At 47.0% G+C, this 249,137-nt stretch overlaps 5 protein-coding genes across 13 annotated transcripts; 2 read left to right on the top strand and 3 right to left on the bottom strand.

The window, feature by feature from the left end:
* Window positions 1-7,074: 7,074 nt before the first annotated feature.
* On the bottom strand, window positions 7,075-11,893 carry LOC137353145 (E3 SUMO-protein ligase ZBED1-like). The gene is made up of 3 exons (XM_068019191.1): window positions 11,624-11,893; window positions 10,370-10,505; window positions 7,075-9,074 (listed from the first exon to the last, which is right to left on the bottom strand). The coding sequence occupies exons 1-3, from the start codon at window positions 11,891-11,893 to the stop codon at window positions 7,075-7,077; spliced, it is 2,406 nt and encodes an 801-aa protein (XP_067875292.1).
* Window positions 11,894-28,293: 16,400 nt separating this feature from the next.
* LOC137353197 (small ribosomal subunit protein uS12m-like) lies at window positions 28,294-37,738 on the top strand. Its single transcript, XM_068019250.1, has 3 exons — window positions 28,294-28,463; window positions 34,265-34,358; window positions 37,242-37,738. Exons 2-3 carry the CDS (start codon window positions 34,310-34,312, stop codon window positions 37,673-37,675), a joined length of 483 nt encoding a protein of 160 aa, XP_067875351.1. The 5' UTR covers window positions 28,294-28,463; window positions 34,265-34,309; the 3' UTR covers window positions 37,676-37,738.
* A 4,825-nt stretch (window positions 37,739-42,563) lies between these two features.
* On the bottom strand, window positions 42,564-47,791 carry socs9 (suppressor of cytokine signaling 9). 5 transcript variants are annotated; one of them, XM_068018817.1, is made up of 2 exons: window positions 47,730-47,791; window positions 42,564-44,989 (listed from the first exon to the last, which is right to left on the bottom strand). In XM_068018817.1, the coding sequence occupies exon 2, from the start codon at window positions 44,716-44,718 to the stop codon at window positions 43,411-43,413; it is 1,308 nt and encodes a 435-aa protein (XP_067874918.1). In that variant the 5' UTR covers window positions 44,719-44,989; window positions 47,730-47,791; the 3' UTR covers window positions 42,564-43,410. The 5 variants fall into 5 exon arrangements, with proteins under 5 accessions (XP_067874918.1, XP_067874919.1, XP_067874920.1 ...); XM_068018818.1 differs by lacking the exon at window positions 47,730-47,791 and adding an exon at window positions 47,540-47,723; XM_068018819.1 differs by lacking the exon at window positions 47,730-47,791 and adding an exon at window positions 47,603-47,723.
* Window positions 47,792-70,623: 22,832 nt separating this feature from the next.
* LOC137352977 (protein Smaug homolog 1-like) lies at window positions 70,624-160,530 on the bottom strand. 5 transcript variants are annotated; one of them, XR_010969799.1, is made up of 14 exons: window positions 160,135-160,530; window positions 127,028-127,543; window positions 116,533-116,799; window positions 109,099-109,208; window positions 107,663-107,749; window positions 104,282-104,591; window positions 100,400-100,485; window positions 97,913-98,028; window positions 91,789-91,990; window positions 89,592-89,718; window positions 88,629-88,712; window positions 84,701-84,890; window positions 72,869-73,030; window positions 70,624-70,777 (listed from the first exon to the last, which is right to left on the bottom strand). XR_010969799.1 is itself a non-coding variant. In XM_068018814.1 (12 exons), the coding sequence occupies exons 1-12, from the start codon at window positions 160,328-160,330 to the stop codon at window positions 84,862-84,864; spliced, it is 2,130 nt and encodes a 709-aa protein (XP_067874915.1). In that variant the 5' UTR covers window positions 160,331-160,530; the 3' UTR covers window positions 82,500-84,861. The 5 variants fall into 5 exon arrangements, 3 of the variants coding, with proteins under 3 accessions (XP_067874915.1, XP_067874916.1, XP_067874917.1); XR_010969800.1 differs by having other exon boundaries at window positions 84,763-84,890; XM_068018814.1 differs by lacking the exons at window positions 70,624-70,777; window positions 72,869-73,030 and having other exon boundaries at window positions 82,500-84,890.
* Window positions 160,531-174,362: 13,832 nt separating this feature from the next.
* LOC137352976 (glia maturation factor gamma-like) lies at window positions 174,363-193,327 on the top strand. The gene is made up of 7 exons (XM_068018813.1): window positions 174,363-174,677; window positions 179,888-179,984; window positions 180,973-181,022; window positions 182,341-182,392; window positions 188,381-188,461; window positions 191,198-191,271; window positions 193,125-193,327. Exons 1-7 carry the CDS (start codon window positions 174,675-174,677, stop codon window positions 193,194-193,196), a joined length of 429 nt encoding a protein of 142 aa, XP_067874914.1. The 5' UTR covers window positions 174,363-174,674; the 3' UTR covers window positions 193,197-193,327.
* The last annotated feature ends 55,810 nt before the right edge of the window (window positions 193,328-249,137 follow it).

Here is a 249,137-nt window from a genome sequence, read left to right as displayed (position 1 = left end):
TACCAGAGGGGAGATGAGGACAGTTGATACGATTTGAAACGTGTTGCCTGAAAGGGCAGTGGAAGCAGATTCAATAGCAACTTTCAGAAAGGAATCGGATATATACTTGAATAGGAAAAGAAAAAATTGCAGGACCATAGGGAAAGAACAGGGGAGAGTGGAACCAATTGGATAGCTCTTTCAGAGAGCTGACACTGGCACAATTGGAGGAATAGCCTCCTTCTGTGCTGTAAGACTTTTGAATGACTCAGCTACATTGAGTGTCAGTCAGTCACTCAGCTCTGCTCCACCTTAGTCAGCTCCAGGGCAGCTGATACGCAAAGGAGGACAAGAGTTAAATAATGACTCGTCGGCCTGCTCATTCCTGAGGAATTGCACAGTGACTCCTGGCCAGCTGAAGGGAAGAGACTGGGAGATGTGTTGATGCCCAGCCTTAGCCAGTGACATTCTCTCAGAGGTTTGTTTAGGATCTGATCTCCCTGTCCCCGGTGCTTTTTACGCAAAACCGTGACGTTTGGGCAGAAGAGCAGGCGTGAGTCTGGAATATCTTGTTGACCACATCACTGACCCTATTTAATTGGCTACAGACTGGGTAAAGCATTCAGAGGGTAACTGACACCAGAATACAACACATTTTTTACACAAACACACAGCAGAAGCTGCTGTCCTGCTCACATTTAATCAACAGTCATGCATCAGTGGATAGCACTCTCGACAGAGGGTTCTGGGTTCAGGTCCCACTCCAAACACGAGCACAAAATCCAACCTGACACCAACTAAGGGAGTGTTTCACTGTTGAAGGTGCCATCTTTCAGGATGAAATGTTAAACCAAGGCCCCATCTGCCCTGCTCAGTTGGACGTAAAAGATCCCATGGCCACTATTTCAAAGAAGAGCAGGGGAGTTCTCTCCTGTATCCTGGTCAATATTTATTCCTTAATCAATACTAACAAAGGTTATCTGGTCATTATCATATTGCTGTTTGTGGGAGCTTGCTGTGTGCAAATTGGCTGCTGCATTTCCTACAACACTTCACTTTGGGTCAGCCTGAGTTTGTGAAAAGTGCTATAGAAATGAAAGATTGTTCTTTTAACAATCATTTGCCTTAAGCATCAATTTTCTTCTGAACCACCAATTTAATCAGCAATAGAAGTAAAGAGAAATTTCAGTGTAAACCCATTTAGTAATTTCCTTTTATTAAACATTCAGCTGTAGTGTTGAGCAGTCTGATGGCTAGGTGGATTAATGCATTGCCCACTGTTAAACAGGTGACGAGACAGGTTTCAGATTCATTCCCAGCTCAGTGCTGTGTTAGGTGATTAACTGGTTTGGGAGTAGGTTGCTACATTTTGAACAATCTGAATTTCCCTTATTCCTGTTCATTATGCTTACAAAAGGATAGAACAGGAGACAGCACACTTGGATAAAATGCCTGCAGATCTTGTGGTTTCAGTACCATTTCAGGTTGATGAACTATCATCTATGCTGCTCCATGACCTGTGGTGAATTACAGCACTTTTGGGCAAAGCAATATTTTATCTGGCAAGTGTCATCCATTCAGCCATTGAGGCAGCTCTTTACTTTTGAATCCCAGTTCCCCAAGTCACTCTTTAACCTCAACTTAATTTACACCTCCCCCACCCCCACAAAAGTCCTTCTCTCAGTCCTCGTGCCTTGATGAGCAATGGCTCAACTTGGGAGAAATGGCTGTTCAGAGCTTGAACCCTACGACATCTGGTGAGGAGTACATTACAGTTTTGTTAAGGCACTGCTGGGAGATGCAGAGTTTTTGTATGGGCTGGGGAGGAGGAGAGGGGTGGGGGAACATTCCCAGATAGTATACACAACTCTTAATGGCTGAGCAAAGAGGAAGAGCCAGAATAGACATGATGGGCCAAATGGCCTTCTATGCTGTATCATTCTATGATTCTAAGTACTTAAGAGGCCTCATTCCAGCCTCTCTGCTGGTTTGTCCTGGGCCTCTGCTTTTTTTTATTCATGGAATGTGGACATCACTAGCTAGGCCAGCATTTATTGTCCATTCCTAACTGCCCTAGAGAAGGTGGTGGTGAGCTGCCTTCTCAAACCGCTGCAGTCCGTATGGTGTAGGTATACCCACAGTGCTGTGAGGGAGGGAGGATTCTGACCAAGTCAGGATGGTGTGTGGCTTGGAGGGGAACTTGCAGGTGGTGGTATTCCCATGCATCTGCTGCCCTTGTTCATTCTTCTAGGTGGTAGAGTCACAGGTTTGAAGGTCCTGTTGAAGGAGGCTTGGTGAGTTGCTACAGTGCATCTTGTATATGGTACACACTGCTGCCACTGTGCAGTGGTGGTGGAGGGAGTGAATGTTGAAGGTGCTGATCAAATGGGTTGCTTTGTCCTGGATAGTGTCGAGCTTTCTGAGTGTTGTTGGAGCTGCACTCATCCAGGCAAGTGGAGAGTATTCCGTCACACTCCTGACTTATGCCTTGAAACTGTGACAAAGGTAAACTTTCCCCCCCTCGTCCTTCTTGATCTGTCTGCAGCCTTTGACAAGGTTGACCACACCATCCTCCTCCAATGCCTCTTCACTGTCGTCCAGCTGGGTGGGACTGCTCTCACCTGGTTCCATTCTTATCTATCTAATTGTAGCCAGAGAATCACTTACAATGGTTTCTCTTTCTGCTCCTGCACTGTTACCTCTGGTGTCCCCCAAGGATCTTCTATTTCTCATCTACATACTACCCATTAGCGACATCATCTAAAAGGACGGCATTAGTTTTCACATGTACGCTGACGACACCCAGCTCTACCTCACCACCAACTCTCTCAACACCTCGACTGTTGCTAAATTATCAAACTTCTTATCTGATATGCAGCACTGCATGAGCAGAAATTTCCTCCCATTAAATGTTGGGAAGACTGAATCCATTGTTTTCGGTCCCTGCTCTAAACTCCGTTCTCGAGTTACCGACTCCATCCTTCTCCCTGGCAACTGTCCGAGATCAAGCCAGTCTGTTTGCAACCTTGGTGTCACATTTGACTTCGAGGTAAGCTTCCAACCTCATATTTGCGTCATCACTATTTCTACTATGTCAGCCAAGAGCGACGTCTCAATTCATTCCATCTTCGCTGCCTCCAGAGAATCCTTGGCATCAGGTGGCAGGACTGTATTTCCAACGCAGAAGTCCTCGAGGCGACCAACATCCCCAGCATATACACCCTACTGAGCCAGTGGCGCTTGAGATGGCTTGGCCACATGAGCCGCATGGAAGATGGCAGGATCCCCAAGGACACATTGTACAGCGAGCTCGTCACTGGTATCAGATCCACCGGCCGTCCATGTCTCAGCTTTAAAGATGTCTGCAAACGCGACATAAAGTCCTGTGACATTGATCATAAGTCGTGAGATTCAGTTGCCAGTGATCACCAGAGCTGGTGGACCAACATAAAGGTGGGGCTAAAGAGTGGCAAGTCGAAGATACTTAGCGGTTGGCAGAAAAAAGGACAGAAGCACAAGGGGAGAGCCAAATGTGTAACAGCCCCGACAACCAATTTTATCTGCAGTGCCTGTGGAAGAGTCTGTCACTCTAGAATTGGCCTTTATAGCCACTCCAGGCGCTGCTCCACAAATCACTGACCACCTCTAGGCACTTACCCATTGTCTCTCGAGACAAGGAGGCCAAAGAGAAGAGAGACTATTTCTACCTCTGTAACATCGCCCAATTTCAACACTATCTCAGCTCATTGGCTGCTGAATCCTTCCTTCATGCCTTTGTTACCTCCAGACTTGATTATTCCAACACAGTCCTGGCTGGCCTCCCATATTCCACTCTCCATAAGCTTGAGGTTATCCAAAACTCTGCTGCCTGTGTCCTTACTCGCACCAAGTCCCGTTCCCCTATTACCCCTGTGCTTGCTGACCTACATTGGCTTCCAGTCAAGCAACGTCTTGATATTAAAATTATCATCTTTATTTTCAAATCCCTCCATGGCTTCTCCCCCTCCCTATCCAGCCCCACAACCCTCCTAGATCCCTGCACTCATCTAATTCTGGCCTCTTGAGCATCCCCGATTTTAATCGCTCCACCATTGGTGGTTGTGTCTTCAGTTGCCTGGGTCCCAAGCTCTGGAATACTCTCCCTAAACCTCTCTGCCTCGCTTTCCTCCTTTAAAACACTCCTTAAAACCTAGCTCTTTGACCAAACTTTTGGTCACCTGATCTAATATCTCCTGTTGTAGCTCTATGTCACACTCAGTTTTATAAGGCTCCTGTAAAGTGCCTTGGGACGTTTCATTACGTTAAAGGCGCTATATAAATACAAGTTGTTGGGAGATGGTGGACAGGCTTTTGGGAGTCAGAAGGTGAGAATACCCTCTCAACTGGGTTGTCCTGGGCGTTTCTGCTGGATTGTCCTGGCCTTTCTGCTGGGTTATGGTGGGGCCTCTCTCCTGGGTTGTGGCTGGGTCTCTCTGCTGGGATGGCCTGGGCCTCTCTCTGTGTTTGGTTGTTCCTAGCCTCTTTACTGGGTTGTTCTGGGCCTCTCTGCAGGGTTATTCCTGGCCCTTTCTACTGGGTTGTGGCTGGGCCTCTCTGCTGGGGTTGTCCTGGACCTCTCTGCTGGGTTGTGGCTGGGCAGTGGGGTGGAGCATGGAGAACACAGACCTCAATCAGCTGAACCACTGGGATAATGTGGGGATACTGAGCCTTTCCATGACTGTGCACAGAACCACACTGTGCAGGACAGGCTGAGGTCCATTCTTGATCCACTTCGTATCAGAACTGAAGCTGCAGCACCTCCCTGCCTAGAGCAGGAGGTAGCCATTCAGCCCATCAAGCCTGTTCTGGCATTCAGTGAGAACATGGCTGATCTGTGACCTAACTCCATCTACCCATCTTTGCTCCATATCCTTTTAATATCCTTGGTTAACAAAAAAACTATCAAACTCAGATTTCAAATTACTAATTGGTCCAGCATAAAGTGCCATTTGTTGAAGAGAGTTCCAAACTGTGTGTGTAGAAGTGTTTCCTAATTTCACTCCTGAAAGGCCCGCCTCTAATTTTTAGGCTCTGCCCCACAGTCCTAGACTCCCCAAGCAATGAGATAATGATTCGGAACTGAGAGTCAAGGCTGGGCAGTGCTCAGGCCTCCTGGTCAGTGGAGTCCACTGACCACTGGCACAGTCCAAGGGAGCAGTGTACACACCCTTCATAGCAGCACAAGGGTCAAACTAGGCAGATCTTCCAGCAGGAAGGTTACTTGTTGGCCTCCACCTGTTTGCAGGGAGCAGGGTTAATCCACACTTTGTCCATCAAACTCTCACTGCCACTCCTGCACAGTGTTAAAACAACAGTCCCAAAAAACAAAATCACAAAATCCACTCGACAGACTTTGAATCATAAGGGAGGTAAGTGTTGGAGATAATGTGTCAGTTATATCTTCATCTTATAAACAGCAAACAAATAGCACAACTCCGCAGAAACATGCTGGCTGAGATTTCTTTCTGTCATTTTTCTGGTGATGTTCTTCTCCCGTTCCCTGAAACACAAAGTATGGGGATAGAGCTGACAGTCAACTGTATGCCTTTAGTTTGTGACACTGGGGTACGTGCCCATTTATTGAGCAGCTCTTTGACATTTCAAGCTTTATATATTTTGTGCCTGCCTCTCTCGGGAACATTCACAGGCTCAGTCTGCGTGGGGAAGACCATTTGGCCCGTTTGATCCTATCAAAGAACAAAGAAAATTACAGCACAGGAACAGGCCCTTCGGCCCTCCAAGCCTGCGCCGATCCAGATCCTCTATCTAAACATGTCGCCTATTTTCTAAGGGTCTGTATCTCTTTGCTTCCTGCCCATTCATGTATCTGTCTAGATACATCTTAAAAGACGCCATCGTGCCCGCGTCTACCACCTCCGCTGGCAACGCGTTCCAGTCACCCACCACCCTCTGCATAAAGAACTTTCCACGCATATCCCCTCTAAACTTTTCCCCTCTCACTTTGAACTCGTGACCCCTAGTAATTGAATCCCCCATGACGCCATCCAGCTGTTCCTTAAATGGCCTCAGCCAGCCTCCTGGGCTACAGGTTCCAGCTGTTGATGGGCATCAGGGTGAACACAGGCCCCCTGACGCCAGCCCTAAACTTGCCTTTCGTAACCTGCGGCAGCAAAAGCTGGTTACCAGGTGTGAGCCACGCTGGGATGTCATGGGAAAAGCCCTCTGAATGACAGCGGGACCAGTGTGCTGTGTAAGGGTATTCTCAAACACCAAACAAGTCCGAAGAAGGGTCGCTGACCCGAAACGTTAACTCTGCTTCTCTTTCCACAGATGCTGCCAGACCTGCTGAGTGATTCCAGCATTTCTTGTTTTTGTTTAAGTCAAACCAGTACTCAGGTTAGGTAATACGCTGGATCTGAGGCTTTGAATACTGTTTACAGACATTAGTCTGGCAGACACTCATCTCATTGCTGCATGTGGGATTTTGCTGTGCACAAATAGGCCAGATTACAATGACATTGCACACTACAGCAGTGACTACACTTCAAAAACACTTCACTGGCCATAAAGCACTTTACGACATCCCGAGGAGATGAAAGGAGCTACAGAAATGCAAGTTCTTCCAGTTCCCTTATCAAGGGCTGCAGAAAATCAACTTGTTAAAATCTAATGAATAGATATTAAGAGTTTTTTGAGTGAGACTTTTTTTCCCTGGATCCCTGGTCAGTGTTGAGTTATCTGAACACAGTCTGGGTAGGGAGGCTCGGGAGGAGAGAAAAACCAGGTTTCCAGCTCCCTAATGCTATCCAATGACTCTTAGAGGACAGGATCGGCCTCAGCTGTGATGCCTGCCTTGGTCCACCAGCTTTCCAAAACTCAATGTCTTGGCTCACATGTGAAGTGTGGGTGTGGTATTGGAGAGCTGCTGGAGTCTGCAGGATTGGAGGTCATCAACAGCACTTGGGGGAAAGAAACTATCAGAGTGACATTCAAATGAGCCCCAATTAATGAACAAGGACAAGAAAAGCAAATCTGTCCCTGAAAAGGTACAATGCCCAGTTACAGAAACGGAGTCTCCATGGACAGGTGTTGGGCTCACTGTCTGTATCTCTTTAGTGATTCGATATAATCAAAGTTTTTGTGCAAGAACAGGATCTGGTCAATGTCGTCCGGCAGCAGAGCTGACCTGGTCTGGTCTGGGATACTGTTGGAACAGAAGAATGCTGTGGTGGCGGAGACGGATGTGGCGGGGATAGCCAGGTATTGTTTGGCCAGCTTGGCCACAGCTGGGAAGCGGTGCTCATTGTTCTTCCACCAGTCGAAGGGGTTGGTGTTGCGTTTACGCAGAGGCTCGGCCAAGTAGCTCTCCAGCTGCTGGTGAATCTCCGGCATACGCTCGGTGGGATCTTCACCGAACAGGAGATCGTACTCACACTGGCTGGGTTTGTGACTCGCTTTGCGATCGCGGTGTTTACTGCCTTGCTCATATTCCGTAGCGCTGTGCTCGTCTGAGGAAGAGCTGGACGAGTGGGACTGAGGACTGGACATGGCACTGGACAGCATGTTCTTCACTTTATTGTGGATCTTGTCCCGTGTGTCAGCGTTCAGGAAGCGAAGGTCCTTGAATCGAGGATCTAAAAAGGATGCCACGATGGCGGGACTCTCCATCATCTCATTGTCGTCTGGGAGATGCCAGCGCTTGCCAATCTCTGACCTGATTTTTGCACTCACTGTCCTCACAATACAGCCTGGGTCACCATGGTGGTGCACGAGAGCTGTACTCACCCCATGAAGACATGGGATCAAGGCGGACACAGAGGCATTGTGCTCTTCACTTAGGAAAGACGATGCTACTTTAAGTGTCTTCAGGATGGGCAGGAGATCCTGAAGAAGTTTCCACTGATGATCAGACAGGTTTTGGACAGTCAGATGGCCTGCTCGGTCCTCTTCCAGCACCATGCTCACTGCCCAACGCAACTCCAACAGCCTCTCACACATGTCGAAGGTGCTGCTCCAACGAGTAGCTGCGTCCATGACTAATGTCAGCCTGTCTTTGTTCATCTCAGCCAGCTTGGCGTTGAGTTCGGTGCTTGCCCGTGCACTGTGGTGGAAGTGATTGACAATGCGTCTGGCCACGCTCAGCGTGTGCTGCACCTGGTCCACCTGCAGCCCCAACTTGATACACAGCTGCAGCATGCACCCAGCGCAGCACAGGCTCGACCAGCCAAAGCGCTCCTGCAGCAGGCGGGAGCTGCTCAGCAGGTTGCCTGCACTGTCGTGCACCACGCAGTTTACTGCCTTGCTGGAAACACCAAACTCGCCAATAACAGAGTAAAGCAGCTCACCGATGTAATCTGGTGCTGGGTTGTACTGGGGGGTGGTCTTGAGTACGCAGCGGGCTAGGCGCCAGCGACAGTCAATGAAATGCCCCACAATGGTGAGGTAGGTCTGCTTGCCCTGTGAAGTCCAGGTGTCAGTGGAGAGAGTCAGAGATGGGACTGAGTGCAGATAGTGCTCCAGCTGTAACTTGGCGAGGGTGTATTTGTGTCTCAGGTTTGTGGCTAAGTGCGCATTCGACGGTATTTTATAACTGGGCTCTAGAAAGCCAAGCAGCCGCTTAAAGCCCTCGTTATTGATGACAGAAATGGGCTGTAGGTCTCGGAATACCATTCCCAGAATCAGGTCACCAATCACCTCCTCTCTTTTCTCCGAGCAGGGTTTTGCGTCGTGCAGGACTAGTTCGGTGATGCTTACCGGCTTGTTCTTCTTCATATCAGGCTCCTGCCCCAGGGACTCGGAGGACGAGGAGCCTTCGTCCTGAGACTGGCGAAGGTCTAGCTCACTGAGGTTGTGCTTGCGTCTCAGGTGTTCCCGCAGGCTGGTGGTGCTGTTGTGGTAGCACAGCTGCTTGCGGCAGAGGCTGCACTCCACGCACCGATCATTCAACTTCTTGAAGAAGTCCCAAGTTTGCGACTTTTCTCGGCAGCTCACAGGTGAGGCTCGCTTGTAGTTCAGCTCAGCCCCCTTCCTCCTTCGGGACCCTGCACTCCCATCCCTGGCGAGTTGATAAGACCGCAGAACCATGGAGAGCTCATCTGCAGATGACACAAAAACCATCACAGCACTGAACATCCAATTCATAGAATCAGAACATAACAGAATTTACTGGACAGACAAAGGCCATTCGCCTGAACTGCTCCGTGTTGCTGTTCATGTTCCACACGAGTCTCCTCCCATCCCGTTTCATCAAATTCTATCAGCATAACCTTCTATTACTTTCTTCCTCATGTGTTTATCTGGCTTCCCATTTAACTGCATTGATGCTATTTGCCTCAACCACTCCCTGTGGTAGTGCGTTCCACATTCTCTGGGTAAAGAAGTTTCTCCTGAATTCTCTATTACATTTATTAGTGACTATATTACATTTATGTAGACTAGTTTTGGTCTTCCCCACAAGTGGAAACATTGGGTGAGATTTTAACTTGCTCAAAACCCATTCAATTACACAGAGTTAAAATCAGGCCTGATGTCCTCTCTACGTCTACCCTATCAAAGCCGTTCATAATCTTAAAGACCTCCATCAGGTCACCCCTCAGCATTCTCTTTTCTAGAGAAAAGAACCCCAGCCTGTTCAGCGTTTCCTGGAATCCTACAGCAGAGAAGGAGGCCATTCAGCCTATCAGATCTGTGCCAGCCTTTTGAAAGAGCTGTCCCATTCGTTGTGCTCCCCATCATAAATATTTTCCCTCCAAGGGTTTATCCAAATCTCTTTTGAAAGTTATTATGGAATTTGCTTCCACCCGCCACCCCCCCTCAGGCAGTGCAATCGAGATCAGAACAATAATATTGCAGAACCGACTTCAAACCATCCCAGAGATACTGCGAATTCAGTCCCAACCTATTTGCAATGCTCTCCCTTCACAGGTTCCCAGGCTGCTGCTGCCCAGTTCAATCTGGGCCTCCACCCCGGTCTGGTTGTAGAATGATGACTGGACTGGGATTTGCTGTTGTTTCCTCTCCTCCTTTCACGGTTACCCCAGCCTCCTTACAGCTGCCGTCCTATTTAATGCAACTGCTGCCCTGTCGCTTTCCTTTCTCTGTTCAGAGGCGCTGTCCCTGTCTCATCATCCTGGCACCAGCACTCAACAAACTCACTACCAGAAAGTCGCTGCCAGCGGGGACAGGCACTGATCTTTTTATCTGTATTCGGTCGAGGGGAGAATGTTAACCCAGAAGAATTTGTTTTGCATTTATTTGTTTGGAATGTACTTTTCACTGGTTTACTTTGCCAGTAGGCCTCTGAGACTGCTTTAAGATTGGATTTACTTGCAGAGTTAGTGAGCACTGGCTAGATTTAATCTAACACTCCACACTGTACAGTTACTGTTACCTTCAGCTAATGCAGTACAGGATTCACTAACTCCAGCAAAGGGATGGATTTCCTGGTCCTCATCGGCCTCTAGACGAGCAGCACACTGCCGCAGCATCTTCGAGATCCTCTTACTGCTGTGTGTCGTGAGGGTTACCTTCAGGGAATGCAGGAACAACATTAATAGCTTCTTCAAAGCCTGTCCTGTGAAAGGGAGAAATGGACGACAGAATCTATGCATTCTCATCTCAGCACTCCGCTAATAGCTGGAGGGAGGGAGGGGATGTGCGAGGAGGGAGTGTGGCGAGAGAGGGAGGGAGGGGATGTGAGGAGGGAGGGAGGTCAGGGATGTGTGGGGAGGAAGCGGGTGTGATGAGCTGGTGAGGGAGGGAGGGGTGTGGATGGGGTGCATTTTAACTTTATTATTGTCCAGCCAGACAAACTAGAGGGTCTCAGATTCAACCCCATCCTGAATTAGCTGAACAAATTTGGAAACCATGTGGAGTTTCTACAACGCACAGCTCGACGCTGGTGAGGGAGAGAAACCGTCCAGATTCAACATTAGAGTCATAGAGAGATACAGCACTGAAACAGGCCCTTCAGCCCAACAACCGACCAACAACCACCCATTTATACTAATCCTACATTAATCCCATATTCCCTACCACATCCCCACCACTCTCCTACCACCTACCTACACTAGGGGCAATTTACAATGACCAATTTACCCATCAACCTGCAAGTCTTTGGCTGTGGGAGGAAACTGGAGCACCTGGTGGAAACCCACGCAGACACAGGGAGAACTTGCAAACTGCACACAGGCAGTACCCAGAACCGAACCCGGGTCGCTGGAGCTGTGAGGCTGCGGTGCTAACCACTGTGCTGCCCTTTAGACCACATTATCCAGCTTGATGGAGAGGGACGGTAGAGGGAGTGTGGTGAGGGAGTGTGGAAGAGTATTGGGGGGGGGTGGGGAGGTGGTTTGTGAGGTGGAACTAAATTTTGGGAAAGTACAGGAAGGAAAAAGCACCTAAAGATAACAACTTGTATTTACATAGCACCTTTAATGTAATAAAACATCCCAAGGTGCTTTACAGGAGTGTTATAGAACATAATTTGACACTGAGCTGAAGATAATCAGAGCAGATGACAGACTGAGGGGATGGACTTATTCGATTATAAGTAGAGGTTATGTAAATTGGATCTGTCCCCCAGGCAGGGCCAGCACCTTGCAATTCCGATGTTCCAGCATTTAATCTGGGAATAATGACTCACGGGACTATCTATGCCAATAAGCTCTGTGATCTTCGGAGTCCTGTCCTTGGAGCACAGAATTCCGGGAATCCTCTCTGTGCTGCTGTCGATTCCCTGTAGCTTATTGCGGTCACCCTCGTCTGGCGAGTGGATGCGATGATTCCGCTCCAGGTGTAGCCGAAGGATAGTGGCGCTGCCGGAAATGAGCAGCTCTTTGCCACAGATGTTGCACACGATAGTTTTATCATCTCTCCTGGTTACATATTTCCAGATGTCACCGGCACGGGGCATCCCGCTACGTCTGTGGCTCCACATCAGCACCGGCTGCTCAAACTGCCTCACTGAAATAAAACAGTAACATGCCAACCAGCAATCCCTCTCAAATTCCTGCCCTCTCTCTCACCTTCCCCAATTCCATCACTCGCTTGCACACCTCCCATCCCACCTTACCAATATTCTTCTCATCCATCCCCTCACATTCCCTCCATCCCCTCTCAGATTCCTCCCTCCATCACTCTCACGTTCCCTCCATCCTCCCTCTCACATTCCCTCCATCCTCCCTCTCACATTCCCTTCATCCTGCCTCACATTCCCTCCATCCTCCCTCACATTCTCTGCATCCTCCCTCACACATTCCCTCCATCCACCATCACATTCCCCCATCCTCCCTCTCACATTCCCTCCATCCCCTTTCATATTCCTCCCTCCATCCACCTTCTTACATTCCCTCCATCCAATTTTGCACATATCCGCCATCCTCCTTCTCACATTCCCACCATCCACACTCCCACATTCCCTTCATTCTCCACTCATATTCCTCCCTCCATCCACCTTCTCACATTCCCACCATCCTCACTCCCACATTCCCTCCCTCCTCCCTCTCACATTCCCTCCATCCCCTTTCATATTCCTCCCTCCCTCCCTCTCACATTCCTCCATCCACCATCACATTCCCCCATCCTCCCTCTCACATTCCCTCCCTCCTCCCTCTCACATTCCCTCCATCCCCTTTCATATTCCTCCCTCCATCCACCTTCTTACATTCCCTCATTCCCTCCATTCTCCATCTCAGGTTCCCTCAATCCACCTTCCCTCAATACTCCCTCTCACATTCCTCCCTCCATCCCCTCTCACATTCCTCCCTCCATCCTGCCTCACATTCCCTCCATCCTCCCTCTCACATTCCCTCCATCCTCCCTCTCACATTCCCTCCATCCTCCCTCTCACATTCCCTCATTCCTCCCTCTCACATTCCCTCCATCCCCCCTCTCACATTCCCCCCATCCTCCCTCTCACATTCCATCCTCCCTCTCACATTCTCTCCATCCTTCCTCACACATTCCCTCCATCCACCATCACATTCCCCCCATCCTCCCTCTCACATTCCCTCCATCCTCCCTCTCACATTCCCTCCATCCTCCCTCTCACATTCCCTCATTCCTCCCTCTCACATTCCCTCATTCCTCCCTCTCACATTCCCTCCATCCCCCCTCTCACATTCCCCCCATCCCCCTTCACATTCCTCCCCCCATCCTCCCTCTCACATTCCATCCTCCCTCACATTCTCTCCATCCTTCCTCACACATTCCCTCCATCCACCATCACATTCCCCCCATCCTCCCTCTGACATTCCCTCCATCCCTCTCACATTCCCTCATTCCTCCCTCTCACATTCCCTCATTCCTCCCTCTCACATTCCCTCATTCCTCCCTCTCACATTCCCTCATTCCTCCCTCTCACATTCCCTCATTCCTCCCTCTCACATTCCCTCCATCCCCCCTCTCACATTCCCTCCATCCCCCCTCTCACATTCCCTCCATCCCCCCTCTCACATTCCCCCCATCCCCCCTCTCACATTCCCCCCATCCCCCTTCACATTCCTCCCTCCATCCTCCCTCTCCCATTCCATCCTCCCTCAAATTCCCTCCATCCTCCCTCTCACATTTCATCCATCCTCCCTCACACTCCATCCATCCTCCCTCACACTCCATCCATCCTCCCTCACACATTCCCTCCATCCACCATCACATTCCCTCCATCCTCCCTCTCACATTCCCTTCATCCTCCCTCAGATTCCCCCATCCTCCATGACATTCCCTCCATCCATCACATTCCCTCCTACCTCCCTCTCACATTCCCTCCAACCTCCCTCACATTCCCTCCATCCACCCTCTCACATTCCATCCATCCTCTCACATTCCCTCCATCCTTCCTCACATTCCCTCCTCCTCCCACTCATATTCCCTCCATCCTCACTCACATTCCCTCCATCCTCCCTCTCACATTCCATCCTCCCTCACATTCTCTCCATCCTTCCTCACACATTCCCTCCATCCACCATCACATTCCCCCCATCCTCCCTCTCACATTCCCTCCATCCTCCCTCTCACATTCCCTCCATCCTCCCTCTCACATTCCCTCCATCCTCCCTCTCACATTCCCTCATTCCTCCCTCTCACATTCCCTCCATCCCCCCTCTCACATTCCCCCCATCCCCCTTCACATTCCTCCCCCCATCCTCCCTCTCACATTCCATCCTCCCTCACATTCTCTCCATCCTTCCTCACACATTCCCTCCATCCACCATCACATTCCCCCCATCCTCCCTCTGACATTCCCTCCATCCTCCCTCTCATACCCTCCATCCCTCTCATTCCCTCATTCCTCCCTCACATTCCCTCATTCCTCCCTCTCACATTCCCTCCATCCCCCCTCTCACATTCCCCCCATCCCCCCTCTCACATTCCCCCCATCCCCCTTCACATTCCTCCCTCCATCCTCCCTCTCCCATTCCATCCTCCCTCAAATTCCCTCCATCCTCCCTCTCACATTTCCTCCATCCTCCCTCACACTCCATCCATCCTCCCTCACACATTCCCTCCATCCACCATCACATTCCCTCATCCTCCATGACATTCCCTCCATCCATCACATTCCCTCCTACCTCCCTCTCACATTCCCTCCATCCTCACATTCCCTCCATCCACCCTCTCACATTCCATCCATCCACCCTCTCACATTCCCTCCATCCTTCCTCACATTTCCTCCTCCTCCCACTCATATTCCCTCCATCCTCCCTCACATTCCCCCATCCTCCCTCTCACATTCCCTACATCCTACCTCTCACATTCGCTCCAACCTCCCTCACATTCCCTCCATCCTCCTTCACACTCCCTCCATCCTCCCTCTCACATTCCCTCCACCCTCCCCCTCACATTCCATCCTCCCTCACACATTCCCTCCATCCACCATCACATTCTCTCCATCCTCCCTCTCATTCCCTCCATCCTCCCTCTCACATTCCCTCCATCCTCCCTCTCACATTCCCTCCATCCTCCCTCTCACATTCCCTCCATCCTCCCCCACACATTCCCTCCATCCTCCCCCACACATTCCCTCCATCCTCCCCCACACATTCCCTCCATCCTCCCCCACACATTCTCCCATCCTTCCCCTCACATTCTCCCATCCTCCCTCTCACATTCCCTTAATCCTCCCCCACAGTCCCTCAATCCTCCCTCACATTCCCCCCATTCTCCCTCTGACATTCCCTCCATCCTCCCTCACATTCCCACATCCTCCCTCTCACATTCCCTCCATCCTCCCTCACATACCCTCCATCCCTCTCACATTCGCTCCAACCTCCCTCACATTCCCTCCATCCTCCCTCACATTCCCAGCATCCTCGCTCCAACCCCTCTCACATACCCTGCATCCTCCCTCACATTCCCCCATCCTTCCTCTCACATTCCCTCCATCCTCACTAAACATTCTCTCCATCCTCCCTCACATTCTCTCCATCCTCCCTCAGATTCCCCCATCCTCCCTCTCACATTCCCTCTATCCTCCCTCACATTCTCTCCATCCTCCCTCAGATTCCCTCCATCCTCCCTCTCACCTTCCCTCCATCCTCCCATATTCCCTCTATCCTCCCTCACATTCCCTCCAACCTCCCTCATTCCCTCCATCCTCCCTCACATTCCCTCCATCCTGCCTCATATTTCTTCCATCTAACCTCTCACATTCCCTCCATCCTCCCACTCTCATTCCCTCCATCCTCCCACTCTCATTCCCTCCATCCTCCCACTCTCATTCCCTCCATCCTCCCACTCCCATTCTCTCCATCCTCACTCACATTCCCTCCATCCTCCCACTCTCATTCCCTCCATCCTCCCACTCTCATTCCCTCCATCCTCCCACTCTCATTCCCTCCATCCTCCCACTCTCATTCCCTCCATCCTCCCACTCTCATTCCCTCCATCCTCCCACTCTCATTCCCTCCATCCTCCCACTCTTATTCTCTCCATCCTCACTCACACATTCCCTTAATCCTCCCCCACAGTCCCTCAATCCTCCCTCACATTCCCACATCCTCCCACTCTCATTCCCTCCATCCTCCCACTCTCATTCCCTCCATCCTCCCATTCTCATTCCCTCCATCCTCCCACTCTCATTCCCTCCATCCTCCCACTCTCATTCCCTCCATCCTCCCACTCTCATTCCCTCCATCCTCCCACTCTCATTCCCTCCATCCTCCCACTCTCATTCCCTCCATCCTCCCACTCTTATTCTCTCCATCCTCACTCACATTCCCTCCATCCTCCCTCACACATTCCCTTAATCCTCCCCCACGGTCCCTCAATCCTCCCTCACATTCCCACATCCTCCCTCTCACATTCCCTCCATCCTCCCTCACATACCCTCCATCCTCCCATTCTCATTCCCTCCATCCTCCCACTCTCATTCCCTCCATCCTCCCACTCTCATTCCCTCCATCCTCCCACTCTTATTCTCTCCATCCTCACTCACATTCCCTCCATCCTCCCTCACACATTCCCTTAATCCTCCCCCACAGTCCCTCAATCCTCCCTCACATTCCCACATCCTCCCTCTCACATTCCCTCCATCCTCCCTCACATACCCTCCATCCCTCTCACATTCGCTCCAACCTCCCTCACATTCCCTCCAACCTTCCTCACATTCCCTCCAACCTCCCTCACATACCCTGCATCCTCCCTCACATTCCCTCCATCCTCCCTCTCACATTCCCTCCATCCTCCCTCTCACATTCTCTCCATCCTCCCTCTCACATTCCCTCCATCCTCCATCACATTCCCTTCATCCTGCCTCACATTCCCTCCATCCTCACTTACACATTCTCTCCATCCTCCTTCACATTCTCTCCATCCTCCCTCAGATTCCCCCATCCTCCCTCTCACATTCCCTCCATCCTCCCTCTCACATTCCCTCCATCCTCCCATATTCCCTCTATCCTCCCTCACATTCTCTCCATCCTCTCTCACATTCCCTCCATCCTCCCTCTCACATTCCCTCCATCCTCCCTCTCACATTCCCTCCATCCTCCCATATTCCCTCTATCCTCCCTCACATTCCCTCCAACCTCCCTCACATTCCCTCCATCCTCCATCAAATTCCCTCCATCCTCCCTCACATTTCCCCATCCTCCCTCACATTTCCCCATTCTCCCACTCTCATTCCCTCCATCCTCCCACTCATTCCCTCCATCCTCCCACTCATTCCCTCCATCCTCCCACTCTCATTCCCTCCATCCTCACTTACACATTCTCTCCATCCTCACTTACACATTCTCTCCATCCTCCCTCAGATTCCCCCATCCTCCCTCTCACATTCCCTCCATCCTCCCTCTCACATTCCCTCCATCCTCCCATATTCCCTCTATCCTCCCTCACATTCTCTCCATCCTCTCTCACATTCCCTCCATCCTCCCTCTCACATTCCCTCCATCCTCCCTCTCACATTCCCTCCATCCTCCCATATTCCCTCTATCCTCCCTCACATTCCCTCCATCCTCCATCAAACTCCCTCCATCCTCCCTCACATTTCCCCATCCTCCCTCACATTTCCCCATCCTCCCTCACATTTCCCCATTCTCCCACTCTCATTCCCTCCATCCTCCCACTCTCATTCCCTCCATCCTCCCTCACATTCCCTCCATCCTGCCTCATATTTCTTCCATCTAACCTCTCACATTCCCTCCATCCTCCATCAAATTCCCTCCATCCACCCTCACATTCCCCATCCTCCCTCACAATCCCTCCATCCTCCCTCACACATTCCCTCCATCCTCCCACTCTCATTCCCTCCATCCTCCCACTCTCATTCCCTCCATCCTCCCACTCTCATTCCCTCCATCCTCCCACTCTCATTCCCTCCATCCTCCCACTCTCATTCCCTCCATCCTCCCACTCTCATTCCCTCCATCCTCCCACTCTCATTCTCTCCATCCTCACTCACATCCCTCCATCCTCCCACTCACATTCCCTCCATCCTCCCACTCATTCTCTCCATCCTCACTCACATTCCCTCCATCTTCACTCATTCCCTCCATCCTCCCTCACATTCCCTCCTCCCTCCCACTCTCATTCCCTCCATCCTCCCACACATTCCCCATCCACCCACTCTCATTCTCTCCATCCTCACTCACATCCCACCATCCTCACCACATTCCCTCCATCCTCACTCACATTCCCTCCATCCTCCCACTCACATTCCATCCATCCCACTCACATTCCATCCATCCTCACTCACATTCCCTCCATCTTCACTCATATCCCTCCATCCTCCCACTCTCATTCCCTCCATCCTCCCACTCACATTCCCTCCCCCTCCCACTCACATTCCCTCCCCCCTCCCACCACCCTCCACCTCCAACCTCCCACTCCATCCCCATCCTCCCACTCTCATTCCCTCATTCTCCCACTCATTCCCTCCATCCTCCCACTCTCATTCCCTCCATCCTCCCACTCTCATTCCCTCCATCCTCCCACTCTCATTCTCTCCATCCTCCCACTCTCATTCTCTCCATCCTCCCACTCTCATTCCCTCCATCCTCCCACTCTCATTCTCTCCATCCTCACTCACATTCCCTCCATCCTCACTCACATTCCCTCCATCCTCCCACTCACATTCCATCCATCCCACTCACATTCCATCCATCCTCACTCACATTCCCTCCATCTTCACTCATATTCCCTCCATCCTCCCTCACATTCCCTCCATCCTCCCACTCACATTCCCTCCCCCTCCCACTCCCTCCCCCTCCCACTCCCTCCATCCTCCCACTCTCATTCCCTCCATCCTCCCACTCTCATTCCCTCCATCCTCCCACTCTCATTCCCTCCATCCTCCCACTCATTCCCTCCATCCTCCCACTCTCATTCCCTCCATCCTCCCACTCTCATTCCCTCCATCCTCCCACTCTCATTCTCTCCATCCTCCCACTCTCATTCTCTCCATCCTCCCACTCTCATTCTCTCCATCCTCCCACTCTCATTCCCTCCATGCTTCCACTCTCATTCCCTCCATCCTCCCACTCACATTCTCTCCATCCTCTCACTCTCATTCTCTCCATCCTCCCACTCACATTCCCTCCATCTTCCCACTCACATTCCCTCCATCCTCCCACTCTCTCCATCCTCCCACTCACATTCCCTCCATCCTCTCACTCTCATTCTCTCCATCCTCCCACTCACATTCCCTCCATCCTCCCACTCACATTCCCTCCATCCTCCCACTCTCATTCCCTCCATCCTCCCACTCTCATTCCCTCCATCCTCCCACTCTCATTCCCTCCATCCTCCATTCCCTCCATCCTCACTCACATTCCCTCCCCCTCCCACTCTCATTCCCTCCATCCTCCCACTCTCATTCCCTCCATCCTCCCACTCTCATTCCCTCCATCCTCACTCACATTCCCTCCATCCTCCCACTCTCATTCCCTCCATCCACCCACTCTCATTCCCTCCATCCACCCACTCTCATTCCCTCCATCCTCCCACTCACATTCTCTCCATCCTCTCACTCTCTCCATCCTCCCACTCACATTCCCTCCATCCTCCCACTCACATTCCCTCCATCCTCCCACTCACATTCCCTCCATCCTCCCACTCACATTCCCTCCATCCTCTCACTCTCATTCTCTCCATCCTCCCACTCACATTCCCTCCATCCTCCCACTCTCATTCTCTCCATCCTCCCACTCTCATTCCATCCATCCTCCCACTCTCATTCCCTCCATCCTCCCACTCTCATTCCCTCCATCCTCCCACTCTCATTCCCTCCATCCTCCCACTCTCATTCTCTCCATCCTCACTCACATTCCCTCCATCCTCTCACTCTCATTCTCTCCATCCTCCCACTCTCATTCTCTCCATCCTCACTCACATTCCCTCCATCCTCCCACTCTCATTCTCTCCATCCTCACCCACATTCCCTCCATCCTCCCACTCACATTCCATCCATCCTCCCACTCACATTCCATCCATCCTCACTCACATTCCCTCCATCCTCCCTCTCACATTCCCTCCATCCCCCCTCTCACATTTCCTCCATCCTCCAACTCTCATTCCCTCCATCCTCCCATTCTCATTCCCTCCATCCTCCCACTCTCATTCCCTCCATCCTCACTCACATTCCTCCATCCTCACTCACATTCCCTCCATCCTCACTCACATTCCCTCCATCCTCCCTCACATTCCCTCCATCCTGCCTCATATTTCTTCCATCTAACCTCTCACATTCCCTCCATCCTCCATCAAATTCCCCCCATCCTCCCTCACATTTCCCCATCCTCCCTCACATTTCCCCATCCTCCATCTCACATTCCCTCCATCCTCCCTCTCACATTCCCTCCATCCACCCTCTCACATTCCCTCCATCCACCCTCGCACATTCCCTCCATCCTCCCACTCTCATTCCCTCCATCCTCCCACTCTCATTCCCTCCATCCTCCCTCACATTCCCTCCATCCTCCCACTCTCATTCTCTCCATCCTCACTCACATTCCCTCCATCCTCCCACTCTCATTCTCTCCATCCTCACTCACATTCCCTCCATCCTCACTCATTCCCTCCATCCTCCCACTCACATTCCATCCATCCCACTCACATTCCATCCATCCTCACTCACATTCCCTCCATCTTCACTCATATTCCCTCCATCCTCCCTCACATTCCCTCCATCCTCCCACTCACATTCCCTCCCCCCTCCCACTCACATTCCCTCCCCCTCCCACTCTCATTCCCTCCATCCTCCCACTCTCATTCCCTCCATCCTCCCACTCTCATTCCCTCCATCCTCCCACTCTCATTCCCTCCATCCTCCCACTCTCATTCCCTCCATCCTCCCACTCTCATTCCCTCCATCCTCCCACTCTCATTCCCTCCATCCTCCCACTCTCATTCTCTCCATCCTCCCACTCTCATTCTCTCCATCCTCCCACTCTCATTCTCTCCATCCTCCCACTCTCATTCCCTCCATCCTTCCACTCTCATTCCCTCCATCCTCCCACTCACATTCTCTCCATCCTCTCACTCTCATTCTCTCCATCCTCCCACTCACATTCCCTCCATCCTCCCACTCTCTCCATCCTCCCACTCACATTCCCTCCATCCTCTCACTCTCATTCTCTCCATCCTCCCACTCACATTCCCTCCATCCTCCCACTCACATTCCCTCCATCCTCCCACTCTCATTCCCTCCATCCTCCCACTCTCATTCCCTCCATCCTCCCACTCTCATTCCCTCCATCCTCACTCACATTCCCTCCATCCTCCCACTCTCATTCCCTCCATCCACCCACTCTCATTCCCTCCATCCACCCACTCTCATTCCCTCCATCCTCCCACTCACATTCTCTCCATCCTCTCACTCTCTCCATCCTCCCACTCACATTCCCTACATCCTCCCACTCACATTCCCTCCATCCTCTCACTCTCATTCTCTCCATCCTCCCACTCACATTCCCTCCATCCTCTCACTCTCATTCTCTCCATCCTCCCACTCACATTCCATCCATCCTCCCACTCACATTCCCTCCATCCTCCCACTCTCATTCCCTCCATCCTCCCACTCTCATTCCCTCCATCCTCCCACTCTCATTCCCTCCATCCTCCCACTCTCATTCCCTCCATCCTCCCACTCTCATTCCCTCCATCCTCCCACTCTCATTCCCTCCATCCTCCCACTCTCATTCCCTCCATCCTCTCACTCTCATTCTCTCCATCCTCCCACTCTCATTCTCTCCATCCTCACTCACATTCCCTCCATCCTCACCCACATTCCCTCCATCCTCCCACTCACATTCCATCCATCCTCCCACTCACATTCCATCCATCCTCCCACTCACATTCCATCCATCCTCCCACTCTCATTCTCTCCATCCTCACTCACATTCCCTCCATCCCCCCTCTCACATTCCCTCCATCCTCCAACTCTCATTCCCTCCATCCTCCCATTCTCATTCCCTCCATCCTCCCACTCTCATTCCCTCCATCCTCCCACTCTCATTCCCTCCATCCTGCCTCATATTTCTTCCATCTAACCTCTCACATTCCCTCCATCCTCCATCAAATTCCCCCCATCCTCCCTCACATTTCCCCATCCTCCATCTCACATTCCCTCCATCCTCCCTCTCACATTCCCTCCATCCTCCCTCTCACATTCCCTCCATCCTCCCACTCTCATTCCCTCCATCCTCCCACTCTCATTCCCTCCATCCTCACTCACATTCCCTCCATCCTCCCACTCACAATCCCTCCATCCTCCCACTCACAATCCCTCCATCCTCCCACTCACATTCTCTCCATCCTCACTCACATTCCCTCCATCTTCACTCACATTCCCTCCATCTTCACTCACATTCCCTCCATCCTCCCTCACATTTCCCCATCCTCCATCTCACATTCCCTCCATCCTCCCTCTCACATTCCCTCCATCCTCCCTCTCACATTCCCTCCTCCCTCCCACTCTCATTCTCTCCATCCTCACTCACATTCCCTCCATCTTCACTCACATTCCCTCCATCCTCCCTCACATTTCCCCATCCTCCATCTCACATTCCCTCCATCCTCCCTCTCACATTCCCTCCATCCTCCCTCTCACATTCCCTCCTCCCTCCCACTCTCATTCTCTCCATCCTCACTCACATTCCCTCCATCTTCACTCACATTCCCTCCATCCTCCCTCACATTTCCCCATCCTCCATCTCACATTCCCTCCATCCTCCCTCTCACATTCCCTCCATCCTCCCTCTCACATTCCCTCCTCCCTCCCACTCTCATTCTCTCCATCCTCACTCTCTTTCCCTCCATCCTCCCACACATTCCCTCCATCTTCACTCACATTCCCTCCATCCTCCCTCACATTTCCCCATCCTCCATCTCACATTCCCTCCCCCTCCCACTCTCATTCCCTCCATCCTCCCACTCTCATTCCCTCCATCCTCCCACTCTCATTCCCTCCATCCTCCCACTCTCATTCCCTCCATCCTCCCACTCTCATTCCCTCCATCCTCCCACTCTCATTCCCTCCATCCTCCCACTCTCATTCTCTCCATCCTCCCACTCTCATTCTCTCCATCCTCCCACTCTCATTCCCTCCATCCTCCCACTCACATTCTCTCCATCCTCTCACTCACATTCCCTCCATCTTCCCACTCACATTCCCTCCATCTTCCCACTCACATTCCCTCCATCCTCCCACTCTCTCCATCCTCCCACTCACATTCCCTCCATCCTCTCACTCTCATTCTCTCCATCCTCCCACTCACATTCCCTCCATCCTCCCACTCTCATTCCCTCCATCCTCCCACTCTCATTCCCTCCATCCTCCCACTCTCATTCCCTCCATCCTCACTCACATTCCCTCCCCCTCTCATTCCCTCCATCCTCCCACTCTCATTCCCTCCATCCTCCCACTCTCATTCCCTCCATCCTCCCACTCTCATTCCCTCCATCCTCCCACTCTCATTCCCTCCATCCACCCACTCTCATTCCCTCCATCCTCCCACTCACATTCTCTCCATCCTCACTCTCTCCATCCTCCCACTCACATTCCCTCCATCCTCCCACTCACATTCCCTCCATCCTCTCACTCTCATTCTCTCCATCCTCCCACTCTCATTCCATCCATCCTCCCACTCACATTCCCTCCATCCTCCCACTCTCATTCCCTCCATCCTCCCACTCTCATTCCCTCCATCCTCCCACTCTCATTCCCTCCATCCTCCCACTCTCATTCCCTCCATCCTCCCACTCTCATCCCTCCATCCTCCCACTCTCATTCCCTCCATCCTCCCACTCTCATTCCCTCCATCCTCCCACTCTCATTCCCTCCATCCTCACTCACATTCCCTCCATCCTCTCACTCTCATTCTCTCCATCCTCCCACTCTCATTCTCTCCATCCTCACTCACATTCCCTCCATCCTCACCCACATTCCCTCCATCCTCCCACTCACATTCCATCCATCCTCCCACTCACATTCCATCCATCCTCCCACTCTCATTCTCTCCATCCTCACTCACATTCCCTCCATCCCCCCTCTCACATTCCCTCCATCCTCCAACTCTCATTCCCTCCATCCTCCCATTCTCATTCCCTCCATCCTCCCACTCTCATTCCCTCCATCCTCCCACTCTCATTCCCTCCATCCTCCCACTCTCATTCCCTCCATCCTGCCTCATATTTCTTCCATCTAACCTCTCACATTCCCTCCATCCTCCATCAAATTCCCCCCATCCTCCCTCACATTTCCCCATCCTCCATCTCACATTCCCTCCATCCTCCCTCTCACATTCCCTCCATCCTCCACTCACATTCCCTCCATCCTCCACTCTCATTCCCTCCATCCTCCCACTCTCATTCCCTCCATCCTCACTCACATTCCCTCCATCCTCCCACTCACAATCCCTCCATCCTCCCACTCACAATCCCTCCATCCTCCCACTCACATTCTCTCCATCCTCACTCACATTCCCTCCATCTTCACTCACATTCCCTCCATCTTCACTCACATTCCCTCCATCCTCCCTCACATGTCCCCATCCTCCATCTCACATTCCCTCCATCCTCCCTCTCACATTCCCTCCATCCTCCCTCCTCACATTCCCTCCTCCCTCCCACTCTCATTCTCTCCATCCTCACTCACATTCCCTCCATCTTCACTCACATTCCCTCCATCCTCCCTCACATTTCCCCATCCTCCATCTCACATTCCCTCCATCCTCCCTCTCACATTCCCTCCATCCTCCCTCTCACATTCCCTCCTCCCTCCCACTCTCATTCTCTCCATCCTCACTCACATTCCTCCATCTTCACTCACATTCCCTCCATCCTCCCTCACATTTCCCCATCCTCCATCTCACATTCCCTCCATCCTCCCTCTCACATCCCTCCATCCTCCTCTCAATCCTCCCCCTCCCACTCTCATTCTCTCCATCCTCACTCTCTTTCCCTCCATCCTCCACACATTCCCTCCATCTTCACTCACATTCCCTCCATCCTCCCTCACATTTCCCCATCCTCCATCTCACATTCCCTCCCCCTCCCACTCTCATTCCCTCCATCCTCCCACTCTCATTCCCTCCATCCTCCCACTCTCATTCCCTCCATCCTCCCACTCTCATTCCCTCCATCCTCCCACTCTCATTCCCTCCATCCTCCCACTCTCATTCTCTCCATCCTCCCACTCTCATTCTCTCCATCCTCCCACTCTCATTCTCTCACCTCCCACATCCCTCCACCTCCACCCATTCTCTCCATCTCTCACTCACATCCCTCCATCTCCCACTCACATTCCTCCATCTTCCCACTCACATTCCCTCCATCCTCCCACTCTCTCCATCCTCCCACTCACATTCCTCCATCCTCTCACTCTCATTCTCTCCATCCTCCCACTCACATTCCCTCCATCCTCCCACTCTCATTCCCTCCATCCTCCCACTCTCATTCCCTCCATCCTCCCACTCTCATTCCCTCCATCCTCACTCACATTCCCTCCCCCTCTCATTCCCTCCATCCTCCCACTCTCATTCCCTCCATCCTCCCACTCTCATTCCCTCCATCCTCCCACTCTCATTCCCTCCATCCTCCCACTCTCATTCCCTCCATCCACCCACTCTCATTCCCTCCATCCTCCCACTCACATTCTCTCCATCCTCACTCTCTCCATCCTCCCACTCACATTCCCTCCATCCTCCCACTCACATTCCCTCCATCCTCTCACTCTCATTCTCTCCATCCTCCCACTCTCATTCCCTCCATCCTCTCACTCTCATTCCCTCCATCCTCCCACTCTCATTCCCTCCATCCTCCCACTCTCATTCCCTCCATCCTTACTCACATTCCCTCCATCCTCTCACTCTCATTCTCTCCATCCTCCCACTCTCATTCTCTCCATCCTCACTCACATTCCCTCCATCCTCCCACTCTCATTCTCTCCATCCTCACCCACATTCCCTCCATCCTCCCACTCACATTCATCCATCCTCCCACTCTCATTCTCTCCATCCTCACTCACATTCCCTCCATCCCCCCTCTCACATTCCCTCCATCCTCCAACTCTCATTCCCTCCATCCTCCCATTCTCATTCCCTCCATCCTCCCATTCTCATGTCCCTCCATCCTCCCACTCTCATTCCCTCCATCCTCCCACTCTCATTCCCTCCATCCTGCCTCATATTTCTTCCATCTAACCTCTCACATTCCCTCCATCCTCCATCAAATTCCCCCCATCCTCCCTCACATTTCCCCATCCTCCATCTCACATTCCCTCCATCCCTCTCACATTCCCTCCATCCTCCCTCTCACATTCCCTCCATCCACCCTCTCACATTCCCTCCATCCTCTCTCTCACATTCCCTCCATCCTCTCTCTCACATTCCCTCCATCCTCCCACTCTCATTCCCTCCATCCTCACTCACATTCCCTCCATCCTCCCACTCACAATCCCTCCATCCTCCCACTCACATTCCATCCATCCTCCCACTCTCATTCTCTCCATCCTCACTCACATTCCCTCCATCTTCACTCACATTCCCTCCATCCTCCCTCACATTCCCTCCATCCTCCCTCTCACATTCCCTCCATCCTCCCTCTCACATTCCCTCCTCCCTCCCACTCTCATTCTCTCCATCCTCACTCACATTCCCTCCATCTTCACTCACATTCCCTCCATCCTCCCTCACATTTCCCCATCCTCCATCTCACATTCCCTCCATCCTCCATCTCACATTCCCTCCATCCTCCCTCTCACATTCCCTCCATCCTCCCTCTCACATTCCCTCCTCCCTCCCACTCTCATTCTCTCCATCCTCACTCACATTCCCTCCATCTTCACTCACATTCCCTCCATCCTCCCTCACATTTCCCCATCCTCCATCTCACATTCCCTCCATCTCACATTCCCTCCATCCTCCCTCTCACATTCCCTCCATCCTCCCTCTCACATTCCCTCCTCCCTCCCACTCTCATTCTCTCCATCCTCACTCACATTCCCTCCATCCTCACTCACATTCCCTCCATCTTCACTCACATTCCCTCCATCCTCCCTCACATTTCCCCATCCTCCATCTCACATTCCCTCCATCCTCCCTCTCTCATTCTCTCCATCCTCACTCTCTTTCCCTCCATCCTCCCACTCTCATTCTCTCCATCCTCCCACTCTCATTCTCTCCATCCTCACTCACATTCCCTCCATCCTCACTCACATTCCCTCCATCTTCACTCACATTCCCTCCATCCTCCCTCACATTTCCCCATCCTCCATCTCACATTCCCTCCATCCTCCCTCTCTCATTCTCTCCATCCTCACTCTCTTTCCCTCCATCCTCCCACTCTCATTCTCTCCATCCTCCCACTCTCATTCTCTCCATCCTCACTCACATTCTCTCCATCTTCACTCACATTCCCTCCTCCCTCCTCCCTCCCCCTTTGCGGTCTGGCTCCGTTGTCAGGGAAACGCACCGGAAGCGCTATCTCTGACGTCCGGAAATTGTTTTACTGGAGAATCCGGAAATTGCCGAGATTCAGAGAATCCCCCACCCCCCAGGGGCAGGGACAGAGAAACCCCCACCCCCCAGGGGCAGGGACAGAGAATCCCCCACCCCCCAGGGACAGGGACAGAGAATCCCCCACCCCCCAGGGGCAGGGACAGAGAAACCCCCACCCCCCAGGGGCAGGGACAGAGAATCCCCCACCCCCCAGGGACAGGGACAGAGAAACCCCCACCCCCCAGGGACAGAGAATCCCCCACCCCCCAGGGACAGGGACAGAGAATCCCCCACCCCCCAGGGACAGGGACAGAGAAACCCCCACCCCCCAGGGGCAGGGACAGAGAAACCCCCACCCCCCAGGGGCAGGGACAGAGAAACCCCCACCCCCCAGGGACAGAGAATCCCCCACCCCCCAGGGACAGGGACAGAGAATCCCCCACCCCCCAGGGACAGGGACAGAGAAACCCCCACCCCCCAGGGGCAGGGACAGAGAAACCCCCACCCCCCAGGGGCAGGGACAGAGAATCCCCCACCCCCCAGGGACAGGGACAGAGAAACCCCCACCCCCCAGGGACAGGGACAGAGAAACCCCCACCCCCCAGGGGCAGGGACAGAGAAACCCCCACCCCCCAGGGACAGGGACAGAGAATCCCCCACCCCCCAGGGGCAGAGAAACCCCCACCCCCCCAGGGTCAGAGCCTGGAGTTTGTGCTGATATTGTCCACACTGTGGGTGGGGGGGATCTGGTTAATTTGTGATCTTTTTGAATGATTGAGAATCTGAACTGAAAAGCTCCCAGAGCAGAGACTGAGTTTGAAATATTTGCCCCTTTAAACTCTGAAGCTGCGGCGCATTTTGAACTCGCGCTCCGTCCCGGCCACCGTCCCGCCGCTGCCATGGCAACGCGGCCTAGCTGCGCTGCAGGCCTGACTCGAGCGCGGGTCTCGCCCGGGTATCAGCCGGAGGAGGGTCGGCCCCCGAGCCTCGGGCTTCATTCGCTGCTCAACCCGCCCCTGGGCGCGGCCTCCGGCGGTTCATCTGTTTAGAGTAAGTGACCTGATTAAATGGTAAAGAGCGCGGGATGTGGCACCGAGCCCAGAGCAGGCTCCATCCCCGGCCTGTGCTCCTCACAGCGGGGGCCGGGAATTGGCCTCAGTCCCCCTGGAACCAAAACAGGTCTGGCAGCATCTTGGCTGGAAAATGGGATTAGAATAGACGGGTGCTTGATGGCCAGCAGAGACACGATGGGCCGAAGGGCCTGTTACTGTGCTGTTTAACTCTGAGTGTCTGTGGGGAGACAAACTGAGTTAATGTTTCAGGTTTGACTGGGGAGAAACAATATAAAATAAAAGGTGGAATTTAAAAGGGGACAGGAGCAGAGGGACCTGCATAAATCATTCAACAGGGCAGATTGAGAAAGTGGATAATAAAGTAAACAGAATCCAGGGCTTTATAAATAAAATACAAAAGCAAGGAGGTTATGATGAACCTGTATAAAAGCCTCCACTGGAACATTGTGTCCAATTCCAGGCTCCACACTTGGGAACGGTGAAGGCTTTAGAGAGGGTGCAGAAAAGATTCATGACCATGTTTCCCGGGATGAGGGACTTCAGTTACGTGGATAGATTGGAGTGGCGCAGTGGTTAGCACAGACTCGGTGGGCTGAAGGGCCTGTTTCAGTGCTGTGTCTCTTTAAAACAAAAGCCGGGGCTCTTCTCCTTGGAGAAGAGAAGGTTGAGAGGAGATTTGATAGAGGTGTTCAAAATCACGAGGGGTCTACGGCAGAGTAGATAGCGAGAAACTGTTCCCGTTGGTGGAAGGGCTGAGAACAAGACGACACTGATGATTGGGAAAAGAAGCAACGTTGACATGTGGAAAAACCTTTTTACGCAGTTTAGTTTAGAGATACAGCACTGAAACTGGCCCTTTGGCCCACCGAGTCTGTGCCGACCATCAACCACCCATTTATACTAATCCTACACTAATCCCATATTCCTACCACATCCCCACCTGTCCCTATATTTCCCTACCACCTACCTATACTAGGGGCAATTGCTAATGGCCAATTTACCAATCAACCTGCAAGTCTTTGGCATGTGGGAGGAAACCGGAGCACCCGGAGGAAACCCACGCAGACACAGGGAGAACTTGCAAACTCCACACAGGCAGTACCCAGAATTGAACCCGGGTCACTGGAGGTGTGTGGCTACGGTGCTAACGACTGCGCAACTGTGCCGCCCGCAGTGCGTGGTTAGGATCTGGAATGCACTGCCTGAGAGGCAGATTCAGTCAAGCCTCTCAAATGAGAATTGGATAATTATCTGAAGAGAAAACAAATTGAAGGGGCTACGGAAAAAAGGCAGGGGAATGGGACTAGATGAATTGGTCTTACACAGAGCTGGCACAGACACGATGGGCTGAATGGCCTCCTGTGCTGTAACCATTCTAAGAAAGGGGGAGGAGTGAAGAAGAATGAAAGGGAAGGTCTTTGATAGGGTGGAGGGCAGAGGAGATTAAATGACAAAAGGTTTCATGGTAAAAAGCCAAAGGGAGTGAGTGTTAACGGGATAAGTAAAAATACAAAAGATGTGTCTGGATGAGGTGTAAATGGCAGGAGAGCAGCTGTCCGAATACAAAATAAAGGATTAAGAAAGAAACAAAAAAAAAATCAAAGCGGCAAGAAAAACAAAAAAGAAAAAAACAAGGTCAGAGGTTATGATCTAAAATTATTGAACTCGCTGTTGAGTCCAGAAGGCTGTAAAGTGCCCAGTCGAAAGATGAGGTGCTGTTCTTCGAGCTTGCATTGAGCTTCATTGGAACACTATAGCAGGCCAAGGACAGAAAGTTTGAAGTCTCTACAGATGCTGCTGGACTTGCTGAGTATTTCCAGCATTTTCTGTTTTTATTTCAGATTTCCAGCATTTGCACTATTTTGCTTTTGTTTCACTACCCTGGGTTGGGTTGGTAAGTTGGCCAGAATCCCTGTATCAATCATTTGCCAGTCACCCTTGCTGGACAGAATCAGCCTGGATCATGATGCCCCCCCCGGTCAAATATCATGTTCTTCCTCATTGTCCTACATGGACATTCATCACTGTGGTAGGGTACCAATTGCCCAGCAACTGTGGAACGTGCACCCACCATCTCCAGGGAAGAGGGAGTTGATTTTAGAGGAGAAAGACTTACACCAAACAAACCTGTTTGTTTCCTACAAAAGGGAGGCTATAAATGCCAAAATGCACCAGGCTTGTCATCCTGGTGAAACTGATTTCCCAATATCTTCACTTACACATCAGGTGAAAGGTTTCCCAAACACCAACTAAATCTGGAATATCAGTTTAAATTGTCACCAGACTTAATATTTGCTCTCTTCATCAGTTACGCACAGTGGCAGCAGTGTGTACCATCTACAAGATGCACGGCAGCAACTTGCCAAGCCTTCTTTGACAGCACCTTCCAAACCCACGACCTCTACCACCTAGAAGGCCAAGGGCAGCAGATGCATAGGAACACCACTACCTGCATGTTCCCCTCCAAGCCACACACCATCCTGACTTGGAACTATATCACCGTTCCTTCAGTGTCACGCGATCAAAATCTTGGAAGTCCCTTCCCAACAAAGAACAAACAAGAACAAAGAACAGTACAGCACAGGAACAGGCCATTCGGCCCTCCAAGCCTGCGCCGATCTTGATGCCTGCCTAAACTAACACCTTCTGCACTTCCGGGGCCCATATCCCTCTATTCCCTTCCTATTCATATATTTTCAAGATGTCTCTTAAACATCACTATCGTATCTGCTTCCACCACCTCCCCTGGCAGCAAGTTCCAGGCACTCACCACCCTCTGTGTAAAGAACTTGCCTCGCACATCCCCTCTAAACTTTGCCCCTCGCACCTTAAACCTATGTCCCCTAGTAACTGACTCTTCCACCCTGGGAAAAAGCTTCTGACTATCCACTCTGTCCATGCCGCTCATAACTTTGTAAACCTCTATCATGTCGCCCCTCCACCTCCATCGTTCCAGTGAAAACAATCCGAGTTTTTCCAACCTCTCCTCATAGCTAATGCCCTCCAGACCAGGCAAGGTCCTGGTAAACCTCCTCTGTACCCTCTCCAAAGCCTCCACGTCCTTCTGGTAGTGTGGCGACCAGAATTGCACGCAATATTCTAAGTGTGGCCTAACTAAGGTTCTGTACAGCTGCAACATGACTTGCAAATTTTTATACTCTATGCCCCGACCGATGAAGGCAAGCATGCCGTATGCCTTCTTGACTACCTTATCCACCTGCGTTGCCACTTTCAGTGACCTGTGGACCTGTACGCCCAGATCTCTCTGCCTGTCAATACTCCTAAGGGTTCTGCCATTTACTGTATACCTCCCACATGCATTAGACCTTCCAAAATGCATTACCTCACATTTGTCCGGATTAAACTCCATCTGCCATTTCTCCGCCCAAGTCTCCAACCGACCTATATCCTGCTGTATCCTCTGACAATCCTCATTATTATCCGCAACTCCACCAACCTTTGTGTCGTCCGCAAACTTACTAATCAGACCAGCTACATTTTCGTCCAAATCATTTATATATACTACAAACAGCAAAGGTCCCAGCGCTGATCCCTGCGGAACACCACTAGTCACATCCCTCCATTCAGAAAAACACCCATCCACTGATACCCTCTGTCTTCTATGACCAAGCCAGTTCTGTATCCATCTTGCCAGCTCACCTCTGATCCCGTGTGACTTCACCTTTTGTACCAGTCTGCCATGCGGGACCTTGTCAAAGGCTTTACTAAAGTCCATATAGACAACATCCACCGCCCTTCCCTCATCAATCATCTTCGTCACTTCCTCAAAAAACTCAATCAAATTAGTAAGACACGACCTCCCCTTCACAAAACCATGCTGTCTCTCGCTAATAAGTTTGTTTGTTTCCAAATGGGAGTAAATCCGGTCCCGAAGAATCCTCTCTAATAGTTTCCCTACCACTGACGTAAGGCTCACCGGCCTATAATTTCCTGGATTATCCTTGCCACCCTTCTTAAACAAAGGAACAACATTGGCTATTCTCCAGTCCTCTGGGACCTCACCTGTCGCCAATGAGGATGCAAAGATTTCTGTCAAGGCCCCAGCAATTTCTTCCCTTGCCTCCCTCAGTATTCTAGGGTAGATCCCATCAGGCCCTGTGGACCTATCTACCTTAATGCTTTGCAAGACACCCAACACCTCCTCCTTTTTGATAATGAGATGACTGAGACTATCTGCACTCCCTTCCCTGGGCTCATCATCCACCAAGTCCTTCTCTTTGGTGAATACTGACGCAAAGTACTCATTTAGCACCTCGCCCATTTCCTCTGGCTCCACACATAGATTCCCATCTCTGTCCTTGAGTGGGCCAACCCTTTTACCCTCTTGCTCTTTATATATGTATAAAAAGCCTTGGGATTTTCCTTAATCCTGTTTGCCAATGACTTTTCATGACCCCTTTTAGCCCTCCTAACTCCTTGCTTAAGTTCCTTCCTACTGTCTTTATGTTCCTCAAGTGCTTTGTCTGTTCCTAGTCTTCCAGCCCTTACAAATGCTTCCTTTTTCTTTTTGACTAGGCTCACAATATCCCGCATTATCCAAGCTTCCCGAAACTTGCCAAACTTGTCTTTCTTCCTCACAGGAACATGCTAGTCCTGGATTCTAATCAGCTGACGTTTGAAAGACTCCCACATGTCAGATGTTGATTTACCCTCAAACAGCCGCCCCCAATCTAAATTCTTCAGTTCCTGCCTAATATTGTTATAATTAGCCTTCCCCCAATTTAGCACCTTCACCCGAGGACTACTCTTATCCTTATCCACAAGTACCTTAAAACTTATGGAATTATGGTCACTGCTCCCGAAATGCACCCCCACTGAAACTTTGACCACCTGGCCGGGCTCATTCCCCAATACCTACAACAGTACCTACACCACATGGACTACAGTGGTTCAAGAAGGCAGTTCACTGCCAGCTTCCCGAGGACAATTAGGGATGGGCAATAAATGCTGGCATAGCCAGCGATGCACATATCTTGTGAACATAGGAAATAGGAGCAGGAGTAGGCCATTCGGCCCATTGAGCCTGCTCTGCCATTGAGACAGATCATGGCTGATCATCTACCTCTACATTTTCCCCCACATCGCTTGATGTCATTAGTATCCAGATATCTATCGATTTCTGTCTTGAACATGCTCAATGATTGAGCTTCCACAGCCCTCTGGGGTAGATTCCACAGATTCACCACCCTCTGAGTAAAGAAATTCCTCCTCATCTCAGTCCTAAATGGTCTACCCCTTATTCTGAGACTGTGTCCCCTGGTTCTAGATTCACAACATTCTATCTACATCCAACATGTCACGCCCTGTAAGAATTTTGTAAGTTTCAATGAGATCACCTCTCTTTCTTTGAAACTTTAGAGAATACAGGCCCAGTTTCCTCAATCTCTCTTCATAAGACAATCCCACCATCCAGGGATTAGTCTGTTGAACCTCTGTTGCATTCCCTCTATGGCAAGTAAATAAAAAATGTAAATTATTAGAGAAGAACAAATTATTATTGAACCTGCTTCCACTGCCCTTTCTCAGTGCATTCCAGATCACAACAACTCACTGCGTAAAAAAGAATTCTCCTGACTGTTTTGCCAATTATCTTAAATCTATGCCCTGCCACTGGAAACAGTTTGTCCCTATTTACTCTATCAAAATCATTCAAGATTTTTAACACCTCTAGCAAATCTCCCTTAACGTTCTGTGCTTTAAGAAGAAAATCCCAGCTTCTGAAGTCCCTCATCCCACTTGTTTGTTTTCATTGTGTAGGACTGAAAGCCACGCAGCTCCCTTGGTGTAGACAGACCTGAAGAGATGTTTTCCACAAGTGTGCTTAGGACCTGGATGTCATCGTTGACTTTGGGTGAGTTTTATTTCTGTCATATTTTGTTAGAGTCATAGAGTTATACAGCACAGAAACAGGCCCTTTGGCCTATTGTGTCTGTACCGGCCATCAAGCACCTAACTATTCTAATCCCATTTTCCAGCACTTGGCCCGTAACCGTGTATGTTATGGCATTTCAAGTGCTCATCTAAATACTTCTTAAATGTTGTGAGGGTTCCTGTCTCTACCACCTCTTCAGGCAGTGTGTTCCAGATTCCAACCACCCTCTAGGTGAAAATATTTTTCCTCAAATCCCCTCTAAACCTCCTGCCCCTTACCTTAAATCTGTGCCCCCTGGTTATTGACCCCTCCGCTAAGGGAAAGCGTTTCTTCCTAACTAACCTATCAATGCCCCTCATAATTTTGTATATCTCAATCAGGTCCCCCCTCAGCCTTCTCTGCTCTAAGGCAAACAACCCTAGCCTTTTCAGTCTCTCTTCATAACTGAAATGCTCCAGCCCAGGCAACATCCTGGTGAATCTCCTCTGCACCCTCTCCAGTGCAATCACATCCTTCCTATAGTGTGGTGACCAGAACTGGACACAGTACTCCAGCTGTGGCCTAACTAGCGTTTTATACAGCTCCATCATAATCTCCCTGCTCTTATATTCTATGCCTTGGCTAATAAAGGCAAGTATCCCATATGCCTTCCTAACCACCTTATCCACCTGTGCTGCTGCCTTTAGTGATCTATGGACAAGTACACCAAGGTCCCTCTGTACTTCCTCGGGTCCTACCATCCATTGTATATTCCCTTGCCTTGTTAGTCCTTCCAAAATGCATCACCTCACACTTCTCAGGATTAAATTCCATTTGCCACTGCACTGCTCATCTTACCAGCCCATCTGTTCTGTTTAATTGGTTTTGGGTTCTGGAGGGCAGAATATTGGACAGTTCCCCTCCCCCAGCTCCTGATCCCTATCGAATGAGCGGGTGTCAGGAAGGAACAGGATCAAAGTCACGCAATGTTCCCTGAAGAGCGAATAGCTTGTTGAACAGAGGGCTGGTGCCTGTGGAACACAGGAATCAGGGCCTTCAGGAGAAATGGGGAGCGGAATAATGTTCTTACAAAAAGTTTGTGATGTGTGGCTTGTCTTAAGAATTGGAATATTTAACACTAGTTTAATGAGTGCTTTCTCTTTTTTTTCCATATACACCCACTCCCTGCCTCTACCCCTTCTCCGCCCCTGGGGGGAAAAATGCTCCTCAATTCCCTCACCTGTTCCTCAGGCCCATGGCCCAGACATTAGACCAGACTGACTGTTCAATGCTAGATTGGGCCAGAGCACCTCTACCCAATCCAATCTCTCATTGGGCCATCTTGCAGGACAAGTCCACCCCACACTCTGCTACTACCCACACCCCCCTCCCCTTACCCTCCTCACCTTAAGGTGAAGAGCTTCAGCAGTACCCTTAATCCCAGTGCCCCAGCAGTCTGTGCCTCTCAGCCATCCTGTTCTCCATCAGACTCTCTCGACTCATTTCCAGATCCTGATCATGTAACTCTTACCTCAATACCTTTCTGTTCTATACTTGTGTTGTCATAACTCATCTGTCCCTCAGGCACTGTTCCCTTCCCTTCTCAAACTACTGCTTGAAAAGATCCTACTCAAGCTCCCAATCATCACAAACCATTTCAACTGTTTCAACCAGCACATAATCCAGGCTCACTTTCCCAGAGGGAGTGCTGCACTGCTGAAAGTACAGTCTTTTGGATGAGATGTTAAACCGAGGCCCTGGCTACCCTCTCAGTTGGATGTAAAAGATCCCATGGCACTGTTTTGAAGAATAGCAGGGAAGTTCTCCTCTGTGTCCTGAACCAATATTTATCCATGGGCCAACATCACAAAAACAGATGATCTGGTCATTATCACATCGTTGTTTGCAGGGTCTTGCTGTGCGCAAATTGGCTGCCGCATTTCCTACATTACAACCGTGACTACACTTCAAAAATACTTCCTTGATTGTAAAGTGCTTTTGTAAATCCTGAAGTGTTAAAGGCACTATAGAAATGCAAAGTTCTCTCTCTAAGACTGTCATTGTCCATCGCCATTTGTTGAATTCCCACCTGTTGAGGGATCAAGCAGTGTCTGGGAAGAGAGAGGAACCTGAGTAGCTATAGTGATGATGGAGACAAGGAGATCTGCTCCAGATGAACGGAGGTCAGGAATGTCAATAGATGAATTTCTAGGCCAATTAGCGCTATCCTTGTCAGCATGATTTGTACATATCAACGTGACAAATAGAACAAAATCATGACTTGGAAACACTGTGGCTATAATTTTATATTCTTTGGTAGAATTTTTTCTACATTTATTTCCCCTTTAGTGCCTTCTGCTAAGTACTAAGGTAAGATGAAGTATGGGGGTGGGGGATGGTAGGAGGTCAGTGTGGAGCCTAAACATTGGCACAGACTAGTTGGGGGAAACAGCATGTTTCTTTTTATTCGTTGATGGGATGTGGGCGTCACTGACTAGGCCAGTATTTATTGCCCGAACCCTAGTTGCCCTTGTGAAGGTAGTGGTGAGCTGCCTTCTTGAACCGCTGCAGTCCATTTGGGGTAGGTACACCCACAGTGCTTTTAGGAAGGGCGTTCTCGGATTTTGACCCAGTGACAGTGAAGGAACGGTGATATAGTTCCAAGTCAGGATGGTGTGTGACTTGGAGAGGAACTTGCAGGTGGTGGTGTTCCCATGTTGCCGTTCTTCTACGTGGTAGATGTGGGTTTGGAAGGTGCTGTTGAAGGAGGCTTGACAATTTTCTACAGTACATTTTGTAGATGGTACATTCTTTTTCTGCACAGTAATTACAAAATAATTGCTCACCTAAAGCAGATGTTAATGTTCCTGTGCTTCCCTCTAGGTGCAGTGAGACTGGCTGGATCCTTGCCAAATTCCCTTCTTCAGCGAGCATTCCTGCTGGGAGTTAGGCCGCCTCCTATTTGCCAGCAGAACAGCCGGACGATGGCCACCCTCCACCAGATGCACAAGAAGGGCAAGCCCAAGTGTGCTCCCCCCAAGGTAGGCCCCACCTTCGGCCGACCCCAGCTCAAGGGCGTGGTGCTGAAGACCATGATCCGCAAACCCAAGAAGCCGAACTCGGCAAACCGCAAGTGCGCCCGCGTCAGGCTGAGCAACGGCAAGGAGGTGATCTGCTTCATCCCTGGAGAGGGTCACAACCTCCAGGAGCACAACATCGTGCTGCTGGAGGGGGGACGGACACAAGACCTGCCAGGTGTCAAGTTGAAAGTCGTGCGCGGAAAGTACGACTGTGCCCACGTACAAAAGAGAAAGTAAAGCCTTTGTGTTATGAAAATAGCATCCGGTACTGAGTGAATAATAAAAGGTATTGTGCGTCCACACTTGGCAGGACTGTTTGCTTTCACAATTTCTCAGGCTGCACTCACTGAGACAAGCCCAGCAGCCCGTGCCCATCCCTCCCCTTCCCTAACGTCCATCACCAGTCTTCGCTTCACAAACCGATGGTGCAGTTACCTCAGCCCCACTGGGTTCAGTCAGGGTAGGGTTGGAGGTAGGTACTGGACAGCGTTCCTGCTCCCAATCACTGCCCAGTCACCCTCGCTGGGAAGCACGGAGATGATAAGAGTGCAATGAGATGGCCTCCGCAGCTACATATCCGCTGACAGGCTGGTGGGGAAGGAGATTTCTGCTGCTGTAAGCTTGGTGGAAGAGGCAGGGAAGTCCTGGGAGAACAGAATGTTCTGTTTTGCACCCCCTCTGCTTCACTGGATCCATTCCCTGGGATGACGGACCGGGTGGATGGGGACTCTCACCTGGGGAACCCCAGCCTGTTGGTGACTTCTTCAAAGCGAAGGGAAATGGTGCACAATGTGAGATAGTGCACACTAGTGGAAGTGTGACACTTTTACTCAGTTCATTCTACTGTGAAACACACAGCAGTCCAGGTCTGTCACTGTATAACACTGGGGTACATACTGGTGGGGACAGGTCTGTCCCTTTATAACATTGGGGTACAGTACTGGTGGGGAAATGGTCTGTCCCTGTATAACACTGGGGTACAGCACTGGTGGGGACAGGTCTGTCTTTGTATAACACTAGGGTACAGTACTGGTGGGGACAGGTCTGTCTTTGTATAACACTAGGGTACAGCACTGGTGGGGACAGGTCTGTCACTGTATAACACTGGGGTACAGTACTGGTGGGGACAGGTCTGTCTTTGTATAACACTGGGGTACAGCACTGGTGGGGACAGGTCTGTCTTTGTATAACACTGGGGTACAGCACTGGTGGGGACAGGTCTGTCTTTGTATAACACTGGGGTACAGCACTGGTGGGGACAGGTCTGTCTTTGTATAACACTGGGGTACAGCACTGGTGGGGACAGGTCTGTCTTTGTATAACACTGGGGTACAGTACTGGTGGGGACAGGTCTGTCTTTGTATAACACTGGGGTACAGCACTGGTGGGGACAGGTCTGTTTTTGTATAACACTGGGGTACAGCACTGGTGGGGACAGGTCTGTCTTTGTATAACACTGGGGTACAGCACTGGTGGGGACAGGTCTGTCTTTGTATAACACTAGGGTACAGTACTGGTGGGGACAGGTCTGTCCCTGTGTAACACTGGGGTACAGTACTGGTGGGGAAATGGTCTGTCCCTTTATAACATTGGGGTACAGTACTGGTGGGGAAATGGTCTGTCCCTGTATAACACTGGGGTACAGTACTGGTGGGGACAGGTCTGTCGCTGTATAATACTGGGGTACAGTACTGGTGGGGACAGGTCTGTCCCTGTGTAACACTGGGGTACAGTACTGGTGGGTACAAGTCTGTCACTGTATAACACTGGGGTACATACTGGTGGGGACAGGTCTGTCCCTTTATAACATTGGGGTACAGTACTGGTTGGGAAATGGTCTGTCCCTGTATAACATTGGGGTACAGTACTGGTGGGGAAATGGTCTGTCCCTGTGTAACACTGGGGTACAGTACTGGTGGGTACAAGTCTGTCCCTGTATAACATTGGGGTACAGTAACTGGTGGGGAAATGGTCTGTCCCTGTGTAACACTGGGGTACAGTACTGGTGGGTACAAGTCTGTCACTGTATAACACTGGGGTACAGTACTGGTGGGGAAATGGTCTGTCCCTGTGTAACACTGGGGTACAGTACTGGTGGGGAAATGGTCTGTCCCTGTGTAACACTGGGGTACAGTACTGGTGGGGAAATGGTCTGTCCCTGTGTAACACTGGGGTACAGTACTGGTGGGGAAATGGTCTGTCCCTGTGTAACACTGGGGTACAGTACTGGTGGATACAAGTCTGTCCCTGTGGAACACTGTTATACTGTAACCTGGTGGGAGCGATTTGTCCATCCTGCAGCAAGTATTTTCTCTTACAGAGACTGTCTCGTGACAGTCAGTTTGGTTCAGTCGGTGGCACACTCACTCGAGTCAGAAAATTGTGGGTTTGAGTCCCACTCCAGAGACTTGAGCACACAGTGCAGTATTGAGGGAGTGCTGCACTGTTGGACGTATCAATCTTTGAATAAAACCATAACCTGCAGCCCCATCAGTTTGTTCAGTTAGATTTTAGAGATCCCATTATTGAAGAATGGGAAGATCTCTCTGTGACCTGGCCAACATCCCCCCCCAATCCATCCATCCCCCACCAACATCAAAAACAGTCTGAAATATGAGCAAACTTAGACTTTACAGACAGCCGTTTTAATCGGAACACAGATCACTCAATCGTTCCAATCCAACAAATTTCAGCAGCATTAATATGAGATAGTTGCATCTCTGACCTCCAAGTGGGAAGAGGTTGTTTGAGGAATCCCCTTCACGATTGTCACAAATCAACTCCCCTTCCTCCGCAGAGAAAGAAAAGCCCGCGGCTGTTCCCAGTTGCTTTTCTGCTGTCGTCCTCTCCTGAAGGCGCTGCCTTTCACCTGCGGGCAGTTCTATGGGGAGGCCAGAAACTCACAAATACCCACCCAAGTGGCTATTTACTGTCTAGACAGTGATGGTCAGCAGGCTGTTTGACCATGGGGAGCATCACATTTGAGCATGATCCCATCCTTACTCCAATTCCACACTTTCAAGCAACTGGGAGTTTGAATCCTGAATGAATTGTTCGCCCCTCCCTCTAGGTAGCACAGACAGAGGATGAGGCCTGTGATAGTTGGAAATGCACACCCAGAATGCAGCCATTGCCCAGAGAGCCACACCCTGTTCTTTAATTACTATTTACAATTATTTAAACAGTTTCTTTAAACAGATATGAACAAATGTTTTAGGTGATATGTCTGTGCAGCACTCCATTTATACCCTCATAAGCAGTAGTCTGAAATGACAAACACATATCCAAACCTATACTTCACAAACACCTTCAGACCAGCAAACTGGTCTTTTTAAAATGGTTTTTTAAATGCTAGCTGTTCAGTCAGGGCAGTGGTGGGGATCACAACTGGTCTTGGGTCTCCCTGAGTAGGGAGCAAATAGAAGAAAGGAATCTCACTCCCAATTGGCGAGGAAAGGATCTGGCTCAGTGAGGGAGTCAAAGCCTATGGGAGAGATGGTGGACAAACCCCCTCCCCCCCCCAAAGGTTGGCCCTATTCAGTTCCGTTACTAGGAGATGTGACAGTGTCACAGTCCCGGTGTGAAGTATTTGTTCATCTTGCAGTATCTTAATTTGCTTTTTATTTCCCTTATTTACTTCTTCCACTGTATCTCCAGGTTAAATCAGATTCCCACCAATGGAGACTGTTTTTACTCATACTGCGTTGAGAGCAAAACTGCTCTCTAACCTACACTGGTTACTAATGGATCTCCCATGGCATTGCTCATGCATAGTCTCAGGTTGTGATGTTCAGCTGTTAACCTGGCAGAGACTTGTATTTATATAGCACCTTTAAAATAGTAAAACGTCAGAAGACGCTTCACAGGAGCATTAACAAACAAAAATTAAGCCCTAAATGGAAAATCTAAGTCAGTGTAGCTATCCATAACCACTGAGGTCAGTCAGAGGGCAATTGCAACTGCTTGTAAATTTCAGGATGCAGATGGACGACTGATCTTTCTCTAGCTTTTATTGTGAATGACGTTTTCACACCTGCAGCAAACTGTATGTCTGGAGTATGTTGGACACAAACACACTAGATGCAAAAGATTTTGGGTGGAATTTCTGCAAGGGATCCCCAATCTCTGGCCGTGCTTACAGCGGGAACTCAATGAGAGAAATGGACGATCTTCCTCCAAAGAGAGAATCCCTGGGGAAATTCCAGGCCTTTGTGTGTGTGCTTTTCATAGAGGGGTCTCATTCTTGCTAGGAACTATGAGTGAAGTCTACTTCCATTACGATGACATTTGACCATCTCCCAAAGCTCACTGGACCACATGCAAAGTGTCCTGCCCAATAAACTTGATGAGCTGAGGGACAACAGCAGAGATTAGTTCCTGCTTTTACTGAAGCATCAACCCCGAGAGTATTTTGCATCATTTTAACTCCTCCTGCAACTGGCTCTCTCAGTGTTAGTTCAAAGACTCTTTTGTATCAAAGAATTACACAGATGAAAAATGTAACCATATGTAAAACAGTAATTGGCAGCTCAGGACTTGTAACCTCATCAACCAGTCTGTGTTATCCAGTGATTTCAACATGAAGAGTTCCTGAGCTGGTGCCCATGTAGGATTTAGAGGCATAGGGTCAATTACGTCATAGAAGGACACCATTTGACCCACTGAGTCTATGCTGGCTCTCCACAGAGCTATCCAGTCAGTCCTACTCCCCCGCTCGATACCCATAGCCCTGCAAGTTTATTTCCTTTGTGCAGGTACCTGCAAGCTTCCGGAACCACATCTCAAGTGACCCATGTAGAAGCCTAGACAGTGCGTGTCCAAGGGCATTTGAACAGTGAGCCCACCACAGTCAAGGCCAAGCCCATCCTCAGTCAGTTTGCAGCGGGTACAGTGTGGGGGGGGAAGGGGAGTGCGGTCGCTGCATAACAATCGATTTCAGGAATTTTGTGCCCCCTTTCTTAGCCCAGGGATGGTGAGAGCTGGTGCGATGACCCCCAAATTCTGACCCCAACCGAGATCAGTCAGGCCAGGAACTGGGACTTTCTGCTCTGCATATATCACAGGACCGAAACATATTGTGCATTTATCTGCTGAGCTGTTGGGAGTTACTCAATGAAATTACAACTTCATTCTTCAAAATTTAATGATATACATTGTAACAATCACGTGCTAGATTAAGATTGTATTGTGGTCAATTCCAGTGCTCAGTGCAGACTGACAGTCCATACACTGCGTGGCATAGGGGACACGGTCAACAGATGGAGATGGAATCTCTGGATAGGATGTCCAGTTAATTACCCGCAAATAATGTGGTCCATATTTACACTGCGTCAGTGTATCAACTAAACCTTTAACAAAGCAGCTCTCAGTAGTGGTCCCCATGGTGATTTGTATCTTCAGTCTAATTGTAGACCCTGACTTTTCAAAGTTACAAACTGGAAAGTCTGGATTACAGATTGAACTGAGGGCAGAGATGCAGTAAATAAAGACGATACATGGGGTGCCTGGGCCTTCACCTCTGAGCTCCATGTCTCAGTCCAGTCCAGCCTGATGGGGGGGCAGCTTATTCCACAAGCTGTGGCAGTTCGACGTGAAATGAGTTGGTCAGTCTCAATTGGGGCATTAATTGGCACTAAAGATGGCAATCGTACATAGGATGGCTGCTATAGGAAATAGATAAAATATCCCATTAATGCAATAGGACCTGCTCCTTTGATGTTTGGTGGAATGGGGCGGTGAGGTGTTTTATTGGGGCACTATAGAGGGAGCTTCACCCTGCACATATCCATGCTTCATACTGCAGTACTTTGGTGCTTTGATGAGCATAATATTAGTACAAAAAACCCAACAACATTTTCTTGGGGTTTAAGATTGTGGATTTTTCAGTTTTCAAATAAATAGTAAACAATAAAAAAGTCATTATTTGATCTCGGGTGTTTTGAAGAGGTCACTTTCAGCAGCTTGCTGTTGTTTCACCTGGTATCGAGCCTCCGTACTCTGACCTTCTGCTTGTAATGATATTCCTTCAAGTATTCCTTCAGGGTGTTGGGAATCGGGAGGCGGTCAATCCCATCATAAGTGGAGCAGCTGGAGATGGCAGCCCTGCAGATGTGCTGGAGGCTGAAGGGGAAAGTCCTGTTAATGGGGCTGGACAGCAGTGGTTCAAAGAACATGCAGGAGTTGGGGTCTTTGTAGTGCTCCAGAAGGCCGGTCACGGTGGGAGCGTGGAAGACGCTGGGGTCATGGACATCGAAGCTGAAGTTGTGGTTCCACTGCTCGATGCGTGCGTGCAGGGAGCGACTGTACCTGCGGAAGCTGACTGAGAAGAGGTAGTCCTCCTGGGCTGAGTCCCGCAGCAGGAAGGCTCCCTCTGGTTTGCCCTCCAGCAGAGCCTCAGCCTGGTATCGGTCCATGACCCCCCAGTAGCATGGGAAAGTGGTCAGCTCCAGGAGGTCGGGGACCAGGCAGTGGATGTAGTCAATCTGTGTATGGGCACGGTAGCCATCTTTGATCTCTACATTCTCTGTGGGCAGTTGGGGAGGCGGCACCTCCTCTATGGACGCGCTCTCCTGAATCTGGAGGGTGGCCCGGTCATCTCCTGCCAACTCGTTCATCCCTGGTGCCAGTTTGGGTCCCAGTTTGTATAAGGGGTTAATCTGTGCCGTCACCTCGAAGGTGTGAATCTGTGCGTGGGGTGGAGGCTCGACTCCCTGTTCGATGCTGATCCGCCTTCTCTCTCGCAGTCGGTCATCTTCATCCTCAACTGGTGTCCCGCCAGGGGGTGCAGTGTCCAGCAACGGCAAGCTCTGCGAGACAGGGGCCGTGTGCTGCTTGATCAGGTACCATTTCTGTGCCAGATCTGAGCCAGCAGGGAAGGGGCATTTATCAAGCATCAGTTCACTAATGTGGATCTTCCTTTTGGAGGAGGATAAGATGGCAGAATTCAGACTGTGGGATTTAATGGGGAAACACTGACCTACCACATCCTGAATCCGCTGCCTCAGGGACCTGTTGGGCAGTTTGCACGCTCCAAAGTTCTGGGAATCCTTCTCCCAAGTTAGATCGGTGTTCTGTTTTCCCGATTTCCCACCCGAAGGATTCCTGACATTTCCTTGCGTTTGTCCCATTCCCGAGGCACTGGCGGAGAGTTTGGATTTGTGGGAATTTCTGTTCTTTTTGCTTCGACTTTCCCTCTGGTCTTCGGAGTCCCCTCGCCTGACCTTTGGTCGCACGGCCCGCTTATCTCTCTCCGGCCGCTCATTCTCTTGCGGCTCTGACATGTTTTCCAGGAGCGAGCAGGAATCAGCAGCTCCTCTGATTCGGTGCTAATTGCGAGTGTGAGCTTCAAGACAAATTTCCGTTGTGAGACCGATAGGGGATCGAATCCGTTAATGGTAGGCAATCTCTGGAAACATGGCCAACGGTTTGATCAGCCATCTCCTCCTGTACTCTCCACCCTGCGTCCTGGCACATTTGGAATTCCCCATTGCTCAATCAGACTTCGATCAGGAAACCAGGAATCTCCAAGAAACCCCACAGGGAACTCACTCACTGCAAAAACAGATGAAAATACATCACTAAGAGAATGAAATACTGAAATCCATTCCCCCACCGATTCTGATCAGACTCCAGACTCCCGCCTGAAGACAAAATGTGGGGGGGGGGGCGGTAACAGGGTTGTGGGGTGGTCATGGGTGTGGGTGATAGCACCAGTCACAGTGTCAGAGAGTGAAAGGGGAGCAGGGACTCTGGCTGATGACCTCCCACTGGCCGGGGTTGGGGTTTGGGTGGGGGGGGGGGGGAAGAGGAGTCCGATTGTGGAGCCGCAGCTGTGCTGCCTTGCAAGTGCAGACAGCTAACAGCACCAATGCAACAGAATCTGGGTCTGTCCTGCCCTCCTTAGGCCCCACAAACCCACAGTTAATCAAGTCGAGGAATGTCCATGTTTTACATTTAACCTCACCCGGCACAGAACTCCAACCCTCCGGATAAAAATAGTCGACTAACTGGGTGTATTCATCTAATAAATACCTGGTTATTATCCTGTAAATCCACAGTTAATCCCTGGTTACTACCCAGTATATCCCAAGTTATTACTCAGTAAATACCCAGTAAATTCCCAGTTATTAATAAATACTTGGATAGTGTGGGAAAAAGGCACTGAAGTGGATGATCAGGCATGATCATATTGAATGGTGGAGCAGGCTCGATGGGCTGAATGGGCTACTTGTGCTCCTAGGTTCCTATGATTATTACTCAGTAAATATCCAGTTAATTCCCAGTAAATCCCTGGTTATTACTCAGTAAATACCCAGTAAATCTCTAGTTAAACCCCAATGAATTCCCGGTTATGATTCAGTACATCTCCAGTTCAATCACAGTAAATCCCTGGTTATTACAATAACACCCAGTAAATTCCAGGTTATTACTCAGAAAACACCCAGTAAATCCCCAGTTATTACTCAATAAATCCCCCAGTAATCCCAGTTAAACCCCAGTAAATCCCTGGTTATTATTCAGTAAATCCCAGTTATAACTCAGTAAATCCTGGGTTATTACTCAGTAAATCCCCAGTTTTACTCTAGTAAACCCTTGGCTATTACTCAGTAAATCCCCAGTTATACCCCAGTAAATGACTGGTTACTACTTACTAAATACCCAGTTATTAGTCAATAAATCCCCAGTTATTACTCAGTAAATACCTGGTTACTTAGTAAATACATGGTTAAACCCCAGTAAATCCCCTGTTATTACTCAGTAAATACCCAGTAAATCCCTGGTTACTTAGTAAATACACGGTTAACCCCCAGTAAATCCCAAGTTATTACTCAGTAAATCCCCGGTTATTACTCAGTAAATACCCAGTTAATCCCTGGTTACATAGTAAATACACAGTTAAACTCGTAAATACACAGTTATTATTCAGTTAATCCCCAGTTATTACTCAGTTATTCCCCAGTTATTATTCAATTAATCCCCAGTTATTACTCAGTAAATCCCCAGTTACTATTCAGTTAATCCCCAGTTATTACTGGGTAAATCCTGTTATTACTCAGTAATTCCCCAGTTATTATTCAGTAAATCCCCAGTTATTACTCAGTAATTCCCGAGTTATTACTGGATAAATCCCCAGTTATTACTGGATAAATCCCCAGTTATTACTGTGTAAATCCCCCGTTATTACTGTGTAAATCCCCCGTTATTACTCAGTAATTCCCCAGTTATTACTCAGTAATTCCCCAGTTATTACTGGATAAATCCCCAGTTATTACTCAGTAATTCCCCAGTTATTACTCAGTAATTCCCCAGTTATTACTGGATAAATCCCCCGTTATTACTCTAATTCCCAAGTTATTACTGGGTAAATCCCCCGTTATTACTCAGTAATTCCCCAGTTATTACTGGGTAAATCCCCGTTATTACTCAGTAATTCCCCAGTTATTACTGGGTAAATCCCCCGTTATTACTCAGTAATTCCCCAGTTATTACTGGATAAATCCCCAGTTATTACTGGGTAAATCCCCAGTTATTACTGGGTAAATCCCCTCTTATTACTGGGTAAATCCCCCGTTATTACTCAGTAATTCCCAAGTTATTACTGGATAAATCCCCAATTACTCAGTAAATCCCCAGTTATTACTCAGTAATTCCCCAGTTATTACTCAGTAATTCCCCAGTTATTACTGGATAAATCCCCAGTTATTACTCAGTAATTCCCCAGTTATTACTCAGTAATTCCCAAGTTATTACTGGATAAATCCCCAATTACTCAGTAAATCCCCAGTTATTACTCAGTAATTCCCCAGTTATTACTCAGTAATTCCCCAGTTATTACTGGATAAATCCCCAGTTATTACTCAGTAATTCCCCAGTTATTACTCAGTAATTCCCAAGTTATTACTGGATAAATCCCCAATTACTCAGTAAATCCCCAGTTATTACTCAGTAATTCCCCAGTTATTACTGGATAAATCCCCAGTTATTACTCAGTAATTCCCAAGTTATTACTGGATAAATCCCCAATTACTCAGTAAATCCCCAGTTATTACTCAATAAGCCCCCGGTGAACCCAGGTTCTATTCCTGGTCTCCAGGGCAATACCGGGGAAGGGGGTGAATCCCCGGGCCCAGCCGGACCGCTTCCCCGGGGCTCAGGCGGTTCTACCGGGGGTCGAGGCCGAGGCCGCTTTTCAGCAGCCGCTCTAGGGCTCCGGTTCCTGCGACTTCCTTTCAGCCTGAGGAAGGCAGCGGCCCCGGGTCGCAGGCCCCTCTCTCCGCCGCCCCAGACTCACCTCCCACCTCCAGCCGGGGCCCAGGCTCCGGGAGCGGCCCCGCCTCCACCCACAGCGCCCTCAGCGCCCAGCGCAGAAACTGCAGGCGGCAACAGGGAAAACCCGGAACGGAACCAGTCAGACTGGAATCATCCCAGTCATTCATTGCACTGACCCTCGCTGGGGCACGGGTCCCACACACACTGACCCTCGCTGGGGCACGGGTCCCACACACACTGACCCTCGCTGGGGCACGGGTCCCACACACACTGACCCTCGCTGGGGCACGGGTCCCACACACACTGACCCTCGCTGGGGCACGGGTCCCACACACACTGACCCTCGCTGGGGCACGGGTCCCACACACACTGACCCTCGTTGGGGCACGGGTCCCACACACACTGACCCTCGCTGGGGCACGGGTCCCACACACACTGACCCTCGCTGGGGCACGGGTCCCACACACACTGACCCTCGCTGGGGCACGGGTCCCACACACACTGACCCTCGCTGGGGCACGGGTCCCACACACACTGACCCTCGCTGGGGCACGGGTCCCACACACACTGACCCTCGCTGGGGCACGGGTCCCACACACACTGACCCTCGCTGGGGCACGGGTCCCACACACACTGACCCTCGCTGGGGCACGGGTCCCACACACAGTGACATTCACCGGGCACGGGTCCCACACCCACACTGACATTCACCGGGCACGGGTCCCACACACACTGACCCTCGCTGGGGCACGGGTCCCACACACACTGACCCTCGCTGGGGCACGGGTCCCACACACACTGACCCTCGCTGGGGCACGGGTCCCACACACAGTGACATTCACCGGGCACGGGTCCCACACCCACACTGACATTCACCGGGCACGGGTCCCACACACACTGACCCTCGCTGGGGCACGGGTCCCACACACACTGACCCTCGTTGGGGCACGGGCCCCACACACACTGACCCTCGCTGGGGCGCAGGTCCCACGCCCGCACTGACCCTCGCTGGGGCACAGTCCCACGCCCACACTGCCATTCACCGGGCACGGGTCCCACACCCACACTGACATTCACTAGGGCATGGGTCCCACACCCACACTGACATTCACTGGGCACGGGTCCCACACCCACACTGACATTCACCAGGACACGGGTCCCACCTTTATATCGATGCTGTAGGGAACCATGTCTCCAGCCCCTTCACTCTGCTTTGACAAGGCACCACCGCCCTCCATAGTCCACCTGCTAGACTTGCTGAGGGCATCAGTGACAATGTGACAGTTCCAATTCACAATCCAGTTCTACTTTTTGCTGATTTCAAACCTGGACAGTGGGTAGGGGCAGGGTGAGGGGGAAGTGTGCAAGGGGTTAGGGGCATGGCTGAGGGGTTGGTGTATTTGTTATGTAATGTAGGAAACCTAGCAGCTAACTTAGGCACATAACGTGGTAACAATCAGATGATATGATTTTTAGGGGTGCTGAATGGGGGAACAAATAAGTACTTGTATTTATATAGCGCCTTTCATGACCACTGGATGTCTCAAAGCGCTTGACAGTCAATGGAGTACTTTTGAAGTAAATCAAAGCAAAATACTGCAGATGCTGGAAATCTGAAATAACAACAGAAAGTGCTGGAAATACTCAGCAGGTCAGGCAGCATCTGTGGAGAGAGAAACAGAGTGAACATTTCAGGTCTGTGACCCTTCATCAGAACTGGCAAAGGTAGAAAAGTATTAGGTTTTAAGCAAGTGAAGGGTGGGATGGGGGGATGGTGGGGGTGGGGAAGATAAAAATAAGGGAAGGTGTGTGATAGGGCAGGAGAGATTAAATAACAAAGCTGTCCTGGGACGAAGGCAAAGAGTGTGTTAATGCTTGCGGTGAAAGACAAAGCATTAGTCCAAAGAGAGAGTTAATAGCAGAACAATGAACAGCTCTGTCCCAAAGCACAACATGAAAAACAGGCACATGGTTAAAAAAACAAAATAAAATAAAAATAAATAAATTAAAAAGCCAGTCATGTTATGAAATTGTTGAAATCAAGGTTGCAACCTCAAGGCTGTAGAGTGCCTAATCGAAAGATCAGGTGCTGCTCCTTGAGCTTGCATTGATGTTCACTGGAACACTGCAGCAAGCCAAGGACAGAAATGAGGGCATGAGAGCAGGGGGTGTGTGTTGAAATGGAAAGCAACCTCAATGGAAGCTCATGGTTATGCTTTCGGACTGAGTGGAGGTGTCCTGCAAAGTGGTCACCCAATCTACGTTTGGTCTCCCCAATGTAGAGGCGACCGCATTGTGAGCAGCGAACGAGCAGGCTCGAAGGGCCGAGTGGCCTACTCCTGCTCCTAATTCGTATGTTCGTATAATACAGTATACTAAATTGAAGGAAGTACAAGTAAATCGCTGCTTCACCTGGCAGGAGTGTTTGGGGCCTTGAATGGTGAGGAGAGAGGAGATAAAAGGGCAGGTGTTACACCTCCTGCGTTTGCCTGCAAAGGTGCTGTGGGAAGGGGACAAGGTGTCGGGGGTGATGGAGGAATGGACCAGGGTGTCGAGAAGGGAACAATCTCTTTGGAATGCTGACGGTGGAGGGGTGGGGAAGATGTGTTTCATGGTGGCATCATGCTGGAGGAGGTGGAAATGGCAGAGAATGATCCTTTGGATTGGAGGCTGGTGGGGTGGAAAGTGTGGACAATGGGATCCCTGTCACAGTTCTGGGAGGGAGGGGAAGGGGTGAAGGCAGAAATGTGGCAAATGGGTCTTTTTTTAATTCATTCATGGGATGTGGGTATTGCTGGCAAGGCCAGCATTTATTGCCCATCCCTAATTGTCCTTGAGAAGGTGGTGGTGAGCTGCCTTCTTGAACCTCTGCAGTCCTTGGGGTCTAGGTACACCCACAGTGCTGTTAGGAAGAGAGTTCCAGGATTTTGATCCGGTGACAGCGAAGGAAAGGCAATATAGTTCCAAGTCAGGATGGTGTGTGACTTGGAGGGGAACTTGCAGGTGGTGGTGTTCCCATGCATCTGCTGCCCTTGTCCTTCTAGGTGGTAGAGGTCATGAGTTTGGAAGGTGCGGTCAAAGGAGACTTGGTGAGTTGCTGCAGTGCATCTTGCAGATAGTACATACTGCTGCCACTGTGCGTCGGGTGTGGATGGAGTGAATGTTGAAAGTGGTGGATGGGGTGCTAATCTAGCGGGCTGCTTTATCCTAGGTGTCGAGCTTCTTGATGTTGTTGGAGCTGCACTCAGCCAGGCAAGTGGAGAGTATTCCATCACACTCCTGACTTGTGCGTTGTAGATGGTGGACAGGCTTTGGGGAGTCAGGAGGTGAGTTACTCAGCACAGACTTTCCTGAATAACCTGCTCTCGTAGCCACAGTATTTATGTTGCTGCTCCAGTTCATTTTCTGGTCAATGGTGACCCCCAGGATGTTGACAGTAGGGGATTCAAAGAACAAAGAACAGTACATCACAGGAACAGGCCATTCGGCCCTCCAAGCCTGTGCCGATCTTGATGCCTGCCTAAACGAACACCTTCTGGACTTCCGGGGCCCATATCCCTCTATTCCCTTCCTATTCATGTATTTGTCAAGATGCCTCTTAAACGTCGCTATCGTATCTGCTTCCACCACCTCCCCTGGCAGCAAGTTCCAGGCACTCACCACCCTCTGTGTAAAAAAACTTGCCTCGCACATCCCCTCTAAACTTTGCCCCTCACACCTTAAACCTATGTCCCCTAGTAACTGACTCTTCCACCCTGGGAAAAAGCTTCTGACTATCCACTCTGTACATGCCGCTCATAACTTTGTAAACCTCTACCATGTCGCCCCTCCACCTCCGTCGTTCCAGTGAAAACAATCCGAGTTTTTCCAACCTCTCCTCATAGCTAATGCCCTCCAGACCAGGCAAGGTCCTGGTAAACCTCCTCTGTACCCTCTCCAAAGCCTCCACGTCCTTCTGGTAGTGTGGCGACCAGAATTGCACGCAATATTCTAAGTGTGGCCTAACTAAGGTTCTGTACAGCTGCAACATGACTTGCAAATTTTTATACTCTATGCCCCGACCGATGAAGGCAAGCATGCCGTATGCCTTCTTGACTACCTTATCCACCTGTGTTGCCACTTCCAGTGACCTGTGGACCTGTACGCCCAGATCTCTCTGCCTGTCAATACTCCTAAGGGTTCTGCCATTTACTGTATACCTCCCACCTGCATTAGACCTTCCAAAATGCATTACCTCACATTTGTCCGGATTAAACTCCATCTGCCATTTCTCCGCCCAAGTCTCCAACCGATCTATATCCTGCTGTATCCTCTGACAATCCTAATCATCATCCGCAACTCCACCAACCTTTGTGTCGTCCGCAAACTTACTAATCAGACCAGCTACATTTTCCTCCAAATCGTTGAGATATACTACAAACAGCAAAGGTCCCAGCACTGATCCCTGCGGAACACCACTAGTCACATCCCTCCATTCAGAAAAACACCCATCCACTGATACCCTCTGTCTTCTATAACCAAGCCAGTTCTGTATCCATCTTGCCAGCTCACCTCTGATCCCGTGTGACTTCACCTTTTGTACCAGTCTGCCATGCGGGACCTTGTCAAAGGCTTTACTAAAGTCCATATAGATAACCTCCACTGCCCTTCCTTCATCAATCATCTTCGTCACTTACTAATTTGATTGAGTTTTTTGAGGAAGACACGACCTCCCCCTCACAAAACCATACTGTCTCTCGCTAATAAGTTCGTTTGTTTCCAAATGGGAGTAAATCCGGTCCCGAAGAATCCTCTCTAATAGTTTCCCTACCACTGACGTAAGGCTCACCGGCCTATAATTTCCTGGATTATCCTTGCCACCCTTCTTAAACAAAGGAACAACATTGGCTATTCTCCAGTCCTCTGGGACCTCACCTGTCGCCAATGAGGATGCAAAGATTTCTGTCAAGGCCCCAGCAATTTCTTCCCTTGCCTCCCTCAGTATTCTAGGGTAGATCCCATCAGGCCCTGGGGACTTATCTACCTTAATGCTTTGCAAGACACCCAACACCTCCTCCTTTTTGATAATGAGATGACTGAGACTATCTGCACTCCCTTCCCTGGGCTCATCATCCACCAAGTCCTTCTCTTTGGTGAATACTGATGCAAAATACTCATTTAGCACCTCGCCCATTTCCTCTGGCTCCACACATAGATTCCCATCTCTGTCCTCGAGTGGGCCAACCCTTTCCCTGGTTACCCTCTTGCTCTTTATATATGTATAAAAAGCCTTGGGATTTTCCTTAATCCTGTTTGCCAATGACTTTTCATGACCCCTTTTAGCCTTCCTAACTCCTTGCTTAAGTTCCTTCCTACTGTCTTTATATTCCTCAAGTGCTTCATCTGTTCCTAGCCTTCCAGCCCTTACAAATGCTTCCTTTTTCTTTTTGATTAGGCTCACAATATCCCGCATTATCCAAGCTTCCCGAAACTTGCCAAACTTGTCTTTCTTCCTCACAGGAACAGGCTAGTCCTGGATTCTAATCAGCTGATGTTTGAAAGACTCCCACATGTCAGATGTTGATTTACCCTCAAACAGCCGCCCCCAATCTAAATTCTTCAGTTCCTGCCTAATATTGTTATAATTAGCCTTCCCCCAATTTAGCACCTTCACCCGAGGACTACTCTTATCCTTATCCACAAGTACCTTAAAACTTATGGAATTATGGTCACTGCTCCCCCACTGAAACTTCGACCACCTGGCCAGGCTCTTTCCCCAATACCAGGTCCAGAATGGCCCTATCCCTAGTTGGACTATCTACATTTCAAGAAGCCCTCCTGGATGCTCCTCACAAATTCTTCCCCATCCAAGCCCCTTGCACTAAGTGAGTCCCAGTCAATATAGGGGAAGTTAAAATCACCCACCACCACAAACAACCCTGTTACCTTTACATCTTTCCAAAATCTGTCTAAATATCTGCTCCTCTATCTCCCGCTGGCTGTTGGGAGGCCTGTAGTAAACCCCCAACATCGTGACTGCACCCTTCCTATTCCTGAGCTCCACCCATATTGCCTCGCCGAATGACCCCTCTGAGGTGTCCTCCCGCAGTACAGCTGCTTAACCAGTAATGCAACTCCCCCAGATTCAGCGATGGTAATGCCATTGAACATCAAGGGGAGATGGTTAGATCCACTCTTGTTTGAGATGGTCATTGTCTGGCATGAATGTTACTTTCCATTTGTCAGCCCAAGTCTGGATATTGTCCGGGTCTTGCTGCATCGGGACACAGGCTGCTTCAGTATCTGAGGAGTTGCAAATGGTGCTGAACATTGTGCAATCATTAGTGAACATCCCTCCTTCTGACCTTATAATGGAGGGAAGGCCATTGAAGAAGCAGCTGAAGATGGTTGGACTTAGGATACTACCTGAAGAACTCCTGCAATGAAGTCCAGGGACTGAGATGATTGACCTCCAAGAACCACAACCATCTTTCTTTGCGCTAGGTATGACTCCAGCCAGCAGCAAATTTCCCCCCCCCCCCCCGATTCCCATTGACTCCAGTTTTGCTAGGGCTGCTTGATGCCATACTTGGTCAAACGCTGCCTTGATATCAAGGGCAGTCACTCTCACCTCACCTTTGGAGTTCAGCTCTTTTGTCCATGTTTGGAGAAAGGCTGTAATGTGGCCCCGGCGGAACCTAAACTGAACATCAGTGAGTAGGTTATTGCTAAACAAGTGCCGCTTGATAGCACTGTCAATTACACCTTCCATTGTTGATGATCGGGAGTAGACTGATGTGGCAGTAATTGGCTGGGTTGTATGTGTCCTGCTTTTTGTGTACAGGACATACTTGGGTAATTTTCCACAATGCCGGGCAGATGCTAGTGTTGTAGCTGTACTGGAACAGCTTGGCGAGCGGCATTGCTGGTTTTGGAGTACAATTTCTAAAATGCCTTTGCAGTATCCAGTGCCTTCAGCTGTTTCTTTATATCACGTGGTGTGATCGGATTGATTGAAGACTGGCATCTGTGATCCTGGGGATCTCAGGAGGAGGCCGAGATGGATCATTATTTTGGTACCCCGTATTGATGGTTATGGTAAAGTGGGGGATATGCCAGGCCATGAGGTTACAGATTGCAGTTGAGTACAATTCTGCTGCTGATGGCCCACAGCGCCTATGGACACCCAGTTCTGAGTTGCTAGATCAGTTTGAAATCTATCCGATTTAGCACAGTGGTAGTAATACCACACAACACGATGGTGGGTACCCCAATATGAAGACGCGACTTAGTCTCCACAAGGACTGTGCGGTAGTCACTCCTACCAATACTGTCATGGACAGATGCATCTGCAACAGGTAGATTGGTGAGGATGAGATCAAGAAGGTTTTTCCCTTACCACCTGCTGTAGACACAGTTTAGCAGCTATGTTCTTTCAGACTCAGCTAACTCAGTCAGTAGTGGTGCTACTGAGCCACTCTTGGTGATGGACATTGAAGACCCTCAACCAGCGAACATTCTGTGCCCTTGTTACCCTTATTGCTTCTTCCAATTGGTGTTCAACATGGAGAAGCACTGATTCATCAGCCAAGGCGACAGGCTGGGGCTGGTTGGTAAGTGTTTATCAGCAGGAGGTTTCCTTGCCCATGCTTAACTTGATGGCTTGAGACTTCTTGGGGCTTGGAGTCAACATTGAGGATTCCCAGGGCAACTCCCTCCCGACTGTATACCAGTGTGCCACCACCTCTGGTGGGTCTGTCCTGCCAGTGGGACAGGACATAGCCAGGGATGATGGCAGTGTGTGGGACATTGTCAGGTATGATTCCATGAGTATGACTGTCAGGCTGTTGCTTGACTAGTCTGTGGGACAGCTCTCCCACTTTTGGCATAAGCCCCCAGATGTTAGTAAGGAGAACTTTACAAGGTCAACAGGGCTGGGTTTGCTGTTGTCATTTTCACTGCCTAGATTAGTGCCAGGTGGTCTGGACAGTTGCATTCCTTTTCTTACACTTTGTAGCAGTTTGATACACCAGAGTGCCTCAGAGGGCATTTAAGAGTCAACCACATTGCTGTCGGTCTAGAGTCACATGTAGGCCAGACCAGGTAAGGATGCCAGATTTCCTTCTCTGAAGCACGTTAGTAAACCAGATGGGTTTTTACAACAATTGACAATGGTTTATAGTTATTTCAGTAAGTTACAACTTAATCCCTTTTTTGTTTCGGAGGACCGGGGACTGCTGGGTAGGGGAAAACTATTTATTTGGGCAGTTTTAAAATCTTTGTCTTTTGCGAGGAGCAGCCTTGATAGAACGGGGTGCGGAGCGGACTTTCAGCTGAGCGGTCAATTTCAGTAAGTTACAAGTTAATCCCTTTTTTGTTTCGGAGGACCGGGGACTGCTGGGTAGGGGAAAACTATTTATTTGGGCAGTGGCAGTACCCGAGACACTACACGTGTAGTGTCTCCCACCCACCCTCCTCCTCTAACCAAAAAAAAAGGACTCTAGGGTGTTGATAAGGTAAGCTTTTTATTTAAAACTTCAGTCCGTCGGATTGCTAAGCGAACAAGTTTTGACTTTTTTTTTCGTTTGGTTTTTCAGTAGATTTATTGGGAATCTAGAATAGTGGGAATGGAGGTAAAGGCAGTTGTATGTTCCTCCTGCAGAATGTGGGAGGTAGGGGTCGCCAAGAGTGTCCCTGCTGACTGCATCTGCGGGAAGTGCACCCAACTCCAGCTCCTCGCAGACCGCGTTAGGGAACTGGAGCTGGAGCTGGATGAACTTCGGATCATTCGGGAGGCGGAGGGGATTATTGACAGGAGTTATAGGGAGGCAGTCACACCTCAGGTAAAAGAAGTAGGTAGATGGGTTACCGTCAGGGGAAGGAAAGGGAACCAGCAGGCAGTGCAGGGATCCCCTGTGGCCGTTTCCCTCAACAACAGGTATACCGTTTTGGATACTGTTGGGGGGGACGACTTACCAGGGGTAAGCAATGGGGTGCAGGTCTCTGGCACAGAGTCTGTCCCTGTTGCTCAGAAGGGAAAAGGGAAGAGGAGCAGAGCATTAGTCATTGGGGACTCCATAGTTAGGGGAACAGATAGGAGGTTCTGTGGGAACGAAGGAGACTCACGGTTGGTGTGTTGCCTCCCAGGTGCCAGGGTACGTGATGTCTCCGATCGTGTTTTTGGGATCCTTAAGGGGGAGGGGGAGCACCCCCAAGTCGTGGTCCACATAGGCACCAACGACATAGGTAGGAAGAGAGATGGGGATTTAAGGCAGAAATTCAGGGAGCTAGGGTGGAAGCTTAGAGCGAGAACAACCAGAGTTGTTATCTCTGGGTTGTTGCCTGTGCCACATGCTAGCGAAGAGAGGAATAGGGAGAGAGAGGAGTTGAACACGTGGCTGCAGGGATGGTGTAGGAGGGAGGGTTTTGGTTTCCTGGATAATTGGGGCTCTTTCTGGGGTAGGTGGGACCTCTACAAACAGGATGGTCTTCACCTGAACCAGAGGGGTACCAATATCCTGGGGGGGAGATTTGTTAGTGCTCTTCGGGGGGGTTTAAACTAAATCAGCAGGGGAATGGGAACCTAAATTGCAGTGCCAGTGTACAGGCTGTTGAGAGTAGTGAGGTAGGGGATAAGGTTACAGGGACGCAAGAGGGCACTGGCAAGCAAGAACTTGGTTTAAAGTGTGTCTACTTCAACGCCAGGAGCATCCGGAATAAGGTGGGTGAGCTTGCAGCATGGGATAGGGGAAGCGTTAAATGAATATTTTTCGTCAGTATTTACAGTAGAGAAAGAAAATGTTGCCGAGGAGATTACTGAGATACAGCCTACTAGGCTAGATGGGATTGAGATTCACAAGGAGGAGGTGTTAGCAATTTTGGAAAGAGTGAAAATAGATAAGTCCCCTGGGCCAGATGGGATTTATCCTAGGATTCTCTGGGAAGCCAGGGAGGAGATTGCAGAGCCGTTGTTGTTGATCTTTAAGTCGTCATTGTCGACAGGAGTAGTGCCGGAGGACTGGAGGATAGCAAATGTTGTCCCCTTGTTCAAGAAGGGGAGTAGAGACAGCCCTGGTAATTATAGACCTGTGAGCCTTACTTCGGTTGTGGGTAAAATGTTGGAAAAGGTTATAAGAGACAGGATTTATAATCATCTTGAAAAGAATAAGTTCATTTGCGATAGTCAGCACGGTTTTGTGAAAGGTAGGTCGTGCCTCACAAACCTTATTGAGTTTTTCGAGAAGGTGACCAAACAGGTGGATGAGGGTAAAGCCGTGGATGTGGTGTATATGGATTTCAGTAAGGCGTTTGATAAGGTTCCCCACGGTAGGCTATTGCAGAAAATACGCAAGTATGGGGTTGAAGGTGATTTAGAGCTTTGGATCAGAAATTGGCTAGCTGAAAGAAGACAGAGGGTGGTGGTTGATGGCAAATGTTCATCCTGGAGTTTAGTTACTAGTGGTGTACCGCAAGGTTCTGTTTTGGGGCCACTGCTGTTTGTAATTTTTATAAACGACCTGGATGAGGGTGTAGAAGGGTGGGTTAGTAAATTTGCGGATGACACGAAGGTCGGTGGAGTTGTGGATAGTGTCGAAGGGTGTTGTAGGGTACAGAGGGACATAGATAGGCTGTAGAGCTGGGCTGAGAGATGGCAAATGGAGTTTAATGCGGAGAAGTGTGAGGTGATTCACTTTGGAAGGAGTAACAGCAATGCAGAGTACTGGGCTAATGGGAAGATTCTTGGTAGTGTAGATGAGCAGAGAGATCTTGGTATCCAGGTACATAAATCCCTGAAAGTTGCTACCCAGGTTAATAGGGCTGTTAAGAAGGCATATGGTGTGTTAGCCTTTATTAGTAGGGGGATCGAGTTTCAGAGCCACGGGGTCATGATGCAGCTGTACAAAACTCTGGTGAGGCCGCACCTGGAGTATTGCGTGCAGTTCTGGTCACCGCATTATAGGAAGGATGTCGAAGCTTTGGAAAGGGTGCAGAGGAGATTTACTAGGATGTTGCCTGGTATGGAAGGAAGGTCTTACGGAGGAAAGGCTGAGGGACTTGGGGTTGTTTTCGTTAGAGAGAAGGAGGAGGAGAGGTGACTTAATAGAGACATACAAGATAATCAGAGGGTTAGATAGGGTGGATAGTGAGAGTCTTTTTCCTCGGATGAGGATGGCAAACACGAGGGGACATAGCTTTAAGTTGAGGGGTGAAAGATATAGGACAGATGTCAGAGGTAGTTTCTTTACGCAGAGAGTAGTAGGGGCGTGGAACGCCCTGCCTGCAACAGTAGTAGACTCGCCAACTTTAAGGGCATTTAAGTGGTCATTGGATAGACATATGGATGTAAATGGAATAGTGTAGGTCAGATGATCGGCGCAACATCGAGGGCCGAAGGGCCTGTACTGCGCTGTAATATTCTAATTCTAATTCTAATTAGACTAGCTTTTTAGTTCCAGATTTTTATTAACTGAATTCAAATTTCACTAGCTGCCATGGTGGGATTAGAACCCATGTCCCCCAGAGTGTTAGCCTAGGCTCTGGTTACTAGTCCAATGACATGTCCAGTGACATTACCACTACATCACCACCTCCATTGGACGTGGTGGAGGGCCCTGTCAACTACAGCAGTGGGAATCTGCGGTTAAGGAAAAAGGAAGACATGACAGAAGCGCTGTTGTGAACAGATGCGTTGGAGACAGAGAAACTGGGAGAATGGAATGGAGTCCTTTCAGGAACCAGGGTGTGAGGAAGTGTAGTCAAGGTAGCCGTGGGAATTGGTGGACTTATAATGAATATTATTGGACAGCCTACCTCCAGACAGAGACAGAGAAGTGGAGGAAGAGCAGGTAAGTGACGGAGATGGACCACGTAAAAGGTGAGAGAAGAGTGCAAATTGGAAGCAAAATTGATGAAGTTTTCCTGGTAGGGGCAGTAGCAGGAAGCGGCACCAATACACTTATAAGAACATAAGAAATAGGAGCAGGAGTAGGCCATTCAGCCCCTCAAGCCTGCCCCGCCATTCAAGAAGATCATGGCTGATCTGTCCTAGGCCTCAACTCCTCTTTCGGGCCTACTCTGCCTAACCCTTGACTCAGATTTCAAAAACCTATCTACCTCCTCCTTAAACACATTTAGTCACCTAGCCACCACAACTCTCTGAGGCAGAGAATTCCAGAGATTCACCACCCTCAGAGAAGAAATTCTTTTGCATCTCAGTTTTAAATGCTTGCCCCCTTACTCTGTAACTATGTCCCCTACTTTGGAGATTCCCCACTAGTGGAAACATCTTCTCAACATCTACCTTGTCCAGCCCGCTTCGAATCTTATATGTTTCTATAAGATCACCTCTCATTCTTCTAAACTCCAATGAATAAAGGCCTAACCTGTTTAGCCGCTCTTGGTAAGACAGCCCCTTCATACCAGGAATCAGCCTAGTAAACCTTTTCTGAACTGCTAATATATCCTTGTTTAAATACGGGTACCAAAACTGTACGCAATACTCCAGGTGTGGCCTCACCAACACCCTGTACAGTTGTAACAGGATTTCCCCATTTTAAAACTCTAACCCCCTAGCAATAAAGGCCAAAATTCCATTTGCCTTCCTAATTACTTGCTGCTAACCTTTTGTGTTTTATGCACAATAACACCCAGATCCCTCTGTACTGCAGTATTTTGTAGTCTTTCTCCATCTAAATAATAATCTGCCTTTTTATTCTTCCTACCAAAGTGGATGACCTCACACTTTCCCACGTTGAACACCATCTGCCAAATTTTTGCCCACTCACTTAATCTATCTATATCCCTTTGCAGATTCTGTGTCCTCATCACAACATGCCTTCTGACCTATTTTTGTATCAGCAAATTTGGATACCCTTCCTAAGTCATTAATGTAGATAGTAAATAGCTGAGGCCCTCTGACTGATCCTTGTAGCACCCCACTAGTTACGGCGTTCCAACCTGAAAAAGACCCATTGATCCCGACTTTCTGCCTTCTGTGTGTTAGACAATCCTCAATCCATGACAACACATTACCCCCAATACCCTGAGCTCCTATTTTGTGCAATAACCTTTTATGTGGCACTTTATCAAACGCCTTCTGAAAATCCAAATACACATCATCTACTGGTTCAACTTTATCCACTCTGCTGGTTATATCCTCAAAGAACTCTAGCAAATTTGTCAAACATGATTTCCCTTTCATAAAACCATGTTGACTCTGTGATTGCATTATGTTTTTTTAAATGACCTGCTATTTCTTCCTTAATAATCGACTCAAGCATTTCCCCAATGACTGATGTTAAGCTAACTGGTCTATAGTTTCCTGCTTTCTGTCTCCCTCCTTTCTGGAATAGGGGCATCACATTAGCAGTTTTCCAATCTGCTGGTACCCTACCAGAATCCAGTGAGCTTTGGTATATTATGACCAATGCCTCCACTATCTCTGCAGCCACTTCTTTTAAAACCCTTGGATGCAGGCCATCAGGTCCTGGCGACTTATCTGCCTTCAGTCCCATCAGTTTGTCCAGCACCTTTTCCTTATGATAGAGATTGTTACAAGTTCCTCCCTCCCATTTACACCTTGTTCATCTATTATTGTTGGGATGTTTATAGTGTCCTCCACCATGAAGACGGATGCAAAATATTGGTTTAAATTATCTACTATTTCCCTGTTATTAATTCCCCATTCTCATCCTCTAAGGGCCCCACACTTACTTTAACTACTCTCTTCCTTTTAATATACCCGTAGAAGCTTTGTTTGTTTTTATATTTCTTGCCAATTTACTCTCAATCAATTTTCTCCCTCTTTATTAGTTTTTTAGTCATTCATCCGCTATGCTCAGCATAATGGAGAAAGTCTTCGCTCGAGTCGTCTTAAACAGACTCCAGAAGCTGGCTGAGTGCATCTATCCTGAGGCACAGTGTGGCTTTCGAGCAGAGAGATCCACCATTGACATGCTGTTCTCCCTTCGCCAGCTACAGGAGAAATGCCCCAAACAGATGCCCCTCCATGTTGCTTTCATAGATCTCACCAAAGCCTTTGACCTCGTCAGCAGACGTGGTCTCTTCAGACTACTAGCAACAACCAGATGTCCACCAAAGCTACCAAGTATCATCACCTCATTCCATGACAATATGAAAAGGCACAATTCAACATAACGGTGCCTCATCAGACCCCTTTCCTATCCCGAGTGGCGTGATACAGGGCTGTGTTCTCGCACCTACACTGTTTGGGATCTTCTTCTCACTGCTGCTCTCACATACATTCAAGTCTTCAGAAGGAAATTTTCTTTCACACAAGATCAGGTGGCAGGTTGTTCGACCTTGCCCGTCTTAGAGCGAAGACCAAAGTACGGAAAGTCCTCATCAGGGAACTCCTTTGTTGACGATGCTGCATTAACATCCCACACAGAAGAGTGTCTGCAGAGACTCAGACAGGTTTGCGGCTGCCTGCAACAAATTTGGCCTAACCATCAGCCTCAAGAAAACGATCATGGGACAGGATGTCAGAAATGCTCCATTCATCAATATCAGCGACCACGCTCTGGAAGTGGTTCAAGAGTTCACCTACCTAGGCTCAGCTATTACCAGTAACCTCTCTCTCAATGCAGAAATCAACAAGCACATGGGAAGGCATCTGCCGCTACGTCCAGACTGGCCAAGAGGGTGTGGGAAACGCACTGACACGGAACACAAAAGTCTGAGCGTTTCAAGCCTGTGCCCTCAGTACCTTGCTCTACAGCAGCGAGGCCTGGACAACATATGTCAGCCAAGAGCGACGTCTCAACTCATTCCGTCTTCGCTGCCTCCGGAGAATCCTTGGCATCAGGTGGCAGGACCATATCTCCAACACAGAAGTCTTCGAAGTGACCAACATCCCCAGCTTATACACACTACTGAGTCAGCGGTGCTAGAGATGGCTTGGCCTTGCGAGCCGCATGGAAGATGGCAGGATCCCCAAGGACACATTGTACAGTGAGCTAGTCACTGGTATCAGACCCACCGGCTGTCCATGTCTCTGCTTTAAAGACATCTGCAAATGCGACATGAATTCCTGTGATATTGACCACAAGTCGTGGGAGTCAGTTGCCAGTGATCGCCAGAGCTGGCAGAAAGCCATAAAGGCGGGGCTAAAGAATGGCGAGTTGAAGAGATTTAGCAGTTGGCAGGAAGAAAGACAGAAGTACAAGGAGAGAGCCAACTGTGTAACAGCCCCGACAACCAATTTTATCTGCAGTGCCTGTGGAAGAGTCCGTCACTCTAGAATTGGCCTTGAGAGCCACTCCAGACGCTGCTCCACAAACCACTGACCACCTCTAGGCGCTTACCCATTGTCTCTCGAGACAAGGAGGCCAAAGAAGAAAGTCATCCACTGCTGGTTTCTAAAAGCTTCCCAATCCTCTGGCCTACCACTCGTTTTCACCGCATTGTACGCCTTTGCTTTTGATTTGAAACTCTCCTCAACTTCCTTTGTTATCCATGGTGGTTCATCGTTGTCATGGAGTCCTTCCTTCTGACTGGAATAAATGTTTGCTGAGTGTTATGAAATATATGCTTAAAAGTCTGCCACTGCTCATCTACTGACTTCCCCTCTAGTCTATCTTCCCAGCCCGCTTTAGACAACTCTTTCTTCATACCTCTGTAATTGCCCTTGTTTAAGTTGAAGACACTGGTTTGAGACCGGAGTTGCTCACCCTCAAACTGAATTTGAAATTCTACTATGTTATGATCACTTCCCCCTAAAGGATCCTTAACTATGAGATCTCTTATTAATCCTACCTCATTACACAATACCAAATCTAAAACAGCCTGTTCCCTAGTAGGTTCTGCAACATATTGCTCTAAGTAACAATCCCTGAAGCACTCTACAAATTTGTCTTCCATGTTACCCTTGCCAATTTGATCTGTCCAGTCTATATGCAGATTAAAATCACCCGATAATTGTGGTGCCTTTCTTACACGCCTCTGTTATTTCCTGATTAATATCTTGTCCTACAGAGACGCAACTCTTAGAGAGCCTATAGACCATTCCCACCCGTGATTTCTTTCCCTTGCTATTCCTTATTTCCACCCAAACTGATTCTACATCACGATCTATTATACCTATATCATTACTCACAACTGCACTGATCCCTTCCTTTAATAGCAAAGCTACCCCACCTCCTTTTCCTTTCTGCCCCTTCTTCCAGAACGTTGAATATCCTTGAACATTTAGATTCCAGTCCTGGTCATCCTGCAAACACGTCTCAGTGACAGAAATAAATGAATATGATTTGATAGCTGTCAGCTCATCTATCTCGTTACAAATGCTACGTGCATTCAGATAAAGAGCCTTAAGCTTTGACTTTTTACCATTTTTACCTACTCTGGTTCTAATTTCTGCTGTACTTTTGTGCTTGTATTCTCTGCCCTCAGTACTCAATGTACTGGAAAAGAGTGAGGGGCGGGGGCGCCTGAGTCTCCATAAGGACTGTGCAGTGGTCACTCCTACCAATATTGTCATGGACAGTTACATCTGCAACAGGTAGATTAGCGAGGATGAGGTCTACAAGAATAAGGAATATTCGACATATCCTACAAACATAACTAGCACCCATGCGGGTACCCATAGCAATACCTTTTATTTGAAGGAAGGAGTTGTTCAATGCAAGAACAAGGTCAGGCAGGTGGATGAGGGTGGTGGTGGATGGGGACTGGGTTGGGCCTCTGTTCAAGGAAGAAACAGAGAGCCCGCAGACCATCCTGGTGGGGGATAGAGGTGTAGAGAGATTAGACATCTATATTGAAGAGGCGGCAGTTAGGGCCAGGAAACTGAAAATTGTCAAAATGACATAGGGTGTCAAAAGAGTCACGGATGTAGGTAGGAAGAGACTGGACTGGGGGAGAAAAGATAGAGTCAAGACAGGAAGAAATAAGTTCAGTGGGACAAGAACAGGCTGAAACAGTGGATCTACCAGAACAGTTCTGCTTGTGGATTTTGGTAAGAAGGTAGAAGCGGGCTGTCCAGGGTTGCGGGACTATGATGTTGGAAGTTGTAGAGGGAACATCTCCGGAGGAGGGGAGGTCAGGGGCAGTCCTGTAGACAGTGGCTTGATGTCCAGTGGTGGGGTCATGGTGCAGCAGAGGTAGGAAGAAGTGTGTGAGAGTTGGTGCTCAGCCTCTGCAAGATAGAGGTCAGTATGCTGGACAACACCAGCACCACCCTTGTCAGCACGTTTGATCACAATGTTGGGGTTAGACCTGAGAGAATGGAGTGCAGCAAGTTCAGAGGGAAACAGGTTAGTGTGAGCGAGGGGAGCGGAGAAATTGAGTCATGCCAACAATTCTCAATGAAAAGATCAAGGGTAACAGGCCAAATGGAGGGATCCAGGTGGAGACAGAATACTGGATGAAAGGGTCCACTGGTCGCCGGGGGTGGGGGGGGGGGGGGGGGGGGGGAGCGGAAAATAGGACTCCTTGGCAAAGAAATGAGCCCGGAGGCAATGATGAGGGAAAAAGAGCTCAACATTATGCAGAGTGTAGAATTAATTGAGGTGGGGGCGCAAGGGGATAAAACTTAGCCCTTTGTTGAGTACAGAACGTTCAGCGTCAGAGATGGGAAGGTCAGAGGGTATTGTGAATACACGGCAAGGAGTCAGATTAGGAGAAAGGATGGGTCAGAGGGAACTGAAGGGGAAGAAGGATCTGGAGGAGCATTGGTACCCATGAACTGCTGGAGCTTGCGTTCCTCAACGCCTGAAAGGAAGATAAATTTTTTTTTGTTAATGCATCCCCTCCGCCGTCAGCATTCCAAAGGGATCGTTCCCTCCGCGACACCCTGGTCCACTCCTCCATCACTCCCGATACCTCATTTCCTTCCCACAGGACCTTCCCAGGCAATTGCAGGTGTAATAATACCTGCCTTTTTACCTCCTCTTTCCTTACCATCCAAGGCCCCAAACACTCTTTCCAGGCGAAGCAACGATTTACTAGTACTTCCTTGATCCACTTTGAAAATCCCGAAGTTTAACATTTCTTCAATTTTTCAAAAATGAATCCTCAAAATATATATTTAACAAAAAAGAGGTATTTCGGCAACAATAGTGACATGGTGTCGTTTACATCCACCCGAGCAAGCAGATGGGGCCTCACTTTAATGTCTCATCCAAAAGACAGCATCTCTGACAGTGCAGCACTCCCTCAGTACTGCACTGGAGTGTAGCCTTGATTTTTGTGACCCTGATGCGCATCAGTACATGGGTAAAGGCCTGCTACCTAACCCGACCCAGACTGGTCCCCACAACATGGGTCGGACTTCCGGGTCCAGCATTTGGGTTTCTTTTGCAGACCTTGACCCCACTGGCAGTCTTGCCTTTAGCTGCTGGGTCCTAAGCTCTGGTATTCCCTCCCTGAATCTCTTCTCCTCGAAGATGCTCTTTAAAACCTACCTCTTTGGCCAAGCTTTTGGTCACCTGTTCCAATATCTTCTTATGCAGCTTGCCCTCAAATTTTATTCAATACTACTCTTGGAACATAAACAAGATATATAAATGCAAGTTGTTGTTTGTTATTGTAATGCCAGGTGTGATTATGTAGCTGGACATGATAGCATGACTATAGGGATGCTGGAATAGCAGAATTCTAATAGGGTGATTGTGGAACCCTGGTCACTGAGTCTCTGATATGCACAACCCCAGCACAACCTTTTTCCCATTGCTCCATTTATTTTCTGAGGCTCCCCTCATCCCAAAATGCCTTATTCCATATACCAACCCCCCCCTGCAAACAGTATAAACATGGCTTAAATGCAGATATATCCATTTTTCAACTCCTCAGAAAGATGTACTGCATCTCAGGAAGGAGTGGGTGCCGTGCAGATTATGAGGCCAAGTTGTAAAGGCTTGACTTGCATTCCCTGGAGTTTAGAAAGTGGAGGGGATGAATTGAGGTGTTTAAAATGATTATATTTAACCTAGTAAATGGGTGCAGGGTCTTTTGCTTTTTCAACCCATTCACCAACTGGAGCTGACATCTAGAATTCTTTGCCAATGGAATTAACATGAAGGAAAAACACTTATCTGCCACCAGCCATTCTTACAGACAGAATGACTTTGAATGCTTCAACAGCAACAAACCTTCCCCATCCATTCAGGCCTTTTTAAGAAAAAAACAAAAGCCAGCCAGAGATGCTGCTCCTGATAGTCACTCGATGATTGTTGATTTGGGCAATGTGTGGCCAAGGTCAGATTTGAAGAAAAGACTTGCATTTCTACAGCACCTACTGGCCAGCCAATGAAGTACTTTTGAAGTGTAGTCACTGTTGTAATTTAGGAAATGGGGCAACCAAATTGCACAAAGCAATGTGATGACCAGATATAATTTTTTTTTTTTTTTTTTTTTTTAAAGTGATGTTGATTGAGGAATAAATATTGGCCAGGACACAGGATAACACCCCCGCTCTTCTTCAAATAGTGCCCATCCAAGATGGCTGACAGGGCCTCAGTTTAACATCTCACCTGAAAGAGGGCACTTCTGACAATGTAGCACTCCTTCAGTACAGTACTGGAGTGTCAGCTTTGATTTTATTTTGTGCACTCAAGTGCTGGAGTGAAACTTGAACCCACAACCACCTGACTCAGAAGCAAGAGTAACTACTGAGCCACAGGATGTTTGACTATGGAGATTATAGTCAAACGAGCAGCCAGCATTTTCTCCAGGTCCACACAAGCTGGAGAGACCAGAGAGCTGCTAAAACGTTTGAACTGGAATCCAACAAGCCCCTCAACCCTAGGCATGAGCCTATCTGGTCATCTAGCATTACCAACCCAACATAGAACTGTATACAATCCTGAACATATGTACCTGCTAGCTGCAATCCAGCATGCTTAAATTCCCGATACAAGTCCCACTTCAGAGACTGGAGTGTAGGATCTAGGCTGTTACTCCCATTGCTAGTACTGAAGGAGTGCTGCACTGTCAAAGGCGCGATCTTTCACCTAAGACTTTAAACCGAGGCCTCGCCTACCCCCTCAGGTGAGCATTCAAGATCTTATGGCCAATATTTATCACTCAAACACCTACAACAGATTATTGCAAGGGCTCAGCAGGGGAGTAAATAGGAATGTAGTGGTAGTAGGGGACAATATAGCCAGGGGGATAGACACTGTTTTCTGCAGTCAAAAGTGAGAGTGCAGAAGGCTGTGTCGCCTGCCTGGTGCCAAGGTTCAGGACATCTGCTCAGGGCTGGAGAGAACTGGCAGTGGGAGGTGGAGGGGGAGGATCCAGTTGTCATGGTCCATGTGGGTACCAATGACATAGGACTAGGAAACAGGTTCTGCATAGAGAGTATGGGCAGCTAGAGGCCAAATTAAAAAGCAGAACCTTAAAAGGTAATAACCTCTGGGTTATTACCTTAGCCACAAGCTACGAATTGGCGTAGGGTAAATGAGATTAGACAGTTAAATGCATGGCTCAAAAATTGGTGTGGGAGAAATGGGTCTTGATTCATGGGGCATTGGCACCAGTACTGGGGAAAGTGGGAGCTATACTGTTGAGACGGTCCACACCTGAATCGTGCTGGGACCAGTGTTCTGGTGAGTTGTATAACTAGGGCAGTAGAGAGGGCTTTAAACTAAATAGTGGGAGCAAGGGATCAAGTGAGAGAAGGTGCAAGTTTAAAAAAAAAGAGAGAAAGCAAGACAGCAAGATAACAATAAGGATAATGATAATCAGAGTGTGACAGGAAGGGACAGTGCGCACAAACTCAAGAGTGAGCCAGCAGATAAGACTGAGGTTGTGAACTAAGAAAGTTGGGGGGAAGGTTCGGGAGAGGTGAGATTTAGAAATCCAAAAGAGAAAGGCCAAGGCATCGGAACAGTATAGCGTTGTGGGTAAAGACCAGCAGAAAGGGGCAGAGAGTTTAACAGAAATTGTACATCAGCAAATAAAGTCATTAAAGGACTAGAAGCAAAAAATTGAAAGTAAAGGTTCTATATCCGAATGTGCAAAGCATCTGCAATAGATGAAGTAGTGCCAAAAATAGAGGTACATGATTTCTATCTAATCACCATCAGACAGTTATATGGTGATCAAGGTTGGGAAATAAATATTCCAGGGTACAGAAAGACACACAGAATAGCAAAGGAGGAGGGGTGGCACTGATGGTAAAGGATGATATTAAGGCATTAGTGAGAAAGGATCTGGCCTTAGAAGACCATGAAGTAGAATCAGTATGGGTGGAAATAAGGAATAGAAAAAAATCAGAAAACACTGTTCGGAGTAGTTTATAGGCACCCTAAGAGTAGTTATACTGTTAGAGCATTAAACAAGAAATTATTGGAGTTTGTAACAAAGGCAATGTAATAATTGTGGGGGAATTTAATCTTCATATAGACTGGGACAATGAAATTGGCAGGAGTGGTCTAGAGGAGGAGTTTGTAGAATGTTTTTGGAACAGTTTCTTGGAGCAATACATTGTGGAGCCAATTAGGAATAAAGCAATCTTAGATCTAGTATTGTGTAATGAAGCAGGGTTAATAAGCAACGTCATAGTAAAAGATCCACTGAGAAACAGTGATCATATTACCATTAAATTCCATGTAAAGTTTGAAAGTGACATGCTCCAAACAAAAGAATCTTAAACAAAGCCAATTACATAGGCATGAGGGGAGAACTCGCTACGGTAAATTGGGTAAATAAATGGCATAGACATGATGGGCCAAAGGGCCTGTTTCTGTGCTGTATAACTATGACTCTATAACTCTGACTATAAAATATATGGTAGTAAACAAATAGTAGGAAACCTTTAAAGAAACAATTCAAAGTGTTCAACAAAAATACATTGCTTTGAAAAACAAACTCAGCCAGAAAGACCCATCTGTGGTTCGCTAAAAGTTAAGGTTAGTATTAGATTAAAAGAAAAGGCTTACAATGTTGCAAAGAGTAGCAAGTCTGAGAATTGGAAGTGTTGGCCAACAAAAAGTTGATTAAAAAGAGTAAACTAGCCAGTAACATAAAAGCAGACTAGGAGCTTTTATAGGTATATCAAAAGGAAGAGAGTAGCTAAACATTGGTCCCTTGGAAGCAAAGACAGGAGAAATCATCATGGGGAAAAATGAGGAAATGGCAGAAGTATTGAACAAACATCACGAAACGAACATCATGGGGCAGGATGTCAGAAATGCTCCATCCATCAATATTGGCGACCACGCTCTGGAAGTGGTTCAAGAGTTCACCTACCTAGGCTCAACTATCACCAGTAACCTGTCTCTAGATGCAGAAATCAACAAGCGCATGGGTAAGGCTTCCACTGCTATGTTCAGACTGGCCAAGAGAGTGTGGGAAAATGGCGCACTGACACGGAACACAAAAGTCCGAGTGTATCAGGCCTGTGTCCTCAGTACCTTGCTCTACGGCAGCGAGGCCTGGACAACGTATGCCAGCCAAGAGCGACGTCTCAATTCATTCCATCTTCGCTGCCTTCGGAGAATACTTGGCATCAGGTGGCAGGACTATATCTCCAACACAGAAGTCCTTGAAGCGGCCAACATCCCCAGCTTATACACACTACTGAGTCAGCGGCGCTTGAGATGGCTTGGCCATGTGAGCCGCATGGAAGATGGCAGGATCCCCAAAGACACATTGTACAGCGAGCTCGCCACTGGTATCAGACCCACCGGCCGTCCATGTCTCCGTTATAAAGACGTCTGCAAACGCGACATGAAATCGTGTGACATTGATCACAAGTCATGGGAGTCAGTTGCCAGCATTCGCCAGAGCTGGCGGGCAGCCATAAAGACAGGGCTAAATTGTGGCGAGTCGAAGAGACTTAGTAGTTGGCAGGAAAAAAGACAGAGGCGCAAGGGGAGAGCCAACTGTGCAACAGCCCCAACAAACAAATTTCTCTGCAGCACCTGTGGAAGAGCCTGTCACTCCAGAATTGGCCTTTATAGCCACTCCAGGCGCTGCTTCACAAACCACTGACCACCTCCAGGCGCGTATCCATTGTCTCTCGAGATAAGGAGGCCCAAAAGAAAGAATTGAACAAATATTTTGAGACTGTCTTCACAGTAGAAGTCACACGTTCCACACCAGAACTAGGCAGTAACCTAGGGGCTAAAAAAAGTGAGGGAATTAAGGAAATTCATATCAGCAGATAAAAAGTATTGGAGCAACTTAAGGGACTAAAATCTGACAAATCTCCAGGACCCGACGGCCTAACAGATAGCTGCAAATATAGTGGGTGCGCTAGCTATGATTTTCCAAAATGGTCCCAGATTGGAAGTTGGTAAATGTTTCCCTCCTTTCTTGAAAAAAAGGTGCAACAGAAAACAGGGAACTACAGGCCTGTTAGCCTATCAGTCATTGGGAAAATACTGGAATCTATTATTAAGGAAGTCTTAACAATGCACTTAGAAAAGCACAGTATGATTCGAACAAGTCAACATGGTTTTACTAAAGGGAAATCTTATTTGGCAAATTAATTAGAGTTTTGAGGATGTAACTAGTACGGTAGATAAAGGGGAACCAGTAGATGCAGTATAACTAGATTTCCAAAAGGCATTTGATAAGGTGCCACACAAAGGCTTAATTGGCAAGGGCTCATGGAGTTGGGGCTAACATATTAGCATGGATAGATGACTGGTTAACAGACAGGAAGCAACGAGTGGGCATAAACAGGGCATTTTCAAGTTGGCAGCCAGCAAATAGTGGAGTGCCACAAGGATCAATGCTGGGGCCTCAGCTATTTACAATCTACATTAATGACTTCGACGAAGAGACAGAGTAACATATCTAAGTTTGCTGATGCTACAAAGGTGGGTGGAAAGGTAAGCTGTGGGGAAAATACGGAGAGGCTGCAAAGAGATATAGACAGGTTAAGTGAATGGGCAACAAGATGGTAGATGCAGTATAATGTAGGGAAGTGTGAAGTTATGCACTTTGGTCGTAAGAATAGTAAAGCAGTATATATATTTTTTTGTTAAAAAGGTGTGCAACTTGTAAGTATCAATGTTCAAATAGTCTTGGGCATTCTTGTACAAGGAACACAGCAAGTTAACATGCAGGTATAAGAAGCAATTAGGAAGGTAAATGGCATATTGGCCTTTATTGCAAGGGGGTTGGAGTACAGGAATAAGGAAGTATTGCTACAATTGTACAGGGTTTTGGAGAGATCACATCTGGAATACTGTGTGCAGTTTTGGTCTCCACATTTAAGGAAGGATAGACTTGCATTGGAAACAGTACAGCGAAGGTTCACTAGATTGGCCCTTGGGATGAGGGGGTTGTCCTATGATGAGACACTAAGTAAATTGGGCCTGTATTTTCTGGAGTTAAGAATGAGAGGAGATCGTATGGAAACATACGAGATTCTAATAGGGTAGACACAGATTATTTCCACTGGTCGGGGTATCTAAAACATGGAGGCACTGTCTCAGGATAAGGGGCTGATCATTTAGGATCGAGAGGAGGAGAAATTACTTCACTCAATGGGTTGTGAATCTTTGGAATTCTCTACCCAAGAGGGTTGTGGATGCTCCATCATTGAATACATTTACAGCTGGGAGATAGATTTTTGGTATGGCGAGCGAGCAGGCGGGAAAGTGCAGTTGAATTCTAAGATCAGTCATGATGGTTTTGAATGGCGGAACAGGCTCGATGGGCCGTATGGTCTACTCCTGCACCTATTTGTGTTCTTGTATTACCTGCCACTGACCACCTCCAGGCGCTTACCCATTGTCTCTCGAAACAAGGATGTGGTGCCTTGCTTTGTGCAAATTGGCCACTGTTTTCCTATATGTACAACAATGACTACACTTCAAAAATATTTAATTGGCTGTCAAGCACTTTGGGGAGGTCCCGAGGTCATTAAAGGTGCTATATAAATGCGAGTTTTTTAAAAATGCATTGTGCAACCAGGTGTAGAGTGTATTTGACACAATGAAAAGATGTCCACACATTTGTAGTATCACAAATAGTGACAAGGAAGTGCGGAATAGGCTTCTGTGTTGTAATAAAGCTGTTCCCAGATGCCCCCAGGAGTAATACTAATTTCATTCTTTAATGGTTATAGATTTCTGATTGATCTCAGAACCTACTTAGACCACTTCCTCACAGCAGGCATTGGACAGCAGCCTTAAAGGGGGAGTCCACAGATAGTTACAAGCATTGCTTAGGTTTGAAATTTTAGCACATTTCTTCACTCACCTAGTTTCTCAATAGCAGCTTCGAGTCAAGTTGGAGCTTTCCAATTGAAGACAAAACAGTCACGTAATGTCAGAGGTGCAAAAATGATGTTTATTCTGGGACGTGCTCAGTGTCAAAAATAAACAAGTTCTTTCTAACTGTTTAGCACACATAGATAAGAATCTAAAAACCGTTGAGAAAAAAAAGCATAATTAACAAGAGAATTGGAATCTACTGCAACTTTTATTGAATTGAAACAACTCCATGGCATTCACTGTTGCCCTCCCCCAATTTGTTCAATATTCAAGTAAACGTGCTTCCTGTTACTTTGCCCAGCTCATGCCTCAACTATTTTTTTCAATGAATCCATTCAAACCTCATTGGGATTTTTTTTTTTTAAATAAAGGATGAATTGTTGAGAACAATGAGAATACAAGGAAACCAGGTCCAAATATATGCTCCTTCTCTCAGGGGAGAGAGTGATGGGTGGGAGTGGAAGCCAAAATTAAAATTCCTGGTTACATCAGACTATTTCATTCCAAGATCATTACTGATTTGTTCACAGCCTCCCCCACAGGATCATCTAAAATGATTCAACCAGAAACAGCAACTCTGAATTTGACTGGATAGTATCTTCGAACTTTCATGTTACTTTATAGCAAACCTACAAGTTAAAATTACTACGCAGCTCCACCCTGGAGATTGTTATGGGTTTAATATTTTAGAAGTAGCCAGTTAGGGTGGGAGGGAGGAAAGGAAGATGTAGAGGCAACTAGTTAAATGAAACAACCACCATTGTTGGGCTGCAGGTCCAAAAGGTACAGCCTGCCCTCAATTCTTATGATCAACAATACAATAAAGCTGAACTCAGTTCTATCTGCAACTAACAGACATATGCACTTAGTTGCACTTATGTACGTACATACAACTCACTACACAGTAGCCCGCAGCAGGGATCCTTGCCGATTTTTCTCCTTCCTAGTTCAATTGTAATGCTCCATCACTGCTCAACTGAAATCAGCTACAGTGGATGCATGGAATGGTATTCCCAGGCAGGGTGCAAACTCACAGTAAATTGAAAACTTTTTCATGAACGTCACATCAGGCCACACTCCCTCCCCAGATATGCATCCCATTGCATTACTACAATTCTCCTCTTAACAGGAGCTCAGGACTTGGATACAGAAATCCCTTGCAACAGTAACTGCTGGTAGCCCTTCAGTGGCATTTAATAAAATGTGATTCCATCTCGCTCTTTTGTGATCCTTTTGAAGCCAAAGTACACTATCTCCTGACGCTGACTGGAAATCATCTTTGCACATGTAACCCTCATAGGAAAACCACCCAGAGTTTAAACGGTCATTGCGTTTCCCTTCAGAGACTGGTCTGGATCATCTTATTGTTGGCTCTTTAGGTTGGAATGTCAAAAATTAAAATAAAAAAAACAAATTCCAAAGAAAATGGTGACAAAGCAGTACCCAAAGAGGACAGGGATATATGGAATGTGACAGAAAGGGTCACCAATTAAAGGTGAGCAGACAAGACAGAAATACACCAGGCACTACTGACAATCTCCATTGCAATGCCAAACTGCCCTGCTCCTTTACAAGGTACAAAACAGGTAAGGAAGGTCAATCACCCTTTTTAGTACATCTGGATAGGAACTCCTGTCACAGCATTCAACTGGTTACATGATTCCCATTCATTTGCTTCTGCCACCCCACAGGTCTGCACACAGAATCTCCCATTTGAACCTGTATCCTCTTGTACTGTCACAGTTTAAACTTGTAGTAGCCTTTTGTTACACAAGCTCTGGTGTTTCTTGGGTTAAAAGACTGAACATTAATATTCAAAGATAATTTAAAACAATATTATTGACAAACATAGGATTTGAACTTAAAACTGAAGACGGAAGGACTGGGTAGAGGGGAGGAGCCCACAATCTAACTACACATCAGCCAGTAGAGAGAGTAGAGCATGACATGTGTCACCAACATCTCATTGTATGCCAGGATAAATCAGAAACCTGCCTTTTGAGAGTTTCCATAATTTGGGTAGTGCAAATATTCTAGCCATTCCAGTTTGTTGAGATAAATATTTCAAGGCGTGCCATTTTCCTTACAGTCTTATGCATCATATGAAGGATAAATATTTAAAATAAAACAAACCTATTAAAGCAGCAGTTTTCAATCACCACAGGAATTCTCTCTTGGCAGAACAAAAAGGTTACTGCTGAAATATTTTCCAGTCTCATATTACACTGGCCTTTCACAAAGCAACATTCATTCCACATCTGGCTGTTCACATTTTACACAGAACTAGGAACAATAAGTTTGTTTTGTTACCCAGTAAATATTTCTTCACTCATTCCAACACTATTCTAACTTCCCAACTCTGCGTTCTCCCTCTTCCCCCTTTATGCTTCCATGTGGCACTGTTCTCTCAAATAAGCAAATCTGGGGAGTCCAACCTCAGCTCTGAAGAGCCACAAAAAAGTGTGTCTCCACTACGAGAGCAGGTTAGCCATTTGGAGATTCGCTGTGATCAGCAGCATGGGAGCACAGTCTATAGCAAAATGAAAAAAAAAGCCTTTAACTGAAGCAGCACGTGTCCATACACTACTAGGTAAAGCATAGCTTCTGATATGGTGACTTGCCCTCCTCTCATCGCTGGAGTTGATATTTGCTATTAAATTGGAAGTTTGCCTTCTAAAATTCATCCCTACCCCAGCCTTCCTAGGGTCAGAGTCTTGATTGCCTGTGGAACTATACTTACTGACTGCTCTCCAGTACCTCACTAAAGCGCTCAGCCTCAAGAGTCTAGACAATGAGTGTTGACAGGCTATTTGACTGAGGGCATAACATAGCCGAGTACAATCCAGTTCTCACGATGCCCATTAAAACCTATTTTCTTGCAAGGTAACTGGACAGAGATCAGAAGCAGGAACCCCTGTAACTTTCCCCTTACTAACGCAGAGGTGCAAGGGTCAATTATAGCAAATATCACCCAGATGGAGATCAGCAAATTCAGTCCCAAATATACTGCTGGCTTTTCATGGCATCTAATTATACCACCCATATTATCAATCCAGTTGAGATCAGTTAACCCATTACAGGCAGTGGGTTGGGCCTTTTTTACTGGTCTGTACATCTCAATACAACACTAGGATGTTTCAATTATGCACTGAGCCTCTGAGGAGGACACAAGCTGGAGGGTCAGATAATGGAGTAATTCCCCACATCAAACTAAGGCACGGATCAGGTGGAAATTGCGTTACTAGAAGCATTGATTGGGTTTGGAAGTCTGTCTGGGTGAGATGTAAATACAGGTTCCAGAATACTCACTGTCAAAGGAACCCCTCCTATATCTTTGTGACATTATAGAGATGGACATGGCTGTTGAGATGCTTTAACACTCCCATCACATCATTTTAAAATGCAAATTTACTGTTAAAAGTGTTAAATAAGTTAGATGTGGTAATTCAGACAACAAACTTTGTGTTGAGGGAAAGATATGGAATAGAAATTAAATATTCTGTTACGCAGTAGCCCTGTAACAAGCCTAAAGATTCCTGAACAGCCCAGTGGGTCCATCACCCCTCATGTTACAAGATATCTGATGCCCACCAGCAGGCAATTGTAAGCAGCATACAAAAAGCCAAACTTTCCACAACTTTAAAAAAGCTTTATAGTAAACTCTTTTGAATAAACACCAATGATCATTTTTGCAGGTTTTGACTCTTCCCTCTAGCTGCTCAGTGTGATGCTGTTTGCATTTTCAGTTTGCTCTCCCATCCACTGTGCACCAGAACTTAGTACCTAGTCCCACTCAATAATGGTTAAATACTTGTGCACAAAATAGTAGCTGCACATTTCAACAACTTGCATTTATATAGTGCCTTTAATGTTTCCCTTGCAGTTTAATTTTTATATACACACACAGAATGTTCCCCACAAACCCTTGACGGTTATGAATCCTCAGATGCCCTTTATGAAGAGTGTGTCTGCTTCCACCCCTCCCTGCCTAATGCACCAATATCAGCACCGCTCCCTGTACTCAGTGGCTTCAAGAGGAGGAGAAGCAGCTGAAGTGCAGGAGGGAGTACATGGGAGAAGGGGAAGTATACTTGCACTGGAACAGAAATCAGCAATCACCTGAAATTCAGCTTGGGATCAAAGCTGACCAACCCCACTACTGTGTTTTCTGTAATAAGTAGCAACTTCCAGGAACATGAAATAATAGCACAATTCAGGAAGAAAAAAAAAAAAAAGAGTTCCAACTTTTAAGCACTTTTGGATATTTATTGTTTAGTAAGAAAATTACTTTCCTGGTGTCAGACAGAACACAAAGGGATGTCCTAACTTCACACCAGAGCAGAGATTCCTGATTTCTTTAGAAGCTTCACTCTGGGTGGATTTCTTTAAACTGAGGTTCAGTAAATGGATGAATGGTTGGGTTAAATTCTGGAAGAGGAAAAAGTGGAGCGGGTGGGGGGGGGGGGGGGGGGGGGGGGGGAGAAAAGAGGAAGAGGCAGGTGTGGGAGAAGAAATCCCAACTTCTTACTCTGGGTTTTGATCACGAGTAAGAAGTGTTTTTACTTTTAATGAGTGAATAGGTGTGGAATTTGAATCTAATTTTACCCCACAGTGTATCCGCATGAAAGCAGTCGTTTTAGGATACCTGACCCCCAGACCCAGGACTGATGCAGTGCTGATTTCTTGCTCTCCTCTCCCAGAGGAGCCAATTAAAGCAATCTGACCACTCCAACAGAAAACTGAGGCAGTAAGTGTTGACATGTTGGTTGAATCTAGTGGTTGGCACAGCCAGGCCCAATTTCATTCTCACTCAACATCCACACACTTTCTGGGAGTGGGGAAATGGCTTGCTCTTAAGTTTGGGAAACCTGCCAGACTTCATCTCCTCCTAAGGATCAATTACTGCTACCCAGTGAAGATCAGCACAGCCCAGATATCAAACCTGGGCCATTTCAGATCTGCATGGGTCAGTACACACTGCGTGGGACGCAGTTACCAACAGGTCTTTTTATGCTTCGCAAACAAAACAGAACTGCTCATCATAAACAAGTAACTAAGTTAGGAATCCATTATGCCACGTCCAGATGATGCCAGGACTACTGGTCTGTGAGGGACATTAATGGCTATACCAAAACCAAATAATCTTTGATCCATTATCCAGGATTTGCAGTTGTGTGCGAGAGAAATGAAGGGCCTCAGTTTATATGCACCCAGAAATGAAATTGTTCCAGCATGTTTAATTGTCAAGGTGCTACAAGTGAAGTGAAACTTCAGAAACCAGGAATGAGTCCGTTCCAGCCTTGGAAAAGCAAAATATTTAAAGGAACAGGCATATTTTGAAGTTTGGCTATTAAATTGAAACCCACCCCCAGCAGCAAAAACTGCTTCAGACTTGAAACATTTCAACACCAGCTCTAATCTTTCATACTTCAAACCCTCCCCCCTCCCAAAACCCCCTCCAATTCTGTCTTGAGAAGTACAACTTCCCTTTTACACGAGGAAGCAAACCTGCTGCAAAAGGTTCTTAAAAATAATAATTGTGTAATAGAAAAAAGGTTACTTAACTTGTTTTAAACATGTATCGTAGCTTGTAAAAAGGGAGGAGTGAACCTTCAAACACAATGAACTTTAAATGACTTTGGTTTAGATCCTAATCCAGTTTGATCCATTCCAGACCTTACCAAGTTCCTAAAAACAGCTCGTGTCTGAGTTAACTAGCCATCCTGCATTACTTACACCCTACTTCACAGACATAAAGCCTCACAACTCTATCAAGAAAAAAAAGAGTCACAGGATTTTCTCCTTCATTTTTAATGAAAACTGGCTGGGTATTTCTGTGCATGTTTCCAAAGCAACAGTGTATACCCTTCCCTTATCTCAGCCCAATTAAATTTCATGTGGAGCTCAGGACACAAGAATTGAACCCAGTCTCTGAGTTATTCTATTTAGGGATCTTGCCTTTCCTTCTCCTGAGCTGTACAGATAACTAGCAGTAGATATACTTCAATTTCAGCTCCAGTTCAGACAAATTTCAAAACAATCTTTATGGTAGCTGATTCAAAAGCCTGAGACCTCAAATGCTTAATCCCACTGTGTTTCACGAATTTTAAACTGTTGTCTGAAGAATTGTTTTTTTAAAAAAAAATTCCATGGTGTAAAACTTACATGCAGTGCAGCTTTCTAATCAGACACAAAGTGCTTGATACACAGATGAAGGGGGGGGGGGGGGGGGGGAAAAGAGAGGAGACAAACTGGGTAAAAAAAGGACTCAGGAAACCCTGAATTAAGCCACAAAACCTATGTAAACGTGGGACAAGACCCTGCAAGAAATGAAATTTTTCCAGTTCCTGGATTTGAAAAATATTAAAAAGTCTGACACTGGAACACACAAAGCCTATCAGGGCCTGCGGGAAGCTTTAGCACAGTTTAGGGTTTGCATGTTCCTAAATGAATAGCACTTTTTAAAGAGTCAGTTAAACAGTCTAACTGCTGTCAAAAATTATTCATTCATAAGGTCTAGAATGGAAACAGATTGAAGTGGTTGTTCAGTTTTTGTCAAGTTACCCAGAAGACACTGGAATACATAACTCACAATAGCACCGTACATTCACTAGACACAGAATACACAAGGTTGCATCATACGCTGTACAGATGTCTGAATAGGAACAGGGTTAACCTTAAAGGGGGGGCCTGCCCCTCTTATACCCAGTTCAAGCTTCTAATTTCAAGTGTTATTCTAAAACAGGAAACTGTTGCTATGGTAATGTCCTGGGCAGCTGTACAACTGTTGATACCAAAAAAGAAATCTCCACAACAGACCAACACACCCGAGGGTGGTAAAGTGGGATATTTATAAAACCTAAATCTTATTTTACTTAGTCTGTGGAGGGAGAAGGTAAGATTCCTTAAATGAATCAACACTAAATTACTGCTCATTACATTGGCTGAATACAAAAGGACGAAGCCAGAAATTGAAACTTCTGCAGAATTGCATTTTATGATGCTCAGTGCGTGATTTAACCCAGACTGCCTTAAAGGCCACAGTGACTAACTGCATTTTAATTTAAACCAGTCCAGAAGTTGTAGTGTGCCTACGTGACAGATAAGTGATTCAAAATTACTAAAAAAAAAAATTGTTCAAGCAAGGAAAGCATCCCATATTTCATCAGGACCCAATTTTTAAAAAGGTACAATATTTATTTAAACAGCAGAGTGGCGATGCAGGATGTTTACACATTCTGCACTTCCTCATATAAAAGGGAGGGAGAGGGCAAGTCACCAGCTAGCCTGTACTCTGGCAGTCCAGCTACATACAATGCACACAAAAGCCCCTCCCCAACCCCCACCCACCTAGTTTTGACCCCCTGCAAAAAGGCCTCCTCTATAAAAACAAAAAAGGGAAAAATATTTAATATATTAAACTCATCCGGACTTTATTCTTAGTGACCTACAGCATTCACACCACTACAGATCAACAGACTGACTTCCAGCAAAAAAAATCCACCAAATCTAAATCAGTGAAAATCTATATTTTAGCAAAAGATTGGAAAGGATTTAAATGACGACTTTTGGGGCAGCTGTCTTTATTTTTGTATCATTTAATTTGAGCAAAAAATGATGCATCATGCAGCTTGAAACATTGTTCCCCAATTAGTCACACATCAGCCTTTCACCAATACAGCAGAGACATCCTTTAGGGAGTGAACTTTGCAAGCTGGCCATGCATCAATGGCAGGACTCCAAATGGCTTTAGAGTTCAGTTGAGTAGGAAGAGGAACGGAATTGGGTTGAGGCTGAGAAAGTATAAAGAACATGGTGACTCAAAGGGCCAAGTATTTGCAATCTGGGGCTATGGCACAGGTTGTGTTCCAGCTAATTTTCAGCCAAGTGGGAAGCAAACAGTTTTGAGGGAAGAGATGATACAAACTTGGCTGCGGTGTCTTCTGACTTGTAAACAGTTATCAACCTTTCACGCAGTTTGGAACAGGTAGTTATATTTTGGAGAATACATACTAGACTTGCATTCCCACAAGAACCAGCTACCCTTCCAATTTCACTACATTTAACTGGGGAAATCAACGCGAAATTTGTAAAGGATAGAAGCTGAACATTAAAGCCTAACTTTTAAAAATTTATATCGTCTTTATTAAAGAAAACTAAGCGTAGTTGGTGAAGAGCCATGATTTTACATAGCTAATTTGGCATCCATGGCACTGAGCAATGTAAAGGAAGCAACTTCCATGTCCAACTGCAACCGTGAACTGTTTTTGGAGGTGGCATAGAAAACTGTGGCATCTAAAGGGACGAGGGGAACATTGCAAGAAAGCGAGCCACTCTCCCAGCACCAGAAATGGTCAATGCATTGAGCCAAATGCAGCATTGAGGCATACACTGTAGCAGTGTAGCAAAATACAAAGAGGTGACAGGAAACATATCTAGGGACCTCATTTTCATGCAATTATAAAACTGTGTGCTTAAGTAAGGGGTGGGTTGTTGTATAAAAAAGGTAAATGAAGTGGGAATACGCACCCCACCATTCTGAAGGCAGGTTCGGAGCAGGAGGCTGTTGTCTACTATATTTTGGAATGGCAAAAAAAGGAGCCATCATTTCAACCTCTCTTTGGAGTCTGGATAAACCACATAGAGATTCAAATGTAAGAAGCATCTATTCACTCCATACACAGTTATGCCAATCAGTCAGAATCTTTGGCAAACTACCAAGGCATCCATCCTGGTTAATAATGCGCCCATCCATGGCTTTTGTTATATAATCCACCTTTTTAAAGAATACCTTTCCTGCTGCTCGATGGTGGGAGTTGTAAAAGTACATTTCATGCAGCAATCGCAAAATCAAAGGCACAAACCTCAAAAGGGATTTCTGATGCTGTGCAAGATGACCTTTTATGCAAAATTATATTTTCAATTGGATCTTGTGAAAACTTACTTCTCAATTACATGCCTCCTTATCTTCTTCTGTCACGCCACTGGAAGTGTGAAAAACAAGGGTTTTGCTGTATATAGGAGAGGGAATTGGTGATTAGGAAGGGTTCACCTCCAACCTTCCCATGAGAAGGATGGCCAGCTGCCCCTGCTCTTGCACGGATAGTCCAGTTTTAATTAGGACAGTCACTCAGCAATTGTACTATGAGAAATGGACAGGAATTTTTTTTAAAAAAAAGAATGCGTTTTTATGAGCAGGCAATTCCTTGCATGGGGTAATTACCTCCCATTCTTGCTGCACACATCACTGATCACATTCTTTTTTCTTTCAGTCTAGTTTCGGGGTGGGCAGATGTCATCCAACCCCAGTACTCGCCTCTTCAAGACGACAGCTTACCCAACTTGACAATAAATCTGTTGACCAGTGTGACAGGACCATTAAAAAAAGCCAAAGTCATTTAAAGTCATGCCTGTGTTGTACATACCCCTCCCCCCCTAAAATGTAAACACATAAAACTTCTTTGCTGAAGCCACAAGACTCCAAAAACAAAATGTGATTCTTATAAACAGGCCCTTATATAACTGATACCCTTGAGAATTATTCTCACTTTTCCATACATACATTTACTATATACATGAAACCGTTCTTCTTTGAACATACACATTTCCCTCCCCCCCCCCCCCCCCCCCATTCTGTGCCTCATGCTAGAAAATTATGACCTATGAACTCTCTTTAAATGCAACTGTAAGCAATCAGGGAGGGTTACACAAATACACATCTCCCCAATTTCTTGCTTCTGTTAAATTTTTCAAAATATATGGTTACCTTTCTTACATCATTACAAAAAGAAATATTGTGTTCCGAAAGCACCAACATTACAAAATTGCAGGTCTTTTTTGTTGTTGATACAGATGTTGCATTTTGACTAATCAGGAAAGACATGGGGGCCTTTACACCCCCACCCACCTCCCTCTGACTAGAGGCAGGGCACTGGCTGTTTTTGATGCAAATAGCCTGCAGTCCTGTAGTTGCATATTTAAGTTTAGACATTTTTTACCATCAATAAAGGTGGTACGAAAAGCAACTATACTTGAAAATAGTGAAACATCAACATCCCACTTGGCTACAAAAGACTTCTGCATTTGGGCAGCAAACAGAATTCTCAGTATGTAATAACACTGAATATCTGATCTCTTCCCAAGGCCTCTTTATTGGGTGTTTAAGTGAAGCACCCATGGGTCCTTCCCCACAGTGTCACTGCTCAATAATCCAACTGGGGTGCCCCTGTAGCAAGCCATGTTTCAGACTCCTCCCACTGACACCCACTCCAAAGCCAAACCTGGTCAAACAGATCAGAATTGGCAAAATTCATGGCAGGTGTAACTAGCATCAGGGCAGACCTTCAATTCCATTCTAAGACACTGTAAGCAAAGAGTTCCCTGGGGTGGGTGCGTTATAGGTTCTACCCCAGAATTTCAGCAGCAAGATTCTCAGCTGCTCTGGTACCTGACCAAGAGCTTTAGGGAAAAAAAAAGTTTGTTCTGATCCAGGTTCACAAGATTACTGTGCAACTGTAAGCACTATAAACGGAGGAAGGTTGGACATGGAGGTAGAGAAGGGGAAGGGAGGGGATTATTTCTGGTTTATTCTTACATGGGACATGAAAATCAGAGCCTAGTTTCTAATGGTCAAGATCCAACATCAGAAACACTCGCTCAGTTAGTGTGCAAGGCACTGGAAATCTCAGCTCCCAGAAGGGCTTTTGGACAGATAGACAGTCTGTTTTTCACTGCCTGCAGGCTTTGCTACAAGCATCTAAAACAGTGTCAGACAATAAAATTCTTTCAGGGCCATTCACTTCTTTCAACCTTCCCAAAAATCAATGCAAGCGTAGAAATCCCGTCTGGAAGGAGTCAAACACTACTTCCAACTCCTGCCATCTCTTCATCCACAGCCAATGTTCTGAAAGTCCGTCAGATCATACTCCTCCAAATTCCCAAAAGATCAAGATGGCATCCATGAAATTCCAAAGTAAAAAAGAAAAAAAAAAAAATCACACTGATCCACAGCTAAATGAGATGAGAGAGAGGCATCGAGGCTCCTTCAGAAGCTCAGTCATGGCTAAGTTAAACAGGGATAGGTGGGAGAGGGAAAGAACATCTGGGCATACACCTCCTGCTATAAAGCCATAGTTGTGAAACCGGACAAACGATATCAGCGAGAGCGCTCAGTTCGAACTGTGCTAATCTGGAGCCTGTTCACAGATGTATTTCTGCTGTCTATACAAGCACAAACATACAGATGCATATAAGCAACACAATAACACCAGATAAAAAAAGATTAGCTGTTTTCCCATTTTGCTCACTGCATTGATTATTCCTCTTTGTGGCTCCTCAACTGGAGTTTGCTGGAGCAGACTGAATAATGCAACAAGATTCTTTTTTTTTTTTTAAGTAATGCAGGCTTCAGAACAGAACACCTCTTTTACATATTTTAAAACTTCCTTAATGGTTAAATTGTATGCATCACTTTGACAGTTGAGCAGAGGTTTTAGGTTAAATTAGTGATAGACAGATACAAATGCCAAACCTGTACTACTGCCAAGTACTGCATGCACTGGGTACCAGACCTATATGACAGCACAGTATGTACAGGTTTCTGTTAAGACCATTGTATTATCAGCCAAGAGTTCCCGTCTCCTCTCTTTCTGTCATGAGCACTGCTCACCACCTTACACTGTCAATCACTAATTTCATGTTAGTTCCCAGTTTTCCTTAAATTAAGTTTTGAGCTATATGATTTATTTGTACCGGTTCAGAACCTTTTACCAGATGGGTACTGAAAAAAGTTAAAACAAAAATATACTGGAAAACAGACCGGAAGTAGTTTGGATTCCGGTCTATTCCCCCAAGGTTAAATAAAGATCAGCGAAGATATACATTGTAAGGTGTAGTGACCCTCAAATTTCAGTGGCATTTCCTGCAGCTGCTGTGTAATGTCAGTCTCTCAATAAGTGTTCACAAGCAAAGTACAGCGTACTAAATAGTCGATGTCTTGTCCACTCCATCTGTTTGAAATAAAAAAGGAAATTATTTCAGTGAAGTACCAAGACAAGGGCACTGCCATTACCATCAGTTCTCTTCTAAGCTTTCCTCTCTTCCTGCAATGCTCCAAATATGCCATCCTTCTTGCATTCTCACCTCCCTTAGTCTTTCAACCCTTTTGAATCCAAGGGAGTGTACAACATCTTCTATCCCACCTTTTCCAATCTTGGTATCCTGCACTTTACCCTACACCTCAATAAAAAAAGACTTTAAGTTTCATGTTTTGGTAACCTGAATTATGACTGAACAAAGCACGCAAGTATTGCACGACTCAATGTAAATTAACATTACAAAATTTCATACACCTAACATGCGGCAAAAGTTTATTAGCTTGAGTATTGCTGAGTAAAAAAAAAAAGACATTCTGTCGAAGACTTTCAGCTTGCACTCATCAGGACAGAAGCCAAGAATGCCAAATTTCAAAGGGAGCAACAATTTATACTGCATGAGAAAAGGGTGCTGATTGGTTGGCAAGTTTATTCTCATCAGTCGAGGTGTTACCTTGGAGAATGCACCAGGGAACTACTGTTCCCCACGCTTTTGTTTAATTCAAAAAAAAGGTGCAACTCTTGGAAATGTTCCTTTTGCCTGCAGAGGACAGGTCCCTGCATATGATTACGTAGCTTTTACCAAGCACAAGCGAGTCACATTGCGAGCCTAACTGATAATCTTAAATTGGTTAGTTTAATTCTTAGCACACTTGGGATTGTTCAGTAAATGCTGCCCAATCGCAGAATCACATCTAACATTAGACATTGCATTCTGAGTTTTGAAAGTACAGGATGGTTGAGTACAGTCAGTACGCTGCTTTTTGCCAACAGCCGAAGGGACGTGCTGTTTGATACTATTTGCCAGCTGCTGGGACGTACGGCCTACGCATCTGACATCACTAATCAGATTAGTCCTGCCAACCAATCAGCACCCTTTTCTCATGCAGTATAAACTGCTGCTTCCTTTGAAATTTTGCATTCTTCTGTCTGTCCTGATGAGTGCAAGACGAAAAGCCTGAACAGCATGCCTTTTTCGTTAACGTGCTTAGTGTTTGATAACTCATTCCAGCTATTTCTAGAAGGAACTTCTTTAAAAGAGTAAAAATCCATACTTTCAACATTATGGAGATAAATAGAGTGTGAAGAAGTTTAAAAAGAACAGTGATCATTTATTGGGGAAGGGAGTGGGGTAATACTTGCAGCAGCCTTGGTTCTCAAGACTCATTCGACCTGTTACATTCACTGCTGCTGTAGCAGGTTCAACTTTAGCTGCTGCACAAACTACTGGGACTTGATATGTTAGCAATCTTTTCAAATACATCTATTAAAATTATGCCCCTGATGGTTTGTGCGTCAGTCCAATCTGGAGCTGATCAACACTAACCAAGAGATAAAAACAGAAAGTGCTGTAAATATTCAGCGTATAAGGTAGCATCTGTGGATAGAGAAACAGTTAACATTTCAGGTTGATGATCTTTCATCAGAACTGGGAAAAGTTAGAAATGTAAATCAGTTTTAAGCAGGGGAGGGCGGGGAGAAAGAACAAAAGGGAAGGTCTGAGACAGGGTGGAAGGCAGGAGCGATTAAATGACAAAAGGGTTGGTGGTGCAAGGCCGAAGGGAGTGGTAACAGGACAAATAAACAAACAAAAAGATGTGTCTAGATGAGATGCAAATGACAGATGAACAGCTGCCATCCGAAAGCCAAAAGAGGAGAAAAATGAGCAGATCGACTGAGGAGAAAGGAAGACATATCGAAAGTGCTGGGATGGAATGTTGCATCATCAGAACAGATGCTACAGATGGAGAAGCTGGGTGTGACGTAGTATAGTCGAGGGAGCTCGGAGAGTCAGTGGGCTTGTAGTGAATATTTGTTAATAGCCTATCCCCAGAAATGGAGACAGAAAAGTTAAGGAAGGGAAGGGAAGAGTCAGAGATGGACCACGTGAAGGTGAGCAAAGGGTGGAAATTTTCCAGTTCAGCGCAACAGCAGGAAGCGGCACCAATAGAGTCATCAATGTACTCGAAAAAAAAGAGGTGAGGGAGGGGCCTCAAGTAGGACTGGAACAAGGAATGTTCCACATCCCACAAATAGGTAGGCATAGCTAGGACCCATGCAGGTACACATTGCAATGCCTTTTATTTGGAGGAAGTGAGTGGAGATAACAGAGAAGTTGCTCAATGCGATAAGTTCAGTCACGTAGAGGAGGCTGGTGGGGATGGAGAATGGTTGGGCCCCAATTTAAAGAATTGGAGAGCTTTCAGACCATCCTGGTGGGGGTTGGAGATGTAGAGAGATGGCAAAGAGGAGACAGTTAGGGCCAGGAAATTGGAAACTGTTAAAGTGGCAGACAGCATCAGACCAGTAACAGATGCAGGTAGGAAGAGACTTGACAAGGGGAGATAAAAAAGGGAGAGAGCTGGAAGAAGAAGAAATCAGTTCGGTGGGGCAGAACAGGCTGAAACTATAGGTTACCAGGGCAGTCCTGTTTGTGGATCTTGGGAAGGAGGTAGAAGTGGGCTATTTGGGGTTAGGGGACTATGAGATTGGAGGCCATGGAGGGAAGACCTCCAGATATGAGACGAGGTCAGTGACAGCCCTGGAAATGATGGCTCGGTGTTCACTGGTGGGGTTATGGATTAGGTGGGAGGATGCGTCAGAGTTGGTGTTTGGCCTCTGCAGGGTAGAGGTCAGTTCACCAGACAACATCACTCCTGTTGCAGGTTTGAAGACAATGTTGGGGTTTGACCTAAAATAAAAAAAAAAAAAGAGTGCAGCAAGCGGAGATGGAAATAGGTTGGAGCGAGTGAGGGAAGCAGAGAAATTTAGACTGCCAACGTCAAGCCAGCAGTTTTCAAATGAAAAGATCTAGAGAAGGCAAAAGGCCAGGGGAAGGGGTCCAGGTAGAGGGAGAATATTGGAAATAAAAATGAGAAATGCTGGAACCACTCAGCAGGTCTGGCAGCATCTGTGGAAAGAGAAGCAGAGTTAACGTTTCGGGTCAGTGACCCTTCTTCGGGACTAACAAATATTAGAAATGTCAACGGTTATAAGCAAGTGAGATAAGCAAGGGAGAATATTGGAGATGGGCAAAGGGATCCGCTGTGTGGGGGGAAATAACTCCTGACCAAAGAAGTGGGAGCGGAGGTAAAGGCGACAGAACAGCTCAGCATCATGTTCAGCTCAAAATTCATTGTAGCAGCATAAAAGGGATGAAGCTTAGGCCTTTGATAAGGAAGCAGAATAGGTCCAGGATTCATAGTCTGCACTGGTGGTTGGTGAGGCATAAATATAGAAAGTTAGCCAGTGATTTTTCTATTGACAAAATGACCTGTGGTTGAGCATGGGTGGCATGGGAGGACTGATGAGCCTCAGATGTGAGCCCTCTGCCAGTAGCTCCCAAAGTGAAGAATGTCCTCTTGGATGAGGTACTGTGGCACAGCCTTACCCAAAGAGGAGCAACAGATAAAAATAAAAGATGTTTTTTTTCTGGCAAAATTTCCCATAGGATCAGCAGATAGAGGAGACTACCATCTAGACAGGATTTATACCCAAACCAGAGGTGAATCCACTGCAGGAACCTGCCTTCCTCCTCTAAATATTTTCCACTTATAATACTGAACGTTCTTACTCTGAAATGGACTAATCTCACTGTATAAATACTCTGGTCCTAAAATATCAACTGTGCAATCCATGACTGCAGACACTTACCTCCTAAGGCGTGCTCGGTCATACTGAGACACAGAGATTCCAGTCTGGTATTAATCTCCGGCTCTGTCACTGGCACGTGACATTCTGGTAAAACAGCACAAAGCCTCAGTAAATGTTCTATTTGAACAGCAACATAATAGAGAGCCTTCCTGCCAGTGTAGTTTCTTCCTCCCTCCCATGTTTCTCTTCTTTCCTCAAAAGGTGCCGACTGTAGCTAACATTTGTTTTCACGGCATTAGCAGCTCTTCAGTATTCATTCCTCATGTGAGCATGGACAGTGTCAGCAGGCTGCTCAAATCACATAAGACACCAAGTGGAGCCTGACTGTGTTCTCACCCATCATCTGCAGATGTACACTTTCTAGCAGGAATCATTGGACAGTGATTAGCAGTGGGAACCTTCATTAATTTGTCTGCTCTTACCCCACCCGCCCTCCCAGTCAATTCTAATCAATTCTAACAGAATCTAGAATTATATAGCACAGAAGGAGGCCATTCAACACATCATGCCTGTTTTTTTTAAATAAAAAAAGTTATCCAATTAGTCCATTCCCTTTAGCCCTGCAAATTTTCCCCCTTCAAGGTCAACTTGTTCAGCAGAGTGGTGATCTTCTAATCTGTGTATCTCAGTATAACAAAGTGCAGTACATTCATTTACTACATCAAGTGATGCTGGAGGGCAGGGTGGAAAAGAAAAGTTCTCTGTGCAACTTAAAACTCACTGAGGATAGCCAATAAAAATACTTCAAGCATCCCTCAGTTTCTTCTACACCATCAGTAATAATAGCAAGGATTATTTTCAGGCACTTCAACTGGTCAAGTTAGAAATAAGCAGTGGGAAAAAACTGGTCTTGCAAGCAAATTGCACCTCATTATCACAGCAAACCATTTCCCACTCTGAGGGGGGAAACTGAACCATTTCAGGGTGATGGAGGAAACTATCAAGAGCCAAAACACAACAAACCTGGCTGCTGGAACATCAGGATGGCTTGTGGGGAGGTGTGCACTGGTAGCGAGTATGTCCGTTGCACAGAGCTGCGACTTTGACTCGGCATGCTGTTACTGCCACCTGGGTTTGCAAACCATAGGTTCTACACAAACAAAGGAAAACATGTCAATCGCACAGTGTGTTATAGTTTGATTTATTTTCCTCTTTTTAGTAAGAATGTAGGAATTGCTAGATGACAAAAAGGCCAAGGTCCATTCTGCTACTATTCTTCTAGCCAGATGATGCGATAGTGGAGTTGTTAATAATTAGAACTTAATTGATGCTTCCTCAACCCACTTTGCTGAACAAGTCAACACTTGCTGGATTACAGTTTCATGGGTGTTACCAGCTGTTTGGTACTTCAATCAAGGGACACTTCTCCAATGTGAGACGAGATAGCGGATGCCGGCAGAGTAGCTGACTGCAGAGGGCAGCAGAGCTGACCCTGATCCTTCCTCATCCCAATGTCCACACTTTCAAGGAGAGGATTGGTGATTAGTTATCAGGGCAGGTGTCCTGGCTAATTTTTCCTTCCCTAACCCGAGAGCACATAGAACTATTGTAGTGCTCCAAATGGGGTACGGTAGCATAGTGGTTATATCATTGGACTAACGATTTGGAGACACGAGTTCAAATCCCAACACGGCAGCTGGGGAATTTAATTTCAGTTAATTAAATAAATTGTGAATAAAAAGTAATAAAAATAATAAAAACCATCAGTAATGGTGATCCTGAAACTACTGGATTGTCGTAAAAATCCACCAGTTCACTAATGTACTTTTGGAAAGGAAACCAGTTACCCAGTCTGACCTATATGACTCCAGATCGACAGCAATGTGATTGACTCTTAGCTGCCCCCCTGAAATGGCCTAGCAAACCACTCAGTTGCACAGAGATGGGCAACAAATGCTGGCTTTGTCAACAAAGCCCACATCCCCTGAACAAATAAAAAAACACTACACAAGAGCAGAGCTGGATTGGGCTTTCACTCAATCTCCACATCCACTTTGTAAAAAGAGGCACTCTATGCGCAACTTGGTCTTACTGATTTTCCCACAAGTTCAGGTCTCCTCATGGCCAGAGAAGGGAGAGTGAAAGATGCCAACCTCCCATTCCCAATAATGAATGGCAGCCAAATAGTTTCACCCCTGATTTTCCATCGGCCAATGATATACACAGCTCAAGTCAAGAAAAACCAGAGTAACAAACCCCACTTTTTTTGGCCCATCTGATATTGGAGGACAAAACTAAGATACTGAGCAGGTGAGAAATCCAATGTGCCATAAAAGGGTGGGAAACACTGGGCAGGGAGTTCCAGAGGTCAGGGATGTAGTGGCTGAACAGTGGAGACAAGGGAACAGTTGAAGATACCATACTTAGTTGTTAAAAATAGAAGCTAAATTTATGTTTCCTGTCACCAGCAATGCAGCACTTTCAAAGTTTAGTTTCATTTTTTTTTTTTAAACTGCATCTTTTTTTCTAATTACTTGCTTTTCCTTCCAGAACATTGAATACTCGGGGGGAAAAAAAAAATGATAATATTTCCCTCTCAGTTCACCGATAAACAAAAAGTAAAAGTCAATTTTATTGCATTACACCCATCACTTGCTTTATGCCAAAACTGGCAAGAGGAACACTTTTCGCATTGTGAATAAGGGCTGGTAAAAGAACTGTACCAGCAGTTCGGAAACAATATTAACATTTGCACTAATAGCTTCTGCTTTCACTATTACACCAGATATGGCAGATCACAATATGCAGAATATCAATTTATGTTTAATTTTTTGAACTGTTGCACTCCGTGACAGATGTCAGTGCTGAAGAACAGTCAACAAACAGTTTAACATTGCAATAGCATGATATGTCCATTTCTCATACCAGACATTCTGCCAACTCTGATCAATTACTGTTGTTCAGTGCCCATGCCCAGTAGGAGCTGCATAAAGACTGCCCAAATACATTTCATGGATGACCCTTGTAGGCAAAAAACAAAAAAGATGTTTATCCCATCAGTCCAGGCTGGATTTGAAGTCAGGATACAGGAAATGATACTGCACACTCCAATCTCTGACAAATTCACTTCTGACAGTACTTACACTAAAAAGATTGTATAAAGCACACCTTCCAAACTTGCTAGTACCTTGCACTTGTATTATAGGGAAAATGCACTAACCTGCCTGCCTTGGCTCGTCAATGGATTAAGCGTATGCCTTGGAGAAACACCACCCAGACTAGCAGCAGAAGTGCCAATCAGACCCATGCGGTTTGCAGACAGACCCCGAGGAGGCACCTGGAATGGCCGTTGGCCTCGTCTGCCTAGCCCGCCAACCACAGAACCGGCTGTGGGAAGCGAACTGGACTGACTGAAACCCCAGCTGGAAGGGAGAGAAGTAAAAAGATCTTATGAATTCAGTATAAACCAGAGGACAGCAAACACCAATAATACTTTACCAGTCAGCCAAAACAGGACAAGTGGTCAAAACCAAATTAAACAGAGTGCCTTTAAGCCTCCACAGCCCTTTATTCAACTGATTTTCCCTCTTTCTCCTCTTCTGAAGTTGTTGACTCCTGCTTGGCCAACAGGTTTCGTCGCCTTTACTTACCATGTTTCTGAACCAGATCCTCTCCTATCCAAGTCCACACACATGTACATTCCAGTACAAGTCATCAGATACAAAATCAGGAGTGGGATCCACAAATTATTTTCCCTCCATGAAGCACTGAGGCCAATTGTAATGCCCCAGATAGCAGCTCCAGTTGAGACTACCTCCAGTGCATATTAGGCAATAAGCTGTCCCAAAAAACATTCATATTACTCCAATAGGCACCATATACCTTCACATCATGCACTGTGCTTTTACTTATTTCACAATGCCTCACATTAGCACCCCCAAGTAACATCAAGAGTCAGAACGAGTACATTTTGGTTTAAATAAACTGGGTGCCAGCCATGGCTCAGCAGGTAGCACTCTCACATCTAAGTCAGAAGGCTATGACTGTAAGACCCACTCCAGAGACTTGAGCACAAAACCTAGGCGGACACTCCCAGTGCAGTGCTGAGGGAGCACTGTACTGTCAGAGGTGCAGTCTTCCAAATATGTCAAACTGAGGGCCCACCCCATCTCACCCCTCAGGTGGATCTAAAAGATCCACCAACACTATTTAGAGTTCACACTGGTTGTCCTGGACAATTTATCCCTCAACCAATATCATTAACACATTTAGTTATTTTCACATTACTGTTTGTGGGACCTTGCAGTGCACAAATCTATTGATCCTATATTACACAAGTGACTACACTTCATTGCTGTGAAGCACTTAGGGACATCTTGAGATTATGAAAGGCACTACATAAATGCACTCACAGGACAGAGGAAATGGGATTAGTTAGGACGGGTGCTTGATGGTTGGCGCAGGCGCGTTGGGCCGAAAGACCTGTTTCTGTGCTATAAAACTCTACGACTATGGCAGTTTCGTCAGACTGCAGATTGTAACTGAACCCGGAACAAAACAGCCTCTCTCCTGGTTGGATCTCTCACAAGCCTCCACACCCACTGAAGTGAAGGCCTGCTACTCAACCCGAACCAGACGGGACCAGACGACATGTGTCGGATTTGGGTCGGGTCGGGCGCCTCTTCTGGATTGTGCTGGACACACAGTAAGTGCTCTGCCAGTAAGTATTAAAAATAATTTTAAAAAAAATTTAGCTGAGCTGGGAGCCCAGGACGAAACGGAGTCTGCACAGTGAGCGAGTGATGTCACTATGATGTCATCACGTATGCGCTGCAGCTTCATGGAGCTTCCCGGTCGGAAGGGAAGTAAAGGGATGGTCAGGTCGGGCTTGGGGCGAAATTGGAGGGACTCCGGCTGGGTTGGGCCCGCTGTGGATCGGTCGGGTTCTGGTCGGGTTCTTTTTCCCGACCCCTAAGCAGGTCTTTACACCGAACTTGATTAAACCTCAGAAAAGACTCCAACATTGAAACAAAATTAAGCGTGCACTGGGGCCCAACCAACAGCAAGACTTACTGGCAACCAAAGACTCCACATTGAACTTAAAGAACCATAAATAACTACCAGATACTGTCTCAAACTTTTCCCCTTTATTTAGTTTTAGAGATACAGCACTGAAACAAGCCCTTCGGCCCACCGATCTGTGCCGACCATCAACCACCCATTTATACTAATCCTACACTAATCCTATATTCCTACCACATCCCCACCTATATATTTCCCTACCACCTACCTATACTAGGGGCAATTTATAATGGCCAATTAACCTATCAACCTGCAAGTCTTTGGCATGTGGGAGGAAACCGGAGCACCCGGAGGAAACCCACGCAGACACGGGGAACTTGCAAACTCCGCACAGGCAGTAGCCAGAATTGAACCTGGGTCCCTGGAGCTGTGAGGCTGCGGTGCTAACCACTATCTCTATCCGTGTGTGGGTTTATCGCGTCGCATACTCATAGTCATTAACTGAATTAGAGTTTAAGATTAATAAACTGCCACCTTTCTTCCTAAAATCCAAGAAAACCTGTGATTTCTTTGCCTTACAATTGGAAAGCAGCGAACAAAGATTCACGGAGGGGTGGGGGTGGGAAAGCTAAAAACACGGTGTTTTTAAAATTAAACCCTGTTACGGTTAGAGTAGGTAAAGGCTGAGTGGGACTCCCTAGACCGTTATCTCACCTGGTCGTAACACATTCAAGTAAGTGGAACAAATAGAGCTAATCTGAGCAACATGCACACTATTAGTTTGTTCTAACAAGCAGATATCACATGCATTAGTCTCTGCGAAAAAGGCAGTTTTCTAGTACTGGTCTGTTTTAAAACCAAAAAGCCTTGCATGTAGGAAGTCTGAAATCTAATATTTCACAGGAGAGTCTTCCCACTGCATATTATGTATTCCCGACTTGCTCCTCACTTTAATTTTAGATTTGTACAGAGAGCATAGTGCTGGTATTCTACTTCCATATACCATGGACTGAATTGCTCCGGTTAAGAGACATACTGGATAAATCAAGTTGGCACAGATAAATCTGCTACAAGTGGCTTACACTATACGGTTAATGATAATAAATAGCATGGCAGTAATTGAAACTCAGGAGTTCTGCTGATGCTGATAAAAATCACTTGATTGAATTCATCCTTTGTTACTCATTGCCATCAATTATCCTAAAAATAGCAACTCTAGCATTCATTTACCTTGACAACCATCAGGTAATAAATGGTATGGGTGTGACTGGATTGGAACAGATTCAATCATGCTTCTGCAGTACTACAAACACAATTTGCTACAACTGCGATTACCAGTACGTTCATAGAGTCAGTTATACAGCACAGAATCATGCCCTTCGGCCCACCTTGTCCGCGCCAGCCATCAAACCTAACTATTCTAATCCCATTTTCCAGCACTTAGCCCGTAGCCTTGCATGCTATGGTGTTTCAAGTGCTCATCTAAATACTAATTAAATGTTGAGAGTTCCTGCCTCTACCACCCCTTCAGGCAGTGTGTTCCAGATTCCAACCACCCTCGGTGAAATTTTTTCCCCTCAAATCTCATCTAAACCTCCTACCCCTTACCTTAAAAGGTAAGGCCCCTGGTTATTGACACCTCCACGAAGGGAAAAAGTTTCTTCCTATCTACGCCCCTCATAATTTTGTACATCTCAATCAGGTTCCCCCTCAGCCTTCTCTACTCTAAGGAAAACAACCCTAGCCTATGCAGTCTCTCTTCATAGTTGAAATGCTCCAGCCCAGGCAACATCCTGGTGAATCTCCTCTGCATCCTCTCCAGTGCAATCACATCCTTCCTATGGTGTGGCGACCAGAACTGTACACAGTACTCCAGCTGTGGCCTAACTAGCATTTTATACAGCTCCATCATAACCTCCCTGCTCTTATATTCTATGCCTCAGCTAATAAAGGCAAGTTTCCCATATGCCTTCCTAACCACCTTATCTACCTGTGTTGCTGCCTTCAGTGATCTATGGACAAGTACACCAAGGTCCTTCTGACCCTCTGTACTTCCTAGGGTCCTACCATCCATTGTATATTCCCTTGCCTTGTTAGTCCTCCCAAAATGCATCACCTCACACTTCTCAGGATTAAATTCCATTTGTCACTGCTCTGCTCATCTTACCAGCCCATCTATATCGTCCTGTAAGCTAAGGCTTTCTTCCTCACTATTTACACCACCACATTTCGTGTCATTTGCGAACGTACTGATCATACCTCCTATATTCACGTCTAAATCATTAATGTACACTACAAACAGTAAGGGTCCCAGCACCAATCCCTGCGGTACACCACTGGTCACAGGCTTCCAATCGCAAAAACAACCCTTGACCACCACCCCCTGTCTCTGGCCACTAAGCCAGTTTTGGATCCAATTTGCCAGATTGCCCTGGATCCCATGGGCTTTTACCTTCTTTGACCAATCTCCCATGCGGGACCTTATCAAAAGCCTTACTGAAGTCCATGTAGACTACATCAACTGCGTTAGCCTCATCTACATACCTAGGTCACCTCCTTGAAAAATTCAATCAAATTTGTTAGACATGATCTCCCCCCGACAAAGCCATGCTGACTATCCTTGATTAGTCCCCGTCTCTCCAAGTGGAGATTAATCTGTCCCTCAGAATTTTTTCCAATAGTTTCCCTACCACTGATGTTAGACTCACTGGCCTGTAATTACCTATTCAGTGTTTAAAACCAACATTCTGCAGTGTCCAGTACATGAAAAGTCATTCACCTGTAGGCCTTATTAAAAGTGGCTACATTGCTCCTTTCTTTGCCATGAAAGCCTTGCTATCAAGGTTTCAACATACAAAGTTAAAAGCTTACTGCAAAAAACCTGTATGACTAGATGGCATAAACTCCCTACTCCTAGTTCCCCACCTCCTCACTGGTCTCCCTGCTCTGTACACCAATTACATTTGCAGCTGTGCATATGGGACCTTTTACACTGAGCATTTTTAAAACTGCCTTCTGAAAAATCTAGCATTTGGAAGTCGGCACCTGGCGTTCAGGTGCTAAATTCAGTCTTTGGAAACTGCCTCAGATACACCACACTGCCAGGATCGGAACTAAGGTCCAAAGCTTAAGAACTTAGAGCACACTATAGGACCCAATAGTGGCAAGTTCAGGATTCGTGCCAGAACTATATAGATGTTAAAAATCATTGCACTGCCTCTGTGTTGCAAAGTTTCTTCAACTGGATCATGAAACCAGTGACCACTAGCCTTACAACCAATCAGGTCCCCAAACTTTGTTGCCAGGGACAAATTGGCTCCCAGTACTACATTTTATTTGATTATTTCAGTCACAAATATATTCCAACAACTTTTTCTGCAACATACTGCTGCCATGACAATTCAATATTTTTAAAGGAGTGAGGAACTAAAATAAAATTCTATTAAAAGCCCCTCAAACTTCCCATTCACATTGCAATTTCTCTGAAATCTATCTATCCCACAATATACATAATCAGTAGTCTTGACCCACAGGATGTTCTCACTCACAAGCGCAGCACTGCACCCCTGTACAAGATCTAATGTGAAGAACGCATGTGCACAGACTAACCATGTGGCCCATGCACGCTCAGGGGTTCCACCCATACCATGTTAGTTCATAGGGAGGCTCCCTCTCAGCAGCACAGGTCCCACTCCCTAGCCCCAGCTCGCTACCCACAGTTCTTCAGAGAGCTTGGAGCTTCTCCATGTCTCCCTCTCACCACATGTACACCCCCACAGTCTGCTGGCACTCGTGTACACAACAGCGCTTGTACTTCCTGAATGAACATTTGGGGGATCTTGGAAGCTCGATAACCCGTCAATGCTCATTTTCCCAACTCTGGATCCTCCTTGCAAACCAGCCCTCCGTGCAGCTCTCTGCTGCACTTACTCCCCTCTGTTACTCTCCTTGTTATTCTTAGTTATTGTCTTCCTGGAATGAAAGCAGCAAAAGGGTACAATTTGGAGAGCGCGAATAGCAAGAGGTGATAGAGTGGAGAGCCACAGCACAGAAAGAGCATGCCTGAGAGAAAGGCAGACACAATGACATACTGAAGTGAATTTATAGAAATACAAAGAAGGGTTAACAGAATCTAAACAGAAAATAAGGGTCTGTTTCAAAACTGAAGCAGAAGCAAAAACTGACAAAGGTTCTCCTTCAAAAATGTTAACTATGTTCCCGATTTTGCAGGCCATGCTATGAAACTTTTATTTCAGATTTCCAGCTCAGTGCTTTGCCCCCATCCATCCCCCAAGATCTCATGTAAGATACAGAAAACTCACCTTCTCTGACGGACACCTGGCATCTCCAGCAAGGCCTTTCTAGGAAAAGATCTCAGCAGCTTAAACACTTGTTGCTTCCATGAGAATAGTCTTTTCTTCTGTGTTTCAGTAAATGCCTGAAACCAATTACACATAAGTGATTCACAAGCAGTAGATATAGTTTGTGCGATTTCCCTGCCATTTATTTAACAGATGAAAATCATTCAAGACTCCAGACAGCTTAATACCATTGCTCCTGATGCACACACAGAAAGCGAACATTACATTTGTAACAGATAACCCTCTTATCAAAAATGTGAGTAACATTTTGAGCAGGGCAGTGCTATTGTAAATACACTTGCACATCAGGATGAGTAATCAGTTAAAGTTATTCACATTTTGCAGTGATGCGAATGGCACCAAAATTTAAGTTACAGGGTAGGGATTGGTGCAAGGTTGAGCCCTGGTAAATTGCACTTTGTGGGAGATCAGAAAGGGAGAACTATTCCATGGCAATCCCTGCTACCCATGAGCAGCTCATGTCCTCGTGCCATGTACCTATCCTCTAAGATACAAGACATCAGAAAGAACAGCGAAAAAAATAGGAAGGGGGTTTGGGGGTGGGGGTGCAGACAACTGGTCCAGAAAGTACTTCTATGGGAGGGCAATAAAAAAAATGGGCACTTTTTAATATATAAACAGATGAACAATTGTAGCTCCCGAGTAACAATTGGGAGGTATGAACGAACTGCATTAGCTTGACAATTCAGAATCCGATGACATTAAAGTACAAAACATAGCCTGAACTAATTAATCATACTTGTGAGGGACAGTAACACTGATGAAAACCAGAATTTTTCAGAAAGAAACCCTGTATGTGTCGAATGAGCAGACCCCAGCAAGGGCTCCAGTAGAGAAGGTGACAATCTGTACCAATATTCTTGGGCTGGTCATAAAGAATCTGGTCACCTTGGGTTGCTGTGCCTGATGACTATCCAGTGAGTCACTGGGAAGTGTGTGTGTGCTCACTGGCGAGAACAGGATAGAGTTGGCTTTGATCCATCCACAGTCTAACCCAACGCATGAGGAATGGCTAATTGGGTGACACTGCAGGGTCCTTGGTACCCAGAGACCATATTCTAGCAACAATTCTGCATGTGTCAGCTTAGCTCACTGGTAGCACTCTCACCTTTGAGTCAGATAGTTATGGCATCAAGCCCCATTCTAATGCATAATTTCAGGCTGACACTCCAGTTATAAGCACTGGGGCAGTACTACTGGATGAAGCATTAAACCAAAGCCCCATTTAACAGTTCAGATAGATGTAAAAGATTAGATTTCTTTTGATAATGCCAAAGAATCCAAAGAAAAGCAGGGAGTTCTCCTGGTGTCCTAGCCAACAATTCTTCCTCAATCAATACCATCCGAAACAAATGATCGGACTATTTTACTGCTGCTTGTGGGACTTTACTGTGGGCTAACTGGCTGCCATGATTGCCCACAAAGCAAGTGATTACATTTCAGAAGTAATTTATTTATTGGCTGCAAATCTCTTTGGGATGTTCTGAAAGATGCAATATAAAAGTTCTTCATTTCCCCTCCAAGAGAGGGCAGAACTGAAAAAAAAAGTTAAGATATGGGATCTACAGCCTCTTTTTACTTTGCTGATTCGAATTAGATACTGTTTTGGGCTCAGAATGGAACATGGGAACAGGAGACCACCATTCAGACCAGAGATTCTCTTTCACTGGATTGAACAATTCTTCTGAAAAAAGGAAAACAGTTCCAGCAATTGGAAAGGGGTGTGCATTTCAAGGACATATTACCACCACAGGACACAGGATGGTAATTCCGCCATCCCATACCATTACCTCAGGATGCAGTGTTCAGTACCATTCGCAACTCCTCAGATACTAAAGCAGATCATGCTGGCATGCAACAAGACCTGGACAACATTCAGGCTTGGGCTGATGAGTGGCACACAAGTGCCAGGCAACGACCATCAGCTGGCTGTAGTGTGCACCATCTTTAAGATGCACTGCAGCAACTCGCCAAGTCCCTCCTTCGAAACCATCTTCCAAACCGGTGACTTCTAACATCTATAAAGATATGGGCAGCAGATCCAAGGGGCCACCACCACCTGCAAGTTTTCCTTCAAGTCACACACCATCCTGATTTGGAACTATATCAATTCCTTCACTGTTGCTGGGTCAAAAACCTTCTCAACAGCACTGTGGGTGTATCTACACCCTGTGGACTGCAGCAGTTCAAGGCAGCAGCTCACCACCATCTTCAAAGACAATTAAGGATGGGCAACAAACGATGGCATTGCCAGCGACACTCACATCCATGAATTTTAAAAAAAGGATGGTATTACCCCCATCTCAATCCATGACCACAGGATGGTATTCCTCGCTGCCACCCGCACCCTCCACCCCAACGCCCCCCACCCACAACCTATACCATTACTACAGAATAGTATACCCATCATAACATGCAAGTACCCACCTCGTGAGCCAGGCACTTCTCTAGGAGCTGCAAGTAAGAGCTTATATTTTCTTCATCTGGTCTGGACACCAGCAGCTGAGTGCAAACTGTAGAAACACGAAATAGATTTAAAGCTGCTCTGGACTAAATTCTACAATCAAAACAGAACATATCCATTCTCAGCCTCTCCTCCAAAGTATCCACAATCAGAGTCTGTGGAACAGTGTGCCAACGTATGAGGTCACCTGCCCTTAACCTGCTCTCTACCAGAAAGAGATCAGGAGCGTGAGAAAACTTGGAATAAGACTATTAGAGGGAGCTAAGTGACAAGCCAAATGCAGCAAGAGAGAAAATGATGTCCATCAGGAAGCAGACTAGCTGCTTATATTTTAGAAATCTGCATATTGCAAGAATGGTAGATTAAAGGAACTTCTATAGTTTGGAGCTCTTGTCAAAGAAAGAGTCAGAGTAGAAGACAAAGCAAAGAGTTTCAATTTCAACACACTGGATGAAAAAGAGAAGGTAATGTATATCTAATACATTCAGCCCGCTCCTCAAGACACATGGAACAGTTTCCAGTCTGTGGGACACCCTGCCTGCACTTACTGTAATGCCCACAATGGTTTTCAGAACCAGACATCAAGCCCCTTTTCAAAAGGAGACAATAATAATAAAACACATCATTTTTACATATTAATTGGTTAAAAGCCCATTTCAGTCCAACTGCTTTCTTTTTTTCTTTTGGGCCTCCTTATCTCGAGAGACAATGGATACGCGCCTGGAGGTGGTCAGTGGTTTGTGAAGCAGCGCCTGGAGTGGCTATAAAGGCCAATTCTAGAGTGACAGGCTCTTCCACAGATGCTGCAGAGAAATTTGTTTGTCGGGGCTGTTGCACAGTTGGCTCTCCCCTTGCGCTTCTGTCTTTTTTCCTGCCAACTAGTAAGTCTCTTCGGCTCGCCACATTTTAGCCCTGTCTTTATGGCTGCCCGCCAGCTCTGGTGATCGCTGGCAACTGACTCCCACGACTTGTGATCAATGTCACAGGATTTCATGTCGCGTTTGCAGATGTCTTTAAAGCGGAGACATGGACGGCCTCTGGGTCTGATACCAGTGGCGAGCTCGCTGTACAATGTGTCTTTGGGGATCCTGCCATCTTCCATGCGGCTCACATGGCCAAGCCATCTCAAGCGCCGCTGACTCAGTAGTGTGTACAAGCTGGGGATGTTGGCCGCCTCGAGGACTTCTGTGTTGGATATACGGTCCTGCCACCTGATGCCAAGTATTCTCCGGAGGCAGCAAAGATGGAATGAATTGAGACGTCGCTCTTGGCTGGCATACGTTGTCCAGGCCTCGCTGCCACAGAGCAAGGTACTGAGGACACAGGGCTGATACACTCGGACTTTTGTGTTCTGTGTCAGTGCGCCATTTTCCCACACTCGCTTGGCCAGTCTGGACACAGCAGAGGAAGCCTTTCCCATGTGCTTGTTGAATTCTGCATCTAGAGATAGGTTACTGGTGATAGTTGAGCCTAGGTAGGTGAACTCTTGAACCACTTCCAGAGCGTGGTCGCCAATATTGATGGATGGAGCATTTCGGACGTCCTGCCCCATGATGTTCGTTTTCTTGAGGCTGATGGTTAGGCCAAATTCATTGCAGGCAGCCGCAAACCTGTCGATGAGACTCTGCAGGCACTCTTCAGTGCGAGATGTTAAAGCAGCATCGTCAGCAAAGAGGAGTTCCCTGATGAGGACTTTCCGTACTTTGGACTTCGCTCTTAGACGGGCAAGGTTGAACAACCTGCCCCCTGAACTTGTGTGGAGGAAAATTCCATCTTCAGAGGATTTGAACGCATGTGAAAGCAGCAGGGAGAAGAAAATCCCAAAAAGTGTGGGTGCGAGAACACAGCCCTGTTTCACACCACTCAGGATAGGAAAGGGCTCTGATGAGGAGCCACCATGTTGAATTGTGCCTTTTATATCGTCATGGAATGAGGTGATGATACTTCGTAGCTTTGGTGGACATCCGATCTTTTCTAGTAGTCTGAAGAGACCACGTCTGCTGATAAGGTCAAAGGTTTTGGTGAGATCAATGAAAGCAATGTAGAGGGGCATCTGTTGTTCACGGCATTTCTCCTGTATCTGACGAAGGGAGAACAGCATGTCAACGGTCGATCCCTCTGTCCAACTACTACCTCCAAATGCCAGAGACCCTGGTGTCTCTTTCTGCAAGCCTCTAGAATGTACTAATGCTCTTTTGAAGGCAAGATGGTTAAAACTGCATAAAATAGCCCAAATGCAGACTTATTGATAATTCAAGAAAAACCAACACATGCCCTGATTGCTGTCCAGCAATCCCCAGCAAGGCTTGGCAATCCCCATAAAATCGATTTCACGACGGGCGGCCATGCTCCCTCTCCATCCCGTCCACCCCCAAATCACACGGTGGGGCAGCATTGGCGACGCCATTCAGTGTCACCTGATCCAACAGCAGGTGCTGGCAGCATTTTTACAGGGTGGTCCTATGATGAGAGGCTGAGTAAATGGAGTCCATATTCTCCAGAGTTTAGAAGAATGAGGTGATCTCATTGAAACATATAAGATTCTGAACGGCTTGACAGTGTAGACAGAGAAGTTGCTTCCCCTGACTGGGGAATCTAGAACATGGGGGCACTGCCTCAGGATAAGGAGTCAATCATTTAGGACTGAAATGAGGAGAGATTTCTTCACTCAGAGGGTTGAGAATCTTTGGAACTGTCTACCCCAAAGGGTTGCAAATGTTCCATCGTTGAGTATATTCAAGACTGAGGATAGACAGATTTTTGATCTCTCAGGAATCAAGAGATATGGTGAGTGGGCAGGAAGGTACAGCTCAGGTAGAAGATCAGCCATGATCGTACTGAACGGTGGAGCAGGCTCGAGGCTACTCCTATTCCTTATGTTAACCCAGTACAGGCTAAGCACCAACGTGGAGAAGGTATGAGGTATCAGAGGACAGCCAATGTCTAGAATTAGGAGTTAGAGACCTTATGGAGACTGCAGGAAAATAAATGCTGTTCAGTCATAGGGCTAGATTTTGTTGTCCCGCTGCTGCTCAGTACTGAAAATGGCAGCCACCCCACAAGGGAGCCGCACTGCCATGATTTCACGATGGGTGGCCATGCCCCCTCTCCATCCACCCCCCACCCCCAAATCACATGGCAAAGGCAGCAATGGCGAGGCCGCTTATGGTGTACTTGATGCAACAGTAGGTACTGGCATCATTTTTAAAAGGCTGCCAGCCCTGCGCACGGTCCAAAATAATGCAGACTTGACCCCTTTCCCTCCATACACTAATACTGCAACCCCCCCCACCTCCCAATCCGCCATACACTAAATGTGGAGTTGACCCCTTCCACACCTTGGTGGCGCCAGCTACTCTTGAACGGGAAAGTGAAGGCACGAGTGCCACAAGACGTGCTCAAGATTGTGAATTGTAGGCAAGATTGAGGGGAATTAAATTTAAGTTTACGCAGAGAGCCATTTTAAATATTTAAAGTAGGGTCCCGTCGCAGAGCGGTGGAGGTGCTGCCACTGAGCCTCGTTGCCACCAGGAAGATCAGGCCCAACAATCCAGACGTCAAGCTCAGTGGTGGCCACTGCCACTCCGATTTTCTGGCCCCATCTCCGCCACAAGACCAGATGTTGGGCAGGGAACAAAATCCAGCCCAGAGTGTCCTTTACAGCACAGAAGGAGCTCAGTTTGTAATCCGAATAAAATCAAACCTTAACAGCTAAACTACTTACAATTTGTACTTATACTTTGTTTCCCAATACCATCATTAACTTAGTGGAGTCCTGAAGGCAAAAACTGTAACCACATTCGGTGACCCCCTCCCACAAAAACACCCTGTTAAAAAGAACTAACCTTTTCCCATGACTCTGGTGAACTGTCCAGGAATGTCACCTTCAGATACAGGGGCTGCTGCTGACTCGCCATCGCATGTTGACACACTCTGGGACTGAAAGCCATCAGATGTCGATTCCTTTTCAGCAGCTGCCTTGGTTGTTCGGCTGTCTGCACCCAGTCCTGGTATAGTATTGGAGGAGTTACTGGGGCCTGTGTCATGTCCCTCTTTGGGTGTCATTTGTGGTGGGGTATAAGCTTTGATCGGGGTTATAATTATCTGCTGCAGCTCCTGAAGGGCATTTCGTAGGTTTCCTCCCTCAAGAATATCCTGTTAAGAGTACAGCAAGTGCTCATCACTTCAATCACTAGGCTCCTTGCATAATATACTGGAATGATTTTCACTCAGCTTTAGCATCGTTTCTCACTCTTTGAATTCATCAGGTTAGTTGTCTAACTGTGGTGAACAAAAAGTATTTTCCCAATCAATCCATCCACATGACTTCTGTGAATGAGATGGGGACAGTTCTGTGCTATGGTCCTAGAATCCACCAGATGTAGGGTTGAGGCTCACTTCACTTGGAGCCTTACATGTGAGGTCAGAGAGGCACAGAGAATAGGCTTTCATCACTATCAGATTAGGCTAAATTAAAATCCAGGTCCCAATAGTTTAAGAGCAGAACCCCACTTTTACCTATTCACCCCCATTCCCTCCCAAACACAACCTTCAGTCTTTTTAATGATCTATTACTCACCAGAATTTTAACACATCACTGAGTAATTCAAGCCCAGAACCCAAGAGCCGATACAGACAAAATGAGCTAAACCATCTCCAAACACAAGTATTACTACTCTTCCTGTGGCAAAGTGAAGATGATTCTAAGTTGTACAAACCAAAAGATTCCCAGTTTGATTCCTGATCTTTGCAAATGGGCTGATTTCAGCCAGGGCAGCAGTTAGTATTACAACTGACGTCAGTGGGAGTCTATAGCACTGCAGGAAAGGAAAAATTAGCAACGTGTTATTTAAGCGGAAGAGTCTCAGTGAATGAGTGACTATCAGTAGATGGTGCACTACTGGAAACCTGAGCGTTTAGGATTAAATAAAATCTCACTGCTAGAGACATGCATATTTTAGAAATTTCACCTTCCAGCGTTTCTTGTAAATAAATGGCGTATGTGCAGAATTTGGTTTAATGTTGCATAACTGGGTATACTAGAGGGTCGCATAATACTACATTTGGCTTCAATGATAAGGGAGGGAGACAGAAAACAGGAAACTACAGGCCACTTAGCTTAACATCTGTCTTAGGGAAAACGTTAGAAATTATTAAAGATGTTATAGCAGGGCATTCAGAAAAATTCAAGGTAATCAGGCAGAGTCAACATGGTTTTGAGAAAGGGAAATCATGTTTAACCAATTTATTGGAGTTTTGAGGGAGTCACATGTGCTGTGGATAAAGGGGAACTGGTGGATGTATTGTACTTAGATTTCCAAAAGGCATTTGAGAAAGTGCCACATCAAGGGTTATTGCAGAAAATAAAAGCTCCTGATGTAGGGGGTAACATATTGGCATGGATAGAAGATTGGCTAGCTATCAGGAAACAGTAGGGATAAATGAGTCATTTTCTGGTTGGCAAGATGTAATGAGTGGTGTGCCACAGGGAGCTGTGCTGAGGCCTCAACTTTTACAATTTATATAAAATGACTTAGATGAAGGGACCAAAGGTATGGTTGCTAAATTGCTGATGACACGAAGATAGGTAAGAAAATAACTTGTGAAGAGGATATAAGGGGGCTACAAAGGGATATCGATAGGTTAAGTGAGTGGGCAAAGACCTGGCAAATGGATTATAATGTGGGAAAGTATGAAATAGTCCATTTTGGCAGGAAGAATAAAAAAAGCATATTATCTAAATGGTGAGAGATTGTAGAGCTCTGAGATGCAGAGGGATCTGGGTGTCCGAGTGCATGAATCGCACAAGGTTAGTATGCAGGTACAGCACGCAAGTAGGAAAGCTAATAGAATGTTATCGTTTATCAAATTGAATACAAAAGCAGGGAGGTTAGGCTTCAGTTATACAGGACATTGGTGAAACCACATCTGGAGTACTGTGTATACTACTGGTCTCCGTATTTAAGGAAGGATGTAAATGCATTAGAGGCCATACAGAGAAGGTTTACTAGACTAATACCTGGAATGGGCGGGCTGCCTTTCGAGGAAAGACTGGACAGGCTAGGCTTGTATCTGCTGGAATTTGAAAGAGCAAGAGGTGACTTGATTGAAACATATAAAATCCTCAGGGGTCTTGACAGGGTGCATGTGGAAAGGACGTTTCCCCTTGTGGGAGAATCTAGAACTAGGGGTCACTGTTTAAAAATAAGGGGTCGCCCATTTATGACAGATAAGGAGAAATTTTCTCTCCGGGTCGAGTATCTTTGGAATTCTCTTCCTCAAAAGGCAGTGGAAGCAGAGTCTTTGAATATTTTTAAGGCAGAGCTAGATAGATTCTTGATAAGCAAGGGGGTGGAAGGTTATCGGGGGTAGGTGGAAATGTGGAGTAATCAGTTTAGCCATGAACTTATTGAATGGCAGAACAGGCTCAAAAGGCCAAATGGCCTACTCCTGCTCCTAATTCGTAAGTTAGTATGTAAGCAGACACACTTTTTCAAAGCAATAAATCCTTCTGTTAGGAGATATTCTTAACAGGGTATCTATAGGACATCAGAAACTTTGTCACATTAAAAGCTGCTTATTCAGTTCTAAACAGAACTATTAACTTCTGACAGATAAACTGTACTGCCCTGTTCAAGTTTAATTTCCAGTATTCAAATTTAGTTTACCCTCAAGTACTGAGCAATCAGGAATACCTCACGGCAGCTAAACATACAATTTGGAATGGGGGGGGGGGGGGGGGGTGAAGAAGGGGGTAAGAGAACGACTGGGAGGAACACTTTATACCAGGGACACAGATAACCCATCTCACCAACATTTCTCACATGCTACAGCTTCAAACAGCTCAGTTGTTATTGCACCATGGAATATGGGCCACATGTTGCAGTCAGATCCAATTCTGAGACGATGTTGTCAGTTGATCTTTACTAGAAAGAAAGTCAGCATGCTGTAGTTAGGTCAGCACTTCTAGCGAGGGAAACGCTGAGGAAAGGAGTTCCTGCTCTGGGTCACTGTCTGCGACTGATGCAGAAAGGTGCATGTGAACGTGCAGTGAGAACAGGACCAGGAACAGCAATACTCATGATTGAGTATTTTGCCAACATTCACAGCCTGGGCTCACTGATGACTGGCCATTTGGGCGAGATGTCAAATATCTGATGATATGTATGAATTTATACCTGGTACTTGCAGAAGGGATGTAATTGAAGAAATATCCCTCAACTCACCTTTTCTAAGGATTTCAGCACGCCCTGACGCTCACGTAACTTCTGAATGCTCAGGGCTATTTTGTGCCGTGCGCCCTTTGTGACATTCTGCAGAACAAAATAAAAAAGATCATTTCATGAGTTGGGTGGTGTGGGGGGGGGGGGGGGGGGTGGAAAAAAGGTGGGAAGAAAAGGGGGCGGTGAAGAAAACAGAAAGAGGAGGAAAAATTCCCATCTAATATACCCTCTTTAGAAGCCCACCTGTGAGGACACCAACCAAGGATGGAATTGGGTTCATGTGTGATGCCTCTCAGTGGTAGTACCTGGGATCACACAAGCATGCCCACTTAGTTAAGACATTGGAGGGTTGCTGGCATCTGTAGAACCATACCTCACAAGTCACATTCAGCAGAGATGGGGAGAAAAACATAAAACCCAGAAGAGCACATTGCTGATAGGCACTAATGCTCTTCTCACAAGCGAGAAATAGAGTACTAGATCAGCATAAACACATTACACAGAAACCTCAAGACATAAGGCTAGAAGATGTGGAACTTTTTTTTTTACAGTTACCATAGTTACAGCTTTTGTCTAATCAGCCCTACCAGCAGCCTCCCACACAAGGTTGCGCTTGCCCAGTTCTCCATCCTCACTGACCTATACAGGCTCCCTGTTGCCCAAAGCATTTAAAGTCCTCAGCTATAAATTCCATAACAGGCTCACTTTACCCTCCTAATCTTTAGGCTCCTCCTGTGCCTTTCCAGTGCTATGACTGATTGCTGGACATCCTTTGCTCCCCATTATCGATGGCACAGCCTTCAAACACCCAGTCTTAAAGGCTGCAACCTCTCTACCTCTAATTCTCTCCATCTTCAAAAGCCAAACCTCGCTCCATCAAGGCTCAAGCCAGATTGCTGGCTTTTTACAACTTAGACTTTGCATCCATTTCTTTCTTCATGTAGCACTTTGGGACATCTGCCCACCTTAAAAGGGAGCTACATAAATGCAAGTTATTGTTTATACCATCCAAAACTCTCAATTATATTGCAATCTTATAGCCACTCCTAGGTAGCCACCAGTTTTTATTTATTATAAAAGAAATCGGATGTTGACACCAGGTGCCTGAAATCAAGTGTCCAATTCTCCAATATTAACATCTCACCTTGAAGAGCACAAAATTACAGCAGAAAAGCTATCTGTATGCAGTGGATTATAGGGTGCTTGAATTAAGCTTCTGTATTGACAAGGAGCAATAATGAAGCCTATGCAAATTAAATAGTTGGCAGCCCAATATAAAAACCTGGGACCCTTTCACTGTATATCTCCCTGCATTACATGAAAAAAAAACAATGAACTTTCGCACCTTGACTAGTGCGGACAGTGTGCAGTCACTCCAAGATATAACGGTAGCTCCCCGACTAAGATTTGAGGTTTAATAACATTGATATAAGACAAACCTGAGATTCCAGCTGGTGTTCGGTCAGGGTCATCATCTCCTCATAGGTTAGCTGAGAGAACAGTGATGCGTACTTGTGTAGCCGAAGACTTTTTAACCAAGTGGGCACATCTGCAATAAAAGAGAAACTGAGTTACAGAAACATGGAGGCAAAGCACTAATTCACTAGTCTGCTTTATAGTATAGTACAATATTCCAGTAACAGTCGTTCTATAATAAAGATTTCAATTTGTTATACATTGTATAATATGACAATTATAATTATATACCAGTCTTAGACATGCCAGTAATTATTCAACCTTGCACTGGTCTTAATTATTACCCACCCATTGTGCAGTTACATCCCAGTAAGGAGCTCACCATCATCCATTAACAGCCACAGTCACCATGCATCCATATGCTACACAACACAGTAATATAGTTTGACTGTTCACCTCCACAGCAATTATTTGGCAATTGAATTGACATCATGTCCCAGAAAAAGTTCATAATTTCAAATGTGCTACTGGAGCAGCCACCCAACAGACCAGGCTCTTTTCCAGAGTTTTTTTTTGTTTGGGGGGGGGGGGGGGGGGGGGGGGGGAGGGGGTGGCGCACGGCAGGGGGGCAGCGGAGAGAGTGAGAAAATGAGTCATCCAAGGCACCACCCACACAGAACTAAAGACTACATAGAGAAGCACTGGCATCTTAGTCTGGGGTATATTGTATGGACAAGGCAAAACAAGAGAATGACAGAAAGAAAAAAAAGACGAGAGATATGGATCTGAAGCCAGGCCCCGGAGGTGAAATTAGTTTGTAATTACTTCTAATTCAGTGCACTACTGGTCCAGTTTTCCCCAAAACAACCACAGAGCTACTAATAGAAACCATAAAGCTCAAGAGATAAGTAGAGATGAGGGAGTTAATTTAGCTCAACACATCTTTACATAGAACCTACAGTCACCATCACCATCCCCTGAATAAATAAAAAACAACCAATTGCCTCGATTGATTCCAGATTTGCCTCCACTTGGAAGACTATTCAAGGCACTGATTCACTGTGTGCCTGAAGAACTGATTCCTGAACTTGCTTTTTACTCGTTATTTTTGTTTCCTACAATACAATTGTGACTACCCTTCAAAAGTACTTCACTGGCTGTAAAGCGCTTTGAGATGTCCGATGGTCATGAAAAGTGCTACATAAATGCAAGTCTTTCTTTTGTCCTAATGTTCCAGCAGAGATTTAATTTAAACTCGTTTCATTATCCCTCCTGATATTCTTGGCCTTTTAACATGTCTTGTACCTTGTAATCAGGATTTAATAGTTTAATTTAACTAGCACCACCACAAACATGAGGCAGGCCAGAGAAAAAAAACACATCTTCTGATTTAAGAGGAGTATTGGCATGAGATCCAGTAGGAATATAAAATGCTCAGGAAAAGACTATGAGGCTCAAATAAACCAGGCTCTTTTGGATGCATTAACCGTACTTATTCACCTTTTCCCTCAATCTCTTCAGACACATTCATGATACTTTAAATCTATGCTTACTGTCTGCTTTTATGTCCTCCCTTTAACTGACTCCACATGACTGCCCCTGCAGTTCCCCTTAACTTCCCTGCTCATTTTTAACCAGTGCCCCCTGGAATTAGAAACCTTTACTACTAAGGAACAAGTTTCCTGGATCAGCTAAAGTCAATTCTTCACAATCCCCAAAACTTAAACTGGGTAATGTTAAGTTTGTTTTCTTTTTAAAAGTATAATTTAATTCTTTTAACATTCAATTTAAATTCTTGATATATGGAATCACTGCTGCTCACCAGAGCTGCATACAGTAATCCTTTTATTGCCTTCTACTTGTATGCAACACAATGGATTCTTACAGCAGCACATTACATACTCTATTTTAATATTACACCGTAACATTTGTTAACTTCAACCAAGACCTATCCAAGATAAAACAAAGTCAGCACAATATATAAAATGTGATATTGTACATAATCATTAGGTTAGGAGGTACAGCAAGTCCTGTTGATGGGAGCAGGAAGATAGAGTTATAGACAGATTAAGTGAGTAGGTAAAACTGGCAGATGGAGCGCAATGTGGGGAAGTGTGAGGTCACTCATTTTGAAGACAGTCAAAACTGGAATATTTTCTTAATGGCAAGGAGTTAAGGCGGCATTTGGGTGCTCATGTACATAAATCATATATCATCTTTTAACATAGTAAAATATTTCAAGGTTTTTCCACAGGATCAAACAGAATTTGACACCAAGCCACAAAAAAAAAGAGGATTTAGGATCAGTATGTTTTAAGGAGCATTTTAAAAGGAGGGGGATGGAGCAGTTTAGGGAGGCAATTCCAGAGCTTAGGACCTTGCAGGTGAAAGGACAGCTGCCAATGGCAGAGTGATGAAAATCAGGAACATGAAAGGGGCCAGAACTGGAGAAAAGCAGAGATCTTGGAGGACTGTGGGGTTGGAGGAGGTTACAAAGATGGGAAAGGACAAAACCATAGATGGATTTGAAAACAAGGATGGAGGACTTTAAAAATCAAGGTGCTCCCATCCTGGGAGCCAATCTAGGCCAGCGAGCACAGGGGTGATGGGTGAACAGGGGTGGCGAGTGAAGATACAGGCAGTAGATACAAAAAAAAAATCAAAAAGGCTAACTGAGTGTTGACTTTTAGATCAAGGGTGCTGGAATATAAAGGGAAGGAACTTTTCGTACTATTTTTAAGAGCCTTGATCAGACCCCATCTAGAGCATTGGATTGAGTTTTGGGCATCAGAAAGGTCTTGGAAAGAGGTACAGTGCAGACTTACCAAAATGATACAGGGGCTTAAAGGAATAAATGATCACAGGTTGCAGAAACTTGGCTTGCATTCCCCCTTAAGTTTAGATGGTTGAGAGGTGATCTAATTGAGGTGCATAGTGATTAAAGGATCTGCTTAAGGTAGATAGAGAAATTATTTCCTCTGGTGGATGAATCCAGAACAAGGGTACAACTTTAAATTAGAGCTTAGAACATTTAAGATTGAAATCAGGAAGCACTTCACAAAGGGTGGTGCAAATCTGGAATTTCCTCCTTCAAAAGGCTGTTGATGCTGGGGGGTTAAGACTGATACAGATTTTTACAGGGCTATCAAGAGATATGGATCAAAGGCAGGTAAATGAATTTTAGGAGGAGGTTCCTCCTGTTCCTGTCAGAGCCCATGAGTTAGTCTTTTAACTAAACTTTTAATTCAGAACTTTTCTTCTCTTTCTTGTGACCTTGTAACATCCACTATTCATTGAGCCAAGACACATACTGGTCCACTGCCCAGAAGTCTCTTGATGCCACTCTGCAATCAGCAACTAGGTAGAAACAGAGAAAATGTGCTGGTGTAACTAACCTTTCGATTTTTCCTTCTGAATGAGAAAGGGGAGAGAAGAGAAACTAAATAAAAATTGTAGAGGTGTCTAGCCATTGAGAGAGAAAAAAAGTGACTCGTTAGTGAGGAACTAAAAGCCTATATATCAACCCACTGTACTCCATTGTCCCAATCCACCAAATGATTACATCAACACTTTCATTACATATTTTAATAGTTGATTACTCCAAACACTGAAATACATCTGCCAAATATGACTACTTTCACTGATATTCTATTTCTGACCAATTAATGTCATTGAAATGATGGTTGCTGCTACACTCAAAATTTAAGAGTGATTGACTGACTGGTTCCCAGTCTGGTAATGAATATACTGCAAAGTCAAAACTGTATTGCGTTCCCAGATAAAAGAAAATCTTCAAGAGTAAGCCACACAGACCACTGTCACACACCACCTAGCACTGGCCAGACAGAAGCAATGACAGAAGCCTGGCAGAAGTCCAAATTCAGCTTGGGGAAAAGGGTACAGTGCAAATGGAAACTAAAATAGAAACAACCTAGAATAGCACAAATAATTGAGAAAATCTTTAATCTGATTTATTCTGAATATCCGGATTCTCATGATTTGCTAGAGAAGGCAATATCATTGGTACGATTTCAGAAATGTGTAATGATGGGTGCATGAACTCTTCATGCCGTATCATTCTGAACTGTGAAAAAAACAAAACAAAAAGAAATCAGTACAGTTATAGAATGGATCCTTCCAATCCATACTTGCAGATGAAGTATTTGGATCTATATAGCACTATAAGGGGGTAACATGTCCACCCCTGTGGCAGAAGTAATTTGGATATGATGAATTAAGAGCACATGGTATATTGGCTTAATTCCAAGTCTTACTGTAACATGTTGGCACCAATTCACTAAATAAGCTTACTGACAGCACTAGGTGGTTTGAGCATAGAACAAGTCTTGCTCTGTCCAAGTTTTATCTATTCAGCACTTTGTTTCAGGAGTAACATGGTTAAAATTCCGACATTTCCTACACGGAGTAATTAGTTTCACACAAACTGCTGTTTGCGATTCAGAGAATTCTTAACACTCTTATTGGGCTGAATTTTACCAACTCCCTGATGTTGGGTGTCATGGTGGGGGTGGGGGGGTGCCGTAAAATGCCTCCGGGAGAGGCCCACCATGGACCTAGACGCCAGGAAGGCCCTGCCCCATATTACTGACAGCTGCGAGGCCTTGTGGTGGTCCCCTTGCGGCTTGGTGACAGGAGACACATTTAAAATGTTAAGACGTGTAAATTAAAGAATTACTTACCTGGTGCCGCCGGACGTCCCTCTGACATTATGGTCAGTGGCCGGCACTCCCGTGCCATCCAATCTCTGACCGGTGAAGTATGGCAGACACGTATAGGGAAGGGGGAGGTGGTAAGTATATCTGTGCGGGAGGGGGAGGATTGGAGTCAAATTTATGCGAATGGTCCAGGGGGTGATGGGAAGGGGTGAAGTTAAAAGTTTCTGACCTTGGGTGGCATGTGGGGGGAAAAAAAAAAAAGAGTTCAGGTACAGAAGATTAGTATGTGGGGGGGGGGGGGGGAAAAAGAGAGGGCAAGGGAAGAAATGTAAGGCTATTGGGGCAGGGGGGTGGGAGAGGGGCTGGAAAGATATGTTTAATTGTTTCTACTACTTTTAAATTCAATGTCTCTTTAAAAATTTAAATGGTCATTTAGGGCTCGAAGCCCTTTAAAAATGGCACCGACACCTGCATGTTGGCGCCAGATGCAGGTGCCGGGGACAGATCTCTCATCCCTCCACGTCATTGGGGTGGGGTGGGGGGGGGGGGAAAAAAAAGGGAAGACGCCGTCCGCCTCAGCCATGTAAATGAGACGCCGCATTTAATATCGCAGCAGCTCCGTGGAGCAAATCCCACTCCAGCGGCCGCCATCTTGGATGCTCACCGCCGCTGGTAAAAATTCAGCCCACTGTCTTGAGGAACTGGAGCTATAACCAACAGTCTGTTGATAATACCACTGATAGTACTGGGCTAGGTCAGGGCAATTAAGTTATGTAGGTCTGAAACAGTACAGAGTGTGTGGAGCAGAGGATAAAAGTCACAGGATGTGTGAAGACTTCCACATTTGAAGCACCCATTTCCTGGGTCATGTTACAAGGCAACAACACAACAGAGGGTTTCAAATGACATCATAAACCAAGCATGAAAGGCTCCAGCAATTTATGAATGTCATTAACACATGGATGGGTTACTACTTTGCATCACCTCCAGGCATTTACAGTACACAGTAAAAGACAGCAAATGCATACAATGAGGAAGAAATGTAGACAGAGAAACAGATGGAATTTCATGTATCTAACTCAAAGCAAACAATTCCAGGTATTTCCATTAGATATCAGAAATTAGTGTTACTGACACACCTTGTTTAATTAGAAACACTCTCCCTGATTTCATCTGTTGCCCCACAAGACTACTCATTACCTGGGCATGATCAAGAATGGGCACTTGGCTGAGGTAGCAGAGAGCAGCAACTACCAGCACAAGTCAACACATTTTTGGGAGCAGAGACGCTCAGTGGGGAAAATTGTCCAATTTCACATACCCACAAAAACTTAGAAACAGCTTTTTCTTTCATCAACAAAATGGGTCAAGAAAAAGCACCCCACAAAAGATGCAAAAAAGATAATCTAAGTGCACAGACGTCACCTGTGATTTTCCCAATTGTTAAGTACAGGCAACTGAGCAACAGCTTAAAATTCATGACAATCACACAGTATCCATCCTAATTATTCAATGACCACCACTGGAAAGGTGGCCAGGATCTGGCTGTGCTGTAATTTCCCTCTCCCTGCGGCCAAATAGCCTGCAAACACTATTTTTTGTGCAACAGCCCAGATAACCAGATGAATATCAGAGGGTGCCTGACATCCATGATGCCATATTACAACAACAGTAATCACTTTCCGGGCATTAGATTTCAAAAGAATGATCTTTTAGATAAGCCAAACAGAGGCCAAATCTGCTTGTTCCTGTGGAATATTCAGGAACAGGGAATTCTCCCAGTTGCCCAGCAACATTCTTCACTCAATGCCTGGTAAGATAGATCACTTATCTCACTGCCATCTGCAGGATTTTGTTGGCTGCCATATTTGTCTGCAGAACAGTCATTGCACTTCTTAGCAATTTATTACACTGAAAAATATAATAGGTGCTATATAAATGTAAGTCTTTCTTTCCAAAGTGGCTGTAACTTCAAAAGTATTTTAAGGGCTCACTTGAAAGGAAAATCCTGAACAATAAAGAATTCTATTCAGTCCACAGAACAGCATAATCGGAGCTCCCAGCATCAGTAAAGTTCATCAGCACATGCTGATGCTTCCATTTACCACTTTTGAAAAAATTTTGCAAAAAAGGTTCTTGCTACTAAATAATACTGCTACAATACACAAAAAAACTAAAGAGGTCAACAAATGGAATACTTTTCAATTACTGGAATCCATTCCAAGATGTTTTACTAATTATTGATCAAAGGATGTGTATGTCACTGTCTTTCCTGCACACTGATAAATGAAATAAAATACAAGACTAGTTAGAATGCTAGTAAGGCACAAGGGATAGTTGCAGAATGAAGGACTGTATAAGAGTTGTGCTCAAGCAATAGGGTCCCCTTTTCAGAGCAAGTGAAATATATTCAATGCAACACCGACTAGATCTTTCAAAGATCAAACCCAACTATCCATCTCATCACAGCTGCCTTTACCTTGCCCTTGGATGGGTTGCAGTGCCAGCTCCCAACACATTGGTCTTGTGCAACCAGCAGCAATCTTGATACAAACTGAATGCATTCACTCACACGAGTGATCAGGTTCTTAAAAAAATCCTCATTTCCACTCTCCAGTTCAATGTCCTTCCCTACAACTGCACCAACAAGTCTGGGTGAAAAGGGTCCACCTATCTCTCATCTTACTCCTAACTTCCTAATCTTTATGCAGACACTCAGCCTAAACTCTATATTAGTTCAATTACATTTTCTGAGCCAATAACCTGGTCATTGTCTCTTACCTTTCATTCCACTCCCCTCCTCCTGAAATGTGTTGCGACTTGACCCCTGTTCCTCTGTCTGCTCACTGCCACCACTCCCAGAGGAGGCTATGCTGCTCTGCGGGGACAGTGGTGCATGGTCTGATGGGGCGTAGACTGCCCTGGTACGCAGGTCGTCTGGAGACATCCACTCGCTGACCACAGACTGGTTTGTCATATTGATCGGTGGGGTGAGGGAAACTGAGCGCTTCAGAGGACTGTGGTTGGTTTGGGTTTGGCCTTGGAGAACTGAAAATTAAAAATGGTACATTAATTTATTTGAAATTTTTAAATGAAGAAACTTGCCCCCTCTGACAACAAATATAGTGGGCAAAACAAAAAAAAACTAAAAAGATGGGGTTTAGGTGTTCAGCCCTGGTCAGTTCTGCTAAAGAGTAACTAGCTCCCCAGCCTGACTGATTTGCAAAATGTTAATCTTTCTTTCTCAGTTGCTAATTGACATTGCTGTGCATCTCTATTGAGTATTTCAAAATCATATCTACTTTATGAATACTAAAAGGCCTCATCAGTCCAAATGGGTAATGGATGGGCTCCATCTGCAACTACAGTGAGGGCCCCCTTCCTGAATTGTCTCTGCTTCTCCCAACTGGAGACAGTCTAGTGCGAAAAAGACAAATACTGCACTAAATGGTGCGCTGGAAACCACATTGTATTCCAACCCTACAAATACTATCTCCAAAGTTCTTCTCCAAACATTAAGCCAAGGCACAACTATTTGTGCAGTGAGATTTAAAACAGAGGACTCTCCAAGAATCTCAACATATCTGCCCTGAGATCTGAAAAGTATGACTCAAAGCAGAAAAACTTCACATAGGCACACACACACAAAATGATAAATGATCCCACGGTTCAAATGTGTCAAATTATGAATGTACAAGGAAACTATTATAAAGCAGATTCTTTTAACTTTCTTTTGATATGAGAATTAGAATGTTGGAAAAAGGAAAGCTTTCCACTTTCAAAAAAGTGGAAGTCTAAACACAGTAACTCCAACTAAAAAATGTGATTTCCAGTCTAACAAATACTCAGCTACATTAGAACCAAGGGCAGCTTATAGACAGTAAATTAAAGGTCTGCTCAGGTCAGGAAAAAGAACCCGACCGATCCACAGCGGACCTGAGCCCGACCCGGCCAGAGTCCCTCAAATTTCGTCCCGAGCCCAACCCGATCATTCCTTTACTTACCTTCCGACTGGGAAGCTCCACGAAGTTGCAGCGCATGCATGATGTCATCGTGATATCATTCGCTCACTGCGCAGACTCAGTTTCACCCCGAGCTCCCATCTCGGGTAAGTTTTTAAAAAAATTTTTAATACTTACCGTGTGTGTCCAGCCCGACTGACCTGGCCCTACCTGGACTCGGCTCAATGCAACCTGAGCCCGAAAACTGGACCCAGAAGAGGGGCCCGACTTGACCCGAACCTGATATAAGTCGTCTGGTTCGGGTCTGGTAGCAGGCCTTTACACTAAATGGTAACCAGTGAGAAACTAAACAGTAAAATCAAGATGAAAGGGGACTTTTATTATCCCTCTCAATTTCAAAACTTTGGGTTGTTTACTCCCACTTCAACTTTTCTTTGTAAGCTATATTGTTAATTCATTAATTTCCTTCCTTCAGAGGGGGACAGGGGAAAATTGGCCTAGTGCAGGCAAGCCAAACTTTCCAGTTATTGAAAAAGATACCCCTGGGAGCATTTTCAATTGTACAGCCCAATCAATAGCTTCTGAAGGGAAGTATTTCCACTACGTGAATATAGGAGGTATTATCATTAAGTGCGCAGACGACATGAAAATTGGCGGTGTTGTAAATAGTGAGGAGGATAGCCTTACATTACAGGACGATATAGAAGGGCTGGTAAGATGGGCAGAGCAGTGGCAAATGGAATTTAATCCCGAGAAGTGTGAGGTGATGCATTTCGGGAGGACTAACAAGGCAAGGGAATATACAATGGATGGTAGGACCCTAGGAAGTACAGATGATCAGAAAAGGACCTTGGTGTACTTGTCCATAAATCACTGAAGGCAGCAGCACAGGTAGATAAGGTGGTTAGGAAGGCATATGGGAAACTTGCCTTTATTAGCTGAGGCATAGAATATAAAAGCAGGGAGGTTATGATGGAGCGGTATAAAACGCTAGTTAGACCACAGCTGGAGTACTGTGTACAATTCTGATTGCCACACTATAGGATGGATGTGATTGCACTGGAGAGGGTGCGTGTTGCCTGGGCTGGAACATTTCAACTATGAAGAGAGACTGGATAGATTAGGGTTATTTTGCTTAGAGCAGAGAAGGCTGAGGGAGGGGACCTGATTGAGGTGTACAAAATTATGAGGGGCATAGATAGGAAGAAACTTTTTCCTTTAGCAGAGGTGTCAATAACCAGGGGTCATAGATTGAAGGCAAGGGTGAGGAGGTTTAGATGGGATTTGAGGAAAAAAAATTTTCACCCAGAGGGTGGTTGGAATCTGGAACACACTGCCTAAAGGGGTGGTAGAGGCAGGAACCCTCACAACATTTAAGTATTATTTAGATGAGCACTTGAAACGCCATAGCATACAAAGCTACGGGCCAAGTGCTGGAAAATGAGATTAGAATAGATAGGCTTGATGGCCAGCATGGACATGGTGGGCCGACAGGCCTGTTTCCGTGCTGTATAACTCAATGGCTCGTACTCTACCCAGAATATCCAACCACCTCCATTACATAGATTTTCTTCATACAGGACAACACAGCTTATTAAAAAGGCCCCATAAAGGGAGACAGAGCTGACAACCAAGTTAACAAATCAGGCACATTTCCTGAGGTATGCACACAGAGTTTGGATAGACAGAGATCACACAAGTATGTTAAATATGTACATACACAGCCAAGGCAAACTCTTCACAAACCTCAGTTAGTGAAAACAGATGAACATGACAACATTTGTTTGGGATGAAGCTACTACATTACCATGCAGGTTAGCCAGAGGAACCTTTAAAATAGTTCATAGTTATTTTTTTTTCAAAAAAGGGAAATGAACGCAATCTCCAGTGAGGTTTTTTGAACCCATAATGGCTTGCTTGCTTATCACCATCAAGGCAGAGCTCCCCAAAATAATTCTGCCCCAACTACAGGAAAAAAAAACATTTCCATATCCTTAAAAACATTTGGACAGGAGTGATCCAGCACTGCTACAGTGCACTGCAGAGAAGTTCTTTTCTTTTCTTTTGGGCCTCCTTATCTCGAGAGACAATGGATACGCGCCTGGAGGTGGTCAGTGGTTTGTGAAGCAGCGCTTGGAGTGGCTATAAAGGCCAATTCTGGAGTGACAGGCTCTTCCACAGGTGCTGCAGAGAAATTTGTTTGTTGGGGCTGTTGCACAGTTGGCTCTCCCCTTGCGCCTCTGTCTTTTTTCCTGCCAACTACTAAGTCTCTTCGACTCGCCACAATTTAGCCCTGTCTTTATGGCTGCCCGCCAGATAGTGTGTGTTCATGTTCACCATTCTCGGAGGACAGAGAAAGGTCACAACACTTGGGGAGTCATTCAGCTGGGGCACATTGTTAAAAGGAAGGAGATTTCCTAACAGAAGGGGAAAAATACCAAATATAAGCAGCAAGATATTCCGGTCAAGGCACTGCTGGCTGATGTCTAGGAACTAATGGCCTGGGTGAATTCTCAGCTAGGGAATGTAGGATATGAGTTGAAACCAAAGAAGGAAAGAAAAAAGTCAATGAGTCATGCCAGCACAATTTTTTTTTTTATAACTATTCTACAGAGGGTCAGTAGATTTTACACACTTCCCACTGATGCCAAAGATTAGACTGCGTGTGGGTGCTTACAGCACAGCAAACCGACTAACAACTGATTGTTCCCTAATCCCTGTAGAAGAACCTTTAAACTACATTTATATTGCAGCCATTTTTGAGTCCATCGAATGTGCTTAGCTTATGATATGCAGTAAACTGGGTAATGCAAACACCTGCCATGTGCAAAATTTTTGCATTTGAAGTTACTACAAGTCACATTTATGACACTCTTAATCAGGCCACAGCCCTTCTGGCATGGCCCAACAAGAAAGCAATGTTGAAAACTGTATTTCTGGCCTGTTGATAGAAAGAATAGCAGACAACAGATGTCAGCAGTCACTTCCCATTGCCACTTCTACATCTGTAGAAGGGAGCAAAAGCACCCCGTCAGGCTGTACTTCAACATAATAGAGTACAGAAGTCATTATATTCCAGAATAAAACCCCTAATCAGAACGGGTCTGCTGCCAATGAATTTTAAACAGTGACATCTCATCAGAGCTGAATGAAGTCCATCATTTATTTCTACGGGTTTCACATGCGCGCAATTCACAGAAAGCCCTAGATGCATAATTTTATTTGACTACACAGAGGAGAAAAACAGCTGCAGATATGTACTGCCTTCAGGCATTTTTGTTCCAATCTATATATAGGCTGACACCATTGGCATGGTTGAGTACTGAATGTTCTCTATAGCTTTTATAACACACATGTTCTCTATTATGTAACATCTGCAACAGACATTTTCTCAGAGTTCTTTTAATAAGTTATTTTCTCCCTCCTTTAGGATCCCTTCCCTGGGCCATGCACTGCCCTCAGCAAGAGGGCAGACAATTGCAATACTCCCAGGCCTCTGTCAATGCCACTCAAACCAAAACCAGGTGCACGTGGGAGCTTGGTGATTTTCTAGGCTATTTTATCCTTTGAGGAAGTGCCGTTGTTCCTTTCTCTCCCCTCCCCATCCCCCATTCCAAATTTAGTAGCCAAGTTCAGAAACTTGCGGTGAAAATTCATAATCTATCCTATGGCGCAGTTTGCTGGAACAACTCACTGAGCTGCCTAAATGTTTCTACTGCTAAAATACCCTGGAGGGGAGTGGATGGAACAAGTGAATGATTCTTAAAATATGGCACAGCACTCAGATTCCTGGCTTAAAATTACTTTGCGCAAAAATCAGTTAGAGATTACCCAAGTTAACCCAACACATTGCAACTTTTTGCCTCCCCTCTTTTAAATGGCACTGATTCTTTTGCTGGGATGCCTTTCCATAGGTGCTGCTCACCTTCTAGTACTTGGCTATTCCTCACACGAACCTGAGGTAAGAGCGTTGACAGACTTCACAACCACAGAGAACATCACAGCCAAGACAGATTCTTTTCTCACCAATGTACTTTCCATTAGTATTCACCAGATAGTTACTCTTGATACTTCCAGCCTGGGGTGTTGTAACATCCCACTTAGTGTGCAGTTAGGTACCCTAACTCAGCACAGACCAAGAATTGAACCTGGGACCAGCTTAGTATTACCTCTATCTGCTGGATCATTGTAGGGAGCTCCATTTTGCAAATATTTCTGTGCAAAGAACTTTCAGAGTTCATATAAACTTCGCCCAAAATATAAAACCGTAAAACTAACCTTGAAGATCACAACAGAATAGCATGTTCACCACTCTTAATACATAATAGAAGACCATTCAGCCCCTCAAGCCTACTCCGCCATTCAATACGACCATGGCTGATCTTCTACCTCAACTCCACTTTCCTGCCTATATCCCTCGATTCCTGGAGATATCAAAAATCTATTGAGCAGAGTCTCGAATATGCTCGGTGATGGAGCACCCATAACCCTCTGGGTAGACAAATGCAAAGATTCACAATTGAGTGAAGGAAGTTCTCCTCACCTCAGTCCTAAATGGTCAGTTATCCTGAGGCTGTGCCCCCATGTTCTAGACTCCCCAGCCAGGGGAACAACCCCTTAGTCTACCCTGTAAAACCTCTTCAGAATCTTGTATCATGCATTGAGATCACCTCTCATTCTTCTAAACTCCAGAGAGTATAGACACAATTTACTCAGCCTATCACCACAGGACAACCCTCTCATCCCAGGAACCAAAAATGAGACAAGTATATCCTTCCTTAGATATGGAGACCACACTGTGCACAGTATTCCAGGTGTGGTCTCACCAAAGCCCTATACAATTGTAGCAAAACATCCTTATTCCTATACTCCAATTCCCTTTCAATAAAGGCCAACATGCCATTTGCTTGCCATACCTGCATGCTAATGTTTTTCTTGTATGAGTTCAAAGTTCCTCTGAACATCAACATTTACAAGTTTCACACCTTTTAAAAACAAACATTCTGCTTTTCTATTCCTACTACCAAAGCAAATAACTTCACCACATTATACTCTGGCTGCCCACTCACTTGACCTGTCTCCATCTCTTTGCAGCCTCTGTGTCCTCCTCACAGCTTACATTCCCATCCAACTTTGTATGGTCAGTAAACCTAGATACATTACTCTCAGTCTCTGGCTGTCATTAATATAGATTGTAAATAGCTAAGGCCCTATCACTGATTCTTACGGCACTCTACGAGTTACAGCATGCAAACTTGAAAATGTCCTGTTCATCCCTACTCTTTGCTTCCTGTCCGTTAGCCAATCCTCCATCCATGCTAATATTACCCCCAACTTCATGAGCCCTTATTTTGCATACTAACCTTTTGCGTGGCACCTTATTGAATACCTTTCAGAAATCCAAGTATCCATCTACTGACCCCCCTTGATCTTTACTGAATACATCCTCAAAAAAAACCTCAAAATTTGACAAACAATTTCCCCTTTGTAAACAGTGTTGACTCTGTCTGATCATACTATGACTTCCCAAGTGCATTGTTAAGACTTGCTTTAGAATAATAGATTCCAGCATTTTCCAACAACTGATGTCAGGCTAACTAGTCTGTAGTTCCCCATTCTCTCTCTCCCCCCCTCCTTTCTTGAATAGCACGGTTACATTTGCCAGCTTCCAACCTGCTGGGAGTTACAGAATCTAGGGAATTTTGGGAAACCATAACCGGGGCATCCATCATCTCTGGAACTACCTCTTCCAGAACCCATGCATGTAGGCCATCAGGCCATAGGGATTTCTTGGCTTTTAGTCCCTTAAGTTTTTCTATTACTTTTTCTCTGCTGATACTAATTAATTTTCTCACTCTCATTAGCCCCTAGGCTATCCTCTACTGCTGGTACTTAGTGTCTTTTACTGTGAAGACAGACAAAAATATTTGTTCAACTTAATTCTAAATTGTCCATTTGTATTAAACTCTAGTAGTCAATCCAGAAAGATCCAAATGACAAGTTATACAAGGTCTCTGAACAGGCAATGCCAGTTACCGTAGTACTGAAATACATAATTACTTCAGTGCAAAGTGCCACACCTAAGGTTCGTGACAGTATGAATTTTTCCAGAGACCCAACAGAACATAAGTCCCCTCCACACCATGTCCATATTCTCCCATAGTTGTCAATTGCACGGTACATGGATAACAAACGACAGTGACTGCAAACCTCGGCATAGATTTTGTGTCAGCTTCAGCATTTTCAAATTGGGTGCACAATCTGCCAATACAGATAGTTAGCTTTTTTCATTTAAGCAGTGCAATCAGGAAAACTGGATATACTCAACTCAGGCTAGGATATGGCTCCACAGATATCAGCAGCCCTCTGGTGGCTTCCTAATTAGCCATCATACATCAACTAAGGCAAGGTACACAATTACAGAACATTGGGGGCAGGGAAGAGGAGGTGGGTGAAATCATAAACCCTTGTCCCCACCCAACATCTGAACATGCAAACTTTTCAGTAGGGGTCACTGGACATAATTCAGAAGCAAAAATCTTTGCTGGTCTTTTCCCTTTCCTAGCCAAAGGGTGCCAAAATCCAACTTTAGACCTCCATTACCACCAGCTAACTTTGTGAAATCAGAAAGTGGACCTTCCTGTCTACTTTCACACTTTTGAACGTATTTACTAACTGAACTACCAGGAGTATTGCTGAACATTTTGATGTAGTGCTGTGCAAAGTGAGGTCTTACACACTTATTATAAAGTGAATTTTGGACGAGTATCTTTGGAGAGTGTACCTGAATACAGCTTTTGGCCAACACTACCTGGTAATGGCTTAACCCTTAAAAGTCATGTTGAACTTGGAAAATACCAACTCATAACAAACTTCCATCAGCAAATCACTCACACAGACCTGAGAGAAAAGATTTTTTAGTTCTTCACATTGACAGCATTGCAATATAAAAGTACATGCTGCAGGGCTAGGCAAAAATCAACTAGTGCAAACCACATCAACTGAATACAATACAAACAATTACACACTGCATTATCTGACCCTAAATCTGCATAAAAGGTTGTTCGTTTATTTCCAATGAAAAATTTGTATTTTAACTGAAGCAAAACCAAGGAAGGAACCCTTGGCCAATTTTTAATCAGTGACCTAGTGCAAATACCAATGAAAAATATTGGTACAAGCAGAGTTCAACATTAGCAGGTACCACAGGCATTGATACAATTCACTAGCAGTGTTGTAAAGATGAAACAACCATGCCTACACTTAAAGAATAAACTAATTGGCTGTGAAGTGCTTTGGGACATCAGAGGACATAAAAGGTGCAATAATGCAAGTTTTTCCTGCGAGTTTCATTGATAGCTTGAAAAAAAATATTTTTGGCTTTCTGGTACCAAATTGAAAAACACTGGTCCAGTGATGGTTAAGGGGTGTTCATATATCTTAATATATAATACAATGAAAGGGTGAAGAGAGTTTTTTTGCAGTAATTGGTGAATCGGTTACAAGGGTGTACAGGACCCTGAGCTTCCGGTTGCTTGCCATTTCAACACTCCCCCTGCTCTCATGCTCACATCTCTGTCCTGGGATTGCTGCAGTGTTCCAGTGAACATCAACGCAAGCTCGAGGAACAGCATCTCATCTACCGATTAGGCACACTACAGCCTGCCAGACTGAACATTGAGTTCAATAATTTCAGAGCATGACAGCCCCCCCATTTTACTTTCATTTTTAGTTATTTTTTCTTCCTTTTTTTACATTCCTTCTTACATTTTTTACAATCTTTTTTTGCATTTATTTCATTTCATCTTAGTTTGTTCAGTTTGCTTACCCACTGTTTTTTTCAGGTTGTTTTTCTTCAGGTTTGCACTTGCTGCTGTTCAATATTCAGTGTATTCACACCTAATCTGTACTAATGCTTTGTATTTCAACACACCATTAACATATTGTTTGCCTTTGCTCCGTGACCTTTTGGTCAGCTATGTGGCCTGGTCCAATCTGCACCTTCTCCTTTGTTATCTCTTGCCCCACCCCCACCTCACTTGTTTATAATCTGTGACTTTTCTAATATTTGTCAGTTCCGAAGAAGGGTCACTGACCCGAAACGTTAACTCTGCTTCTCTTTCCACAGATGCTGCCAGACCTGCTGAGTGATTCCAGCATTTCTTGTTTTTGTGACAAGGGTGTACTGATTCAGATCACTAGAAGCATGAAGGGGAAGTCAACAACTTGTATTTATATAACACCTTTAGTGTAATAAACATCCCAAACACTTCACAGGAGTGTTATAAAAACTTTACAATAAGTTACACAAGGAGATTAGGGCAGATGACCAAAAGGTTTTAAGGTGCATCTTAAAGGAGGAGAGTGTAGTAGAAAGATGGAGTTTAGGGAGGGAATTCCAGAGCTTCGGGTCCAGGCAGCCAATGGAGGCACAATTAAAATCAGGGATATGCAAGAGGCTAGAATTGGAGTGTAGAAATCTTGGAGGGTTGGTGGATGCTAGAGATCGGGAGGACAGAGGGTACTGAAAGATTTGAAAATTTTAAAAGCAACAATATAAGATGCTTAACCACAAGTGGCTTTTGGTACAGGCTCTATCATTTAAAAGGGGATTGGATAATCATCTGAAAAAAATATGAAAAGGGCAGGGTAGCATAATCAGTTGATAACTGAAGAGCTAGCCTCAGCACATGTGCTATACGTCAATAGGGCCTCCAGCTGTGCTGCAATTTCTACGGTTTAAGAACCACCTACGCATTGTTTCAAATGAGTGTGCAAACTTAGTTTGCCTATTGTTTTGTATGTAAAAGCAACTCTGCAGAATAGTGGCAAATAAAAAAAATGCAGCCAGTGTTACTACTCCCAAATAATACCCATAAACTTCTGCTGGAAAGTTGTCAAGTATGGTGAGGACCTGATCAGGTATATCCATGATATCCTCTATGATCAAGCCATCAACCATCATTAATGGTCTAAATTTACACACTAATTGCACTTTGTCATCAAGAAGCAAGTCCTGAACCTTGTGGTAGGTGTGGATTAAACAGAGTGCTGCCTTTACCCAGTGGGGCGGGTAAAGAGTGTAGAGTTTCCGCATGTACCCACTTAATGCCAGAAAGCTTCAGAAATAGCCAAGACAGTACATGCAGAACAGAATAGATAAATACAAAAGTCCATTTTTGTTGATGGAGCCACTCGAGTCAACAAATTTATCTTTAGCAACCACATTGTAACAAAATCCAGCAACATTCAGCAAGGGCTTAAGCACAAGCCACCTTTTATGTTCAAACTTGATAATTAAATGTTCACCTTACCTGTACTTGTATTGCTTCCAATGTTGTTCATAGCAGATGGCACCGATGCAGATGTATGCAGAGGCAAATGTCCATTTTCACAAGTCATTGGCTTGTCCTGCCAAGCAGGGACGGAGACGCACATGCCACTATCTGCTCGATTCTGCCATTCATTGAGTTTGTCTTCGACATTCTGCCTTTGATTTTGGTTGTACACTCCTGCATAAATAGAGTCTGCTTGGCCCACATTCTGTGAACTGTAGTTGCTCGACATGCGCTCCTCCAAGTGGGTCAGCCATAAGGCCAGAGAACTCCGGTCATCCAGTGATGTGGCAGGATGGATTAGTGCATAGGATAACAGCTGTCTACTCTCCTCGATGAACAGATTGCTATCAATGGAATAGGCCAGCACCTTCTGCAGCAGTTTCATATACTCAGACTTTGCTTCCACATTTCCAGGCTGAAGTAAAGGAAGATGGGAAAGCAACTGCAAAACTATCTTTTCCTTCGGGTCCTGATGCCATTGACTGATGAAAGCTGAAAAATGAAGTACAATAATTCAAATCTCTGGCAATAAAGCTGTGACCGGTCGCTGAATTTTCACTGCCATTCATTCATCTACCTTTCATAAATTACATACAACATTAGCCCACATAACCAGTCAATGGGCAGTAGTTATCTGGCAAACACAGTCAAGTTTTCTGAATAAAGGGAAACTGGATCAATGATTTAAGCGAAAAGTTAGTAACCAGTTTTGGGTGCACCAGGAAATGCACTACAACAAAGCTTACAAAAGCTCTCAATGGTCACCAAGGACAGGATGGCACAGGGTGGAATGGACTCAAAAGCAGCTGCAATTTAGGAGTTAAGGTTTATAATGCCAAAAGTAAGCACAATATGCTTTCACCATTTCACCCTTGTAATCACTGAATAGCTTTTGGAACTTGTGTGTTTGTTAACTGCCAAAAATGATTTTAATTTAATGCTAAATAATAGAATGGTTACAACACAGGAGGTTATTCGGCTTGTTGAACCCATGCCTGCTCTCTGCATGAACAATTTAGCTAGTCCCACTCTCCTGCCGTTTCACTATAGCCCTACAAATTTCTTCCCTTCAAGTGCTTATCCAATTTTCATTTGAAGGTGATGACTGAATCTGCCTCCACCACGCTCTCAGGCAGCACATTCCAGATCCTAACCAGTCCCTGTGCAAAAATGTTTTACCTCATGTTGCCTTTGGTTCTTTTGCCATTCACCTTAAATTGGTGTCATTTGGCTCTTGACCTTACCGCTAATGGGAACAGTTTCTCTACGCTCTCCAGACTCATGATTGAACATTTTTATCAAATTTCCTCTCAACTTTCTCTTCACTGAGAAGAACCCCAGCTTCTCCAATTTATCTATGTAACTGAAGTCCTCAACCCTACAATCATTCTCAAATCTTTTCTGTACCACCTCAAATGCCTTCACAACGTTCAATTCTGGACGCAACACATTTTGACACAATATGCCAGTTGAGGCCAAAGTGTTTTATAAAAGGTCCATCATAACTTCCTTGCTTTTGTACTCTTATAGCTTTATTTATAAAGCCCAGGATTCCATATGCCTTTTTAACCATTTTCTCAACCTGCCACATTCAATGATTTGTGCACATATACCCCCAGGTCCCTCTGCTCCTGCACCCCTTTAAAATTGCATCCTTTATTTTATATTATCTCTCATCACTCTTCCTACCAAAATGTGTCACTTCATGCTTCTCTGCAATAAATTCCATCTGCCACGAGTTGTCCAGTACCACCAGCCTATGTCCTCTTGACGTCTATCACTATCCTCCTCAGTTCACAATACTTCCAATTTTGGTGTCATCGCAACTTTTGACATTATGTCCTACACAGCCAAGTCTAGGCTGTTAATATATACAAAGAAAAGCAGTGATCCTAGTACTGACCCCCTGGGGAACTCCACTCGATACCTTTCTCCAGTCTGAAAAAGGAATTCATGCTGCCACTGTACCTTTCATTCAATGGGCTCTGACTTTGCTGACAAGCCTGTTATGTGGCACCTTATCAAATGCCTTTGGGAAGCCCAAGTACACCATATCAACTGCATTATGGGGAGATGGCAATGTACTGGTAATGTCACTGGACTAGTAATTCAGAGACCCAAGCTAATACCCAGGGACACAGGTTCAAATCCCACGACAGTTGGTGGAATTTAAATCCAATTAAGAAATTCAACAGAAATCTAGTCTCAGTAATGATGACCATGAAACTACCATCAATTGTCATAAAAACCTATCTGGTTCACTAATTTCCTTTAGGGAAAGAAATCTGCCATCCTTACCTGGTCTGGCCTACATGTGACACCAGACCTACAGCAATGTGGTTGATTCTTAACTGCTCTCTGAAATGGCCTAGCAAGCCACTCCGTTGTACAAAATTGCTACACAAAAGTTGAAGGACTGCAGCAGTTCAAAAAGGCAGCTCACCATTACTTTCTCCAGGGCCTTTCCAGCGACGATCACACTCCATGAAACAAATATAAAAAATCCTCATCAACCCTCTCCATTACCCCATCAAAAAACTCAACCAAGTTAGTTAAACATGATTTGCCCTCAACAAATACATGCTAGCTTTGTTTAATTAATCCACATTTGTCCAAGTGACGGTTGATTTGTCCTGCATTATTGTTTCTAAAGATTTTCCCACCCAGAGGTTAAACTGACTGGCCTGTAGTAGTTGCTGGGCTAATCCTTACACCCTTTCTTGAATATTTACAATTCTTCAGTCCTCTGGCACCACCCCTGTATCCAAGAAGAATTGGAAGATTATTGCTTCTGCAATTTCCACCCTTACCTCCTCAGTATCTTTGGATGCATTTCACCCAGTCCTAGTAACTTATCAACTAAGTACAGCCAGCTTTTCTAATACCTCCTCCATCGATTTTTAAGCCCATTCAGTATCTCAACTCCTCTTTCACTATGATGCAGCACTATGTCTTCCTTGGTAAAGACAGATGCAAAGTACTCATGTAGCACCTCAGCCATGCCCGCTGCCTCTATGCATAAATCCCCTTTTTGGTCCCTAGTCATCCCCACCCCTCCTTTTACTATTTATATGCTTATAGAAGCCTCTACTGAAGGGAAGCATTATTAGACCTGTTTAACATATTGGTTTCAATACCTGCGAGAAAATTGCACTTAAACCAGTACACTTCAATGCTTAAATATACTTCCAGAAGTAGGTGTGCAATTCATCCTCTCCAGCTCCTCCCACTACTTCCCATATCAGATCTGTAACCATCAGTATTTTAATTTACAATATGGTAATGTAGAATAGCGATGCAAATGATTGGACTATAAATTGAGAGATTCACTTTTGTTTTCCTCCAGTTATGAGGTCTTTGGCCTTTCTGTATCTCCCTTATCTAGCAGTTTCCTATTATGTGCCATACTGAACAGTCACCTCCCAAATCAGTATCGCATCCTTCCCAGGGAATTTCCAACTGTGCCAGACTGTCCTCCCTCTCCAGATACTGTACTTTGTTAAATAGACAGATGTCCATTCACCAAAATGAGGAAGCCAATGACTGTCTCTGATCCACAACTATTTTATAGTCAATTCATAGTTCATTCCAAATGTCAGTTCCCACTCTTCCCTTCTGGACTAACTGTCCAGAGGCAACTCCCCCACTGGACAAAAACCCAGCCCTTAAATGCAAAACTATAATGAGCATCACCTGCTCTCTATGAACATCAAATTGAGTCCTGTTCAATTAAAAGGGACCAGCATTTTCAATACTGTCATACTTCGTAATGTACCAACCAGCTAGCTGCTCGGTACATTGCTGCTCCAGCACCTGGACATGCATGTGTAAGAATGAAGGAGAAAATGGGACAATAGACAACACACAAGAATGGAGGCCAACAAGATCTCTACAAACATAAGGGGAAAAAGAAAATATGGTCACTGTTTTAATTATCTTCTACAATGTAGCACCTCAATCAACCCAGTTTCATGCCAAATTAATGCAATTTGATGCACTCCATTGCTGACCATCTCCATCTTTGGCCTCCTTGTCTCGAGAGACAATGGGTAAGCGCCTGGAATGGCTATAAAGGCCAATTCTAGAGTGGCAGACTCTTCCACAGGTGCTGCAGATAAAATTGGTTGACAGGGCTATTACACAGTTGGCTCTCTCCTTGCGCTTCTGTCTTTTTTCCTGCCAACTGCCAAGTCTCTTCGACTCGCCACACTTTAGCCCCGCCAATCGCTGGCAACTGACTTCCACGACTTGTGATCAATATCACAGGGCTTCATGTCGCGTTTGCAGACGTCTTTAAAGCTGAGACAAGGACGGCTGGTGGGTCTGATACCAGTGACGAGCTCGCTGTACAATGTGTCCTTGGGGATCCTGCCATCTTCCATGCAGCTCACATGGCCAAGACATCTCCGGCGCCGCTGGCTTAGTAGGGTGCATATGCTGGGGATGTTGGCCGCCGAGGACTTCAGTGTTGGAGATACGGTCCTGCCACCTGATGTCAAGGATTCTCCAGAGGCAGCGAAGATGTAATGAACTGAGACGTGGCTCTTGGCTGACGTACGTTGTCCAGGCCTCGCTGCCGTACAGCAAGGTACTGAGGACACGGGCTTGATACACTTGGACTTTTATGTTCTGTGTCAGTGTGCCATTTTCCCACACTCCCTTGGCCAGTCTGGACATAGCAGTGGAAGCCTTTCCCATGTGATTGTTGATTTCTGCATTGAGAGACAGGTTACTGGTGATAGTTGAGCCCAGGTAGGTGAACTCTTGAACCACTTCCAGAACGTGGTCGAAGATATTGATGGATGGAGCATTTGTGACATCCTGTCCCATGATGTTAGTTTTCTTGAGGCTGATGGTTAGGCCAAATTCGGTGCAAGCAGCCGCAAACCTGTCGATGAGTCTCTGCAGACACTCTTCAGTGCGAGATGTTAATGCAGCATCGTCAGCAAAGAGGAGTTCCCTGATGAGGACTTTCCGTACTTTGGACTTCGCTCTTAGACGGGCAAGGTTGAACAACCTGCCCCCTGATCTTGTGTGGAGGAAAATTCCTTCTTCTAAAGACTTGAATGCATGAGAGCGCAGCAGAGAGATGATGATCCCAAACAGTGTAGGTGTGAGAACACAGCCCTGTTTCACACCACTCGGGATAGGAAAGGGGTCTGATGAGGCGCCGCTATGCTGAATTGTGCCTTTCATATCGTCATGGAATGAAGTGATGATACTTGGTAGCTTTGGTGGGCATCCAATCTTTTCCAGTAGTCTGAAGAGACCATGTCTGCTGACAAGGTCAAAGGCTTTGGTGAGATCAATGAAAGCAACGTAGAGGGGCATCTGTTGTTGACAGCACTTTTCCTGTAGCTGTCGAAGGGAGAACAGCATGTCAATGGTGGATCTCTCTGCTCGAAAGCCACACTGTGCCTCAGGGTAGACACGCTCAGCCAGCTTCTGGAGCCTGTTTAAAGCAACTCGAGCGAAGATGTTTCCCACTATGCTGAGCAGGGAGAGTCCACGGTAGTTGATGCAGTCACCCTTGTTCTTATAGAGGGTGATGACATTGGCACTGTGCATGTCCTGTGGTACTGCTCGCTCGTCCCAGAACAGGCAAAGCAGTTCGTACACTGCTGAAAGTATAGCAGGCTTGGCACTCTTGATTATTTCAGGGGTAACGCCATCCTTTCCAGGGGATTTTCCACTGGCTAGAGAATCAATGGCATCACTGAGTTCCGATTTTGTTGGCTGTTCATCCAGCTCATCCATGACTGGCAGAGACTGGGCTGCATTGAGGGCAGTCTCAATGACGACATTTTCCCTGGAGTACAGTTCTAGGTAGTGCTCCACCCAGCAGTCCATTTGCTTGCGTTTGTCAGTGATTGTGTCCCGAATTAGATTTGAGGGGGGCGATCTTCATGATGGTTGGCCCAAAAGCCCTCTTAATGCTATCATACATTCCTGATATTTCCAGTGACAGAGGCCAGCTGAATATGACTGCATAGGTGTTGCCAGTAGTCATTTGCACAGCGCCTGGCTGTTCTTTGTGCAGTGCTTCTGGCTGCTTTAAAAGTGTTACGGATGTTAACTCGCTGGGGGCTTTCTTGTAGTTCAGCAGTGCAATGCACTTAGCGGCTATGACAGGTTCCAGCTCTTCAATGGGAGATTGAAACCAGTTTGCATTCCGTTTCACACGTTTGCCATAGGTGGTCGTTGCTGAGTCATAGATGGCGTCTATGATGTGGGCCCACTTGGTCTCTGCATCCCCTGTGGGAGTGTTTTGAAGGGCTTTTTCAGGTGAATTTAGAAACTTGCGTAACAAATTCTGCTAGTGTTGATGCGCAGGTGGCCCTTCTGCTTAGAGTGAAGCAGCTTCTTTGGTTTGAGGCTAACCTTGCTGCACACCAGGGAGTGGTCGGTGTCGCAGTCCGCACTGTGGAAGCTGCGTGCGATTTGAACGCTGTTTGGAGAGGTGCGCCTTGTGACAATGAGGTCCAGCTGGTGCCAATGGCGTGATCTTGGGTGCCAAGAAACCTGGTGGCAGGGTTTAGTGAGAAAGAATGAGTTGGTGATGCAGAGGTTATGATAGGTACATAACTCAAGCAGTCTCATACCATTCTCATTCATCCTACCAGTGCCATAGCGCCCAAGGCAGGAGGGCGACGAGTCATGGTCAGCCCCAACCCTGGCATTAAAGTCCCCCAGCAGGAACAGGTGTTCGGGATGCTACTAATGATATTATGGAGTTCCTCGTAGAACTGGTCTTCAGCTTCAGGTGGGGAGGAGAGAGTTGGAGCATAGATGCTGAGTAGGTGTACTAGACCAGAGGCGGTGAACAGACGGATGGACAGTATGCATTCCAAGCCTTTTGAGGGTGGCTCTATCATACTGAGCAAAGAGTTTCTGATGGCGAAGCCCACTCCTGACTATAGTCTTGGTATATTAGCAAACAAGCACAAATTAGGTAACTGCAAATGGGCCAAAATCCTGGAACGTCCTTTCTAACAGCACTGTGGGTGTGCCTACCTCACATGGACTGCAGTGGTTCAAGAAGGCAGCTCACCACCACCTTCTCAAGGGCAATTAATGATGGCAGCCAGTGACGCCCACTTCCGATGAATGAATAAAAAAAACAGTGACCTGGTGCAGTGGAATCTTAACAGGATTTACCAACAAGTGCCCAACATGCTGGCACTGTAACTCCACATGCAGTGAATTTTCTAGTCTCAATTATGTTTTTATAAGTAGGCCAGGAAACATTTTTTTTTTAAGAAAAGCACAAAACTGATCAACGAGGCCACTCTGCAGTACTTCCTGATACCCCAGTGGAAGTCTGAAGGAGGTCTCTAGCTGGTTCCCTCTTGGCCAGGTAAGATGTGAACTGTAGAGAGATGAACTGCAAATCAATCTGCCTTTAAAACAAGCAGCAAGCCCTTACTTACAAACTCTCACCCAACATTTAAGTTTAAAAATAAACAGATGAACTAAAGGCACTTCCACGTCACAGTTTAGTTTATATTCACAATTTTCCCCCCCACAGATATCATGCCCTGCCCAATTTTCTCCTAATTCTTCCTGATGTAGAACACGAGAGGCTTGGAGTCCCCATTGTTAAGGCACTCAAATAGGCATTCTTCATAGCCGATATTGCATATTGGCAGATTATAAAAAAAGCAAACAAGGAAGAACTTGTCCTGAACAGCAGCTCCAAATTTGTATAGCAATTGGGAGCAGGAACCCCAGTTGATTTTTCCCATCCTGAGGCACACAGATCAGTTAAAGTTCTGGATTCAATCTCTGGGCTGTATCAGCTGATTTAAATTGCAATGGCAGTGTGCACGTATAACTGGCCTCAGCAGCCCTGGGGTGAGGAGACAAAGAAAAAAAGTTATACAATACTTCCACTTGATCACTATCCAGTAATCCCTGACTTAAAGTAGGCCTACGTGGACACTAGGCAAGGATGAAGGAGACTTCTTTGTGATACACCACCACCTCCCCACTGTTGGATAGCCAGCAACACTTAACCGTTCTGGTTGAAAATGAAGAATGGCCATTTTGGAATAGTACCTTTGGGCAACTGACATTTAATAGAACTGTGCCTCAGCAAAAGTCAGTACTTTCCAGAAGGCGTAAAAACAAAGTGGAGGGGTCAGAAGGAAAACAGCCTTATTGTAAACATATAAAGGATATACTTGCTTGGAGGTGGTACAGCAAAGGTTCACTAAATTGGTCACAGGGATGAGGGGGTTGTCCTATGGGGAGGCGCTTAGTAAATTGGGCCTATACTCTCTGGAGTTTAGAAGAATGAGGGGCAATCTCATTGAAACATACAAGATTCTGAAGGGGCTAGATAGGGCAGACAGAGATTGTTTCTGCTGGTCAGGGAATCTAAAACACAGGGGCAGTCTCAGGATAAGGGGCGAATCATTTAGGACTAAGATGAGCAGAAATTACTTCACTTAAAGGGTTGTGAATCTTTGGAATTCTCTACCTCAGAGGGCTGTGGATGCTCCATCGTTGAATATATTTAAGGCTGGGTCAGACAGATTTTTGGTCTCAGGGAATCAAGGGATATGGCGAGCAAGCAGGATTCTGGAGTTGAAGTGCAAGATCAGCCATGATCGTACTGAGTGGTAGATCAGTCTCTATGGGCCATATGGTCTACTCCTTCTCCTATTTGTGTTCTTGTATAGCCAGTGTACAGACTTTCCAATCTGGCTCGGTGTGTCACTCCCCAAACATAAAATCAATTTTTTGAATGAGGTCATTTAACATCAATTTTTTCCTTACAAATTATGTCGCAATTGTTTTTATACATGGGCTAAAATTCAAAAAGTAGCATAGCTGTATCATACCAAGCTTAACTACAGTCCTGATCTGCAATTGCATTTAGATATTCTGTGCCATAAGGTTTCAATTTGAAAATCTCACTTCAAAAAAAAAGATAGAAGACCAAAGATTGTTCTGGGTAAGCTTCAAAGGAAATTCTGTATTCAAGTATCAAACCCAATCTCACCAGCAACCCCCTCAATCACATCAGCATGGTCAAGGTCAGAACATTCACATATCTGCACATATTGACTGAATTGTTTCAAACCCTTAACAGCTTTATTGTAGAGCAGCTCAACAGCTTAAATTAAAACAAGGTGATAAAATGAAATGGCATCATGAGACAGAATGCATTTATTTGCTGTCACGGTAAAGTAAAACCAATTAAATCAGTAATCATGATCTTATCAATGGGGAAACACCCACCCAGGGCCCAATAGATAAAACCATACCTAATGCAAGCTGCACAAACCAGAGTGTCACAATTCTAAGCCCCTGGGGAGACTTAACTGAACTCAGATGGGGGTAGCAGCTGGGCCCCTACAATTGGCTTTATCTACACAACCAAAATGGTCGATGACCCTTCCCCTCCAACATAATAGGAGCAGGAGGCAGCCATTTGGCCCCTCAAGCCTGCTTCGCCATTCAATATGATCATGGCTGATTTAATTGTGGCTTTAACTCCACTTTTCTGCTGGCCACCCATAACTCTTAATTCCCCTCAAAAATCTAACTCAGCCTTGAATATATTCAATGATCCAGCCTCCACTACTCTCTGGGGAAGAGAACTCCAAAGATCAATGACACTCAGATGAAAATTCCTTCTCCTCTAAGTCTTCAAAGGGTGACCCCTTATTTTAAAACTGTGCCCCCTAGTTCTAGATTCCCTGAGGGGAAACATCCTCTCAGCATCTACCCTGTCAAGCCCCCTCAGAATCTTATATCTTTCAATAAGATCACCTCTCATTCTTATAAACTCTACAGCATTGGCCCAACCTGGACTCGATAGGCCGAATGCCATCCTTCTATGCTGTAAATTACTCAATGACCATTAAGACAGATACAAAATGCTTGTTCAAAGTCTCTGCCATTTCCTTGTTTCCACAAAAGACAACCCCTTCATCCCAGAATCAACCTAGTGAACCTTCTCTGTACTGCCTCCAATGAAAGTCTATCCTTCCTTAAGCGAGATCAAAACTGTACGCAGTTCTCTCCGTGTGGTCTCACCAATGCCCTGTAAAATTCCAGCAAGATTTTCCTACTTTTATACTCCAATCCTCTTGCAAATGCTAACATTCCATCTGCCTTCCTAATTACTTGCTGCACCTGTATGCCAACTTTATGTATAAGGATACCCAGATCTCTCTGTCCTGCACCATTCTGCAGTCTCTCTCTCCATTTAAATATCCTGCTTTTCTGTTCTTCCCAAAGTGGACAACCTCACATTTTCCCACACTATACTCCATCTCCCAAATTTTTGCCCACTCACTTAACCTATCTATCTCTTTGCAGACTCAGTCTCCTCCTCACAACTTGCTTTATCTTTGTATTGTCAGCAAATTTGGCTACAATACACTTGGTCCCTTCATCAGTCATTAATATAAATCATAAATAGTTGAGGCCCAGCATTGATTCCTTGTGGCACTCTAAAGTCATAGTTTGACAACCTGGAAATGGCCCATTTATCCCGACTCTTGTTTCCTGTTAGTCAGTCAATTCTCTATCCATACCAATATATTACCCCCTCTTATCGTGTATAGTAACCTTCTGTGCGTCACCTTATCGAAAGCGTTTTGGAAATCCAAATACACTACATCTACTGGTTCCCCTTTATCCAACCCTGCTTGTTACGTCCTCAAAGAACTCTAATTTTGTCAAACATGATGTCCCTTTCGTAAAACCGTGTTGACTCTGCTCGAATCGGATTTTCTAAATGTCCTGCTACTACTTCCTTTTAATGGATTCCAGCTTTTTCCCAATGACAGATGTTAGCCTGCTTTCTGTCTCCCTCCTTTCTTGAATCGAGGTGTTAGATTTGCAATTTCCAATCCACTGGGACCTTCAAGGATCTAGGGAATTTTGGAAGATTACAGTCAATGTATCCACCATCTTTGCAGCCAATTCTTAAGACCCTCGGATGCAGGCCATCAGGTCCAGGGGACTTGTCAGCCTTTAGTCCCATTAGTTTTCTCTACTGATAGTGATTGTTTTAAGTTCCCCTCCCCCTTGTGTTGCTTGATTTTGCGCTATTCTTGGGATGCTTTTTGTGTCTTCTACCAAGACTATGGATAGAAAATACTTGTTCAAAAGGTTGCCATTTTCTCATTTCCCATTAATTCCCATTCTCATCTTCTAAGGGACCAATGCTTACTTCAGTTACTCTCTTTTTTACATACTTGTAGAAGTTCTTACTGTCTGTTTTTATATTTCTTGCTAACTTACTGTCACATTCTAATTTCTCGTTAAGTCATCCTTTGCAGGTTTCTAATATTTCCCAATCTTCTGGCCTGCCCCTAATCTTTGCAGCATTGTATGCCTTTCCTTTCAATTTGACACCATCCTTAGTTAGCCACAAATGGTGCATCCTTCTCCCTCAATGGCGTATATATATTAAAATATATATTATCTTTGTTCAGAGTTATGAAATATCTCCTTAAACGTCTGCCATTGCTTCTCTACCGGCTTACCTTTTAACCTATTTTCCTAGTCCACTGTAGTCAACTCTGTCTTCATACCTTTGTAATTGCTTTTATTTAAGTTTAAAGACACTAGCTTCAGACCCAAGTTTCTCACCCTCAAACTGAAAGTGAAATTCTATCATGTTATGATCACTCTTACCTGGAAGATCCTTCACTGAGAGATTAATCAATCCTGTCTCATTACACATTACCAGGTCTAAAATAGCCTGTTCCCTGGTTAGTTCCAGAATGTACTGTTCCAAGAAACTGTCCCGAATATACTCATCCTCAAAGCCACCTTTGCCAATTTGATTCATTCAATCTACATGAAAGTTAAAATCTGGCACACACCAAGAACAGCCACTTGGGCAAGGCATCAGAAGGCATATACAAACCACAGCCCCAGCAAATGGCAGCACCCCAAGGACAGGAGCAAGAAAAAATAAAATCTGGTTGTGAAAGACTGATATCAGCTCATTCACCAAAGATCAAACTTGCTGGGCAGTATTACTCAACTCCTCCATTTGCTTCCAGTCAAGCAGCCTGTTAAGTTTCATGCATAAGCAATGGATAAGGTACTGGACACACCCTCCACACATGGGACCAATCCAAACAAAAAAGTCCATGTTTCTGGAAGAGATGAAGGAATTGGCAGAAAGCTGTTGAGCACAAATAAACACTGAATTTTCTTTAAAAACTCAGTTTAGAAATACTTCTGTCTTCATTTACTGATAATAAATGAAAAATTTCCCCCTTGTTTAAAACATCTAAACTTTGACAAAAACAGTGCATCCACACAGAGGTTAGTTAGCATAATCTTGTAGGATCACAGGAAGCAGCAGTAGACCATTCAGCCCCTCCAGTCTGCTCCACCATTCAATTAGATCATGGCTTATCTGCACCTCAACTCCATTTACCACCTTTAAGAATATAAATAGGAGCAGTAGGCCAGAGCCTGCTCCGCCATTTGATAAATGGCTGAACTTCTACAACAGCTCCATTTTCCCTGCCTTATCCCCATAACCCTCTATTCTCTGCGTCCCACCAAAAACCTATTGATCTCAGTCTTGAATGTACTCATTATCTACAGCCTCTGGGATAGAGAATTCCAAAGATTCAAAACCCTCCAAGTGCATAAATTTCTCTTCATCTCAACCTAAAGAATCAAACTCTTATCCAACCTGTGACCTCTAATTCTAGACTCTTCAGTCAGAGGAAACAGCTTCTCAGCATTTAGCCTGCCAAGCCCCAAGAATTGTGTACATTTAAAATGAGATCCCCTCTCATTCTTCAAAACTCCATTCTATTCAATCTCTGCTCACAGGATAGCCCTGGAAACAATCTAAACAACCTTCATTGCACCCCCTTTATGGAAAATATATCCTTTCTTATATACAGACTAAAATGATACACAGTACTCCAGGTGCAGTCACAAAGCCCTATAAAATTGCAACAAGATTTCCTACTCTTATACTCCAAACCTCTTGCAATAAAGCCCAATATATTTGCCTCCCTAATTGCTTGTTGTACCTAAATGTCAACTTTGTGATTTGTGTACAAAAAGATACCCAAATCCCTCTGAGCAGCAACATTTACTAATGTCTCACCTTTTTCAAAAAAATCTGGTTTTCCATTCGACCAACCGAAATAGTACAAATTATACCTAATCTGCCACCTTTTTGCCCAATCATTTCACTGGTCTATATCCCTTTCCAGCCTCTCCGCATCCTCACAGCTTAGAGTCAGAGTCATTTACAGCATAGAAGGAGACCATTCAGCCCACAAGATCCATACAAGCTCTCCGCTGAGCAATCCAGTCAATCCCACATCGCCACTTGATCCCCGTATCCCTGCAAGTTTATTTCCTTCAAGTGCCCATTCAATTCCCTTTTGGTGTCGCTGATTGTCTCCACTTCTACCACCCTTGTTCAAGGTCATTATCACTCGCTGTATAAAAAAGGTTCTTTCTTATCTCTTGCCCAAAACCTTCAATCTGTGTCCCCTAGTCCTTGTACCAGCAGTTAATGGGTACAGTTTTTTCTTTGTCTAACTTATCCAAGCCTGCCATGATCTTGTACAACTCGATCACATCTCCCCTTTGCTCTAAGGAGAACATCCCCAGCTTTTACAACCTAACCATGTAACTAAAATCCTCCATCCCTGGAACCATTCTGGTAAATCTTCTCGGCACCCTCTCAAGGATCCTCACATCCTTCCTAAAGCGTGACCAGAACTGGATGCAATACTCTAGTTGGGGCCTAACCAGAGCTTTATGAAGGTTCAGCATAACATCCCTGCTTTTGCACTTGATGTCTCTATTTATAAAGCCCAAGATCCCATATGCTTTGCTAACCACTCTTTCAATAGGTGTTGCCACCTTCAAAAACAAAATCATTGCACATGCACCTGTCAAAGATTTCTGTCAACGCCCCAACAATTTCCTCCCTTAGTATTCTGGGTAGATCCCATCAGGCCCTGGGGGCCTTAATGTTTTACAAGACGCCCAGCACCTTCTCCTTTTTGATAATCGACATGACCCAGACTATCTACACTCCCTTCCCTAGACTCATCATCCACCAAGTCCTTCTCTTGGGTGAATACTGATGCAAAGTACTCATTTAGTACCTCGCCCATTTCCTCTGGCTCCATGCATAGATTCTCTCCTCTGTCCTTGAATGGGCCAACCCTTTCCCTGGCTACCCTCTTGCTCTTCATATACGTATAAAAAGCCTTGGGATTCTCATTAATCCTGTTTGACAATGACTTTTCATGAACCCTTTTAACCCTCCTGACTCCTTGCTTAAGTTCCTTCCTACTTTCTTTATATTCCTCAAGGGCTTTGTCTGTTCCTAGCCTTCTAGCCAGAGATTACAACCCTAGAGGTCCTGTTTTTTTAAACTTGCTACCTAACTTACTGAACTCCCCCTGCAGGACCTAGTCACTCTTCCTGCCTATGGCGTCAGTACCAATGTGTAACACAACCTCTGGCTGTTCACCCTCCATCTTCAGAATGCCCCCTGCCCATTCAGAGACATCCTTGACCCTGGCACCAGGGAGGCAACATACCATCCTGGAGTCTCTTTCATGTCCACAGAAGCACCTATCTGTGCCCCTGCCCATACAGTCCCCTATAACTATTGCTCTTCTACGCTTTGTCCTTCCCTGCCGAACAGAGCCAGCCGTGGTGCCACTGCTCTGGCTGCTGCTGTTTTCCCCTGATAGGCCATCCCCCCGCCCCAACAGCATCCAAAACTGTATACTTGTTGGAGAAGGTGACAGCCACAGGGGATTCCTGCACTGACTGTCTGCCCCTTCTAGCGGTCACCCATCTATCTGCCTGCACCTTGGGTGTAACCACGTCTCTAAAACTCCTGTCTATGATGCTTTCCGCCACCTGCATGCTCCTAAGTGCGTTCAATTGCTGCTCCAACCAATCTACGCCGTCTGTGAGGAGCTGTAATTGGGTACACTTCCTGCAGATGTAGTTGTCCGGAACGCTGGAAGCGTCACGGACCTCTCACATCTCACAGGTGAAGCACTTTACCCCTCTAACATTTCTAGCAGTAATTAATAAATTAATTTAAAATATATACTTATTAAATCCTTACTAAATTAAGTCACAATTAACTGTGTAACTTGCACCTTCAGGTTCCTCTGTTCCCGCACACTTTTTAGAACTGCACCATTAAGTCTAGCTTCCCAACTAGCTTTGTATTGTCAGCAAATTGTGATACATTATACTCAGTCCCCTGATTTAAATCATTGATATAAACTGCAAATATCAAGGCCCAAGCACTGATCCCTGCAGTACCCTAATCGTCTCACCCTGCCATCCCAAAAATTTATTCTTATTCTGTTTCTGTTCATCTTAACCAATCTTCAATCCATGCTAATATGTTAACCCCAATCCCATGAGCTCTAATCTTATGCAACCACCTCTGGTGTGGCATCTTACCAAGTGCCTTGTGAAAATCCAAATATACCCATCCACTGCTTTCCTTTATCTATGCTACTAATTACACCCTCAAAAAAAAACTAGGATTTGTCAAACACAATTTCCCTCTCTTAAAACCACATTAGACTCTGTCTAATCATATCCACTGACTGTGCTGAATAATTGTTCCATATCTTTCAATATTCTTGCTGTACTGTACGATAACTCAAGACTGCTCCTCCCAATCGTTCCGTTGTGCTCAAGATGTATGGAGCGCCAACCAAAACCAAAATAAAAATCCACAATCACATTTTGGAGTCAGAGCATCAGGTAATTGTGGGGAGAATGTAAAACTCAATCCCACAGCATTCGAGGATTAAAAGAAAAAAAATACATGTAGAAAGGAAATCAGTGTTTACCAAAATTTACTTTTACTGTAAACGGCATTTAATAAATGTATTTAAAAGAAAAAAGATTGTACAATGAAACAGGTACCTGTAAAAATACTATTTAAAACTATGGCATGCACAAAGGTCAAAGATTAAAAATGGCTGAACTCTGACATATACATGACAGTCACATGCTTGAGTGAAATGTAATTATATTTTACTTAGTCAAATTTTAAACATATTCTAGAGATAGCATGGTGCAAAGCACAGCCTTAAATGTCATTTGAAGTACTATGATGCAATGTATTTAGGTTTCTAGACAGACTAAAAATAATCACAAATATACATTTTAGTGGCAGTCACCACAAGCCACAAAATCACAAAGTTTAATAAATGTCATACACGAGAAGTGGCAGAAATGCTGACATTTAGTTTAGAAAGTGGCGCATACTTGTTCTCAGGAAAATAGTGCCCTATTTTAAAAACCAATTCGCAGACAGACTCCAATGCTGCTCTTCAACTGACTGCTAGGATGCAGGACGTTGACACCCAAGTTTACTGGTTCTGGAACTTTATTCTCCCTATGGGCGGTTGCATGATTTGTGCTGGCTGCCCAAGTACTGACATTGTAGGAGAAGTTGGTTTGGAGAGGCTGCACAGGACAGTATCACTAGAACTGAAGCTGAAAGTTTAACCATCATATTTACAAGGTCAAATTCAGCAAATCCTTCCAACTAGCTCAAACTACTTGTAAAAAGTATTTCTGTACAGCTTCATTAATAGAAACCACAACAGGCTCCCCCAGCAGCTCAGCAAGTGAATTAACTATTTTATACAGTACGGCACCTAATTGCACACAATATTTGTCTCTACCCTCTACAGAATTATATTCCTTTAATCTGTAGAAGTATTTTTGATTAAATTGGATTTGTCCTTATGTATATTTAGTTAAGATATTTGCATTTTTAAAAAAGGCCTTGGGATATACATGGCTTTGTTTTGATTTAGAATAGAGCCCTGCCCAGTAAAGACATATATTCCTACAAGGAAAGACAAGCAGAACGGTACAAAAGAAATGATCAGAGTTGAACATGAAACAAGCACCTTTTCAATGCATACACTGCTTTAGTCTATGGGGACTGCAGACAAGCAAGAATTGGTATCTCAAGATGAAAAATTAAATTAGCTCCTGTAAAAGAGCAGCAGCATTCTGGTTCCATCACCTACCATGATGGGTCACAAAGTACAAACCCACAGTAGTATACTTCAAACTGCATTAGAATGAAAATGGAGACAGACTGGCACTTCACCTTCTGTGTAGGAATTCCACAAGTAACTCAAGGACCTGGGGGTGCACGTGCATCAATCTTTGAAGTTGGTAGTACATAGAGTGGTTAGTAAAGCTTTTGGATCTTAGGCTTCAAATAGAGGCATTGAGTACAAAAACAGGGAAGTTATGCTGAACCTTTATAAAACTCTGGTTAGGCCCCAACTGGAGCACTGCATCCAGTTCTGGTCACGTACTTTAGGAAGGATGTGAGGGTCCTTGAAAGGGTGCAGAGGAGATTTACCAGAATGATTCCAGGGATGGGGGATTTTAGTTACAATGTTAGGAGAACAATCCCAGCTTTTACAACCAGAGAACAAATTTAACAGAAATGTACAAGATTATGACAAGCTTAGATAAGTTCGACAATGAAAAACTGTTCCCATTAACTAATGGTACAAGGACTATGGGAAATAGATTGAAGGTTTTGGACAAGAGATGCAGGGGGAATATAAGGAAGAACTTTGTTTTTTACACTGAGTGGTAATGACCCAGAACTCACTACCCACAAGGGTGGTGGAAGCGGAGAGGATCATGACTTCAAAAGCAAATTGGATGGTCACTTGAAGGAAATAGATTTGCAGGACTATGGGGATCGAGTGGGGTAGGACTAACTGAATACCTCTGCAGAGACGGCATGGACCTGATGAGCCGAATGGCCTCCTCCTGTGCCATAAATGACTGTGGTCATTTACCATGCCAAATGGACTGTGAAATCTACCAGCTTAACTCCTATTAAGGTGGCTCAGATCTATGGACTGGGAGATCTAGCTTTATGAACAAAAGTAATCTCCATCATAAAAGGCTTAGTTTTCAGCAGTCAAATGAAAAAGAACTAAAAGGTTCTAAGACTATAACAGCACAGTTACTATCTGGGTATAATGCCCCACCTTCACCTAATATCCACCTTTACTTTGCAGCAGGAGTGACTGGGGAGTAGGTGGAAGAGGGAAGGAGATCTCAAAATGATTTTTCTCCTTCCTAACCCAAAGGCACTCACCAGTAACATTGCTATGCTGGTAATAAAACTAATGACATTAGATTGCAGATCAAACTTGGGATCTTCTTTAACAACCATTTGGGGAGCTGTTGACAACAGTGAATCAATTTAAATTTTGAAGAGCAATACAGATAGATTTTTTTACAATTTGGGTAAGGGCAGCTCAGATGTGAACAAAAAGTAGAGTTGATGTACAGATCAACCAGAATCTAACTGAATGTGGAGCAGGCTCGAGGGGCTGAATAGCCAACTACTGTTTATATGTTCCCATCTCACTAAAAACCAATACTGACAGAAGGCAAAACTGCAGCTCAGTTTCTCAATGTCAATTTTCCTAAAAGTTTATAATTAGCATACAAAGACATTTCACAATGTGTAAATAAGGTGTAGAGTTACATTTAGTCTAGACAACATAAAAAGAACTGTTTCAGAGCATGACGGGCCCCCCTTTTTATTTTTAGTTATTTTTTGTGTTTATTTTATTTTAGTTCATTTAGTTTGTTTCTGCTGTCCCTACCTACTTTTTCTTCATGCAGTATGGAAAACTCAGCTGTGTCTACGAATTTTCTGAAAGATTATCGGCACCGACTGAAGAGGCAGACTTTAAGAGTATACTTAGAAACGGTTCGGGGGAGTTCTTAATGTCTCGGTCAACATTTATCATTCAACCAACATCACTAAAAAGATTAACTGGTGATTTACCTCATTACTGTTTATGGGATCTTGCTGTGCATACATTTGCAGCTACATCTGACCACATTAAAAGTGATTGCCCTTCAAAAGAATTCTGCTGGCAGTGAAGCGCTTTGGAATGTCTGGAGGTTATGAAATAAAGTATGAAATACAAACATCTGCATATGAATACTTTTTGAAAAAGTGTTACACCTCGATGATTTCAAATAAAATAGCATCTGCATTTTAAATTTGCCACATGATCTTTTAAATATTAACCCTTTCCTACCAGGGGAAATTGTCATACTTAACATGAGGACATGGAATTTCTAGCACAGCTTATGCTACTGTAAAGATTATCATTTGGCATGATGCTAAAGGTGAAATTGTACATACAATTTAACTGCAATATACGTAGGGTACAGTTAGTTTATATATTGCAACCTGAGCTACATAATACTATGGTGAAGTGCTAGTGGTTACAAGTCTGTCACTTAATGGCACTGCTGGGAGAAATTTCAGATGAATTCAAGAATATATGGAACGTATTGGCTGAAGTGATTCTCCCCACAGCTTATTGGCACCAATATTCTAAATAGGCTTAGCTATAACATGCAGGGTTCAATCAGCAAGCAGCTACATTCATTCATTGGGGATCAGTAGCTTTCATTTGAATAGTGCACCAAAGTGGTCATTTTGTAATTCAGTACCAGCTAATTATTACTGTATACTTAATTTTTAAAAAAAGGGTAGAGAACATTCAATTCAGGATAAACAGCTCCAGCCTTGCTCTTACACTGGAAGATATCTGAACCCTACAAATACATTATCAAGCTTTCCAAAAAGATTTTTAAATATTAAGGCAGTATCAAAATGCCAGATTCTCCCAGAATCCCTCAGTCAGATTAAGAGAGTGAGTCAGTTCTGAAAATGTGCATGGATCTGCAGATCTGACTTCCTTCATGTTATGTCTATTGTGATGTAATGTAGGTGTATACATTCAATGCATAGAACAGACCCACTCTGGAGGAATATTCTCTGTGCCAGACTACTGCTAGGGATAACCATTGATCATTTCCTGACAGACTGTTAAAGCAAAAATACACCCAACTATATACAAGTCCTTTTTACTCTAATTGTATATTTCTGCCCCAATAGGCGCAAAGATCTTATTTTTATACAGAGGACAGTTCTTCCAGTGGGGTTAATTGACTCCCAAAGCCTGTCCACCATCTACAATGCACAAATCAGGGGTGCCTGGATGGGTGCAGCTCCAACAACACTCAAGGAGCTCGACACCATCCAGGACAAAGCAGCCCGCTTGATCGGCAGCCCATCCACCAGCTTCAACATTCACTCCCTCCACCACTGACCCATCTACGAGGTACACTGCAGCAACTCACCACAGCACCTTCCAAACCTGCGACCTCTACCACCTGGAAGGACAAGGGCAGATGCATGGGAACACCACCTGCAAGTTCCCCTCCTAGTCACATACCATTCCAACTTGGAACTATATTGCTGTTCCTTCACTGTCGCTGTGTCAAAATCCTGGATCTCCCTTCCTAAAAGCATCATGGGTGTACCTACACCCCATAACTGCAGCAGTTCAGGAAGGCAGCTTACCAACACCTTCTCAAGGGCAATTTATGGATGCGCAATAAATGCTGGCCTAGCCAGCGACACCCACATCACAAGAAAAATAAAAGTGCAGTGCAAGGTATGGTACAAAACCAAGAAAGTCCAAGTTTCAACTTCTGGTTTCTGCCAGATTGCAGGGGGGAGGACAGGATGTTACATTGGGCTTCAGTGCCTCCACTGTAGAGGTGGGGGGGGGTGGGGGGTGGGGTGGAGAAATTAATGCAGCTTTGATTTTTCAATAGAAAAAAGAAACTTGCATTTCTATAGCACTTTCAGGGCCTCAAAACATCCAGAGTGCTTTACAGCCAAAAAACTTTTGAAGTGCAGTCATTGCTGTAATGCAGCAAATCTGGCAGCAATGCTGGTTTAGGGATAAACACAAGACTGGAGAGAACTCCTGTGCTCTTGAAATAGGGCTGAGGGATCTTTTACATCCATGTGGGGTGGGGGGGGGGGGGGGGGGGGGGGGGCGGGTGGGTGGAGAACAGGCTGAGCCTCAGTTTAACTTCTCATCCAAAAGATGGTATCTGCAACAGTGCAGCACTCAGTACTGTACTGGAGCGTTAGCCTAGATTTTGTGCTGAAATCTCTGGAGTTGGTCTGAACCCACAACCTTCTGACTACAAGAGGAGAATGCTTTGCGCTGAACTATAGCTGACGGTATTAATTAACTTTCATTCCCCTGCACTCTCTAGCTTTCTCTTATCTCCACATTAATTTTGACTCTTGACAGGAATTACATGTCAAGAATGGCCATTTGAACTTCAGGAAATGAGTGGAGAAAAATTGAGGGGGCGGCTACGCTAAAGTAAAAATAGAATTTATATTTGAAAGCATGAGTTCAAGTTATAAAATTTGGAAATTTAGGCAGCACTGAAAAGTAATGGAAGCAAAGAGCATTATGGCTCATTTACCTCCACTCCGAAGACATCATCTGGACACAACTAATACATCTATCAGAGCGGCAACAGATAGTTAACACGATACTTTTTAAAAAGCAAGATCGAGAAACAATCAATCTATTGCAGAGGAATTTGTGGCTGACAACTTCAGAGTTGCCAGCCAACTGCTACTCGCTATGAAAACACAAACAGTATGCCCATAGGTGCAGTTCACCAGTGGACAGCACTGCAGCAGCTGAACTATGCAGTTGCTCAGTATCACTGCAATCCCAAAAGTTTTGTGTGTTTAATCCTAGAGCTGGTTGAAAAATTGGGAGGGAAGTGAGGCAAGAACTAAAAAATTGAAAACCACAATGAACCACACACAATCTGTTTTGCTTCCTAACATTTTGCAATTCAATCTGAACATCCCATTTCCAGGCTAATCATCTTCACTCTGCCTCCCACAGATATTCCCATAGGAAAGGGATAAATGAAAGTGAGGTTGCACGAAGTTTGAAATATTTCTGAATATACAACCTTATACCCTCTTCATATTATAGGATCACTTCATCAAGTAGCAGCTGCTCAATAATCACCTTTAAATATGGCAGAATACAGAGTGCTGCAACATCTTGAACATCATTCTGATCAGTGAACTTAGTGAAATGTTTAACACTGAGCAGGAAAAGAGGATGAGGCGAAAGACAAATGTCAAAAGTATTTTTTAAAGGAAGCTCGAGAAGGCAAAAACACACAAACATGTGGTTACTTGGGTGTACTACTAGAGTTCTAGGCAAGGTACCACACCTTGGTTTCCGGCACAGACACGATGGGCCGAAGGACCTGTTTCTATGCTGTATAACTCTGACTTAACTGAAATTCTACTTGCAATGCAAGTTTACATTTTGATTAGGGCCATGCTTAGGATTAAAAAAAAAGCTTATGTGGTTGGGACAATGGAAGTCATGGACTAAAAGACAAACATTTCACTCTGGTGGTGGAGGGGGGGAAAAAAGCAAATCAAATATCTTGGGCTAATATTAAACACCTACCAGTGGTTGCAATTGCAAAAAACAAACAATGCACATCAATAGCATGAGTTTTAGTTACAAAACTTGAAAGTTTAGACAGCACTGGAAAGCAGTAAAAAAAGACTTGCATTTATATAGCGCTTTTCACGACCACCAGACGTCACAAAGCACTTTTTTTTTTAAACAGCCAATTAAGTACTTTTGAAGTGTAGTCACTATTGTAATGTGGGTAAACGCAGCAGCCAATTTGCAAACTGCAAGCTCCCACCAACAACAATGTGATATTGACAAAGGGATAAATACTGGTCAGAACACAGTGATAACTTCCCTGTTCTTCTTTGAAATAGTGCCATGGGATCTTTTGCCTCCACCCAAGCAAGCAAATGGGGTTTTGGTTTTAACATCTCATCCAAAGATGGCACCTCCAACACAACAGCACTACACTGGAGTCAGCCTTGATTTTTGTGGGACTTGAACCTGGAACCTTGAGACTCAGAGGCGAGAGTACTATCCACTGAGCCACAGCTGCATTATGGCTCATTTCCCTCCACTCTGAACACAACTTAATACATCTAACAGCAACAGATAGAGTTAACAAACATATTTTTCAAAAAGCAAGATTGAGAATCAATCTTTTGCAGAAGCAACAGTGACTGGCAACTTAAGAGTTGCCAGCCAACTGTGCTCTCTATGAAATCACAACCCCACCCAAATCATAGCTGGGAGTAGTGTTCAATGCCTGGAAGGGAATAAGAGGGGGTGGAAACACAGCACGTTTTCAGCAGGTAGGTGTTAATACCAGCTTGCATTAACAGGCGGTGGAATGATAACCCTGTACATGACAAGCAGTTTCATTCTGCAACAGTTCAAAATTTGTAATGGCCAAAATTTAAAAAAAGACAAATACTGAAAATACCCAAGTCACTCCAGAGGAGTCCCACCTAAATAGCAAAAGAAAATTTGTATTTATATAGCACCTAGTATCTCAAAGAATTTCATAATTAATTCTGAAGTGCAGTCACTGTTATGTAGTGAAGTATGGCAGTAACTAGAACACAGCAAGGTCCCGAAAACAGCAAAAGAGTTCAATGACCAGTTTTTTTTTTTTTAAACTTTGGTAACGTCTACTCAAAGATTGACCAAGAAACACCCGGCCTCTCTTCAAACAGTCATGTGATCTTCTACTTTCACCCGAAAAGAGAGCGAGAAAGAACTTCTGTTCGTCATTTCAATTGAAAGGTGTGATCTCAAACAATATTGCACTGAATAGCCAGCCTAGATTAAGTGAAGTGGGGAGGAAGGAAAGGGGGTGGGGTGGGGGAAAAGGAGAGTTTAGACCCACAACCTTTTGCTACAGTGTTACCAATTGAGCCAACCAACATCAAGTATCGTTCCCTTTTCAGCTGCTGACCTGTGCATTTCAATCACAACTTCATACTGTGCCCATTAATCTCAAAGTATTTCCCAGAAGAGGTTACAAATGCCTTCTGACCATCGTATACAGAGTAAAAATTATACTTTTTAAAAAAGTACTGTTCTGTATAATTCCCCCATTTCAGTTATATTTTCTTAAGGACTGGAGAGCAATCTGTTGAATGTTAGAATGCTGCAATGTTTCAATCTGCAATTTTGTGCTTCACTATCTGGGAGAAAAGCTAAGTGCAAAATAATATTTTAAACTAGCCAAGATTGGCAAAACATATGTAGACAAATTAGTATATTTAACCAATTCCATCATCTCATTCACAAACCCCCCCCCCCCCCCATGCCATCCCCTCCTAATGAATCTACATACGTCTTACAAGACAATGGAGCAAAACACACGGACATTCAGAGTGAAAATGCAGAGGTCAGACTGGCTGAATATTGTACTTGGGGACATTGTCCTGTACAGTCAGATTTAACTGAACAAACCTTTAGAATTTTATCAAAACCATGACAATGAAGAAACAGCTGACAAACACTAAAGTTGGAACTTTTGAAACCTGAAAAGCAGATCTGAAAATCATTTTTATAAACTAAGAAAACAGGAATACTACAAGTTTCATTTACTGTCCAGAGTTCTGACAGCAACTCCATATACCTCAGTGCAGGATAGGTGGCTGTTCATTTTTAATTGAAAATTCCAGTGCACTCTTCACACCGATGTCGGAAAGGCAATTAAAATTATTTATAACCAAAGCTAAATATTCTACGTTAAGTACTCTTGTTGAAGAGCACATTTAGTTGTGCACACATCAGGTGACATCAGGCTCAAATTTGTGTCACTAACTGTTCAACATTTAAAGGTAAATGTTAAACTTCGTTGCATCAGACAGAACCAAGCAACACAAAAAATAAGAACTGATCAATTCTGATTCCTGGGATACAATAGCAAAATACTGCAGATGCTGGAAATCAAACAGAAAATGCTGGAAATACTTAGCAGGTCAGGAAGAGAGAAACAGTTAACATTTCAGGTGATAACCTTTCATCAGAACTGAGGAAAGTTAAAAATATAATAGGTTTTTAAGAAGGTAAAAGTGGGAAAAGATCAAAAGGGAAGATCTGTGATAGAGTCAAAGGCAGGAGAGATTAGATAGCAAAAGAGTTGGTAGTGCAAGGTCAAAGGGAGGGGTAATGGGACAAGTAAAGAAATAAAAGATGTGTCTAGAGGTGTGAATGGCAGAATGAAGAACAGCTGCCATTCAAAAGCAAAATCAAGAGAAAAAAAGAGCCAAGAAAAAGGAAACAAAATAGGGGCAGGGCAGAGGTTACTGTCTGAAATTGTTTAAAATCAATGTTGAGTCCAGAGAGCTTTAAAATGCCTAATCGAAACACGAGGTGCTGTGCCTTGAGCTTCATTGGAGCACTGCAGGAGGCAGAGGGCAGAGAGGTCAACATGAGAATAAAGTGGAGAGTTAAAATGACAGGCAACAGGAAGCTCAGCTCATGCTTGCGGACCGAACAGAGGTGTTCCACAAAGCAGTCACTCTATGTTTGGTCCCCCCAATGTAGGGCACACTACACGGTCAGTGAATACAGCACACAAAATTGAAGGTATACACAAATTGCTGTTTCACCTGGAAGGAGCACTTGGGGTGTTGGATGGCAAGGAGAGATTAAATGAAAAGGCAGGTATTGCATCTCCTGTGCTTGCATGGAATGGTAGAGTGGGAAGGGACGGGGATGTTGCAAGTGTTTGAGGAGTGGACCAGGGTGTCATGGAGAAAATGGTCCTCTCAGAATTCTGACAGGGAAAGGAGGGAAGATGTGTCTGGTGGTGGTGGAAATGGCAAAGGATTATCCATTAAATATGGATGCTGGTGGGGTGGAAGGCAAGGACAATTTGATTTGTGGGATACTGTTCCAATCCAGAACATTAGGCAAGTTTACAAAAAAAAAAAAGGGGACCAAAGCACTCCTTCCCTATATTCTGATAAAGAGTTTAAACCAATTGACACCAAGGCAGTTTTTGAAGTTGTGAAGAGTGCACTGGAATTTTAAATTAAAAAGGAACAGCCACCTATCCTGCACTGAGGTGTATGGAGTTGCTGTCAGAACTCTGGACAGTAAATGAAACTTGTAGTATTCCTGTTTTCTTAGTTTAGAAAAATGATTTTCAGATCTGCTTTTCAGGTTTCAAAAGCCTTCGACTTACTGTATCAGATAAACAAACTCTACCTAGACTGCTTTCTCATCTATCAATACTACTATGGTTGGTGGCTGTCCAAACTTTCCTCTTACTCCCAATAGGCTACTACACAAACTCTTCCTCCTCTGTGTTGAGATCAAAGCCCAGTGTACTACCTTCCTCTCTAATTCATACCTTCAGGTATCTCAAAATTACAAAACTCTACCGACCTAAATCTTCTCTTCCTCCTATAATCATAAGGCTTTTAGATGTGAAATTTGGCATCATCTAATCACAATTGCTTGATTTAGCCTCCCTTCTTCTCAAACTTTGAGATATTATGAACTTTAAACCACAGCTTTATACCACATTTCTAAGCTTAAAAACTGATCCCTGCTTATATCTGGTTAGATGAGGAGAGATTACACAATCTAGGCTTGTATTCGCCACAATATAGAAGGTTAAGGGGTGATTTGAAAAAAGAAATGAGTAGGAGTAGGCCAAGTGACACATTGAGCCTGCTTTCATCCTCAACCTTAATTCCACTTCCCCACCCAATCTCAGATACCTTGATTCCCTTAGAGTCTAAAAACCTATTGAACTTAGCCTAGAATATACTCAACAGAACATTCAAAGCCCTCCGGGGTAGAGAATTCTAAAGATTCACAACCCTGAGTGAAGAAATTTCTAACAGTCTGAAATGGCCAACCCCTTATCCTGAGGCTACACCTCCTAGTTCTAGACTCTCCAGCCAGGGCAAACCACCTCAGCATTTACCTGGTCAAGCCCTCTCAATCTTAGATGTTTCAATGAGATCACCTCTCATTCTTCTAAAGCCCTACTCAATCTCTCAAAGGACAACCCTCTCACTCAGGAATCAACCTACTTTGTTGCGTCCTCTCCAAGGCAAGTATATCCTTCCATAGGTACAGAGACCAAAACTGGACACCATACTCCAGCTGTGGTCTCACCAAAGCCCTGTACAATCACAGCAAGACTTCTAACTCTCACACTTCAACCCTCTTGCAACATACCATGTGGGGAGGCAGTGGTGTAGTGGTATTGTCACTGGACTAGTAACCCAGAGACCCAGGGTATTGCTCTGGGGACATGGGTTCAAATCCCACCAGAGCAGAAGGTGGAATGTGAATTCAATTAATAAATCTGGAATTAAAAAAGCTAGTCTAATGATGTCCATAAAACCATTGTCGATTGTTGTAAAAACCCATCTGGTTCACTAATGTCCTTTAGGGAAGGAAATCTGCAGTCCTTACCTGGTCTGGCCTACATGTGACTCCAGACCCACAGCAATGTGGTTGACTCTTACATGCCTTCTGAAATGGCCTAGTCAGTTGTATCTAACCACTACGAAGTCAATAAAAAGGAAACCGGACGGACCATCCGGCATCAACCTAGGTACTGGAAACGACAACGGCAAATCCAGCCCCGTCAACCTTGCAAAGTCCTCCTTATTAACATCTGGCAGCTTGTGCCAAAGTTGGGAGAGCTGTCCCACAGACTAAGCAAGCAACAGCCTGACAGTCATACCCACGGAATCATACCGGACAGACAATGTCCCAGACACTGCCATCATCATCCCCGGGTACGTCCTGTCCGACCGGCAGGACAGACCGACAGAGGTGGTGGCACAATGGCATACAGTAGGCAGGATGTTGCCCTGGGAGTCCTCAACATTGACTCTGGACCCATGAAGTCTCATGGCATCAGATCAAACATGGACAAGGAAACCTCCTGCTGATTATCACCTACCGCCCTCCCTCAGCTGATGACTCAGTACTCCTCCATATTGAACAGCACTTGGAGGAAGCACGGAGGGTGACAAGGACACAGATTGTACTCTGGGTGGGGAACATCAATGCCCATCACCAAAAGTGGCTCAGTAGCACCACTATTGACTGAGCTGGCCACCTCCTAAAGAACATATCTGCGAGACTGGGTAGGTGGCAGGTGGTGAGGGAACCAACAAGGAGGGGAAAACGTACTTGACCTCGTCCTCACCAATCTGTCTGCCACAGATGCATCTGTCCATGACAGTATTGGTAGGAGTGACCACCGCACAGTCCTTGCGGAGACAAAGTCCCGCCTTCACGTTGAGGATACCCTCCATCGTGTTGTGTGGCACTATCATCGTGCTAAATGGGATAGATTTCGAACAGATCTAGCAATGCAAAACTGGGCATCCATGAGGTGCTATGGGCCAACAGCAGCAGCAGAATTGTACTCAATCACAATCTGTAACCTCATGGCCTGGCATATCCCCCACTCTACCATTACCATCAAGCCAGGAGACCAACCCTGGTTCAAAGAAGAGTGCAGGAGGGCATGCCAGGAGCAGCACCAGGCATACCTCAAAATGAAGAGTCAACCTGGTGAAGCTACAACACAGGACTATCTGCGTGCCAAAGTGCGTAAGCAGCATGCGAAATACAGAGCTAAGCGATCCCATAACCAACGGATCAGATCCAAGCTCTGCAGTCCTGCCACATCCAGCCGTGAATGGTGGTGGCCAATTCAACAACTAACTGGAGGAAGTGGCTCCACAAATATCCCCATCCTCAATGATGGGGGAGCCCAGAACATCAGTGCGAAAGACAAGGCTGAAGCATTTGCAACAATCTTCAGCCAGAAGTGGCGGGTTGACGATCGATCTCTGCCTCCACCTGAAGTCCCCAGCATCACAGATGTCAGACTTCAGCCAATTCGATTCACTCCGCATGATATCAAGAAATGACTGAAGGCACTGGATACTGCAAAGGCTATGGGCCCTGACAAGATTCCAGCAATAGTACTGAAGACCTGTGCTCCAGAACTTTCCACGCCCCTAGCCAAGCTGTTCCAGTATAGCTACAACACTGGCATCTACCCTGCAATCTGGAAAGTTACCCAGGTATGTCCTGTACACAAAAAGCAGGACAAGTCCAACCCGGCCAATTACCACCCCATCAGCCTACTCTCAATCATCAGTAAAGTGATAGAAGGTGTCATCAACAGTGCTATCAAGCGGCACTTGCTCATCAATAACCTGCTCAGCTCCTGACCTCATTACAGCCTTAGTTCAAACATGGACAAAAGAGCTGAACTCAAGGTGAGGTGAGAGTGACTGCCCTCGACATCAAGGCAGCATTTGACCGAGTATGGCATCAAGGAGCCCTAGCAAAACTAAGGTTAATGGGAATCAGGGGGAAAACCCTCCGCTGACTGGAGTCATACCTAGCGCAAAGGAAGATGGTTGTAGTTGTTGGAGGTCAATCATCTGAGCTCCAGGACATCACTGCAGGAGTTCCTCAGGGTAGTGCCCTAGGCCCAACCATCTTCAGCTGCTTCATCAATGACCTTCCTTCAATCATAAAGTCAGAAGTGGGGATGTTCACTGCTGATTGCACAATGTTCAGCACCATTCGTGACTCCTCAGATACTGAAGCAATCTGTGTAGAAATGCAGCAAGACCTGGACAATATCCAGGCTTGGGCTGATAAGTGGCAAGTAACATTCGCACCACACAAGTGCCAGGGCAATGACCATCTCCAACAAGAGAGAATCTAACCATCTCCCTTGACATTCAATGGCATTACCATTGCTGAATCCCCCACTATCAACATTCTAGGGGCTACCACTGACCAGAAACGGAACTAGAGTAGCCATATAAATACCGCGGCTACAAGAGCAGGTCATAGGCTGGGAATCCCGCCTCCCCAAAGCCTGTCCACCATCTACAAGGCACAAGTCAGGAGTGTGATGAAATACTCTCCACTTGCCTGGATGGGTGCAGCTCCAACAACACTCAAGAAGCTCGACGCCATCCAGGACAAAGCAGCCCGCTTGATTGGCAACCCATCTACAAACATTCACTCCCTCCACCACCGACGCACAGTGGCAGCAGTGTGTACCATCTACAAGATGCACTGCAGCAATGCACCAAGGCTCCTTAGACAGCACCTTCCAAACCCACAACCCCTACCAACTAGAAGGACAAGGGCAGCAAATGCATGGGAACACCACCACCTGCAAGTTCCCCTCCAAGTCACACACCATCCTGACTTGGAACTATATCACCGTTCTTCACTGTCACTTGGTCAAAATCCTGGAACTCCCTTCCTAACAGCACTGTGGGTGCACCTATCCCACATGGACTGCAGCAGCTCACCACCACAAGGGCAATTTGGGATGGGCAATAAATGCTGGCTTGGCCAGCAAAGCCCACATCCCATGAATGAATAAAAAACAATACCATTTGGCGTCCTAATTATTTACTGATTCAAAATCCTAAAAATTTCAAAGGAATTGATGAGGTAAATAGATAATTTTTTCCCACTGGCAGGGAAGTCTAGGAAAGAGGACATCACCTTAAAGTCAAAGGCAGGACATTCAGGAGAGAATTTAGGAAACATTTGCAAAAGGTGGTAGAAGTGTGAAACTTACTCCCACAAAAAGTAGTAGATGCTAGCTCAATCATTTTTCTAGCTAAGGGTATTAAGGGATATGGAGCCAAGTCAGGTGGATGGAGTTAGGATACAGAGCGACCACAATCTCACTGAATGGTGCAACAGGCTCGAAGGGCTGAATGGCCTTTTCTCGTTCCTATGTATGCAGCCAAAAGAATTAAACAATTGCGTCCAAACTGGCGACACTAAATTATTCAAAAATAAAACTAAAACATGATAGAAATTCCAGGTGATTAAGTCAAGAATGCATTAAGATTTAAAGCTGCATATATACTACTGACATACATACTTGTCCTCATCAGGGAACTCCTCTTTGCTGACGATGCTGCTTTAACATCTCACACTGAAGAGTGCCTGCAGAGTATCATCGACAGCTTTGCGGTTGCCTGCAATGAATTTGGCCTAACCATCAGCCTCAAGAAAACGAACATCATGGGACAGGACGTCAGAAATGCTCCAACCATCAATATCAGCGACCACGCTCTGGAAGTGGTTCAAGAGTTCACCTACCTAGGCTCAACTATCACCAGTAACCTGTCTCTAGATGCAGAATTAAACAAGCGCATGGGAAAGGCTTCCACTGCTATGTCCAGACTGGCCAAGAGAGTGTGGGAAAATGGCGCACTGACACGGAACACAAAAGTCCGAGTGTATCAAGCCTGTGTCCTCAGTACCTTGCTCTATGGCAGCGAGGCCTGGACAACGTATGTCAGCCAAGAGCCACGTCTCAATTCATTCCATCTTCGCTGCCTCCGGAGAATACTTGGCATCAGGTGGCAGGACCGTATCTCCAATACAGAAGTCCTCGAGGCAGCCAACACCCCCAGCTTATACACACTGAGTCAGTGGCGCTGGAGATGGCTTGGCCATGTGAGCCGCATGGAAGATGGCAGGATCCCCAAAGACACATTGTACAGAGAGCTCGCCACTGGTATCAGACCCACCGACCGTCCATGTCTCCGCTTTAAAGACGTCTGCAAACGCGACATGAAGTCCTGTGACATTGATCACAAGTCGTGGGAGTCAGTTGCCAGCGTTCGCCAGAGCTGGCAGGCAGCCATAAATGCGGGGCTAAAGTGTGGCGAGTCGAAGAGACTTAGCAGTTGGCAGGAAAAAAGACAGAAGCGCAAGGGGAGACCCAACTGTGTAACAGCCCCGACAAACTAATTTTTCTGCAGCACCTGTGGAAGAGCCAGTCACTCTAGAATTGGCCTTTATAGCCACTCCAGGCGCTGCTCCACACACCACTGACCACCTCCAGGCGCTTACCCATTGTCTCTCGAAATAAGGAGGCCAAAGAAGACGACTTGTTGAAAAACAGTGATGCATCTTAGAGAAACCTTCCCTTTTCTTCTTTTTCTCTATCCTCGCCCCTTTCACTTTCTTAAAACCTATTACATTTCTAACTTTTCCCAGTAATGATGAAAGGTCATGTCAAACATTAACACTGTTGCTCCCTCCACAGATTCTGCCTGACCCACTGAGTACTTCCAGCATTTTCTATTTGTTTCAAATTTCCAGAATCCACAGTATTTTGTTTTTGCGATACATCTTGCACCATCAGCTTCAGGAAAACTCCCGTCTCCCTGGAACAACCAGTTCCAGCTTATACAATGCAACTTCAAAATAAACATTAGTGAAAAAGCTATGCAAAAAAAATCTGATTACTGTAACACTCAATGAAACATCCATTTTTAAAACTAATATTGTGGTATTTATGCAAAACCTAACAAGTCTGATTGAAACATAGCTTATTTAGGCTGAAATCGTTTGCTCTGGCGAAAACCAAATACACAGCTATTAACTAAAGATGAGAAATGCATTTGTGCAGTTTGTTATTGTAATGATGGGTTATTCTAGAAAATACCTGAAAGACCAGGCTGAAGCACAGACAAAATACTCTGCCATTCTGTCTACCCCCAGCTAGAGTGTTTTACAAGGCCCAGCAGCACTGTGATTATAAGGGTGAATTCTGCTTTCCTCCATTTCCAGAAAACAGTTAATCAGGCATCACTGAATTTCCTGTATTTTGTGTCACCAAAATAAGAATGGACTGCATGGTTCAGAAGAGATTGGAAGGTCTAATTTATCCATCGCCCACAGCAGCCTCAATGTGACAAGACAGTATACACAATATTCACCACTGATAGTCACCATGTGTGTCAACTCATGCACTTTAAAAAGTTATTACCGTTTGTCTGTCCGACAGGCATCCTACATTAACAATACACAATCAATCCAGAATCAATTGTTCAAAATCTTCATTTTCTTTCTGCACATTTTCTACTATAGATGCTGAAAGGTTAAGGCATATGAATACTCTATTTAGCTCGGACAGCTCAGGTAGTAAATGTACGAGCCAGTGTGGAATGGAGTCATACAGACAGGAAAGTCCCAGGTTTGATCAATAGCATGTTAGGCTAGCTGCTCTCCACTGAACTACCGGTAGGAACTTGGTAATCAGCCCCAACGTCCTTGGGTTAGAACAGCTCCCACTGCCAACTGTCATCCAGTAATTCCTGCTCCAAAATGCACAGGCATGGACGCTCCCAGTTCTCGTTAAAACATCAAAAGACAATTTAAATTATATAATTCCTATGACTGAGATCCAGGTTGGCTGAACAGACTCACCAGCATCATTGGCCTCTCCCTCTAGTATGTGGATGTCGGTGCAGTCGGCCAGCGAATGCTCCAAGCAGATCTGAAGAAAGCGAGCCTGGGTCCGACTGACCCTCTTCAGCAGAGACAACAGGGCTACTGTCTGCTCACATTCATTCCATCCTTTAAACCACCCAGCTAATACGCCAACTTGATCCCGAAACATCATGATCGCAAGCCTGCACGATTATCTGTTTCTCTCTTTCCCTTGGGTTCCAACACGACAGAAGAACGTCACATGTTTTCAGCCTGGGTAGTAAGATTATCGACTTTGTAAGAGTCGGTGTCTTTTCTGTCAAAACATTTTTTGGGCGATAGGAGTATTTTTTCCCTTCTCCAACACCCCCCCCACCCTTCCCCCCCCCCCCCCCCCCCCAGATACAATAGTTCAGGAGAACCAGCGTCAACACTGGCAAATGAATGGAGAAACAACTTCAGGCAACTTCCGACAAGAGACCATTGAAAGCTCGGCACTTGCTTATTTTTCTTTGCTTCTTGCAGTTAGGGTTTCATGTCGTCACTATTTAAAAACAAACAAAAAAGTATAAAGATATAGAAATACCAAATACACATTTTCAAGCACATTTGTGCCAATTGTCCACAATTCCCTTTTTCTCCCTTTCCCACCCACCTGGCCAGTCTGTGCAGCTCACCTTGCCCACGTCTCAGAAAACTGGTCTGAAAGAACTATTAAGCAACAGGAGCAGTCTGGGAATTGCTCTTTTCCCAAAGTGATGCAACTAAAATTGGAAACCAGTGGAGTGAGAAAATCTGAATCTGTACCCCACCATGCTGTGAGACTTTCTCTCTTGCCCCACTCCCTTCCCACAAAACCCCAGTTTATAAATCACCATATAAAAACAGAAAATGCTGCAAATACTTAGGTCAGGCAGCATCTGTGGAGAGCAAAACAAAGTTGGGAAGAGTCAGATGGATCACGTGAAAGGTGACCACTTTGCAGATCTCCTCCGTTCAGTTCACAAGCATGACACCGAGCATCTGGTCGCCTGTCATTCTCCAGTTTGCTCTCACACTAACCTGTCTATCTTTGGCCTCCTGCAATGTTCCAATGAAGCTCAATGTAAGCAAGGAACACAGCACCTCATCTTCCAATTATGCATTTCACAGCCTTCCAGACTCGTTCAACAATTCCAGACCAAAACCTCTGTCCCCATTAAGTTTCCCTTTTCTTTGCAGTTTTTACTCTCTTCTCTTGCTTTCAGACATCAGCTGCTCAGCATTCACACCTCCTCTAGTCACATCTTTTATTTCTTTACTTGTCCCATCACCACTCCCTTTGGCTTTGCACCACCAACTCTTATTTAATTTCTCCTGTCTTCCACAGACCTTCCTTTTTGTTCTTTTCCCCCACTCTCCACCCCCCTTTCACTTTCTTAAAACCCATTACATTTCTAACTTTTCCCAGTTGTAACTCAAACAGTAACACTTTCTCTCTCTCCCTATGCGACCTGACCTGAGCATTTCCAGCATTTTCTGTTTTTATTTCAGATTTTCAACATCCGCAATATTTTGCTTTTGTAAATCCCCATACTCTGCTTGGCACAAGTCCCGCAGCAACATGCAAGACGGATTATTGCAGCAGGTGTGTGGGCAAAGTTAATAGTTCATTACATTGAATTCCACAGGTGCACTCCTGCTTCAGTACATCACTGACACATGTATAAATGTTGATATAGCTTTCAGACAATTGAAAATATTATTTTGCTAATAATTTAGCAATAACTTAGCAAATTGGTCCAATTTTTAAACACATTATACATATTAACAGCACTTAAATGGGAGCAGTCCAGAGCAGTACAATTCGAATTTGCACCAATTCCTTTAATAAATTTCTCATTGCTTAGTTGCTCCATGTCATGTTCTAGATGCAAAGAACTTAATCAGAGTAGGCAAAATGGATGTAGTGAGGGAGATGGTGGTGGGGAAGTATCACAGAATTTGGGATACCTGTAAAACACCAGAGGAAGAGATCTTCTTGCATTAACAACGTACCAGGAACAAAAAATTGCACCTACAAAATGCTCTATATAAATAGGTACGGTGTAGATACTGCGCCCGACACATCTCCAATAATTTTGGATAGCTGAATTGATACAAACTTTAGGATGCACACTGAAGACATTAAACTTGCTGCATCAGATTCTCAGCTCCCCTTATGCAGTGAACTCAGTGAATCACCCCTGAATGCAAACGCACACAACTCCCAGTTGATAGTCAGAATTCTTCCAAGAAACAATATTTTTGACCCACCCCACCTCACCTCCCCTCCCCTCCCCTCCCCCCACCCTCCCCCAAGCTCCATCTGGAGCAGTTATGAAGCCAAGAACAAACTTCCACCAGTGTATAACATCATTCCTTCAGCCACCTACATCTGGCATTCATTAGCATTCAAAGAGCACTCAGTGCTGGCACACACTGGATACAGAGCAAGAAATCTACACAAAATCACACTGCAAATCACTTGACCACAGTGTTGCCTTGAAAGGAAACAGAACTTTTGCTGATCAGAGACCTGACTGTAACGAGAAAATATCCTGTTTAATTTCAGAGTATATTTTACTGTAATTAGGGCTTCCATGTGGATTTTGAAAAACATTAAAACTAAATAATCCCACAATGGTTCAGCTGGTTAAGATGACAAGCTGAGCTATACGGAGCGAAAGATTCAAAGCTTGACTCCTGGTCTATAACAAGTCACGGGCCTCAATTGAAAACTGGATTATGATTGGCTTCATTATCTCAGGGAGGAAGGGTGGGGGTGGGGGAGGGGGAAGTAAAAAAAGAGAAAATGATGGGGAATCAAGGTTTTCACTCTTGATCACAACCCTCCAGGAATGAATAAAAGACAGGATCAGGCCCAGCTTTGATGTGCTCCCACAGTCAAACAGCCTGCTGACACTTATTATGTCGGGTAATACATGAAGCAGGGCAATTTAGACAAGGTATATCTGGTGCCAATGGAACAGTACCATCTGTGAGGAGGAATGAAATTAGACTGACAGACCATCAGACCATGGAGTGGCTTCAATGCAAGTTCATGATTTCAATCACGAGGTGAGGGACTGCCCAAAATCACTTGGGCATATTTCCTTTTTCCTCAACCAAGGATTCCCCTCCACTGTGGTTGACAGGGCCCTCAACCGTGTCCGGCCCATTTCCCGCACCTCTACCCTCACCCCTTCCAATCCCTCCCAGAACCGCAACAGGGTCCCCCTTGTCCTCACTTTCCACCCCACCAGCCCCAAGATCCAAAGGATCATCCTCCGCCACACAGCATGATGCCACTACCAAACGCATCTGCCCCTCCCTTCCCGTCAGCATTCCAAAGGGATAGTTCCCTCCGCCACACCCTTGTCCACTCCTTCATTACCCCCACCACCTTCCCCTGCAATCGCAGGAGGTGTAATACCTGCCCATTTACCTCCTCTCTCCTCACTACCCCAGGCCCCAAACACTCCTTTCAGGTGAAGCAGCGATTTACTTGTACTTTTTTCAATTTAGTATACTGTATTCGCTGCTCACAACATGGTCTCCTCTACACTGGGGAGACCAAACGCAGATTGGGTGACCGCTTTGTGGAACACCTCAGCTCAGTCCGTAAACATGACCCCGAGCTTCCGGTTGCTGGCCATTTCAACACCACCCCCCGCCCCCCATGCTCACATCTGTCCTGGGATTGCTGCAGTGTTCCAGCGAACATCAACGCAAGCTCGAGGAACAGCACCTCATTTACTGATTAGGCACGCTACAGCCTGCCGGACTGAACACTGAATTCAATCATTTCAGAGCATGACGGCACCCCCACCCCCTTTGTATGTTTAGCTATTTTTTTCTCTTTTTCCATTTTCTTTGGTTATTTTATTTTAGGTTTTTTAAAAAAGTTTGTTTCTACCCACTGTTGATGTTTATAAAAATTTTTTTTAATGTTTGTGCTTGGAGTGCTTTGTGCTTTATAGTCAATTTACACCCTCTCCATACGAATGATTTGTCTTTCAGCACACCATTAACATACCGTTTGCCTTTGTTCCATGACCTTCTGGTCAGTTATTCTCTGTGACCTTGTCCCATCAACACTTTCTCTTTTGTTATCTCTTGTCACACCACCCCCCACTGAGGCAATATTAAAGTTGAGCAATGTTAGAGAGGAGGAAATAGGCATTCTTAGTGATGGTGCAGGTGACTGGTAGAAAGCTCACCTCAGGGTCAAATACAACACCAAGATTACGAACAGTCTGGTTCAGTCTCAGATAGCTGCCATGGAGGGGGCTGGAGTTTGTGATAGGGACTGAAGACAATGGCTTCAGTTTTCCCCATATTTAATTGGAGGAAGTTTCTGCTCACTCAATACTGGATGTTGATCAAGCAGTCAGACAATTTAGAGGCAGAGGAGGGTCAAGATGGAGGAGGGTAGAGTTGCATGCCATCAGAATACATATGGAAACTGACACCATTAATTTCGGGTGATGTTGCCGAGGGGTAGCAACGTATATGAGAAAATGGAGGGAACCAAAGATAGGGGGACACCAGAGGGAACAGTGCAGGATTTGAGAAAAGTTCCAATAGTCAAATAGCCTAACATTGACTATCAACGCTGACGCAAAGAACGGCCTCTTGGACAAGGTACCAGAGTACCGCTGGCGCTCATGAAACTGCAACTCTTCCAATTTTCTCTTGAAGTCACTCCTTTTTAAAATAAAAGGGAAAGTGTTAATGTAACTGAATTACTAATCTCTGTTCTGCTCCTGTGAAGGGGAAAGCAGAAAACAACTTGAGCAACAATGTTCATTGGTTGTTCTCGCATGCTTCCTGGAAGCCAGTACAAAAAAAATACCACATACGTGAAAATCTGAAACAAACAGAAGAGACTATAAACACAGAAGGTCAATCGGTATCCAAGTTGAAGACAGACGAGTTAATGTTTCAGGTGTGAAATAATCTTAAAAACAGAGAAGGCTTCACACTAAAAACATTAATTCTCTATAGATGCTGACTGATCTGCTGTATTTCCAGCATTTTGCTTTAAAGATACCAGTGATGGCCTGAGAGAAAGCTGCCCACTCAGTCCCTTCAACAGCACAAGGCTTATGGTCAAAATTAACTAGTAAAAAGTGTAACTTAGAGTATGGGGCGGCAGGGGGCGGTGCAGGGTAGAAGCACTGAGTGGGCTGACCTGGGGTTGGTGCTGAGGTAAATAAAAAGGAAAATACTGCAGATGCTGGAAATCTGAAACAACAGCAGTAAGTGCTGGATAAACTCAGCAGGTCTGGCAGCATCTGTGGAGAGAAAACTGAGTTAACGTTTCAGGTCTGTGACCTTTCACTAGAACTCAGTGCTGAAGCCCCAGCTACACACAAAATGTTACTGTAGGACGAAACAGCACAGGTTCATATTTGTGAAGGGCAAATGTGAACCAGGCATCAGGTAATTCTTTGCACAGTGGGTGATTAACAGCTGGAAAAGGTTCAGGCAAGGGCTCTGTACTCAATTCAGATGCTATAGTGGCAAGATTACATCTGATATACAGCACAGAAACTGACCATGCGGCCCAACCAGTCCATGGCGGGAGCCTCCTCCCAACTTTCCTCATCTAAATCCACCATCATAACCCTCTATTTCCTTCGCCCTCATATGCTTGTCTGACTTCCCCCTTCAACGTATCTATACTATTCGCTTCAACCACTCCCTGTGGTAGCAAGTTCCACAGTCTCATCACACTTTGGGTAAAAAAGTTTCTTCTGGCCACTCGGATAGATTATAGCACTGGTCTGGCAGGAGCACTAGATCAACTGGAATGAGTGCCTTCTTCATCAATAATTTATATTGAAGTTGATTTGGAAGTTCCTAGTTAGAAAAAGTAATTTCCTCTACTGCCCCACTGCAATCCCTTTGCATCCTCCCTGTCTGCACACCTGGATTATGGACCACGGGACACAAGACAAACCAAGCCAGGTTTGGCAGAGTGGTGGAAAAGTCTCAAGTGGAATTCAATCCAGAGAAGTGTGAGGTAATGTATTTGGGGAGGGCAAATAAAGCGAGGGAATACACAACAAACAGAAGGATATTGAGAGGGGTAGAAGTAGTAAGACACCTTGGAGTACATTTATTTATTTAGAGATACAGCACTGAAACAGGCCCTTCGGCCCACCGAGTCTGTGCCGACCAACAACCACCCACTTATACTAACCCTACAGTAATCCCATATTCCCTGCCTCCTCCCTACACTAGGGGCAATTTACAATGGCCAATTTACCTATCACCTGCAAGTCTTTGGATGTGGGAGGAAACTGGAGCGCCCGGCGAAAACCCACACGGACACAGGGAGAACTTGCAAACTCCGCACAGGCAGTACCCAGAATTGAACCCAGGTCCCTGGAGCTGTGAGGCTGCGGTGCTAACCACTGCGCCACTGTGCCGCCCACATGTCCACAGGTCCCTGAAGGTGGCAGGACAGGTAGATAGAGTGGTGAAGGCGGCACTTGGAATGCTTTCTTTTATTGGCTGAGGTATGGAATACAAAAGCAGGGATGTAATGCTGGAACTGTATAAAACGCTGGTTAGGCCACAGCATACAGTTCTGGTCACAATACAGGAAGGACATAATTACTCTGGAGAGAATACAGAAGAGATTTACAAGAAAGCTGCCAGGGTTTGAAAGTTGCAGCTATAAGGAAAGATTGGATCGGTTGGGGTTGTTTCCTTAGAAAAGAGGCAGAGGGGTGACTTAATTGAGGTGTACAAAATTATGAGGGGCCTAGATAGAGTAGACAGGAAGGACCTGTTTCACCTAGCGGAGAGGTCAATTACCAGGGAGCACAGATTTAAGATGTTTGGTAGAAGGATTAGAGGCGACATGAGGGAAAACTTTTTCACCCAGAGGGTGGTGGGTGTCTGGAATTCACTGCCAGGAATAGTGGTGGAGGCAGAAACCCTCAATTCTTTTAAAAGGTACCAGGACATGCACCTGAAGTGCTGTAACCTGCAAGGCAATGGACCAGGTGCTGGAAGGTGGGATCAGATTGGAAAGCTAGTTTTATTTTTGCTCTTCAGCTGGCACGAACATGACGGGCTGAATGGCCTCCTTCTGTGCTGTAATTTTTCTATGGATTAAGCCATGTTTTCACATTATCAATGCTACCCTTCAACCTCTACCAGTTGCCTAGTCTGTTCAGTTGAGAATTATTGTTGAGTGTCACCTGTGGCTCAGTGGGTAGCCCTCTCACCTGAATCAAAGGGTTATAGATTCAAGTCCCACTCCAGACACGAGTCCATAACCCAGGCTGACACTCCCAGTGCAGTATTAGAGAGTAATGTTCTTCTGGAAGTGCCATCTTTCGGATGAGATGTTAAATTGTAGACCAGTCTTCCCTCTCAACTGGATGTAAAAGATCAGATGGCAGTATTTGAAAAGCAGATGAGTCCTGTTCAATATTTATCCCTCAACCAACAACTGAAATAGATTACGTGATCGCAATCACATTGTTCTTTGTGGGAGCTTGCTGTGTGCAAAATGGTTGCCACGCTTCTATATTACAACAGCGACAACACTTCAAAAGTACACCATTGGCTGTAAAATGCTTTAGAACGTCCGGAGGTCATGAAAAGCACTATATAAATGCAAGATTTTCTTCTGCAATACAATTCATTAGCACCAACAACTCTCCGGAACCTCGCCCAAGATCCAGTCCAGGCCATGAGACTGTACAATCCCACTCTTGTTTCTATACACACTTTACAGCAAGGGTTCCTGCATCACAATCAGGAGCAGAAACCCTGATTTATTTTTTTCCTTCTACAACTCAGTAGCATTAAGCGCAACTGTAGTGCTCCCACTGCTAACACGACAGATCAGGAATCAAGCCAGTGATACTCAGGTACATTTAGCCTAGTGTATGACATGAGCACTGTATCATGAATCATGGGGTATACAATATCAGTGCCCCCACTTCCACATTTATTTCTAATCTATACAAAGAATCAGTCAACTCCAAAAACATCTCCAGCTTTGAGATAACCGCTGTACTTCTGTATCCTGTCATGCATTATAAAAAAAATATTTCAAGCAAAACAATAGCCTTCCTTTAAATATGTTTTCACTTATGTAAAACTCAGAATAACTAGCTTTTCCAACATGACGGATATGCACAACAAAGTTAGGTCAGCTGCTACAGCACTGTCCTATCATGCAACTCAGCTATTCAGAACCAGAATGCCCAAGGTTTGATCTTAGCTCATCTCAACAGAGGCGACAGTGAGGATGCTTTGCCTCTCCAGTTGCGGGGTGCGGAAGAGAGGAAAAATCAGCCAGAGTAATGCTGCTCATCATGATCAAGGTCACCCCACCGCTCCGGCCGTGTAGTCAAAATCAGGTACATCCATTCACCCACCACAGTGGAACAGCCTGAAGTGTCAAAGAATGGGTGAGAAGTACTGAGAGTGTCTGGCACCCAACAAACAGCACCCCAAGAACGTCAGGGATATGGGAAGAAAGTTGGAAACGGGAGGTGTGGTAATGAGGTGATGGGAGGGAAAAGGAGAGATGAAGCACACACAAGCTGCATACAAAACTACAAAAACTAAAAAAGATCACAGTATCAGAAACTTTTGATTTCATTACTATCTTAAATCTCACAGCTAGCCATATACTATTAAGAAAAATTTAAAAACAGGCAAAGATATTTAGCCTATTTCCAAATGTCACCCAGATTTGATTTTAGGATGCATATCTACTGACACTTAAGCATAGCAATATTACTTGCACTCTTCCAGAAGGATCATTTTTAAATATTGGCCGAGGTCCATGCCAAGTTAACTAATCTTGGGTGGAATGGTGGGAATGGGGTGTTAAAATTCACTTTGGTGCCCCTGGGTTAGGATATGGACACCAGCCAGAGATCCTGCTCCCGCTACCAACCAGGATACCTCACACAGTTGAATAGCTGATGATAATCACTGTGAAGGCTCATACAAGAACAAATAGGTACTTGAGTCAAGTCAGAAACAGCATCTATAAAGCAGAATATATCAAGTGCAGTGAATACATTGCCATAATAAACTTCAGATAATTTAAATTACCTCTTCTATTGCTAAATAAAAAAAGCTCCCTCCAAAACCTTGGCTCAATCCCAAACCAGGTTCAGAACAAAAGTTGCTTATTGTCTGTAATGATCCTACATCAAGTGAGTGTTCACAGCAGTCTCAACCCATTCACAGCAAGCAGGAGCTCAATGAACAAACTACCCCTTAATTTAGTAATCTCACTAGGAGTGGGCACAGGACAGCTAGTATGGTAAATGGAAAATGACAGACGAGTGCAACAGGAGCTACTCTGAGACACTGGGGTACACTGTTCGGGCAGAAGTGGTTTACTGTATATTCTGATCTGGAATTGCTTGGTGCCCGCATTTCCCCTAAATGAGGAAGCGTGGCATCAGCCAATATAAACCCACATCTCAATACTCATAAAATTCACTTCATTTAAAAGTCAATAAATATTCCAAAAATCATTACAATGCCTTGATGTAATTACTATAAACATAAACTGAAATGTTGAATGTAATTGGCAAACAGCCTTCAGGTGGAAAGAAACGGTTCTCAACAACAGTCATTAATTCACAATTCACATCAGCAGGTGATAGTGGGCGATAGCAACAGGTAACCCACAAGCTGCAGTTAGTCAACTACATACAAAAAATATTTTTTCCATTCATAAATTTAGCCCAGTTGTCTTTTTTTTTTTAAATCTAGCAATAATAAGCTTTAAGCATCGACCTACACACAAAATGTGCAAAAATGTCCCTAACAAAAAAAAAAGTAAATAGTTCACCATAGTGAACTACTCATGCATACAACATTTTGGATAGACATACAATTTATTTTTCAGATTAATTATACCTTGAACTCCAAAATCATTCCTGACACAATATACAGATATTTATAGCTTCTAGGTAGATATAAGCACGACAGAGATTATAAATAGAAGAGGATCAGTTCTTTTTTAAGCTACAAAATAATCTGAAACTAGTGACGTGAATAGGTCAGCTAGATTGTGCAATCTATCATTAGACTCACTAAAATGTCCTGATGTTGCACGGTGTGTTTTTTTTTTTTAGTAATTTGCCCAGTGACTAGTCTTCCTCCCTTTAACATATTTTCACACAAGAGCAGCAGCCAGAGTATCTCAGGATTTAAAGGACATTTTAAATGCTGAGTTTAAAAAAAAAAAGTGGATGAGAAGCACACTGAGAGCAGAGAGGGAGCAGATCCACATACCAAAGCTCAGCCTTTCCCACAGGGTTTCTTGGAGCTGGGGTGGGTTTTATTTGGTGTGTGAGTGGGGGATAAATTATAAAAAGTTAACCACCAGCAGCACTAGCTGCTCCTCAGAGCCCACATTTGACATGAAATGTCTATGGTTTTAATCCCCTCCCTCACTCACTCACTCTCCCCACCCCAAGCAACTAAACTCCAGGCACAGCAGAGAAATGGCGAACACTTGAAGGCTCTCTCTCCCTCCCTCCCTGCAGCCAGCCCCCCTCACACACATCACCCTCACCCAGCCGCCATGGAGGACTGGCCCTCACTCAGGTGATGCTCGAGGCCTAATCCCCCTCCTCCCTCAGCACGTTTCTTCAAAGAGAGGAAAAAATAAATGTCATCCAATCGATCTGGCTCCAGCCTCATTCGACAGCCCGTACCTAACATTCAGTCAAAAATATCGATTATTTACCCGTCCGGCGTCGAATTTTTCCTCACCTGGGGGGAGGGGGTTGAATCGCAGGCCCCACAACTGGAGTGAGAAAACTGGCCGAACCAACGTCGGGCCTAAGTAACTTGATGTGCCCGCGCTCGCCCCCGCTGATTGGTCGTCTGACGCCGATCCCGCAGGGCTCACAGTCTCATTGGTCAGCATCTCTGTCAATCAACGGAGCCCGTCAACACGTTAGGTTGTCGTTGCCATGGCTTGGGAGAGACCGGAGATGACATCGTGCTAGACCGGAATTAGAGGGTGGGTTGTCGCCAGGCATGCTGGGTGTTGTAGTTCTGTAGTGCCCAGGCAACAACAATTTGCATTTATATAGTGCCTTTTATTACAGTAAAACGTCACAAGGTTTGACATGGAGCCACATAAGGACAGAAAGACAGAAGACAGAAAACCAAATGTTTGGTCAAAGTTTTAAGGAGCGTCTTAAAAGAGTAGAGCGAGGTGGCGAGGCAGAGAGGTTTAAGGGAGGGAATTACAGAGTTTAGGGCCCAAGCAACTGAAGGCACAGCTGCCAATGATGGAGCGATTAAAATTGGAGATGCTCAAGAGACCAGAATTAGGAGAGCAAAGAGATTTTTAGGAGGTGGGGAGGGTGGTGGGGCTGGAGGGGGTTACAGAGAGCGGCGAGGCCATGGAGGGATTTGAAAACAAGGATGAGAATTTTAAAATTGAGGCATTGCAGGACTGGGAGCCAACGTAGGTCAGCAAGTGCAGGCGTGTGTGCTCTACAACCGTGAATATCTGCCGTTTGATCTCTCATGTCAGGGACCCCAATCAAACCTGGTGCTGTCCTCAGCCACTGCCCACACAGCCGTTTACCAGCAGTGGGTCACTGGCAGATCATGCATTTATAATCAAAGTAAGGAGTTGAAAGTATTCCAGCCTTCCATAATCTCACTAACCCAACTCCTCACCTTTAAAACATGGCTTTTATTTCATACGAGTGATCGCCAATTTTTAAAAATTTTGTTCAGATGCAGCGATCTTAGGATGGGTAGCCACTATACCCAGTGCCTCAGGAGAATGAACAAAACGTCTGCCCTGTGCAAACTCTTCATTGAAGCACCATGGATTAAAAAGTGAGAAATAGCTGAATCTTTTCATTGAACAAGTTTCTTTTTTTCAGTGTGTTCCAGATAGTGCCGTCAACTGTGACAGCAAAACTTGGGGTGTATCCCCTCTGATTATTTACAGCCTTGTTGCTCACTGTCCACTGCACTTAACTGTGTTGATAAAAAAATTTAATTCAGATTTTAGTGTTTGTAAAATTGAGGGATGTCAGTGCTAAGAATAAAGTACTTTCCCATTTCAGTGATCAACTGTCAACATTAAACACTTGCAGGGCAGGTACAGCATGGGGTTAGATACAGAGTAAAGCTCCCGCTACACTGTCCCCATCAAACTTTCCCAGGACAGGTACAGCATGGGGTTAGATACAGAGTAAAGCTCCCGCTACACTGTCCCCATCAAACTTTCCCAGGACAGGTACAGCACGGGGGTTAGATACAGAGTAAAGCTTCCTCTACACAAAAAAAAATGGGCTAGATACAGAGTAAAACTCCCTCTACACTGTCCCATTAAACACTCCTAGGACAGGTACAGCGCGGGACCATTGGGAACCTCAGGAGCTGGAGTACATCATAGATGCCGAGAACGGTATTTTAATTTGAGTTTTGTTTCAGTTATATGTTTTTAAATAAAGTTTTTAATTTTAAATGCATATAAAGGGGGCCTGAGAAATAAAGGCCCGCTCAACAAAATTTTTTAAAAAAGGGTTAGATAAAGAGTAAAGCTCCCACTGCGCTGTCCCATCAAACACTTTTTTCCAATCCTCCTACACTTCATGGTACACCTCTGTGTCCCCCACCCATGTTCATTCCCATGCAGCCCTTAAAGCAAAAACATTCTGACAGAGAAGGGATGAAAATGTAAAATTTGACATCTCAGCATTTCAGCAGCTGCCTGCCCCAGGTATAGCCTTGGGAGATTCTGCGCTTTGTAGAAATATGTTGCTCTGGAACGTAATCGGGTATAAAATTGAAATGGGGAGAAAGCTGCTGTGTAACTTGATCAGCAAATGACAAAGCTGGAAAATAAGCAATTAGAAAATACATAAGCACAGTGGCTTAAAAACATAACCAATCAGGTGGAAGCAAATTGAGCAATAGTGCAAGAGTAACAGCATAGGTGACAGACGTCAGAGATTTTATTTAAGAGGTGTTGTAACTGGGGTATTTAACCAGCTTTAAGGTGTGTGTTTGCTCTCCAGGTGATTGAATCAGTACTGTAATTTCAGCTGGTGCGAGTGAGCTAGCTTAAACACGGCGTGCGGCTAGAAGAACACAAACCTGAGTTGGTCAATGGACGATGTCAAACCAATCCCAGGTGGGATAGTTTCCATCAGGTGCTAACTTCCTGAGGCAACAGTTCGAGAAGCTAAAAGGGGAAGAGAATTTTCAGCAGTTGGCTGTATCTGTAACATGGGCCACAGGGGAGAGCTGGTCTCTGTTGCCACTCCAAGTTACCAGCTTGGATTTATACACAGTGACTCATTTCATCACCTCGCTCAGAAGGATCACAAATCACCTTGTATACAATGAATTATAGGATCATTCAGCACAAAAAGAGGCCATTTGGTCCATTGTGACTGTGCTGGCTCTCCAAAATAGCTATCCAGTTAGTCCCACTCTACCTGCTGTTTCCCCACAGCCTTGCAAATTTTTCCCCTTCAATTATTTATCCAATTCCCTTTGAATGTTATTATTGAATCTGCTTCCACTGCCCTTTCAGGCAGTGCATTCCAGATCACAACACACTGCATAAAACAATTCTCCTCATCTCCCCCTGGCTTGGGGAATATTTGAGGAAGATTGTTATTGCAGAGAACAGTAATGAAACAGCTAATCTGCACACAGTAAGATCCCACAATGAGCAATAAGATGAATGATCCATTAATCTGTTTCTGGTGGTGTCAGTTGAGGGAACAATATTGCCTTGGTGAAGAAGACTCTTTAGAAATATTTAAAGAAACATTGAAAATTTATGGCACTGAAGGAGACCATTTGGCCCATCGTGTCTGTGCCAGCTGAAGAAGAGCTATCCAGCCTAATCCCGTTTTCCAGCGCTTGGTCTGTAGCCCTGGAGGTTACGGCACTTCAACTGGTTGTTTTAGTTCAGGTGAAGGACCCTCTCTGGTTCTGACAAAGAAGTCCCTTCTGTGTGATGAGTAACATATTTTGCTTTCCAATCTGCTGTCTGGTTTCTCTCCCCTTACTCCCTCCCCTGCCCAAGGGTGCGACTTTAATTTTTAAAACTCAAATAGCCAGAAAAAGATCATTGGCTTTTCAATCAGAAGTTAGATCAGCAAGTGTTCCGGTGAATTTCTCTGAAGTAACTTTGTGGTGGGTTGAACAGGATGTTGTGTGAGTCTTGTCTCCATCTATTGCATTCCAACGAGGAATAACTCTCAGAAACAATCGCTAAACTGACATAAAGCACAGATTTTTTGAGTGAGGAGAGAGGACACACATAGTTTGATAAATATTGGAACATTTTTGGAAATTTGTCATTACAATTTTGTTTCTGGAAGGAAATTTTTTTAACTGCAATTTTGTAGCACACATATCTGCTGTCAGCTTTATTGAGGAACTGACAGTTTGAGCATCCTGTCACAAGACCAGTGCGAGTTTGAGCAGGCAAAGTTGTAAGTTAAAGCTAAAGAGGAGTCAACATGGTAAGTGATTTGTATTTTCTAAGTCTTTGGGTTAGCTCACCATTTTCTTACATATTTCGATATAAAGAATATATTGTGTCAGATGTCTCTCAATCCTCCTCTCACTTCTGCTGACACCACCCTTCAGTGTCTTATTTCATTTGTCTTTTAGACAACAACTAACTTCAGGCTGTGACTGTTTGGTGTGTTTCGTTTTACTTCTTTGCAGTGTTGGGTCAGTGATGTGCAAAGGAGCGAGGGGCAGTTCAGGCAGCGATTGTCAGCTGAGCAGTGAGGGTAATTGGAAAAGTAACGTTGTGAATTCGCTGTTGCACCGATGATTTCTGCTTGGTCACAGTTACAGAACGTTACAGAAAATACACTAAGTTTGCCATGGTGTAATCAGACCTCCTTGAGCCTTGCTCGGAGTGAAAAGGTTATTGACTTTGACTCTAATCCTAAACAAAATGCAACTTCATATATTTAAATGGGATTGTGATCTGTCTCACTCTAACTGATGGTAAATTTCGCTTCCAGTATTTTCCTGACACTAATGGGTCCATGTGTATTGAAAGTAACTCGTGCTGTGTATCTTGAGGGCAGTGAATTGGTGGTCAAGGACTTGTGTTGGTGACTCTGATCAGTTGCTGCTCCAGCTCACCCCCAACAGTGGGGACAAGATTGCCTGCGGCTCCCACTCACTCTGATGTCAGGACAGTTTACACTGGGATTACACCATCAGCTGCACATTGAGTGAGACATTAAACCAAGGCCCCCGTTAGGTGAACATAAGAGATTCGTGGCACTATTTTAAAGATGAGCAAGGGAGTTCTCCCCGGTGCAATAACTATTGGTATGTATTAGTATCTATTAGTATGACAGCCAATTGGAACAGAGCAAGATCCCACAAACAGCAGTATAATGAGTGAATAATTAATCTGCTTTCGTTGGTGGTAGTTGAGGAAGGAAGGTTGAGCAGGGCATTGGGAGAACTCCCTGCTCCTCTTCCAGGCTGTGAATTTCATACATTCTCTAAATGTCCATTCCTCGTATGTGATCCGATATCGTGAGTCTTTGCTGGCTATTCAAGTGTGGGCGCATCACATCTCAGGCTAATCCAGTCCTTGCTTGACATCACACACAAGCACAACACATACTGACACTTAGAAACACAAACACACACTCATGCACCATGCGCACACGTAAACATGCATAAACACACACACAGAAACACGCACACATACTCATACTCACACAGAAATATGCACTCATGAACATACATAAACAATGTACACACAGAAGCACAGGCACACACAGGAACACACGCGCACAAACACACACACACACACACACAGAAACACATACACAGAAATGCACGCACACACACACAGAAACACGCGCACACACACAGAGAAACACACGCACACACACACAGAAACACGCACACATAGAAACATGGAAACATAGAAAATAGGAGCAGGAATAGGCTATTCGGCCCTTCGAGCCTGCTCCGCCATTCATTATGATCATGGCTGATCATCCAACTCAGTAACCTGTTCCGGCTTTCCCCCCATACCCTTTGATCCCTTTAGACCCAAGAGCTATATCTAACTCCTTCTTGAAAACATACAATGTTTTGGCCTCAACTGCTTTCTGTGGTAGCGAATTCCACAGGCTCACCACTCTCTGGGTGAAGTAATTTCTCCTCATCTCAGTCCTGAAAGGTTTACCCCGTATCCTTAGACTATGACCCCTGGTTCTGGACTCCCCCACCATCCTGCATCTTCCTTGTCAAGGCCTGTTAGAATTTTATAGGTTTCTATGAGATGCCCCCTCACTCTTCTGAACTCCAGCGACTATAATCCTAATCAACTCAATCTCTCCTCATATGTCAGTCCCGCCATCCCAGGAATCAGTCTGGTAAACCTTCGCTGCACTCCCTCTATAGCAAGAACATCCTTCCTCAGATAAGGAGACCAAAACTGCGCACAATATTCCAGGTGTGGCCTCACCAAGGCCCTGTATAATTGCAGCAAGACATCCCTGCTCCTGTACTTGAATCCTCTCGCTATGAAGGCCAACATACCATTTGCCTTTTTTACTGCCTGTTGGACCTGCATGCTTACCTTCAGCAACTGATGTACGAGAGCACCCAGGTCTCGCTGCATATTCCCCTCTCTCAGTTTATAGCCGTTCAGATAATAATCTGCCTTCCTGTTTTTACTACCAAAGTGGATAACCTCACATTTATCCACATTATATTGCATCTGCCATGCATTTGCCCACTCATTCAACTTGTCCAAATCACCCTGAAGCCTCTCTGCATCCTCCTCACAACTCACCCTCCCACCCAGTTTTGTGTCATCTGCAAATTTGGAGATATTACATTTAGTTCCCTCATCTAAATCATTAATGTATATTGTGAATAGCTGGGGTCCTAGCACTGATACCTGTGGTACCCCACTAGTCACTGCCTGCCATTTGGAAAAAGACCCATTTATCCCTACTCTTTGTTTCCTGTCTGCCAACCAATTTTCTATCCATCGCAATACACTACCCCCAATCCCATGCGCTTTAATTTTACACACTAATCTCTTAATGTGGGACTTTGTGGAAAGCCTTCTGAAAGTCCAAATAAACCACATCCACTGGCTCCCCCTCATCAACTCTACTAGTTACATCCTCAAAGAATTTTGATAGATTTGTCAAGCATGATTTCCCTTTCGAAAATCCATGCTGACTCTGCCCGATTCTACCACTGTTCTCCAAGTGCTCTGCTATAAAATCTTTGATAATGGACTCTAGAATTTTCCCCACTACCGACGTCAGGCTGACTGGTCTATAATTCCCTGCTTTCTCTCCACCTCCCTTTTTTTAAAATACTCATAATCACACAGAAATACGCACTCATGAACATACAAAAACAACATACACACAGAAGCACATGCACACACAGGAACACATGCACATACATACAGAAACACACACACACACACAAACACACAAACACATACGCGGCATTTGTAGCAGGGACTATAATGATATTTTCCTTCCTCCAAGCTCAGAGATTCAGAGACTAATTCTTATAGTCAGCTGAGATCAGCTAACTCTGGGATCAAAGACAGGATCCTCCTGGTCTTTGCAGCTTGGTTTCACAGGGCTTGGTGTATTTATCAGCTGAACCATGGGAAGCTTGAAAATGCTGCATAGAAATAAAAAAAAGACATTCGCATTTTAATGTGATTCATTGAATATGTGTCTGGGGCTCATGGTGCAGGGTGACAGGGACAGAATCAGACCTATCAGTGATAAACCTCACCCCCCGCCCCCCCACCCCCACACACTCTGTTAGTGCTCAGCATGTACAATGGGGCTGAACATTCTGGGCTAGTGCAGGGGGTCTTTCCACAATCCAGGTGAGGGCACGACTTAGTGGGGGAAGCGTTACAGCTGATACCATTCATGGTGAAACAGACTGACTAATACTCACTGTCCAGGCTATTCCATAGATATTTTAAGAGTTCTCTGGTCCAGAGATTTCTAAAATATCAACTAGGCACCTTTTTAAAAAAAGAATAGTTCACTTTTCCGATGCACACCAGATGTGTCTGTTCCTCATTGGGGTTTTTAGTGAATGTCCAGCAGCAGCAGAGGCAATTTCAGCCCATGAGAACAGACCCTTTCCCATCCTGCCCTCTCAACCTGCGGAAGGCCAATACACACTGTCAAATCAGTGAGGATTGAATTTTCTCCACATTTGGTTTTGTTCATTTACCGAGTGTGTTCGTCCACTGGATTGAGAGTGAGAGAGAATGTAACTCGTTCACTCAACCTCTGAAAGAAATTACACACCTTGGAGGTTAATGAGCAATGTTTCAGTTTGTAAAAATCACGTTATTTAATGTTTTCACTGAGTTCATTTGTAATCTGTGCAGTTAGACAGCATTTTCACATCCTCTTCCTCTTCTGTAAACTAGCTGTTTCAGCTCCTCTCCACCATAGTTTGCCCAGTCACTTCCTGTTCATTTCTTTTCACAATGTTTCCCACCCCTCCAATTCTAGTCGGGTAACAGTCCTTCGAAATCTCACAATATTGGCCGTTCTTCACCTGTGAGACCAGGCAGTGCGTGTTGGCCGGCTATTCACCACTGAGGACCATCGTGGCTCAGTCTGAAATAAAAACAGAATGTGCTGGCAATACTCAGCAGGCCTGGTAGCATCTGTGATGACCTAAAAAATGTACAGTTGTAACAGGTTTTAAGCAAGTACAGAGGCTGGGAAGTGGGTTGTTGGGGGGTGGGGGGGGGGGGGGGGTGCGGTGGGGGGGGGGGGGTAGGGAAGAACAAAAGAGAAGGCAGCAGAGATTAAATGACAAAGGAGATGATGGTGCAAGGCAAAAGGAGATGGCAATGAAACAAGTAAAGAAACAAAAGATGGCTCTGGATGTTATTGAGTCTGATCCTATCTTCAAACACAATTCCAGCAGGTGTTACATTGATATGATTGCAGATGGGGCCTGGGGGAGAGGAGGGGGCACCCTGGCTGATTTTTCACCCTCTCTAGCCCAGGGGGCAAATTTTTATTTATATTCTGAGAAAGGAAAAAGAAAGACTTGCATTTCTATAGCACCTTTCATGACCTCAGGATGTCCCAAAGTGTTTTACAGCCAATGAAGTACTTATAAAGTGTAGTCACTGTTGTAATGTAGGAAACACGGCAGCCAATTTTCACACAGCAAGATCCCACAAACAGCAACGTGATAATGACCAGATAATCTGCTTTTAGTGATGTCATTTGAGGGATAAATATTGGCCAGGGAATCCCTTGCTCTTCTCTCAAAGGGAATCCCCTGCTCTTCTCTAAAACTTGGAACTGTTATCTTGATTTTGCAAATGTCTTGGATCAATATGTGGCTGGATAAAAGATCCAAGGCAAAAGTAAATGGTCCAGGGATTAGAGATCCACTCCTTTAGAAAAGGAGTCTGTCTGTTCTGCTGCTGTGTGGAGGAGGATAATGATCTTCCCACAGTGGCATCCTGCCAACATTACTCCCTCGCTGACACTCAGAAGGATAGATTAAGTTGTCGCTTGTCTAACCGCTGCCTGTGGGATCTTGCTGTGCATGGAGTAAGTACAACCCACGAGTGCGATACCATTCCCAATCCTCCCCACCCCCAGTGCATTGCGGGTTATACCATGTTTTTTTTCCCTGTTGCTTCCTCCCCTGTTAGTCGGAATCGCTGGTTGTGTGCGACGTGGATCCCAAACTCCTGGAGCGGCTGAAGAAATTCCGTTTCCGTAAAGAGACGACCAATGCTGCAATCATCAGTGAGTAAGAGTACCATGGCAAGGGGCTTCTACGGGATGACTCCCCCTCCCCGCCCACCCCAGGCAGGGCAATGCCCACCCCCTGCCTCCACCCCACAGCTCATGGGGTGAACGGGGAATTGCTTTTCTCCACTTTGTACCCCGGAGAAGACTCAGTACCATAGAACAGAGCAGAAGAGCTGGTGTTGGGTCTCCCCCTGACCCCCTCCCCCAACTGCTCTCAATTGTGATTGCCTGCCATTTATCTCTAGCCATGTGGAGGGAGGGATGGGTGTGGGGGACTGGTTCTGTCTGCCCTGGGCACATGCATTCTAAACCTATGTAAATGAGTTGGGTGGTGGGTGTTATGGGTACTGCCCCTCTGGAAGGCACATATGTTTGATGGGAAGGTGAGAGAGGCAGTAAGGCCATGGGGGCCCAGCTAATGAAATACAGGTGTGCCCAGGTAGAGTGGGGGGAGGGGAGGGGCTGGGAGAGGAAATACAACCCTTAACCCCGACGCCTCATGTGAGCTGGTGACCACGAAGAGGCGGGCTGTCCAAAGTCACCTCATCTCAGTCATTGCTGAGACACCTGGATATCAAATTCAACTTTGAAGGCACTTTTACAGTGAAAGAGCACCTTATGATCCTTTCGTAAAAATCCAAATTGTTGGCTAATATCCTTCAGGCAAGGAAACCTGCTGTCCTTACCCAGTCTGGGCCTATATGTGACTCCAGTCCCACACCAACGTGGGTGACTCTTAACTGCTGCTCCGAAGTGGTCACTCAGTTGTCTCAAAACTCCTGTAACCACCAGAACTTCAGTGGCTCACCACCAACTTCTCAGGGCCATTAGGGATGGGCAATAAATGCTGGCCTCACCAGCATTGCCCACATCCCAAGGATGAATTAAAATATATTGTGCCATACATTTACCCACTGGGCTTCTCAGGGGTGCTTTCATCTTTCTACAAATGTCAACATTTCACTTACCTTCTGTCTTCTAGTCAAAGTTGACAAAGAAAATCAGCAGATGGTACTGGAGGAAGAACATGAGGTAGGTATCTTGCAGTTGTATTACTGACAAGTTGTACAAAGTATGGGATGTTAGAGACAGAGTGTTACACTGGTGATGGTGATTTTAAAATTCTCATCCTTGCATTAAAACCCCTCCATGGCCTTGCCTCTCCCTATCTCTGCAACCTCCTCCAGCCCTACAACCCTCTGAGATCTCCGCACTCCTCCAATTCTGGCCTCTTGAGCATCCCCAATTTCCATCGCTCCATCATTGGTGGCCGTGCCTTCAGCTGCCTGGGCCTGAAGCGCTGGAATTCCCTCCCTAAACCTCTCCGTCTCTCTCATCTTTTAAGATGCTCCTTAAAACCTGCCGCTTTGACAAAGCTTTTGATCACCTGTCCTAATGTCTCCTTATGTGGCTCGGTGTCAAATTTTGTCTGATAATGCTCCTGTGAAATGTCTTGGGAGGTTTTACTACGTTGGAGGTGCTAAATGCAAATTGTTGATGGGATTCTGTTGGAGTTTTCCAGCTAACCAAAATATAAAATCCCTGGAAGATTCTGCAACCCCACAGTGTGAAGGAGCTGAGCTTTGTAGCCAAAGTGCAGATTGTGTCCTAGAGCTTTTAACCCTTGGTTTTGTCTGCACTTCTCATTTATTCTGCAGCTGTTACAGCAACATTTCAACACAGATACTTGGAAAATCAACAGAAACTCAAGGGCAGTCAAAGTTTCTTTCCTTTCCCCCTCTCCTGATCTCACTGACTCTTCTGCTTGATGCTAATTGCGAGCAATTAATCGATATTCTTCACGTGCGAGCTCAAACTGTGGATGAGGGCTTGATAGGCTTTCCTCCATGATCTGGAGATCACCACACAACCCTTGACCCCATGCTGTCCTCACCCAACCCCATTTCCATCAGACGAGGGGGTCATTGTTTGGTGCTTGATGGTAGGCTGTCTAGCCCATGATACTGCAGTGCTTCAAAGGCTGCCTTGGCTGAGATTAGCTAAATCAGAACAGGCTGCGAATCAAACCTGGGATCTTCCTGATCCTGTAGTGCTCAGCACCACAGCAAGACCTCCCCCACTGATCCTTGATGGAGCTGTCACAGGGCCTACTGATCCCAGTGTTGTGCATGGATGGAACATTGCCTTTTAACAATCTGCACACTAGTGCAGGTAGTCACTGAGTATAAATCTGTCTGAGGCCAACATAGTAAAGGTGAATTGTGTGTAAATATACAATATGAAGGTAAACGTTTGCACCAGTCTGCACACAAGCCCTGGATTTATCGTGCATGTTATGAGTTTGCAAGGGATGTGACTCATTTTTTAAACTTATGTGTTTTCCTTTTAGGACATTTCTCCAGATTCACTAAGGAATGAACTACCAGAGAGACAACCTCGATATCCTTTAACAAAGAATAATCTTATCCTGTCCCAAAGCACTTCACGTACAGTGAGTTACTGACTAGAAGGTTGTGCTGATAGCATTAGATGAGGAAGGATGGGAAGAGTTTGAGTGGGGCATAAATTCTACGTACTTTGGCCAGTATTCGCGCTCTTTTGGAACCAAATGCTGGAATCATTTTGTTCTCACCAGGATCTCACAATGAGATGAGTCATTAGTTAACCTGAGGAAATGAGGCCAATTATAATCCCCGACCATGGGCTCATTTTAGTTCAGCTACATCAACACAGGATATTTAAGAATAAGTTTGGAAGATGGTTGAAGGAAAGTTGGTGGGGGTGCACGTGGTCTGTGGAATAAAGGGATATGGGAACAGGACGGGTACCAGGGATTTGATTGACTGCTCATGCGGTGGATAAACCCCAACAAGGACTCGCCGAGGTGGAATTTCCATTTAATTCTTGATAATTCTGGGACAGTGTTGAGCATGAAACCTACTGTTGCCAGGAGCTCCAGCAAGTGGTGACACATCTCTCAGCTGGGATACTTGGCCTGAATTTTACCATGGGCTCCGAGATCACGGTGAAAAGCAGGTCCCGAGCCCGCGTTTGTTGGAAGCGGGAACAGCTCGGCGATTTTACCACAGGCGGTCTCCTAATTGGCCGATTAAGGACAGTGGGTGGCCTCCTAATGCCACTGGTCCAATCAGAGGGCCAAAGGCTCTGAAACCTCAGCAGCACCACCGGGAGAGGGGGTTGTTGCTGAGGCAGGCAGGAGACCTCAGGAGCTCCACCAAGTAAGTTTAAAAGAAATGAAAAATTCACAGGGCTGAGAGTCGTAGGGGAAACCCCTCTGGAGATTTTGTTGGGGCCGCGGGGATTGCCTTCCTTGACTGTTGTTGTCTCTTTGTACCTTGGTGCCTCTGGCTCCAATTGTTATGCACCACACACTGCTGCATGAAGCAGGCGGCCTCCCCACATGTTGGGGTGCTGCTCCCCTGCTGGCAAAATGCCAGCGGCCTGTAAAATGGCCCTTAATAGGGCCTTTGATTATTCAAATCGGCTACTTGCCTCTTTGGAGTGGGCAGTTGATTCGCATTGCAGCCTGCCACTGGGAAAATGCCCTGCGGTGGGACTGCCCCTCAAGCCGTCCTGACACAGCTCCCTGCTATTTTATCGTCCCCGTCCCCGTCCCCGTCCCTGCTTCCTAGCCTGCCACCCGGGGGCTGGTGAAGTTCCGCTCTCTGAGTGCCTTTAGGGAAGATCCGAACATTATAAAGCAGAAACAGTGCAGCTACTGAGCATCCAACTATTCCCTGAACCTCGTGGCTCAGATGACACTGTGTTGACCCTGTCAAAGAGCGGGTGGTGCGATGGAGAAATTGGCCATGTGGTGACATCATCAGTTACTCACAGTCATAGGCCCTTCGGCCCATCGTGTCTGAGCCGGCCATCAATCACCTATCTGTTCAAATCTCATTTTCCAGCACTTGGCCCGTACCCTTGTATGTTATGACGTTTCAAGTGCTCATCTAAATACTTCCTAAATGTTGTGAAGGTTCCTGCCTCTACCACCCCTTCAGGCAGTGTGTTCCAGATTCCAACCAAAAACGTTTTCCTCAAATCCCATCTAAACCTCCTGTTCCTTACCTTAAATCTATGCCCCCTGGTTATTGACCCCTTCACTAAGGGAAAAAGTTTCTTCCGATCTAACCTATCAATGCCCCTCATAATTTTGTATCCCTCAATCATGTCCCCCCTCAGCCTTCTCTGCTCTAAGGAAAACAACCCCAGCCTTTTCAGTCTCTCTTCATAGCTGAAATGCTCCAGCCCAGGCAACATCCTGGTGAATCTCCTCTGCATCCTCTCCAGTGCAATCACATCCTTCCTATAGTGTGGCGACCAGGACTCCAGTTGTGGCCTAACTAGCGTTTTATACAGCTCCATCATAACCTCCCTGATCTTATATTCTATACCTCGGCTTACAAAGGAAGTATCCCACATGCCTTCCTAACCACCTTATCTACCTGTGCTGCTGCCTTCAGTGATCTATGGACAAGTACACCAAGTCCCTCTGACCCTCTGTACTTCTTAGGGTCCATTGTATATTCCCTTGCCTTGTTAGTCCTCCCAAAATGCATCATCTCACACTTCTCAGGATTAAATTCCATTTGCCACTGCTCTGCCCATCTTACCAGCCCTTCTATATCGTCCTGTAATGTAAGGCTTTCCTCCTCACTATTTATGACACCACCAATTTGATGTCATCTGTGAACTTACTGATTATACCTCCTATTTTCACGTCATTAATGTACAATTATTTCTAGAAAATTCAAGAGTTCAAACAAAAACCACGTCCAACTATTGCAAGAGATCTGGTCGCTTTCTGATATGATTAGCAATATGATCACCAGACTAAAGGTTTTATTTCACTTATCTCTCTTTGCAAATTTGTGGCACATTTTACCAGATGGTTATCCAGAAGCATACAGGGTAAGATAAAGCAGAAAAAGAAAGCTTATGACAGTTACAAAAAACTTAATACTTTAGAAAGCCTAGAGGAGTATAGAAAGTGCAGGGGTGATGTAAAAAGGAAATTAGGAAAGCAAAGAGAGGTCATGAAAAATTATTGGCAGGTAGAATCAAGGAAAACCTAAAGATGTTTTATCAATACATTAAGAGCAAGAGGACAACTAAGGAAAGGGTAGGGCCTATCAGAGATGTACAAGGGAACTTATGCATGGATGCAGAAAATGTGGGCAGGGTTCTGAATGAGTTTTATGTCTCTGTCTTCACAAAGGAGAGGGATGATGCAGACATTGTAGCAAAAGAGGAGGAGTGTGACATATTAGATACGATAAGCATAATGAGAGAGGAAGTACTAGAGAGTCTGACATCCTTGAAAGTGGTTAAATCACCAGGGCTGGATGGATTGTTAAAGGACGCCAGAGAGGAAATAACGGGTGCGCTGAGGATCATCTTCAAATCCTCACTCGATACAAGCGAGGTACCAGAGGATTGGAGGTCTGTGAATGTTGCACCATTCTTTAAAAAGAGTGTGAGGGATAGGCCAAATAATTATAGGCCGGTCAGTCTGACCTCAGTGGTGGGCAAATTATTAGCATCAATTCTGAGAGATAGGATAAACTGACACTTAGAAAGGCATGGATTAATCAGGGATAGGCAACATGGATTTGTTAAGGGTGGTTCATGTCTTACTAACTTAATTGAATTTTTTGAGGAAGTAACAAGGAAGATTGATGAGGGTAGTGCAGTGGATGTGGTCTAATGGATTTTAGTAAGGCATTTGACAAGGTCCCACATGGCAGACTGGTCAGAAAAGTAAAAGCCCATGGGATACAGGGGAATATGGCAAGTTGGATCCAAGATTGGCTCAGTGACAGGAAACAATGGGTAATTGTCGACAGATGTTTTTGCGAATGGAAACATGTTTCCAGTGGCGTTCCACAGGGCTCAGTGTTGGGTCCGTTGCTGTTTGTGGTATATATTAATGATTTGGACTTAAATGTGGGAAGCATGATTGGAAAATTTGCAGATGACACAAAAATTGGCCGTGTAGTTGACAGTGATGAGGATAGCTATAGACTCCAGAATGATATCAATGGTTCGGTTGAGTGGTGGAAAAGTGGCAAATGGAATTCAATCCAGAGGAGTGTGAGGTAATGCATTTGGGGAGGGAAAACAAAGCGAGGGAATACACAATAAACGAGAGGATATTGAGAGGGGTGGAAGAAGTGAGAGATCTTGGAGTGCATGTCCACAGGTCCCTAAAGGTGGCAGAACAGGCAGATAGAGTGAAGAAGGCAATGGAATGCTTTCCTTCATTGGCCGAGGTATAGTATACAAAAGCAGGGATGTAATGCTGGAACTGTATTAAATGATGGTTAGGCCACAGCTGGAGTATTGTGTACAGTTTTGGTCACCACATTACAGGTAGGACATAATTGCTCTGGAGAGAGTACAGAGGAGATTTACAAGAATGTTGCCCGGGCTTGAAAGTTGCAGCTATGAGGAAAGATTGGATTGGCTAGGGTTGTTTTCCTTAGAACAGAGGAGGCTGAGGAGTGACTTAATAGAGGTGTACAAAATTATGAGGGGCCTAGATAGAGTAGACAGGAAGGACCTGTTTCACCTAGTGGAGAGGTCAATTACCAGGGGGCACAGATTTAAGATGATTGGTAGAAGGATTAGAGGTGACATGAGGAACAACTTTTTCACTCAGAGGGTGGTGGGTGTCTGGACTTCACTGCCTGGATCGGTGGTGGAGGCAGAAACCCTAAACTCATTTAAAAAGTACCTGGACATGCACCTGAAGTGCTGTAACCCACAAGGCTACAGACCAGTTGCTGGAAGGTGGGCTTAGATTGGGGGGCTAGTTTTGTTTTTAGCCGGCGCAGACATGATGGGCTGAATGGCCTCCTTCTGGACCCTAACTTTTCTGTAGTTCTATGGCAGAGTCTCTTTAAGGCTACCTGCTGGCTCATTGGGTCTTAAACACTCACAGTTCTTTCACTCCTCCACACTGCTTGTGAGTTCAGCCCAGAATGATGAAATGAAACTCTTTCTGTGCTGATTATAAATGCCCTTGTTTTGGGGTTTTCCTAACCCATTACTCAATGGGTACAGCACAAGACCACAGGCTGGTACCGAATTAGGAACAAATTAGTAATCTCACTCAGAGTCGCCAAAGGGCAACTGTTGTGAGAAATGGAAAAATATCACAGGATGTCGTAAGGACACTGTTCTGAGAATGGAACTTCAGCACATTGCAGAGGGAGCATTACTCTGTATCGAACCCCATGCTGTACCTGTCCTGGGAGTGTTTGGTGGGGACAGTGTAGAGGGAGCTTTACTCCTTATCTAGAATCATAGAAGGTTTACGGTGCAGAAAAAGGCCACTTAGACCATCATGTCTGCATCGGCTGAAAAACGAGCCACCCAGTCTAATCCCACCCTCCAGCATTTGGTCCGTAGTCCTGCAGGATACAGCACTTGAGGTGCATATCCAGATACCTTTTAAATGAGTTGAGGGTTTATGCCTCTCCTACCATTTCAGCCAGCGAGTTCCAGACCCCAGCCCCCCTCTGGGTGAAAAAACCTTTCCTCATCTCCCCTCTAATCTTTCTAGCAATCACTTTAAATCTACGCCCCCTCGACACTGACCTCTTTGCTAAGGTAAATAGGCTCTTCACATTCACTATTTCCAGGCCCCTCACAATTTTGTACTTTTCAATCAGATCTCCCCTCAGCCTTCTCTGTTTCAAGGAGAACAACCCCATATTATCCAATCTTTCCTCATAACTGCATTATTCCAGTCTTGGCAACATCCTCGTAAATCTCCTCTGTACCCTCTCCAGTGCAATTACATCCTTTCTGTAATGAGGTGACCAGAACTGCACACAGTACTCAAGTTGTGGCCTAACCAATGATTTATACAGTTTTTTCATAAATCTAACCTCGTGCTGTACCTGTCCTGGGAGTGTTTGATGGGGACAGTCTAGGGGAAGCTTTGCTCTGTGTCTAACCTCATGCTGTACCTGTCCTGGGAGTGTTTGATGGGATAGTGTAGGAGGTGCTTTACTCTGTATCTAACCCCATGCCTTGGAAGTGTTTGATGCGTATCTGCTCAAACTACAGCACCAAAGCAGATTAACCAGTCATGTTTCTCATTGCTGTTTTCAAGTTAACTGTCATGTTTGTCTGCATAACAGTGACCAGAATATCAAAGCAATTGTCTGAGAAGCACTCTGGGTGTTTTGAGAATGTGAAAGTTGAGAAATGCAAGCGATTTCTTCCTTCTCATTATTGATTATTCTCCATTCCTATTAATTATCTTTGTTATTATTGATTATACTTATTGATAATTTCCTATTATGATTAATTATCCCAATTGTCATTAATTATTCTCACGCATTTTCATACAATGGGATATGTTGACATATTACTTCCTTGACAACTGATCAGATTTATAGTTTATAGCTATAAGTATGTGCATCATGACAAGAGGGTGTCCTATCCCCTGTGCTTGATTTTCAGCAGCCCCCAGGGTAAGTACACAGGCCCATCTCTGTGACTACCTGTGATTAAAGAGTCTGGCTGATCGGAGACAAGTCTTGTTTCCAATGGTAGTAAATACATTTTGTATTGATACATTGGAGGTTGTGTCTGATGCAGAAGTACAGCCGTCAATGCTGGAGCAATGAAAATGAGAGATATACAAGAGGACACAATTGGAGGAGCAGTGAGATCTCGGAGGGTTGTTGGGCTGGAGGAGGTTCAGAGATAGGGAGGAGAAAAACAATGAAGGGCTTTGAACACGAGGATGAGAATTTTAAATATGAGACGTTCAGGAACCAGGAGCCATTGTAGGTCAGCGAACAGGGATGATGGGTAGATGGTATTTGGTGTGTGTTAGGATATGGGTAACAGAGTTTTGGATGAGCTGACGTTGATGGAAAGTGAAAGATGGGGGTCCGGCCAATACAACATTGGAAGAATCGCATCTGGAAATAACAAAAGCATGGATGAGAGTTTCAGAGGCAGATGAGATGGAAGGTGGACTCGTCATAAGTAACGGTGACTGCAGCCTGATCAACCATCACCCAGCCAAGGTTTGTGTGGCATTGATGCTGGGTGATTTATAGAATGGTCTGCAGTTACATGGTGAAAGAGGAGGTAATTAAGACACAAAGGGTTTAAAATTGATAAGGAGGAGGTATTAGATATACTAGCTGTACTTGAAGTTGATAAGGCACCAGGACCGGATGTGATGCATCCAAGGACACTGAGGGAAGTGAAAATTGCGGAGGCACTGACCATAATTTTCCGGTCTTCCTTAGATTCAGGGATGGTGCCAGAGGACTGGAGAATTGTACATGTTACACTCTTGTTCAAAAAGAGTGTAAAGATTAGCCCAGCAACTACAGGACAGACAGTTTAACCTCGGTGGTGGGGAAATTTCTAGAAATGATAATTGGGGCAAAATTAATAGTCACTTGGACAAATGTGGGTTAATTAGGGAAAGCCAGCAGGGATTTGTGAAGGGCAAATTGTGTTTAACTAACTTGCTGGAGTTTTTTGATGAGGTAACAGAGAAGGTTGATCAGGGCAATGCTGTTGATGTGGTGTACATGGACTTCAAAAAGGTTTTGATAAAGTGTCACACAACAGACTTGTGAGCAAAGTTATAGCTCATAGAATAAATGGGACAATAACAACATGGATGCGAAAATGGCTGAGTGACAGGAAACAAAGAGTAATGGTTAATGGATGTTTTTCGGACAGGGTGAAGGTTTGTAGTGGAGTTCCCCAAGGGTCAGTGTTGGGACCCTTGCTTTTCCTGATATATATGAATGACCTAGACCTTGGTGTACAGGGCACAATTTCAAAATTTGTGGATGATACAAAACTTGGAAACACTGTGAATTGTCAGGAGGATAGTGGAGAACTTCAAAAGGATATAGACAAGTTGAAGGATGGGCAGACAAGTGGCTGATGAAATTTAATGCAGAGAAGTGTGAAGTGATTCATTTCAGTAGAAAGAACATGGAGAGACAATATGACATCAAGGGTGCAATTCTAAAGGGGTGCAGGAGCAGAGGAAGCTGGGTGTATCTGTGCATAAATCATTGAAGATGGTAGGACAGGTTGAGAGCAGATCAAGCATACAGCATGCTCGGCTTCATTAATAGGCGCACAGAGTACAAAAGCAAGGAAGTTATATTAGGCTTGTATAGAACAATGGTCCGTTCTCAACTGGAGTACTGTGTCCAGTTCTGGACGCCACACTTTAGGAAATATGTAAAGGCATTGGAGAGAGTGCAGAAAATGTTCACAAGAATTGTTGCGGGGATGAGGAACTTCAGTTACGTGGAGAGATTGGAGAAGTTGGAACTGTTTTCTTTGGAGAAGAGAAGGTTGAGAAGTGATTTGATAGAGGTATTCAAAATGAGGGGTCTGGATACTGTAGATAGGGAGAAACTGTTCCCATTGGTGCAGGGATTGAGAATGAGAGGGCACAGATTTAAGGTAATTGGCAAAAGAAGCAATAGCAACATAAGGAAAAATGTTTTCATGCAGCGAGTGGTTAGGATCTGGAATGCATTGCCTGAGAGTGTGGTGGAGGCAGGTTCAACCGAGACATTCAAGAGGGAATTGGATTTTTATCTGAAAAGGAAGACATGGAGGGCTATGGGGAGAAGGTCAGGGAGTGGCACTAGGTAAACCACTCTTTCAGAGAGCCAGCGATGATACGATGGGCTGAATGGCCTCATTTTGCGTTGTAACAATTCTGTGATACTTCCAGAGATCCCATCTTCACTCCTGTATGTGTACAATACACATCAGGAAATAGTGATTCATTGTTGCCTGTATGCAGCTTAGGATACTCAGGTTGCAAGTTCCTGGTCTCAGATTGTGGCCAAGAAGAGAATCAGTCAGTTGCTTTGCCCACAGGGGCTAATGGAAACTTAGAATGTGAGTCATTCCCTTTCTGAATTAGGAACTGAGTGGGATTGACTGGGGGGGGGGGGGGGCACCGGGGGTGGGGGGGTGGGTGGAAGGCATGGGGTGGGACGGGTGACTGGGGGGGCGGGGGTGGGGGGGAATCTACTTTTCTGTCCTTGTCATTCATTACATAGAATGGTAAGTAGAATGACAATGGCCATTTCTGACCCCAGTAGCCACCCTTATAGTCTCCCTATGTGTCTGATTAGACTCATTGTTCAATTATCCTTGCAATCAACCAGAAACACACAGCTAACTGCTCTCACCATTGCTTGCAGGATGTAATCCACAACAGCAGATGATGTATGCTGGAAGTAAAAACAGACTGGTGCAAATTGGAGAACTCACCAAGGTGGGTACAATTCGGGAACAAGGGCCCTTCGACACACCTTTCAATACCATTTGTTTTTAAATGCTCCCATTTTTCTCCTCCTCTCAGGATGGTAGTGATTTGCGTCGGTTGCACCTCCATAGGTGGCCTTTTAGCACCTCACCCATTCTTTACGCGCGAGGATAAGTAGTGTGTTTGAGAGGTTACTGAACCATGGGAGTCTTCACAGCCAAGCTACACCCACCCTGGAAAGTAACTACAGGAAGGAACTCTGGTGGATTTCGTCAAGGTGCATTGTACCATCCAACAATCCCATTCTCACCAATCATTCACATTCTCAGCCAATCATCTCATTCTCAGCCAACAACCTCATCTTCACCAAACATCCTTATTGTCACTCAACGTTCACTTCTATTGATGGTCATTGGATATCAATTAGGAATTAGAGCCTTGGCCGATTTTCCCTACCATAATCCAGCCCCTGCGCCCCTCCTTGCCCGCCCCACCCCCCACAAGACTCCTCCTGCACCCCCCCACCCCCTTCAACCACCACTGCTGGCCCAGTGAGATCAGCTAACTCGCAGAAAGCAGGGAATCAAATTGGGAACCTTCCTGGACAAGGTGGCCAGAGAGGGATAATATCTCTGAATCATTAGGACAACTCCCACGTACCAGACTGAGGGAGTGCTGCATCGTTGGAGGTGCTGTCCTTCAGATACAATGTTACTGAGGTCCTGTTTTGGTGGTTCAGGTAAATGTGGCATCACTTGAAAGAGAATCGGGAGTTCTCCTGGTCAACTTACCTGCTCAAACAAAAGCACCAAACATTCCTGTTTGTGGGGTCTTGCTGTGTGTCAACAATCAATTCACTTCAAAGTTAATCAATTTATTTGAAGTGTTTTGAGATTTTTCTGTGAATATGTTAGAGTCTCTACAATTCCCAAAGCTCTTCTCCCTAGGGATGGGAATATACACCGGGACTTCAGCAAAAGCATTAGCCTTTTAATTTGCACAATGCTTGCATGCTGTCTTGGAAATCTTATGGTTTGAACTTAGTACAAAACCGGAACCTAGGCATCAATAGGAGTTGAACACAACAAACAGATACAGCCCTTTGTTGCAGAGAATCTGCACAAACATCAGTAACACTTGAACCTGGCTCGACACTGCTTTCACTGTGCTTCACTGACAACCCTTTCAAAATCCTTTGAATTTATATTTCTGCTCCTGTCATGTTAACACCTTGACCTCATCACTAAATATACATCTGCTCATTGATTTTCAAATGCTGTTTGGTATGTTTCACATTCTCCATATCCCTTGAAGATCTGGTACCTCACCTAGGTGACTGTTCTGCAGGTTGGTGGGTTTACATGTTATTCAACCTTGCATTGCAGCAGAGTCATGATGTGTGCACTCACTCCATGAATAGCTGTCTGAATTGGTGCCTTCCTCACTCTCCCTATCCCTAATTAATCACCACAGACCGAAGGATCCAACATGGGATGATCTGCTCTGTATGTCTTGTTGCTACTCCAGAAGACACCACTGAGCCTAGGATCACTCTCCAAACCCTTGGTGCTTCTCTGCAGATTGAGTCTTGGCCCATCACCTGAGCATCTCAGTCTCTAAAATAATTGTGATGTGATTCAGGATAAGGAAAATGGTGGGGAGAAGATTCTCGTTAACAAGAGATGTCACTGATGAGGCATTCAAACCTTTCTCCTTTTTTTCTCTCTCCTAATTGAGAATCGATTTTAGCTTTGTAATATTAGTGATGGGCCGTTAGTGATTTTTGAAGAGTTTGATGAGAAAGGTATCTATGGAGAATGGTATTCTCACACTCCCCATTATCTCCCATTGATTGAAAACAGGTGTTTGAGATTCGCAACATCGATGAACTCACAGAGGATTGGTTGTGTGAGAAACTGGCGTTCTTCCGCTGAAGATGTGATTCCTACTTCAGTCCTTCAAAACTTCTTAATTCAGAAAATTTCATTTGATGTATTGAGGGATATTAAACAAATTTTTACTTTTTTTGGGATTTTTATACTATATAAATAAATTCACAAAATTATCAGTGATGTGATTTTTAGACAGCACTTCAACCAACTTTATTCAAAGATTATTTTTCAACTTTGACAAAGTTTTCTTTCCGTCTGATGATTGTGACGTTGCCATGTGAAATGAGTTTGGCTAGTCTCAGCCCAGCTCCCAGTGTGCATGGACCCATGGCACAAGATGCCTCTCACATTGGCACTAAGTTGGTTATCTCACTCAGAGAGGCTACAAGATTGCTGGGATAGAAAATGAAAAAAATATCACATTGAGTAAGTAGAGGGGTATCGTCCTCAGATTATAGACATTACAGATCGTAGGGTGTTGTCTATAACCTCTTGTTTTTTTCTTTTTTTTTTCCATAAGGTGACCTTGATACCCCAGGCCCCTTTTATATATTTTATGTCGAGGGGGCCTTTATTCCTCAGGCCCCCTTTATAAACATATTTTTAAAAATAACTTTATTAAAATTAAACAAACAAAAAACTCAAATTAAAATGCCATTCTCGGCGTCGACGATGCACTCCAGTCCCTGCGGTGCCCACCGGTCGCGGAAGGCCGCAAGCGTACCAGCGGACACCGCATGCTCCTTCTCCAGGGACACCCGGGCCCGAACGTAACCGCGGAAGAGGGGCAGGCAATCAGGGAGGACGGACCCCCGACGGCCCGCAGGCTGGACCTGTGAATTGCCACCTTGGCCAGGCCCAGGAGCAGACCGACGAGGAGATCCTCCTCCTGGCCCACGTCTCTCCTCACCGGGTGCCCAAAGATCAGGAGCGTGGGACTGAAGTGCAGCCAGAATTTGAGGAGCAGCCCCTTCAAATACTCAAAGAGAGGCTGCAACCTCACACAATCCATATATACATGAAACACGGACTCGTCCAGGCCGCAGAAAGCACAGGCGGCCTGGGAGTCCGTAAACCTACTTAAAAATCTATTGCACGGGACTGCCCTGTGCAACACCCTCCACCCCAGGTCCCCAATGTAAAGGGGGAAGACTCCTGCGTAGGGAGACCTCCATCGGGGTTTCCCCTCGCCGCCAGATGGCAATGCGGACCGCCAGGGCGTGTCCGGCCGGCTGGCGAGGGCGAAGAAGTGGAGAGTGTGCAGGAGCAGCCCATACAGGAAACCCCTCCGCGCCGATTGGAATGGCACGGAGGGCATTTCTGAGAGGCGGCTCGGGTTGTGTGGGACAGGCTCCCGAGGAGGATTTCGGGGCCTGGGACCGATGAGCAGTTATGGCCGAGCAGGGGTCAGCTCAGCCGGGAGCGCTCCGCTCTCCCGAGCCCCCTCGTCACCCGCAGTGAGGGGCGTCCCGGGGGCTTCGGCCACTCCTCCGCCTGCCGGTCCGTCCCCGGAGTCAGCCGCCCGGACAGCCGAGGCGCTCACCTCCGCCGATGGTGGAGCGCCCTGACTGGAGGCGACTATGTTCCAGACTCGGAATAGATCCCGGTAAAAGACAGGCAACTCCCTCAGAGAGGTGCGGCTAACAGACTCTGCCGGGAGCTGCATGTCGTCTTGAAGGCAGTGACACTGGCGGAAAAAATACGTTGCCAGCGCACACCATCTTGGAGGATGCTCGACGTACAGGTATCTCTGCAGGGTCCGAAGGCGGAGAGTTGCAGCCTGGGTGCGGACGCACACCAGCGATTGGCTGCCCTCCTCAATCGGGAGACTCAGGACCGTGGCAGAGACCCAGTGTTTCCTCTTGCCCCAGAAGAAATCGACGAGTTTCTTCTGGATCTTGGTGGCAAATGGAGGGGACAGGGCCAAAGTGATCAACCGGTACCACAGCATGGAGGCCACCCCTGTAGGAAAGCACTCGGCGCAGTCTTGTCCATGCGCCCCAGCCGAGCAGTGACTTTCGTCTCCAACTCCTGCCAGTTTGCCGGCCAGGCTTCCTCAGCGGGGCTAAGGTGGACTCCCAGATAGAGGAGGTGCGTGGTGCTCCATGTAAAAGGTGTCATCTCCTCCGGCAGGGAGTCCACCCGCTTCTGACCCACCAGGAGACCGGAACATTTCCCCCAATTGATCCTCGTGGAGGACGCGGCAGGAAAGATCTGCTGGCAGTCGCGCATCCTCCGCAAGTCAACGGGATCTGTGACCGCAAAGAGCACCACATCGGCGTAAGATTGAGGACGACCTGCATGGCCGGCTCACGCAGAGCCAATCCCGTCAACCTCCTGCGAAGCAGGCACAGGAATGGCTCCACGCAGATGGTATACATTGGCTGGACATGGGGCATCCCTGATGCACTCCTCTCCCAAAGCGAAGGGCCGCCGTCAAGACCCGTTAACTTTGACCAGACACTCTGTGGCGGCGTATAAAAGTCGGATCTGGGCCACAAAATGCGGCCAGAGTCCGAAAGCGCGCAGAGTCCTGAAAAGGTAATCGTGATCCACCCTGTCAAACGCCTTCTCCAGATCAAGGGAGAGAAAGGCGACTGACTGACCAGTCCTCTGGGAAAGATGGATAAGGTCCCGGACCAGGTGGATGTTGTCCTGGATGGACCGGCCCGGGACCGTGTAGGACTGGTCGGGGTGGATCATGTGGGCCAGCATGGTGCCCAGGCGGGTAGACATAGCCCGGGCAAAGATCTTGTAATCCATGCTGAGGAGGGAGACCGGACGCCAGTTTCTAAGCAGGCGGAGATCGCCCCTCTTTGGCAGCAGGATGATGACCACCCTGCGCCATGAGAGGGGCATCTCCCCGGTCGCTAGGCTTTCCCCCAGGACACGCGCGTAATCATTCCCCAGGACGTCCCAGAACGCCCTAAGGAACTCCACGGTCAGCCCATCCAGCTCCGGGGATTTGCCCCTCGAGAGCTGGTGGAGGGCGTCGGTCAGCTCCGCCAACGTGAGCGGAGCCTCCAATCCTTCGGCGGCCTCTGGGCTGACCTGCAGCAGGTCCTCCCACAAAATTCTGCCGCGTCTTCGCTGGACGGATCCGGAGAGAACAATGCACTGTAATAAGTACGGACCAGGAGGCCTATTCCCTCCGGATCTGTGATGGAGGATCCATCGTCGGCCAGCAGCTCAACGAGCTGCTGACGGACCTCCCGCCATTTTTCCAGCGAGTAGAAGGGTGAGGCGCGGTCCAAATCTTCCAGAATCTGGATCTGCGACCTCTCGTACGCGCCTCGGGACCCTATGAGCTGCAGATCCCTCAGCGCGCCCTTCTCTTTGTACGCCTGCCACAGGGCCGGGTCTGCGACAGCATGACCGAGACGGGACTCCAGGTTGAGCACCTCCCTCTCTAGGCACCCGATCTCAGCTTCCCTCCCCTTGGTCGACCCCTTCGCGTACTCCTGACAGAAGACACGAATGTGAGTCTTACCCACATCCCACCATAGCCTCAAGAAGGGGAAGCCCCCCTGCTTCCTTCTCCAGTCGGCCCAGAATGGACGGAACGAGACCCGGAATCGCTCGTCCTCCAGCAGCCAGTTGTTAAAGTGCCAGTATGCAGACCCCGCCCACATGCGGAGCGGAGTGAACTCCGCCCACACCAGGCGGTGGTCCGAGCATGGCACCAGCCGCATGGAGGCCGCCGAGACGCAGGAGACGTACGCCTGCGAAAAGTAGGGGCGGTCGATTCGGGACCTTCCTCCTCCAGACATCCATGTGAAGGCGCTGGAGTCGGGATGGAGAATCTGCCAGACGTCCACCAAGTTGAGGGAGCTGATCAGTCCCCTCAACTTCTCCACCAACGCTTGGCCGCGCTGGGGACCGGAGCGATCCCCCACCTCGAGAGTTAAAATCCCGCCCGAGGATGATGCACTCACCGCTATCAATAGAGCTCAAGAGAGCGGACACTTCTTCAAAGAAGTGCGCTTGCAACGCGCCGGGCCTGGGTGCGTACACGTTCACAAAGTGGAGCGGTATGCTACCCAGGCGAACGGCGAGGTGGAGCAAGCGGCCTGGCACTAGCTCCTTGACCCCCAAGATCTCCGGCTGAAAGGTTGGGGCTAACAAGATCGCCACCCCACTAGAAATAGGGGTGAGATGACTCATGTAGACCCCACCCTGCCACTCCAGGAGCCAGGTGGCTTCGTCTCCCGGAACGGTGTGGGTTTCCTGCAGAAAGCTCATCACATATCTCCCTTCCCTGAGGACTGAGAGATTGTGAAATCTGCGGTGAGACCCCCTGCTGCCGTTGATGTTGAGGCTGGCTATGGTTATCTTCATGTCAAAGGTACTTAAAAACCGTCACCAACACCTCACTGTGAGGAGGGAACGGAAGTGCACCTGGCCTTCGACTCCCCCAGCAATCCATTGAGGAACGCATTAAATAGGCGCCTCTAAACCAGTTTCACGCCCGCACGCTTGCCCGCTTTCTTGAGGGAGACACGGACGGACTGGATGATCAGCGCCAGATTCGACCAATGGCTGAGGGTCAGCTGAACTTTATTGTGGCTACCCCTGCAAGCCGCGAGGAAATTCCAGAGTTCTGCCGTGGGGATGAGAGGAGACTTGGTGGGAGGCATGAGGGACTCCACCACCTCACTGGCGATGGAATCAAGATCGTCCTCCGTGCCCCACACCGAGTCCCCATCCTCCTCCGGGTCATCACTGCCAGCGGCCGACACACCCGCCACACACTGTGGGGTGGATCTCCCGGCCGCGCCAGCTGGTCCCACCTCCGTCACGATCCCACCCCCAGGATCCATGGCGGAGGAGTCCTCTCTGTTCTAGAATGGAACTGGAGCTTGTGGGTACCAGACGTTCAGGACCCCCCTCCACCTCTGTCCCCAGACCAATGAGCGGTCCAGGGGAGAGAGAAGTTCCCGATTCCGGAAATCCAGCCGTTGGGGCCTCGCCCTCCCCTCCACTCCACTCAGGGCACCCGACCCAGTGGCAGAATGGGAGGCTTCTCCAGGAGCGTCCCCAAGCTCCCCCACCATAAGTAGGGCTCCACTTGCTCCCACAGGAGGGGTTGCATGTAGAGGGGTCTCCCCCTCCCCTCCATCCTGAGGAATAGGGAGCTGCTACCCAGACTTTGCAGCCTTGATGGTGGTGGTGGTAGGGGAAACCTGCGGACCTGAACCAGGAGACAGCTCCCCTCCAACAGATGGGTCATCTCAGGGCCCTGAGCTACCTCCGTGGAGGTGTGCCTTCTCCTCTTTTTTCCACTAGGGCACAGAGGCTCAGAGACCTCCATGTCATCGGAGGCCTCTGCTTCTGCACCCTCATTTTTTTTTTAGTTACTCTGGGCCTGAGCCCAGCCCTGGGACAGGTGGATTCCCTGAGAAAGGGCCTTGGGTTGAGCTCAGGCTCGGGTTGTGTCATGGTGTCCGGGGACGAGCCTCTCGGTGTTTATTTTTCCTCCGCGCCTTCCTTCCACTTGGACGGGCACCCCCCTCCCTGCTGGAGGCTGTGAAAACTACAGCCTCCGGAACCGATTGGACGGTGTCTGTAGGATGTGTGGGGGGAGTGGGAGGAGGTGATGTGGCGCCACCCTGGGCCGCCGAGGTGGAGTTGGCAGCCGGGAGGTTGGGGCAGTTCTTACGAACATGCCCCGCCCCTTGCAGACGTGGCACCACGCTGCATCCAAGGTCCAGAAGACACGGTAGGCTGCCCCCTGGAACTCTACATTGAAATGGCCCTCCAAGACCTCCTCCCGCGCCAGTTGCATAAATAGCCGATGGCAGAAAGAGTAGACATGTCGGAGGCTGTGCTCCCGAAGATCGAGCGGGATTGGGGTGATTCCCGACCTTACCTCCCCCAGATGGTGCAGGTGGGGGAGGAGAAGCTCATTGGGAATGAAGGGCGGGACATTGGACAACATTATCCACTGCGCAGTGGCCCCCAGAGGGTCCACTGGTAGGAAAGTCCCACCCACAGTGAGCCCTTTATTCAGGGCCAGGGACACGGCCCGCTCGGTCTTCAGCAAGAGCACAGCCTTCCCGTACATTTTTGAGGCTGCCACAATGGCCGAGGGGCCGACAACCTCAGCCATTGCCTTTACACAGGCTTCCATAGACATATTGGGGTGGGTGTAACTCTTCACCCCATGCTTCAATGTCAATATTCTAAATGGTGACTGGGCCATAGGAGCAGCTGCTGCAGCATTAGAAGGCCCCGCCACTGGACAGGACTGTGAAACCATGGGGTAGAAGAGTCACACCCACCGTTGAGAGAAAAAATAAAAATAGAAATTGAGAGAAAGGAATAACAAATAACAGCAACAAATTATCCCAAAAAGCACAGACTGGAGGGTATGGCTAGGGAGAGAGGCTGAACGAGAGGAGGGTCAGGAGGAATCAGTCTCTTTGCAGGTGTTAATGCAGGCAGTCCTTTTGCTGGTCTTCCAGTTGGTGGTGGGAGGGGTTGCGATGTCTTCACCTGGGACAACTGTAGCTGCCCAGACACACTCTGCTTCTGGTATGGTTTACACAGTTAAGAGAACGTCTCTTCACCTGGGCAGCTCCAGCTATCCCAGGCTAGCTCGTTGGGGTGGGGAGGGAGCTCCTATTCAATGCTGTTAAACACAGGAGCTCCCTGTTCAAACAAACAACCCCACCCAAAGTCTTCCAGTCTCTTCCTTTTCCCCTCCCCACAACAATCAATGAAAGGGCTACAAAACCCAAACTCACAAGAGCTGTCAGTTCTTCTAGCCTCCCGCTTTCTTCTTACAAAAAGAAAGGCTGGAAAACCTTTCTTTCAATCTCAGTCTCTCCCTCTTGCAGTAGTCATACAGCTTCCAGCCTCTGCACAGAGCTACAGTCAGCTGAACCTCATTACCACTCAGCACCTCCAATTAGGCAGCAGCCAACCCCAGTGCTGTATCTGTCCTGGGAGTATTTGATGGGGACAGTGTAGAGGGAGCTTTACTCTGTATCTAACCCCCGTGCTGTACCTGTCCTGGGAGTGTTTGATGGGGACAGTGTAGAGGGAGCTTTACTCTGTATCTAACCCCCGTTTTTTTTTTTTTTCCATTTTTTTTTTTCTTTTCTGAAGTTCCCGTGTGAAATTACATGGTACACCTCATGGCACTCAGCACTCAGGATTCCAAATCACAGAGCAGCCAATCCCGTTTTTTTTTTGTAGAGGGAGCTTTACTCTGTATCTAACCCCGTACTGTACCTGTCCTGGGAGTGTTTGATGGGGACAGTGTAGAGGGAGCTTTACTCTGTATCTAACCCCCGTACTGTACCTGTCCTGGGAGTATTTGATGTGGACAGTGTAGAGGGTATCTAACCCCCGTGCTGTACATGTCCTGGGAGTGTTTGATGGGGACAGTGTAGAGGGAGCTTTACTCTGTATCTAACCCCCGTGCTGTACCTGTCCTGGGAGTGTTTGATGGGGACAGTGTAGAGGGAGCTTTACTCTGTATCTAACCCCCGTGCTGTACACGTCCTGGGAGTGTTTGATGGGGACAGTGTAGAGGGAGCTTTACTCTGTATCTAACCCCCGTGCTGTACCTGTCCTGGGAGTGTTTGATGGGACAGTGTAGAGGGAGCTTTACTCTGTATCTAACCCCCATGCTGTACCTGTCCTGGGAGTGTTTGATGGGGACAGTGTAGAGGGAGCTTTACTCTGTATCTAACCCCATGCTACACCTCCCTGCGAGTATTGTGCAAACAAAAACTGCAACTTGTGCTATTCTTAACCATGTTATCAGTCAGAACAGGTTGTTCCTGGCTGAGCATTGTCAGCTGCTTTAATCTGCAGTTGGGATTTTAGGATATACTGCAGACACCAAGCTGAGAAATTGGCCTCAATTCACTAGACTAACAAAAACTGGCACCCCAATGCCAAAAAGGACAAGTTGGATTGATGCTGGGGTTCAGCCAATGGGAGAGCTGTGTGTGCTGTCAGCTGAGTTTGACAAGAATGGGATGAAGCAGTCATGGGTTGAGGCTTTGGGGTGGAAGAAATTTGAGGGGACGAGTTAACAACAAAATGTGCATTTATATAACAACTTTAACAGAGAAAACATCTCAAGATACTTCATGGATATGGAAGGAAACAAATCGACTGTGACAAGATCGGCGCAGGCTTGGAGGGCCGAATGGCCTGTTCCTGTGCTGTACTGTTCTTTGTGTATCAGGAGTGACCGAGAACTTGGTCAAAGTCTTGGGAGTTTTAAAGATCTTCTTAAAGGGGGAAAGGAGAGAGGTGGAGAGGTTTAGGGAGGGAATTCCAGAGCTTGGGGCCCAGGCAGCTGAGGGCACGGCTGCCAATGGTGGAGCGATTAAAATCAGGGATGCTCAAGAGGGCAGAATTAGAGGAGGACAGAGATCTTGTAGGGTCGTGGGGCTGGAGGAGGTTACAGAGATAGGGAGGGATGAGGCCATGGAAAGATTTAAATAGAAGGATGCAAATGTAGCTTCAGATGGGAAGGGCATTGCCTACATTGTTTTCCAACAGCACAAATAAACTGAATGTGGCCAATTGCCACACACATGGTATGCTTGATATCATGGATTTAGCTGGTAAATTGGTTATGAGAATACGATTGCTTGAGTGTGGCATGAAAAATAGTCAGGGACCAGCAAACCTTGAAATCTACTTGAGTGACACAGCCATTAGCTCTGCACATTCTGCATTCGATGTATCCTATCACTACTGCTCATCCCCAAAAGGGCAATTGTTTTATAAAGGAATGTGCTGGCACACCGTGTCTCTGTATTCATGCATTCTTTGCCCTTTTCCTTGCTGTGGGAGCAAGGCTCAGTGACGAGTTCATGTCTTTCTCTCACATCCAATTAATATGGTGGAAAACAGATGTCAAGGTCTAATGATTTTCAATTAGCCAACATGAGCCCATGCAACTGTGTTGTTCGTCAACAGCAAGCTCTTCAATTCGGCTGAACTGAAATATCTGTCATTCTCCTCGAAGCTCAGGTGACAGGGTTTCCGTACCGACAGCTTCCAGCTGCAAAAACTTAGAGAATGATACAGGAGAGGAGGAGACCATTCAGCTCATCGTATCTGTGCTAGCTCTTTGAAGGAGCTATCCAATTAATCCACCCACCTGCTCTTGCTCCCCCATAGCCCTGTAAATTTTCTCCCCAAGTTCTTATCCCTTTCATCTTGTGAAAGTTTTTCCCACTTTTCTCACAAATGAATACTCTGAAAATCTGACACTGTTATTTCCATTGCTTTGGAGAGGTTTGGATGCAGCAGGCTGAGCCTCTACATGTGCACAATGCAGGTTTCACATGCTGAGCTGTTGTCAGAGAAAGTGACATGCTGAGGTCAACAATTTCAAACCTTTCTCTCTGTTTCTGTCTCTCTCTCTCTCTGCTGTACTCCCTTAGTCTCAGTGTTTCTCTTTACCTCTATATTTCTCTCTTTCTCTCTCCGCCCCTCTCTATCTATCTCTTGCCTCTTTCACAACCTTGTTCTCAATCTGCCTGTATATCTCTCCTTTTTCCTTATCTGCTCCTCTCTCCTTATCTATTTTTATCTCCTGCTCATCTTTGTCTCCTTCGACCTATCCTCAGCTTTGGCCTGCCTCTCTCTCTCTCTCTCTGTCTGCCTCTCTCCATCTGCTTCTGTTCTTTCTGTATCTTTCTGCCTTTCTGTTCATCTCTGCCTCCCTCTGCTGTGTTTCGTTCTCTGTTTCTCTATCCTGTGCTGTCTCTCTCTATTTCTGTCCGTCCCTTCCACTTGGTCCTCAGTTGCTAGTTGCTCTGTGTCAGACTCTCTCTCTCTCTCCCTGCCCCCCCTCCCGCTCTTCCCCTGTGGGAGAATTATCAGAGGCACAGCACTGGAATAATCGCTACCCGTCTGGGGAATCTCTTCATAATGTGTGCAGGTGGGATTAAAGGGAAGAGACTTTGCTGATTAATTTAATTAGCTCTTTACATTATTTTTGCATTATTTCCTCTTCTATATTCTAGTATTCTTGGCAGTTAGCCCTTTCCCATCATTAGGATATTGTATTTACAGCACAGGAACAGACCATTCGGCCCAACTGGTCCATGCCAGTGTTTGTGCTCCACATGAGCCTCCTCCCACCCCTCTCCAGCTCATTCCATCAGAAATCCTTCTATTCCTTTCTCCCTCATGTACTTATTGAGCTTCCTTTTAAAGGCATAATTTGTCCAGCAATATCTAAAGTGTAAACCAGGCACAAATGGATCAGAGTTTGCTGTGTGATATTAGCATAAAACACATTAGGATATTTGTTTCCTGTGGGCTATTTTAATGACGGTCTTAAAGGAGTAGATGAAGAAATTTCAGACAAATGCATTCTGCTAATATCACACACCATTTCTTACTGTGAAACTTCCTTCACTCACTCGACTTCATCATGTATGAGTTATTCAGGTCTCTCAATGAATTTTCACCAGTGAAAGAATTATTGGACCTGATTTTGGTCCTCCGCCCTGTGTAGTATGGAGTTACAGGCGAGTTGGATGTAGTTTGAGCTAAGTCGCTGCCTGACCAGTGCAAGAAGGTGACAAACCCCAGACCAAGACAACAGACTGACCAATCTGAGTCTAAACTTGACATCCAAAATTTGCAAAGGTGTAATAGCTTACTGTTACACTCCAGCCAGTTATACACCTGCCCGTTTTACACTCCTCCGTTAAACCCCCACTTGCGACAACCCACCTGTTACATCCTTGCCCATTATACACTTGACTGTTACACCCCCTGCCCATTACGTCTCCGCCCATTACACACACATCCATTGCTCCCCCACCCCATTATACACACTTGCCTATTACACCCCCACCCATTACACCCATGCCTGTTGCACCCCCTCACCCACTGTTGCATACCCAATGTTATACACCTGCCAGTTGCACACCCACTCATTCTACACTCCTCCATTACACCCCCACCTACTACAACCCGCCCGTTACATGCCTGCCCATTACAACCCTTATTTTCCAATTTTATTTTCCAATACCACTAAAAGGTTTGGCAGTGCACAATGCTTCAGGTATAACAGAAGTGGAATCATTATCACTTTATTTATGCCGGTTAACATGTTGCTCACTGGAGAGGGGGACTGGATACCATGGCGACTGCTCGCACGAGCCACATACTTCCTGTAACTTTAATAATGTATTCACTGAGGTTCAGTGATGTATCTGAGCAGCATTGTACCCAATCGGAACACAGGGCTCTGTGGGTAAAAGGCTAAATTCTCTCTTACCCATGGAAAGAGCTGAGAGACTGAGTGATGAAACCGATCGCATCAGTTCCTCAGGTCCTGGGATTTCTTGGTAGGTCAGCAGCTCACAGCAGGCATCCTGAGCTTAACACACTCACACACACATTCAAACACATTGATACATTTACAAATACACACTGTACACATCGACACGCCCATACACACAAGGAGGCACACACACATAATCTCAGTCAGCAACTTGCATAGAAACACACTTTCCAGCAGGAAAGAAATTGGCATCTTTTTATTTCCCAAGAAGCCATTATTGTGACCAGCAACCTGATCATCAGCAGGGAGAACCCCAGTGAGAGTCAGCACCTCCGGAACTGTATCCCAGTGAGAGTCGGCACCTTCGGAACTATATCCCAGTGAGAGTCAGCACCTCCGGAACTATATCCCAGTGAGAGTCAGCACCTTCTGGAACTATATCCCAGTGAGAGTCAGCACCTCCGGAACTATATCCCAGTGAGAGTCAGCACCTTCTGGAACTATATCCCAGTGAGAGTCAGCACCTTCTGGAACTATATCCCAGTGAGAGTCAGCACCTCCGGAACTATATCCCAGTGAGAGTCAGCACCTTCTGGAACTATATCCCAGTGAGAGTCAGCACCTCCGGAACTGTATCCCAGTGAGAGTCGGCACCTTCGGAACTATATCCCAGTGAGAGTCAGCACCTCCGGAACTATATCCCAGTGAGAGTCAGCACCTTCTGGAACTATATCCCAGTGAGAGTCAGCACCTCCGGAACTATATCCCAGTGAGAGTCAGCACCTTCTGGAACTATATCCCAGTGAGAGTCGGCACCTTCGGAACTATATCCCAGTGAGAGTCAGCACCTCCGGAACTATATCCCAGTGAGAGTCGGCACCTTCGGAACTATATCCCAGTGAGAGTCGGCACCTTCCGGAACTATATCCCAGTGAGAGTCGGCACATTCCGGAACTATATCCCAGTGAGAGTCGGCACATTCCGGAACTGTATCCCAGTGAGAGTCGGCACCTTCCGGAACTATATCCCAGTGAGAGTCGGCACATTCCGGAACTATATCCCAGTGAGAGTCGGCACCTTCCGGAACTGTATCCCAGTGAGAGTCGGCACCTTCCGGAACTGTATCCCAGTGAGAGTCGGCACCTTCCGGAACTATATCCCAGTGAGAGTCGGCAACTTCGGAACTATATCCCAGTGGCAGTCAGCACCTTCGGAACTATATCCCAGTGACAGTCAGCACCTTCCGGAACTATATCCCAGTGAGAGTCGGCACCTTCCGGAACTGTATCCCAGTGCGAGTCAGCACCTTCTGGAACTGTATCCCAGTGAGAGTCGGCACCTTCCGGAACTGTATCCCTGTGCGAGTCAGCACCTTCTGGAACTGTATCCCAGTGAGAGTCGGCACCTTCCGGAACTGTATCCCAGTGAGAGTCGGCACGTTCCGGAACTGTATCCCAGTGCGAGTCAGCACCTTCTGGAACTGTATCCCAGTGAGAGTCAGCACCTTCCAGAACTATATCCCAGTGAGAGTCAGCACCTTTCGGAACTGTATCCCAGTGAGAGTCGGCACCTTCCGGAACTGTATCCCAGTGAGAGTCGGCACCTTCCGGAACTGTATCCCAGTGCGAGTCAGCACCTTCAGGATCGGAATCATAGTGAGAGTCAGCACCTTCAGGAGCTGTATCCCAGTGAGAGTCGCACCTTCCGGAACTGTATCCCAGTGCGAGTCAGCACCTTCAGGATCGGAATCATAGTGAGAGTCAGCACCTTCAGGAGCTGTATCCCAGTGAGAGTCGCACCTTCCGGAACTGTATCCCAGTGAGAGTCAGCACCTTCAGGAGCTGTATCCCAGTGAGAGTCAACACCTTCAGGAACTGTATCCCAGTGAGAGTCAGCACCTTCAGGAACTGTATCCCAGTGAGAGTCAGCATCTTCAGGAACTGTATCCCAGTGAGAGTCAGCATCTTCAGGAACTGTATCCCAGTGAGAGTCGGCGCCTTCCGGAACTGAATCTCAGTGAGAGTCAGCATCTTCAGGAACTGTATCCCAGTGAGAGTCAGCACCTTCAGGAACTGTATCCCAGTGAGAGTCAGCATCTTCAGGAACTGTATCCCAGTGAGAGTCAGCACCTTCAGGAACTGTATCCCAGTGAGAGTCAGCACCTTCAGGAACTGTATCCCAGAGAGAGTCAGCACCTTCGGGAACTGTATCCCAGTGAGAGTCAGCACCTTCAGGAACTGTCCCCCAGTGAGAGTCAGCACCTTCAGGGACTGAATCCCAGTGAGAGTCGGCGCCTTCCAGAACTGTATCTCAGTGAGAGTCAGCACCTTCAGGATCGGAATCATAGTGAGAGTCCGCAACTTCAGGAGCTGTATCCCAGTGAGAGTCAGCACCTTCAGGATCGGAATCATGGTGAGAGTCAGCACCTTCAGGAACTGTATCCCAGTGAGAGTCGGCGCCTTCCAGAACTGTATCTCAGTGAGAGTCAGCACCTTCAGGATCGGAATCATAGTGAGAGTCCGCACCTTCAGGAGCTGTATCCCAGTGAGAGTCAGCACCTTCAGGATCGGAATCATGGTGAGAGTCAGCACCTTCAGGAGCTGTATCCCAGTGAGAGTCGGCGCCTTCCAGAACTGTATCTCAGTGAGAGTCAGCACCTTCAGGATCGGAATCATAGTGAGAGTCCGCACCTTCAGGAGCTGTATCCCAGTGAGAGTCGGCGCCTTCCAGAACTGTATCTCAGTGAGAGTCAGCACCTTCAGGAACTGTATCCCAGTGAGAGTCAGCACCTTCAGGAAACGGTATCCCAGTGAGAGTCAGCACCTTCAGGGACTGTATCCCAGTGAGAGTCAGCACCTTCAGGAACTGTCCCCCAGCGAGAGTCAGCACCTTCAGGAACGGTATCCCAGTGAGAGTCAGCACCTTCAGGAACGGTATCCCAGTGAGAGTCAGCACCTTCAGGGACTGTATCCCAGTGAGAGCCAGCACCTTCAGGAACTGTATCCCAGTGAGAGTCAGCACCTTCAGGAACGGTATCCCAGTGAGAGTCAGCACCTTCAGGAACTGTATCCCAGTGAGAGTCAGCACCTTCAGGAACGGTATCCAAGTGAGAGTCAGCACCTTCAGGAACGGTATCCCAGTGAGAGTCAGCACCTTCAGGGACTATATCCCAGTGAGAGTCAGCACCTTCAGGAACTGTATCCCAGTGAGAGTCAGCACCTTAAGGAACTGTATTCCAGTGAGAGTCAGCACCTTCCGGAACTGTACCTCAGTGAGAGTCGGCACCTTCCGGAACAGTACCTCAGTGAGAGTCGGCACCTTCCGGAACAGTATCCCAGTGCGAGTCAGCACCTACAGGATCGGAATCATAGTGAGAGTCAGCACCTTCAGGAGCTGTATCCCAGTGAGAGTCGGCACCTTCCGGAACTGTATCCCAATGAGAGTCGGCACCTTCCGGAACTGTATCCCAGTGCGAGTCAGCACCTTCAGGATCGGAATCATAGTGAGAGTCAGCACCTGAAGGAACTGTATCCCAGTGAGAGTCGGCACCTGAAGGAACTGTATCCCAGTGAGAGTCAGCACCTTCCGGAACTGTACCTCAGTGAGAGTCGGCACCTTCCGGAACAGTATCCCAGTGAGAGTCAGCACCTTGAGGAACTGTATCCCAGTGAGAGTCGGCACCTTCCGGAACTGTATCCCAGTGAGAGTCAGCACCTTCAGGAACGGTATCCCAGTGAGAGTCAGCACCTTCAGGAACTGTATCCCAGTGAGAGTCAGCACCTTCAGGATCTGTATCCTAGTGAGAGTCAGCCCGTTTAGGATCCGTATCCCAGTGAGAGTCAGCACCTTCAGGAATAGAAACCCAGTGAGAGTAGGCAACTTCAGGAACTTTATCCCAGGTAGAGTCAGCACTTTCAGGAACGGTATCCCAGAGAGAGTCAGCACCTTCAGGAACTTTATCCCAGGTAGAGTCAGCACCTTCAGGAACTGTCTCCCAGTGAGAGTCAGCATCTTCAGGGTCTGTTTCCCAGTGAGATTCAGCAACTTCAGGAACTGTATCCCAGTGAGATTCAGCACCTTCAGGATCCGTATCCCAGTGAGAGTAAGCAACTTCAGGAACTGTATCCCACTGAGAGTCAGCACCTTCAGGAACTGTCCCCCAGCGAGAGTCAGCACCTTCAGGAACGGTATCCCAGTGAGAGTCAGCACCTTCAGGAACAGTATCCCAGTGAGAGTCAGCACCTTCAGGATCTGTATCCTAGTGAGAGTCAGCCCGTTTAGGATCCGTATCCCAGTGAGAGTCAGCACCTTCAGGAACTGTATTCCAGAGAGAGTCAGCGCCTTCAGGAACTGTAGCCCAGTGAGAGTCAGCACCTTCAGGAACTGTATCCCAGTGAGAGTCAGCACCTTCAGGAATAGAAACCCAGTGAGAGTAGGCAACTTCAGGAACTTTATCCCATGTAGAGTCAGCACTTTCAGGAACGGTATCCCAGAGAGAGTCAGCACCTTCAGGAACTTTATCCCAGGTAGAGTCAGCACCTTCAGGAACTGTCTCCCAGTGAGAGTCAGCATCTTCAGGGTCTGTTTCCCAGTGAGATTCAGCAACTTTTGGAACTGTATCCCAGTGAGATTCAGCACCTTCAGGATCCGTATCCCAGTGAGAGTAAGCAACTTCAGGAACTGTATCCCAGTGAGAGTCAGCACCTTCAGGAACTGAATCCCAGCGAGAGTCAGCACCTTCAGGAACTGAATCCGAGTGAGAGTCAGCACCTTCAGGAACTGTATCCCTGTGAGAGTCAGAACCTTCAGGAACTGAATCCCAGCGAGAGTCTGCACCTTCAGGAAATGAATCCCAGTGAGAGTCAGCAACTACAGGAACTGTATCCCAGTGAGAGTCAGCAACTTCAGGAGCTGAATCCGAGTGAGAGTCAGCACATTCAGGAAGTATCCCCCAGTGAGATTCAGCAACTTCAGGATCTGTATCCCAGTGAGAGTCAGCACCATCAGGAACTGTCCCCCAGTGAGAGTCAGCACCTTCAGGATCTGTATCCCAGTGAGAGTCAGAACCTTCAGGATCTGTATCCCAGTGAGAGTCAGCAACTTCAGGAGCTGAATCCGAGTGAGAGTCAGCACATTCAGGAAGTATCCCCCAGTGAGATTCAGCAACTTCAGGATCTGTATCCCAGTGAGAGTCAGCACCATCAGGAACTGTCCCCCAGTGAGAGTCAGCACCTTCAGGAACTGCCCCCCAGTGAGAGTCAGCACCTTCAGGATCTGTATCCCAGTGAGAGTCAGAACCTTCAGGATCTGTATCCTAGTGAGAGTCTGCACCTTCAGGATCCGTATCCCAGTGAGAGTCAGCACCTTCAGGAACTGCCCCCCAGTGAGAGTCAGCACCTTCAGGAACTGTCCCCCAGTGAGAGTCCGCACCTTCAGGAACGGAATCGTAGTGAGAGTCAGCACCTTCAGGGTCTGTATCCCAGTGATAGTCAGAACCTTCAGGATCTGTATCCCAGTGTGAGTCAGCAACTTCAGGAACTGTCCCCCAGTGAGAGTCAGCACCTTCAGGAACGGAATCGTAGTGAGAGTCAGCACCTTCCGGAACTGTATCCCAGTGAGAGTCGGCACCTTCCGGAACTGTACCCCAGTGAGAGTCAGCTGCTTCAGGAACTGTATCCCAGTGGGAGTAAGCAACGTCAGGAACTGTATCCCAGTGAGAGTCAGCACCTTCAGGAACTGTATCCCAGAGAGAGTCGGCACCTTCCGGAACTGTATCCCAGTGAGAGTCAGCACCTTCAGGAACTGTATCCCAGTGCGAGTCAGCACCTTCAGGATCGGAATCATATGAGAGTCAGCACCTTCAGGAACTGTATCCCAGAGAGAGTCAGCACCTTCGGGAACTGTATCCCAGTGAGAGTCAGCACCTTCAGGAACTGTATCCCAGAGAGAGTCAGCACCTTCAGGAACTGTATCCCAGAGAGAGTCAGCACCTTCGGGAACTGTATCCCAGTGAGAGTCAGCACCTTCAGGAGCTGTATCCCAGTGAGAGTCGGCACCTTCCGGAACTGTATCCCAGTGAGAGTCGGCACCTTCCGGAACTGTATCCCAGTGCGAGTCAGCACCTTCAGGATCGGAATCATAGTGAGAGTCAGCACCTTCAGGAGCTGTATCCCAGTGAGAGTCGGCACCTTCCGGAACTGTATCCCAGTGAGAGTCAGCACCTTCAGGAACTGTATCCCAGTGAGAGTCAGCACCTTCAGGAACTGTATCCCAGTGAAAGTCAGCACCTACCGGAACTGGATCCCAGTGAGAGTCGGCACCTTCCGGAACTGTATCCCAGTGAGAGTCAGCACCTTCAGGAGCTGTATCCCAGTGAGAGTCGGCACCTTCCGGAACTGTATCCCAGTGAGAGTCAGCACCTTCAGGAATAGAAACCCAGTGAGAGTAGGCAACTTCAGGAACTTTATCCCAGGTAGAGTCAGCACTTTCAGGAATGGTATCCCAGAGAGAGTCAGCAACTTCAGGAACTTTATCCCAGGTAGAGTCAGCACCTTCAGGAACTGTCTCCCAGTGAGAGTCAGCATCTTCAGGGTCTGTTTCCCAGTGAGATTCAGCAACTTCAGGAACTGTATCCCAGTGAAAGTCAGCACCTTCAGGAGCTGTATCCCAGTGAGAGTCGGCACCTTCCGGAACTGTATCCCAGTGAGAGTCAGCACCTTCAGGAACTGTATCCCAGAGAGAGTCAGCACCTTCAGGAACTGTATCCCAGTGAGAGTCAGCACCTTCAGGAATAGAAACCCAGTGAGAGTAGGCAACTTCAGGAACTTTATGCCAGGTAGAGTCAGCACTTTCAGGAATGGTATCCCAGAGAGAGTCAGCATCTTCAGGGTCTGTTTCCAGTGAGATTCAGCAACTTCAGGAACTGTATCCCAGTGAAAGTCAGCACCTACCGGAACTGGATCCCAGTGAGAGTCGGCACCTTCCGGAACTGTATCCCAGTGAGAGTCGGCACCTTCCGGAACTGTATCCCAGTGAGAGTCAGCACCTTCAGGAGCTGTATCCCAGCAAGAGTCAGCACCTTCAGGAACTGTATCCCAGTGAGAGTCGGCACCTTCCGGAACTGTATCTCAGTGCGAGTGAGCACCTTCAGGATCGGAATCATAGTGAGAGTCAGCACCATCATGAACTGTATCCCAGTGAGAGTCAGCACCTTCAGGAACTGTATCCCAGTGAGAGTCAGCACCTTCGGGAACTGTATCCCAGTGAGAGTCAGCACCTTCAGGAACTGTCCCCCAGCGAGAGTCAGCACCTTCAGGAACTGTATCCCAGTGAGAGTCAGCACCTTCGGGAACTGTATCCCAGTGAGAGTCAGCACCTTCAGGAACTGTCCCCCAGCGAGAGTCAGCACCTTCAGGAACTGTCCCCCAGCGAGATTCAGCACCTTCAGGAACTGTATCCCAGTGAGAGTCGGCACCTTCCGGAACTGTATCCCAGTGCGAGTCAGCACCTTCAGGATCGGAATCATAGTGAGAATCAGCACCTTCAGGAGCTGTATCCCAGTGCGAGTCAGCACCTTCAGGATCGGAATCATAGTGAGAATCAGCACCTTCAGGAGCTGTATCCCAGTGCGAGTCAGCACCTTGAGGAACTGTATCCCAGTGAGAGTCAGCAGCTTGAGGAACTGTATCCCAGTGAGAGTCAGCACCTTCAGGAACTGTATCCCAGTGAGAGTCAGCACCTTCAGGAACTGTATCCCAGAGAGAGTCAGCACCTTCAGGAACTGTATCCCAGTGAGAGTCAGCACCTTCAGGAACTGTATCCCAGAGAGAGTCAGCACCTTCAGGAACTGTATCCCAGTGAGAGTCAGCACCTTCAGGAATAGAAACCCAGTGAGAGTAGGCAACTTCAGGAACTTTATCCCAGGTTGAGTCAGCACTTTCAGGAAAGGTATCCCAGAGAGAGTCAGCAACTTCAGGAACTTTATCCCAGGTAGAGTCAGCACCTTCAGGAACTGTCTCCCAGTGAGAGCCAGCATCTTCAGGGTCTGTTTCCCAGTGAGATTCAGCTACTTCAGGAACTGTATCCCAGTGAGAGTCAGCACCTTCAGGATCCGTATCCCAGTGAGAGTCTGCACCTTCAGGAAATGAATCCCAGCGAGAGTCAGCAACTACAGGAACTGTATCCCAGTGAGAGTCAGCACCTTCAGGAACTGTATCCCAGTGAGAGTCAGCAACTTCAGGAGCTGAATCCGAGTGAGAGTCAGCACATTCAGGAAGTATCCCCCAGTGAGATTCAGCAACTTCAGGATCTGTATCCCAGTGAGAGTCAGCACCATCAGGAACTGTCCCCCAGTGAGAGTCAGCACCTTCAGGAACTGTCCCCCAGTGAGAGTCAGCACCTTCAGGATCTGTATCCCAGTGAGAGTCTGCACCTTCAGGATCCGTATCCCAGTGAGAGTCAGCACCTTCAGGAACTGTATCCCAGCGAGAGTCAGCACCTTCAGGAACTGAATCCCAGTGAGAGTCAGAACCTTCAGGAACTGAATCCCAGCGAGAGTCTGCACCTTCAGGAAATGAATCCCAGCGAGAGTCAGCAACTACAGGAACTGTATCCCAGTGAGAGTCAGCACCTTCAGGAACTGTATCCCAGTGAGAGTCAGCAACTTCAGGAGCTGAATCCGAGTGAGAGTCAGCACATTCAGGAAGTATCCCCCAGTGAGATTCAGCAACTTCAGGATCTGTATCCCAGTGAGAGTCAGCACCATCAGGAACTGTCCCCCAGTGAGAGTCAGCACCTTCAGGATCTGTATCCCAGTGAGAGTCTGCACCTTCAGGATCCGTATCCCAGTGAGAGTCAGCACCTCAGGAACTGCCCCCCAGTGAGAGTCAGCACCTTCAGGAACTGTCCCCCAGTGAGTGTCAGCACCTTCAGGAATGGTATCCCAGTGAGAGTCAGCTGCTTCAGGAACTGTATCCCAGTGAGAGTCAGCCCGTTTAGGAACTGTATCCCAGTGAGAGTCAGCACCTTCAGGAACTGTATCCCAGTGAGAGTCAGCACCTTCAGGAACTGTCCCCCAGCGAGAGTCAGCACCTTCAGGAACTGTATCCCAGTGAGAGTCAGCACCTTCGGGAACTGTATCCCAGTGCGAGTCAGCACCTTCAGGATCGGAATCATAGTGAGAGTCAGCACCTTCAGGAGCTGTATCCCAGTGAGAGTCGGCACCTTCCGGAACTGTATCCCAGTGAGAGTCAGCACCTTCAGGAACTGTATCCCAGTGAGAGTCAGCACCTTCAGGAACTGTATCCCAGTGAAAGTCAGCACCTACCGGAACTGGATCCCAGTGAGAGTCGGCACCTTCCGGAACTGTATCCCAGTGAGAGTCAGCACCTTCAGGAGCTGTATCCCAGTGAGAGTCGGCACCTTCCGGAACTGTATCCCAGTGAGAGTCAGCACCTTCAGGAATAGAAACCCAGTGAGAGTAGGCAACTTCAGGAACTTTATCCCAGGTAGAGTCAGCACTTTCAGGAATGGTATCCCAGAGAGAGTCAGCAACTTCAGGAACTTTATCCCAGGTAGAGTCAGCACCTTCAGGAACTGTCTCCCAGTGAGAGTCAGCATCTTCAGGGTCTGTTTCCCAGTGAGATTCAGCAACTTCAGGAACTGTATCCCAGTGAAAGTCAGCACCTTCAGGAGCTGTATCCCAGTGAGAGTCGGCACCTTCCGGAACTGTATCCCAGTGAGAGTCAGCACCTTCAGGAACTGTATCCCAGAGAGAGTCAGCACCTTCAGGAACTGTATCCCAGTGAGAGTCAGCACCTTCAGGAATAGAAACCCAGTGAGAGTAGGCAACTTCAGGAACTTTATGCCAGGTAGAGTCAGCACTTTCAGGAATGGTATCCCAGAGAGAGTCAGCATCTTCAGGGTCTGTTTCCAGTGAGATTCAGCAACTTCAGGAACTGTATCCCAGTGAAAGTCAGCACCTACCGGAACTGGATCCCAGTGAGAGTCGGCACCTTCCGGAACTGTATCCCAGTGAGAGTCGGCACCTTCCGGAACTGTATCCCAGTGAGAGTCAGCACCTTCAGGAGCTGTATCCCAGCAAGAGTCAGCACCTTCAGGAACTGTATCCCAGTGAGAGTCGGCACCTTCCGGAACTGTATCTCAGTGCGAGTGAGCACCTTCAGGATCGGAATCATAGTGAGAGTCAGCACCATCATGAACTGTATCCCAGTGAGAGTCAGCACCTTCAGGAACTGTATCCCAGTGAGAGTCAGCACCTTCGGGAACTGTATCCCAGTGAGAGTCAGCACCTTCAGGAACTGTCCCCCAGCGAGAGTCAGCACCTTCAGGAACTGTATCCCAGTGAGAGTCAGCACCTTCGGGAACTGTATCCCAGTGAGAGTCAGCACCTTCAGGAACTGTCCCCCAGCGAGAGTCAGCACCTTCAGGAACTGTCCCCCAGCGAGATTCAGCACCTTCAGGAACTGTATCCCAGTGAGAGTCGGCACCTTCCGGAACTGTATCCCAGTGCGAGTCAGCACCTTCAGGATCGGAATCATAGTGAGAATCAGCACCTTCAGGAGCTGTATCCCAGTGCGAGTCAGCACCTTCAGGAACGGTATCCCAGTGAGAGTCAGCACCTTGAGGAACTGTATCCCAGTGAGAGTCAGCAGCTTGAGGAACTGTATCCCAGTGAGAGTCAGCACCTTCAGGAACTGTATCCCAGTGAGAGTCAGCACCTTCAGGAACTGTATCCCAGAGAGAGTCAGCACCTTCAGGAACTGTATCCCAGTGAGAGTCAGCACCTTCAGGAACTGTATCCCAGTGAGAGTCAGCACCTTCAGGAATAGAAACCCAGTGAGAGTAGGCAACTTCAGGAACTTTATCCCAGGTTGAGTCAGCACTTTCAGGAAAGGTATCCCAGAGAGAGTCAGCAACTTCAGGAACTTTATCCCAGGTAGAGTCAGCACCTTCAGGAACTGTCTCCCAGTGAGAGTCAGCACCTTCAGGATCCGTATCCCAGTGAGAGTCTGCACCTTCAGGAAATGAATCCCAGCGAGAGTCAGCAACTACAGGAACTGTATCCCAGTGAGAGTCAGCACCTTCAGGAACTGTATCCCAGTGAGAGTCAGCAACTTCAGGAGCTGAATCCGAGTGAGAGTCAGCACATTCAGGAAGTATCCCCCAGTGAGATTCAGCAACTTCAGGATCTGTATCCCAGTGAGAGTCAGCACCATCAGGAACTGTCCCCCAGTGAGAGTCAGCACCTTCAGGAACTGTCCCCCAGTGAGAGTCAGCACCTTCAGGATCTGTATCCCAGTGAGAGTCTGCACCTTCAGGATCCGTATCCCAGTGAGAGTCAGCACCTTCAGGAACTGTATCCCAGCGAGAGTCAGCACCTTCAGGAACTGAATCCCAGTGAGAGTCAGAACCTTCAGGAACTGAATCCCAGCGAGAGTCTGCACCTTCAGGAAATGAATCCCAGCGAGAGTCAGCAACTACAGGAACTGTATCCCAGTGAGAGTCAGCACCTTCAGGAACTGTATCCCAGTGAGAGTCAGCAACTTCAGGAGCTGAATCCGAGTGAGAGTCAGCACATTCAGGAAGTATCCCCCAGTGAGATTCAGCAACTTCAGGATCTGTATCCCAGTGAGAGTCAGCACCATCAGGAACTGTCCCCCAGTGAGAGTCAGCACCTTCAGGATCTGTATCCCAGTGAGAGTCTGCACCTTCAGGATCCGTATCCCAGTGAGAGTCAGCACCTCAGGAACTGCCCCCCAGTGAGAGTCAGCACCTTCAGGAACTGTCCCCCAGTGAGTGTCAGCACCTTCAGGAATGGTATCCCAGTGAGAGTCAGCTGCTTCAGGAACTGTATCCCAGTGAGAGTCAGCCCGTTTAGGAACTGTATCCCAGTGAGAGTCAGCACCTTCAGGAACTGTATCCCAGTGAGAGTCAGCACCTTCGGGAACTGTATCCCAGTGAGAGTCAGCACCTTCAGGAACTGTCCCCCAGTGAGTGTCAGCACCTTCAGGAATGGTATCCCAGTGAGAGTCAGCTGCTTCAGGAACTGTATCCCAGTGAGAGTCAGCCCGTTTAGGAACTGTATCCCAGTGAGAGTCAGCACCTTCAGGAACTGTATCCCAGTGAGAGTCAGCACCTTCAGGAACTGTCCCCCAGCGAGAGTCAGCACCTTCAGGAACTGTATCCCAGTGAGAGTCAGCACCTTCGGGAACTGTATCCCAGTGAGAGTCAGCACCTTCGGGAACTGTATCCCAGTGAGAGTCAGCACCTTCAGGAACTGTATCCCAGTGAGAGTCAGCACCTTCGGGAACTGTATCCCAGTGAGAGTCAGCACCTTCAGGAACTGTCCCCCAGCGAGAGTCAGCACCTTCAGGATCGGAATCATAGTGAGAGTCAGCACCTTAAGGAGCTGTATCCCAGTGAGAGTCGGCACCTTCAGGAACTGTATCCCAGTGAGAGTCAGCACCTTCAGGAACTGTCCCCCAGCGAGAGTCAGCACCTTCAGGAACTGTATCCCAGTGAGAGTCAGCACCTTCGGGAACTGTATCCCAGTGAGAGTCAGCACCTTCGGGAACTGTATCCCAGTGAGAGTCAGCACCTTCAGGAACTGTATCCCAGTGAGAGTCAGCACCTTCGGGAACTGTATCCCAGCGAGAGTCAGCACCTTCAGGATCGGAATCATAGTGAGAGTCAGCACCTTAAGGAGCTGTATCCCAGTGAGAGTCAGCACCTTCCGGAACTGTACCCCAGTGAGAGTATTCACCTTGCGGAACTGTATCCCAGTGAGAGTCGGCACCTACCGGAACTGGATCCCAGTGAGAGTCGGCACCTTCCGGAACAGTATCCCAGTGCGAGTCAGCACCTTCAGGAGCGGAATCATAGTGAGAGTCAGCACCTTCAGGAACAGTCCCCCAGCGAGAGTCAGCACCTTCAGGAACGGTATCCCAGTGAGAGTCAGCACCTTCAGGAACTGTATCCCAGTGAGAGTCAGCACCTTCAGGAACTGTATCCCAGTGAGAGTCAGCACCTTCAGGAATAGAAACCCAGTGAGAGTAGGCAACTTCAGGAACTTTATCCCAGGTAGAGTCAGCACTTTCAGGAACGGTATCCCAGAGAGAGTCAGCAACGTCAGGAACTTTATCCCAGGTAGAGTCAGCACCTTCAGGAACTGTCTCCCAGTGAGAGTCAGCACCTTCAGGGTCTGTTTCCCAGTGAGATTCAGCAACTTCAGGAACTGTATCCCAGTGAGAGTCAGCACCTTCAGGATCCGTATCCCAGTGAGAGTAAGCAACCTCAGGAACTGTATCCCAGTGAGAGTCAGCACCTTCAGGAACTGAATCCCAGCGAGAGTCAGCACCTTCAGGAAATGAATCCGAGTGAGAGTCAGCACCTTCAGGAACTGTATCCCAGTGAGAGTCAGAACCTTCAGGAACTGAATCCCAGCGAGAGTCTGCACCTTCAGGAAATGAATCCCAGTGAGAGTCAGCAACTACAGGGACTGTATCCCAGTGAGAGTCAGCACCTTCAGGAACTGTATCCCAGTGAGAGTCAGCAACTTCAGGAGCTGAATCCGAGTGAGAGTCAGCACATTCAGGAAGTATCCCCAGTGAGATTCAGCAACTTCAGGATCTGTATCCCAGTGAGAGTCAGCACCATCAGGAACTGTCCCCCAGTGAGAGTCAGCACCTTCAGGAACTGTCCCCCAGTGAGAGTCTGCACCTTCAGGAACTGTATCCCAGTGAGAGTCAGCACCTTCAGGATCTGTATCCCAGTGAGAGTCAGAACCTTCAGGATCTGTATCCTAGTGAGAGTCTGCACCTTCAGGATCCTTATCCCAGTGAGAGTCAGCACCTCAGGAACTGCCCCCCAGTGAGAGTCAGCACCTTCAGGAACTGTCCCCCAGTGAGAGTCAGCACCTTCAGGAATGGTATCCCAGTGAGAGTCAGCTGCTTCAGGAATTGTATCCCAGTGAGAGTCAGCCCGTTTAGGAACAGTATTCCAGTGAGAGTCAGCACCATCAGGAACTGTATCCCAGTGAGAGTCAGCACCTTTTGGAACTGTATCCCTGTGAGAGACAGCACCTTCAGGATCTGTATCCCAGTGTGAGTCAGCAACTTCAGGAACTGTCCCCCAGTGAGAGTCAGCACCTTCAGGAACTGTCCCCCGGTGAGAGTCAGCACCTTCAGGATCTGTATCCCAGTGATAGTCAGAACCTTCAGGATCTGTATCCTAGTGAGAGTCTGCACCTTCAGGATCTGTATCCCAGTGAGAGTCAGCACCTTCAGGAACTGCCCCCCAGTGAGAGTCAGCACCTTCAGGAACTGTCCCCCATTGAGAGTCTGCACCTTCAGGATCTGTATCCCAGTGAGAGTCAGCACCTTCAGGAACTGCCCCCCAGTGAGAGTCAGCACCTTCAGGAACTGTCCCCCAGCGAGAGTCAGCACCTTCAGGAACTGTCCCCCAGCGAGAGTCAGCACCTTAAGGAGCTGTATCCCAGTGCGAGTCAGCACCTTCAGGAACTGTCCCCCAGTGAGAGTCGGCACCTGAAGGATCTGTATCCCAGTGAGAGTCAGCACCTTCCGGAACTGTACCCCAGTGAGAGTAGGCACCTTGCGGAACTGTATCCCAGTGAGAGTCGGCACCTGAAGGAACTGTATCCCAGTGAGAGTCAGCACCTTGCGGAACTGTACCCCAGTGAGAGTAGGCACCTTGCGGAACTGTATCCCAGTGAGAGTCGGCACCTACCGGAACTGGATCCCAGTGAGAGTCGGCACCTTCAGGAGCTGTATCCCAGTGAGAGTCGGCACCTTCCGGAACTGTATCCCAGTGAGAGTCGGCACCTTCCGGAACTGTATCCCAGTGCGAGTCAGCACCTTCAGGAACTGTATCCCAGTGAGAGTCGGCACCTTCCGGAACTGTATCCCAGTGAGAGTCAGCACCTTCAGGAACTGTATCCCAGTGAGAGTCAGCACCTTCAGGAACTGTATCCCAGTGAGAGTCAGCACCTTCAGGAACTGTATCCCAGTGAGAGTCGGCGCCTTCCGGAACTGTATCTCAGTGAGAGTCAGCACCTTCAGGAACTGTCCCCCAGTGAGAGTCAGCACCTTCAGGAACTGTATCCCAGTGAGAGTCGGCGCCTTCCAGAACGGTATCCCAGTGAGAGTCAGCACCTTCAGGGACTGTATCCCAGTGAGAGTCAGCACCTTCAGGAACTGTCCCCCAGCGAGAGTCATCACCTTCAGGAACGGTATCCCAGTGAGAGTCAGCACCTTCAGGAACGGTATCCCAGTGAGAGTCAGCACCTTCAGGGACTGTATCCCAGTGAGAGTCAGCACCTTCCGGAACTGTACCTCAGTGAGAGTCGGCACCTTCCGGAACAGTACCTCAGTGAGAGTCGGCATCTTCCGGAACTGTATCCCAGTGCGAGTCAGCACCTTCAGGAGCTGTATCCCAGTGAGAGTCGGCACCTTCCGGAACTGTATCCCAATGAGAGTCGGCATCTTCCGGAACTGTATCCCAGTGCGAGTCAGCACCTTCAGGAGCTGTATCCCAGTGAGAGTCGGCACCTTCCGGAACTGTATCCCAGTGAGAGTCGGCACCTTCAGGAGCTGTATCCCAGTGAGAGTCGGCACCTTCAGGAACTGTATCCCAGTGAGAGTCAGCACCTTCAGGAGCTGTATCCCAGTGAGAGTCAGCACCTTCAGGAACTGTATCCCAGTGAGAGTCGGCACCTTCCGGAACTGTATCCCAATGAGAGTCAGCACCTTCAGGATCGGAATCATAGTGAGAGTCAGCACCTTCAGGAGCTGTATCCCAATGAGAGTCGGCATCTTCCGGAACTGTATCCCAGTGCGAGTCAGCACCTTCAGGAGCTGTATCCCAGTGAGAGACGGCACCTTCCGGAACTGTATCCCAGTGAGAGTCAGCACCTTCAGGAGCTGTATCCCAGTGAGAGTCGGCACCTTCCGGAACTGTATCCCAATGAGATTCGGCACCTTCCGGAACTGTATCCCAGTGAGAGTCGGCACCTTCCGGAACTGTATCCCAATGAGATTCGGCACCTTCCGGAACTGTATCCCAGTGCGAGTCAGCACCTTCAGGATCGGAATCATAGTGAGAGTCAGCACCTTCAGGAACTGTATCCCAGTGAGAGTCAGCACCTTCAGGAACTGTATCCCAGTGAGAGTCAGCACCTTCAGGATCTGTATCCTAGTGAGAGTCAGCCCGTTTAGGATCCGTATCCCAGTGAGAGTCAGCAACTTCAGGAACTGTATTCCAGAGAGAGTCAGCGCCTTCAGGAACTGTATCCCAGTGAGAGTCAGCACCTTCAGGAACTGTATCCCAGTGAGAGTCAGCACCTTCAGGAATAGAAACCCAGTGAGAGTAGGCAACTTCAGGAACTTTATCCCAGGTAGAGTCAGCACTTTCAGGAACGGTATCCCAGAGAGAGTCAGCACCTTCAGGAACTTTATCACAGGTAGAGTCAGCACCTTCAGGAACTGTCTCCCAGTGAGAGTCAGCATCTTCAGGGTCTGTTTCCCAGTGAGATTCAGCAACTTCAGGAACTGTATCCCAGTGAGAGTCAGCACCTTCAGGATCCGTATCCCAGTGAGAGTAAGCAACTTCAGGAACTGTATCCCAGTGAGAGTCAGCACATTCAGGAACTGAATCCCAGCGAGAGTCAGCACCTTCAGGAACTGAATCCGAGTGAGAGTCAGCACCTTCAGGAACTGAATCCCAGTGAGAGTCAGCAACTTCAGGAACTGTATCCCTGTGAGAGTCAGAACCTTCAGGAACTGAATCCCAGCGATAGTCTGCACCTTCAGGAAATGAATCCCAGTGAGAGTCAGCAACTACAGGAACTGTATCCCAGTGAGAGTCAGCACCTTCAGGAACTGTATCCCAGTGAGAGTCAGCAACTTCAGGAGCTGAATCCGAGTGAGAGTCAGCACATTCAGGAAGTATCCCCTAGTGAGATTCAGCAACTTCAGGATCTGTATCCCAGTGAGAGTCAGCACCATCAGGAACTGTCCCCCAGTGAGAGTCAGCACCTTCAGGAACTGCCCCCCAGTGAGAGTCAGCACCTTCAGGATCTGTATCCTAGTGAGAGTCTGCACCTTCAGGATCCGTATCCCAGTGAGAGTCAGCACCTTCAGGAACTGCCCCCCAGTGAGAGTCAGCACCTTCAGGAACTGTCCCCCAGTGAGAGTCCGCACCTTCAGGAATGGTATCCCAGTGAGAGTCAGCCCGTTTAGGAACTGTATTCCAATGAGAGTCAGCACCTTTTGGACCTGTATCCCTGTGAGAGTCAGCACCTTCAGGATCTGTATCCCAGTGTGAGTCAGCAACTTCAGGAACTATCCCCCAGTGAGAGTCAGCACCTTCAGGAACTGTCCCCCAGTGAGAGTCAGCACCTTCAGGATCTGTATCCCAGTGTGAGTCAGCAACTTCAGGAACTGTCCCCCAGTGAGAGTCAGCACCTTCAGGATCTGTATCCCAGTGCGAGTCAGCACCTTCAGGATCGGAATCGTAGTGAGAGTCAGCACCTTCAGGAGCTCTATCCCAGTGAGAGTCGGCACCTTCCGGAACTGTATCCCAGTGAGAGTCGGCACCTTCCGGAACTGTACCCCAGTGAGAGTCAGCTGCTTCAGGAACTGTATCCCAGTGGGAGTAAGCAACGTCAGGAACTGTATCCCAGTGAAAGTCAGCACCTTCAGGATCGGAATCATAGTGAGAGTCAGCACCTTCAGGAACTGTATCCCAGAGAGAGTCAGCACCTTCAGGAACTGTATCCCAGTGAGAGTCAGCACCTTCAGGAACTGTATCCCAGTGAGAGTCGGCACCTTCCGGAACTGTATCCCAGTGAGAGTCAGCACCTTCAGGAGCTGTATCCCAGTGAGAGTCGGCACCTTCCGGAACTGTATCCCAGTGAGAGTCAGCACCTTCAGGAGCTGTATCCCAGTGAGAGTCGGCACCTTCCGGAACTGTATCCCAGTGAGAGTCAGCACCTTCAGGAACTGTATCCCAGTGAGAGTCGGCACCTTCCGGAACTGTATCCCAGTGAGAGTCAGCAGCTTCAGGAGCTGTATCCCAGTGAGAGTCGGCACCTTCCGGAACTGTATCCCAGTGAGAGTTGGCACCTTCCGGAACTGTATCCCAGTGCGAGTCAGCACCTTCAGGATCGGAATCATAGTGAGAGTCGGCACCTTCCGGAACTGTATCCCAGTGAGAGTCAGCACCTTCAGGGACTGTATCCCAGTGAGAGTCAGCACCTTCAGGAACTGTATCCCAGTGAGAGTCGGCACCTTCCGGAACTGTATCCCAGTGAGAGTCGGCACCTTCCGGAACTGTATCCCAGTGAGAGTCGGCACCTTCCGGAACTGTATCCCAGTGAGAGTCAGCACCTTCAGGATCGGAATCATAGTGAGAGTCAGCACCTTCAGGGACTGTATCCCAGTGAGAGTCAGCACCTTCAGGAACTGTATCCCAGTGAGAGTCGGCACCTTCCCGAACTGTATCTCAGTGCGAGTCAGCACCTTCAGGAACTGTATCCCAGTGAGAGTCGGCACCTGAAGGAACTGTATCCCAGTGAGAGTCAGCACCTTCAGGAATAGAAACCCAGTGAGAGTAGGCAACTTCAGGAACTGTATCCCAGTGAGAGTCAGCACCTTGCGGAACTGTATCCCAGTGAGAGTCAGCACCTTCAGGAGCTGTATCCCAGTGCGAGTCAGCACCTTCAGGAACGGTATCCCAGTGAGAGTCAGCACCTTGAGGAACTGTATCCCAGAGAGAGTCAGCACCTTCAGGAACTGTATCCCAGTGAGAGTCAGCACCTTCAGGAACTGTATCCCAGTGAGAGTCAGCACCTTCAGGAATAGAAACCCAGTGAGAGTAGGCAACTTCAGGAACTTTATCCCAGGTAGAGTCAGCACTTTCAGGAAAGGTATCCCAGAGAGAGTCAGCAACGTCAGGAACTTTATCCCAGGTCGAGTCAGCACCTTCAGGAACTGTCTCCCAGTGAGAGCCAGCATCTTCAGGGTCTGTTTCCCAGTGAGATTCAGCTACTTCAGGAACTGTATCCCAGTGAGAGTCAGCACCTTCAGGATCCGTATCCCAGTGAGAGTAAGCAACTTCAGGAACTGTATCCCAGTGAGAGTCAGCACCTTCAGGAACTGTATCCCAGCGAGAGTCAGTACCTTCAGGAACTGAATCCCAGCGAGAGTCTGCACCTTCAGGAAATGAATCCCAGTGAGAGTCAGCACCTTCAGGAACTGTATCCCAGTGAGAGTCAGCAACTTCAGGAGCTGAATCCGAGTGAGAGTCAGCACATTCAGGAAGTATCCCCCAGTGAGAGTCAGCACCTTCAGGAAATTTCCCCCAGTGAGAGTCAGAACCTTCAGGATCTGTATCCTAGTGAGAGTCTGCACCTTCAGGATCCGTATCCCAGTGAGAGTCAGCACCTCAGGAACTGCCCCCCAGTGAGAGTCAGCACCTTCAGGAACTGTCCCCCAGTGAGTGTCAGCACCTTCAGGAATGGTATCCCAGTGAGAGTCAGCTGCTTCAGGAACTGTATCCCAGTGAGAGTCAGCCCGTTTAGGAACTGTATCCCAGTGAGAGTCAGCACCTTCAGGAACTGTATCCCAGTGAGAGTCAGCACCTTCGGGAACTGTATCCCAGTGAGAGTCAGCACCTTCAGGAACTGTCCCCCAGCGAGAGTCAGCACCTTCAGGAACTGTATCCCAGTGAGAGTCGGCACCTTCCGGAACTGTGTCTCAGTGCGAGTCAGCACCTTCAGGATCGGAATCATAGTGAGAGTCAGCACCTTCGGGAACTGTATCCCAGTGAGAGTCAGCACCTTCAGGAACTGTCCCCCAGCGAGAGTCAGCACCTTCAGGAACTGTATCCCAGTGAGAGTCGGCACCTGAAGGAACTGTATCCCAGTGAGAGTCAGCACCTTCCGGAACTGTACCCCAGTGAGAGTAGGCACCTTGCGGAACTGTATCCCAGTGAGAGTCGGCACCTACCGGAACTGGATCCCAGTGAGAGTCGGCACCTTCCGGAACAGTATCCCAGTGCGACTCAGCACCTTCAGGATCGGAATCATAGTGAGAGTCAGCACCTTCAGGAGCTGTATCCCAGTGAGAGTCGGCACCTTCCGGAACTGTATCCCAGTGAGAGTCGGCACCTTCAGGAAAAGTCCCCCAGTGAGAGTCAACACCTTCAGGAGCTGTATCCCAGTGAGAGTCGGCACCTTCCGGAACTGTATCCCAGTGCGAGTCAGCACCTTCAGGATCGGAATCATAGTGAGAGTCAGCACCTTCAGGAGCTGTATCCCAGTGAGAGTCGGCACCTTCCGGAACTGTATCCCAGTGAGAGTCGGCACCTTCCGGAACTGTATCCCAGTGAGAGTCGGCACCTTCCGGAACTGTATCCCAGTGAGAGTCAGCACCTTCAGGAGCTGTATCCCAATGCGAGTCAGCACCTTCAGGAACGGTATCCCAGTGAGAGTCAGCACCTTGAGGAACTGTATCCCAGTGAGAGTCAGCACCTTCAGGATCGGAATCATAGTGAGAGTCAGCACCTTCGGGAACTGTATCCCAGTGAGAGTCTGCACCTTCAGGATCGGAATCATAGTGAGAGTCAGCACCTTCAGGAACTGTCCCCCAGCGAGAGTCTGCACCTTCAGGAACTGTATCCCAGTGAGAGTCGGCACCTGAAGGAACTGTATCCCAGTGAGAGTCAGCACCTTCCGGAACTGTACCCCAGTGAGAGTAGGCACCTTGCGGAACTGTATCCCAGTGAGAGTCGGCACCTTCCGGAACAGTATCCCAGTGCGAGTCAGCACCTTCAGGATCGGAATCATAGTGAGAGTCAGCACCTTCAGGAGCTGTATCCCAGTGAGAGTCGGCACCTTCCGGAACTGTATCCCAGTGAGAGTCGGCACCTTCCGGAACTGTATCCCAGTGCGAGTCAGCACCTTCAGGATCGGAATCATAGTGAGAGTCAGCACCTTCAGGAGCTGTATCCCAGTGAGAGTCGGCACCTTCCGGAACTGTATCCCAGTGAGAGTCGGCACCTTCCGGAACTGTATCCCAGTGAGAGTCAGCACCTTCAGGAGCTGTATCCCAATGCGAGTCAGCACCTTCAGGAACGGTATCCCAGTGAGAGTCAGCACCTTAAGGATCCGTATCCCAGTGAGAGTCAGCACCTTGAGGAACTGTATCCCAGTGAGAGTCAGCACCTTCAGGAACTGTATCCCAGAGAGAGTCAGCACCTTCAGGAACTGTATCCCAGTGAGAGTCAGCACCTTCAGGAACTGTATCCCAGTGAGAGTCAGCACCTTAAGGATCCGTATCCCAGTGAGAGTCAGCACCTTGAGGAACTGTATCCCAGTGAGAGTCAGCACCTTCAGGAACTGTATCCCAGAGAGAGTCAGCACCTTCAGGAACTGTATCCCAGTGAGAGTCAGCACCTTCAGGAACTGTATCCCAGTGAGAGTCAGCACCTTCAGGAATAGAAACCCAGTGAGAGTAGGCAACTTCAGGAACTTTATCCCAGGTAGAGTCAGCACCTTCAGGAACTGTCTCCCAGTGAGAGTCAGCATCTTCAGGGTCTGTTTCCCAGTGAGATTCAGCAACTTCAGGAACTGTATCCCAGTGAGAGTAAGCAACTTCAGGAACTGTATCCCAGTGAGAGTCAGCACCTTCAGGAACTGAATCCCAGCGAGAGTCAGAACCTTCAGGAACTGAATCCCAGCGAGAGTCTGCACCTTCAGGAAATGAATCCCATTGAGAGTCAGCAACTACAGGAACTGTATCCCAGTGAGAGTCAGCACCTTCAGGAAATGAATCCGAGTGAGAGTCAGCACCTTCAGGAACTGTATCCCAGTGAGAGTCAGCAACTTCAGGAGCTGAATCCGAGTGAGAGTCAGCACATTCAGGAAGTATCCCCCAGTGAGATTCAGCAACTTCAGGATCTGTATCCCAGTGAGAGTCAGCACCATCAGGAACTGGCCCCCAGTGAGAGTCAGCACCTTCAGGAACTGTCCCCCAGTGAGAGTCAGCACCTTCAGGATCTGTATCCCAGTGAGAGTCAGAACCTTCAGGATCTGTATCCTAGTGAGAGTCTGCACCTTCAGGATCCGTATCCCAGTGAGAGTCAGCACCTCAGGAACTGCCCCCCAGTGAGAGTCAGCACCTTCAGGAACTGTCCCCCAGTGAGAGTCAGCACCTTCAGGAATGGTATCCCAGTGAGAGTCAGCTGCTTCAGGAACTGTATCCCAGTGAGAGTCAGCCCGTTTAGGAACAGTATTCCAGTGAGAGTCAGCACCATCAGGAACTGTATCCCAGTGAGAGTCAGCACCTTTTGGAACTGTATCCCTGTGAGAGTCAGCACCTTCAGGATCTGTATCCCAGTGTGAGTCAGCAACTTCAGGAACTGTCCCCCAGTGAGAGTCAGCACCTTCAGGAACTGTCCCCCAGTGATAGTCAGAACCTTCAGGATCTGTATCCTAGTGAGAGTCTGCACCTTCAGGATCTGCATCCCAGTGAGAGTCAGCACATTCATGAACTGTCCCCCAGTGAGAGTCTGCACCTTCAGGATCTGTATCCCAGTGATAGTCAGAACCTTCAGGATCTGTATCCTAGTGAGAGTCTGCACCTTCAGGAACTGTCCCCCAGTGAGAGTCAGCACCATCAGGAACTGTCCCCCAGTGAGAGTCAGCACCTTCAGGGACTGTATCCCAGTGAGAGTCAGCACCATCAGGAACTGTATCCCAGTGAGAGTCAGCACCTTCAGGAACTGTATCCCAGTGAGAGTCAGCACCTTCGGGAACTGTATCCCAGTGAGAGTCGGCGCCTGAAGGAACTGTATCCCAGTGAGAGTCAGCACCTTCCGGAACTGTACCCCAGTGAGAGTAGGCACCTTGCGGAACTGTATCCCAGTGAGAGTCAGCACCTTCCGGAACTGTACCCCAGTGAGAGTAGGCACCTTGCGGAACTGTATCCCAGTGAGAGTCGGCACCTACCGGAACTGGATCCCAGTGAGAGTCGGCACCTTCCGGAACAGTATCCCAGTGCGAGTCAGCACCTTCAGGATCGGAATCATAGTGAGAGTCAGCACCTTCAGGAGCTGTATCCCAGTGAGAGTCGGCACCTTCCGGAACTGTATCCCAGTGACAGTCGGCACCTTCCGGAACTGTATCCCAGTGCGAGTCAGCACCTTCAGGAACTGTCCCCCAGTGAGAGTCAGCACCTTCAGGAATGGTATCCCAGTGAGAGTCAGCTGCTTCAGGAACTGTATCCCAGTGAGAGTCAGCACCTTCAGGAACTGTATCCCAGTGAGAGTCAGCAACTTCAGGAGCTGAATCCGAGTGAGAGTCAGCACATTCAGGAAGTATCCCCCAGTGAGATTCAGCAACTTCAGGATCTGTATCCCAGTGAGAGTCAGCACCATCAGGAACTGTCCCCCAGTGAGAGTCAGCACCTTCAGGAACGGTATCCCGGTGAGAGTCAGCACCTTCAGGAATGGTATCCCAGTGAGAGTCAGCACCTCAGGAACTGCCCACCAGTGAGAGTCAGCACCTTCAGGAACTGTCCCCCAGTGAGAGTCAGCACCTTCAGGAACTGTATCCCAGTGAGAGTCAGCACCATCAGGAACTGTATCCCAGTGAGAGTCAGCACCTTTTGGAACTGTATCCCTGTGAGAGTCAGCACCTTCAGGATCTGTATCCCAGTGTGAGTCAGCACCATCAGGAACTGTATCCCAGTGAGAGTCAGCACCTTCAGGATCGGAATCATAGTGAGAGTCAGCACCATCAGCAACTGTATCTCAGTGAGAGTCGGCACCTTCCGGAACTGTGTCTCAGTGCGAGTCAGCACCTTCAGGAACTGTCCCCCAGCGAGAGTCAGCACCTTCAGGAACTGTATCCCAGTGAGAGTCGGCACCTTCCGGAACTGTGTCTCAGTGCGAGTCAGCACCTTCAGGATCGGAATCATAGTGAGAGTCAGCACCTTAAGGAGCTGTATCCCAGTGAGAGTCGGCACCTGAAGGAACTGTATCCCAGTGAGAGTCAGCACCTTCCGGAACTGTATCTCAGTGAGAGTAGGCAACTTGCGGAACTGTATCCCAGTGAGAGTCGGCACCTACCGGAACTGGATCCCAGTGAGAGTCGGCACCTTCCGGAACAGTATCCCAGTGCGAGTCAGCACCTTCAGGATCGGAATCATAGTGAGAGTCAGCACCTTCAGGAAAAGTCCCCCAGCGAGAGTCAGCACCTTGAGGAACTGTATCCCAGTGAGAGTCAGCACCTTCAGGAACTGTATCCCAGTGAGAGTCAGCACCTTCAGGAACTGTATCCCAGAGAGAGTCAGCACCTTCAGGAACTGTATCCCAGTGAGAGTCAGCACCTTCAGGAACGGTATCCCAGAGAGAGTCAGCACCTTCAGGAATAGAAACCCAGTGAGAGTAGGCAACTTCAGGAACTTTATCCCAGTGAGAGTCAGCACCTTCAGGAATAGAAACCCAGTGAGAGTAGGCAACTTCAGGAACTTTATCCCAGGTAGAGTCAGCACTTTCAGGAACGGTATCCCAGAGAGAGTCAGCAACGTCAGGAACTTTATCCCAGGTAGAGTCAGCACCTTCAGGAACTGTCTCCCAGTGAGAGTCAGCATCTTCAGGGTCTGTTTCCCAGTGAGATTCAGCAACTTCAGGAACTGTATCCCAGTGAGAGTCAGCACCTTCAGGATCCGTATCCCAGTGAGAGTAAGCAACTTCAGGAACTGTATCCCAGTGAGAGTCAGCACCTTCAGGAACTGAATCCCAGCGAGAGTCAGCACCTTCAGGAAATGAATCCGAGTGAGAGTCAGCACCTTCAGGAACTGTATCCCAGCGGGAGTCAGCACCTTCAGGAACTGAATCCCAGTGAGAGTCAGAACCTTCAGGAACTGAATCCCAGCGAGAGTCTGCACCTTCAGGAAATGAATCCCAGTGAGAGTCAGCAACTACAGGAACTGTATCCCAGTGAGAGTCAGCACCTTCAGGAACTGTATCCCAGTGAGAGTCAGCAACTTCAGGAGCTGAATCCGAGTGAGAGTCAGCACATTCAGGAAGTATCCCCCAGTGAGATTCAGCAACTTCAGGATCTGTCTCCCACTGAGAGTCAGCACCATCAGGAACTGTCCCCCAGTGAGAGTCAGCACCTTCAGGAACTGTCCCCCAGTGAGAGTCAGCACCTTCAGGATCTGTATCCCAGTGAGAGTCAGAACCTTCAGGATCTGTATCCTAGTGAGAGTCAGCACCTTCAGGATCCTTATCCCAGTGAGAGTCAGCACATTCAGGAACTGCCCCCCAGTGAGAGTCAGCACCTTCAGGAATGGTATCCCAGTGAGAGTCAGCTGCTTCAGGAACTGTATCCCAGTGAGAGTCAGCCCGTTTAGGAACTGTATTCCAGTGAGAGTCAGCACCATCAGGAACTGTATCCCAGTGAGAGTCAGCACCTTTTGGAACTGTATCCCTGTGAGAGTCAGCACCTTCAGGATCTGTATCCCAGTGAGAGTCAGCCCGTTTAGGAACTGTATTCCAGTGAGAGTCAGCACCATCAGGAACTGTATCCCAGTGAGAGTCAGCACCTTCAGGAACTGCCCCCCAGTGAGAGTCAGCACCTTCAGGAATGGTATCCCAGTGAGAGTCAGCTGCTTCAGGAACTGTATCCCAGTGAGAGTCAGCCCGTTTAGGAACTGTATTCCAGTGAGAGTCAGCACCATCAGGAACTGTATCCCAGTGAGAGTCAGCACCTTCAGGATCTGTATCCCAGTGAGAGTCAGCAACTTCAGGAACTGTATCCCAGTGAGAGTCAGCACCTTCGGGAACTGTATCCTAGTGACAGTCTGCACCTTCAGGATCTGCATCCCAGTGAGAGTCAGCACCTTCAGGAACTGCCCCCCAGTGAGAGTCTGCACCTTCAGGATCGGAATCACAGTGAGAGTCAGCACCTTCAGGAACTGTATCCCAGTGAGAGTCAGCACCTTCAGGAACTGTATCCCAGTGAGAGTCAGCACCTTCAGGATCTGTCCCCCAGTGAGAGTCAGCACCTTCAGGAACTGTATCCCAGTGAGAGTCAGCACCTTCAGGAACTGTATCCCAGTGAGAGTCAGCACCTTCAGGATCTGTCCCCCAGTGAGAGTCAGCACCTTCAGGATCGGAATCATAGTGAGAGTCAGCACCTTCAGGAACTGTCCCCCAGTGAGAGTCAGCACCTTCAGGATCGGAATCATAGTGAGAGTCAGCACCTTCAGGAACTGTATCCCAGTGAGAGTCAGCACCTTCAGGATCTGTATCCCAGTGATAGTCAGAACCTTCAGGATCTGTATCCTAGTGACAGTCTGCACCTTCAGGATCTGCATCCCAGTGAGAGTCAGCACCTTCAGGAACTGCCCCCCAGTGAGAGTCAGCACCTTCAGGAACTGTCCCCCATTGAGAGTCTGCACCTTCAGGATCTGTATCCCAGTGAGAGTCTGCACCTTCAGGATCGGAATCATAGTGAGAGTCAGCACCTTCAGGAACTGTATCCCAGTGAGAGTCAGCACCTTCGGGAACTGTATCCCAGTGAGAGTCAGCACCTTCAGGAACTGTATCCCAGTGAGAGTCAGCACCTTCGGGAACTGTATCCCAGTGACAGTCAGCACCTTCAGGAACTGTCCCCCAGCCAGAGTCAGCACCTTCAGGAACTGTATCCCAGTGAGAGTCGGCACCTTCCGGAACTGTGTCTCAGTGCGAGTCAGCACCTTCAGGAACTGTATCCCAGTGAGAGTCGGCACCTTCCGGAACAGTATCCCAGTGAGAGTCAGCACCTTCAGGAGCTGTATCCCAGTGAGAGTCGGCACCTTCCGGAACTGTATCCCAGTGAGAGTCGGCACCTTCCGGAACTGTATCCCAGTGCGAGTCAGCACCTTCAGGAACTGTCCCCCAGTGAGAGTCAGCACCTTCAGGAATGGTATCCCAGTGAGAGTCAGCTGCTTCAGGAACTGTATCCCAGTGAGAGTCAGCACCTTCAGGAACTGTATCCCAGTGAGAGTCAGCAACTTCAGGAGCTGAATCCGAGTGAGAGTCAGCACATTCAGGAAGTATCCCCCAGTGAGATTCAGCAACTTCAGGATCTGTATCCCAGTGAGAGTCAGCACCATCAGGAACTGTCCCCCGGTGAGAGTCAGCACCTTCAGGAATGGTATCCCAGTGAGAGTCAGCTGCTTCAGGAACTGTATCCTAGTGAGAGTCTGCACCTTCAGGATCCGTATCCCAGTGAGAGTCAGCACCTCAGGAATGGTATCCCAGTGAGAGTCAGCTGCTTCAGGAACTGTATCCCAGTAAGAGTCAGCACCATCAGGAACTGTATCCCAGTGAGAGTCAGCACCTTTTGGAACTGTATCCCTGTGAGAGTCAGCACCTTCAGGATCTGTATCCCAGTGTGAGTCAGCAACTTCAGGAACTGTCCCCCAGTGAGAGTCAGCACCTTCAGGATCTGTATCCCAGTGATAGTCAGAACCTTCAGGATCTGTATCCTAGTGAGAGTCTGCACCTTCAGGATCTGCATCCCATTGAGAGTCAGCACCTTCAGGAACTGTCCCCCATTGAGAGTCTGCACCTTCAGGATCTGTATCCCAGTGAGAGTCAGCACCTTCGGGAACTGTATCCCAGTGAGAGTCAGCACCTTCAGGAACAGTCCCCCAGCGAGAGTCAGCACCTTCAGGAACTGTATCCCAGTGAGAGTCGGCACCTTCCGGAACTGTGTCTCAGTGCGAGTCAGCACCTTCAGGATCGGAATCATAGTGAGAGTCAGCACCTTAAGGAGCTGTATCCCAGTGAGAGTCGGCACCTTCCGGAACTGTACCCCAGTGAGAGTAGGCACCTTGCGGAACTGTATCCCAGTGAGAGTCGGCACCTACCGGAACTGGATCCCAGTGAGAGTCGGCACCTTCCGGAACAGTATCCCAGTGCGAGTCAGCACCTTCAGGATCGGAATCATAGTGAGAGTCAGCACCTTCAGGAGCTGTATCCTAGTGAGAGTCGGCACCTTCCGGAACTGTATCCCAGTGAGAGTCGGCACCTTCCGGAACTGTATCCCAGTGCGAGTCAGCACCTTCAGGATCGGAATCATAGTGAGAGTCAGCTGCTTCAGGAACTGTATCCCAGTAAGAGTCAGCACCATCCGGAACTGTATCCCAGTGAGAGTCAGCACCTCAGGAATGGTATCCCAGTGAGAGTCAGCTGCTTCAGGAACTGTATCCCAGTAAGAGTCAGCACCATCAGGAACTGTATCCCAGTGAGAGTCAGCACCTTTTGGAACTGTATCCCTGTGAGAGTCAGCACCTTCAGGATCTGTATCCCAGTGTGAGTCAGCAACTTCAGGAACTGTCCCCCAGTGAGAGTCAGCACCTTCAGGATCTGTATCCCAGTGATAGTCAGAACCTTCAGGATCTGTATCCTAGTGAGAGTCTGCACCTTCAGGATCTGCATCCCATTGAGAGTCAGCACCTTCAGGAACTGCCCCCCAGTGAGAGTCAGCACCTTCAGGATCTGTATCCCAGTGAGAGTCAGCACCTTCAGGAACTGCCCCCCAGGGAGAGTCAGCACCTTCAGGAACTGTATCCCAGTGAGAGTCAGCACCTTCGGGAACTGTATCCCAGTGAGAGTCAGCACCTTCAGGAACTGTCCCCCAGCGAGAGTCAGCACCTTCAGGAACTGTATCCCAGTGAGAGTCGGCACCTTCCGGAACTGTGTCTCAGTGCGAGTCAGCACCTTCAGGATCGGAATCATAGTGAGAGTCAGCACCTTAAGGAGCTGTATCCCAGTGAGAGTCGGCACCTTCCGGAACTGTACCCCAGTGAGAGTAGGCACCTTGCGGAACTGTATCCCAGTGAGAGTCGGCACCTACCGGAACTGGATCCCAGTGAGAGTCGGCACCTTCCGGAACAGTCTCCCAGTGCGAGTCAGCACCTTCAGGATCGGAATCATAGTGAGAGTCAGCACCTTCAGGAGCTGTATCCTAGTGAGAGTCGGCACCTTCCGGAACTGTATCCCAGTGAGAGTCGGCACCTTCCGGAACTGTATCGCAGTGCGAGTCAGCACCTTCAGGATCGGAATCATAGTGAGAGTCAGCACCTTCAGGAAAAGTCCCCCAGTGAGAGTCGGCACCTTCAGGAACTGTATCCCAGAGAGAGTCAGCACCTTCAGGAACTGTATCCCAGTGAGAGTCAGCACCTTCAGGAATAGAAACCCAGTGAGAGTAGGCAACTTCAGGAACTTTATCCCAGGTAGAGTCAGCACTTTCAGGAACGGTATCCCAGAGAGAGTCAGCAACGTCAGGAACTTTATCCCAGTGAGAGTCAGCACCTTCAGGAACTGTCTCCCAGTGAGAGTCAGCATCTTCAGGGTCTGTTTCCCAGTGAGATTCAGCAACTTCAGGAACTGTATCCCAGTGAGAGTCAGCACCTTCAGGATCCGTATCCCAGTGAGAGTAAGCACCTTCAGGAACTGTATCCCAGTGAGAGTCAGCACCTTCAGGAACTGTCTCCCAGTGAGAGTCAGCATCTTCAGGGTCTGTTTCCCAGTGAGATTCAGCAACTTCAGGAACTGTATCCCAGTGAGAGTCAGCACCTTCAGGATCCGTATCCCAGTGAGAGTAAGCACCTTCAGGAACTGTATCCCAGTGAGAGTCAGCACCTTCAGGAACTGAATCCGAGTGAGAGTCAGCACCTTCAGGAACTGTATCCCAGCGAGAGTCAGCACCTTCAGGAACTGAATCCCAGTGAGAGTCAGAACCTTCAGGAACTGAATCCCAGCGAGAGTCAGCAACTACAGGAACTGTATCCCAGTGAGAGTCAGCACCTTCAGGAACTGTATCCCAGTGAGAGTCAGCAACTTCAGGAGCTGAATCCGAGTGAGAGTCAGCACATTCAGGAAGTATCCCCCAGTGAGATTCAGCAACTTCAGGATCTGTATCCCACTGAGAGTCAGCACCATCAGGAACTGGCCCCCAGTGAGAGTCAGCACCTTCAGGATCTGTATCCCAGTGAGAGTCAGCACCTTTTGGAACTGTATCCCTGTGAGAGTCAGCACCTTCAGGATCTGTATCCCAGTGTGAGTCAGAACCTTCAGGATCTGTATCCTAGTGAGAGTCTGCACCTTCAGGATCCGTATCCCAGTGAGAGTCAGCACATTCAGGAACTGCCCCCCAGTGAGAGTCAGCACCTTCAGGAACTGTCCCCCAGTGAGAGTCAGCACCTTCAGGAATGGTATCCCAGTGAGAGTCAGCTGCTTCAGGAACTGTATCCCAGTGAGAGTCAGCCCGTTTAGGAACTGTATTCCAGTGAGAGTCAGCATCTTCAGGAACTGTATCCCAATGAGTGACAGCAACTTCAGGAACTGTTCTCTAGTGAGAGTCAGCACATTCAGGAACGGTATCCCGGTGAGAGTCAGCACCTTCAGGAACTGTCCAACTGTGAGAGTCAGCAACTTCAGGAACTTTATCCCAGTGAGAGTCAGCTGCTTCTGGAACTGTATCCCAGTGAGAGTCAGCACATTCAGGAACGGTATAGCAGTGAGAGTCAGCACCTTCAGGAACTGTATCCCAGTGAGAGTCAGCTGCTTCTGGAACTGTATCCCAGTGAGAGTCAGCAACTTCAGGAACTGTATCCCAGTGAAAGTCAGCACCTACCGGAACTGGATCCCAGTGAGAGTCGGCACCTTCCGGAACTGTATCCCAGTGCGAGTCAGCACCTTCAGGATCGGAATCATAGTGAGAGTCAGCACCTTCCGGAACTGTATCCCAGTGAGAGTCGGCACCTTCCGGAACTGTATCCCAGTGCGAGTCAACACCTTCAGGATCGGAATCATAGTGAGAGTAAGCACCTTCAGGAGCTGTATCCCACTGACAGTCGGCACGTTCCGGAACTGTATCTCAGTGCGAGTCAGCCCCTTCCGGAACTGTACCCCAGTGAGAGTCAGCCCCTTCCGGAACTGTACCCCAGTGAGAGTAGGCACCTTGCGGAACTGTATCCCAGTGAGAGTCGGCACCTACCGGAACTGGATCCCAGTGAGAGTCGGCACCTTCCGAAACAGTATCCCAGTGCGAGTCAGCACCTTCAGGATCGGAATCATAGTGAGAGTCAGCACCTTCAGGAACGGTATCCCAGTGAGAGTCGGCACCTTCCGGAACTGTATCCCAGTGAGAGTCGGCACCTTCAGGATCGGAATCATAGTGAGAGTCAGCACCTTCAGGAACGGTATCCCAGTGAGAGTCGGCACCTTCCGGAACTGTATCCCAGTGAGAGTCGGCACCTTCAGGATCGGAATCATAGTGAGAGTCAGCACCTTCAGGAACGGTATCCCAGTGAGAGTCGGCACCTTCCGGAACTGTATCCCAGTGAGAGTCGGCACCTTCCGGAACTATATCCCAGTGCGAGTCAGCACCTTCAGGATCGGAATCATAGTGAGAGTCAGCACCTTGAGGAACTGTATCCCAGTGAGAGTCAGCACCTTCAGGAATAGAAACCCAGTGAGAGTAGGCAACTTCAGGAACTTTATCCCAGGTAGAGTCAGCACTTTCAGGAACGGTATCCCAGTGAGAGTCAGCACCTTCAGGAACTGTATCCCAGTGAGAGTCAGCACCTTCAGGAACTGTATCCCAGTGAGAGTCAGCACCTTCAGGAACTGTATCCCAGTGAGAGTCGGCACCTTCAGGAATAGAAACCCAGTGAGAGTAGGCAACTTCAGGAACTTTATCCCAGGTAGAGTCAGCACTTTCAGGAACGGTATCCCAGTGAGAGTCAGCACCTTCAGGAACTGTATCCCAGTGAGAGTCAGCAACATCAGGAACGGCATCCCAGTGAGAGTCGGCACCTTCCGGAACTGTATCCCAGTGAGAGTCGGCACCTTCCGGAACTGTATCCCAGTGCGAGTCAGCACCTTCAGGATCGGAATCATAGTGAGAGTCAGCACCTTGAGGAACTGTATCCCAGTGAGAGTCAGCACCTTCAGGAACTGTATCCCAGAGAGAGTCAGCACCTTCAGGAACTGTATCCCAGTGAGAGTCAGCACCTTCAGGAACTGTATCCCAGTGAGAGTCAGCACCTTCAGGAATAGAAACCCAGTGAGAGTAGGCAACTTCAGGAACTTTATCCCAGGTAGAGTCAGCACTTTCAGGAACGGTATCCCAGAGAGACTCAGCACCTTCAGGAACTGTATCCCAGGTAGAGTCAGCACCTTCAGGAACTGTCTCCCAGTGAAAGTCAGCATCTTCAGGGTCTGTTTCCCAGTGAGATTCAGCAACTTCAGGAACTGTATCCCAGTGAGAGTCAGCACCTTCAGGATCCGTATCCCAGTGAGAGTAAGCAACTTCAGGAACTGTATCCCAGTGAGAGTCAGCACCTTCAGGAACTGAATCCCAGCGAGAGTCAGCACCTTCAGGAACTGAATCCCAGTGAGAGTCAGAACCTTCAGGAACTGAATCCCAGCGAGAGTCTGCACTTTCAGGAAATGAATCCCAGCGAGAGTCAGCAACTACAGGAACTGTATCCCAGTGAGAGTCAGCACCTTCAGGAACTGTATCCCAGTGAGAGTCAGCAACTTCAGGAGCTGTATCCCAGTGAGAGTCAGCACCATCAGGAAGTATCCCCCAGTGAGATTCAGCAACTTCAGGATCTGTATCCCAGTGAGAGTCAGCACCATCAGGAACTGTCCCCCAGTGAGAGTCAGCACCTTCAGGAACTGTCCCCCAGTGAGAGTCAGCACCTTCAGGATCTGTATCCTAGTGAGAGTCTGCACCTTCAGGAACTGTATCCCAGTGAGAGTCAGCACCTCAGGAACTGTCCCCCAGTGAGAGTCAGCACCTTCAGGAATGGTATCCCAGTGAGAGTCAGCTGCTTCAGGAACTGTATCCCAGTGAGAGTCAGCCCGTTTAGGAACTGTATTCCAGTGAGAGTCAGCACCATCAGGAACTGTATCCCAGTGAGAGTCAGCACCTTCGGGAACTGTATCCCAGTGAGAGTCAGCACCTTCAGGAACTGTCCCCCAGCGAGAGTCAGCACCTTCGGGAACTGTATCCCAGTGAGAGTCAGAACCTTCAGGATCTGTATCCTAGTGAGAGTCTGCACCTCAGGAACTGTCCCCCAGTGAGAGTCAGCACCTTCAGGAATGGTATCCCAGTGAGAGTCAGCTGCTTCAGGAACTGTATCCCAGTGAGAGTCAGAACCTTCAGGATCTGTATCCTAGTGAGAGTCTGCACCTTCAGGAACTGTATCCCAGTGAGAGTCAGCACCTCAGGAACTGTCCCCCAGTGAGAGTCAGCACCTTCAGGAATGGTATCCCAGTGAGAGTCAGCTGCTTCAGGAACTGTATCCCAGTGAGAGTCAGCCCGTTTAGGAACTGTATTCCAGTGAGAGTCAGCACCATCAGGAACTGTATCCCAGTGAGAGTCAGCACCTTCGGGAACTGTATCCCAGTGAGAGTCAGCACCTTCAGGAACTGTCCCCCAGCGAGAGTCAGCACCTTCGGGAACTGTATCCCAGTGAGAGTCAGCACCTTCAGGAACTGTCCCCCAGCGAGAGTCAGCACCTTCAGGAACTGTATCCCAGTGAGAGTCGGCACCTTCCGGAACTGTATCCCAGTGAGAGTCAGCACCTTCGGGAACTGTATCCCAGTGAGAGTCGGCACCTTCCGGAACTGTATCCCAGTGAGAGTCAGCACCTTCGGGAACTGTTTCCCAGTGAGAGTCAGCACCTTCGGGAACTGTATCCCAGTGAGAGTCAGCACCTTCGGGAACTGTATCCCAGTGAGAGTCAGCACCTTCGGGAACTGTTTCCCAGTGAGAGTCAGCACCTTCGGGAACTGTTTCCCAGTGAGAGTCAGCACCTTCAGGAACTGTATCCCAGTGAGAGTCAGCACCTTCGGGAACTGTTTCCCAGTGAGAGTCAGCACCTTCAGGAACTGTATCCCAGTGAGAGTCAGCACCTTTGGGAACTGTATCCCAGTGAGAGTCAGCACCTTCAGGAACTGTATCCCAGTGAGAGTCAGCACCTTCGGGAACTGTATCCCAGTGAGAGTCAGCACCTTCAGGAACTGTCCCCCAGCGAGAGTCAGCACCTTCAGGAACTGTATCCCAGTGAGAGTCGGCACCTTCCGGAACTGTGTCTCAGTGCGAGTCAGCACCTTCAGGATCGGAATCATAGTGAGAGTCAGCACCTTAAGGAGCTGTATCCCAGTGAGAGTCGGCACCTGAAGGAACTGTATCCCAGTGAGAGTCAGCACCTTCCGGAACTGTACCCCAGTGAGAGTAGGCACCTTGCGGAACTGTATCCCAGTGAGAGTCGGCACCTACCGGAACTGGATCCCAGTGAGAGTCGGCACCTTCCGGAACAGTATCCCAGTGCGAGTCAGCACCTTCAGGATCGGAATCATAGTGAGAGTCAGCACCTTCAGGAGCTGTATCCCAGTGAGAGTCGGCACCTTCCGGAACTGTATCCCAGTGAGAGTCGGCACCTTCCGGAACTGTCCCCCAGCGAGATTCAGCACCTTCAGGAACGGTATCCCAGTGAGAGTCAGCACCTTGAGGAACTGTATCCCAGTGAGAGTCAGCACCTTGAGGAACTGTATCCCAGTGAGAGTCAGCACCTTCAGGAACTGTATCCCAGTGAGAGTCAGCACCTTCAGGAACTGTATCCCAGTGAGAGTCAGCACCTTCAGGAATAGAAACCCAGTGAGAGTAGGCAACTTCAGGAACTTTATCCCAGGTAGAGTCAGCACTTTCAGGAACGGTATCCCAGAGAGAGTCAGCAACGTCAGGAACTTTATCCCAGGTAGAGTCAGCACCTTCAGGAACTGTCTCCCAGTGAGAGTCAGCATCTTCAGGGTCTGTTTCCCAGTGAGATTCAGCAACTTCAGGAACTGTATCCCAGTGAGAGTCAACACCTTCAGGATCCGTATCCCAGTGAGAGTAAGCAACTTCAGGAACTGTATCCCAGTGAGAGTCAGCACCTTCAGGAACTGAATCCCAGCGAGAGTCAGCACCTTCAGGACCTGAATCCCAGTGAGAGTCAGCACCTTCAGGAACTGTATCCCAGTGAGAGTCAGCACCTTCAGGAACTGTATCCCAGCGAGAGTCAGCACCTTCAGGAACTGAATCCCAGTGAGAGTCAGAACCTTCAGGAACTGAATCCCAGCGAGAGTCAGCACCTTCAGGAACTGAATCCCAGTGAGAGTCAGAACCTTCAGGAACTGAATCCCAGCGAGAGTCTGCACCTTCAGGAAATGAATCCCAGTGAGAGTCAGCAACTACAGGAACTGTATCCCAGTGAGAGTCAGCACCTTCAGGAACTGTATCCCAGAGAGAGTCAGCAACTTCAGGAGCTGAATCCGAGTGAGAGTCAGCACATTCAGGAAGTATCCCCCAGTGAGATTCAGCAACTTCAGGATCTGTATCCCACTGAGAGTCAGCACCATCAGGAACTGCCCCCCAGTGAGAGTCAGCACCTTCAGGAACTGTCCCCCAGTGAGAGTCAGCACCTTCAGGATCTGTATCCCAGTGAGAGTCAGAACCTTCAGGATCTTTATCCTAGTGAGAGTCTGCACCTTCAGGATCCGTATCCCAGTGAGAGTCAGCACCTCAGGAACTGCCCCCCAGTGAGAGTCAGCACCTTCAGGAACTGTCCCCCAGTGAGAGTCAGCACCTTCAGGAATGGTATCCCAGTGAGAGTCAGCTGCTTCAGGAACTGTATCCCAGTGAGAGTCAGCCCGTTTAGGAACTGTATTCCAGTGAGAGTCAGCACCATCAGGAACTGTATCCCAGTGAGAGTCAGCACCTTTTGGAACTGTATCCCTGTGAGAGTCAGCACCTTCAGGATCTGTATCCCAGTGTGAGTCAGCAACTTCCGGAACTGTCCCCCAGTGAGAGTCAGCACCTTCAGGATCTGTATCCCAGTGATAGTCAGAAACTTCAGGATCTGTATCCTAGTGAGAGTCTGCACCATCAGGATCTGTATCCCAGTGATAGTCAGAAACTTCAGGATCTGTATCCCAGTGTGAGTCAGCACCTTCAGGAACTGTCCCCCATTGAGAGTCTGCACCTTCAGGATCTGTATCCCAGTGAGAGTCAGCACCTTCAGGAACTGCCCCCCAGTGAGAGTCAGCACCTTCAGGAACTGTCCCCCAGTGAGAGTCAGCACCTTCAGGAACTGTCCCCCAGTGAGAGTCAGCCCGTTTAGGAACTGTATTCCAGTGAGAGTCAGCACCTTCAGGAACTGTATCCCAATGAGAGTCAGCAACTTCAGGAACTGTTCTCTAGTGAGAGTCAGCACATTCAGGAACGGTATCCCGGTGAGAGTCAGCACCGTCAGGAACTGTCCTACTGTGAGAGTCAGCACCTTCAGGAACTGTATCCCAGTGAGAGTCAGCTGCTTCTGGAACTGTATCCCAGTGAAAGTCAGCAACTTCAGGAACTGTATCCCAGTGAAAGTCAGCACCAACCGGAACTGGATCCCAGTGGGAGTCGGCACCTTCCGGAACTGTATCCCAGTGCGAGTCAGCACCTTCAGGATCGGAATCATAGTGAGAGTCAGCACCTTCAGTAGCTGTATCCCAGTGAGAGTCGGCGCCTTCCGGAACTGTATCTCAGTGAGAGTCAGCCCCTTCCGGAACTGTATCCCAGTGCGAGTCAGCACCTTCAGGATCGGAATCATAGTGAGAGTCAGCACCTTCAGGAACTGTATCCCAGAGAGAGTCAGCACCTTCAGGAACTGTATCCCAGTGAGAGTCGGCGCCTTCCGGAACTGTATCTCAGTGAGAGTCAGCACCTACAGGGACTGTATCCCAGTGAGAGTCAGCACCTTCAGGAACTGTATCCCAGTGAGAGTCAGCACCTTCAGGAATAGAAACCCAGTGAGAGTAAGCAACTTCAGGAACTGTATCCCAGTGAGAGTCAGAACCTTCAGGAACTGAATCCGAGTGAGAATCAGCAACTTCAGGAACTGTATCCCTGTGAGAATCAGCACCTTCAGGAACTGTATCCCAGTGAGAGTCAGCACCTTCAGGAATAGAAACCCAGTGAGAGTCAGCAACTTCAGGAGCTGAATCCGAGTGTGAGTCAGCACATTCAGGAAGTATCCCCCAGTGAGATGCAGCAACTTCAGGAACTGTATCCCTGTGAGAGTCAGCACCTTCAGGAACTGTATCCCTGTGAGAGTCAGAACCTTCAGGAACTGAATCCGAGTGAGAATCAGCAACTTCAGGAACTGTATCCCTGTGAGAGTCAGCACCTTCAGGAACTGTATCCCTGTGAGAGTCAGAACCTTCAGGAACTGAATCCGAGTGAGAATCAGCAACTTCAGGAATTGTATCCCTGTGAGAGTCAGCACCTTCAGGAACTGTATCCCTGTGAGAGTCAGAACCTTCAGGATCTGAATCCGAGTGAGAATCAGCAACTTCAGGAACTGTATCCCTGTGAGAGTCAGAACCTTCAGGAACTGAATCCCAGCGAGAGTCTGCACCTTCAGGAATTGAATCCGAGTGAGAATCAGCAACTTCAGGAACTGTATCCCTGTGAGAGTCTGCACCTTCAGGAACTGAATCCGAGTGAGAATCAGCAACTTCAGGAACTGTATCCCTGTGAGAGTCAGAACCTTCAGGAACTGAATCCCAGTGAGAGTCAGCACCTTCAGGAACTGTATCCCAGAGAGAGTCAGCACCTTCAGGAACTGAATCCCAGTGAGAGTCAGCAACTTCAGGAACTCTATCCCTGTGAGAGTCAGAACCTTCAGGAACTGAATCCCAGCGAGAGTCTGCACCTTCGGGAAATGAATCCCAGTGAGAGTCAGCAACTACAGGAACTGTATCCCAGTGAGAGTCAGCACCTTCAGGAACTGTATCCCAGTGAGAGTCAGCAACTTCAGGAGCTGAATCCGAATGAGAGTCAGCACATTCAGGAGGTATCCCCCAGTGAGATTCAGCAACTTCAGGATCTGTATCCCAGTGAGAGTCAGCACCTTCAGGAACTGTATCCCAGTGAGAGTCAGCACCTTTTGGAACTGTATCCCTGTGAGAGTCCGCACCTTCAGGATCTGTATCCCAGTGTGAGTCAGCAACTTCAGGAACTGTATCCCAGTGAGAGTCAGCACCTTCAGGATCTGTATCCCAGTGATAGTCAGAAACTTCAGGATCTGTATCCTAGTGAGAGTCTGCACCATCAGGATCTGTATCCCAGTGATAGTCAGAAACTTCAGGATCTGTATCCCAGTGTGAGTCAGCACCTTCAGGAACTGTCCCCCATTGAGAGTCTGCACCTTCAGGATCTGTATCCCAGTGAGAGTCAGCACCTTCAGGAACTGCCCCCCAGTGAGAGTCAGCACCTTCAGGAACTGTCCCCCAGTGAGAGTCAGCACCTTCAGGAACTGTCCCCCAGTGAGAGTCAGCCCGTTTAGGAACTGTATTCCAGTGAGAGTCAGCACCTTCAGGAACTGTATCCCAATGAGAGTCAGCAACTTCAGGAACTGTTCTCTAGTGAGAGTCAGCACATTCAGGAACGGTATCCCGGTGAGAGTCAGCACCGTCAGGAACTGTCCTACTGTGAGAGTCAGCACCTTCAGGAACTGTATCCCAGTGAGAGTCAGCTGCTTCTGGAACTGTATCCCAGTGAAAGTCAGCAACTTCAGGAACTGTATCCCAGTGAAAGTCAGCACCAACCGGAACTGGATCCCAGTGGGAGTCGGCACCTTCCGGAACTGTATCCCAGTGCGAGTCAGCACCTTCAGGATCGGAATCATAGTGAGAGTCAGCACCTTCAGTAGCTGTATCCCAGTGAGAGTCGGCGCCTTCCGGAACTGTATCTCAGTGAGAGTCAGCCCCTTCCGGAACTGTATCCCAGTGCGAGTCAGCACCTTCAGGATCGGAATCATAGTGAGAGTCAGCACCTTCAGGAACTGTATCCCAGAGAGAGTCAGCACCTTCAGGAACTGTATCCCAGTGAGAGTCGGCGCCTTCCGGAACTGTATCTCAGTGAGAGTCAGCACCTTCAGGATCGGAATCATAGTGAGAGTCAGCATCTTCAGGAACTGTATCCCAGAGAGAGTCAGCACCTTCAGGAACTGTATCCCAGTGAGAGTCAGCACCTTCAGGAACTGTATCCCAGTGAGAGTCAGCACCTTCAGGAATAGAAACCCAGTGAGAGTAAGCAACTTCAGGAACTGTATCCCAGTGAGAGTCAGAACCTTCAGGAACTGAATCCGAGTGAGAATCAGCAACTTCAGGAACTGTATCCCTGTGAGAATCAGCACCTTCAGGAACTGTATCCCAGTGAGAGTCAGCACCTTCAGGAATAGAAACCCAGTGAGAGTCAGCAACTTCAGGAGCTGAATCCGAGTGTGAGTCAGCACATTCAGGAAGTATCCCCCAGTGAGATGCAGCAACTTCAGGAACTGTATCCCTGTGAGAGTCAGCACCTTCAGGAACTGTATCCCTGTGAGAGTCAGAACCTTCAGGAACTGAATCCGAGTGAGAATCAGCAACTTCAGGAACTGTATCCCTGTGAGAGTCAGCACCTTCAGGAACTGTATCCCTGTGAGAGTCAGAACCTTCAGGAACTGAATCCGAGTGAGAATCAGCAACTTCAGGAATTGTATCCCTGTGAGAGTCAGCACCTTCAGGAACTGTATCCCTGTGAGAGTCAGAACCTTCAGGATCTGAATCCGAGTGAGAATCAGCAACTTCAGGAACTGTATCCCTGTGAGAGTCAGAACCTTCAGGAACTGAATCCCAGCGAGAGTCTGCACCTTCAGGAATTGAATCCGAGTGAGAATCAGCAACTTCAGGAACTGTATCCCTGTGAGAGTCTGCACCTTCAGGAACTGAATCCGAGTGAGAATCAGCAACTTCAGGAACTGTATCCCTGTGAGAGTCAGAACCTTCAGGAACTGAATCCCAGTGAGAGTCAGCACCTTCAGGAACTGTATCCCAGAGAGAGTCAGCACCTTCAGGAACTGAATCCCAGTGAGAGTCAGCAACTTCAGGAACTCTATCCCTGTGAGAGTCAGAACCTTCAGGAACTGAATCCCAGCGAGAGTCTGCACCTTCGGGAAATGAATCCCAGTGAGAGTCAGCAACTACAGGAACTGTATCCCAGTGAGAGTCAGCACCTTCAGGAACTGTATCCCAGTGAGAGTCAGCAACTTCAGGAGCTGAATCCGAATGAGAGTCAGCACATTCAGGAGGTATCCCCCAGTGAGATTCAGCAACTTCAGGATCTGTATCCCAGTGAGAGTCAGCACCTTCAGGAACTGTATCCCAGTGAGAGTCAGCACCTTTTGGAACTGTATCCCTGTGAGAGTCCGCACCTTCAGGATCTGTATCCCAGTGTGAGTCAGCAACTTCAGGAACTGTATCCCAGTGAGAGTCAGCACCTTCAGGAACTGTATCCCAGTGAGAGTCAGCACCTTCAGGATCTGTATCCTAGTGAGAGTCTGCACCTTCTGGATCCGTATCCCAGTGAGAGTCAGCACCTTCAGGATCTGTATCCTAGTGAGAGTCTGCACCTTCTGGATCCGTATCCCAGTGAGAGTCAGCACCTTCAGGAACTGTCCCCCAGTGAGAGTCAGCACCTTCAGGATCTGTATCCTAGTGAGAGTCTGCACCTTCTGGATCCGTATCCCAGTGAGAGTCAGCACCTTCAGGAACTGTCCCCCAGTGAGAGTCAGCACCTTCAGGATCTGTATCCCAGTGAGAGTCAGCACCTTCAGGAACTGCCCCCCAGTGAGAGTCAGCACCTTCAGGAATGGTATTCCAGTGAGAGTCAGCTGCTTCAGGAACTGTATCCCAGTGAGAGTCAGCCCGTTTAGGAACTGTATTCCATTGAGAGTCAGCACCATCAGGAACTGTATCCCAGTGAGAGTCAGCACCTTTTGCAACTATATCCCTGTGAGAGTCAGCACCTTCAGGATCTGTATCCCAGTGTGAGACAGCAACTTCAGGAACTGTATCCCAGTGAGAGTCAGCACCTTCAGGAACTGTATCCCAGTGAGAGTCAGCACCTTCAGGAACTGTATCCCAGTGAGAGTCAGCAACTTCAGGAACAGTATCCCAGAGAGAGTCAGCACCTTCAGGAACTGTATCCCAGTGAGAGTCAGCTGCTTCAGGAACTGTATCCCAGTGAGAGTCAGCAACGTCAGGAAATGTATCCCAGTGAAAGTCAGCACCTACCGGAACTGGATCTCAGTGAGAGTCGGCACTTTCCGGAACTGTATCCCAGTGCGAGTCAGCACCTTCAGGATCGGAATCATAGTGAGAGTCAGCACCTTCAGGAGCTGTATCCCAGTGAGAGTAGGCACCTTCCGGAACTGTATCCCAGTGAGAGTCGGCACGATCCGGAACTGTATCCCAGAGAGAGTCAGCACCTTCAGGAACTGTATCCCAGTGAGAGTCAGCACCTTCAGGAACTGTATCCCAGAGAGAGTCAGCACCTTCAGGAACTGTATCCCAGTGAGAGTCAGAACTTCAGGAACTGTATCCCAGTGAGAGTCAGCACCTTCAGGAATAGAAACCCAGTGAGAGTCAGCAACTACAGGAACTGTATCCCAGTGAGAGTCAGCACCTTCAGGAACTGTATCCCAGTGAGAGTCTGCAACTTCAGGAGCTGAATCCGAGTGAGAGTCAGCACATTCAGGAAGTATCCCCCAGTGAGATTCAGCAACTTCAGGATCTGTATCCCAGTGAGAGTCAGCACCATCAGGAACTGTATCCCAGTGAGAGTCAGCACCTTTTGGAACTGTATCCCTGTGAGAGTCAGCACCTTCAGGATCTGTATCCCAGTGTGAGTCAGCAACTTCAGGAACTGTATCCCACTGAGAGTCAGCACCTTCAGGAACTGTATCCCAGTGAGAGTCAGCACCTTCAGGAACTGTCCCCCAGTGAGAGTCAGCACCTTCAGGAACTGTCCCCCAGTGAGAGTCAGCACCTTCAGGAACTGTATCCCAGAGAGAGTCAGCACCTTCAGGAACTGTATCCCAGTGAGAGTCAGCACCTTCAGGAACTGTATCGCAGAGAGAGTCAGCACCTTCAGGAACTGTATCCCTGTGAGAGTCAGCACCTTCAGGAATAGAAACCCAGTGAGAGTAGGCAACTTCAGGAACTTTATCCCTGGTAGAGTCAGCACCTTCAGGAACGGTATCCCAGAGAGAGAGTCAGCACCTTCAGGAACTGTCTCCCAGTGAGAGTCAGCACCTTCAGGATCCGTATCACAGTGAGAGCAAGCAACTTCAGGAACTGTATCCCAGTGAGTCAGCACCTTCAGGAACTGAATCCCAGCGAGAGTCAGCACCTTCAGGAACTGAATCCGAGTGAGAGTCAGCACGTTCAGGAACTGTATCCCAGTGAGAGTCAGCACCTTCAGGAACTGAATCCCAGTGAGAGTCAGGACTTCAGGAACTGTATCCCTGTGAGAGTCAGAACCTTCAGGAACTGAATCCCAGCGAGAGTCTGCAGCTTCAGGAAATGAATCCCATTGAGAGTCAGCAACTACAGGAACTGTATCCCAGTGAGAGTCAGCACCTTCAGGAACTGTATCCCAGTGAGAGTCAGGAACTTCAGGAGCTGAATCCGAGTGAGAGTCAGCACATTCAGGAAGTATCCCCCAGTGAGATTGAGCAACTTCAGGATCTGTATCCCAGTGAGAGTCAGCACCATCAGGAACTGTATCCCAGTGAGAGTCAGCACCTTTTGGAACTGTATCCCTGTGAGAGTCAGCACCTTCAGGATCTGTATCCCAGTGTGAGTCAGCAACTTCAGGAACTGTATCCCACTGAGAGTCAGCACCTTCAGGAACTGTATCCCAGTGAGAGTCAGCACCTTCAGGAACTTTCCCCCAGTGAGAGTCAGCACCTTCAGGAACTGTCCCCCAGTGAGAGTCAGCACCTTCAGGATCCGTATCCCAGTGAGAGTCAGCACCTTCAGGAACTGCCCCCCAGTGAGAGTCAGCACCTTCAGGAACTGTCCCCCAGTGAGAGTCAGCACCTTCAGGAATGGTATCCCAGTGAGAGTCAGCTGCTTCAGGAACTGTATCCCAGTGAGAGTCAGCCCGTTTAGGAACTGTATTCCAGTGAGCGTCAGCACCTTCAGGAACTGTATCCCAATGAGAGTCAGCACCTTTAGGAACTGTCAACTGTGAGAGTCAGCAACTTCCGGAACTGTTCCCTCGTGAGAGTCAGCACATTCAGGAACGGTATCCCAGTGAGAGTCAGCACCTTCAGGAACTGTATCCCAGAGAGAGTCAGCACCTTCAGGAACTGTATCCCATTGAGGGTCAAAACCTTCAGGATCTGTATCCCAGTGAGAGTCAGCACCTTAAGAAATGGTATCCCAATGAGTCAGCACCTTCAGGAACTGTCTCCCAGACAGAGTCAGCATCTTCAGGGTCTGCTTCCCAGTGAGATTCAGCAACTTCAGGAGCTGAATCCCAGTGAGAGTCAGCACCTTCAGGAACTGTATCCCACTGAGAGTTAGCACCTTCAGGAACTTTATCCCAGTGAGACTCAGCACTTCAGGAACTGAATCCCAGTGAGAGTCAGCAACATCAGGAACTGTATCCCAGTGAGAGTCAGCACCTTCAGGAACTGTCCCCCAGTGAGAGTCAGCACCTTCTGCAACTGTATCCCAGTGAGAGTCAGCAACTTCAGGAGCTGAATCCGAGTGAGAGTCAGCACATTGAGGAAGTATCCCCCAGTGAGATTCAGCAACTTCAGGATCTGAATCCCAGTGAGAGTCAGCACCATGAGGAACTGTATCCCAGTGAGAGTCAGCACCTTCAGGATCTGTATCCCAGTGTGAGTCAGCAACTTCAGGATCTGTATTCCAGTGAGAGCCAGCACCTTCAGGAACTGTATCCCAGTGAGAGTCAGCACCTTCAGGAACTGTCCCCCAGTGAGAGTCAGCACCTTCAGGAACTGTCCCCCAGTGAGAGTCAGCACCTTCAGGATCTGTATCCCAGTGAGAGTCAGAACCTTCAGGATCTGTATCCTAGTGAGATTCAGCACCTTCAGGAACTGTCCCCCAGTGAGAGTCAGCACCTTCTGGATCCGTATCCCAGTGAGAGTAAGCAACTTCAGGAACTGTATCCCAGTGAGAGTCAGCACCTTCAGGATCCGTATCCCAGTGAGAGTAAGCAACTTCAGGAACTGTATCCCAGTGAGAGTCAGCACCTTCAGGAACTGAATCCGAGTGAGAGTCAGCACCTTCAGGAACTGTATCCCAGCGAGAGTCAGCACCTTCAGTAACTGAATCCCATTGAGAGTCAGCAACTTCAGGAACTCTATCCCTGTGAGAGTCAGAACCTTCAGGAGCTGAATCCCAGCGAGAGTCTGCACCTTCAGGAAATGAATCCCAGTGAGAGTCAGCACCTTCTGGAACTGTATCCCAGTGAGAGTCAGCACCTTCAGGAACTGTATCCCAGTGAGAGTCAGCAACTTCAGGAGCTGAATCCGAGTGAGAGTCAGCACATTCAGGAAGTATCCCCCAGTGAGATTCAGCAACTTCAGGATCTGTATCCCAGTGAGAGTCAGCACCTTCAGGAACTGTATCCCAGTGTGAGTCAGCAACTTCAGGAACTGTATCCCAGTGAGAGTCAGAAACCTCAGGATCTGTATCCTAGTGAGAGTCTG

Source organism: Heterodontus francisci, chromosome 40 (assembly GCF_036365525.1).
Source record: "Heterodontus francisci isolate sHetFra1 chromosome 40, sHetFra1.hap1, whole genome shotgun sequence".
NCBI lineage: Eukaryota > Metazoa > Chordata > Chondrichthyes > Heterodontiformes > Heterodontidae > Heterodontus > Heterodontus francisci.
Note: the sequence above shows the minus strand (reverse complement) of the source record. Positions and strands in the feature narration are given on the sequence as shown.

What these genes read in the sequence shown, in the direction of transcription:
- LOC137353145 (XM_068019191.1), bottom strand. Translation starts at nt 11,893, where the DNA reads ATGCCCCGTGCCGGTGACATCTGGAAATATGTAACCAGGAGAGATGAT. An exon ending in TTATTGGCATAGATAGTCCC is followed by an intron (nt 10,506 to 11,623) that starts GTGAGTCATTAT and finishes CATTCCCTGAAG; the next exon opens with GTAACCCTCACGACACACAG. An exon ending in CTGTACTGCATTAGCTGAAG is followed by an intron (nt 9,075 to 10,369) that starts GTAACAGTAACT and finishes TGTCATCTGCAG; the next exon opens with ATGAGCTCTCCATGGTTCTG.
- LOC137353197 (XM_068019250.1), top strand. Translation starts at nt 34,310, where the DNA reads ATGTTTTCCACAAGTGTGCTTAGGACCTGGATGTCATCGTTGACTTTG. An exon ending in GATGTCATCGTTGACTTTGG is followed by an intron (nt 34,359 to 37,241) that starts GTGAGTTTTATT and finishes GCTTCCCTCTAG; the next exon opens with GTGCAGTGAGACTGGCTGGA.
- socs9 (XM_068018817.1), bottom strand. Translation starts at nt 44,718, where the DNA reads ATGTCAGAGCCGCAAGAGAATGAGCGGCCGGAGAGAGATAAGCGGGCC.
- LOC137352977 (XM_068018814.1), bottom strand. Translation starts at nt 160,330, where the DNA reads ATGATGTTTCGGGATCAAGTTGGCGTATTAGCTGGGTGGTTTAAAGGA. An exon ending in CACCAGAGTCATGGGAAAAG is followed by an intron (nt 100,486 to 104,281) that starts GTTAGTTCTTTT and finishes GTGTTTCTACAG; the next exon opens with TTTGCACTCAGCTGCTGGTG. An exon ending in AGAAGTGCCTGGCTCACGAG is followed by an intron (nt 98,029 to 100,399) that starts GTGGGTACTTGC and finishes AATTGGTTTCAG; the next exon opens with GCATTTACTGAAACACAGAA.
- LOC137352976 (XM_068018813.1), top strand. An exon ending in GACCAATGCTGCAATCATCA is followed by an intron (nt 179,985 to 180,972) that starts GTGAGTAAGAGT and finishes TCTGTCTTCTAG; the next exon opens with TCAAAGTTGACAAAGAAAAT. An exon ending in GATTTTCAGCAGCCCCCAGG is followed by an intron (nt 188,462 to 191,197) that starts GTAAGTACACAG and finishes CATTGCTTGCAG; the next exon opens with GATGTAATCCACAACAGCAG.